At 39.9% G+C, this 282,518-nt stretch overlaps 26 protein-coding genes across 42 annotated transcripts in view; 10 read left to right on the forward strand and 16 right to left on the reverse strand.

The window, feature by feature from the left end:
- Positions 1–3,919: 3,919 nt before the first annotated feature.
- On the reverse strand, positions 3,920–16,189 carry tnpo2b (transportin 2b). Of its 2 annotated transcripts, none has more exons than XM_006790717.3 (24): positions 16,004–16,189; positions 15,268–15,367; positions 14,964–15,039; positions 14,667–14,816; positions 14,326–14,432; positions 14,070–14,203; positions 13,868–13,949; positions 13,095–13,217; positions 12,889–13,007; positions 12,728–12,788; positions 12,465–12,636; positions 11,559–11,711; positions 10,184–10,409; positions 9,925–10,096; positions 9,641–9,835; positions 9,397–9,555; positions 8,780–8,873; positions 8,579–8,677; positions 8,372–8,467; positions 8,192–8,267; positions 7,761–7,860; positions 7,580–7,654; positions 5,791–5,920; positions 3,920–5,682 (listed from the first exon to the last, which is right to left on the reverse strand). In XM_006790717.3, the coding sequence occupies exons 2-23, from the start codon at positions 15,364–15,366 to the stop codon at positions 5,813–5,815; spliced, it is 2,676 nt and encodes an 891-aa protein (XP_006790780.1). In that variant the 5' UTR covers position 15,367; positions 16,004–16,189; the 3' UTR covers positions 3,920–5,682; positions 5,791–5,812. The 2 variants fall into 2 exon arrangements, with proteins under 2 accessions (XP_006790780.1, XP_006790781.1); XM_006790718.3 differs by having other exon boundaries at positions 3,921–5,682; positions 8,780–8,867.
- Positions 15,754–33,154, forward strand: rfx1b (regulatory factor X, 1b (influences HLA class II expression)). Of its 7 annotated transcripts, none has more exons than XM_087841993.1 (19): positions 15,754–15,795; positions 17,978–18,105; positions 20,079–20,448; positions 25,714–25,811; positions 26,516–26,605; positions 27,699–27,772; positions 27,903–28,200; positions 28,292–28,473; positions 28,566–28,685; positions 28,998–29,119; positions 29,267–29,385; positions 29,851–29,954; positions 30,043–30,194; positions 30,390–30,487; positions 30,728–30,877; positions 30,991–31,202; positions 31,286–31,439; positions 31,531–31,576; positions 32,317–33,154. In XM_087841993.1, the coding sequence occupies exons 3-19, from the start codon at positions 20,100–20,102 to the stop codon at positions 32,493–32,495; spliced, it is 2,547 nt and encodes an 848-aa protein (XP_087698119.1). In that variant the 5' UTR covers positions 15,754–15,795; positions 17,978–18,105; positions 20,079–20,099; the 3' UTR covers positions 32,496–33,154. The 7 variants fall into 7 exon arrangements, with proteins under 7 accessions (XP_087698119.1, XP_087698118.1, XP_087698117.1 ...); XM_087841992.1 differs by lacking the exon at positions 15,754–15,795 and adding an exon at positions 16,422–16,589; XM_087841991.1 differs by lacking the exon at positions 15,754–15,795 and adding an exon at positions 17,578–17,815 and having other exon boundaries at positions 17,925–18,105.
- Positions 17,332–18,810, reverse strand: rln3b (relaxin 3b). The gene is made up of 2 exons (XM_006790716.3): positions 17,899–18,810; positions 17,332–17,796 (listed from the first exon to the last, which is right to left on the reverse strand). Exons 1-2 carry the CDS (start codon positions 18,071–18,073, stop codon positions 17,516–17,518), a joined length of 456 nt encoding a protein of 151 aa, XP_006790779.1. The 5' UTR covers positions 18,074–18,810; the 3' UTR covers positions 17,332–17,515.
- A 3,456-nt stretch (positions 33,155–36,610) lies between the features above and the next one.
- On the reverse strand, positions 36,611–44,885 carry dcaf15 (DDB1 and CUL4 associated factor 15). 3 transcript variants are annotated; one of them, XM_087841997.1, is made up of 14 exons: positions 44,679–44,885; positions 44,026–44,123; positions 43,071–43,209; positions 42,882–42,988; positions 42,634–42,779; positions 42,379–42,540; positions 41,147–41,395; positions 40,784–40,879; positions 40,603–40,694; positions 40,245–40,367; positions 38,487–38,569; positions 38,289–38,393; positions 38,078–38,193; positions 36,611–37,278 (listed from the first exon to the last, which is right to left on the reverse strand). In XM_087841997.1, exons 1-14 carry the CDS (start codon positions 44,868–44,870, stop codon positions 37,223–37,225), a joined length of 1,764 nt encoding a protein of 587 aa, XP_087698123.1. In that variant the 5' UTR covers positions 44,871–44,885; the 3' UTR covers positions 36,611–37,222. The 3 variants fall into 3 exon arrangements, with proteins under 3 accessions (XP_087698123.1, XP_087698122.1, XP_087698121.1); XM_087841996.1 differs by having other exon boundaries at positions 40,784–40,909; XM_087841995.1 differs by having other exon boundaries at positions 40,784–41,395.
- A 460-nt stretch (positions 44,886–45,345) lies between these two features.
- Positions 45,346–54,509, reverse strand: khsrp (KH-type splicing regulatory protein). Its single transcript, XM_006790714.3, has 18 exons — positions 54,198–54,509; positions 52,361–52,460; positions 52,224–52,277; positions 52,107–52,143; positions 51,955–52,013; positions 51,784–51,855; positions 51,639–51,696; positions 50,586–50,733; positions 49,952–50,050; positions 49,762–49,863; positions 49,574–49,676; positions 49,058–49,182; positions 48,324–48,620; positions 48,106–48,215; positions 47,921–48,006; positions 47,631–47,840; positions 47,206–47,402; positions 45,346–46,278 (listed from the first exon to the last, which is right to left on the reverse strand). Exons 1-18 carry the CDS (start codon positions 54,285–54,287, stop codon positions 46,270–46,272), a joined length of 1,956 nt encoding a protein of 651 aa, XP_006790777.2. The 5' UTR covers positions 54,288–54,509; the 3' UTR covers positions 45,346–46,269.
- Positions 54,510–57,737: 3,228 nt separating this feature from the next.
- On the reverse strand, positions 57,738–74,807 carry slc25a23a (solute carrier family 25 member 23a). 2 transcript variants are annotated; one of them, XM_006790712.3, is made up of 13 exons: positions 74,770–74,807; positions 73,533–73,856; positions 70,583–70,800; positions 66,394–66,517; positions 66,221–66,308; positions 64,535–64,646; positions 64,238–64,396; positions 63,954–64,106; positions 62,496–62,609; positions 62,203–62,370; positions 61,975–62,122; positions 60,802–60,984; positions 57,738–60,405 (listed from the first exon to the last, which is right to left on the reverse strand). In XM_006790712.3, the coding sequence occupies exons 3-13, from the start codon at positions 70,775–70,777 to the stop codon at positions 60,395–60,397; spliced, it is 1,455 nt and encodes a 484-aa protein (XP_006790775.1). In that variant the 5' UTR covers positions 70,778–70,800; positions 73,533–73,856; positions 74,770–74,807; the 3' UTR covers positions 57,738–60,394. The 2 variants fall into 2 exon arrangements, with proteins under 2 accessions (XP_006790775.1, XP_087698125.1); XM_087841999.1 differs by having other exon boundaries at positions 57,738–60,984; positions 74,770–74,806.
- Positions 74,333–77,944, forward strand: si:ch211-196h16.12 (regulator of G protein signaling 5). Of its 2 annotated transcripts, XM_035907663.2 has the most exons (7): positions 74,333–74,698; positions 76,015–76,057; positions 76,230–76,296; positions 76,382–76,438; positions 76,527–76,579; positions 77,258–77,421; positions 77,501–77,944. In XM_035907663.2, the coding sequence occupies exons 2-7, from the start codon at positions 76,021–76,023 to the stop codon at positions 77,666–77,668; spliced, it is 546 nt and encodes a 181-aa protein (XP_035763556.2). In that variant the 5' UTR covers positions 74,333–74,698; positions 76,015–76,020; the 3' UTR covers positions 77,669–77,944. The 2 variants fall into 2 exon arrangements, with proteins under 2 accessions (XP_035763556.2, XP_087698126.1); XM_087842000.1 differs by lacking the exon at positions 76,015–76,057.
- A 430-nt stretch (positions 77,945–78,374) lies between these two features.
- c6h19orf53 (chromosome 6 C19orf53 homolog) lies at positions 78,375–80,394 on the reverse strand. The gene is made up of 3 exons (XM_087842001.1): positions 80,283–80,394; positions 79,029–79,084; positions 78,375–78,924 (listed from the first exon to the last, which is right to left on the reverse strand). Exons 1-3 carry the CDS (start codon positions 80,368–80,370, stop codon positions 78,778–78,780), a joined length of 291 nt encoding a protein of 96 aa, XP_087698127.1. The 5' UTR covers positions 80,371–80,394; the 3' UTR covers positions 78,375–78,777.
- A 2,513-nt stretch (positions 80,395–82,907) lies between these two features.
- Positions 82,908–98,110, reverse strand: mri1 (methylthioribose-1-phosphate isomerase 1). The gene is made up of 6 exons (XM_087842002.1): positions 97,557–98,110; positions 96,412–96,635; positions 90,773–90,942; positions 90,508–90,684; positions 90,188–90,412; positions 82,908–87,900 (listed from the first exon to the last, which is right to left on the reverse strand). The coding sequence occupies exons 1-6, from the start codon at positions 97,686–97,688 to the stop codon at positions 87,767–87,769; spliced, it is 1,062 nt and encodes a 353-aa protein (XP_087698128.1). The 5' UTR covers positions 97,689–98,110; the 3' UTR covers positions 82,908–87,766.
- Positions 98,111–100,095: 1,985 nt separating this feature from the next.
- On the reverse strand, positions 100,096–118,491 carry cc2d1a (coiled-coil and C2 domain containing 1A). Of its 2 annotated transcripts, none has more exons than XM_006790709.2 (28): positions 118,406–118,491; positions 117,965–118,034; positions 117,730–117,868; positions 117,493–117,596; positions 117,169–117,414; positions 116,717–117,032; positions 115,886–115,995; positions 115,668–115,740; positions 114,874–114,975; positions 114,625–114,752; positions 114,238–114,310; positions 114,003–114,136; positions 113,543–113,630; positions 112,740–112,816; positions 112,490–112,585; positions 110,722–110,844; positions 110,409–110,467; positions 109,567–109,683; positions 108,478–108,551; positions 108,331–108,389; positions 108,068–108,219; positions 107,859–107,949; positions 107,632–107,781; positions 105,525–105,716; positions 105,287–105,413; positions 103,809–103,885; positions 103,645–103,692; positions 100,096–103,564 (listed from the first exon to the last, which is right to left on the reverse strand). In XM_006790709.2, the coding sequence occupies exons 2-28, from the start codon at positions 118,019–118,021 to the stop codon at positions 103,532–103,534; spliced, it is 3,045 nt and encodes a 1,014-aa protein (XP_006790772.2). In that variant the 5' UTR covers positions 118,022–118,034; positions 118,406–118,491; the 3' UTR covers positions 100,096–103,531. The 2 variants fall into 2 exon arrangements, with proteins under 2 accessions (XP_006790772.2, XP_006790771.2); XM_006790708.2 differs by having other exon boundaries at positions 118,312–118,483.
- Positions 118,492–121,952: 3,461 nt separating this feature from the next.
- On the forward strand, positions 121,953–127,578 carry LOC118454150 (uncharacterized). The gene is made up of 8 exons (XM_087842599.1): positions 121,953–121,978; positions 122,299–122,338; positions 123,139–123,242; positions 123,329–124,080; positions 124,492–125,011; positions 125,842–125,981; positions 126,282–126,386; positions 127,320–127,578. Exons 2-8 carry the CDS (start codon positions 122,305–122,307, stop codon positions 127,396–127,398), a joined length of 1,734 nt encoding a protein of 577 aa, XP_087698725.1. The 5' UTR covers positions 121,953–121,978; positions 122,299–122,304; the 3' UTR covers positions 127,399–127,578.
- Positions 127,579–127,776: 198 nt separating this feature from the next.
- On the reverse strand, positions 127,777–129,205 carry nanos3 (nanos homolog 3). The gene is made up of 2 exons (XM_006790707.3): positions 129,149–129,205; positions 127,777–129,056 (listed from the first exon to the last, which is right to left on the reverse strand). The coding sequence occupies exon 2, from the start codon at positions 129,023–129,025 to the stop codon at positions 128,363–128,365; it is 663 nt and encodes a 220-aa protein (XP_006790770.1). The 5' UTR covers positions 129,026–129,056; positions 129,149–129,205; the 3' UTR covers positions 127,777–128,362.
- Positions 129,206–130,079: 874 nt separating this feature from the next.
- LOC148102591 (afadin- and alpha-actinin-binding protein) lies at positions 130,080–132,976 on the reverse strand. Its single transcript, XM_087842600.1, has 12 exons — positions 132,928–132,976; positions 132,683–132,783; positions 132,540–132,608; positions 132,329–132,452; positions 132,166–132,244; positions 131,953–132,073; positions 131,444–131,588; positions 131,229–131,332; positions 130,983–131,144; positions 130,660–130,774; positions 130,416–130,584; positions 130,080–130,240 (listed from the first exon to the last, which is right to left on the reverse strand). The coding sequence occupies exons 1-12, from the start codon at positions 132,974–132,976 to the stop codon at positions 130,144–130,146; spliced, it is 1,335 nt and encodes a 444-aa protein (XP_087698726.1). The 3' UTR covers positions 130,080–130,143.
- Positions 132,977–134,029: 1,053 nt separating this feature from the next.
- Positions 134,030–141,664, reverse strand: LOC102798239 (guanine nucleotide-binding protein G(I)/G(S)/G(O) subunit gamma-10). Of its 2 annotated transcripts, none has more exons than XM_006790706.3 (3): positions 141,440–141,664; positions 140,780–140,906; positions 134,030–135,636 (listed from the first exon to the last, which is right to left on the reverse strand). In XM_006790706.3, exons 1-2 carry the CDS (start codon positions 141,527–141,529, stop codon positions 140,781–140,783), a joined length of 216 nt encoding a protein of 71 aa, XP_006790769.1. In that variant the 5' UTR covers positions 141,530–141,664; the 3' UTR covers positions 134,030–135,636; position 140,780. The 2 variants fall into 2 exon arrangements, with proteins under 2 accessions (XP_006790769.1, XP_006790768.1); XM_006790705.3 differs by having other exon boundaries at positions 134,039–135,639.
- Positions 141,665–162,770: 21,106 nt separating this feature from the next.
- LOC148102592 (uncharacterized) lies at positions 162,771–165,296 on the forward strand. The gene has a single exon (XM_087842602.1). It carries the CDS (start codon positions 162,924–162,926, stop codon positions 164,982–164,984), a length of 2,061 nt encoding a protein of 686 aa, XP_087698728.1. The 5' UTR covers positions 162,771–162,923; the 3' UTR covers positions 164,985–165,296.
- Positions 165,297–170,036: 4,740 nt separating this feature from the next.
- LOC148102593 (uncharacterized) lies at positions 170,037–171,959 on the forward strand. The gene has a single exon (XM_087842603.1). The coding sequence runs from the start codon at positions 170,208–170,210 to the stop codon at positions 171,648–171,650; it is 1,443 nt and encodes a 480-aa protein (XP_087698729.1). The 5' UTR covers positions 170,037–170,207; the 3' UTR covers positions 171,651–171,959.
- A 4,793-nt stretch (positions 171,960–176,752) lies between these two features.
- On the forward strand, positions 176,753–179,321 carry LOC148102594 (uncharacterized). Its single transcript, XM_087842604.1, has one exon. The coding sequence runs from the start codon at positions 176,874–176,876 to the stop codon at positions 178,932–178,934; it is 2,061 nt and encodes a 686-aa protein (XP_087698730.1). The 5' UTR covers positions 176,753–176,873; the 3' UTR covers positions 178,935–179,321.
- Positions 179,322–183,992: 4,671 nt separating this feature from the next.
- On the forward strand, positions 183,993–186,563 carry LOC148102595 (uncharacterized). Its single transcript, XM_087842005.1, has one exon. The coding sequence runs from the start codon at positions 184,164–184,166 to the stop codon at positions 186,222–186,224; it is 2,061 nt and encodes a 686-aa protein (XP_087698131.1). The 5' UTR covers positions 183,993–184,163; the 3' UTR covers positions 186,225–186,563.
- A 5,255-nt stretch (positions 186,564–191,818) lies between these two features.
- Positions 191,819–193,614, forward strand: LOC148102596 (uncharacterized). The gene has a single exon (XM_087842004.1). The coding sequence runs from the start codon at positions 191,838–191,840 to the stop codon at positions 193,284–193,286; it is 1,449 nt and encodes a 482-aa protein (XP_087698130.1). The 5' UTR covers positions 191,819–191,837; the 3' UTR covers positions 193,287–193,614.
- A 6,658-nt stretch (positions 193,615–200,272) lies between these two features.
- On the reverse strand, positions 200,273–208,081 carry slc26a11 (solute carrier family 26 member 11). Of its 3 annotated transcripts, none has more exons than XM_087842007.1 (15): positions 207,974–208,081; positions 207,315–207,437; positions 206,930–207,137; positions 206,594–206,786; positions 205,735–205,820; positions 204,734–204,950; positions 204,459–204,637; positions 204,260–204,332; positions 203,675–203,786; positions 203,540–203,595; positions 203,037–203,177; positions 202,564–202,691; positions 201,497–201,596; positions 201,289–201,422; positions 200,273–201,189 (listed from the first exon to the last, which is right to left on the reverse strand). In XM_087842007.1, the coding sequence occupies exons 3-15, from the start codon at positions 207,131–207,133 to the stop codon at positions 201,082–201,084; spliced, it is 1,731 nt and encodes a 576-aa protein (XP_087698133.1). In that variant the 5' UTR covers positions 207,134–207,137; positions 207,315–207,437; positions 207,974–208,081; the 3' UTR covers positions 200,273–201,081. The 3 variants fall into 3 exon arrangements, with proteins under 3 accessions (XP_087698133.1, XP_087698132.1, XP_087698134.1); XM_087842006.1 differs by having other exon boundaries at positions 206,930–207,182; XM_087842008.1 differs by lacking the exons at positions 207,315–207,437; positions 207,974–208,081 and adding an exon at positions 207,227–207,313.
- Positions 208,082–208,150: 69 nt separating this feature from the next.
- On the forward strand, positions 208,151–216,053 carry sgsh (N-sulfoglucosamine sulfohydrolase (sulfamidase)). Its single transcript, XM_006790704.2, has 9 exons — positions 208,151–208,356; positions 209,498–209,658; positions 209,737–209,842; positions 209,933–210,309; positions 211,829–211,910; positions 211,987–212,190; positions 212,772–212,938; positions 213,442–213,659; positions 215,732–216,053. Exons 1-9 carry the CDS (start codon positions 208,272–208,274, stop codon positions 215,913–215,915), a joined length of 1,584 nt encoding a protein of 527 aa, XP_006790767.2. The 5' UTR covers positions 208,151–208,271; the 3' UTR covers positions 215,916–216,053.
- A 1,379-nt stretch (positions 216,054–217,432) lies between these two features.
- On the forward strand, positions 217,433–218,796 carry npb (neuropeptide B). Its single transcript, XM_006790703.3, has 2 exons — positions 217,433–217,743; positions 218,251–218,796. Exons 1-2 carry the CDS (start codon positions 217,480–217,482, stop codon positions 218,377–218,379), a joined length of 393 nt encoding a protein of 130 aa, XP_006790766.1. The 5' UTR covers positions 217,433–217,479; the 3' UTR covers positions 218,380–218,796.
- A 251-nt stretch (positions 218,797–219,047) lies between these two features.
- Positions 219,048–254,493, reverse strand: gnav1 (guanine nucleotide binding protein (G protein) alpha v1). The gene is made up of 9 exons (XM_006790702.3): positions 253,985–254,493; positions 253,672–253,763; positions 243,118–243,210; positions 242,446–242,606; positions 240,356–240,484; positions 226,722–226,851; positions 226,454–226,525; positions 223,102–223,189; positions 219,048–220,223 (listed from the first exon to the last, which is right to left on the reverse strand). The coding sequence occupies exons 1-9, from the start codon at positions 254,112–254,114 to the stop codon at positions 220,033–220,035; spliced, it is 1,086 nt and encodes a 361-aa protein (XP_006790765.2). The 5' UTR covers positions 254,115–254,493; the 3' UTR covers positions 219,048–220,032.
- A 4,719-nt stretch (positions 254,494–259,212) lies between these two features.
- Positions 259,213–270,747, reverse strand: pcyt2 (phosphate cytidylyltransferase 2, ethanolamine). Of its 2 annotated transcripts, XM_035907676.2 has the most exons (13): positions 270,697–270,747; positions 270,432–270,565; positions 265,662–265,750; positions 264,198–264,359; positions 263,651–263,802; positions 263,530–263,571; positions 263,274–263,412; positions 263,089–263,171; positions 262,372–262,449; positions 261,921–261,986; positions 261,620–261,685; positions 260,505–260,593; positions 259,213–260,408 (listed from the first exon to the last, which is right to left on the reverse strand). In XM_035907676.2, the coding sequence occupies exons 2-13, from the start codon at positions 270,554–270,556 to the stop codon at positions 260,291–260,293; spliced, it is 1,209 nt and encodes a 402-aa protein (XP_035763569.1). In that variant the 5' UTR covers positions 270,557–270,565; positions 270,697–270,747; the 3' UTR covers positions 259,213–260,290. The 2 variants fall into 2 exon arrangements, with proteins under 2 accessions (XP_035763569.1, XP_087698135.1); XM_087842009.1 differs by having other exon boundaries at positions 270,432–270,742.
- Positions 270,748–272,509: 1,762 nt separating this feature from the next.
- sirt7 (sirtuin 7) lies at positions 272,510–279,309 on the reverse strand. Its single transcript, XM_006790700.3, has 10 exons — positions 279,151–279,309; positions 278,908–279,045; positions 277,506–277,610; positions 277,353–277,423; positions 277,185–277,257; positions 276,601–276,699; positions 275,475–275,711; positions 274,197–274,277; positions 273,979–274,085; positions 272,510–273,822 (listed from the first exon to the last, which is right to left on the reverse strand). The coding sequence occupies exons 1-10, from the start codon at positions 279,253–279,255 to the stop codon at positions 273,621–273,623; spliced, it is 1,218 nt and encodes a 405-aa protein (XP_006790763.1). The 5' UTR covers positions 279,256–279,309; the 3' UTR covers positions 272,510–273,620.
- Positions 279,310–279,423: 114 nt separating this feature from the next.
- The window catches only part of cp110 (centriolar coiled-coil protein 110), an 18,660-nt gene continuing 15,565 nt past the window's right edge, over positions 279,424–282,518 (reverse strand). Inside the window, exons 9-10 of the mRNA XM_087842010.1 lie at positions 281,875–281,957; positions 279,424–281,656 (exon numbers count right to left, since the gene is read on the reverse strand). Coding sequence (XP_087698136.1) covers positions 281,497–281,656; positions 281,875–281,957 — 243 coding nt within the window. The 3' untranslated portion in view covers positions 279,424–281,496. The remainder of the gene's footprint in view (positions 281,657–281,874; positions 281,958–282,518) is intronic.

Consider the following 282,518-nt stretch of genomic DNA (forward strand, 5'->3'; position numbering starts at 1 on the left):
CCTTTTCCTTTTGTCTGGCAGCTACAACTATCATTGCTGTGGAGGAATGTTGACAATGATCCAAAACACACCAGCAAGTCAAACTCTGCACGACTCTGAAAAAAAATGAAGGTTTTGGAGTGACATAGTTAAAGTGTGGGCTTAAATCCAACTGAGGTGCTTTGGCGTGACCTTAAACGGGCCATTTATGCTCACAAACCCTCCACTGTGGTTGAATTAGAACAAATCTGCAAAGAAGAACCTAAATTCTTCCACATCGATGTCTAATATTAAAGTTTGTTTGATGATCTGAAACATTTAGGTTGCTCAACTGGCAGTTTCTCATGAATGCTATGACCCGTTCAGCTGTCCAACCACCATCCCTTTGCATCTTTTTCCATTAATCCCACCAAAAGTTGTTAGTTAGCAGAACTGCTGGTATGAGAAACTTTAAAAATCAAGTGCTTTAGCTTAGTGAAAGAAACAACTACATGATTTCAGTATGAAGGTGTGTGCATGTGCAATTCTAAAGGTCAACAATCTTTTGGATTTTATTTTAAAAAGTAAATAAAAGATCTTGTTAGATATTATTTAGTGCGGAAAACAACCAAAACATTCTGTTCAGGTGAAATTATTATAATAATTATTATTATATTATATTTGTAGGTTTGTTCTTCAAGCATTGTAGCAAAAACCAGACCAGAGTGAACTGACACTAAAGTCTTCATGAGATCATGGCAAAAATATCTGGCCCTGTGGGACCATCAGCTCTTCCTTTCTTCTTTGTGAACTTTGTAAATTGAACAAAAGGCTGAATAAGGACACCAACAGAAGATGAAAGCCTGTTCGTATCAGTTTACAGCTGAAACAAACACATATAGAAACAACTGAGCCTACATTTTTATCTGTCAAAGCGAGCGAGCCATCTTTCTCACAGTTTTTGCGTTGGATGCAGATTTTGTGTGCTGATCTACGTGTGATGGTGTCTCAGTACAGAGACGGAAAAGGGACAGATAAGGAAGGGAACACTGGGACAGAAGTGATCAGACAGAAAAGAGCTTAACTCGGGGGTGTCCCTGAACTTTCTCTGCCCAAACGTCACCTCAAGCTTCAGGCTAAATATTGAGGTGGAGCTCTGCTGCATAGCAGAAATCTGAAATCGCATGTAATACGGTCCTGGAGATTTCTCACAGATCTTCAGTTGTTTACATAATAAATATGGCCTTTAATTATAAACTGCAACATTTAGGCTGGTGTGTTAACATTTACAAATACTGTATCTTCACACTATTTTCCGAAAGCAGCATATTCTGTATTGTATTCTGAAATTGTATTTTCATGTTAATGCAACCATAAGGAGATCATCATTTTTGTGAAAAACAGTTGTTTTCCTCGTTACATCACTGTAAAAATGGATTCCCTCTCATGTACCTCGACGAGTTTGCAAACTGTAAACAAAGCTTTATGATGCAGTGTTATTCAACTCTAACACTCTGTATAAATTAGATTTTCTTAGCTCCATTACCTCATCCTTAAATCTTGTGATTGAGTGCAGCTGCTTTAAATTACTGTGTATGAGTTTATATGAAAGCTGGATGTTCGTGCACATTATAAGTCATTAAAAGTCACTGAATTCTCCTTTTTAAGCTTTTTTTGTTTTGTTTTTTTAAGTAATTAATTTTTTTTATTGCTGATAGAATTTTTTTAATTTCCCACAAACCTCTTCAACTGGCTGAGAGATCTCCATTAAATATCCTGGAAACAGTTGTGAGCTCTGAGAAATTATACGTCCCAGATGTTTGTGGTTCAGTCTCGGTGAGTGAAATTCTTGTATTTTATCAACGTAATTAGAAAGTAGCCTATGTATGTCTGTGCATTGTAGCTGTGCAATTTAGGGAGTCACTCCTGACTTTAAAAGTATAACATGGCTGTGGCCAAAATGCTAATATGGAGGCTTCAAATGCAGAATCCATGAACTAAAGGTTGTTGTTATATACACTCGTATATGATATTTTAGTTCACAGTTAAAAGTAGCTGAGAAAGTAATGTTATGCATGTACCATGTTACTTTTATGTTGAATGTGTTTAATCACTGACCCAGTTTGCAGTCTGAGGAGTCTGCGGTGGACTAATCATATTACTCATTATAACATTTTATAAACGCATTTCCATAGATGTGCCCAAAATGCACTACAACGATCAAAACAATACATCTTAATTTTGAAAATGAAATTGGTATTTAAAAAAAAATCTACACTGTGCAGTGAAAAATGTGTGAAATATATACAAAGTTCATATTTGAAATTAAGTAAATAAACTGCAGATACAAGATACAAACATCTGAATATGCCACATTTTCTCTCTGTGAACACCTACACATTAAAGTAACTGTTCTTCCTCCTCTAGATCTATAAGTGACCCTTGCAGATTAAGAGACACTGTAATGTTTTCTGGGATAAAGGTAACAGTTTAGCGGGACTGCTGGGACGTTTGCATCATTACTTTTCAGTACAAGATCCAGGTCTGCTGTGAAAACTAAACAGAGCAAGGGATGTTACTTTTATTTCCTGAGACTCCTGCAGTGCGCTTTTGTAAAACATCTACCTTTGTGCCACGTAGAGTTCCTGACGAGGTGACCTGAGGAAATTCTGGTAACATTAATATTTCCAGAGATAACTCATGGCTGAACATGATGGAGTTTGCAGCTCAGTTTTGCATGAACAGAAAATACAGCATGAAAACAAACAAACTTTTAAGCCCCTTTTAAGGGCTAAGGATTTTTAAGAGTTAAGAATTCACGCCAAACCGTCATCCTTTGATAAAAAACACTGGACTGGCAACTGTAACAATCATCTTTCAGCATGCGCGTCATGATTTATTTCAAGACTCCACTATCCATCTGGACTTTTGAGATTCCACACAAACTATAAATCATATAATAGACTTGAAAGCATTTTTATTTCTATTCCCATCTTCCAAAAAAGGGAACACGACTGGCGAGAGGAATTCACAGAAAAACAAAAAGTACCAAAGTCTTTCTGCCAAACTGCAACATTATCATGCTTTTTATTATATAAACAGAACGGACACATAAACTGCTTCTTCTCCTCTTAAAGAAGCCGTGACGCCCCCACTTTCACTTCAAATTCATCATAATTTTGACTGGCACTGAAGCAGACAAAGAAACAAAATACACCGACGTTGCCAATACAGAAACTGCTCATGAAGATTAAAAAAAAATAGCAGTAAAGCAAAAAACCACAAACATTTGTGTGTTTTCAAGCTTTGAACTAAGAGACAGTGGCGAGAGAATTAAACTGGGGTTGAGATTGTCTCATATTTGAAATAACTAAGGATCGGTTTGATTATCTCTATGGTCACAGTCTAGGTCAAACCAAGTACCACTGCGTGTTTCCAAATGTCAACATGCTGCAAAACACTGGCAGATTATCAAATGGAAAAAAAAAAATCCCTGTAGTCAATTTTGCTGGAAAAACCTTAACAATGATTATCCATAAAAGCCCCACTGTGCCTCTAACTCTACACCAGCACGACAAACAAGGTGACTATTGGAAATAGCAGCTCACCTCTAATCACTGTCTGCTTTTAAAATTTCAGTGGCTATTGCTCTTTGGCAGTGTCCTAGCTTTTATTATTTTAAGTGTACTGTGCTCTTGTCTTATTGTGATTTGAGGTGGTGTGTTGGTGTAAAGGGCAATCATTTTATTCTAAAATATCCATCAAACTGCACACACACACTTTCACACATACACGCACGCAAAGTGAAAACACCGACACTGAGCATGCACACAAAGTATGCTGGGGCAGGCTACAACCCTTCCAAATACAGAAAGAAAATATCATTTGCATCCCTACTGTGCACACATCATAACTAAACTATCAAAAACATGCTCATAGGTAAAAAAAAAAAAAAAAAAAAAGGTACTCATGCGCACCTACACATGCAGGATCCCACACACACACACACATTCACACGCACACACGTACCACTCAGCAATATGGCAAGGTTAGTCATTGTAAAAGTGCGGATTAGTCGCAGTTTCACAAAGTTATTTTTATTTGCCATTTAGTATTGGGATATTTTTGCCAGTCACAGACACTTAATTTCACAGTGCAACACAGTATGACAAACACTGACATTAGGGTCAAAACATATCATATGGGTGAGGTTAAAAAAAGAATACATACAAAAACGAAATATAGGTAAAATAAAATAAAAAAAGTGCAAAAAAACAACTTAACAGTCACTGAAAATAGCATTAATTCATTTTTTGTGTTAAGTGTGCGAATTTAAATCCACTATATAAAAAAACAAAAACAAAAAAAAAACAAGAATCATCAGTAGCAGCAAAAAAGGACCAGTTTTAAAACATTATAAAGATCACAATGACACTGCCAATCACTGTTTTACTTAAGATATTGATATGGCATCAAATGGATATCAGTACGAATGTAGACAAACACATACACACTCACACACATACAAAAAAAAAAACCAAACACACACTCACACACACTTGGTCACAGTTAACAGGTGCCAAAGGACATCGCGGTGGGAGTCAAGTTTTAGCTCGGTACCATATCAAAAACAATACACATTTCACGGACTGTTAACACAGAATGCCGAAGTAAGGATTTATAAACTGCACATGCACACACGTGCGCGCGTGCACATTCACACGCACAAAACTGCACAGAGACAACTAAAAATGTGATTTTCTTGGTAATATTTCCTCCCCCTCTGGTGAGAAAACAAATGTGTTAGCCCTAATCCTCCCTTCCTAGAGGAATGGTTGCTGTGAAGCCAAGAGGAAAAGATGCTTAGTTTTTTTTCCCTCCTGCTCTCTTACTCTGGTTTGATCAGGTAGAAAATGTGACAGGAATACGTCTGATAGATAGAAAGCTCTGTGAAGCAGCACTCTGGTCAAAAATGAAGGTAGGAAACACAGATGAAGATAGCTAGATTATCTTACAGTTAAGTATTGTTTCAGTGACTATGGATGAAGTAATTTATACTGAATCCTATTCCCCGGAAAAGAAATGTATCACCCAGAAAATGAACAGAATTTAGACACCTGTCGGTCCCTAACTACATGTAGTAGGTCTTAAAAAGTCTAAATTATAGTGCCACCCACAGTCTGTTACATGTACTGAATGTACAGCATGTGCAAGTTAAAGTGTGAGAGTCTGTGTTCATTGGTCTGTCTCTGTCGGTCAAGAAATCTATTACTCTTAAGTTTAAGAATCCCATTAAAATCTCAGCTGTCCCTGTCCTCAAAGCCAAGTAACAGACCTTTCTGTGGCTCTTTTTTCCCTTTCTTATTACTGAATTCCCTCAGTTTCTTTCCCTGAACTCACTCTATGCTGGTATCTTTCCCTGCCTCTCCTCTTTCCCATCCTGTCTCTCCCTCCATCTCTCCTCCGTCTCCTTCTCTCTGTCCCTCTCTATCTGTCCCTACCAGTTAGTTTTTCTGTGTCAGGTCCCTGCCTAGTTAATCTAGAGGTGTCCTCCCTGTCCCTCCCTCCCACCCGCCTACCCTCCCTCTATGGACAAACACATAGGGCGTGGGGGCCGTCCATCAGGGGGAGCGGCCAATAGCATCCCTCTCCCTCCCCCCAGATCAGGGCAGTGCAATACACAGATGGATGAGTTTCCCATTCACCCTCCTCCTGCTGGCTCACCTGGAAGGAGCGAAAAGTGAGAGAGAGATGGACACAAATAAGTTCATATTACTCAAATGCAGTTTGTGCCTAAAAATGCAGTTTAAATGAAGCTGGATGTGGCATTACCTCTTAGGTGGGTGTAGAGAATCTAAACCCCATAGCAGGCTGCCAGTCTCTCCTTCAGCAGTGGTGGGAACTGCTCTGAAAACTGTTGCCAGTTCTCCTCCCCAACCTGCTCCTTAAAACCATGCAAGATCTTTGGAAACAGAAAAATGGCATCTCTTCAATATCTCAAACAGGCAGGAGAAGTGGACTGATCGAGAAACAGTCCAGTGAATCCAGTGATTCAAACCTGCTTGACTTGAAAAAGCATAATTACAACCTCGGGATCTTCTGTTATTATCTGCTCTAACATTTCCACTTTGCCTTTATATGTTATGCTGCAACCACTGCTTACTGCATTACAGACCCACTGAATGTGTCACTTGTGGTCACATTTTAACCACCACAACTACAACCGAGCCAGCAATAAAGCTGAAGGTAGCCGGTTAGCAGTGATTCAACTTTCAAAACAATGCAATAGTTCTCTTAGAGGGACATAAAAAATAACAACTTAAATAAGGAGCCATATATAGCTGAGAGAGCCCCGCCTAAGTAAAGTATGTGTGTGCAAAACAGTGTCCAGTAAGTGGTTACTTCCTTCAGGGACATGGAGTGAAACTAATAAGCATCATCCAATATTTTCTGGAGACCTACGTCATATAGTATCAAAATACTATAAACTAGGCCAAAATCCGCTTAGATCAAAATAGTATAAAATAGGGCTGTTCGATATAACGATGCATATCAGATGACGATATGAAAACGTCCATCGTTTCATTTTATGCTATCATTTGTTTCGTGGTGTCGCAAAATAAACTGTTTACGCAAATATTTTTTCATCGTTTTGATGGTCACTGTACAAGTTCTTAAAGTTCTCTCTTTCTCTTAATATAACCACACCACGGACGGACAAGTTTTTATGCGTTGCCGTTAGCAACAACAACGGTAAAACCATTGCGTGGCTCCGCTGTCCGCTTCTTTGTTTTCCACATAAACCTTTCAAAATAAATCTGAAGATCCTGTTGAGATTTTTCAAAATAAACTGAATCACATGAAATAGCATGCAGTGTTTACGGACAAGAAGCTAAAAAGAGCCGTCAGGTGCTAAAAAATAAACCTTAGACACGCCATATAATAAAAACTCACAAAGAAAATTGCGGCCGTTTCAACTTATGTAACACTCGACTCCAGGTACACGATGCCCAGCTGAAAAAACTTCACGCAAGTCGAGATTCACAGAATTTACAGAAAATGTAACATTTTTGTGATACATACCGTTGTCGGGACAATAAATGTCTTATATCAGGATATGAGATTTTGGTCATATCGCACAGCCCTAGTATAAAAGGTAAATTTATAGACCAGGCAGATTTACCAATTTCATTTTGCTCGCCATAGAGGAACGGGGTATTATGAAACAGGTCAGTAATCAAACGCATCAAAGGAAGGGTCCTACACAAGTTCTGTTGCAATGCAATCAGTTTGATCCAAATCCATATTAAGGGTTCCTTTTATAATGAAGCCCAGCACTCTGATACATTAGACTGAATTAAACATTACTGAATGGATCCATGTGTTTTGACGTTTGTCTGTCTAGTCTTAGATCACACTTTATGTGATGGACCCTGAGGGGAATGTGTGCAGTCAGTTTTTCTGCATAAAAACATCCCTGTCTGTGCTGCTGAGGTTCATAGTTAACACTCTGCTGCACACTGCACCTCACACCAAGTCACTCTCAGAGGGAGAGGAGACAGAAGGATGGTACTAGCTGTGGAAACAAGAACTCGCCCCTTAAAATGAGGTGGACCCTCACCTTGTAGAACATGTCTCTCAGGTCATCTTTAGGATTGACCCAGGAGGCCACAGCGTCACAGAAGAAGATGAAGTCCTGAACAAACACAGGAAGAGATCAACCTCAACACTATCTTTTGATTTAATTTACAGCCAAATACGCACACCGTGAATCCTAATGACTGCAACGAGCAGTGTCTCACCTGCACCACACCTCCAGGGTTCACGCCAATCATAATGCAAATCCCACGGAAGGCGGAGTCTTTCTCCTCGTTGTCTCGGATGTTTCGGAGAGACGTACACCTGCATTGTGCAATTATTAACCAGTTAGTGACCGCTAAGCATGATGCTGCCAGAACTGTGAGTTCACAAGTCCCATTTCAATAAGAGATAAACCAAATCAAAAATTTATGGAAGACATGCAAACTGTTGTGTCACTGTGAAAGACGACTTATTTTTCTATTGGGCTTGAAGAAAAGAATTCTTATTCCTCAAGGAATTCAGTAACAATTCTGGAAATCATTTAAAGAATGAAGTTATGTAAATGATAATGCATCCATTAGAACAAAGTATCGTAAGTCTGCATTTTCACTTCAACCTCACTTTTCAGACTCAGAATCAAACCATCTCTCACCAGGGTCGGATGAACTGCGGCAACATGGGCGCGACCTCCTGAGGACACACATAGCCCAGCCGGCCAATGGTGATTGCTGGAAGAGAACAGATGAGTCAAACCTCCTCTTAGATAAATGCGTATCTGTACAAGTCCCTTCCCCTTGAAAGCATGTATAAAATGATCTGTGAAATGATATACCGGTGTTCTCCAACAGGGTCTTGGGAGTATTGGGTCGATTAATAATCTCCACCAGCTGGTTCAGAACCATAGCAATGTATGGCTGCATCTCCACTCCTGACAGAGAAATAAAAATAAACTGAGATGCACGACATCTCACACCGTACAGCCGTACATCAAAAAGTTAGCATAAATACATAGAACAAAAACTGGGCTTCTTCCATGTACCCATCTGCATGCAGATCTCTCCTATGGCCCAGGTAGCGTTGTTGCAGACGGAGATGAACTCTGGGTTCAGATTTGTTCCGAGGATTGGCATGAATTCAGCTAAGAGAGACACAAAATGTTAAAAAGCAGAATTATGGGATACGTATATATACGTATATGTATGTACAGGTGTGTAAGGGTAACAGACAGCTAAATGTTTACCGATACAGGGTTTGACATGAGGAAAGCAAGCCTTGGTCAAGTCACCCAGCAGAGCAAATGAACTCTGTCTTACTTCGGGCATCGTATCCTGGGACAAAAGAGACAGAAAGACAAGGAGTAATGTGAATATACACCATCAAATGACTGAAAGAATTTGGCACATCTAACACGTCGTGGCAGTTGTCCTCCTCCTTCTGCGATTTTGAAAAAAATAAAACATTGCAAAACATGAGCAGTCAAAAAAAAGAAAAAGTGTTTCTTTCCAGATAAACCTTCTGTGATCAAATGGCTGCAAGCGCTGAGCACTCTGCTACAAATATAGCACATTTCCTCTGGCTACTTCACATTAAAATTAAATGCAGAGTGAAAAGTAGTGGAAAATATCCTGTTTACATGAGCATTTCTAAATACAACTGATACAAAGAACCAGGGATTTAAAAAAAAAATCCATTACATGAAATTACACTAATACCGATGTACATGCATGCAGCTAATTTGATTCAGAGAGAGACTCAGAGATTCATACACCAACATTAAAAATGAAAACGTAAACATATACAGCACTGACTCTGAATGATCTCTGGAAAGGCATTCACACAAACATAGGCTCTCCTCACCTGCATGCATTGGAAAAGCAGGGTCATGATATTACTGCGAGCCACGAGTGTGTCCACGTGGCCTCCGAGTCCCTCTGCCAAGCCACTTAAAAGATCCAAGGCCACAATCATGAAGTCCTTGTCGGGTGCTTCATACTGATCTGGCTGCTGACTGTACATCTGAGATGTACGCAAAACGAGTGTCATTTATGTAAAGCAGCAAAAGCATAAATTGTGAGTAATTAAATATGCATGTTTGGTTCACCATGGCCTGAGCAAGGGTCTTCTGGACCAGGGTGACACAGCGCTGATAGACGGGCTCACAATAGGGAAGGAAGCCGCTCTGCAGCGCTGTGGCAACAGATGACAGACACTCGAGCAGAGGGAAGAGATCTTTGTCCTCATCCTTCAACTCATTCCACTTGGCTATCAGTGGAGGCATCAGCTTTTGTATGTACTCCTAAACAAAACAAGAGGGAGATTTTTGTCTTTGTTTTTTGTCATTTTTGTGTAAATGCATGCAGTTGTGTCTAAAACGTTCGGGCTCACAGGCTGGTTGAGATGGTGTCCCACAGAGTCTGCCAGTGTTCCTATGGCATCATAGAGGATGAGGAGGTTTTTGTGCTGGTACTTCCCAAAAGCAAAAACCAGGGTGTCCAGGATAAAGCTCAGGTATGGTACCAGCTCTGTGCATGCTTCTTCCTCCAGAGTGGCAAATGCACTTTGAGGAAGGACGCAATTTGTTTAACCACTTATTAGTAAGAAATTAGAAAGCACACAGAAAACAAAGAAAAGGGAAGATCTGTACCTGCATGCAGCCTCTTGTACTCTCTTGTTGCCATCCAGGATCCGTTTGAGCAGCTCCGTCATGAGGGGTTTGAGGTGAGCATCAGGGGGCTGGCTGACCACCCAGTGGGCATAGCGACTGAGGGTCCAGCAGGCAATGGAGCGCACCAAGGCCTTCTTGTCACATAAACACTGGATGAGGTGAGGGATAAGCTCAGGCAAGTAAGGTACCATACCCTGCATACATCCTGGAAGGATAAACATAATTTATTTATCACTATTGTGGAAATGAGAAAACAATTTGTTTTGATATTTCTAAAATTAAAAAAATAATTTTTAAAAAATGTTTTATAAAAGATTACACAATATGTGGGGGGTCTCCCCATAGTTACAGTCTTAAACTTATCATCTATGATCAGTTTTCTTTAGAGGGGACCTAGGTAAACACATACCCATTTTCTGTCATATACAAAAGTGATCCCTGGGAGCCAAAGGTTCAGTTTTCAGATTGCTCTAAGTGCTTTGTTTCAGGCAGTTTTTGTACTCTTGGTTCTGGTCAGTGAGAGCAGATATCCTTAATGTGATCTCAGATAGGGCTGGGCCATATCATATGTTCACGGTAATACCGGTATAATGTTGGGCAATGATAAGAAAATGAAATATCGCGATAGAATATGGGAAAAATGCACATCCGCAGTGCCTTTGTTTTCATACGCACATGGCGGAAAAAGCATGGCAGCGACGGAGAATGAGAAGGGGGAAAGTGGATCGTTAAATGAAGCAGATGAACCAGAATTGGTTTGTAAAAATGCTGCAACTTCAGTGGTGTGGAACTGGTTTGGCTTTCGTCCCTCAGATACACAACAAAGCACTATTTTTGATAGAGCATGCTAGCGGGCCGTCGTTATTACCGTGTTTTTTGGAAAATACGGCACACTTAAAATCAATCCTTTGATTTTTCTGAAAATCGACAGTGCCCCTTATAATCCAGTGTGCCTTATGTATGAATTCTGGTTGTGTTTACTGACCTCGAAACGATTTTATGTGGTACACGGTGCTCAAAAATATGTCAAATGTTTTGTCTAGTGTCAATTATATCGCCAGTTACATCATTATCGCAAATTTTCAAATGTATATCGTGATAAATATTTTTGGTCATATTGCGCTGCTCTAATCTCAGATACACAGCTCTGGCTGTAGCAAAAAAAATCCATCCACGTTCTGTTCAAGCAAGTTAGCTTAAAAGGAGCGGCCAAGAAAACTAACATGGCTTGTTTCAGTAGTGGATGAACTGGGGTACCACAAAAAGCCCAGATTAAAACTAGAGATTTATTTTTTCTCAGGTAAAATAGATAAACATATTAAGTCCCCTTTACTGTGCTTCTGCCCCATCTTACCCTCAGCAATAGCCCCAAGCACCAGGATGCCGGACTCCTTGATGACCCAATCAGGATGGAAAAGCAGGCCTTTGAGCAAGGGGAGGAGATGAGGCAGCAACTCCTCACGAAACACGTTGGCAAGAACATCCAGAGCGGCAGCAGAGCACTTCCCTGAAAGGAGGAAAATCCAGGATCAGTGTTGGATAACTATGATATAATAAAAGGTACCACAACAGGGTTATAATAAAGAGGATAAGTAGGTGGTTTTTTTGGTAAATGCTCCCCAGAGAAATCAATCCCTTTCTATTCATATCTCTCACATACCTGCGCGTGCACACACTCTTGCAAACACACACGGGGCGCTTAACAAATTTGTTACACCACCACCCAATGAAGGTTAGTAATTAAACAGTAACAATTAACAGTATTGGTAATTGCTAAAATCATTTTTATGTTTCTGTAATGAGTAATTCACCGGTATGTGCACACTGTTTAATCAAAAAACGTTTGCTAACCCTAAACCTTGTCCATGAATTCTCAAATGTACTGTTTTGAAGAAAAAAAAAAGTGAAGCACTTTTTTAATAATAATAATACTACATAACAAAACAGTAAGACGTTTTTGACATCATGCAGTTTCCACACAGGTTCAAAAAACCTACAGGATCCCTTTTCAATCAAACATCCTTGTATTCTATTCTACTTTAACCTTAATTTTAAAAATAATGTTCAAAAGATCACCCAGTCCTACCTCTTTCCTTCTAATGCTTAGATTATTTTATGTCACAAAAGATTTCACAAGAACCTTTTCTTTATTAATAATTTAGCTCTACGTTTAATGTTTTGTGCTGTTCTGTTCCATTTTAATTGTTTTGGTAAGGAAATCTAATCTAACTTTAATTCTAACTTTGCATGCGAAACTCACGTAAGTTCCAATCAGACAGCGTGTCATCATCATCGTCCTCATCTTCATCGATGTCCTCACCCTCCTCACCCTCCCCTCCTTCATGCTGCAGGGTGACAGTGCGGGACTTGTGGAAGCGAGGCTTGATGTCCTGCTCGCTGTCTGGAATCGTCTCGTCCTCTTCAACATCACCCTGGAGGAGATCAGAGCTCAAGGTGAATGCAGAACAAAGGTAAACAGCAAAACACAAGAAGAGATGCCAGATTTGTCCAGAGGATGCTAACCTTTAGTAGAATGATATCTATCTCAGAATACTTCATCCCATTCACCAGTATAGGTATCAGTCTGAAAAGGAAAAAAAAAAGATAAGGAAACACATTACTACTCAGATGAAATTATCTCATCATTAACCCAGTCCTTGCTATGGGAGAAAGTGAGCACTTACTGGACCAAGTGGCCAGAAAGGGCCTCTTTACAGATGGGCTGTTCAGCCAGTGTCAGCCAGAACTCACAGGCCTCCAGGGCCACGTTCTCATCTGGGTCCTGCGTCCGCTGGAGCATATACTGGAAAAACAACAACAACAAGTGATTAAGAAGATGAGAAAGCGACAGCCAAACATAGTTTAAGGTCGAGATGAGTCAGGCCTTTACCTGGATGATGCTGTGCATGTGAGGGATGAGACGATCAATTCGGACTTCTAGGAGCATGACCAGAGCCCTGCACACATTCTTCCTCACTTCACTGTCCTCGTCCCCGGCCAGAGCAAACAGACTCTGGATAGAAAATAAACAAACAACAGAAAGAAAACAAATTAAAAACAGGAAGGAAAGACAGGTAGGGTCAACAAAGGTGAAGGAACAAAAACAATTTATTATTCTAGAGGTTTTATGAGGCTTTACACCTTTACTATAAAACCTGTGCAGGTCCGTTTAATTATTTTACATGTGCTGGCAATCTACTCACATCCACAAACTAACTAGAGTCTAGGAACATTTTGGCCCGTCACTGACACAGCAGATATGTCGCTCAACAGGAATAAATATGCAACCTTTTCTTTTTTGTTTTACAGAACACAGGGCAAAAAAAAAAGCTTGGAATATTTTAGAAATTATGTCATCACATAGTTTGTCCAGCAGAGCAGCTCAGACTTCCTTGTTTACAAAACTGTCAGCACTGTCTGCAACACATGTGGCAGAGTATATCCCAGCTGAGCAGATGGTGGTGCGGCGCCAAATGGCGTTTTCACAGTAAGCTGTAAAAGTGCCGTGTTCATGCAGCTTCTGTTTGAAGTCAAAAAGAGGCTTTCACAAAAAAAAACAACAACAAAAAAACAACAACAACAACAAAAATACCTTCATGGAGCAAAATTTTGCAATCCTCGTAAAAACGTAAGTAAAAGTAAAAAAAATGTTGAAATGCTCACCTCAATAAAGGTGTCGATGTTATCCATCAGAGCCTGAGCTCGGCCAATGATAAACTGGTTCACACAAGCTATAGCATGGGACCTTCGCAAAAAAGAAAAAGAAGAAACAAGAGATAATTTTAGCAAGAAGATTTTAGATGAGGAGGAAAGCAAAACTGCTAATTCTGCAAGATTCAGACACTGAGACTTGGATTTCACTGACCTGATCTTGGGGCTGCAATGTTTGAAAAACTGGAGGAATTTGGGGATCATGATGTTAAGAGGTCTGTTCAAAGCATCGCTATCCAACAACTCTGATGAATCCTCACAGATCTTTTGCAGTGCTCCAAAAGAACCCTGCCAAAAAAACCCCAAATCAGAAACAAATTACAAAAGAAACAGACACAAACCGTATCACCAAAATAGTACCAAATTATCATTGCAAGGCTGTGCATGTGTTTAAGGTATGTAACCCTAACCTCGCAGGTGTTATAGTCCTCCGAGTTGAGCAAGTTACAGAGCTGAGGCAGCAGCTCTGGCCAGGTCTGCAGCTCTCCTTTGGAGGCGATGGTCGTGATCAGAATGCCTTTATAATAAAGAGTTAAAAAGTTACACACTAGTACATTAGGCTTTAAAACCCAGCCTGATAACTCACCCTCTGTCATTTAAAGATCTTGAAAATACAACGCTTGCTCCCACACAACCATATCACCTGCAAAAATTCACCCACCTCCATAATAATCTGACTCACACTGCTGAAAAACTCCATCTAACTAAACCTTTTATTTCTCAAGCTTCCCTCTCTGACTGAAACACCCACCGATTGTAGCTCTGATAAGCGGTGAAGGGTCTCCGATGTTGTTGAGGCATTCTCGTTTGATGAAGTCTGCCACATTGGGAGGGAAGTTCTGGTAGTGAGCTTTCACATTGTTCTTCAGAATCAGACCGCTCAGAGAGCGAGTGGGCTCATCTTGAGAAGGAAGACAGCAGAGAGGCAACATGAAAACCCAAAAGGAGGTGGTGAGATACAGAGAGGTAAGCAAAGATGAAACAATCTAGTACGCGGGGTTTTTTTGGGTTGTTTTTTTAATTATAAATTTGATGTGCACAAACTCACCTTCAGATTTTAGGCTTGTGAGAACAAAGATGAGATAGTTGTTGAAATCTGGAAACTGGTTAAGCTGTTCCAGTTTCTGCAGAGTCTGTTAAGGAGTTGAATCATCTATAAATACAGAGCAAGAATTCACACATCCTCACAGACCTTCATTTCACAGACACTTGATGCAAGCTGAACAAACAGTATCTTCTCATTGTCCTCCAAACTGACACACCAGCTCTCATGGGGGAGGCAACATTTCACACCTTCTCCTCTCACCCCAACTGTCAAACACACACACATACAGAGCCAGATGTAAGGATACTTCTTGCACAGCTCTCTGTGTTGCTGTGTCTGGGGACTGGGAATCCTTGAGTAACTGAAGCACTTGCTGCAGACCTTGTTCATCCGGCTGCCACTCCATCCTACAACAGAACACACACACGTTACCCGTTTAGGGGCTCACTGCAGCACCTGTAATATTACAAATCAAAACGCCATGTAATGACTACAGAACAAATGGATTATGCTGACTTATTAAAAGCATCAAATTCTAAAATAGCCTCAAAACCGTTTCTTTGAATCGTAATTTGAGACAAAATGCTGGACTCAGTGTAAATATGTATAGCGTAGCAAAACAGTGCTGCGGAAGCAGTGGCGTTTATGAACATTTGACATTTCTGGCGAACACCACCAACAACCAGTGGTCATTTAAGGCTTCACGAAAAAGTAGCCAAACATCAACAACTATCAACCGTGACCCTAAGAACCTTTTCTACGTGAGGCCCAGACGGTAAAGGCGCAAATGTCTCGCTCCATCAGCTAGCAAGCTAGCCTGGCGTCGCAGTAACAGGTAAACGATTCACTGATTGCCGAAACGCTTTCTCACATCAACTACCCGGCTGCCACAGTTATGTTTTAATCCAAGCCACAAAAGCCGCAAAAGGGGTTCAATTAATATGCATAACAAGGCAGCCGCACACAAACCCCCCCTTTCCCCCGGCAGCTATCAGTAGCACCGCTAGCTAACAGCATCCTGAAAGTACCGCGAAAGGTTTTACCTGGTTTCTCCGATGTGGTAGATCTATATTCCTACAGACAACCGCGCAGATACAATGTACCAACTAACATTAAATAATATATATATCCGCGGTCTGTGTAGGTAAATACAAACTTCTAATCGCAGTAGATCTACGTGGTTGCTATGCTAGTTGGTATGTGACAGAGATTGCATGCCTTGCAATCAAGCCGGGTGATCTGTATGATCACGTTCGGCTTCCGTATTCGAGCGAGGTGAAAGAGACGTAAACAACTGTAAGTATTACCGTTATTTCCGTCTGTGTTCAGCATTTATGAGCATTTACCGCTTAATTAATAATGCATGTATGATTACAAAATTATGATAACATTTTATTCCGTGAACGGAGCAGATTATACAATATACCTACGTCGGTTTGTGCGGTTTCATTTTACTCCACTAGATGGAGCCATATTCAACGCCTCGAGCCTGTTAGCTATGTGTATGAAGTGAGACAGGGCGTTGACAGAAAAACACTGTCACCAGAGATGATGGCCCAGCAACAATCACAATCATGAGCGTCTCCGTGATTTTTGTCACCGGTATGGCACAGAGGAAATATGAGCAAGGTAAATACAGTGTTAAAACTGGCACTGAAAACACTGTGTATACATTCAAGGGCTCCTGAGCCTTCAGACATATGTATTGTTTGAAGAGTGGCACTACACTCAAATTAAGTACTTTGTAAAGTGCTTAGACAAGTATTTAGACAATTTTACTTAAGTAAAAGTTATAATTCCATAAGTAATGGTACTAAAGTTTTCAAAACATGTCTAAAATATATAACGTGTCCACTATTGCATTATTATATGATATGTGTGATATTATTGGATGATAAATATTAATTAATCAATATGTACACTTTCATGCTTCACATATTACCACTTAATTAAATGACTAATTTTAGCTTTATCTATAGTAATACACGGTAGTAAGATGGAACAGTGGTTAGCACTGTTGCCACACAGGTCCTAGGTTCGAAAAATACCCCCCCCCCCCCCCCCCCCCCCTTCCCAAGAGAAAAAAAACCTTCTAGCATCATAAGCCTAATATGCTGCAGGGCTGTCACATTGTAAGCCCTTGCAGAATCAGAGTAAGCAACTACATTTTAAGGAAGTAAAATGACTTCGGTATAATTCAGTTAATCGCAGGCCACTCCATGTACTCGTAGTCATCACCACTTCCTTAATTTTGAAATACTTACCAAAACTGTGAAACAGTCCTTTGGAAAATGGGAAGTGCTCTAACAGCATGAAGTATCTTTAATATAACTTTCTTCTTTTTAACGAAGCAAAACATTTCATAATCAACTAAGCAAAGCTTTATTAAACAACCACATCAACCAGAGCAAACAAATATCAAGAAGACATTCACATTATGGACAGGTAGTTGAACGAAAGTGGACATTTCACTTTCGTTCAAGCCGTTCATTGTGTATGGGAGTAAAGTTCTTCATTTTGAACAGAACAGGGTGTATATTTAGAAAAATTGAAGTTCAGCAGAGAGAGCTGATTTCACTCTTGCTGCAGCCCCACTTGCAGCAAGCATTGGACAGTCCAACCACTACGTCCCGTCCTTTCCTGTCTGCGCTCCGTAGAGCCTCCAGGACCTCTTCTGTTATCGGTGAGCGAGCTGAGCGGCTGAGTCCTGCTGCTACAGATGCCACATCTAATGCTGGATTTTTCCATGGTTCGGACTCTGCAGGATCTTGCTCGCTCATAAATTGAGGGATGGGATTTGCCTTCCATGGATCATAGGTCTCTTCTCCAATAAATGCTGACAAAAAGAATAAAAAGTAAATCTGTCAATATTGCAGTTTAATTCTTTGAAAACAAAGCACATCATAGAAAATCAGCACACAAAATCACACCGTCTTACCCGAGTCTTCTGCGCTTCTCCTCCAGCGAGAACCACCACAGGTAAAGATGACAGCTCGTATAAACTCTCTTCCACACAGTTTCACCCCATAAAAAGAGGGATGACCGTCATTGGGGCGCACCCTGTCTACCAGAGCCACCAACAAGCCCAGGGTCAAGAGCGCTGCCTTCCACATGATGCTGAACAAATACTGAAGGTATCTCGAAGGTATGTTTAAGTGTCTCTGTGGTTTGTGTTTCTTTTTGGATGTTCTTTCCACCTTTTATAGGGCCTAGCATCAGCGAGGAGGACCTGAACTCACCTCCAGTCTTCGTCATACCTCGAGATAAGGCTGGAGACCTTTACGGGCAACAATGCACTCAGAGGAAAAGAAAAGTTGTGATTAAAATGCTGAACGATACCTGATGTCAACAGTGCCACTGGGAATCTCATCACCTGTGACCTTTAAGTGGCCTTTCTGTCCCTCACATCATTTTGATTGGGCTGTCTGACACCAGCACAGTATCACCATTAACTCTGCCTACCATGGGACTAAGATCACTATCTTTGCACCCCAAGGAAGGGTTCTGCTCACTGCTGACACACACACACTACACTAAAGAGACATTTCAGTGGACCCCACAGTGACTAATCAGTTGTGAACGTCCTATTATCATCATCCAATACTAATTATTTATAAGAGAGACACACCGGGGACAGAGATAACCACTGTGAATAAGAATGAATTTACATCCCATCATTTCCAATCTGTGTGACATTTTGGGCAATCAAAAAAAGTAACATTACAAGCGTTCATTTGACGTTAGAATCTAGCGAAAGTAATAGACAGGCGTAACCAGCCAATCAACGGTCGAGTTTAACAACCGATGCTTCGACCACCTCCTTACAGAGCCAATCAACATTTAGCAGAGGGAGGGGTAACGACAAGAGGGTAGCAACAGTTGCCCCGGTGAAGGCTCGGCGCCATAGTCACGGTAGTCCTGGCGACAAGAACTAAGCAACGGGAGTCAACAACAACAACCTAAATCTAAGAGGAAAAAACTTTAACGCCTAAAAAGGACAAAACCGGAACAAACAGGTGAAAAGTAAACTATCTCTGAATTCCCATTTAATTTTAGGTGAACTGTGTGTGTGTTTGTGCAGTCGCGAACACTCGCGCAAAATCGCTCGAGCGTTTCGGTGATGAAAGTGGTTGCTAGCTTCTTTCCAAACGTAGACCGTTGTTATGGCGATGTCAGATCTTTGATAAGAGCACAAGATGGCGGGTGTGTTGTGGGGCCCGTCGTACTTTTTTCCTGCTATTTTGTCATAATGTTCAGGTTGTTAGTCACAGTTTCGATTACCCAGAAACTCACGAGGCGAGATTTGTAACGTGGTCGTAGATTTATTCGCTATCGACGTGACTAGCTAGCAGTTGGCTAGCTTGTGTTAACGTCATAACTCAACGTGAGCGAGCTCCTAGCTGGAGAGGGGGGAGCTATCACTTTCTCAACTCACATTTCAAACAAAAGCTGACTAAAGAGATTAAATACTGAAACGCACACCAAACTACACACGCACCAATGGGGTTTTAATGAGTTTTAAACGCACACAAGATGATTGCAGTATGTTTCATAATCATGTAGTGACTTTGAAAAAGTTTCTTGCGCTGACATTGAATCCAGTGGAAGTGACTGTCGTGAGGACGGTGTGCCTCATGCTTGTGTTGTGTGGCATGTTGGTTCACGCAGGAGTGGCTTCTCGCGCAGTAGGATGGCCTCTAGTAATTTTTTCTTCAGGTTATGCAATCACGGGACTATCCACAATCCGTAAATTTAATTGCTTTTTTGATCAGCTGTTTTGATTGTTTTATTTGAGATGGAATGTCATGGCCATGGTCAGTCAGAAACATTTTGAAAATTTGATTAATTGCGTTATCTGTTATGCTGTAAGATCATACTGGTTCTTTCCGTTTTGACAAAACAGGAAAGGCTTTAGACTACTGCTTAGTCTCAGACAAAAGCCCTACTTCCTCATAAGGTTTATGTTACAGGCACACAAGGACACACACACACACAAGCACTCACTCACTCTGAGTGGTCAAAGCACGGTGAGATAATAGGACAACAAAGTGTATTTCTGTGTATGTCCATAGCACTTTCATTAATGAATGTAATTTTTTTCTGTATCCATAAAACCAGTGCCTCAAAGCATTGGTTGCCATGGCAACTTCTGGATACTCCGAAGACCTTCAGCCTCAGCAGGCCAACACAGTAACCATAGCAACACCTGCTTCCACCACACCCTCATCCGCAAAGACTGCACACTTCCTGTCCGAGATCCCACCAGCCTCTGGAACCGTTTCGTCAGCTAACCAGTCAACTGCTGCTTCTAAAACTGGACAGGATGCACTTTGTTCTCAGGCTCCGCCCACCCAAGCCCAGAGCCAGAAGGCAGTGGTTCTGACTACTCCCACACAGCACTACGTGAACCCTAATCTTCAGCCTTCTCCAGTCCAGGAGAGTAATGGTCAAAGCAGCTCACCTCAGTACATCATAGTAACAATTCCAGGTGAGAGACTACCTTAGGAGTGACTGATACACACATACACATACACACACCAGGATTCAACATTACCAATGAACTCGTAGCCCAGGCATGTTGACTGGTCAGCTGCCAATGTTTGGATAACTGGCTGGAATGAACCTTCACTAATGAGTATTTTTTTCTCACAGTCAATATCTTTATGTTAAAATGCCAACAAAAGTCTTGTTTAAAATGAAGATAAAATTGTTTAAATGCAAAGGAAAGTAATCTGTTGCTCTACTTCCATCCACCGGCAGTTAGTTTTACACAGTCAAACCACTGTTGAATTAAGAAGTGAAGAAATGAAATGAAAATGAAAACTGTCTGTGTGCAGACACTGTTTACTATATAGTTGTGAAATGTATAAATTTCACAGATTTCTTGTAAACTTTGTTGAAGGCTGACAGCAGTGTTCCATCCCTCTCTGGCAATGATTAGCGCAGCATGCAGGGTTGAGTGTTATTTAGATTAAACTAGTAGAATTTTCTTTTGCCACGTGTCTGTTGGATAAAGTCTCTAGACAGCTGTGTTACATAGTTTGTGTACCAGAAACTGGATTAATATGCTTATGTGGAAGCAAATGGGTGATAAATTCCTTGCAGCAGCCCCTCCTGTACCTACTGGCATCTCTACTTCAGACTGGATGCAGCTGTTTTTTTGTTTTGTAGAAATGTGTGGAATCAATTCTAGATTGAGCACAAGGCTGTATGATCAGAGGAGAGGTATTTATCCCATAAATCTGTCCCTAATGTTTCAGATGAATACTGGCTTGGATTCAAGCTTTTTGATTTTGACAAGACAATTAGACCCTCAAAACACATTTTATTAACAGAAAAAAACTGCTCCCTGAAAAAACACTGAGAATCACTAGATTTTGTATCACACACTTAATGTTTTTTTACAGCTACAGTGACTCCTTGCTTGTTTTTAAATGCGCTCTCCCAGATGCTGTTTGTGGGAGAAGACTCATCACTTTGTCACTCTGTGAATGAACTGTGTTGTTGTACTTGAAAGAAAGAGGGAATTTCCTCCACAGAAATGAATAGCTGGGTGAGGCATGTAAAACACAAGGCCTTGTTCACCTTTTTTTTGCATTTCAAATCAATGTTTTAAGCTCATTACATTCGCAAACCTCATGCTCGTGATCTGGTATTTATGCAGTGCTTTCCTAGTCCCACTGTCTCCTCAAAGACTCGTTACACTTTAAGCCAGATTGAGTCATTCACACGCATTCATACACCACTATATTCTATGCACTTTGAGCTCTTTACCTAACACACACTCACAGACTACTAATGGATGCATCTTTGGGATTTTACTATCTTGGCCAAGGACACTTTGATATGTGAAGTTGAGGAGCCGGGGATCAAACCACTAACCTCCCGGGCTAGAACCGCCCAGATATGTGGCAAACTTTGGCTTGCTCGTGGGTATTTGAATAACAGAACTTCTATGAAGGGATGTGAGTGCATGTGTGTTGTACAAACACTAAAAACATAATGCTTGGATATCCAAGCATTATGTTTTTACACAGAAAATGAGATTTCAATCTCAATTAGAATACCTAGAGCATAATATCAGAAGTAATAATAATTATTCTATTAATAATAATAATAAATAATAATAATAATAATTTTGCATTGATGTTTCCTGATCACCCATCAGTCTTATTACAGAGGATTTCTGTCATTTCTTGCCATCTCTTTAAGAAAGAAGAAGTCAAACGGATATCTAATACCTTTTTTCCAAGCAGCAGCACTGGTGCCTACTGTAGAACCGATTCCACACATTTCCCCTGTGGGGAAAAAAAATAAAATAAAAAGGTGTTAGTGCCAAAAAGCTAGTACTGGCAAGACATTACATAATTCCTGTTCCCAAAAGTTGAATCCACTGGCTACTGGAGGGACTACCATAAGAACTTTACTGATGATTCACAGATGCAGTCTACAGATTGTGTCGGCAATGGAAGCTTTCGCCAGTGACACTAAGTAACATTCAGTCTTCAAAAATGTCCAAATGTGGGATGGTTCTCAAAAAGGCACCAAGGTAAACCTATCTCAGCACAGGCAGTCTGTTGGTGGAAAGTCCCACCAAAAAGAAAAAAAACCCCACTGATGTAGAATGAACCTGTGCGGTGTGATGGTGATGCGTTATGATAACAATCTATATGCACTGGATTGTTTGCCTTAATAGTCGGAAACTAGGGAATATGGGTAGCCAATGAATGAAACTTCACTGAACCTCTTTTCTGCTGCTTTTACTGTTATACATAGATCTTCGTATGGGGATTTTAAGAATATTTATTTTACATCAACATACCTTTAAATTTCTGCCTAGCAGTTGTTGAATTTCTTTTGGAGAAAAGAAAAAAAAACAAAACCAGAAATTTCTGGGTTGGGATGCCACAAAAGTTGTAAACCTTAGTAGCAAATGTACAAAATTAGACATTAGAAATGAAGGTAGCTGACGTAAGATGGATTTATAACACTTTTGAACTTTGCACTTTTCCTAGATAAGAAGTACTATTAGCCATGGCTTATTTTAAAATGTATTCTACTAAATAAATACAAAAGCTTAGTCAAAAAAAACCCCAACTAATCAGTATTTTAAAAAATTATGCTAACTAGAGGAAATGAAAAGAGACCCCAGTGTCAGTGCCTATCTGTATGTGTATTTTAGGGCCTTCTATTTGTAGATCTTTTTTCCTGCCAGTATCAAGTGACGCTGTGCCCTCTCACCCAGAGTGAGAGCCTCACAGGCCTGTTGCCTGGGGCTTGTCTCTGCCTCATAAAGTAGGAATACAAAGTACACAATGTAACAGTATCTAGAACATGGACTACAGTAAAAAGAACAGACTTTGTGCATGTTTGTTTTCTGTATTTCAATTTTTTAATAGCTTGTTGGAAATATAGTTTAAGATTTCTATAACGTGAATAATATTATGCAGTTAGGGGCATAAGTATCTAGTGACTGACACATTTTTTGTAATTTAACTAAAAAACAAAACAAAACAAAAATCGTATTAACTCTTTGAGAATTATAGCCATTTTTTCACACAGCCCCACATCTTCAGAGGCTTAAAAGTAATTGGTGAAACTAAGACAGTTTTAAAAATAAGGACTGTTTTCTAATACTTGGATGAGATCCTATCCTGCCAATGGCTGCCTGAAGTCTGGAACTGCAGCTGCCTTCAGCTGTTTGTGGATCTCCCTGCATTCATTATTTAATAACAGAAAGGTTGCTCTGTTTGGGTCGAGGTCAGGTGACTTGATCATTGAAGAATAACCCATTTCTTTGCCTTGAGAAATTCATACTGCTTTTGCAGTATGCTTTGGGTCATAAATCCACAGCACTATGGTCGTTTGCACTGCGAAACCCCGTCTGATTCGTTTTGCAACATTTGGCTGAATCTTAGCAGAGACTATAGCCCCGTATGCATCGTTATTTATCCTGATACTTTTCTCAGCAGTCACGTCATCACTAAACACTAATGACTGGGTTCCACTGTTTGATATAGATCCCCATTCCATAACATTATCTTCACCATATTTAACATATAATGTCGTAAGCTGCCGAACATGAGCTATTTCTCCATTCCTCCAGACTTCTTTCTTCACATCATTCTGGCACACATTAATCTTGGTCTCATCTGTCCAAAGAACTGTGTAGGCGCATGCTTTCTGTCAAAGTTTAATGTGGACGTCTTGTTCTTGAATGTATTTTGTGGTGTGCACTTTGTTGTAAGCTCTCTTAAATGTAGATGTTTACTCTTTGAGAGTGCTCTTGAGTTAGATATTTTGAAGCTGGAACCAAGGAATGAATTCTGTGATCATCCACTGTAGTGGTCTTTCAGGTCTTTTGTTGCTGCTGACCTGGCAAAAGCAGCCCTCCTTTCTAAGAAAGCACCAGATTGTTAATTTGATGACTCCTAAAGTTTTTGCTGTCTCTCAGATAGGTTTATTGTGGTTTTTCAGGTTAAGGATGGCTTCCCATGCTTAGATTGACAAGTAGACCTCATGTTGAATGTTCCAGTAAACAGTCGCCTAAGCAGTTTCAGCACAGTTAATGAATTTGTCATGCAATAACAAGGAACTGTCTTCACCTTTCCATTAAATTGCTGTCCAATTACTTTTCTTTTTTAGGTGTTGAAAATGATTTATACAGTCATGGCTGTACAGTTAATACAGTACTTTTCTTTTTTAAATCAACTGAAAATCTGCACCATCAATAGCTTGATTGCTTGATTTCATATCCATTGGGGTGGTGTACAGAGGCAAATTTACAAAACGTTTGGCATTGTCCAAATAATTATGAGTCATAATATACGACTAGATGTTGTTTTGCACTGTAAGGTTTAGATGGTGTTTCTTAAATGTTGCTTTAGTCTGGTCTAGAACATAACATTTACATTTTCATTATTCAATACTTAACAATATAGCTGTAAAATGAGAAAAAAATATTTATGGTCCTTGTAACCTTCAGGTTGTATAGGCTTGGATTATTGGTAGGTGATTGAAAAAATAAAAGCAAAGTTCTCTAACAAATAACTGACTTATAAACTGTACTAATTATACCAATTGATGAAAACACTAGAATTCTAAAGTGGTGTGTTTGAGCTGGGGTTACAAACAAGCCCTAAACCAGGTTAAACAACGCCATCCTTTTTACACAGGATTGACAAATCTTGTATAAATGTATCCACCAAACCACAGACAGACTGGATTTATACTGTTGCACCAAACACAGGTGACTAGTTAGCTGTCAGACTGATGTTGTTGCCTGAATAAAAAACTTTTTCTTGTAAAATGTTTTCTCACCTGAAAAATAAAAACAAGTGAATATTGCCTTCTCCTCCACCCAACCTCCGTTCTCTATTTTCTCCCGCTGTTGTCAACCCACGCGTATCTCTTTTTTCCCCTCTCATCTGATCTCCATGTTTACAAGATGGAGGGATTTCTCTCTCCATCTGGGGAGATTAGCTGTCCAAGGCTGTCCCTTCTGCATACAAGATATAAGGATGAAATGAGAATTGGACAGACACACTTCTCCTCCTCCTCACTGTCCATCTTTCCTCAGTAGAGCAAAAAAAAGAAACCTGATTGCGAGATGTTCTGTGGTGGCTGTTATTACGATTTGGAACCAGTCTGTCGTGAGTGCTTCGCTTGAAGCGATGGTGGATGGGTTTTCAGTTAAATTTGCCTGATCGTCAAATGAAACCTTTCTCCTTTACCTTTTGTGTTTCATCCACAGATGACTCTGTGCCCTCCAGTGACAGTTTGTCAGACTCCAGCCCGCCCGCCCCTGGTGTACCTACTCAGGTGGTCCAATCAGTGCAGACCACCCCACAGGTAAGATGCACACATATATTCATTATGACGGGAATCCCCCTGTATGCTGGAGAAAATGTGGACACCAACGAGCACACCACGCTCACATACTGTGGGACTGCCCTTTGATCAGGACTTACTGGAAAGACATTCACGAAACACTACAAGAAATTTTCAACTGTACATTCCCTTTTAGAATGAAAACAATTTTTTTGGGATGTACGCCACAGGAATGGTCTAAAAAGGATAAATGCTTACTAAGTGCCTCGCTAGTTGCAAGTAAAAAATGTATAACAAAGAAATGGCTATTACAAGATGTACCAACTTTATCATTGTGGTGGGAAATAACACTTGAGATTTATAGGATGAAGGAGTTAACAGCATATGTGAATAACAGAGTAAGTTGGTTTTTGTCGTGTTGGGATAAGTGGGTCCAGTACACTAATATACATAAGCCAAATTTAATTCTCAAATTTCAAAATCAATAATCTGGCAACTGGTCACTCCCGATTGTTCAGTGTTTCTCTTTTGTTTGGTTTTTTGCAAATTGTGTTAATCAATACCTGTAACTAACATTGTAAACTGTAAAACTCAGAAACAAAAAATTAAAAAAAAAAAAAGATGCACACATATGAACAAACCCCATGACTTTGCCATGACTATGTCAGCGCAAGCGTAACATTGTATTTGGTTGTATCTGACGCTCTGGCTTTATACATCAACAGAGGTCAGTGTTGCAAGCCGTGTCTCAGGCAGCCAAGAGGAATCAGACAGGCCACGTCAACAATCTACAGTCTGTGCATATAACCCCAGAGGTAAGGAAGATAATTCCTCTCATCACTTCATCAGCATGTCAGTCATGCCACACCACGTACACTGATCTGCAACAGCACACCGCTGCCAGTTTTGTTTCATTAGTTGTAATCCTTAATAGCCTGCTATCATACAATTAAGTTAACAAATTGGGTTTAATTAATGTGTAATCAACATGTTGAGTGCACAGTATGATATTACTGAAGACCGGGAGAACCTCGTGGGCAGTCAAAGAGACAATTACTTTTCAGGACTCGATGAAAGCAAATCAAATATTGAACTTGGTGAACGAATGCTTGCTCTTCTTGTCTTCTTCATAATGCCTGATGAAGATTAAGACATTGCTTTTGTATAAATGTTTTAAGGAATATTTTTGCAACCAATTTGAAATTGCCAGAAAGATAACTTCATGCCAAGTGGATGTGTAGAAAGAGAACAGTTTTGCAGCTTTTTACCTAGTAGTCACACCAGCATAGCATGTATTAAGCTTGCATTTCATTGAGTTGAAATGTACTATAACAAGTGCATCTTGTATAGTAACTCCTTAGAATAAAAATATATATATATAGCTTTTCAGTCACAAATGTGAAATCAAAAGGTTTAGCAGTCTTGTTCACACTGTGCCCACTCATATTTTATGTTCCGGTTAAAGAGCCGATTCATCTTTCCTTCATTACAATATTTACTATCTGCTTTAATAAGAAAATACAAATAATTATTGAGAGCATAACTGATGCACGCTAAGTTTCACTGCACCCTTCACTTCAATTTGGTCATTTTAATTACATTAGTTATCTTTAGTTATAGAGTGCTTTTCACAGTTGTCCATGCAACACCATCATAAGGAGCAGATTTTGATAAAGTGGGACATTCAGAACATATCTGCATGTTGCTGAGTTATGTCATTAGGTGGAAAATGCAACTGTTAGTCACGTTGAGCACAGTCTGTTAGTGTGACACTTTAAATTGTGAGATGTGGGGTGCCATCTCCTTTCCTTTAGGAGGATGGTCCAATATATTCTATGTTAAAGGAGGACTTCATTCAGTTCTTGCAACCCTTTAATTGTGTTAATCTCCTTTTTGCTAATTTTTCAGGTAGAGCATGTGTACTCTGGCCAGATCCAATATGTGGATGGAGCAGGAGATGCAACTTTCACCACACCCACCATGTAAGTAGTAAAGCATCTGATCTGTCTGTCTGTTTGTTCTATGCTCACACGTTCAGTTACACACACTCTGAAACTTTGCTCGTCACAGAGCCATTGATATATTTCAGGGTCTGTGTCTTTTCTTGTCCAGTCGACCGAACAATTACCCCTTCTCCGAGTCGCCCCTGTATTCCCAGACACCTCCTACGTCCGCCTCCACCTTTTACGAGGCCACGCCCAGCTCTGAGTCAGACATCACTGGATCTGTGACTTCACAGCCAGTTTCTGTGGCAACAGCAGGAGCCAGCAGCACAGCAGCTGCTGCAGGTGGAGGTGGTTACGTTATTCAAGGAGGTTATGTCTTAGGAGCAGGAGGAACTCCAACAGCAGGTGGAGGAGGAGGAGGACAGAGTTACTCCAGCCCCAACTCTCGTGCCCCACCTGCTACCGTGAGTCGAAAAGTTGAAAGCGAAGCACATCTATGATCCGTGACAGCCTACCACCCAAAGGTTCAAATACTGTGACGTCCTTTTTCCCCAGGTGCAGTGGCTCTGTGATAATTACGAGGGGGCTGAGGGGGTGAGTTTACCTCGCTGCACCCTCTACTACCACTACCTGCTTCACTGCCAGGAGCAGAAACTAGAACCTGTTAATGCTGCATCTTTTGGAAAACTCATCAGGTCTGTCTTCATGGGGCTGCGTACACGGAGATTAGGAACCAGGTACAGAAAAACACACATACAGACACACATACACGAACTGTGCAAGACCAGTCTCTCAAGGGGTTATCATAACTTTTTCCTGTGTGTTTCAGAGGGAACTCTAAGTACCACTACTATGGTCTGAGGATCAAATCCGGGTCACCTCTGCTCAGACTGATGGATGAACAACAGCACATGGCGATGAGGCAGCAGCCTTTCTCACAGAAAAACAGGTAGCCACTCATGCACTCTAAAACTTGTCCTTGAGCCATTACAGGTACTGAGCTTCCAAATATAGTATGAAATACTAGTAGAGTACATCATTGCTGAAAAATATTCCTCCTGTGGTTTATGATTTCATTCTATGCATGGCATAGACATGACATTTCGTTCTTATCCACAACTGGTCCTCCTGTCGAGTTTTACGTTATTTTGTCAAACACCTTGTGTGAAAAGATCCACTCAAACAAAAATATGTAAAAATACAACAATAAACTGTCCCGATAACTCTGGCTCTGTTTCTATGTGAATGGTGTGACAAATAGGGTAAAGCCAGTTCAGAAGTCACAGGGGATCACCAACGGCACAGTAGGCGGGATAGGTCAACAGCAGGGCTCGACACTTTGTGACATTTCGGCCCAGGTGCAACAGTACCAGCAGTTTCTAGGTGAGGAACACCTGCACATTGTTCATCATTGTTTCTTTTTTAGTTTATTCGATAAGCAGTTTAAAAAATGGATGGATATGATTTTATTTCAAATGATACTGAATCAACTCTCCGTGGTTCCTGTTTCCTGTGCATTATCATGTGCAGAGGCATCGAAGCAATTGCCAGACTTTGTGGAAATTGATCTTCAAGATCGAACCCTGCCCGATGGGATCCTTTTAGAGCACCTCAAGGCCTTTCAGACTCTGTACAGAGAACACTGTGAGGTATGCAGCTTAGACAAAAGAAATGACATGGAGACTGAATATAATAGACATGCTTTCCATGTGTGTGTACTTATTTCTCTTGCCATTATTTACTTATTTCTCTTGCCATTTCATTTTGTCATTGAAAAAAACAAGGTTCTTGTAGTTGTTGTAAAGCACAGAAACATCAGCTTCCAAAGAAATGCAAACAGAAACACTGAAGTGAAGTTGTTCTCATTTACAAAGTAGTTTTGGATGATTCACACAGTTCAAAATAATCTTTATTTTATGTTGGACATTGATGCAGCCCCTAAGTTTATCCAGCCCAGTTTCTTCTAATTTTCTATCCTGTGTAAATTAGCATCGGGTTTCACTCGCTGAGCCTATTACTTGAAATTTTTAACATAAATACAAGCATCCAGCAGCGCAGTGTTATACATACAGGTCCCATGAACACCTCTGTGATGCTAAGTGTGATCCTCGCAGGCTATTCTGGATGTGATGGTCAACCTTCAGTTCACTCTCGTGGAGACCTTGTGGAAATCATTCTGGAGGTTTAGCCAGAGCAATGATGCAGAATCGCTCAACCTGTAAGTATTGCAAACACACTCAAATGTGTGCACCCAAGCATCCCCTGCTGAAACTGAAGCTGATCAGCTGTTTCACATGCCCACCCAGACACAACGAGTCTGAGAAGCGACTGCCCAAATCGTGCCTGGTGGTGCTGTGTAAGTTTGAGCCAGTGCTACGCTGGACGAGAGAGTGTGACAACCTGCTGTACCAGACTCTGGTGGAGATCCTCATCCCTGATGTACTGAGACCCATTCCAAGTAAGTTAATAATGTCATGTATAAACGTTTTAATTTTCTGCGAAACCCACCTGAATACGTTTCAGTGCTGTTTTAGTGATGTATACTGTATGTAAGAATTATACATTGCGGCTCATTTAAAATGGAGAGAAGTGTTCCTGCGTTTTTGTATATCCCTGTAAATTGCGTCTTTCCTCTTTGCATCACCGCCATCAGGTGCCTTAACTCAGGCCATCCGTAACTTTGCCAAAAGTCTGGAAAACTGGTTGACAGGTGCCATGATGAACATCCCAGAGGAGATGGTTCGCATAAAGGTATTTGTATCTTTTTTTACACTGAACTCTGTATCTGTGTTTTAATTTAGAGCTTTTTATTTAATACACGGGTGCATTTCACCTTACCTCACCAAATGTAAGCTGATAAGTGGGATTTGTGATGTATTTTCTGCCTTGGTGGTTTTTAGTGCTGCCATATTGTGATGGAAAAACGTGACTTGTCCTCTTTATGGCTCTTTTAGACAATGGTGCTTTATTTCTCCTCGCTTTTACTTTCAGGTGGTATGCATTGGCTCTTTCTCCCAGACGCTGCGTCGTTACACTAGTCTGAACCACCTGGCTCAGGCTGCCCGGGCCGTCCTCCAGAACTCAGCTCAGATCAACCAGATGCTCTCTGACCTCAATCGGGTTGATTTCAATAACGTACAGGTCTGCCAGTACTGCCGTCTGTGTCTCCTGCGCTTACCTGCTGCTGTACATCAGTGGTTTTTTTTAAAATAAAACAGCAGATTGCTCACTGTGCTTGCCTGCGTCCCCCTCAGGAACAGGCATCCTGGGTTTGTCAGTGTGAAGACCGTTTGATCCAGAGGCTGGAGCAAGACTTTAAAGCGACTCTGCAGCAGCAGAACTCTCTGGAACAGTGGGCTACCTGGCTAGATAGTGTTGTGTCCCAGGTCCTAAAGCCCTATGAGCACAACCCTATGGCCCTGCCAAAGGCTGCAAAGGTTTTCCTGCTCAACTGGTCTTTCTACAGGTGAGGGGAAATGGGGAAAAATGTGCTCTGTAAAGATGCAGTTTTATGTTAAAGAAACATTTTCTGAATCTTTTCTTCACCAGTTCTATGGTAATCCGGGACTTGACTCTGCGCAGTGCTGCAAGTTTTGGGTCCTTTCATCTGATCCGCTTGCTGTATGATGAGTACATGTACTACCTAATCGAGCACAGAGTGGCTCAGGCTAGAGGAGAAACTCCCATAGCAGTCATGGCAGAAGTATGAATTTTGAATTAAGTTTATAAAATATGTCTATAAATGAGAACCTTCACAAACATTTATAAATGTGCTTTCTTTGCTGTGGACACAGTTTGCCAGTACTGTCAAGAGCCGGACCTCTCAAGATATTGAAAAAGGTAAATGAGTATGGTTTTCCTTAAATACTCTTTTATTAGGATTCCCCATAAGCACCAGCCTCAGCCTTAGCCGTTTTGCTACTTTGTAACCACAGCAGTTGCCCCCTGCTGGCCATTACAAAGAATGCTGAATTAATGCACTTCTGCATTGACTTCACTTTTCAGACACTCGTCCATCTTTTATAAAACTCTTTGAGTTACAGATTTAGAGTTCACACCTTTTTTTTTTTTTTTTTTTTTTTAATGCAAACAGTAACAAGGTCCCCACTGAGGAGAAATTTTTATTACAATATGATGACATCAGCAGTTTTTAGAAGTCTTATTTGTGTTACCCTGACCTTTGACCTTACATACTAAAATGGTATACTTTAGTATGTAATGTTTAGTATATTGTTGTGAAGTTTGAAGATCATCTATAAGAAACTGTGGGTAATATAAAGGGTTTTTTGTTTTGTTTTTTCTACTGATTTTTAAATTTGGTGATTTGATCCAATTTTAATCACAATAAAATTAACTTGAGGAACTATCACATAGAGATGGTGGGGAGGAAGAACTTTAGGGGGAGAAAAGAAAAAGACGGTGAGACAAGGGAAAAACAAACTATGGGAGAGAAGACAAATGAAATATGTATGCATTAGAGATTCAAACAAAAAACAAAACAAAAGTGCACAGTAGCTGCTGCAACAGGCCAACACTCAGCATGGCACCGTGGTATTTACTTATTGTCTTTCTTGTCTCAGAAGAAGAGGAGGATGATGACGATGAAGATAGTGAGGAGGACACCGGAGATTTGGTGCTGCAGTCCAGCTCTCTGAGCGCGGTTGATGATGAGAAGGAGGTGATGGAGCCGCCAGTCAAACAGCCCAGGATGAACTTAAGTCTGCACACGCTCAATGAGACTGACAGCACACCACCTTAGCTAATCACCTGTACGGTTAGCACAATGCTTGACACATGCCTTTGCTTTAAGTTTCAAATCATGTCATCTCATTCTGTCGCACCATGTGAGCTTCTGGTTTACATGTTTGGTCGTCTGTGGTGAGAAAGTGGGAGGGCCTTTTGCCAAATATTCTCTGCTGTACTGTTTGTGCTGCAGCCTTTATGTTTACCTTCACTTGATCATTTCACAGTCCCCCCCTCGTTCCCTGTGCCTTCCCTGCCTTTTCAGTGGCTGCTCCTGCCCAGCTTGAATTATATATACGCATATTCTTGATTCCCTCCTATCCCGCCTTAACCACTGACCTGATTGCTGTGGAGAGATTCATTGTCCTCTAAACTCAAATATCACTTTAATTACCTTTAACACAATGACTATGCAGGGGAGCTGGACTTGAATGAATGGTATTGTCTGAAAAATATATTTGTTTAAGAGTAGCATCTAGAATGATACTGCATCATGAATCTTTGTTGGCACATGGACGTTGAGTGAAAGGTATTTGGCTTTATAAATGTGACTCCTTATTCATTTGGCCAACTAACTGATACGCTGTGCCTTTTGAGAGATTTCTAGGCTTAACAAAAAAAGGTTGTGCTCTATATATTCTGTATCGGTGGTTTAATAAATGAAGGTCCTGTGAAGTAGTCGTGGTGTTGTCATGAACTTTTTGTAGCTGTTAAAAGAAAAAAAAAAATTGATCGTCTAGTTTTGTGATGATTCTGCCTGGTTTGTTTCTCTTCATCCATTCGTCATCCATCCTTTCTTTCATCATCAACATCTTTCTTTCACACACAAACATCCAGATGACTCGAGTGCAACCCCCCCCCCCCCCCCCCCCCACCACCACCACCAAGCCTTTCCCACCTGATCAGCTCCACATATTTTGCAATCTTTGTACCAGCTAGATGTACCAGCTATCTCAAAGTTTTTGTAGTGTAAGAGTAGATGATTATTTTCAGAAAGTGTGTATGCTGGACGTTTGTAGATAACTTATATTATGTACCTTTTTGTGAACACCGTAATATATCTAAAATATTCGTATGTTGTTTAACCATTATTGCCTTAATAAGTATGTCGTGGTATGTCCACCAGCCAGAGTCTTGAGCTATATTTTTATTGTGATGATGGACCAAGCATGTGAGTATGGTGACTAGGGCTGCCACAAACGATTATTTTGATAGTCGACTAGTCACCGATTATTTTTGCGATTAGTCGACTAATCAGATCATCATCCATTGGACGTAAAACGTACAGCTTATTGCACCAGCAGCATCTGCTCCTATATAACTATCATTAGCTTACAGCTTTAAGTGTTTAAGGTATGCGCTAACTAAAAATAAAGACAAGATGATAGTTTATTAAATTTTAATGAAAGTTGCAGATTGTTTCGGTGAAGTTTAATAAACTCCTTGCTATCTAAAATATAACGGAACACCGGAGTATATTCTCGAGCATCTCACACTTCTGATAATCAGTTGTCTTCTTGAGGTTTATTCAGCTGTGTAAAAACTATAACTTCTCTCAGCCAAACCGATTTACTCAGGAACAAATAAAATACTAAAAAAAAGCCAAACAATAACATTTTTTTAATGTTAATGAGATTTTTTTGCATAAACTGCATAAATAAAGGTTATATAAAAGTCACTGCCAAAAACTGATTGCGGCTTCTACCTTATTACACGAATATTGTTTGTGGCTCAATATGACTTTATGTCATCCATGAGGGATGCATTTAACATATGTTTCACATATTATAGCCCAACAAGTTACTTATAGCAGTTTAAATACGAGCAATCAGTTTTTGGCAAATACCGGAAATCACTTTTTGGCAGACAATCACTTTTTGGCACAACACCGGGAGTCCGGTGTTCTCAGCGGCTCTATTGAGCCTTGACCCCGGCTAGCTATCGAGCTAGTGGGTAACAGCGTCTCCGAAAACGTCGGAGCGCTTTTGAAAATATGTGGTATCTTGATAAACTGAGCAGATATTTGAGGTTTATACCTCGCCTGAAAATATGTTAAACGTTTATTTTGTGACCCAGAAAGAATAATAAGAGTAATATTAAAACTAACTAGCTGCCGCCATTGTTGTAAACTGAGCTGGGCAGCGCTATGAATTCTGGGACACAGCTTCTTCTTCTTCGGGATTTAACGGCAGCTGGCATCCTTGTACATGCAGTGCTGCCATCTTCTGTTTCAGTCCGTTATTACACTCTTAAATCCTACTACTTATTCCTGCGTCTTTTGTGATCTTACAAAGCTTCAAACGACGCATCGACTATTAAATCAGTCGTCGACGATTTTGATAGTCGACGTAATCGTGACTAGTCGACTAATCGTGGCAGCCCTAATGGTGACTTAAGATTAACCCCCTCAAAGAGCACACGCTCAACCAGCAGCAATGTGTGAGTGTGGGACTAAGGGGAAAAGAAAAAATATTATAATGGTAGTGGGATGTCCCTCAGGACCATCTGATTACAAAGATGTCACCAAAGAACATTACAAAGGAGAAAAAAAAGTATGTTTACATTTATATATAAATATATATACGTGAGAGCAGGCTACAAAAATCTGACTCGAATTAAAAATTAACCGCCAACTGCGATGTCATACAAACTGTGCCGTGGAGTCTGTCCCTTGCTTGTGCTGCAGAACCATTTCTGAACGAGGTTCTTGCTGTTATTCTGAAGACCTTTGTACTTAAACCTGTGATCAATGTTTGTAGCTTTATTCTCACTGTTATAACTAAAGAGATGTGATTGCTATCAAAACTTGTGCCAGACTGTTTTTCCTTCATTCCCTGTGTTGTTCTTGGAATTTCTTTCTTAACCACATTTTCCAACTGGAGGTTGGTTTGGGGATGTGCAGTTTGGTTTGGGAGTCCTCAAAATGAAACAAAGGCTGTAATGGAATTGTCCCAAAAAATGACCACCTTTGTTTTCATAATATTTTTTTCTTTGACTTATTTAAACCTAACGGAGACTCAGGAAAAGAGAACCTGAGGGCTCAGAGAAGACCTGCTCTAGATGTTGTGGGGCTGTTGCCACTGATGCCCCTCTGCAACATCGGATGTCAGGGGCAGTTCCTCTGGTTTGGCAAACTAAGGCAGCAGACTTTTGATCATATAGCCATTTCAGGGGGATCATGATCCTCAACCTGCCTGGGAAAGTTTATGCCACGGAGGATGGGAGTTCATCCATTAGTTAAACCTCAGATTCAGGAAGAATAATTTGGTGGGAGTTTGCAGAACTGATTGTGTCCCTCATTCATTCTTTGGTTCTTATACAAATTAATGCTCAGGTTGTACAAGTCATACCTGATGGATGGCCCGGGGGTCTACTTCAGCTAAAAGTAGATCAGGGACCATTTAATGAACAGTAAAAGGTAAACCTAAATTTAAGTTTCTCTGTACTTAAATTATATATTATCTGGGACATTGTAGTATTAAAATTGATTAGACTACACAATTGTTCTATTAATACATTCAACTAGTGAAATAAAAAAATAAAAAACTATAAATGTCAAATTATACAGATCTGTTTTATGGCTGTAGAAGGAGATGAACAAAATCTAATAGTCCAAAAGGTCTTTAGGCTTCAGACGAACCAAACTGAAAATGTAACAAAGAATAAAAATTCTGACAGTTAGGAGCTCATGGCACCTTTTTAGCCTCACTGCAAATACCCAGTACTACCCTAACAGACCCAAAACTCAGTTGCTTTATGGATCGTGCAGATCTCACACGTTGACAAGACTGTACGACGTTTAAAGAAAAACAAAACACGTTTGTTTTATTTGCATGTTAATCGGTTAAACACGTGGAGTACTTTTACCTCTTCTCTGTGCATGTTTTCCTTGAGCCAAACCAGCTTTTTGTGTCTTTATAATGTAACTTTAGTACTAGACAGTGTGACGTCTGTTCCAATGTTGGGCCTGTTCTGTTTTGTATATAAATGGTTCTAGTTAGGGAACCAGCACTGCTTCAGCTGAAGTCACATGACAACTTTTGTGGTAATTATTTCCCCTCCAGGCAAGAGCTTCTCTGCAGACTGTTGGATTATTTTCATGTATCCAGTTATCATCACAGCACACTCATAACGCTTTTGAACATTTTATTTAAACAAAAGATCCCAGCAGAATACAGTCTGTATTCCATGCTGTCACTCATACAGCACGACAGCAGCCAGCTAAGCAGGTGACTCCTGCTTCCACTGACGAGGGTTTAAAAAAAACAAAAATGGAAATCAAGTGAAGCAGTAGAGTTTTTCAAATTTCAAATACTGCAGCCTTACACACAGCTGGACAGAGCTGGTCCACACTGGATGAGAAACGAGTTCAGAAGCAGCAAAATCTGTTACATTTCTCACACACCCACCTTGTGCACATCACACAGGTACAGATATCACATACACTCAGTTACTCACACTCACAGACAATAAAACTGCCTTAATGTATAAAAACAAAAGTAAAAATGAAGTCTTTGTTCAGTCCAGCTCTCGGTTTTGGTTGTTACAACAATTCAGTACACAATTACAAAAAACACACAAAAACCTTTACAGTATTTCATCTGGTTCTTTTTTCGGCTTTAGCAACACGTGCTACAAACGGAGCCTCTGATTAAGGTCGATACTGCAGGTGAGCTCATGTCAACGTGTACTTCTGTGTGCTTTTCTTTATGTTGTTTGGACACATGTGGATCTCTTCTTCCTTCACAATACAATCCAGGTACACCGGTCACTATCTGCCAACACTTGCAGAGATGAGCCTGCAGGTGAGAAAAGAGCGGGACTTAACTTTCTCTTTTTTTCTTTTTAATTTATTGATACAAAAGATGAAAGCTAAAAATAAAAAAGTTTTTAACCCTCTGGAGGCAGGCGTTGCCGATTTGCAACAGTTAAAAACTAACAACCTGATTACCCCACATACATATTTTATGAGGTTTTTTTTACTCAGAAGTACCACTGCAGGACTTGGTTGTGCATTAGCAACAAAAAGTTTAATTTGAGCCTGAGAGGGTTAAGGAAGAGAAGTCAGATCTCTATTTCTTTTTCACTATAAGGAAGTAACATTAGTTTGGATTAAAGCTGCGCAGTGGATCAGTCTTTACTTTTTTCTCAGTTGACTTCTAGTATTAAGCTTAGTAATTTAATAGATGAGGTGGAATGTGATTTCATCATTGGTAACATAAAAACTCATCCCATATACTTAAAAAACAAAGCAATCAATTCATCTTTTCAATCAGTCAGAAACATTAGTCCAAATACACAGGTCCTTAACATCTGAGAAGTCTCATCTTTTAATGTTTTTGATGTGCTTTTGGTCTCTAAACAGGGGGTACAGAAAGCCTATTGCTGTCAAATGATTGGTCCTAAACACAGAAACAAAGTGCAGTATTTTTTTTGGGACTAGAAAGTCAAAGGCTCTCTTGTTTATTCTGATCTTCTATCTTACAGCTCACTAAGGCCTCATTTCTCCAAAAAGGACTTAACATTTGGCAGTTTTTATTTTTGACAGATTTATTTGGGAGGATTTATGTTCATCTGTTTCTGTGTCTATATACTCACCCTTGTGGAGAGCTTCATTGGTCATGCGGTTGATGTAACGGGAGCTGCTCTCGGGGACAAGCCACTTCATCACCGTGTTCACACAGGACTTCCTGTACGAACTCCAGACGGTTCCACTGACGGACAGACAAAACCTTTCAATACAACTGAACTAACGAGAAACAGGAGGCAGAGAGAACCTGTGTATGTGGTACAGGCTTGCAGGGCTCACCTTGTCTGACCCTTGACTTCTGTGAGGTCGCCAACACCCACAGTGCGACACACACCCGTGTTGAGGTCCCAGCTAACCTGCAGGTTGGAATGGTATGTGTTTGGCCTGAAAACAAAAAGAGCCACCGGGTCAAAAATCCAAGGCGGGTGAAACAGGTGAGGGTCGAGGTGCTTTAGGGTAAAAGAGCAGGCGAAGTACCTGCAGTGCTCCTCGTCAGAGTTGGAGAATGCTAGTAACAGCAGACCAATGTTGATCATCACAATGTTGCTGTCTGGACACACCTGATACACATCAAAAACCATGTTACCTACATGCAAAGTGTTCTTCAATGGTTCATGCACTAAATGTATGAAATTAAAATCAAGGAAATCAGAAATTTCCTAGTTGGAGAAAACTAGTGGACTAGAATTTTTTATTTTTTTTTTTAAAAAACTGCTAAAAATTCATACAATCTAATGAACAGGCTTAAACACTGACTGTGTGTATTTAAGCCTTGCTTTTTTATTTTTAATTTAACCAGAAAGTCCCTTGAGATTAATATCTCTTTTCTTTTTTCAAGGGAAGCATAACCAAGGAAACAAAAGCCTGCAAAAATGATAAAGCTGCATTTTCCATAAACTGACAGCAACACATAATCTAAAATCCACCTCTGGAGCAACAGTTGCACTCTACAGTTACAGAATCATTTATAAGCTCTTTAAACCCACCAGCGAAACAAAAACATTAACCTTTAGTTCTTGTTGTTATGAAGGTTACTCTGGGACCAAGGTGCAAAATAAGAGAACAATATGCCTCCAAGTTCTGCAAAAATACAAGTATCCTTAAGAGGTCTAAACGAGGGAAGAATCTTAAGTGTAGGTTTGTGACAAATCAGGAAGACTTTACTCCATTTGGCTTTGTAGTTAAAAATTTACAAATAATAATAATATGTATGTGTTAGTCCCTGTAGGGAAATTACTCCTCTGCATTTAACCCATTCACCTAGTGAAGCAGTGGGCAGCCACCCGGGGAGCAGTGTTTAGGGACGGTACCTTGCTCAGGGGTACCTCAGGGTAGGCGTTCAGTGGGGTCGAACCCACAACCTTCCGATCGTGGGGCAACCACTCTACCCTACTGAGCTATCCCTGCCAATACTACTCAAACTGTGATGTGTACTGGACAATAAATTAGATGCAAAAGTGAGTCTAGACAATGATCTGTAGAGGCAGCAGCACGCCAGTAATTAAGTGTAACCATAACTAGGCTCTTTTAGGAACGAAGCATGTGCAAGTGTCTTCCTAACTCCAAAATCAAATTATTACAGGCCATATTACAATAATAAAAACCGAATTTAACCTTCAATTACTTTATTTAGGGCTCAATATGTTCTCTAAAAGTGAGTTTAAGATTCACAAAGGCAGGTATTTTTAGAATCTTAAAACTAAGATTCACATTCTTTAAAAATCAAATCATATTTTAAATGTCGCTGAAATGTACACTTTGAGTTGTGCATAATATTGCTCACACTCAATATCAGATTAGTTGTTTTGCAGGCTGCTGTCTACATGTTGTAGCTGTGTCCCATCACTAGCAACCAGTATTTAAAAAAAAAAAAGTGGAACAACTAGTCTATGGACTTCTCTTGCTTTTGTTTGCAGTTGCAGATGATGATGTAACATTTTGGAACAAACAGTCACCATACCTTACTAAAACAACCAACTAGTGGCTGCAGTGTCAGCTGACTGACAAGTTACACAGCTTAGTTTTTAAGACCTAAAGGTTTAATGAGAACTGGTATTTGCAGTCCACGCCGTGATGCAACATGAAAGTACTGTTTTAATAACGTAAGACTTTATAATAAACACAATAAAAACAGTCTGCATATATGACAAGTTTCATAAAAGCTACAGCAACCTTGAGTCAGGTGTAAATTAGACAATGCAAGTGTCCTGATCGTGTGTGTGTGTGTGTGCTGACCTCTAATATCACAACATCATAGTCACTAAAGGAGCAGAACTGTGTGGCCCAGGCAGCATCACTCCTGATCACCTCATTGATTAGATATTCAAAATCCAGAGTCAGCTGCTCAACACAAACACTCTGCAAAACAAAAAGTACAAATTCATGATCAACCACACACACAAAAATACTCTGTATGTGTCCAAACTATCTCAGCTTTGCCTCTCTACCTTTGTCTTCAAAGTGTCTAATTCATGTCCATTCTGGTTACTCAGCCCTGTAACTCCAACATCTCCAGGACAGTTCTTACTTATTCCTTACTGCTACTTCCATACATGTTCTCCATTGACTTTACAGTCACATGCACAACACCTACCTGTCCATTGTGTGGCCCTGTAACCAGCTGGAGGTTACGTCCTTTTAGATCTGTGACTGTGAAAGGCAGCTGGACTTTATCATCTTCATAACCTAGAAAAACAAATGAGGAAGAAATGCCAGTCAGCATCTTTGGATCTGACCGGACACATTCTTTGACTCTCTCTTTTATCATCTCTCACCTCCTGCACCTCCTGCATTCTGCTCTGCTGCCCCTGGCTGTTGTAAGCGGTAGTGTAGGCGTGAGTAGTTTACATATCCAGGCTCACTGGGGCTGGCTTCCTGGCATGAAGACATAGTTGGAGTGGCTGACGGGGATGAGGAAGAAGAGGCGGGAGACATCACTTGTTCCGATACCTGTGGCAGACTATGGCTAACACCTGAGGTTAATGGTTGTAGTAAATTAGTCCTCCTCTCTTCTACGCTCAACCCTTTACAACCACCCCCCTCTCTCACAGTCTCTGCAATGGTCCCTTTGTCTCCAGTTGTCTGTACTGCCTCTTTTACACCACCATCAGACGTTCTCCTCTCCCCCTGGCCCTCACCATCTTTCCCTCCTCCCTGGGCTCGCCTGAAAAGGTCAGCAGCAAACTCCCGGGCTCGCATCGCTGCTTGTGAATGGCTAGGAGATGAGGGGACTGGAGTGGGTCTGCTAGGTGGAAGTCGATGTTCAGGAGATTCTTGAGGTAGTGAGGAAGAAGAGACCAAAGGAGAGGAGGAAAAAGACGTCGAAGCTTGACTTGACAGGGCTGCTCTCTTTGTGTAAAGGATTTGCGATGACTGACCCTGTTTACCTGAAGCAAACACAAAGAAAAAAGAATGAAAAAAATAATAATGATAAAATCAGACAGCAAAACATCACTGTGATGGTTTTTTACTCTTGAAGACACACAAACATTTTTAGGCCTCTACTCAGTGTGGCACTGTTCCTTCTAATCCTATCTGGAGATAAGAGTGAGTTGCTGTTTAAGGTATGTCTATGAAAAGCCGTGTTTCTGGATATGATCAACATATATGCTCCCACAATTAACAAAGCAAACAAAAAAAGAAGATATTTGTACATGGACACACCATGCACCTATGCATTCAAAAAGCAAAAACAACTGATGTTAACATCCTGACAGCAAAAATAAAATATTATTTTTGTTCTATTTACCTGGATAGAATTTAAAGAGGGGGGGGGGGGAATATAGCCAGCATGATATGACCCTCTGGTTGCAAAACTTCTGAGTCTTTTCACTGTCACCATCTCGGTGTTTTGCAATGAGATGTGATGAGCAAGGTGCACATCTGAGAAACCGAGCACTACCACACATTCACAGGCTTTTACCCACTTAGCGACTCAAAAACAGACCAAAATCTACAAACTCAACATCACGGTTTATAGAACTTGAAACTTGTGACTCATAACCTAAGTGTCTACTGAAGTCACAGATTAGGGGAGATGAGAGCAATTTCCCTATTTGCAATCGTAAGTGATTTTGCAACCAGTGCAAAATCACTTGCCTGCTGGCAAACAGAAAGAATGCAGAATTGAGGCGCTTCCAACACTGCCTTTCTCTTTTATGTGCAGAAACTGCATCCATTATATTACCAGTCTGTGTATGTGCACAGTCTGCAGAGTCTGGGTGGTCTGAAATTTTCAGCTGCGTAAACCCTTGTGGACTCATTGATAAGGAAATTCATAATGTGGTGAACTTAAATCCATAAAAACCTTATCTGACGCATTATAAAGAGATGAGAAATGTGGCAATTTTACTATTTGTGTGTGTCTTACCAGGGCAGAGTGAGATGCCACAGGCTACAAGAGAGTAGCTAGTGTTTAACAGAATGACCTGGTCCTTCTTAAGCTGGAAAGCTGGCTGAAAAGTGGGGAACGGATATACCACCTGGTACCTGCTGTTGAGCACATATCCGTGTTCAAGACACTCACCACTTCCTGTGGAAAAAAAGTGATAATGTCTGATGAGAGTGAGAGAGGCAAACGTAATGAGAGCAGTGAAGTAGTAGCTCTGTATGTGTTTTTGTTAACCTGTGCGTATAGTAGTGACTGAAGGAACAGGACAGCACTGAGCGCAAGGTTTAGGAGGCGGCATGGAGGCGATGGTGATGTAGATGTCTCTATTGTTCTCATCACTCATCATTAGATTCATCAGGACTGAGTTGGAGCTGCGTGTACTTAGCAGAAACATACACACCAACACATAATTTAGCCATCACTACCTGTGGCTTGCAAGAAGGTTATTTTTGCCACTCATAAATATAATTATCATTCCTTACTTGAAGCCAAAGATGACAATTTTGGAGTGATCATTTGGCCACTCACATACTGTAAGGTACAGGTCACTGTAGATTTCCTCTCCTGCAAACAGTCGCACATGATGGACCTAAAAGAAACCAAAGGAGTTAAAGAAAATAAAAATAAATTCTACAATTATATTTATATATTACAATTAGAATCTTTTTTACCTGCTTGAGTCTGCTGTGCAGGTTAAACTCCCACCAATAAAGATGATAAGTATAGAAAGAGAAATCATCATCTTCTCCACAGTCACTGGTGTAAGACAGAACGTAGCGTCCACATTTGGTGAAGCCTAGAAAGATGTGCCTGAAAACAAAAAGATAAAGTACTGGTGTCAAATATGCTCCAGAATAAGATAAGATAAGATAAGATAGAACTTTATTAATCCCTCGGGTAGGTTCCTCTGGGAAATTTGTTTTCCAAAAAGCACAGCACCGACAGAAGTTACAGAGTCAAGAATATTATATATATATATATATATATATATATATATATATATATATATATATATATATATATATATATATATATATATATATATATACACACACACACTTACTTATATACACTTACAGAGGATGCCCAGCATTGTCCATAATATCCAGCAGCTTCTTTAGTGTCCTTTTCTCTGCCACTGACACCAGAGTGTCCAGCTTCATGCCAACCACAGAGCTAGCCTTCCTGATCAGTTTTTCCAGCCTGGATGAGTCCTTCTTTGCTGTGCTGCTCCCCCAATAAACAATACTAAATAACAACAATTACCCACCAGACATCCTCAGAATCTGCTAATTCCTTTTTTTAAATACAGTAATGTTATCATATTCAAAGAACATATGGAAAATTTTATTTTCATACTATGAATATTTTCTGAGTACCAGGTACTGAAAGTACACCAGAGGCGGGTGGAAACGTGCTTTTAACAAATTTTTTCCAGCATCTTTGAACCCTCATAACTTCAAGAGACAACCATGTGTCACAAGTGTCAACAGCTCTGATTCAGTCACCAATAATCCCAGTCTATTTGAGATGCAGCCAGTGTGGTATACATGCATGTAATGAAGCATACTGTGCCAGTCAAGGTTCTTTAATCACAGTAAAGCAATGCAGTAAACACATACGTACCCTGCTCTCAGGAACTCCTCGCTTACAATGTTCTTCAATGGTACACACACTCGAGGTGGCAGCTTCCTGAACAGGCGCTGTGAAAACTGCCCTGACAGCTGCAGGACAGAAACCACAGTGGAGGTAGATATAGCTAATTAGCACACGGTGTAACATAAAAAGCCCAAAATACTTTGCAATTTTGCTGTGCTTTTGTTCATCTTCGTGTAATGCCCAGCACAGTAAGATGACACGAACAGTACATGAGCTACGCCTAAAGCACAGAGACTGCCATTAAATCTGAGGTGTTCTGCTGCGGTTGAATAAACGCTAAAGCTGACTGGTAAAGTTAAAACTCAGATCAAATAGACCTTTACAAATGTGGCTTAAGTGGCTCGCACTTTAACACGGTTGCATTAAAATGTGTATGTTCCATCTGCAAACCAACTCGGGAAGTAAATATCATAACATAGAGCAGGGAAGCTGCATTGTTTTACAGTTTGGAGCATTAGCCAATTAGCCACCTGCCAGCCGTTGGCTGTTATTAAGTTAGCCGCGGTGCTAGTTAGCAGCTAGCTCCTAGCTGGCCTCAGAAGCTCCTGAAACCGTAGAGGCCTTCTCTTTGACGGCTCATTCTAAACCTTTCTCGTCAGGTCCTGCGGATGCATGCCTACCTTTCCGCGCATAAGAAGCTTCACGACATGGTCTTTGTGTTTTCTTTGGCTTTTCTGTTTGCTGTCGTCCTTTTCAGATTTCGAGCTGGGCGCCATCTCCCCCTGAACTGTTGTTCCCCGTTGCCCGTCAGAGGCCCGTCCCGATTGGCTCACAGGCTGCACGGGGCGGCTCTCACTCGCCAGTACTCGCATCCATCAAAACCCCAAACAAAAGTAAGGCACGACAAGGGGAACATCCCGAGGGAAGCAACCACAAAGGAAGACATGCATGCGTTTGTGGGTTTTTGTTTTTGATGTGCCCAGGATTTTAGTTACAAATAGGCAGGTGTGAAAATTCTTCTTAGTGATCTGATATAAAAATAACCTGGGAAAATTTGTCAAGACATTAAGAATGAGATGATATATATGAAGATGTTTAGTGAGATTGTGATGTCCACTTGGATTTTTTTATTTTTTATTTATCTGATCTTATCTAATATTTTGGGTAATATTTTGTATCCCCTACTTTAAATTAAAGAGGCTATAGTTTTTATTTCAGTGTTGAAAACTTTCAAATATGAATAAAAAACATTAAACTTGAAAGAATAACTTTCATTTTATATATTATAATATATACATATTAGCTAATATGGCATAACAAACAGCACAGGGGGTTATCACACAAGACTGGTAATTGAATGTTTTTATTTAAGTATTTAAAAACAAGCTGTAAAAAACAAAACAAACAAAAAGAAAAAAAATCAGCATACAATAAGAGAACTTACTGGAAAAGAGACTATTCTTTTCATTGTAAAGATGTAGAAATGAAACCAAGGGCAGTCAAGCACACAAACACATACATGCACAAACAACCAGCCTACATAACTGCAGGACAGTTAGTGCCTTATTACAGCCAACTTACACACAGTCTTCTGTTCAGTAGCATACACTGTATACAGACACACAAGACTTGCCCCTTGAGGAAAATCACAAAGAATGTAATTAAAAATAAGAAATTATGACAGCAGGGAGAAGTTCACCTGCAACTTAAACACTGGAATCTTTTTTTTGTAAAAAACTGAAGTTTAAAAAAGTACCAAGAAGAAGAAGAAGAAGAAGAAGAAGAAGAAGAAGAAAAAAAAAAGACCAACAACTTCTGCCATACAAACATAATTTTTTGAATATATTCAAAATACTGCTAGACAGTTTTTACCCTCAGCAAACAGAAGGGGAAAACTACTGACATGTGAGTCATTGTTGAGATGCTGTTGTGCTAGCTTGCAAGCAAAGATGCTTATTATTTCACATTTAAGAAAAAAATTCCAAACCATCTGATGTATTACAAGGTGAAGGTGATGTGAAGGGGTAAGTTAGTGCTTTTTTTCAATACATCTGCAAAACGCATTCCCTTTTGAATTTCATTAAAAAAAAAAAATTAAAACAAACAAACAGGAAGGTTTGAATACAAAATGTCTGAGAGGATGAGTTAACCACAGGCTTATTGTCCTATTAAAGCCCAAAAAACTGGGAATTAAAAAAACAAACAAACAAACAAAAAAAAACAACAAAACAACCAAGCCCGGAGATTCAACACATCCGCCCAACAGAACGTTTACTGGGCCTGAAAAAAAGAGAAGAGATGTCACTTGCATGAAAGGTGCCAAATAAATAATTCAATGTAAATGCCATTTTCATCTTTAGACAGAAGAATATGGAAAGTACTGATGGGGTTGATTTAAGCTACTGGTTGAGAAGCTTAACCCAAGATAAAACATCCCTGGTTCATATTAAAAAAGAGAGAGAGAGAGTTTTATCATGAGACAGCACTCTACAGCTCCAGAAGAGTTACAAGGTTACATTACTTTAGTTTTAATATACTAATGTGTTAAGCACTTAAGCTACCTAGGCTACTTTTGTGCTCACATTTGACTTTGAAAGTGTTTGAAAACGTTAAGTATTTGTTTGAATTTTTTCCTCATCTGAAACATATTCTGCTTTCGGATGCTGCCCTTTTTCAGGTCGTCACATCTCCTCTATCTCACCCCATCCCCACCATCCTCCTCTGTCACACTAATCCTCTGCATGTTCTCCTTCACTACATCCATCAATCTTTTGTTTTGTTAGGGGGAATCCTACGTGTAATTGAGCTTAACTTCATCGGTAAACTCATACCTGTGATGGTTGGAAACATCATCGCTGGCCTTTTGACCAACCCACTTTGACATAGATGCATATACATTTTTGCATGTTACCATTCCAACTGAACTACAAATCACATATAGCCAGATCTTGCTTTTTACTCCATCTTTACACAAGGCGGTGTCCATTTGTTACCCTGCTGCCAGAACAGTTTTGTAGCCTACCATAATGTTATCTCATAGCTGTGAGGATCACTCTATTATAAATTTTTACAGAATTCTATACACAAAATTTGGGGATTATTCCCAAATTATTATTATTTTTAATTAATTAAATATATAGGTAATTAATTCATTTAGTATACCCCCTTCCAAGCAGCCATGAGGTCAGTTTTAAACATCAGCCATACCTGTTGTCCCTGCTGTGGAGCAGCTGCTTGTCCAGGAGCCTGGCCTGTCTGTCCATAGTAGGCAGCCTGCTGTCTGTAGTACTCAGCCCAGGCTGCACTGTAGTCCTGCTGGCCACCAGGTGCAGCTCCTCCTGCTGCAGCTGCTGTGGGGGCTGCTGGTGTGCCTGGAGCAGCTGCTGCCCCTCCTGCCGGCTGAGCTGGAAAAGAAAAACAAGTGCAAACATACATTATATATGTACAGTTACATGCTACAAGCACATATGGATGAATGAATAATATATTAGCATTAAAGTCACTTGTGAGATGGCAGCACATTCGACGGTTGTGACTTTTTAAATTCTTTAAGAATTAAATATTTGAAGTTGTTAAAGGCTGTCAGTTACAGACTGTAACACATTATTTACTCAAAATTAGTTCCAACTTACTCATGCCCATCTTCTTATAATACTCTTCCCAAGCCTTAGTGTAGTCTGGCTGACCACCAGCAGTCTGGGCTGCCTGGCTCTGGTCCCCTGGTGGTGCTGCTGCTGCAGGAGCTCCTGGACTCTGAGCTGGCATTGTCCCCCCTGGCTGCTGCCCATAATATTGTGCATAGTAGGCTGCCCATGCTGCATTTGGGTCTGCTGCAGCCTTATCTAATTGGGAAAGATGAAATCCAGTTGAGGAATAAATCAAGCAATGAAACCAACAAAAGAGAAATAAATAAAGGACTTACTGGGGTCATATGGATTTGGGGCTTGCCACTGCTGATAGGCATTTCCCCAACCCTGAGAATACTGGGGACCACCTGGTGCAGCTCCACTGCAGAGAGACGGGACAGTTAAAGCATAAACCACCTACTTATATGAGTTAACCCTGAAAGAAAACACACTGGCACAACTATTTACACACTGTACTTACTGAGGAGCTCCACCAGGAGGCCCTGCATTATAAGGGTTCGGATTATAGGGACCCATTGGACCAGGTGGCCCTCCTGGACCAGGACCACCACCCACAGGACACAATGGAGCCTGGAAAAACAGGGAATAAAAATCATTATACCAATAACTTCAGACTGCATGGGATCTTTAGGCAGCTGCTTAAAGCCATTCTCTGCTTTGTAAGTAATGTGAACCTACCTCAATCTTCTCTTCTATAAGCTGCTTTGCATGATCAATCTGTTGTGGAGACCCTCTGATGGTGAACAGTTTGAAATTCGGGTCACCGTTTGGAGGTGGCTGACGAGATATCTCCACAAATGCACCAGTTTGCTGGTTGATGGACTTGACATTCTCTCCTCCTCTGCCAATAACAAGCCCACATTTGTGAGCAGGGATGGAGAAAGTCATCTCACCTCCTGGTGGACCCCAGTTCCCTTGGCCTCTACCCTGCCCTCGGCCACCCTGTGGCATACCAGAACCGGGACCCGGTGGACCCTGTGAAAGAAACATGCCACATTCTTTTTAATTAACACAAAATTCAACATTAAAATTTCTTAAAGAGGCCCTTATTAAACATGTGTAACATTTCAAATAATGAGGTCAGTGTATATAACAATTATCCCTGGGTGCCAAAACTTCAGGCTGAAGACTGACTTAATGGTCATCTCAGCCACCCAGCTTTGGCCCCACCCACTTTGTGTTTGCACCTTCTCTGTTTAAAGGCTAGCCTATCTAGAGAGGAAAAGAGAAGCTAAAATGATCTGTTTCATACACCTAACCTGAGGGGCTGCATAAACACCCAGTATGCAATAAATAAAGATTATTTGGAATCATGCAAAGCTACTCTAGCATAATCCAAGAAGAAAAAATATGGAGTTTAAATTGAGCATTTTAAATTACATCCCCTGCCCGTCTCTTCAGCGTGTACTTACCCCTTGCCCACCCTCCTCTCTGGCACGGATGCTCTGTAGCAGGTCAGTGATGATCGAGGCAGCGTGCTGACACTGGTCTGGTGGACCCATAATATGAGCAATCTTTTCAGGACCTGTACCATCATCTGTAAAGAGTAGGAAAATGACAGTTGGGTTTATTGATGAGAGTCCACACTGAGACAAAAACAAACAAACAAAAATTTCCAGCCACCAATACTGAGTAGATGTATGTATGGTATAAATGTGAACATCCTAGGTGACTTCCTTCTCAGTTATCACACCCACAAGACTTTCAGAAAATTTGAGCTCTGACCTTGACCTCAAGGTCAAAGTCACGATTCAAACTCATCCAAGATTTGTAGCAGATGCACCTATGGTATGAATTTCAAAACTATGTCATCTCATTTTCGAGTTATCGTATTCCCAAACTTGGGTGTCCACGTCGCCCACCTGCCCAGTGGGGTGAAGATATTTTTCGATTTTATTACATGCAGTGAAAGTAGAGTGAGAGTGTACCTGGTTTAAACTGTATTTTCACGCCAGCATCACTCTGGATCTTCTTGATCATCTCTCCACTGCGACCAATCACAACTCCCACAGAGTGCCGCGGGACAGCTATCTGTAACATTAAATAAACACTTAACCATTCAGAGTTGATGTGTCTCACTGTGCTGGTCGAATTCAAACACACTGTCTTTACTCACTTCTATGCCCCCTCCTCCCATCCTTGATCCATATTCGTTCCTCTCTCCAAAACCCTGATGTTCTCTCTCTCGTAGGATCTCATTAACCATCTCCTTAGCTTGCTACAAAGGCAACACAATGAAAAATTTTAACCAACAGCAGCTTAACATATTTCCCGCACAAATGAAACCACTCAACCCAAAACGGTACCTGGACTTTGTATGGGTCTCCAATGATACGAAGAGGTTTATCTATGTTGGGTGGCTGCGACGCATCTTGGATAAGAATCATTTTGACTCCAGCTCGCTCCTAAGAATTAAGGAAGAGGTATATTACAGACACATGGCAGATTAACCAAACTTCGGCACATTAGACTGTCCATTTGTTGCACTGGGATTTTGTACTATGTATGTGATATGTCAGGTGTTATTTGTAATAATAATTTTTTTCCAAATATTTTTATGCTTTAATTTCTACAGCTCCCTCATCTTGGAATTAAAAACAACCTTCAGGAGATGGTCTAAATGTTTAAAGTCACTTTATATGACCTTGAGTTACCTCAGGTTCTAAATGTTACTCCTGATTATTAAGGCCTTTCTTGGCACAAATCAAAAACAATTAACTGTTCTGCTGTTTTAGTTTTCCCCAGCTTCAAGTTTGCAACTTTGATTGTTACTTTAATTATATACTTAATTTTGTGCATTTTATGCGCACATTTGTTTGCGTTACTAGTTTGTGCAACCACTGATCTCTGCACTCTTACAAAAGCAGTGTTGCTGGCTATCTTTTCCTGGTTAAATAAATAATCATCACCATCTGTATAACTGAATGCTGCATGTGTCACCTGCAGTTGTTTGATAGTCTCTCCTCCTTTGCCGATAATAAGGCCAGCCTTTCCAGCAGGGATTATCATCTCTTGCATGGAACTTGACTGACCGTTGGTTGACTCGTGACCTCTGGACACAATGTCATCTAGAATCGCCCTGGCTCTCCTGCAAGCAAATTCATATCAAGGTCATGAAATGATTGAAGAACACAAGGTTAATGTCGCACAGACGCAACCTAGTTAACATTTCACACCATTACTGCAGAAAGTCCAAGCAACTTTTACAGCACACAGTATGGCATTGCCTCAGAAAGCTGCAAGGATTTGAACAGGTAACCCTGCCAAATGTTTATAATAAGGACTATCTCCCAATGTGACTGTAGGTACGACCTAGGACCAACCAACAGGAATGCTGCATGAAATAACACGCTGATCCCAAAAAAAAAAAAAAAAAAAAAAAAAAAAAAAAAAAAAAAAAAAAATCATGATTGCCTCAAGGAGGACAAAGAATGGGAACAAACTACAGCAGAGTCACAGCCCATGATTCAATATTTTTTTTAAAACCACCATGCAGCCAACCTGTCTTGTTGTCCTAGACAAGTTTCATTAGATCTATGTTGCACAGAATGCCTTAGAACTGATAAAGCTTCTGACATCTTATAGTATCCAAGCAGTTACACAACATGTCCAAATCCCTGAGAGCACGCCAACTTCCTCCAGTCACCTAAAGATTCATGGCATACATACAATAGCAAACAAACAATGATTAGTTTAAGGACCATATTTATGGTTTAAGCTTAATATAGGACACAGACAACACAGAGTCATGTCTTAGAGGCCAAACTCATCCCAATAGTGCAAACCACTGAAACTTAACAAGTACACAGGAAATAAAGATTTCACACAATCTAAAGCTGTACCAGGAGGTTTATCTATCATTTAACTAGGCTGGCCATCAATCTCTTGTTACTACTTCTCCCTACAGATATTAATAATGAAATAAAATTTACCACAAACCAAACTTCTTGACAGCTTTTCCCAATATTTAAAAGACTTAAAGGACCAACTTACTGTATGGCATCGGGTGATCCTGTGAGGGAAATGCTTCTTTCTGGCAGACCAACACTGTCTGTGGATTGATATGATAACAATTATAAATCAAAAGGAACGATGGTATGTCGATGAGGCACCGTTTACTTAACTAATCACAGCTCACCGTGTGCAATTTGGACTTTGCAGCCAGATTCTTGCTGAATTTTGTTAATCTGTTCGCCTCCTCGCCCAATGACTTTAAGGAAAACAGAAGAATGTTGAGTTTAGTCTGAACATGTGTAACATAGCAACACGGGAATAATTTGTACAGTTTATGAAGGGTTTGTCTACTCACTGAGCCCAACCATGCTATCAGGCACTCTGCACTCTTCTGTCATTGTGGAGGGCCTTACACTGCAGACACATGATCATGAATAATTTATGACATACAGTGTTTCAACAATAAACAGCAAAAGGTGTTTACATAAAGAAAAATAAAAGTCAAACCTTTGCTGGGACAGAGCAGCTAGCTGAGCTCCAATAGCTGTAAGAGATTCAAAACTGGTGAGCAGGTGGAAACTGAGCAAAAAGGAGTTATTGTAACTAGAGAATTATTTAACGTACACATTGCAGAATCTCTTTCACTCTGTGATGCTACCTTCTTGGCATCGGGTTCATCTGGAAACAAAAAATAATAGTAAGCCTTCAAAGTGGAGTAAAGGAAACTGTAGACAGAGTCCAAGTTTGATCAGATTTTCTACCTCCTTCTTCCAGGGATCGTTTCTGTGATGTAAACGGGTAGCTCTCAGCTCCTCCGTTGTTTGTTGGGGACACACCGTCACCACCAATTTTAGCTGCAATCTGGAAAGAGGTGAATACTGGATTAAACCAGAAACCTTTGCAAAGACACCATTAAGACATCTGAAATGTGTCTATTTTGGTAAGAAATCTTTGACATTGCTTGGAGCTTTCAGACATGTTCAGCTCATGTCATATAAATAAAAGATCTTCACATTTAAAACTGCAAATCAACAGACACATGAATATATGTTTAATTATGAGGAGCTAATGTAGTGCTAATAAATGATGCTCCCACAGCATTCAGGGGTTTGGGTTGTTTGTTACAAAGAAAGGGTAGAAATTTTGAGAGATGTGAGTATGTGCCAGGTTGGGAAGAATAAACTAATGATAATATTGCAGTGCATTGAATCCCTACAAAACTGGTCATCGTTCTCTTAATATTATATATAATTGACTACAGATTTGTATCAGACTTTTCATTAACCCTTCACTGCATAGTGCTGATATGGACACTGTCTTGTTTAAGAATTACTGGTACAAATGATTTAGTTATCATTTTAACTCTGGTCATTCTTACAGTCCAAAACAATGTTTAGTTCTGCTCCACATTATAAATTAAAAAGATGTGATCCCCAGGTCTTTTAATGTCCCTTTTGTATCACAGAAAAATGGTTTTTAAAAAAAGCTTTCATGTGTCAAGTGGCTTCCGTTTGGAATAAATTATCTTTAAATGTCCATTTTATCACTGTTTTAAACAAGCTTTGTTTTGACTTATTGTGTTTTCAGTAAGTCTATTCGTTTCTATTTCTATGTCTATTCAGTATGTTCATTTATTTCTTCTCTAACTGAATAACTTAATAGGTTGGTTTTGTATGAAAGTGTAGTTTAATTTGTTTTTTTATTATTGGTTATTGTTGGTTTGTCTTTGTTGTGTTATGCATTATAATAAATATCCTACCACTTGTTGTATAAATGTTTGTTCTGACTGCCTGGGCTTATCCACATATAATTGATCAAATATTAAGTACTTAGTATAATATTAGAAGCCACTTTGAAACATGAGTCATTGTGACTGTGCCCCAAATTAATGGAAGCACGACAGTCAGACAACCCCACACTAATTTAAATCTAATAAATCAAAGAAACTATAATCCAATGCTAGCAGTCCCTTCAAGTATCACAAATAACCTTCAACGATCTTAATTTATCAAAAAATATTAATTTAATATTATCTATATTCAACATCTCAAAATATAACTATCACCATATAAAATATACGATGTGTGTTTTTTTTTTATTTTGTTGAAATAAACAACTATACTTGTTAATGAAAATATTCATTAGCTGAAAAATAACCCTTTACAGTGAAAAAAAGTAAACGATGGCTCCTGAACTCTTTTCAGTCAATGATCTACATGAATCAAAACAGCCATAATGCTATAATACAGTTACCTAATAAATGCCTCATAAATGAATGGAGATGATCCCCATATAACAGCTAACCGTTAACTAACGGGTAATAAGCAAATGTTGCTTACTTAGCCCAAGTTCACTAAATTTACCTCAAGGATCGCGGTAGGGACAAACATTTCATTTATGTAACAGAGCCATGCTAACACACACAATTCAATTGCCTCGATCTGAACAGAAAGTAGGGCAAATGAATGGCTTTGCTATTAGCTAGTGTGCTACCTCGCTAACTAAAGCTAACGTTACTGGTCGTTATGCTAGCTGCAGTTTCAGAGCGGCTAATTAGCTCGCCGGCTGACTCCTCTCGTAGTCGAGCGCTTGGATTACCTGTCTGGCTCGCTGAACGGCATCTGCGAAAGCGTCGTTTTTCATTCCTGCTCCGACTCCATTTGATGGCAGAGAGCTGTAATCAGACATGCTGCTCCCAGAGGGCTAACACAAACACGCGCGCGCGCGCACACACACACACAAAGGGGGGGCAGGCAGGCTGGACAGCTTTGGCCGGGTCGAGCTGCGCAGAAGCGGGAAGGTTAACAGGAGCGTACAGGGAGACACCGATGTGTGTGAGATCGCCTACCACGCCGGCAAACTTCCCTGCTTGAAATAACCAATCAATGCATGTTCGACCCCGGGTTTTCTTCTTCCTCTTCCTTGTACCTTTGAGGGTTAAATTGTTAAAAATTTCAAACACAATAAAAAATGTCGCCTCCATCTGGACTGGAGCGTAGTTGCACTGAAATTGCACAGAAACCGATGTCTAGTCATCTCAATGGTTTTTCTTTCAATGTGTTCAAGTAATTGTAGGATTTTTAAGTGTATTTTTAGCTTAATAACAGTATATCATATATGTAATTTCCTTATGTAGAAATACACCATGAAGACATTGCAATGGATGCTTAAATTGATGTTTATGTAATTGCTGATACAGACAGTGTTTGCGAGTAACGGAATACATGTACCGGGTGTTGTGCCAAAAAGTGATTGTCTGCCAAAAACTGATTTCTAATGTTTCTGTGTATTTTTTATGTGTAATATCTTTACGTATGTTCGTAAATAGACTTCGGTAAACAGGGTTTACAAAGGGGTTATATAGAGAATTTAAAAATTATCCGTTTTTCAAGTATCTTTACAACTCTGTGTTATTGTACTTACATTATAACCAATCCAGTCCTTTATCCCCACTTAAAATATTTTACAGAACTATTGTAATATTTGCTGCCATTTCTTCTGTCCTCTTGGCCAACTTACTCTTACAAAATATATTTTTAATGTTAATGAGATTTTTATTTAACTGCATAAATAAAGGTTATATAAAAGTCACTGCCAAAAACTGATTGCGGCTTCTACCTTGTTACACGAATGTTGTTTGTGGCTCAAGATGACTTTATGTCATCCACGAGGGATGCATTTGACATATGTTTCACATATTATAGCCCAACAACTTACTTATAGCAGTTTAAATACGAGCAATCAGTTTTTGGCAAATACCGGAAATCACTTTTTGGCAGACAATCACTTTTTGGCACAACACCGGCGTTACGTATTTAAAATGCAAAATATGAGTAACTGTATTCCGTTACAGTAACATTTTAAAAGGGTGGTATTCAGAATACAGTTACTTTAAAATAAATAAATAAATGGATTACACGGCGGTCTTTTCCTGTTTCATATGTTCGGCTATGACATCTCTTTTTTTGGTAATTCCACGCCAGGGAAACCCAAACAAAACACGCATTAAGAGGCTCTAATGCCTGCGTCTCAATCTTGCGGACCATGTCACCCCTACTTGCGGCCGCATAATGACGTGAAAAAATATTTTTAAAAAGTTATTCACAAAAATGATTTAATATGAAGGCAATGGGCAGAGTGTTACAGGCATAGCCCTAAAGAATGTAGCCTCATGGGCAGTGTAGTCCGTGCTGCAGGGAGAATGGACTGCCATACCCGTGTGTGTGTGAGCCCGAGGAAGGGAGAGAAAAACTGGAGTGGAAAGTCCGAGTTGTCACCGAGCAGAATCGGGAGATGGAAGCATGTAAATGTAATAATAACCACTGCAGCCAAAAAGAGTGCCCGAGGAGCCCAGTTGTAAGTAAGTTATTAAGACTCGACTGTACACTGTGTTCTGTTTTCCTCCGAAACAATAAGTTCCGTTGGGGCAGCCTTTCAACGCCTCCCTCTGTCTCTCGCTAGCAAAGTAGACCCAGACAAATTAAGCGTAGCTAGTTTTCGGGACAGCTCAGAGCCGCAAACCTGTTTTATATACGCGCGGAATAGTTTTCTATACCAGATCGCTGCAAAAAGTGCGGCCTTACCTAAAGTCAACCCTACTGTTACTCATTTTATATTAAGATTTAAAAATCTAGTTGGTATTGGTATGGCGAGTAACCTTCAGTAATAGTAATAAATCACACAGCAATAGTACATTCATGTAGTTGTAAAAAGCATGATAATATATTAAGTAATCCAAAGTATTCAGAATACATTACTCTCATTGTGTAATGTAACGGAATACGTTACAAAATACATTTTGGGGCATGTATTCTGTAATCTGTAGTGGAATACATTTTAAAACTAACCTCCCCAACACTGGATACAGATAATAAGATACTTGTGCTTTAGATGAGTCATTGCCCTGTGAAATTTGTTCATGTGGCAATAAATCTGGGGAGAAATTATTCTGCAAAAAAACATCTGCTAGAGAAATTGTGGTGTCAGAATATTACTCCCACTCAGCAATTATATGCTCTGTCCCTTTGTGGCTTTCACTGCTGGCTCTTTAGTGAAGTCTGAAGTGGCTTTGGCCATTTGTGGCTACCCTAGTCTGACTTTCATCTTTTAACTCACTGTCACTAGAGCTGCCACAAACGATTATTTTGATAGTCGACTAGTCACCGATTATTTTTGCTATTAGTCGACTAATCAGATCATGCATCCATTGGACGTAAAACTACAGCTTACTGCACCAGCAGCATCTGCTCTTATATAACTATCATTAGCTTACAGCTTGAAGTGTTTAAGGTATGTGCTAACTAAAAATAAAGACAAGATGATAGTTTATTAAATTTTAATGAAATTTGGAGATTGTTTTGGTGGAGTTTAATAAACTCAGCTGTCTGCTCCTTGCTATCTAAAATATAACAGGACACCGGAGGATATTCTCAAGCATCTCTTTAATCTCAGCCAAACTGATTTACTCAGGAGCAAATAAAATACTAAAAAAAAAAAAAAGCCAAACAATAACATCTTAAAGTTATCCAAGTGACTTATATATCATGTTTAATCTGAGTAGTGAAAGACGGCGGTGGGTTTGAAAATGATTTGCCGGGAGTCCGGTGTTTTCGCAGGCTCTAGTGAGCCTTGCTCCCGGCTAGCTATCAAACTGGTGGGTAACAGATGTCTCTGAGCACTTTTGAAAATATGCGGTGTCTTGATAAACTGAGCAGATATTTGAGGTTTACACAGCTAAATTCTCGCCTGAAAACATGTTAAACGTTTATTTTGTGACCCAGAAAGAATAATAAGAATAATATTAAAACTAACTAGCTGCCGCCATTGTTGGAAACTGAGCTGGGAATTCTGGGACGCAGCTTCTTCTTCTTAGGGGTTTAACAGCAGCTGGCATCCTTGTACATGCAGTGCTGCTATCTTCTGTTTCAGTCCGTTATTACACTCTTAAATCCTACTACTTATTCCTGCGTCTTTTGGGATCTTACAAAGCTTCAAACGATGCTTCGACTATTAAATTAGTCGTCGACGATTTTGATAGTCGACGTAATCGTGACTAGTCGACTAATCGTGGCAGCCCTAACTGTCACCAAATACAAGGAGCATTCAATAAACACAAATTGCAAAGTTTATTTAGTTCACTGCTTTCATTTTATTTTTCATTCATACATATTTTGATATTGAGAAAAAATGTTCACTTGCATTAAATACTATTATTGTTTCATGATACAGACAAAGATAAGTCTTAGTATAGTGTTTATGAAAATACTGTACATGGCACTGGCCCATGTAGTAAGAAAGCATTCAAATACTTCTCTGCATAAGAACAGTGACATTACCCATGAGCATTTAGCCAAAGAAGTTATCTGAAACAATCTGTGCTCCTTGAAATGGCTTTGGCAGTTCATCTTCTGTAAAATATAAAGTCTTTGGGTGTGCTTTATTCAGTTGTAACTCTTCTAGAAAATGCATGGCAGAGTGCCTCTTCAGTAGTTCAGTAGTTTTGTTTTCAATACCTATTGCTTTGCTTTACTAATTGTTGCCCTTTTAAGTCAGGAGTGTACGTCCACCCTACATATTCCACATGTACAAGGACTGATCCCCCAAGCTCAGTTACTGTGTATACTGTTTAAGACACATCACCTGTGGTGTACACACAATGGTTGGCAATATGGCAGTGTAGGTGCAATGTGTGCAGGGCTTTTTACTAACTTGATTTCCATGGAGTCCAGAAAACATGAGTATGGTGGCGGGATGCGGTTTGTGACGCAGCGGCAGGGGAGGGGTGGGGCAGAGGGTTCCGGGGCAGTGCCAGGGGAGCCTGACTGGCACTGTTGCCAGTCATCAGCTAATCGTGACCTCCCTTATTTACACAGTAGGACGTTGGGACCGGCAGTGTGAAGCAGAGAGAGAAATCAGAGGGACGCAGACGGAGGAAAGGGCACTGTAAAGTGTGACCACTAAATCACTAATTGTGAGAATAAACAGGGCTTGCACAGTTGAAACTGAGAGACTGGAGTTGTGTGGTGTGTTTCCCGTGACCACTGTGTTACAGTTTGTTCAACTTGCATTGAGTGTTTGTGTCTATTGTTTGTGTAATTGTGATTAGCAGAAGTTTCCACTTGCTGGTAAGAAAAGATGTGAAGACAGGTCTGTCTGTCCAAAGGATTGTACAACCGGCTTTGTTCAAGTCAAATGGAACTTTGATGTTACTGCAGGCTCAAGAGGAAGTGTTAACGATGCACCCACAAGGCTGTGAAGAATGTATCCTAAAGACACCACAGGCTACACCAGCCCAGCCAGTTTCAGAAGACTCAGGTGACGTGAGCTTTGTGTCGCTGGATTGTGTTTTCAGTCAGCTATCTGCACAGTGGCACATCCGTGGCCTTAGGGGCCTTCTATTTGACCTGCCTCCCTTTACTCGCCTCCGTATCCTCCTGCAAAGAGTTTAGGTTGAGTGACCCTCATCATTGTGGTCATCAGGTCTGTATCTTAGCAACCGTTATCATCCCTTTTCACAGAGGCTGAGGCTTTAGGCCTGGCCTCTGAGTTTCCAGCCACAGCGTTGCCGAAGGCTCTTGATCAAACAGGGTGGTGCGTTCTTATGACTACGTAGTAGTTCAAGCAAAGTTGAAACAGAGAGTTCAATGTGAGACAGGTGGATTCCCTCATCTGCACAGCCCCTGACATTCTCCAGTTTAGCCCTGTTAGCTTTGAGGGGACTGATTGCAGCCATGAAAACAACCTTTGCAGGTCGTCATAAACTATCACCTGTATTGCCTTTTTGCCAAAAGTGCTCGTAGTGTTATGCTGTGCTGTCCTGCCATGGGATTTGGAGGTAATGGTTTTGTGTTCAAGCTGGTTGTGGTGTCAGCTGAAAGACTGTGAGAACGTCAGACCTTTCAGCACACAGGTAGTGTTGCAGCTGGCTGCCAGATTATGCAGGCGGTGCTTTACACAAACCCTCCATTTCACTTTAAGGCCTTGTTTTCAAGATGTATCTTTTTCAGACTTGTGCTCAGAGATCAGTAGGTGAACTACTCGTTGGTAACAGACCAGACTGCCTGGGGAAACCTCTCATTGGATTGTGGAGGTGATCTACTATTCATTTAAATGGGCAGTCCAGGACCTGCAGAATGCATGTCTTTCCTTGAGGAGTTCTCCCACCTCATGGGCTTTATTGCAGGATGTGTTTCTCAAAGAAATTTTTTACAGGAGCCCTTTGGACGAACTTGTCCACTTTTACCAGATTTGACTGCTAAAAGTGACTTAATTGAAAAACACATGCTAGATTCTATAGCACATGGCTCACATATGGTTGAGAATGATGTTGTTTTTTCACTGTAGCCAAGTGGCTTTCCTTACATTTGCAAGTAGGCGTTGTGCCTGGGAGAGGCAGCTAACCTTTGGTAGCATCTTGGATCAAAACCATGAGCATATGCTTATGTGTAGAAGAACTCTACAATCACACTAGTACTCAGCTGCCATTTTGTGCTACATTTGCTTCGTTTCCTAACTGTGTTTGTTACAGAGTCCTCATATACATGGAAAATGGGTGGAGAGAGAGCCTTGATACATAAGATAACAGTTGGTTACTTTGTAACCTAGGTTCTCTGACTCTGTAGCCAGTCAGTGATGTCTCTTAAAGAGTATCCCCATGGAGATCAGACCCCTTACATGTAAAATATGTGGGACTGGGAGACCCTGTAAGTCTCTCTACTTAGAGAGAATTGGTTACGATGTAACCAATCATTCCTCTCACTTACAAATGAGGAAATTGGATCAGCCCTCCATCTTCTCTAAGTACCACCTGGAAGAAAAAAAATAATGTTGTAGCAATATAATATGGTTTTCAAGATCGGCTATACCTTTTACCTGTTCTCAGTCAAGTTCATGCAAATCCTCATATGTCCAGGTCACTCCAGCAGCAAAATGTCAGTCTGTTAGCTTTCACACACCTGCTGGCATGCATTGCAAAGCAATTACAGATCATATGTCACCTAAATGTCAGAATTTCAAACAGATTACTGTATATATAACATACAGTATATATGTCGATTTCTCTCATCCTTATCTTCAAAATCCAAGACTTACATTCTCTTGTATCATTCAAAAGCCTGTCTACCCATGCACTTCCAACAGCTTGCAGGTAAAAAGCACCACAGTTTCTCCTTTTGCTACCCCTTTCCTTTTCCTACCCTCCTACCCTCTATATCCACTCCAAGGAATATCCTTGTGTATTCATAGACGACATAGGACACGCTCACAGCGGGGATGACTTTGAGCATGTTGGGAGAAATTCCTCGATAAAGTCCAGTGATGCCCTCCTGGCTCAAAATGGTTTGAAGCAATGTCAGCATGGAGACCTTAGGGGCTCCCTTCACTGAAGCTGTTGGGAGAGTAAAGAGATGAGCCACATCAAGATCATTTTAACACAAGGGGCACAATATGGTCTTCATCTGATGGAGCTGAACATGTCAATCCTACATATTTCTGAACTTGTTATAAACACTAAGCAAACTCTGTTGAAAGAAAACTGAGCTAAAGACTCTGGAAAAAAGTTAAGAAATATACCTTGGACTAAGATGTTCTTTGTTTCCTTTTTTTTGGTCAAGCTACTGTTTAAAAGCCCTGTGGTGTCTTGCTAACAGGCAGTTTATGATTCTGTTTTAAATTTATGCCATAAGTACACTGTAACCTGATTTGCATCTCCCTGGAAATCTAATGACATAGATGCATCAATGCAACCTGCGACTATTGTGATTGGCCTTTTCAGTACTGTTAATATTTCCTGTGGATTTCCAAACAAATGGAAATAATTTGTTTCCCTATGACCAGAACAAATAGAAGGGACACAGGACACAGGAAAAAGGACCCAACACTTTATTTCTTTCTATTATGGCCGGGGCAATATATAACTAACTAACCCATAAAAAACCCCACGAAAGCATGAATTCTGCTAAAGGATTCGGCCACTTATGTAGGTTGCATCGCAGGCTTTGCATAGATTTACAGCAGAAGGCTAAATCAGCCGTAAGACAGTTATTCGACGAAAGTGCACAACCCCTCAGAACCGTAATTGTCAATAACCAAAGCATATGACAATATTTCTTCGAGACGGCATCAGATTATATTGTAGTACTTGTCCATTTCAGCTGTATTAGCACAATAAAAACAGTTGCCCTCATTACTTTATGCGATTATGTGCAGTTGATGCTTTGAATGATGCTTTACCATATATATCGCCTGGAGAGTCACATCAAATCTTATAAATATAAAATTTATATATGAAGGAATTTCTTTGCACACCAGCATGCGTTAAAATTCCTCTCACTTGTCACTTATTTGTAACTGTGAGGAAAGGCACGCGTATCCTCACCTTGCGCTTGCATTCGGGTACGGATCAGCGCCAAAGGGTAACTTGCCAATTGTCCACAAGTGCTGGACACAGCACCACATCCGACCAGCACTGTGACCCCTGGGTCCACTAAACCTCTGTTCCTGTTCAGCCAAGCAAACTTCAGAGTCTGTTGAATAAAAGGCATGAAAAGAAGGTCAAGACTAAGGAAAACACAGCGGGAGCTGTGGGTTTTCATGTCTCTCTGACCTCGTAGACAGCCAGATCGATGCCAGCGTAAGGGATAATACCCAGCAAGTTAGGTATATAGCCCTTGTAGAAGGCTGCGACGCCTTCTCTCTGTAGGATCTGTTTGGCACAGTCTGCTATTCCTGAGTATTGACCTGTTTTTCTCAGTGTGAGACGGGTCTTTAACACCTGAGGGGAAGAAAGAGAGAAGGAAAAGAAACAGAAGCAGACAAAAGGAGAAAACTTGTTCATTTTCATTAAGTCTATAAAATGTGTTTTCTCAATAATATAAAAATATTCTTTATGTCTGTTACCTCCATTGGATAGATGGCTGTCTGAGCTGTTGCTCCAGCCAAAGAACCGGCAACGAATCTCTCATGTACTTTTAAAGTCCTAGATTCATTACTGCCACGCATCATTTTCTTGATCTGGGCAGAAATACATAATTTTTAAGTTAATAATGAGAAATGGTTGTACAATCAGAGAAGAAAGACAAATTATTTTGGCAATTATTATTAATGTATCATTAAAAAGTAAACTGAACAATAAAAATAACATGACTGTCAGCTTTTACATCTGTTCCATGCAAGCTTTGCTTTTAAGATGTCACCAAGTACAAAATGTCCTACAAATTCAAGCCTTGAGTTGTGAAATTAAAAAAAAGATGACTGGTAGCTATCAGCAGCTTTCCCCAGGTAGCGGAAATATTGGATGCTGGAACAACTAAAACACTTGTAGAAAACTACCTGGTAAAAAAAAACAAAAACTGAAGCCCTGGTAATGGAAACAGCAAAGAAAGAGAGTAATAGAATCGAAAAATAGCACAGAGTGAGCCTCAGATTGGGTCAGTGGTGAGCACTCCAGGATTTGGAGGGTTTGTGGTTCTCAGAATTTCTAGTAGATCAGTAGATAACGGAAGCTGAATGCCTGTTAGTCTAATACTGGAGTCGCAACATTGTTTTAGATCAGGTGCAACATTTACAGACCAGTAAAGCCACTGCGTAACATTCCCTAAAAACACTTCCTTTCTTTTGAGGCAAAGAAAAAAAATCTTTGCCTTCATAAACAAAAGCAATAATTTTAAATTTAAAATGCAACAGGATTTTACAAAATCAAATGTTTATTTATTCATATAATTAATGATTAAGGACAGAATAAACTGAATGTATACCAATCAAGTAAATTTCATTTGAGCAAATTCCATTAAATTTAACATTTTACATCGCAGTTATGAAACAAAATTAGATGTAAAATTTACACGCAAAACTGGTGCACGAGCGAGGGGAAAGCGTTTATTGTGTATAATAATACACAATGAGGAAGTCAACATTTTGGGTGACATCCTTAATGAGGAAACAACACTGCCATGTTTTAGAATTTAATAAGCATTTTCAGGAAAGCATCTCTCATTAGTTAAATCTATTTTTTTTTTTTATTATTTGTACCACAGAAGGTTAAAAACATTGTGATTTTCTGCAGTCTTGTTGCCATGCAACCAGAGGACATTAAAGGAAATAATAGCCTGAGAAGTCCTGCATCTGTTTCTCACTTCCGCGATATCTTGACCAAACGAGCTGCTGCTGGTTTGGATTCATATTCGATACAGAGAGAATACATAAGAGAATATGTTTATTTTTCACAATGATCTAAATAGATCATTTAGAAAGATTTAAATATTTGGACAAAGGAAAATAATAATAATAAGAGAATGATGAATCACGGTAAAGGAGTGTAAGGTGAAAAATTGAATGTGTGTTCATAGTTTTCTCCACCTGTTCGTAAGCTGCAAACTTGATAGCAGTCTCCGGGGCAATTTTTAGGACATTGATTCCATTTCCCCTCCACAGAGACCAGATTCCTCCCTCTTTCACCATCGTCTGAAAATTGCTTAGCACATTCCCTTTAAAATCAGAGGAGCCGTGTACCTGGCAGAGTAAAGCAAGAAAGTCAATATTAAAGCATCAGAGCTCAAAAAAGACTTTTTATACATAAATAGTAACACATGGATGAATTCAGAGTGATCAGAGAGATAAGGCTGTAAGTGCACCAGTCTGACCTGTCGGAAGACTTTGAGCCTGTCTAAAGGGGCCGTTCCAGTTCGGGATACAGATCCGGCAATGGCTCCAGCCATCAGCTGCCGCCAGACAAACCCAGACTTCTTTTCCTCTTCTGAAAATTCATCTGGGACTGTCAGCTGCTCACCGATGTCCACCATCTACTGAAGCCATGCAGGTCAGAAGATGTATAAAAAAAATAAGTAACAAGGAGTGGGGAATAAAAAAATATTTAGAATTCTTAACAGTGGTGTCAAACACACTGCATACTGTATGATAAATTTTGTTTCCAACTTTACCAATGAGCGTTTCCAATGGCACGCCACTTCCTCCATGTTAGTGATAGGGTTAAACAGGAAGTGGTCCCGCCACTCATTCCAGTCAATGGTCATTGTACCATCCTTATCTATACTGTGGAAACACATATATAAATAAATACTAAAAAAATATAATATAAATAGATAAAAAGGTCATAAAATTCATATAAAGAAAAAAAACAGAGACTGTACAACAAAGATGGACACAGCCACAGTGACATCACCCTCTGGTTAGAATGTCTGCAGGGTTCAGACACCTTACGTCTTTTATATACAGTCAATGTTTACATTGAAATAGAAGACACAAATATTCCTTTGTGTCTCTTGACTAACTGAAACCAATTTGATACATTAAGGCAGCAGTTCATAAACTGTGGGGCACCCCCTGGTGGAGCACAGATTCACTGCAGATGGGAGGACTGAAACCACAGTAAGTTCATGTAAATCGATAAAAGTTAATTTTATTTTTTTATTAACTACTACTACTATTAGTAGTTCAGCGGCTGCACTTCCTCTATGTCCCGAGGAAGAATAACCTGGACCAGAACCTGCTGCTGGCATTCTACCGCTCCTCAGTGAAGAGTGTGCTCTAGTGCTGCCTGGGCGTTTGGTATGCAGGGGTCACAGCTGAGCAGAGGGTAATTAACACTGCCCAAAAAATCATTGGCTGCCCTCTGCCACCCCTTGAGGCCATCGCCAGCTCCTCCTGTCTCAGGAAAACCAGGCCCATCACAGGTGACCCCTTGCACCCCACCCACCCCCTGTTTGACCTGCTGCCCTCTGGCCGGCGCCTCAGGTCAATCAGGTCTCACACCTCCAGACTCATAAGCAGCTTCCTCCCCTGGGCAATTCAGACTGTCAACAAACACTATACACCCTGCCCACCAATCCTGCCTCCCTAGTCTGAGCCATGGTCGGAGTAACCTTCATCACTATGGACTCTTTTCAGACCAAGTCTTTTCTTTGCACTACTACTGAGCACTTTGCAACTATTTTGTTGTCCAATGTTTCAATTGTTCTCTTATTTTTGTATATTTTTCTCTTGTTTTTTATTTATTCCTGCTGTCTACTATTTATATTTTATCCCAGCAGGACAGTTGGTGTAGAGCACCTACAATTTTGTTGTAAATGTACAATTACAATAAAGGGCTATTCTAATCTATTCTAAAGACTCAGTTTCATTAGTGTGGAGATCTCTTCATATTCAAGTTTTCAACTCTCTGAATGTTTTTCAGATCATGTTTTCAATATCCCCTTAAAATAATCCACTGATTTAATCAGTTTAGTTTTGTTTTTTTTTAAATATGAAGCTAAAATCAAGGTTTTATGGATAAAAGACAGCTTTTGTAAATACTACAAATCTCCCTCCTCTCCATCACTGGGCCAGAGTGAGGATTGACTCCAGCAAAAATTGACATTATTCCACAAAACTAAATCTCTAGATTAGAGAGTAACTAACAAACCTGTAACAATGGGTCACAGTGACTGAGGTGATTGAACAGCTTCTAAAGATTCTCCCCAGTTTGGTTATAGAGCATAGTCAGAGGCTTAATATTGAAAGTGTCACGCTGCTCAACCTATTAGAAATGGTGGCAGGTAGTATTTTTGATGATAGACAGGGATCGTAGGAATTATTAATGCAATATGGATTACTGATTGATAACATACCTTAACAAAATCCTGTTGGCATCCTCCAAGCTAATATTCACACCAATGTTGCGAAGACAGACCTGAATCTCTGTTGCATCTATGCAACCTGCAGATATTCACAAGTCACAGGGGTTGAGTGAGAGACGAGTGAGATAATTACAAAAACGATCATGTTATGATCTGATACAGACCATCGTTGTTATTGTCCAGGCTGCGAAACATGTCTTTAAGCTGCTTTTCATGGCTACGAAGATACTGAGTGAACTCTTCTAAGTCCAGGACTCCATCACGGTTGGTGTCTCCGGCCTCCACGATCTGACAGCAAGGACGTGATGTAAAACAACATTTGGTCAAGAACAAAAAACAGGTCTTTAAACAAGTGTAATACCTGCTTTATATTACACAGTGCTGCTTGGTCCTTAAAAGTATACTTTTACTTTTACTTGAAAGTATCCGGACCAAAAATGGACTTTAGCCTGTCTACACATTACTACAAAGACAGTGTGTTTGTAGTTCTCTACAACAGCATAAGGTTGCTTTAGCTTATCAGAGCACACAGAGCTGAGGTGACCTTGACAGCAAAGAAATATCTCTTCACAAAAGTCCAGCAGCCTCTGGGCTTTACATAAACTTTGCAATCTGTTGGAAAAATATGGCTGATAGGTGTTGTGCAGTCAAGGAAATATGTGTTAAATGAAATGCATTTCTCCCAAGAAGGATCGGTTCACCTGTTTTAAAAAGTCAAAAAGGCTGTTTTATAAACTAAAACTATTAATCGAACTTTACACATCCAGCTAATAGTTAATTTAAGGTGTGAACAGAATCATTTTTAAGGTATTCACCATACTCGAAGATTTAATGGGCCACTTCAATGTTTATTTCTATTAGTGTAGCTTGCATGATTCACAGTTTACATTTTTTTTTCCATTAGAAGCACATGTAAAGGGTCCAAAAGACGTACACTGAGAATCCCAGCTGCACAAAAACAGCCAAGCAATGACGCGATCAAGACCAGTCGGATTTTCCAATATTTCCAGTGTTTGTTAACTTCACTGTCTACTAATATCTCTCGAAACTGTGTCCAAAATTTAGTTTAATAAACAGTTTCTAATGAATGAACTGCAGATAAACAACGCACCGATTTGCCTTAAATCTATTAGTGGATATTACCTCCTTAGTGATGCTGGCAACTTTTTCATCTTTAGCCTGTGGCGATGACACTGTGGATTGTAATCAATCAACGGTTTCATATAAATGTAAAGGAGTTTTTATCTGAATTTTAATTGATTATAAACAATCAAAGGAGCTTGCAAAGAAAAGCGTCTGGACTTCTTTAAGTTGCTTGAAGACGTTTCACCTCTCATCCGAGAAGCTTCAGTTCAGTTCTAAGGTCAAATGGCGGAGGGTCCCAATCAGCCAGGGTTTCGGGTGGCTGATTGGGACCCACACCCATTTTCACACCTTGGCTCAGGTGATTAGAGGATCATCGGACCCCCTGATGATCCTCTAATCACCTGAGCCAGTTTGGGGGGATTTTTTTGCCCCTGTTTGGGGGGGATACTCCCACTGGGTTTAAATCTGGGACTCTCTGCCATTTGACCTTAGAACTGAAGAAGCTTCTTGGATGAGAGGTGAAACGTCTTCAAGCAACTTAAAGAAGTCCAGACGCTTTTCTTTGCAAGCTCCTTTGACTACGATGACCTGGATGACTGAGAACCTTCACAGACATATTATAAACAATCATTTATCTGCTGAGTATTTACGTTTGTCAGAACTGACACAGTTTCATATGTCATCAAGTTAAAAAAAAATGATAGAAAATTTGTTGTTTGCAATCTAGAAGTTTTGAAATTTTAGAAAACATAAAAAGAAAAAAGAATATTTGGACTTTTTCACATACTGTATGACATTTATCTGTGTGCAGCTCCTCAGTTTAAAACAAGCCATTTCATTCTGATTGGCTGCCCCTCATGAAGAGAAAACAGTAGTCGCTTATGTGTTCACTGTAAGAGCTGTATGACTTACAGTGATTACAGTTATGTATGCTGACTTTACCATGATGTTATCATTTGAAATTTTGGCCATGTGTGTTATGAATGTCCACAAAACATTTGGATGACTAGTATGCCACTCTGCAACCCTTACTCTCCTTACAGTTTGAGTGCAGGAGTCCTTGGCTGTTGCCTCAGCTTAACTGCTGATTGGCTACACCCCATTTTTCCAAAACTTTGGTGTCCACCTCTGTTTTATGTAGTGGCTCAAATAACAATAAGAATCCCTGTCTAGTTACCTAAAAAGTAACTCTGTCGCATCACAGAAATATTCTTGGAAAAACAGGGGCCAAAACACACTAAAAGTAGAGAGTGAATTACACAGAAGCAGTGATAAATGTTACAGGAGAAAAAGAAACTGGACAATTATTATTATTATGTGTAGAGAGATCAAGCATATGACAGAACAAAAGGTTACTAATCTCAGCTTACAAAGTCCTGCTCCTTCGACCAAAATAGCATCCCGCTGCCCTTTACATGTGTGCAAAGACAGACAGACACTCACACATTAAATCTTACCCTAACATAAGCCTCAAACTCTGAAATAAACCATATTATGCTTTCAGCCCTCTTAATTCACAAAGAGGGGCAAGGCTCAGCTTACAGTTTTCACACAGTCCAGACGAGAGAAGAAGCAGAACTAGAAGAACTGATGAGTTCTCTTGTGACCCAGACACTTTTTTACCAAAACAAACACTCAAAGACAGAGGAGAGAGGAGAGAGACAGCCTGTGTGCTTTCTCAATACAAATCCATGCTGTTGATGTTCTCTGCTGCTGCTGCTGCATAAATAGTAAGGATGCAGATAAGATGGAACTAGAAGGTAAAGGGAGAAGGGCAGAGATTTTGCCATTCCTGGTTGTTTAATGTAAAGAGAAGAGGAAAGATGAACGGGTGCTGTTCTTTATGAATAGAAAGTGTGCGGGAAGGTGAAATTTAGACACAGTTTCTCCTTCCCACAAAAACCCATGCATAAGCAGGTTAAACCACTGAGTTAAACAATGGCCTTCCAACGGTAGAGCAACAAGTAATGGCAAAAAAAAGCACTAAAAAGCTGAATTACTGAGGTTTTATCTGAAACCAGCATCTGGTTTAAAAATCTTTCTTTACAACTAAACTGACTTGATGTGACCTTTAATGTGAAGTGGCTGCTGGTACTACAGAGTGCCCTCTACTTATGTTTGCCATTTACCAGCCTCATTTACCAGACCAGCCCTCATGAGTCCTCTAATGCACCTTGACTTCAATATATGAAAATGGCAAAGCCCAAAAGTAGAAGCCTGCTGGAGGATTTTGGTGGATATATTCTCTCTCGAGTGTGATCTGCTGGCTTACAAAACTTATAAAAGAAATACGTCTTCACTTTCATTCTTGTCTACTTGTTTAAAATCTTCTCTATAACCACCCTGAATAAATGTATTGCACGCTCAGTCATAAAGGTAAGGAAAGTTGAGTTCCCAGAACGTTGATCCTGTTTACCTGGACATTGCATTTCTCAACGTCCGGGTAAACAGAATCAACTTTCTGGGAACTCAACTTTCCTTTTTCCAGGATTCAGCTGGGTGGAAATGTGTAATGAGACTGGGAAGACAATAGGACTCTCCCACTGTGCTAGGAACCATTTTGTGCTTAAATTATGCTTCAGCGGGAAATCTGCTTCATAATTTATGATGTAACTGGAAACTCCTTTTAACCCTACGGTGTAACATTCCACGTGATCTGATGTGCACCTCCCAAGAAATGTAGCTACGTTTAGGTTCAACGCAGCTCGCAACGACTGAATGACGTGGAAGGTTGAAGTGTAGGGTAGTTTATCAAAATGGCCCACTATTTGTGTGCATGTTAGGTAACAAGATTTTTAAAGAGCATAGAGCAGATAAGGAATGATTTATTGACTGTTTAATGGTAAAACTGTGTCAGATGGTAAATGGACTGGTTCTTATATAGCGCTTTTCTGTTTTATCTGAGCACTCAAAGCACTTTAGACAACTTGCACATTCACACAAGCACTTTTTTCTAAGCGCTTACTATCTAACATTCACAGAAATTCATACTCCCATGGATGCATCGGAGAGCAACGTCTTGGGGTTAACGTCTTGCTCAAGGATATTTGGCTTGCAGACTGGAGCAGACTGGGATCAAACCGCAAACCTTCCAGTTAGTAGGTGACCTGCTCTACCACCTGAGCTACAGCCACCCAGACGGCCACCTCCTAAAGACCAAGACAGTCTGATCACTGACACTGGGAGGTGTCTAATGTGAACTGGCAAATATCTGTAGAAAATGAACCCATTTGTAATGGACAGTATCACTGTATGCTGCTGTATTACCTTCTCTACTAAGCCTTTGGAAAGCCCCTGGTCTGCCAGCCCTCTCCGCAGTTCAAGGATGTCAATGTGTCCATCTTTGTTGATGTCCAGCTGTTCAAAGAGTTCAGCCCAGCGCTGCTCCCGCTCCTCGTCTGGACTAGAGGATTCACTCTCCTGGCAGTGCACCCAGGGGAACCAAGTCCGCTGGGGTTCCATGACTGGTCACCAGTCAGAGTTAGCTGATAAGATACAGGGGCACCAGTTCAGTATCCACAGCCTGACACAGAACAATATGTCTGTTTATATGTGAATACCTCAAACTTTCATTTGTACAACAAACTATTCAGTTATCAAAATTAAGTTTTGTTAATGAGAGCATTGCAACCCATTAGGGTCAGTAAACTGAACCTTATGGGCTGAAAAGAAAGAGACCAAAAACAATCGAGAAAATTATTAAAACTGACTGCAAACAGTTGTTATCTGGTTGGCGGGTTTTGCAGAGGCAGCAAATGTAATATTAAGCAGAAACAGGGGCACAGCGCAGGACCCTGGACCCCAATCATAACCAGTCTCTGTGGGCCCCCTTCCTTTCTTGATCTGTATCTTTCAGTGTAGCTAATAATTAACTGTTCAGATTCTGCATTTGATTAAAAAAAACAAAAAACAAAACTATGATATGTCCAATAGTCTGCCCACCTTAAAATCTCCCCATGTCTGGATTCTCATCTCTTAACATACTGTAGCCTGTATAAGCCTCTAAACCTTCTTATAGCCTAACACTGTTTTCAGCCTGTTTAGTGCTAAGGTACATTAGAGGTCTACCTAGATCACTGAGTCACACTAAAAGTTGTAACAAAGTGATTATCCTGATAATTGTGAAAGTTTAAATAAGTCTCCCAGCTTCCGCTAAGAAGCTGGGAGACTTATTTGGAAGAAAGCGAAAATACCCTGTGTGGGGCCAGTGACTGTAATAAAGGGGGGGCCTCATGTCCTTGCAGTGATTGGTCTGTTGAATAGACGTGGTAGTGGTGGAGCTTCTGTGATTAGTCACACCAGAGGGCGCTTCCACATAGTGAGATACTGACTAAGGTTTGAAAAATAACTACAATTACAGTCCTTTGTGTAGGCTGAATAACAGAATAATGAAATCCATTCAATTTAATTAATTTTATGATATGTGTGATAAAATAATATATAACAGCCACTTTCTGTTGGTATTTATTTCATGTTTAAAGCAGAAGTTAAATATATCATATAAGGAAGTCTTCTGTTTTTGCAGATATATATCGGGTGGTTTTGGAACACATGACAATCTTTGTGGGTGTACAAAGAGGTGCTGGTGTACAGCAAACAGCAAAAGCTAAATAAACGCACCCATAAAATGACTACATAATTTTCTTTTTAAAATAAGAAGCAGTGTCACTGTGGTATTTTAAAAATGCTGTTTCATCAGCCTGAAAATCTCACTGTCTAATTGTCAGAGTCACTGGTCCAGCATATCATGAAGACACTTGGCATTGGTGTGGCTAAGCTTTCAGCTGAAACTATTCTGGATAGAAATGATTGTTTGGAATAACTCTGAGTTGCCGTGATGTGACCTCAGTTTGTGTTACATTTTGCAGATCATTTGGAGAGGGGCCTGGGGCTGCTTCACTCACTCTGACTGTTTCTGAAATGAAAGGCCATGTGTTTCATACTGTTGGTTGTAAGTTGTACTGGGTCATTTTGGTAGATGCAGTGTCACATCTGAAACTGGCTCACTGTCTTTAACAATTGCTAAACCATTCTAAGCCTGTTATCTGTGCTCTACTAACCTTTGTTAACAGCTGACTCCCCCCACTTTGCCTTCCCTCCTTTGTTGATGCATGCCATTAGCTGTCACTTAGATACAATAAATTAGTGGTGTAAAAGTGAGGCCGAGGATGGGGTCAGCTTCATTTGTATAAGGTGAATGTAGTACCTCTACACCTCTAGTAGAGCCTCCACTATTTTTGTGAAATCAAAATTCAGTCACCAAGCTGATGTATTCAGGCAATTTAATAATGACTAATTTACTTACGGATGAAACACAGCAAAGGAAAAACAAACATTTCATTCCAAGCTAGAAAAGGCTCTTCCTGCCACCAAGGAGGTTTAACCCAAAACTAGATGCCCCTGAGCAGAGATAACATGAGGAGGAAGCTTCAGATGTAAACTCACTATTTTGCAGTTTTAAACTTCAATTTTTTTTGCCCTCAGGTCCAAGTGATGCTTATCTTAAAGTATTTCAGACAAACCCCTTCTGAAACTGCAAGGCTTTATACCCATTTTACACTCATTCCCCAACACCTGTAGACAGATAGAATAAATAAATAAATGTGTGTGTGTGTGTGTGTGTGCGTGTGCGTGCGTGCGTGCATTGTATCTATTGATAACAGGCAGCAGTCACAGTTTTGTTTACAAAACCTTGATGATAGGTAGAGATTACATCTGGCAGGGTTAAACTGGGTGTACTCTAGCTGTTACATAGTGTTCCTGTTATAAAACACCACTTGAAATGAATAGAGTTGAACGCTATTATTCATAGTGGATGTGTAGTCGATTCAGAGTGTGTATTGTAGTTGAGTTTGCAGCACAGGACGCAGTGTGAGTTGTGTAAGGCGCTGTTACTGTGCCCACCCTGTTAATCTGATAGGCTACGATTAGCCTATTTTGAAAAATGAATGCAAGCAACAGGGCACGTGGGCATCCAGTGGAACGTTTAGTAAATTTGTAACCTAATACTGATGTGTTCGAACACTCTCCAGTAACTGAGTTACTGGTTATTAAACTGGGAATGCCATGAAACACCCCGGCTCACAGGTTCATCCACATACACAACAGCATTTTATCCTATAATTTTAAATATCCCTTTCACTTGATCCTCACAGCGTTACGCACGCTGTTACGGTCTAATTATAACATCTACGAGACCATTTTGAGGCGCACTCACAGTGTGTTTATCTGCAGACCGACTCGCCGCCCATGCTCGGGCGGATGCGGAGGATCAGGACGCAGGAGAAACCGGCAGGTCCGCTCAGTCCTAAAACAGCACTGGAAACCACACAAGCGGGCTCCCCTTGGCTTCAGCGGGTCTCCGTGTTCTGCGGTGCTTGGCGCTGCGTCTTGCAGATTTCTCAGACACTCTTGTTGAGGAAGCAGGAAGCGACAGAAACACGCAGTGGTCCTCCTCCTGCTGCTGCTGCTGAAGCCTTCTGGTGGTGAAGTGTCCGATCCGTGTGTGTCCGCAGTGTACTCAGAGTGTGAAGCCGGCAATCTATTTTGCGTCAATAAAAAGAATTATTAATTGTTTACGACAAGGACTTCTCACATGACATCAGCTAGAGCCCCTGGGCCAGATTCATAAATACTAAGATCATCAGTCCATGGTTCCCTAATGCTTTTAATAGACTAATACATTTAGGTCCACAAGTATTTGGACAGTGACAGTGTTCTTAGTTTTTCATCTGTTCACCACTACAGTGGCCTTTCAAACAGCCATGCTATAATTAAAGTACAAATTCCTTATATTTAAAGTTATGTTAGTTTGTCCCTTTACTATTGAGCAATATGATTAAAAATGGCGGCACTTCCTAAACAGTTAATGCAGTACTTTTGTGAAATCCCTTGACTTAAAGCTGAAAGCCTGCACAGAATTGTATATATATCACTGAAAGACATTCTGCTAAATGAGCTTCTTTACCTTCAATCAATGTACTTTGCGAACGGTTTTTAAAGGCTGGACACTTTCGTGCATGCTGGATTTTAACTATACTAGTTTGACTTTTTAAAATACTTTGAGTATTCACTTGCATAACCCCTCTCTGTTTATTTTAACACAGTATATTACCTAAAATTATTCAAAGTATTTCAACAATTCCGCTGTTGGGCACAAGGTGTCCCCTTCTTCGTTGTTTTCAGTGTGTTTGGAGGTTTCAAGTTTCCAAATCACACGTGACTGGCTTCCACACTAGTTATGTCACAAAGTTCCTGCTCCTTCCCTGCAACTCTTGAAGATGAGCACGGAGAAACCTCCCTCCTCCAGCAGATGACCGTGAAAACAGCCTGAGTGCACATAGTTTACCACAGCGAGGCTCAAGCATCCACGTATATACATTTGTGAGTGGGAATAAAAGGTTTCTCTCACTCTGTAAATGCAAACAGTGTTCTTATTTCAACAAATCGTCAACCTTTCTGTTGCTCCATCTGTAGCAGTGCCGTGATTGTTGAACACCTCTCTTTCTGCTCTCCGAAAATAGATTCAAATAAATGACATTACATAAAAAAAATCAGCAGATGATGGGAAATAATCTAAAAAGTAATCTAGTTGTAGTCGCACAAATAGTCGCCCTGGAAAATTCCCAGTGTTTGCTAAACTTGTAGTCTACTCAGAGATTGGTTTCCGGTGTAAGAGCCTGCCAGACTTGAGTCGTTTGTAGGTCTTAATTAATTTAAGGAAGGCAAAAATTAAGATTAAAATTGGTTTACTTAATTTTTCAGAGGCCATGAGTTTCTGTGATGTTTTAAAGTAAAGCCAGTCTGTTAGATTTTATAACCTATCACAGCAATAGCATATGGTCGAAGGAAAAAAGGAATCACTAACATGTAGAGAGGATATTCGTGCATGTTCAAGTCATTAATTTAAACAGTGAAGATAACAGAATGCACTGATATGTATTCATAAATGATATTTATCTCCAAGTGAGACAGGAACATCAATGAACAAGAACACAGCTGGGGATCTTTCTGAGTATCTCAGATAATTTGGGATTTTCCTCACAGCGTCTAATGAAACACCACTATTTAAAAATTAGGTGACTCATGTGTGCAAATGTTTAACCAATCAGTGTCATCTTTTCATTCAGGAGGAGCATGACGTAATCTGCAGGCCTCCCATGCGTCACATTATTCAAACAATGGAAGTTATGATTCAACAGAAGCATTTTTGTCTCTATGTGTCTCTGATTTGATTTTTACAAATTTACAGTAATATGGAGTTGATCAGAATTTGGCACAAAGTTTTAGCTCTCTTTTTAACATTATTTGCAGTGACATACAGATAAGCACTGTCTGCAGAGAGCCACATAAGAGGGTTATAAAACAGCCAACTAACAAATTAGAAATGGAGAAGAAAAGCTGAACCTTATTTAATGATTTTGCCAGATGTTCCTCTAATTTTGTCCACCAGCTTGTCCATCATCATCTCCGGCCTGCAGATCTCAGACATTCTCCAGCGATGAGTGGTTGTGCCTGTCCACCTGCTCCTCCCTCATCACTTTATTCTTCTGTGATATAACTCTGCAGCCCACTCTGTGTTTCATTTATGACACACTTTTATGATGACAGGTGTACACTGACCACTCATGTACACTCACACACGTGATTTTCCTACTATTATATTATATATTGACTGTGTTTGTATCTCTTGTTGACAGGACTACATGGCCTTTGAGGACGTATACAGCCTCTCATTCAACGGTTTTAATCTCTATTCACTTCCCATCTCCACACCTGCTGTTCTAATCGAAGCAGATTGACAGATCAGATAGCACACGGGCGGACTGCTGTATATAAGAGCAGCACGCTTTAGTCCAGGAGACTGGCTCGGAATAATTCATCAAATACAGCTCGGTTAATTTTCCCTTTGCAGATCATTTAATACTAGCAGCTTCAATGTGTAGGGGGCTCTCCTACCTGCCTTCCTCATGTCTGGAGAAGTAAGTGTTTATTTTTGATATTATGTTTTACATTAATAAATGAAACCCTGAGTTTGTTTTACATCTTCTTTTGTCTGTGTTTCAGGGCAAAAGAGATGCGGGTGAAGCTAAGCCACCTGGCTGAGACCCACCACAAGAACAAGTAAGTTCACTGAAACCCGTATTTTGAATAAGGAGTAAATCAGAGGAGCTGAAGCTACATTTCTGACTCCCTGTGCCCCTTTTATCAGGACTCAGGACGGAAGAATTCTGCAAGACTTGGAAACTCTGCTGAACAGCAAAAGTAAGATTCACTTTATTTTGCATATGAAGTCAAATCACCACTTTAATATTCAAACATGAAAAACAGCTCAATGTTAATTGAGGGTGAGGAGATTTGACCTTTTTCTGGTTAATTCTAGCACATCTTTACTGAGAAAGGTTAATCAGTCATTTGCACAGGCAGCAAAGTGCTTTTATTTTGTACATAAGAACACACACTGATATTTCAGCTAAAAATCTGAAGACATTAGGCATTATTATCAATAACATATAGTGTTCTTCCTTTTTAAAAATGTGACATGGTAATGTTTATTCAGGGTGCATCCTAACTGAACTGCTTTTTACTTTTTGCTGAGTTAATTCTTATAGAATGAATTGTAAAGTAAGAGTACCTTTACTTTTATGTAGCTAATGCTAACTTACTATTTAAAACAGTATGTATCAAAGGAAAGGCAGTCAGCTGTGTTTGACAACTGCATATTTTGTAATATTAAAGCCTCAATAAGGGGAATTAAGGTGAAATAACTCAATGTTAATTCCAGTGGCACAGTTTATCATAGGAACTGTGTAAAAATGGCTTTTAGAACAGTATTTTTGAATTTTTGTACCCAAGTAAAAACATGAAAAGCTCAGATGTTTATTTAAAATTTGTGTTAAACCTGAACTGTTCTTCTAGGTCTTCTTTTCTTCTTCCTCTCAGATGGTTTGCAGGCCTTTCGGGCGTTCCTGCGCTCCGAGTTCAGTGAGGAGAACCTTCAGTTCTGGCTGGCTTGCGAGGACTACAGGGTTTCCCCTTCAAACCTGCAGAAGAACAAGGCCTGCAGCATCTACAGCCAGTTTATCAACCCTGACGCTCCACTGGAGGTTGGTAGAGAGGAGCACACATCACTAAACAGCAAATGATAAAGAACAAAACATCTTTAAATAACTTTTCCCTCGTTAGGTAAACCTGGATGCTGAGACCCGGGAGGCTCTGCTGAGTGTGATGGACTCTCCATGTCCCAACACATTCAACAAAGCACAGCAGAGGATCTACAGTCTGATGGCCAAGGACTCCTTCCCTCGTTTCCTGCGCTCACATCACTGCATGGAGGCCGTTAAGGCTTTTTAAACATGCTCAGATTAGTACTAGACCTGCTTTAGAAATAAGTGCTGGTGAATCTGTACTGCTTCAATTGTTGATTGTATTTTAGCAATTAATCTAACATATGTGAGCATGTTAACCATAAGGTAGTGCTGTCCTTATATGCACAGTATACTATCAGTAAGCTTTAAGTTTAACGTTGTAACCTCATAATTATCAAACTTAAATGTAGATGTTGCACCTCTGCATGGCTACAAATTAAATCTAGCAAAAGGATTTAAATAAATACCTCATAACAGAGAACTCTTGTACCTTCTCTGCGGTCTTCCTCAGCATCCTTTGTCCATCCCTCCTCTGCACACGTCCAAACCATTTCAGTCTTGCCCGTCTAACTTTGTCTCCAATCACTACAACGCATGTGCTTGCGTTAGAAAAGCACCAGAAAACTTGCAACCATGTCCGATCATGCAGCTATTGTCAGCATGGCTTGAGTCTGACTGAGCCGAGGCATTTAAAAATGATTTTGCTGCTTTTATTTAACCTGTTTATATTTTCACTGTGATTTGGAAAAGGCTGTGGGGACCTGCCAATCATATTTAAAGTTGTCAGCGTGAGCAGGACAGATTCTGTTATCCTCTCTCTCTCTCTCTCTCTCTATATATATATATATATAGTTTCATAGTTATTGACAGTGTGCAAACATTCTCACAACAGATTACAGAGAGACACAGTGAACTGATCATCTTTAGTTTTATAAAGCAAGCTGACAAAACACTTTATCAACACAAAAGATTAAACAAATCAAGCCCATTTATACATTTTACAATACAATTTTTCTGTACAGTGATAACTACAGAATAATCTGACAGAATACTAAAAATCTGTCTCCTTTGTCAATTTTATCTTTGCAGGAAAAGATAAAATCCTGTGACAGCCTGATGTAACCTGTCCAGTGAGTGTAATCGCTAAATGTTTTGGATTAACTTCTTAAAAACATGGAAGTCAGCTTGCAGTCAAAAACCCCCCAAAACAAAACAGGACATGTAACATTTGATATTAATTGCAACCCATTCAAACTTCATTTTAATCAATTTGTAATATAAAACCAGAAGACTCAGGTCTTGAGCGAGCTGGTTTTATTTGGAGCTGGTTCCAGGACGGGCTGCTCCAGGGTTTCCTTTAGCCTCGGGAGTTTTAATCACATTCAGCGGCTTGTGGAGGGAGGAGCTGGCCTTCTGGGTCACCTCCTGCTCAATCTTGTTCCTGATGGCAACCTCTAGACCCTTCAAGGAGCAGCAGAGGAGTTGGAGACAAGTTAAAGCGGGTCAAGCTCAGACCTGTACTCACTGTTAAATTCCTCTGATTTCCTGTCACTTGTCCTCCTCACCTTCTTCAGCTTCTGCTGCTGAACCACTTGAGCCTTCTTCGGTGCTATGATCCTCCCTTTATAACAGAAAGTGTCACAAACATCAACTTTCCTTTTTCAGATACTCTGAAGGTTTGTCCATCCGATGGAGCTCAAGCGCTTTTTGGTATACCCTGCAAAAACTACAGTCTGTATATGAAAGATGGATGTAGCCACCATGACATCACAGCAGTTAATGAATTTAGTCAATTTTGAGCTGAATGTTTGTTATCACCATCTTTTGAAATCATTTGTGACATGTGTTCACTCACGTGTCATTCAAAAGGCCGGCAAAAATACAGCATACTGTGTTTTATCTTCATTTGTAACTCTAATTGAGGTCATATTTTAAAATTTTCATTATGTATTAGTTAAGACTTTAATAAAGACACGTCAGAAAACAGTTTAAGCTTCCTCAGAAAGTTCACTTCAAGTTGCTCCTCATGGTTTACAGTTTTCCTTGATATCAAATTTAAGTCTGTAAGTTTACACTTCTCTCGCTCCCAAGTGCTGACATTTTGTCACATTTTCATAAAAAACAGGAAACTTGGGAGACTTTTTTTAACCAGATTAATTCTGATTGGATCACATCCAAACTCGTCCCGCCTTTCTGCACAAGTTCATTAGTTCTGAGTTTCTGTGACAACTAAATACTTCTTAAGACGCACATATTTCCGAGTTATGCCTTCCTGCAGCCATTATATATATATATATATATATATAAATTAATGTGATGTGCACAACTCTCTTTTTTCACTCTCCTATAACATTTTAGCCACTGTTCTATATATCAGTACTTGCACTGTGTACTATGCACCTGTGGCATTTTAACTATGCTGTTTATTTATTGTAGACTGTACTATTTCTATTCTTTATTCTGCTGCTGTAACACAATCATTTCCCTTGTGGCATCAATACCGTATCTATCTGTCACTAGCTTGCTAATTTTCCTAATTTGATGTTTCTGTTTTACTCTCGACCCCCTTATTTTTTTATTTGTACTTATTTATTTTTGTGTGCCTTTGAAAGGCTTTAGTGGGTTACTGGTTTCATTGTTGTTTAAATATTCGTGGTGGACAGACTGTCCACATGTTTGAGGTAAATAATCTGAAACGTGCTCAGCTGTTTACAGGCGGGTCACATGGTGGAGCTGCTGACCTACTAAAAATACTTCACACGTTATTGTTATTATTTTTAATCGTCGGGCTTCATAAGGGTAATAAATCAGAGCCATACCTCCTTTCTTCGGGCCTTTCTGTTTGCTCTGTTGTTGTTTTTTGGATCCTGGACGCTGAGCTTTAAACTTCTGCGAACCCTGAGCCATTTTTCCTTCCTTCCGTTTTTTCTTCTTTGCATAAAAAGGTGCTTTATAGCCTTCTTTTTGTCACTAGCGCCACCTGCTGGTTAATCAGCTTACAGCTGTTTAGTACAGCCTTGGAAATAAAGTTCAGTGCTGCATTAGAATCACACGAACACTTTCATAAACTTAAGTCTAAACCTACTTTGTCCCTTTTAAACTTAATTTACTTGATATTCAAGTATCTTCTTGCAAATAAGATAAGATAAGAATAACTTTGTTTATCCCGAGGGAAATTCTTTTGTCATATGATATGCTCAAAGCAGCAGGAGAGACAGAGGAACAGATGAATAAGATATACAGTATATACAATAAGAATAGTAGTATACAGTAATATACAGTAGGATAGTGCAAAATATAGTATCAAATAACTCTAACAAAGTAACAATATAACTATATCCTGGAGAATAAATAACTTATCAGTGCAGGTGATTCTAGAAGGTGACATAGTATTGTGCAATTGAATAAAGGGAGTAGCAGCGTATGATGGGGAGATGAAACAAATATTCAATAAGGTACTGTTGGGTGATATTGCACGGTCTGAAAAGGAACATAATAACATTGGTATTAGTCTCAGGAAAATCACCTACAGAGTGAGGAAGAGTTGTACAGTCTTATTGCCACCGGTACAAAGGATTTACTGTGGCGGTCAGTTCTGCATTTCGGGGCGATGAGTCTTTTGCTGCGTTTTGCACAGTCTGTGCTGTCCAGCTGGCAGTGACAAAGCTGTAGGGCAACTTAAACCTTGATTCAGGTGGATTTCTATGTAATAATGTGATATTTTCATTGTAACCTCTAACAATGTTTTAATTCAGCTGTTAGAAAATATGTGGCCATTTGTGCTTACCTTATTTAAGCGATTCCATGACCAACCATTTCTTCCTTTTAAATCACTCCTTAGTGGTTTTGTGTCATTAGCATTGTTATCCTTTTTAAAGGTCCAGTACTTTAGGGACAGGTGGAACCAGTCTTATTTTACACCTCTGACATCTGCTATCGCTATTCCAAGTTCAAAAGAGTCCTTGAAGCCATAAACTGTAGTGGATGCCCACTGAGCCTGGCAAGAGATTTAAAAAATAAACCTAGCACAAAAACTAAGGATATTTGTGTTTTGTTGATGATTTCTTTGTTGTGGCAGAAGGGACCAACACAACCACAGTGACTGACTTGTGACAAATGCTGGTTGAACAGCGTGTGGCTGGCTGGCCATACACTCATCCACTTATTCCATTTCAAGGTTGTGGTGGAAATGGAGCTTATCCCAGGTGACACTGTGAGGGGAAAAAAAAAGGTAGCACATACTGGACAGGTTGCCAGGCCCTCACAGCTAACACAAAGAAAAGAGAACCATAGTCTGTTCAGTCCACATCTACAGACTGTTTAGAATCACCAGTTAACTTAAACACTTGAAGGAAAACCAGAGTTTGAACATAGACGTCTTGCTGTCAGGTGGAATTGTTAACTCCTGTCCCTCTAGGACTGCCATCCCAGCAGTTTTATCCCATGTCCCCCAGTCTGCAAAATTTCACAGAACAATCTGCAGAAAAATCCTGCAGCCACTGGTGTTACTGGTGGTGGCAGGCACCACCAGTGGGTGTACACATTTGACCTGCATGGGAGGCCTGCTAACAAAAAGGCCTCAGTTTCCCAGTGAACATATGACAAAGACTAAGTATTTGGGAATGAAATGCTCTGGAGGGAGAAATCAAACCCACACATGTTCAAAACAGGAACCTTGTTGTGAGGTGATAGTAGCCCACTCATCAGCACCTATGAGGCCAAAGACTTTTTAAAAAGGTTACTTTTTATGTCATCTGTCATGTATTCCCAATTTTGCTCAAAAAATGACAAAAAGGCAAATTCTACTTGTGCATTTTTGCTGTGGTTTTACTTCTTTCCTTTATTGATGTGAAAGAGAAATCTCTTAATTTATGACTGCACTTTACAGCATTATATTCATATACGTAAATATATAAAAAAAAATAAAATAAAACCCAGTTCAGAACACTTTCCACATGTTACAAAATCAAACCCAGACCAGGTGATTATCAAGAACAACAACAACAACAACATACTTGCACTTAAAGAGGCCATCTGAACAACACTCCTTCCATGGTAAATGCAGACTGCACCAATCGCTTTATAATGCATACACATCTGCTATGATTAATCGAATCAACGTGGAAAGTACGAGACAGGCGGCGCTGGATTTTGGCACCTCATTATTATCCATGTTTTGGCCTTTTTGGAAGGAGAGGACTGCGTTATATCTTTTTAAAATACGGCATTATATTGCTGCTGCTTAAAAAGCATTAATCCATAACACAGAAATACAGTACTGTGCAAAAGTCACCCCTCATTTCTTTATATCTAGCTAAGAAATTGGAAATAACTGCACCAATTTATGAAAACATGGTAACAAATATGTAAGTATATAAGACAAAAAACACTTTCTGCTGTAGACACTTCTACAGACCGGCCTTTTCTTCTTTTGTCCACTTTCCTCAAATTTTTTAAGAACTCAGAGCACTCCATGCTGAGATATGCAACATTTTTGGCTAATAGCTATTTGGGAATCACATTGCTGGGGCAAATATACCATTTTACTATTTTATGTAGCAGCCAATGTCCCAAGAAGAACTTTGAAAGACCTTTAGAAAGCCTACAGAACTATTACTCAAGACTACTTAAAATAAAAAATAACAGGAAAATGTGGCTTATTAGACGTAAAATATAAAGAAATGAGGGAGAACTCGAGACATCTGCAAGGTATTGTAATTCAACTGCAACCTAAAATAACAGACGAGCCTGAATCTTGGCTACTTTGGCAAACTAAAAGCACCGCCACAAATTAATTGTCACTTAGCGTTCAAGATTCAAACGAGTGAAAATTTTAATCCATATTTCTTTTCATCAACCTTGTCAATCTGCTCTGCTGCAGGCCGGCGCATTAAGTGCTTGTGTTCATGCATTTCAGTGTTCGAGTCCGTGCAGGCAGACGGAGAGGTAGTGCGTATGGTTGAGGAGGCCTCCCCAGTGTGGTGCTCTAATGGCCTAGTCACTAGGAATCACGATGAAATCATGAAATAAACCAACAAACCACAGCAGAACAGTTATAATCATGACCTACAGACAAACAAAAATCTTGTACCTCTTAAACAGAAATGACAGGCGGCGCATCTAACGGGCCATAAAATTGCTACATATGTCAGGAAAATTGTCTAAAATCCCCCCCCCCCAAAAAAGCATGAAGTCTTTAACTTTACAAAACGAAATAAATTTTTTAACACTTGCGTGTGACCTACCAGCATCTTTGTGAGTTGAGGTTTGATGGGTGAGAGGTGATGATTGATGAGGAAGAAAGTGAAGAAATGAGCTTACATTACAGCATATTTTAAGATATAGACAATAGACACTGTCGTAATTATTGATGTTTTGTTTTTGTTTTGTTTTTTAAATGATGTTTTCTCAGAACCTCCCTGTGGTCCTGTAGAGTAGTGAAGTTGTGTAGTAGACAGTCAATGTGTAAGGTGGTGGTGCCTGTGGCCAGACCTCTGACATCTCTCTAATCGAGTCAGTAAATGCATTTACATGCACATTACCATGCTGGTCTAGAGCACTGCTTTTCAACCTTGATGTTAGTCATAACCTTGCGTAATTACAGTATCGCGTTTCCGCTCATTTATGCATCAGCTGAGCCATCTCAGCAGTTTCTGGCCATTTACACTGATACTGACTGACGCACGTAGGAGTACAATCACGTTTCATGTGTGTTTATATGCACATTTCACCATTATATGAGTGTGCAGGTAAATCCACTCACTCACATAAGAGTGGTGACACTGTGTGTAGGAGTGGGATAGCATTTTCTGACACAGAGCATAAAAATCAAAACGCTGTCCGTGTTTTTAGGGCGTCTTTAACAAGGTTTTGTTCTTTCTGCACGAGGCAGAAACGTTTGAAAAGGCATAAAACACGCCGCCAACAGGCAAGTCTGAGATTTCAACACGCCATCGGGCTTTGTATTTTTTAAATGAAACAAATGTTACCATTCAATTGCTAAGGCCGAGTTTCAGGTAATATACAAGGAAAACCACAAAACAGAACAGACTGTGATGCAGTGCAAGCTGTGAATTTTGAAAATCATATTTTCCTTCAGGAATTTCTGCTACTTTTCACAATCTGAAGTATGTGCAAAGGACTCCTATGCACATCTGCAGAGGAGCCATTAAGCCTGTGATTGAACAAAGACGTAGGCTAGATCTAATAAAGCCTGAAAACAGAGTGAAGAGATGGTTCAGAGGTCTGGTTTCCTCTGAGAGCACTTGAATTACAATATGCTGAAAGGTTATTAAAGGATTTTTTTTGTCTAATAACCACAAAAAAATATTACTGCCTGCCTCAGCCTTTAAGCACTCTGGCAACACGATATGAACTCTGTTGAAGGACGGAGCAAGGGGACTACTGCCTTACATCAGTAAGCTACAATCAGGCTGCACCTGTAAGGCAGCAAACAGCGTGGACCTGGTGACTTTCAGTAAATGATTAGGTGTCAGCACGCAGATAAGAGACGTCTGGGATGTTGTTACGAAGCCTCTCGCAACGAGAAATGCACCGTAAGCTCACAGGCCAGGTGGCAAAAATTCAGTGCATTCAAATCACGATACAAGACCTCAAACACAGGCTTGCATCAATCAGTCTGCCTAACGATGCTGGATTTATCAGTTAGTAATTTGGCAACTAACTTGAAGGACGGTCCAAATATTGGGTGTAAAATTTAAACTAGTATTTTGTGTGAAAATGCTTTATTTTCTGTTATAAATGCACACATATTGTTACAATGCTGGGTGTTCATAAAGGGATTTCTTAAAGGTCTTCCATGGACAGGAGCTAAAATGGCTTGTTTCAGATGGCATATGAACTGGAGGATAAATAAAATAAACAAGAACTATTTTGAACTGTGACTCATTCAAATCTACTCTACTAGAGCCCAAGAATAAAAATATGGAAAAAAGCATAATAGGTTCCCTTTAAACAACTGCTATATTGTTAGGATATTCGTTCTTTTCCTGTACAAATAGTTTCAGCACTAGACGAGTTTGGCATTTCCTACTATTATGAAATTCATTTTTCCTCTATAGTCCTGTTCTTTCATCAGGATAGAGAAAAGAAACTCAGGGGCCAGAAATGTCAAACAATAACTTCTGAGAAAAAAAAACAAAACCTTTGTGTACTTCTTGATATCAACCTGCTTTCAGTCGCTCGCGGCACAGATTTCGGCGAGTCGCGAGCATGTCTGGGAGTCGATCTTTGTAAAACATATTTCAGTTTATGAGGAGGGATTAGTCCAAGCGGTCGAAACACATTCGAAGGTGAGCGCAAAGGCAAGAAGTGGCTGAGTGTCTGACGTCCGGCCCCAAACGAAAACAACATTTATACGACTTAAATGTTACATTCTCATTGGTGGTGGCGTAAAAGTACATAACGCAGAAGATGCCCTCCATCATAAAGGAGTAGTTCATGCCCCCACAAAAAGAGACAGTCAGCTCCTGCTCACCCCCACATTAAATTTGTGACAGTCTCTCAGGTTTGTATGGCCCAACTAGTTAGTCTGAAATCTAAGACTTCACCTTTAGACTAAGTTTTGTGTCTCTGACACTTTGAAACGCCATCACGATGTCAATACTGGAGGGCTTTAAAACTGCATTGATTTGTTTTCCACACTTTAGTGGCAAAACAAACTAACAACACACAAAATAACAGAGATATTAAAAGAGTATTTTGGTATTTATTTGGCAGTTAAGAGCAGCTTGACATAAAGGCAGAGATGTGGGTGTATGACACGCAACAAAGGACTGAACACTGGAGATTTCACTCATGGTTTGGAATATAATCATTAGGCTGCTTAACCCAATGTTAAAACAAGCCATCAAGGCGGATGTGTTAGCAAAGCAGTTTGTTATGATGACACTCTGTGGTCACAGAGCAACCTAACCATTAGCTTGGAGTCAAATCAAAGCAACTATCTCTTTCCTCTACTTTCTAGCTGTGTCCGTCTGCTGCGTCACGCAGAGCAGGACGTGTGAGAGTAAAAATCCTTTTTTGTGCAGCTTTTCGTGTGTTGAGGCTGATGCAGTTAAGCGCACCATCTGGAGAGAGATTCGTTTCTAAGCAGGAAAGCTGACATCGAAAAATTATTTTAAAAGTCTTGACTGATGTGCACACAAGCCAACAACTAAACCTTAATTTTGAGGCAAACTACTCCTTTAACTCCTATTTTTTTTAATGATTCTTCCTTATAGAGAAGGGTGACAGGCAGCCCAAAGTGCTGACCAGCCTCCAAACTCCCCGGATCTAAATCTGATCGATCGGCCGCGGGATGCATCAGAAAGAGACCGATCTGGACCCGTTTCTGCAGGTGGTTTTAATGCTGTGGCTGATCAGTCTATACAAGTCTATTATGAGAGTACATGTGTGGTATGATACAGTATAACTGGGAAGAGCAAGACGCAAATAAGGAGTGAGGTATAAAAGTAGCCATGTGACGTTAAAGGCTTCAGCTGACTAGCGTGACCGATCGTTCAATTATTTTGACACACAAAATTCTTCCATATTAAGACTATGAGCTAAAAATGTGAATTTGTCTATTACAAAAAAGTTCCTACACTGAGCAAAAGAAATGAAATGTTAATATAACATTTTTAGATGGGAAGTGTATTTTTTTACATAACCGCTTATTTGGATGATAAAGCGGCGCGTTTCACGAGCAGGGGTTAGTTTCTACATATGTACACACTACCAGCAAGGATATATATATTTACAAGTAGGTAGCAGCATTTTAGAAACCACGACTTGTTTCAAATTAAAGAACCAGTCGTGCTATTTAGGCTTTCGTTTTATTCTTTAAGTTGTTAAAATGTGACTTTCGTAAGGTCGCATTTAGGTTTGTTTGCCAAATTGAATTTCTGGGTTTGAGTCCAGCTGAGCTTTTTTTTTTTTTTTATTGGTACAGAAGCCATTTGGAAAGAGAGAGAGGCTGAAAGAGACAATGACAGATGCAATGGAAAGCTTTGGAGGTGAAAGGTAAAGACAGAACAGGGATTTAAAAGAAAGGGGAGACCGCACGTGTGTGGCTACTCGACTCCCTGCAGTGAGACTCTATGTAGCTGTCTATGTGGAAAAGTGACAAACAAGATTTTTTTTTTTTTCCTGTGTGCACCACTGAATGCAACAGTGACTGTGTATTGAACAAAATTCAATTAGAAATACAACTGTGCGGTATCTGTGATGATGAGAAAGTGTCTCTTAGTGTGACGTAAACGTGCAGTGGTGCGCACGGACCAGCAGGAGGAGCCGAGTGGCTCTAGAGGGCAGTGAGGCGGCCGGTGAGCGCCGCCTGGAGCTCAGAGGGGAGGAAGACTCCCAGCTCTGTGATGATGCCCCCTGTGATGAGCTGGTGAGGGGTCACGTCGAAGGCCGGGTTCCATACTTCGATACCTGCAGGAAACGGCCGGGAATGAGGGGTCAGTCACACAACACAATTCACAGGTTATTATAATGCAAGTGCACTAACGCGTAAGCTAGCTGTACTGAACACAATATTGAGAATTAAAACCCAGTTAAACGGTCTGACACTGAGCCCAAAGTGCTCCTTGTCAGTTGTTTAAAACTTGATTTAAACAACAAGATGAAGATTGATTAAAAAAAAAAAAAACTATCATCAATATGAACAATCATGTGTCGCAATCTGTTGCTGTGATGAAAAAAGTCTCATCATATTGAAGATGTGAAGATTCCTGAGTCAAAAAGAGGCTTGAATAACTTTAAGACTCCATGTCTGAACTTAATGTGCCTTAATGTGAGTTTTCGAACACTGTCTGCACACTTTGGATTAAATTATTATCATTAAATACTGTCAAGCAAAACGGACGCCCAAAAAGCTTAAAGTTTGACGTCTTTTCCACTCGAAAAGACCCGAATCAGTCTTACTTATGTACAAAAACTATAAGTAGGTCATAATAAAACATACTCTTATTTACAGTTGCTGTTACTGCATTTTTGTCCTGGTCAGAAGCAGAATCATTTTAAAAATGTACGTTTTTGTTAGGTTTTCCGTCTTTTCCTGTTAATACAAACTGAAAGTGGGTAAGCGATGACAGAGTGGACGCTGAGTGGACTGCCCTCTTGTTTTTAAACTGAACATCATGGTTTTAAGTGAAACATCATATTTCTCAGTACACTGGATTAAAATGAAGGCTGTGCTCTATATTTACCTGTCGCCGGGGTAAATCATAGTATTGGAGCTCCACTGATGATAGCTTTCTTTCTCTAACCGTGCTACACTCAGGGTGAACATACTCAGAGTTGATTTAACTAAGTCTGATCAGCCTTTCTGGATATTCAGAGTCTCCCACAGTTAGACTCAGAGTTTGTTGAACCTGGTTCGGGTTTATTATTCCTTCAAACAGCAGCAGGACTACACCCCACACTGCTCGTTACGCATTTATTTACTGTGGTAAAGGAATGCGTAACGAGTGCAACAGTTAACTAAAGGTTAATTCATAATTATTAAAGTCTGTGGGGAAAGTTAAAGAGTGGAAAAAACGAATGTGCAAGCACACATCCTCGTCCCCGGGGGCCTGTGTACTCATTAATACAGCACAATTACTGTGATGTCACTGGGTACCTAGAGATTAAATGACTCAACTAAGCTCTCACAAACTCAACTAAAATACATTTTCAACGTTTGATCCGACAGACTCAGACTCAGGTCCATCTCACTGTGGCCTCTGCCGTTTTTCTTTTTTTTAAAAAAAGATTTATTTTTTGGCTTTTTCCCTTTATTTTACATTTTCAGCAGTAAAGAAGAGACAGGAAGGAGGGCGAGAGCGTGAGAGAGAGAGAGCCCAGGGGATGCGCAGCAAAGGGCTGCAAGTCGGACTCAAACCTGGGCTTCAGCCGTAAGGTATATGGGCACTTGAGCTCAGTAGGGCTGCTCTGGGCACCCCAAAGTGCATAGCATTAATATATTTACTGACAATCCAGGCTTTAGTTTGCCCTCACACATTTCCACTGTGTTTCTGTCCAAACACAGGCCATTTCCACACATGAACTTTGGCCAGCTTTGCACAGTTGTTCTTTCTGTAATGCAGCGCAGAGCAGTAAACAGTCTGCTTCAGATGCGTGCGGTTCAGCTGAAAGGAGCTCCCCATGTAGAGGCAGCTAGACACATGACACCCACTCGCTAGCACTGAATGCGCCGGACTGTTAGCTCCATAATTTGTTCAACAGCACATGACATCACACAGACTTTGTACTGGAGAGCTGGGAGGTTAAAAACCAGTTAAAGTCCCACCTGAATGCGTCTGACATTTGCGGTGTCACGTACACCTCTGTGGGCGGTGGTGCATGTGTGAAAATGACTCTGTTCTGTTATCTCTATCGTGCCACTGACTAATAAAGACGCATAAATGGCTTGCAAGAAAGTTCAAGAAAGAAAACCCGGCGAGAAAATAAAAAGGACGATGACAGAAGAACTTTGTGTGCACATTAGAGGCCACAGGGCGCTTCTGTGCAGGACATATGAGCTAACCGCCTCCTTCACTCTGGCACTTACGTTTCATGTGATGCCAATTTAACTCTGAGTGTGTTCGGTGCTTAAGCCTCTGGGCTGACTTTGGAACTGGGCCAAGCTCATCTCCTCTCCAACCTCGATGCTTTCCTGTCAATACTCTACCGAGCTCGCGCTTATTTAAGTGCTCTCTCTGCACAGACATCGCCTTACCTGGGGCAGCGATGGGAACCCCGTTTATAGAAGTGAGTTCTTCGGGGGGGCGCACTTCGATGATGATGTCCCTCCCGCTCTCCAGGCTCAGGTCACACGACGTGCTGGGTGCCGCCACATAGAAAGGTATCCCATGGTGCTTAGCGGCGATGGCCAGCTGGTACGTGCCGACCTTGTTGGCTGTGTCACCGTTAGCAACCACCCTGTCTGCACCCACCACCACAGCTGAGGGAGAAAACAGCAGAAAGGAAGTCTTGAGAAAAAAAAAAACGTGAGGTTTTAGTGAAGTGAAGGAGACGTGATGGGACACAAACACACACCTGTGATGTCCATCTCCCTCATGGTGAGGGCTGCCATGCTGTCTGTTATAAGCGTGGCGGGGATTCCCTCCGCTACAGCCTCGTACGCCGTCAGTCTGGACCCCTGGTTGTACGGCCTCGTCTCTGTGCAGTACACGCGCTTCAGCCTGCCCAGCGTGTGGAGGCTTCTCACCACGCCTACACACAGACTCGTATCAGTTACAGTGCTCTAAATATTTTAACAACCACCTTCTTTTCTCATTCAGAGCCAGCGCTCCAGTCTCACCCAGCGCCGTCCCGTATCCAGCTGTGGCCAGCGAGCCGGTGTTGCAGTGTGTGAGAATGGTCACCGAGTCCCTGGGGACGCCAGAAAGGATGTGCTGAGCTCCATAGTTACCGATCTTCCTGTTGTCATTGACGTCACGCTCCAGCATGTCTTCGATCCAGGCAATTACACTGCAGGAGGGGGGCCACAAGAGGTGGGAATTGAGAAGAGGATATATGTCTGCCACTGTGGGCTCAATGTGTCCATCATATCTGCAGGAGCAATACGGCTTTGTGTTTCTGTTTGTCATGACTTTGCTTTCTCCGCTTTTCTCATACACAATCTTTTTCTTCATGCTGTTCCTTCTCTTTTTCTGCCATAGCTGCGCTACATCTCCATCATTGTCTCTCACTTTCTTACATTATTCTTGTTGCACAGTCTCGATTCCTACCTTGCAGACACGCATTATCAAGTAAACACTTGCACAAATTTTTTTGGACACTGGCACACAATTCAAACCACACCAATTTTAAAGTAACATAAATCTTCCATGGTTACCTGCTAGGTCGTTCACTCCACCACTACAGTGTTACTCTTTAGCCCAACTTATTCTCAGATGAATGGACGGGTGCTTATATAGAGCTTTTCTACTGTACACCTTATACAAATATGCCTCATTCACCCAGTCACACAATCACTTTTCTATGCTTAAGTACTTTGTATCTAACATTCACACTCAGAGTGTAACTTGGGGTTACTACCTTGCCTAAGGATATGTGGCATGCAGGGATCAAACTACTATCCTTCCCATTAGTGGGTGACCTGCTCTACCTGACCAGGTCTCTGAGCTACAGTCACCCCAAGCAATGTGACTCACTGCTTTGTAATGGAAATCTAACATATTTATTTAACACGTGGGAAGGGAGCTAGTTACCTTTTTGGTTTCCTCAGTCTTTAAAAGGACACTTGGTTTGGACAGGGCTGAAGTTTTATCGGGCTGAAGGAGTGAAAAAGCAGCCAATGTCCAAAAAGACCATTTGACTCCTTGAAAGCAAATTATAACCAGCGTGCTGCACAATACCAGCTTAAAGGTCAATTAAAATACCTGTTAAAAAATTGCCTGTTTTCAACAAATTCCTTTGAGTGGATGTTAACGACTGACATGGCGTTACTTTGATCCCCGACCTAAAAACAGTGACAAAGACCCCCTGATGTTCAGCCCACTGACACGAAAGTCAGGAAAACATTCAATCACTGATAAGCATAGAGGCCAGTGACTGATGAACTGAAACGCTTGCTTCTTAACTGGAACAGTTACCATGAAATGCATGTATTGGTGCAACCGCAGTAAATATCGATTCATGCTTTGGCACCAGCATTTTCTTCTTTTAACTCTACGTAGCTTTCTGCATAAAATTTAAGTGAATCGCTGCCTTGAGGCCGGGGTTACTGTAAAGTAGATCACAAGTTGCATCATCTGCCCCTGACAGACATTATCCACCTAGACTGAACGTTTTCCGTCACCAAGAAACACCAATGTCTTTCACACGTGTTCTTTTCCACTTGTCTGAAAATAAAAACAAATCAAATTGCTGTTCAATCACTATTTAACAAGTGAACCCTGTAAAAATTATCACTTGATAATTTGGTTTTAACACTAATAAGCTGCAAAAATGTATACTATTGATGCTTTCCAATTTTCACTTCACAACTGATCCGATAGCTTCCGCAACTTCTTCAACAAGACACCTGCAGCTGGTGTTAAATGAGGAAGTGTTACAGCAGCAACTAACTCGGGAGACACCATTCAGGAGGAAAACTGAAGAGCCGAGATGATTTCATGTAACAGAACAAGTTCATACAGAGCAAACAACTGAAAAGTTGACAGTAGAGCCAGACCGATATATCGGTGTGGCTGACACTAGCTTTACTTTTTCATTTATTTTTTGTATTCTCATTTAACCCTTCTGAGGTAAAAGAGAAAACTATTTGCTAGGGCTGTGCGATATGACCAAAATCTCATATCCCGATATAAAACATCTATCGTCCCGATAACGATATAAATCACAGAAAATTCTGTGAATCTCGGGCAGCTCAACTTGTGTAAAGTGTTTCCAGCTGGGCGTCGTGTATCTGGAGTCGAGTGTTTTAACCCATGCATGAAACTACACATTTTTAGACATAAGTTGTAACGGCCGCAGTTTTCTTTGTGAGTATTTATTACACGGCGTGCTGCGGGAAAAAGCCTGTTCTAACGTTTGAGTCCAAGGTTTATTTTTTAGCACCTGACGGCTCTTTTTTTTTTTTTGCTTCTCATCCGTCAATACTCTGCATACTTTTTCACGTGATTCCGTTTATTTTGAAAATTCTCAACAGGATCTTGAGCTTTATTGTGAAAGGTTTATATGGAAAATTTAAAAAGCGGACATGCGATGGTGTTACCGTCGTTGTTGCTAACGACAACCCATAAAAACAGGCGCTTGTCCGTCTGTAGTGTGGTTATATTAAATATAAGAGAAAGAGAGAACTTTAAGAAATTAATATAGCCACTACAGTGACCATCAAAACGATGAAAAAAATATTGCCGTAAACAGTTTATTTTGCGACACCACGAAACAAACGATAGCGTAAAATGAAACGATAGACGTTTTTATATAGTCATACGATATATATCATATCGAACAGCTCTACTATTTGCGGATATGCTCGTATCGACGTTTATGACGGCCAATAAATGAAAATGTAAAAAGTAAATAACAGACAAGAAAAACGCCATTCAATCATGTTATGAGCATTGATGCTGCATAGTTTATCTACCAGAGGAAACTCTTTGATCCGAGCAGTCGAGTGTAAACGAGTAATTCATGATTTGCTGTGGCAAAAAAGATTATTGCTGAACAGCACCGATATATTAGGACTCATAAATAAGTACACATAAAAAAAGTGAAGTGTGTTTGTTAGGCATGTCTGAATTAAGAAAATCTCACCTGATGTCAGATATCGCCAAATATTAATATCAGTTGACAATTTTGCTTCTGCATTCAACAGCATAAAGTCTGTGAATCCTTTAGATAAATGAATGTTTTTAAAATGCAAATGTTTTTTATTCCTGATGAAACTTTTACAAAGCCAGCTATTCAGTTTGAACCCTTTATTCTTTACGAGATGTGCAAATCACAGAGTGAAGGCATGTGTCCACATAGCTCTGCATTTCCAGCAAGTTACCCACTACTTTATGCAAAACAAGGAAATCTGAAAATCTTTGAATCATTGTTAGGACCCAAAGACCACATGGCTTATTACCCGCCTCAAATGTTGGAAAGAAGGTAACTGGATGTCTTTAAGAGTTTTTTTGTTTTTGTTTTGTTGAAGACGTTTTAGAACTGAAGAAACGTCTTGGATAAGAGCCGTAACTTTCAGAGAGTCCCAGGTCATAAACCCCTAGTGGGGTCTGTCCTGTTTGGAGGCGTTTCTAGGAGCCGCTAACCCAATCTTGGTCACGTGAGTCATCGCATGAGCCAAGGTGAGGGAAAAATGTTTGGGTAATTACCATCACCGTGGCCGACGACTAAAACCTCTGAGATATTGCCCCACCCCGCCATTGTGTGAGTTATTGAGGTCACATAAGGCGAGGTGTGGGTGCGAGTTCAAAATACCTGGGATTTCAGGAATCCACTGTATGTCATGAGAGCCTACACAGACACATCCGAAGACGGCACTCCACCTTTTTTAGGGTTTGGCAGTGCCAATTCTCATTCTTTACGTGTCACTCTCAGCTGGAAAATGCCCCAGTGTAAGCTGGAGGTCATCATTTAATGAAAGCAGAAGACCCACAAAAATGAAAAATCTCCCCATAAAAGTTAAATGGCACCTCTAGCAGTGTCCAACTCGAACCAAGACCGACTTACTGCGAACAACATGAACCAAGCTCTCACTGTGTGCCTGTGGTTATAACAGCAGGCCACAAACCCCAAACCGGTCTGGTGGAAACTACTGAAAATCTGTAAAACTAGTCAATGTCCATCTCAAATAAAGATAACTTTAACAACTGCATGGATTATTTCTGATACCAAATGATTTCAAAACATACATATTTCCATTATGAGAAAGTTTTCAGTTAAGCTGCCATGTTGATTTGGGTTTGAAATCATAAATCAGACCACACAAAGCGTTTCTCCAATCAGGTGAACTCTTTATAAGCCTGTAGAAGATCTAGAACATCTGTCAGTCATCGACTATCTAACTGATTGTCCATCACGTGGCCAATGCCGGGGAACGGAGTAATCTCTTGCATGACATAGCACCAGTCCAAGGGAAGTACCAGAACTCATGATACGATCGTGTTATGTTGCAGACAAGAATGATATTAACACAGAACATTGATTCTGTAATACAATCCAAGCAAGATATCCAAGATACAATTAAAACAAATATCCTTAAAAAGGGAAAAAGCTGGAATGTCTTTTTTTCCATAGCATTTTTGTGCTTCTGTGTGTGGCTAACAGGGACATGGTTAACTTGTTAATCCACCTCCATAATGCAAACACCGTGATCCAAAAAAATCCAGAAGTGAGCTACCAGTGCTGGTAAGACAGAAACCCTGGGAGTTTATTTCTCACTTAAAGCATGAAGACAAAGGCCGGTGTGAGAGCCGTTTGCGTAAACAAAGAAGAATGATCTATCCAGCTGTAATTAGGGACTGAAAGTGGATTTACATCAGCTGAACAGATACTGAGAAGATTCACCTGATTATTTACATTTTTCTTTGGTTCAACCAGTTTTTTTAGTCCGTTTTTGAGTGTAAAAAAGCTCCCCTGCGTGTCCTCCACTTGTCTTTTACTCGCAAACGCACACACCGTGAAACAAAAAGTTCAGGAGATGAGACGAGCGAGAGTCTCTGCAAACGTGTTTACATTAAGTTCTAATTTAAAAATCAAACACGCAAAGTCAACAGACAAACACCGCCCGACGTTTCACTGTAGCTGCTCCTCGCATTCATTTTAAATAGCACAGAAGGTATGTGCATCTCATATGTCAGCCACATGTGGAGACTCTGACATCAAAGGGAATAATAATAACAGTGTTGCTTTAATGCATTAAGGAAGAAAACATGCTTTAAAAAATAAAATAAATTTAAAATCACTCTAACCACCAGCAACCCACGAAATCACTGCCCATTGGTCCAACACCTCAAAGAGAGGGAACTCCTTAAGAGCCCCTGCAAACCTTCAAAGAAACAATGCAGTATATACTGCTATACAGACATCATCCCCCACTCCTGTTGTGCACTTCATCCTGCTCATCTTTACCGGCACACTGCTGCGTTTTCTGACCCCAAGCCACCATCAGTAGACCAGGAAGTAATGTGAAACTATCATCAAAAATGTGGATCAGCAGCATGCATGTGAATCGCTGCTCATAACAGCAGAAATGTATCAATTACTCCACAGAGAGGTTTTTTTTAGGTAGATTAGAAGTTGAGAAACGAGCCAAAGATTTTGGTTGGGATTGATCAGTGTAAGGTGGCCTACAGGTCCCGAATTAACAGACGTGCAGGACCCGAAGAAGAATACTGTCTGTTATCTGATTAATTAAATGTGACGCCATTGATTTTACAGAATATATCAAACATAACCAACAAACCGCAAATTGTTGTCTACCTTTCTCTGAGCTGCTCAGAGTTCTTCTCCATACTCTCATTCTCTGCAAACTCCATCAGCTCGCGGGCGGCGCGGCCCATGTTGACGGCGGTGGGCCTCGCTGAGGTCAGGTGACACAGAGACTCCCTGATGAAGGTCACAGGGTCGTCACCTCCGGCGCCTGCCCGCAGCTCCACGGCCAAGCTGAGACAGCCAACGATGGCGATGGCCGGAGCCCCGCGCACCTGGAGGAGAAAAGGAAGAGGACAGTAGTCATCATCAGTTTTAAAGAGGATGATCAATGTTTTTCCAGCACAGAGCTGGAAGTGGGTGAACACAGAGCCAAAAGTTGTCACGACAGCTTTGATTAAAATGATCTCATCTCTGTTACTGGAGTCATTTCTCTCACTACCATTAGACTTTATTAACATGACATCACCCCTCTGCTTATGGCACATTCCTTCACTCTGACACACACACATACACAAAGGATCAAACAAACAGCTAGTGAGTGTGTGTGCAACTCAAAAGACAAAAGGTCTAGTGTCTTCTTGGCTCTTATAATAACAACAATAATAATGATAATAATAAACACCTTAAAAATGCTCCAGCTGTTACAGAACTTGAGCGTCTTACATGTATGTGAACACTCAGGTATTTCAGGATTTCAGGTGTGGAGACAAACTGGAGCTGGAGGTGTCACCGAGTGCAGCACAAAACCAAAAAACGCGAACAAAAAAAAAAAAACCCTGGCAAAGGTCATTAATAATTCATCAATAATCTCTCCCAAAGAAAGGAGGAGGAGGAAGAGAGGGGGGAAGGCATATTTCATGGCTGGGTGGCTCAGTGAGCGCAGACACCCAGTTTTATCGCGCTTACACATGATGTGAAAACTATAAATAACGGATGGTTTAAAGGTAGGTGAGACGATGCTGCAGGTAGGTCCAAAAACAAAAATACAGGCCGACGGCGGCGAGCACATGTATGTGTGCCTGCATGCATGCAGCGGTGAGAGCACAAAAGACCCGACACATACAAAACAAAACACAAAAAAACCCACACATGCATGACGGGAATGAATGCACATGCAGCAGGCGTGCAGGGCAGGCTGGGGGAGCGGGTGAAAGGAGAAGGTTTGGAGAAAGGGGAGAAGAAGAACCCCGTACCTTCATGGACTTGATGGCCTCGTAAGCGTCCTGCACCGAGCGGATGTCATCGTAAACGGTCTGGTGTGGCAGCAGCAGCTGGTTGAGGATCTGCAGAGACCCGGTCCGGTAGCGGATCGCTTCTAGCGTCATGACCGAGCAACGAGGCAGGATAGCGGGAAGGGGGTGAGGGGGAATAACGCGGATGGACCGGTTGCCGGCGGGTGCGCGCACACGCACTCACTCACTCACTCACTCACACTTACACACACACATATACACACACTAACACACTCACACACACTCTCGTTCTCCCTCTCTGAGCTGATCCACGCTGAAGTGACCGCGGCCTGGCTGTCGGCAGTCCCGTCGCAAAGAGGAGGAAAGTGTAGCGGGAGGATGAGGAGGTGCGGGTGGGACGGAGGAAGGAGAGGAGAAGGTGGTGTGCTGTCTGCTGTATGGGAGGATGAAAGGGAGAGGAGTGAGAGAAGGGCTGGAAACCTTCACACACACACACACACTGACAGACGAGCAGGAAGGCAGACACGGAACCACGTGTTCATCCGAGCAGGAAGCCCTCGCCTCTGTGTCCACGCCCACTAAAGTCTCGCGGGGTTGTCCAATTTCTTTAAGGCTCCCCTCTTATGCCTCTGTGCGCCATCCCTTCCCCCAACATTTTCCTCTTATGTTTTTTTCTTTCCCCCCACCTTTTGTCTCGGGAAATTTCACACTCACGCACGTTATTAGCATAACACCAAAGAACCACGAGCTTCCCCCAACAGCAGCAGACTCCTTCTGCAAAGACAAGTCTATTTTTGTCCCAAGATTTTATTGTTTCTGTCTTCTGGTGACACCTCCTCCCACCAAGCACCGCATGCTCTGTGTGCAGTAATCACTGCAAAAACCTATCCAATATGTTACCGGAGTAGATTTCAATGGGGGATCCTCTCAACGGGACTGTGGGGGCGATGCCTGTTAAACACAGTGCAGATATATATATAATCAAGATTATTATAAATGGAAAAACAAAAACCGGTTAACTGAAATAAAAATATAAACTGGACTTTTGCTTAAAAGGGAAAACCAACAAAAGTGACTTGTGAAGTTTGATTAAAAATAAGCACTGCAAAAAATATATAGGAAATATCTTGAGTCCAACATGCTCAAGTACTGAGTCACAGTATTCGTTTTTATTGTACCTGTTTCAACTTCTAAATATAACCGTAAAATATAAAAAAAAATTGCCAAAATACAAAGTACAGTTTACTTAACATAGCTAAGTTAGTGCACAGTACTTAGAATGACCTAATTTTTCTTTTTGCAACGGATTTATTTAGTATATATGCCAGTACCGTACCGTGCACTCACAATTAACACGTTGCTCTAACTTAGCTGCCTTAAGTAAATTGTACAACTAAATTACGATGAAAGCAAAAGCTGGGCTAACACGGAAAGTAATCAAATCTGTTTTATTTTTCCATTTTAAGTATTTTACAATACATTTTTGTTTCTGCTGGTTTACAGAGCAGGTTTATTCATTTATTTATTTATAATGTTTATTTTCAGCTTTGTGTTTCAGTTCTTAACTATTAGTATAATTTGGGAGGTATTTGGGAGGCGATTTAAGATGACGTTTAAAAAGTTAATAACAGTACAATCATGAATCACTATTATTATATTGTAGCAGTATATTATTAGTATTATTATTTTAAGCCCATAAGTGACTAAGACTAAACCTAAAAGATGTTTTACATGTTTTTTTTTTCAGGTTTTTGTCTGAAGTCTAGTTTTTGTTTTCAATCCAGTTACTATTTTTCCCCACACCTAGCGTTTTGTTTTAGTTAAAATTAAAATCACGTTACCAACCACAGCACAGACTCATAAATGATTAGCATTAACGAGTAAAGAGCACAGTAGACCTCAGTGTTTCATATACAAGTCTGTGACTCTCACATTATCTGAAATGAGAGTCACACAAGCGGATAACAGAGGAAAAACAAGAAGCATTTGAACCTGTTCTACCCTTTGGCATTGAGTAAAAGCCACTAAAGACTCTGCTGTTTGCAGAGAGATAAAGTGTGCTTGCTAAGGAGTGAAAGCATAAGTGAAATATTCCACTACAAGGAAAATACGTGTTGAATCGTCAACGGGTGCCTGATTTTTGTGTTGTTTTTTTTACATAAATACATTTGCATCCTCTTCTGATGCAGAGAAAATTCAAATTAATTAAACCAAGTCTTCCATGTGGAAGGGCACCCTGACCCCTGCTTAATTTATTCTCAATACTCAAATGTGGTTTCAAACATGTGTTTCTTAATTGTTCTTTTTTTGTTCAGCTGGTTTCTGGGATGTTTTTCTTCTCATTCTTTCAGTTTAGTTGTCATCATTTGACATTTCTTAGGTTTAGTTTTTATACAAACCCTCAGAGTTAAGTAGACATCCTTACCAAACATTTATATTGCATTTATATTTTATTTTAGTTAGCTTTATTACATTTCATGTGTTTTAGTGTTATACTTACCTATAGTAGACTTAATAATGACACAAACTCACAGCGGTTTCACCACTTTATTCGTGTCAACACCAACCTCATACATAAGATAATAAAGCCTCAAGAATCAGGCCGTCATACATTCCCATTTTAAACTGCATCAATCATCAAGACATTCACTTAAAAAAAAGAGACAGAGCATATTATGCCATATATTTACCAAATATAAATATTACATTTATAATGATTGCCCTTACGTGACTTAGCAAATTTTTTAAAAGATGTCAGCTTCAACAATAAATGGATACATTTACCCAACTCATCAGGAAGAAAGTAGTAAAAAACAAAAAAAAATAACAAAACTTAGATCAAACTTTTTTTAAATGAAATCAATAACAGCATAAAGACAGAGAGCCAAACAATCGTATGAAAAGAGAGTGAGCAGGAGTGTGTGTCGTGGTGTGTTGTATATGCAGAAACGGAGTGTGAGTCACCAGCAGGACAAACTAACAATATGTCCCTCCACCCGGGTCCTGACCATCCACCTACCACACTGAATGCTGATGAGCTCGTTGCTACGACAACAGGTCAGCCTCAGAGGCCGCAAGGTTATTTGGGGAGTGGGGTGATGGGGCAGGAGTGCGTTTGTGTGTTTGGGGTGACGCGGGGTTACAGCTCTGGATTTGAAAAGAAAAAAAAAAGTGGGGGTGGTCTAAGTGGGGATGGGGTGGCGGTGTGCAGTTGCACTTTTTGTGCAGGCTCAAACATGCAGCTGCTACACGGTCGCACTCAGATGTTTTTCTTTTAATCGGAACGACATCTTTGTGTTGTTGTTGTTTTAGTCCAACTCACTATTTTCCGTTAGAGCTGGTCTTTCTGTGAACCCCACTCCTGGGACAGATGTTCTGTTTTCAAATAATTCTGATCATTTTAGGTCAGCTTTGCGTTTCATCCACAGGAAAAACAAAACAGAACACGGGAACATTAAAATTAAATACTAGTCCCTTTGTTTTAAAGTTATAAGCAGTAATTGGGGGCTTCTTTCCTTTCTGTGTGTGTTGCTAACATGAGGCCATTACTTCCAGCGACCCAGAAACTGATCTCCAAATATTGGTCATTCAGTTTCATGATTGACTTATACAAGGAAGTATAGAGAATTTTAAGAATTTTGTTTTTTATGTAACCCTCTGCTGATTGTCAAAGAAAATGGTTCTGCTGAAACAAACAGGCACATGTTTACTCCAGTTTTTACATGCATAGCCCCTCTAACAGATTTACAGCTGAGTGTAAGGTCCGGACAGAGAGGTGGTTCAGACTTTCAGCTGTGTTCACCCCTTGGCTCTGCCCCTGTGTACAGTATGAAAACCATTAGCAGAACCTTCAAATTTGCTTAAGTTGAGTAATCCGCTGATTCACTATTTAAATCTTTCTTAATGCCCAAAGCTTTACAAATAAATTTGTACTTAAACTACACTGCTGCATAAATGCATCACTGACATTAATCCAGACCTGCTTGGCTCGAGCTCGAGTTTTAGGAGCGTTCAAGATTATAGTCTGTGCCGTACAAAGATTTAAATAAGACACAAACGATCACCTAGAAGAAAAGGGAGCACGTTTAAAGATTTGAAGCCATGTTTAATACTGCAATCTAATGTTCTAATGCTACGGTCTACCTACAAAATAATATGAGATGATCAAAATCAGCATAACATTTACAAAGAGTCAAAAGATGTCCTCTGTTGATTAAAAAAAAAAAAAAAGTGGGGCAACGGGTGTTACATAAGGGTCACCACACAGTGGAAGGCCAACTTTAACCGGGATTATTTGCTAATGGAGTGAAGCAGTGAGTGGATTAGCGTGAACACATGATTATCTGACGTGTCACATGACCAAAAAACTATTAACTGGAGTTACCAGACATCGTTAATATTGAGGATTCAAACACAAAATGCACAATAAGGCTCACTTAAAGTAGTCTGCTACATCCCGGCTGGATGCAATCAACGTGGAACAGGAGCTGTTGTCAGGTTAGCACACCAAACATCTGCCCAGATCTCAGAATACATGGCAGCCCACATTTGTCGGATTATTTTTTTTTTTGGACATCTTGTGGAGTTGTGGCAAATCATTCTGATCATTGCAATCTGCCCACCTCAACTTTGTCAGCGTGTCAAAGTTTAAGTGGTTTTATCTGTATTTCGTCTGCTTGACTTCATTCTCCAAAAAGAAGGGAAGGCAGAGAGGGAGATGATGATGACATAGGTGTCTGTGGGAGAACTGAGACAGAAATGAGCAATTACCCAGCCATACTGACACTTATAGGGCTGCCTTCCTGTGGTTAGATTTTTCAGTATCCACTGTGCTGCCACTGGAGAGCTCAATGGGACAAATTCTGTTTTTGCATCCACCACAATCTGTGGGGGGAAAAAAGCACTCTGACGCAGCAGCTCTAAACTGCTTTAAACTAAGTGACATCACAGCGGGCTTCATATTGTTTAAGAGTTTAAATAGATTCTGAGTAGGGCAGCCTATTAATCAAGAATAATCTTGAAAGGAATGGGTGCGAGGAAAATAAGATGACGAAGACGACAAAGAAGAAACAGCTGATGAAGACGCAGCAATCTCTTAGCGAGGCTAAGCTTCTACCACATTCATGGCACACTGTTAAAACCCCTCTTCCCAGCCCCCAGAGGCGACTCTACGTCTGATGTAGTCGCCTCTTTGGTGACATAAACACTAATCCCTTATTATGGGATGTAGGCTGCTGCACCCCGAAGCCCCATTTTTTTGTTGTTTTTTTTTTCTTTTATTCCCGTATCACAGCACTCCAAACGGAGCAGATTACTGTAATCTGTGAACACTGGAGCAGACAGATTAGATTAAGCTCATTACACACATAAAATACAGGGAAAAAGGTTAAAAAAAAAACTCTAGTTCACTGGTTAAACACACCTAAGAGTGCGTGGACAAACACACACACACACACACACACGCACCTTCACACACACACATATTTTTGGTCATCTGTAGACACCAAAAGCCGGTGCCGAATGTAAAACGTCAAGTCTTCTGGCAGATTACTTCATCAAGAATTGTCACAGGAAAGTTGGGAAAAAAACAAAAAAAAACCCAAAACAAAATAGAATACCAGTAAAGTCTGTAAAGCCATTCTTTAGAAGCAGTTTCCTGTAGTGTTTGTCTTGTTTAAGTGCAAATGCATCTCCCTCTTTACACATTTGGATGTGTTTTTAATTGCCGTCTGCTTGGCGGCTGCAGCCGTTTGTTAGGTTATTGTGGCAGGTAACTAACCACATATGACACAAGCTAAATGAACAACTGACTGCATTAGCAGTTTAGCTCATGCAGTTGTTTTGCAGCACTGAATCATGCTAAAGGTGCTTATTGTACCCACTGTAGCGTTTGGTATATGAGTGTGTATGAGAGAAAGAGAAAGAGAGAGAGAGAAAACAGTACTCCAGCCAGGGCTCCACTCCTTATTCTGCTCTCATCCAGTGCGTTTCCTCTTCAGCGATTCCAGCTGGAGCAGAGAGAAGGTGTAAACACACTGAACAAACTGCTTTTATATACACATGACAATTACACAACAGCAAGCCTTACCTCATTCTCAACCATCTTCAACCTGCCCAGTGCATCCTTGGCAGCGTCCTATATAAGGAGAATTTAAAAAAAAGTTTTCACACTAAAACACACGCGCGCACACACACACACACACACACACACACACACACAAATGCCTGTCCATACCCTGACCCTGCACTCACCCGGTTTCCTTGGCTGGAGTATTTTTTCACAGACTCAGAAAGTCCTTGAACGAAGCGTTGCAGCACGTTTTCATATTCTGCACATGTGGTGAAGGAAAAAGTGAGTTACATGATTTGTTATCATCATCTTAAACAGAATGAATTTTTCGCGAGAAAACAGAAAGAAGTGATGGAGAAACAGTTCATCCCGACCTGGGATTTAGGCTCAGTTTTTGCCATCATACTGATTTTTAGATTTTTTTTTCAAATCCCATATTGAGAAATAGTTATGCTGCATTTGTTATTTATGCATTCTTTGTTGTTGTTTTTTAACATTGTATAGTATTTTGTTCATAAGCTTTTCTGTGAGCAGTGAGTCTGTTCTTCAGCTACAACTGCAAGCCAGTAAGGAAGCACTGCCACCTATGTACTCTTGAGTTGGACAGTTATACGGAGACGTCTCGTTACTCAAAGCTAATTCTCTTTTTTTCTTCAGCCAGTGAGTCCTGTGTTTGCTTTCCTCAGTAGATTTAGAACAAATAAACCAGTAACCATAAAACAGCTCGTTTCTGCCTGTGCTTTGGGTAAAGTTGCACGCAAGGGCAACTCATGGCCCCTCGATGCAGCAGCCTCCACCACAGGATCTGTGGAGTGGCAGCACAATCACACACATCAAGAGACTGACACAGCAGCAACAAGGACAGCAAAGCCCACAACTAACCAACTAACCGACCGACCAACCACTGAGGGACACTGCCAAATGCAGGTAGAGTTGCTCTGAGATGCAGAGACAGTGACAGCAGCAGGAAACCTTTAATAATCCTTAATAATAAAACAACTTTTACTTTCTCCGCAGAGAGGAATCCCCAATTTATGACTTGAGTGCCAATTTGATGCATCTATCAGACTGAATTACTGCAAAAATTAAAGCTGCCACAAAACCTGCCTGACAAAAAAGAAGCTGCAGAGATGTTGTTGCATCCATAACCAGACGTTCATCAATGTAATAATTTAAAAGTTAGATTTGGAGTTTGGAGTGCACAGGGCGCTGCTCAGATTCAGCCAAATGCTGCAAAACTGATCCGACTTCACTTCACAGTGCAAAAGAATAATGAAACGCAAGGCAAAAAAATGGGACAGTCTAACCTAAAGGAGCTTTTCAGTTATTAAATAGTTTGTGAATGCAAAGAGTCACAAAAAAGCAGCAACTGAATCTGAATCTAATATCTAATATTGTGGTATACAGAGCAAAAATGACAAAAACTGTTCCATTTAGCTGAAACAATTCTAGGCTGTAGTGGTGATCCCTGTGATGGACTTGTGATGGAGCTGTGTGCTGCTATCAGCCAATACTTTGAGGACCTGGACTGCTCTACATAGATGCTGTCGACAAAAGACTTTCCTGTCTCGGTCAAGTTGTTCCAAAACTGAGTCAGGCTAAGATTTTAGGGAGGGATAAAAGCACATGTTCAAAAGTAAGAGATGTGTGTGTGTGTTACCTGTGAGCATGGCAGGAGAGGCTCGTTCCAGTTGTGCTTTCTGCCACTGCAGTCGGTGTATGACCTCTTTGTGCTGAGGGATGAGGTCAGACGGGGGTTCCTGCTTGTTCTTTCTGTACTCTGTAATCTGAGAGACAAGCGTAATGAGTGACGAGACCTTGGCGCCTTCGGGCCATTGTAAGCATCAGTGAAGTGCACGTTGTGGGTCGACTCGGGCCGCATGAACACGCAGTACTACCTTCCTCTCCAGCCGCTCCTTGTCGTAGTTGAGGAGGCTGAAGCTGTGGAGTTTGTACTGTGGAGGGGAGCTGCTGGAGTGACCGCTCCTGCTGCTCGCCTCGTGTTTCGGTTTAGACCGAGGAGATGCAGGCTGATCCGAGCTGCTCCTGCCGTTTCCTCCATGTCTCGGTTTGGACTGAGGAGATGGAGCCTAAACAAGCAGACCAGAGCATTTCTTACATTTCTTGGGCAACTGACTCATTTTCACCCAGGTTTATGAAAATCAGGTTATTTGACTTGTGCATTGCTAGTTTTTGTAATGCCTACCTTTATTTACCCGTAATCTGACTAGCAGGCTGGTTTACACACAACAAGTTTGCAGTCCAAACACATCTAAAAGGTACTGGCCGCACTTAATGTGAGTGAAAAGCCTGCTGTCTGCTACGATGTGAGCAATGCTTTTTGCTTCTTCTGGCTACTGACAGTGGGAAAGACTAAAAGCTGGTACAGCTACTGGACTGACGATTTGCTTTCCAGCATGCTCAGAGTATTTAAATTCAAATCTTTGTCACTATTCTGTTTCAACTTTGTTTGTAATTGTTCGTGAAATAGATTGCAGTTTAAACCATGGGTAAGGATATGTGTAGATGCAAAACATCAATAAATAAGCATAATTTATTTAAAACTGCTTTTCACAGATAAGTGGTTGCAAGGCAGTGTACACAAATAAAATAGAATAAACATTAATTGTCCTAAAAAAAATTAAAAAAACAATACAGAATGAATTAAAATCAGTAAAGAAGCCTGGCTGACTAAAAAAAAAGTGTTTTAACTGGTTCTTCAAAGAGTCCACAGAGTCAGCTAAATGTAATTGTAGTGTTGTAAAGCCCTGATGCCACCAACTGATAAGCTCTGTCCCTTCTAGTCTTCAAATTATATGCAGAAAAACCAGCAGATCCTCAGCTTGTGACCGAAGACTACAAGCGTCAGTAAGAGACCCAAACACGAAGAAGAAAAGGAAAAAAATAAATAAATCAAGATGCCTAAAGCCGAGAGTTTGAGTGAGTTTTAAAGCAACGCTGTTTGTCATTTCTATTTAAATGCAGCACATACTTTACAAAAAGCACACGAATGTATTAACACTCAAGTCAGGCCTCATTGAATCATCGCAGCAGAAGATGACACAATGAGCTAATGTAATTACAACAGCGCCAGTCGCACCTCAAACAACCTGGTTGAAAAAATTATGCAAGTAAAACAACTAATAACAAAAAGCAATAATTTGAGGAAAGTACATGCTTCTCATTTGTTTTCCTTCTTTTGTGGAGCCATGTTTAATAAACTACTTCCATCACAGCCATTTGTTTTCCTATTTTGTGCTTTTCAAATATATTTCTTGCATTTCCACTCCATATATCTGCTGCATTTATGTGATCATGCATCCTGGCTTCTGTAATTCTACCCAGGCAGCTCTATGACTTGAACTGCATAGAACGGTCTATATTTTGAAAGAATCCAATTTCCTGCTGTTTTTTCCATGTAAGAAAGTAAAACTGGAAAATTTCCCCACCTGATTCTTTTGAAACTGTCTGAAATTCACATGTGAAAACAGTTTCTCAAAAAGCAGCGAAACATGACAATTGTTCAGATAAAGACTTCGCTGTAGTCTCCATTTTTCCTGAAAGGCTTTCACGGTGTTTCCACTCATTAACTAAACATTATGCAGCAGTATGGATTCAAGAGTTTGCCAGTTTCTCCTGTGCCAAAGAACCACTAGCACTTGAGTTCATAAAGTAATTGCGTGAAGAATAAAGAGAACTTTAAAAAAATCGCTGCGTGAAGAGGGATGTTATTGGTTGATCACCACTTTTAAAATAGATGGATAGATAGAAATAGATGTGGTTTCAGACACTATTTGATCAGCCACCAAACACTTTGTTTATACTGGCTGACTTCACTCTTCTGCTCTGACACATATGAACATCCAGTTTGTGAGGCAGCACTTTGGCTCAGTGTTTTGCACAGTTTACATCACACATGGAAGTCCTGTGTACGTCCCTGCTTGAGCTGGACGTGTTTCAGTCCAAAGACAAAGGCGGGTAAGTTTAATTAAAAACCCTACTCACCCGTTCCTTTTGTTTCTCTGTCGGCGTGGAGACTGGTTCGAGAGTCAGCCACTTCTCCTTCACTGGATGCAACTCGACGCCTGACAGAGGCTCTCTGATCTTCACCCTCACCTCCAGCTTGCCGCCTGTAGTTTTACGTCCATCCATCACCTACAAAAAACATTAACGCGCGCAGTTAAACCGCCTCTGAACATGTGTGGGTGCTCGCACGCGTAATCAACACTCACCTCTAAGATCTCTCTGATTTCACAGTGATTTTCTAGACCTTCTAGCTTCAGCTGAGCAGTTCCCACTACTTTGTCATTCTTAAACAGGCCTCTGTAAACACAGCAGAGAATACAATTTACAGAAGCTACAACGAGGGGAAAAAAACAAACAAAACACACCGATATGGAAGCATATTCTCTTTTTTTCTACTGAAGCTACTGCGTTTTACCCCTTGTGGATGATTTCAAACTTGATTCCCTTGGATTGTATGACTCGTTTAAAGGCCCTGTGGCCGCGGTTGATGTTGAGTCTGAAAGTCTCTTTAAACTCTGGACTGCTGGTGTTCTTTACTGTGTTGGTTTTGTCCCTCTGAGCCTCCTCCTACACACACACACACACACACACACACACACACACACAGAATTCATTAACGCACATATGTAAATACACGGATTGAAACATCTGCAGCGAGTGAATGTGAAAGATTCTCACCGCGCTGGGAAAAGGAAACTCAAATTTTACACTGGCATCCAGATCATTAGCAGAGACACCTGTGGGAGGAGAGAAGCTAGGTGTCAGTGCACAGCGATCTGACAGATTACTGCCTGGTAATTTCAAAGATGGGGATGACTTCAATACCAGAGGGAGCTGGGAGGTTGATGCCTCGGGTGACGTACAGTATCAGGTCATTGAGTGTCAGGTTGGGGTTGATCCTGCGGAGCAAAACAACAACAACAAACAAACAAACATGAAAAACACCATTCAGAAACAGCTTCAAAAGTGACAGTCAGCATCAGGCAGCATCATGGAGAGGCAAACAATTAACTGATGAATGAGTCACCGCCATAGTCGCTTAGCTGTTAGCTCCATATGACACTGGAGCAGAGGCAGAGTGAGTCACAATGAGTCACTCTGAGTCATCCATCACTCCAGTCAGGAAAAGCACTACCTTTAATGTTCAATCATTTGCTTTCAAAATTAAACAGCTCATGTACAAGTAGAAAATTAAATATAAAGGACAAGCCTCATAGAGTCAAAACATCTTGATTATAACGTTTAAAAAAATACACAATAAAAGTGACAGTTTGATGAACCACGGCTTAATTGACTGACTGACAGATTTTCCTTTTTCTGCAGGCACTGACATAATGCCACAAGATGAGTAACAAAAAGTTATACAGATGATTAGTAGTCTTTCTCATAGGCGTCCTCTGGATGGGTGAATTACATTAATTAACAACATGTTGGCCATTATACTGCAGGCTGATTTGTATTAGGTTTTTAAGGCAGATGTATTTGTCATTTGTCAAATACATCTGCCTTAAAAATTAATTAAAAACATGGCTTAAATCAACCATTTAAAAAAAATAACAAAAAAACAAAATATATAATCTAACTAATCTAATCCGACTACAGAGTTGGTTAGTTTTTTCTTTTCTAATTTTGATAACGCTGTTGAAGTGACTTGATCTCCAGTCAGGATGTTACTAAGATGTAAACTGATCTGAAAATTTGATAGTTAAATAAGGATAATGTTGACAGAGCGCAGCAGAACTTGGCACCACTATGACTAGAAGAAAAATCAGGTAAAGTTTGGCCAGAGGAGACCACGAAAGATTTATGGAAATCCTTCTGGACCAAAGTGGTGGACCAACAGACAAACTGAGCGACTTGCGATGGTGTTTATTATGAATGAATGTTTCTGAATTCTGAATGTTTGCTACTGACTTGATAGAGTTGAAGGTTCTCTCCTCGGTGCGGCACTTGGGGACTGGATGACCCTTTGTGTAGGCGCTCTTTAGAATCTCTATGTACTTCATGGTCTCCTCAAGTAACTTCTCAGACCTGGGTGAGAGACAGAGTCATGATTTTTAGATCTGTGTGACAAAAAACATTTTTCTTTTAGTTTGATTTTGTCATTTTTATGCATTTTCGTGTCTACACATCTAGACACATGCCTGGTACTGAAATACAACAAGTTTAATAACTGCACAGCTGAACAGCTCCATTTCCTGAGACAAACATATATCACTGCATTTGAAAATCTGCGATTACAAAACACTCTGTGCATCATCTGTAAAAATAAATCCTAATTTTCTAGGACACGACAAGATTTTTCAAACCATGCCAGAAAAACGAGGAAGCAGGACAAACCCTCTGAAGATGAGAAAAAGGTTTAAAGTACAATTCTCAAAGGTTAAATGTTGAAATATTTGACTACAAATATTATAAAGGGGTACATCATATATAAAGATAGCTAAAATCACTGTGTGCATGCTGACAATATAATTAAGAACTACAGAAGTTCCCAGTTAGATTTATTACATACATTCATTAAAATGAAGAAAAACTACATTAATCTGAGTCATAATACCCTTTCTCTGGATTTCAGATTTTTATTGAAATTTTCTGAAAAGGTGAATTTATACTTAATGTGATCAGAACCAGATCTGTTCTAGAAGTTGGTGTTGATGCCTTTGAGGTAAACAGTGATCTTATGTTAAGCTCCAACATGACTGCAAAAAAAAAAAATCCCACAGTTATAAAACTAAAACAAAAAAGTTTCTTACTTAAAAGCCTCGGCCACGTTTCCCGTGTTTGTGAATTGCTGGGAGAGGCCCAGACATTTCTGTTCATGGAGAGAGAACAAAAGAGGGCTGGTTGTGTGTGTGTGAGAGAGAACATACCGTAGGCGAGGACAACAAAATAAAGAACAACTGTTATTTGTCTGTTTAAGAATCGCAATCACAAAATGTATGAACATTTCGTAACTAATAACCGTAACTAACACATGACATTAACATCAGTATGCAAGGTGGACGTCAAGAAGGTGCTTTTTCAGATAAAATGTAGCATAAAGATGAGGGAAAGGTGCATCTTAACCTCGTACTGCTTTTTCAAGTGATCCATGAGGTTATGGTACTGCTCACTCGTGGTACGAGAAGAAGGAGAGGTACGGGAACGAGCCAGCGTGTAGTCCTCTTCACTTACTGGAAGACTGGGAATCTGTTGTAAAGGAGAAATAGAAACAAACAAATAATAATAAAGACAATTAGAAAGTTACCAGGACCCATTCGAATACAAATGTAAGTGATTTAATACAAATATTCTGTTATGAGTTACAACACAGCTTTGAAAACTGTCCAACTTGGATCGAACTCTAATCAGCTGTTATTTTGTTTCCTGTCTGTCTGTTTTTACACTTGTGTGACAAACAAACAGAAGCACAAGCATAATATTCTTGGTTAACACATGAGGGGACACACTGAGAAATAAATAAATAAGTTATATGCAGAGAAGTCCAATAAAAGTGAGGCAAAAATAAATCAAAATCTTATGGGACAACTGGCACAGATACAAAATATGAATAGTGTAATGATGCTGAAAATATGCGTGCGCACACACACACAGGCGCAGGCGCAGGCGCGCGCACACACACACACACACACACACACACACACACACACACACACACACACACACACACACACACACAGGAGGTGAGACCAGGTGTTTTGATTTCACCCCGTGTTTCCTTCCGATCATCTTCTATTTCCGTCACATTGTGTTAACACACCTCACACATTCAGCTCCTGCTGCCGTGACAACCTGTTTAGCAGCAAACACGCAAACACATGCACACACACACACCCAACTCGTTTAATATAAATTATTTTAGCATAATACAACCAGTCTGTGTATTATTTCAGGTTTTTAGTAAATGTTTCCTGTTCACTTGTAGCTGAGGTATGCACAGTGACGCGCCCAGTGGACATGCCAAACTAAAAAGGGAAGAGCACCTGCAAGCTAACCAACCAGCAAACAAACAAGCGCACGCAAAGCCAACTTTAACAGAGGTGTGAGACAAAGTTTCTTCATCAAGTGTTAAGACAGCCCTGCGTTTCCATTCACTGTGAGATAATTGGTGTTTTTAAAGAATATAAATGTGCAGTATTTTTTTCCCAGCAGAGACATGGAACCACAAGCTGGGTATGGAGGCAAAATGTTGGCGAGTTGAAAAGAGGCATGTAACTACAGGCAAAAACTGATTTCTCAAGCTATGTGATTAGTGTGTGCTTAGTCAGCATAACCTTCTGGCATGAAGCCAGAAGGTTATGCTGTAGGGTACAGGTAAACCACATGATCAAAACATTTTTAAAATTAAAAAAGAATAAATTAAAAAACATTTTTCTCCAATGCTGCCACTATATTGTCACATCCCAGCCAGTAAAATGCGCTATGAGAGCCTTTTCCAAATACGTGTAAATATGCCATTTATTGTGAGTGTCCATCATATTCAAGCTTATGAAACAGGTTGTTATGAGTCATCTGCTTGTTGTAAAACTAATCAGAATGGCTGTGCAGCTTTTTGTGTTGACTAGTTGAGAGTTTCAGTGAGGTTTGATGAGGTTATGTGGTATATGCAGATTACATGACCATCAAAGCCTGACAAACTACAGATGTCTCACTGTCAACATGACTCTTATTTCCCAGTGTGGCTCTTAGTGAAACTGAATTTGACACCCTTGATCAAGATCATCCTGAGTATTACCCATCCACCTCCTATTCAGGGTCGTGGGGGCGCTGGAACCTATCCTAGCTACCATAGGGCAAGCGGTGATTACTAATATATAGAAAATGTATTTATAACCTTGGTGATGTCAACTGGTAGGCCAGACTTTGCAGCAGTGATCATGGCGTCCAGTCCTTTGGCATGTCTGAGGTGCTGTGCTGCTCCTGTCATGTCCTACAAACGCGGCAACAGATGCATCAATGAAAAATACAACAAACATTTGGAATTCCAATAACATCACAGGCAGCTGTGCTAAAAACTGTAAATATGGCACTGTATGCATCTAAAACAAAAACAAAGAAAATAAGCTGGGAAGTCAAAAGATTACCTTCATATTTTTGGAGCGCAGTGCCGCACGCATGAAAGCTTGTCGCCTTAGCAACAGGAAATCCAATTGCTGCTGGGCTACAAGGATAATTAAGACAAAAATAAGCGAAATTTACTGTATGCCACGTTCACACCGTTAGAAAAAGTTTATTTCAGCTTATCTGTGACTCACTTCTTGACCACACATTGTTTATGTCACATATTGGGTTGAACAGCGTGTGGTGCTGAATCAGATACAGGTCTGATTCTCTTCGCAGTCTGAACAGTAAAAACTGACTCATCACTTGCTTGAAATAAGTGTCATTTTTACATCCTGAACTTTTTGGATGAAATTTGTTTTACTGAAGCCATCTGCATCACGATCCACTCCTGGCTCCAACTGCATACACCTCTGTAAAGACTTAGCAGCCACTGCAGTACAAAAAACCAAAAGTGAAGTGTTGTCTCTCTTTAGCCTCGTCTTCTTTGTCTAGTCGCAAGTTTGCTGACTTCTACTGCACACAGACAAAAGTGTAAACACTGACTCAGGTGTCCTCCATGTTTACTGCTCTGCAACAGCAAAATTAGTGCCATCGTCTTCTTTTGCACATGCAGGTAAGTTCAGGACTGAGACCAGATCACAATGAAATCTGATATTGCTCAGTCACTTTTTTCATATAGCGCCTTTTGTGAGAGCGAGAACGGTGAGCATAAATGGGCCATAAGGTTTGCAGTATGACAACACTTCAGTGTTGTGTAACACTCAAACATCGCGCATGACACATGCACATGCCCCTCTTACACACACCCACATTTGAAACTCACCTTTAGCTCCCAGTTTCGGAGTTGAGGAGCCTGCAGGAGCCTGAGGAGCTGGGGACTTTGCTTTCTGGACAGGTGGACGCACCACAGCCTGCAGAGGTTAGGATCAATAGCAAATGAAATGAACACAAGAACAGATTTCAAGGTCACAAGATACAGCTTAATACATCTGTGAGTTTGTGTGTGAACAAACTGATTTACCTTAAAGCGTTTGTGTAAATTATTACTGCTATTAATAAACTTGTTAACAAGCCCAAAAATGATGCAATAGGCAGAAGGTGCAGTTGAGAAAACAATGACTGAATAATCAGCCATAGAAGTTGCAGAAGCTATTATGGGAGACAATAAAGCATTTTTTTTTTTGGCTTGGTGCAAAAACAATCAGATTTCTTGGCTGCAAAAACCACAATTTGGCCATTTGGCAGTCCCTGAATTTGTTTTTCCCCCCCATTCTTCTTTTTACCTTGGCAGCTTCTTCATGTCCATCCTCTTCCTCATCTTCTGCGTCTGCATCCTGGTTTGCTATTTTCATTGCTGTTTCCAGGACACCCATGAAGTTCTGCTGACCACCCTCTGTGCCCTGAAGCGGTGGACAACCTGGAGCAAATAACAAAAATCACACACACACACACCCATGAAGAAGCCTTACACATCAACTCTGAGCAAAATCTCAAGACACACATGAACTCAAAACTTACCTGGTGGCACGGGTAGATCAGATAAGTTAACAGGTCGGCCAGCTTTGTGAGCTTTGATGGCGTCCTGATATTGCTGTTAAGAGTGAACATTAAGTAATCAACATTACTCAAGTTTTGCAAGACTTTGCAAGACCTTATATATATATATATATATATATATATATATATATATATATATATATATTTATTTTTGAAATCTAACATATGAAAGCACACAAAACCATTTCCATTCCAATCCAAGCACAAAACCGAGGAATTCGTTTTTAAAAAAAGAAGCTGTAGCAGCTAAAAATGTTTTAATATCTTGTTTCTTTTAGTTTCACTGAGTATAGAGTTTATTTGGAAAAAATAAGCAAACACATGTGCCACAATATTTGTGTTGTGTACCTTCATAATGCGCTGATGCATCCGGGCCTTGCGATCGTCCCCTTTGCTCTTAGCTCCCTCTGCTGCTGACTTGTATATGTCCAACCTCTGCTGCAGGGCTTCAGCCAAACTTTTGGGAGCAGGCAGATCTTCAGAAGGCACAAACACACAGAAACGTACATTATTATTTTAACATGACTTTTTTTTATTTAAAATCACTTCATCATACTTTTTGGTTAAAGTGAAGGACTGGGACTCCTGGAATCTTACCCGGAGTGGCCACCTGGGAGGGAGCAGGAGCAGCAGGAGCAGCAGGGGGGTCAGGTTTAGAAGAAGACGGAGGAGGCGCACTTTGCTCTGTTATTACGTCTCCTGCAGACGGTGGAGAAGTGGACACCGGTTATGATTGTAACTAATAATGAAGTACACATTAAACCCCGTTTGAACATGATTATCAAATCCAAGACCTTTTTTGTGGTACAATATAGAGGCCGTGGCCGAGAAGTTTCTGGACCAAAAAATATACGATTGAACTTAATCCAAAGACTTGATGATGTAACTCTTGCTCTCAACTATTACAGTGAAACAGATTTTTTTAATATACAGTCCTCAATCATCCGTGTTGTTTTTATTGTTTTTGTTGTGAATTAGTCTCTGAAACTCTTTTACATCTCCATTGCTCAGAAAGCACTTTGCACCTGAATAAATATAAAAATGTTTTAAATGATGCTTGTGTGATTGGCGCTAATTTCTGTTACAGCTTCTGAATTTTTACTGTGCCTCAACAAGACCAGCCAAATAACAAGCAACATCTGAGTGAGACTCTGGCACATGTGCAGAAACAAATATGTGACATGAACATACATAACATAACTCAATTAAGTAAAGAGGATGTGTGTTAGAGTGTGGAGCTTATAAACTGGACGTTTTTTGAAGATAAATTATTTTTTTTAAATGGGCCTTTATTTAATTTTATTAAAGGAAACTGTTAGCACTATAGTGAGTGCATGAATGAGCATTTAAAACTAAAATTCTCCAGGTAAAGTTTTCCTTTAAACACTGACCAGGTGGAGGAGGCAGTGAGCTCAGGTCTACTGGTTCGCCCCGGTCCAGTGCCTCCAGTATCACATCGAAGTTCTGCATAAATCAAGAGCAGCGTTGTTAAAACAAACTATGAAATATCCCCACACTACACCCCCCCCCCCCCCCCCCCCCCCCCCCCACACACACACACACACACACACACTTACTCCAACGACCTGGCTGACATCAGCTGTGTTACCTTGGCAGTGAGGTAGTGCTGTTTGGCCTGGTCAATGTTGCCGCTCTGTTTGGCGTGTATGGCAGCCATCTTATAATCCCTCTGTCTGGTCAACACTGCCTGTTTCGCCTCTGCGTGAAGAAGACATAGTCATGTCAGGGCGAGCATTACAGTAACATTTAGTTAGCAGACACGCTACTTGTCAGAGCAGCATAAATTATAATGTATGTTGTCAGTTAAGCGTCCATCGATCTCTTTAACCGCTTATCAAAATAAGGGTCATGGAAGAGCCAAAACCTATCCCAGCTGCTACAGGACTGAGAGGTAGAGTGGTGCACTCTGGGCATCACAACACACTGTCATCCACACCTACAGCCAGTTTAGAGTCACTCATTAACTGAGCATGTACTGTATGTCTGACGGTGGGAGCAAGGAGACAAAAGCAGTCATGCAAACTGCACGCAGAAAAGCCACTGACCAGTGGATCTGAACCAAGAACCGTTTTGCTGTGAGTTTACATTGTGAGGCATTTATTAAAAAGGTGTCGTCAATCACAGAAGCTAGAGAAAATGTACTGTCTGATCAGAAGTGAAAAAAATCCCACATGTATTTTAATCTTAATAAAGGAAAGAAAGTTTCTCTCAAACTGAAACAGAAGTAAAGATCTGCAGAAGGAAAGAAAAACAAGGCAAATTAATCTTTTATGCAATGTTGTTTAGTGCAATTATTTAAATGACCAAATATTATTCAATTCTTTTGAGTATGGATGCTAATCTGATTAACCTGCACTATGACCGTGTATTTACTTTTATACTCTTCTAATAAACAGTATAATTCACATAATGTGTTTACCTGAGTGATGAGCATTAGGCTGGCTGGGCGTGAGGGGAGAGATGGCAGGTGTTTCCGGAGTCATGGCAGCAGCTTGCTTTTGGGGAGGGATCAAACGCGTTGGCTTAGTGTTCAGAGGTGTCGGGTCAGCTTCCCTCAGAGGTTTCTGATTGGTGGGAGGGGGAGGGACCAGCACAGGCTTGGGCACCTCTCGTTCTTTAACCACTTCAGGCTGGGCTGGGGCATCCGACTTTCCGCCGAGAGCAACAGGTGGAGGCATCTCTTCTTCATTGACTGGTTTTCCTTTCTTGGCAGATGTTAGCATGGACTGTAGAGTCTAAGGTGGAAGAAAAAAACCCATAAACATAAAGCTTGATCTGAGCAGTAAATGAAAACTTGAAGACTCTAAATAAAGACAAAAGTATGTACACAAGACTTCACATCCTATAAGAAAGCATGTCTATTTGCTTTACCTTCAGCCCGCGTTCATATCGTCGAAATTTGCTAGTCTCGCCTGCAGCCTTGGCGTTGGAAATGGCAGTCTGATACATTTCAATACGCTCGAGGAGCCGTGACTCCAACCCAGTTGCACCACTGGGAGCAGCAGGAGGTGAGGGGTGTGAGGCGACACTAGTTTTAGGAGCTGTTGGTGTAGCGGCAGGTGGAGTTGGAGCTGGAGTATGCTCCTCATCATCCTCCAAAACATCATTCAGTTCTGCCTATGTGCAGAAAGGAAAGGGTCAGTTAACTGTTTAATCCCTGAAACGCTTACGTTTGTGTCTGTTTGTGTCCATTACCAACAGATCTTCATCATCCAAATCATCGTCCCCCATGTCGTCATCATCTATATCTTTCATACACAGAGCTGCCATTCGCTCAATTTCAGCCATGGGAACAGGAGCTGGACAGAAGAGGCAAACATATGAACATAATGTCAACTGCTCTTTGTGATATAAGGAAAAGGTCAGTTTAAACATTAGCACATGAATGAGAAAGAAAGAAGGTTTAATGTGCCAGAAGTGTGTCATCCTCACCTCTCCCATCACCTTTCTTCCCTTGTGCTCTTCCTTCCTTCCTTCCTCCCACCAGATTGAGTAACTCTGCCTCCAGCTCATCATCATTTCCCTCATCATCCATGCCGCCATCCGGAGACAGGTCAAGGAGCAGCCCCATCTGTGACACAGACAGACAGATAGGAGAAACGGCTTCAGAGTCCTGCCTGCTTGCCACACGTAAAGTTTATAGTTATCAGACAGGGAGGATAATTACCTGTTTGGCTCGGGCCGCCCCTTGACCCCGAGGAGGTGGGTTGCGACTGCGACTCATTGACTTTTAATACCTAAAAGTGAACGCACAAACAAGCTGATAGTAAATTACCACCAAAAGGGAAACTAATAGATATAGAATAAAGTTAAAACAAGTACAACTCTGACTCCTTGGAGTAAAATATACATAAATAATGATTACTTAGTACACCTGAGTCGGTACACTTCACTATCAGCCTCAAGAGCAATGTGGCGTAATAAATCAAACAACTTCTATGATCTAACATGCAGTTAGCTTCTATATTTATGTCAGCTAATAGCTAGACCCACAGCTTCACACGGGCTGTTTACCTGCTTAGATTAACGGAGTTAAACGTTAGCGTTACAGCCACACGGGTCGACGGTTAAAATCGGATCCAAATGAGAAACAGCAGAACAAATTTACCGTGACAGATATATTTCTGCCTTGTTTTCGAGTTCCCAAAACAAGATTCGCAGGCAGTGGAATTTACTTCCTATATTGCGTCTCCAATAGCAACGCGCATTGCACTTTACGGCTAGACCAGAGCCGTTGAATGGAGAGTCACGTCATCACGTGATTCATGCAGGGCAAATCGATCCCAGAAGTGCTTAGGGAGTGTGAATGCAGAGCGAAAAGGTGTTTTTGTGTTTGTTGTTGTTGTTTTGTTGTTTTTTGTAATTAAGCATCAAGAAATGCATCACTATGTAATAGTGTTTATACCTCGGTGAGGTACATGCATTAAAATCTTTGTATATTTATTTATAACTCAAATATTCTAGCATTCATTTGAACTGGAAGCCTTATTTGCTTACTCAACATATTTTAAAACTGTTGAATTGTTGTTCATGTGTTATTTAACAGCATGCTAATCAGAAAGAGTCTAAACCAAATATATTACTATATGTTGATGGAACAAAATAAATATTTAAAAGTTAATTATTTCCTACCTGCCACGTTTTCTTCATTGTCCTTTCAGAATTTATCATAAATTTATGTTATTTAAGAAAAGGTTATGAAGGATGACATTATAACGATTCACTGCACTAGCATGAGCGTTAGTCTGCTTTCTTTGTAAATACATAGCACACTTGATAATAATAATAACATACTGCTATTTGTTCTTTTGTATGACGTAGGCAGAAACCTCTCTGTTGTGTATGTAAAAACAATCTGCTAATAAATTAGAACACATCAATACTGGGAAGGTTACATTAAAACAAGTTACTGTGTATCATGTATCCCTGTATACATCCTTGTATGCAGTCTCCACTGTGGTGTGTTGTGCTGCTCACTCAGAGATCAGATTATAAATTACATCTACAGACATCCCAGTGGCATCCTACTATCTTTCTTATTGCTGCTTACAAGTATTTCTTTTTTCAAGCTAATGTTTAAAGGTGAATATGTGATTATTCATGCATGTATTTTAGTAATAACTCTTAATTCTTATCATTGTAGTTTTTATGGCTATATTTGGATAGCTTTATCTAACTTGTTATCTTTATGTACGTCAGAGCTGATTCACTGATGGAGGAGTTTTGTGGAACAAGAGCAGAGTAACACCAGCAGCAAACTGCCTACCACAGATAGAGGTGAGTCGCTTTAACCTGAGAAATTAGATAGGGAGAAAACATAGCATCAAAGAACCACTGATATTATTGTAATGGTCCTCTAACCTCAAAGTGCCTATCAACAGCCAAAATGGGAAGCATATGAGCCAACCAGAGAAGAGCTTTCGGACAGTTGTGTGTTGGTATACATGTACTCAATATTGTTTCTCTTGGATCCATGAGGGGAATTAGCATGATGTTTGCTCAACACTTTGTGGGAGGAGCTAGATGTTAACCACGTTGATGCTCTGGCTAAAACCGTAAATGAAGCCATACTGTTATCAAACTGTGCTCATACAAAGTGAGTAACAATGTTGTGGTCATTATCCAACATAATAACTCAGAAGCAAAAGGACAAATGGATGAGTACTTGACAAGGACACCTGACAAAAAAGCTCACCCCACACCACTCTTCTGATATTTCAAATTATTATTTGCATCAGGACATCTCATTATTTTTAATTAGAAAGTATTATTAAAGTTAATGAAATGTTACAACTGAAAAAAAATAGGAAATATTTCAAATCAAATATGTTCTCAGATTGTTGTTACTCTGTCCATCTCTTTTTGCTCAATAGAACCAGACATGCAACATCCCGACAAACATCCTGAGGGGTGGATTTTACTCAAGGACAGCTGGATCAGCTCAGCTCAGCTGAAGATAAACCACACGTCTGTGACCAGCGTTGGAAAAGCTTCAGTCATTTATGCAATTTTAAAGTTCATCTGTATAGCCTGAGTGAAGAAAAACACGACTCTTGTGATAAGTGTGAAAAGAGTTTTACCCAGTCAACAATCTGAAGACACGGCATACCCACACAAGAGAGAAACCATGCATCTGTCAGTGTGGGAGGCTTTCAGTGACCCATTAAATTTTGACATAATAAGAATTCCTGTCAACGTTGTCCCCGAAGCTACATCAGCATTTCCACAAGGACCACAATCTGAAAATTTCAGAAGCATATATGAAGTCTATGAAGTAATAAAAAAGCACTTTGTAAGAATGCTCAGTAGTTCTGATTCACTTTTTCTAATGATAGCATTTAACTCAGGTGGAGTTATGGATTTAAAAAATAAAAATAACTACTACTCTGTGGAATGCTGGGATGCCACCTGGATAGATTTTTACTATCTTTGAGTTTTTGGTGCTGAGGAGTGAGAGCAGGGGTGAGGCATACCCCTCACAAAATGGTATGGTCACATCAGTGGAGCTGTGGGCAGAAATTACAGGAGGATAAGCAGGTTCTGATCTTATTTTACTCTCATAAGTACATCACTGAGAATATAGTAATATTAAATGAATATTAAATTAAGCAGTACTTCCAAAAACAAGGGAAAAAAAGTTTACTCCCTACTTTACTTGTACAGTTTCATCACCTGTGAGCCCAACATCAAAATAGTTTTTTGTTCCTTCATCTAGAGATATTAAACTTTTATGTCAAATCTATCGAGTAGTTCTTAGTAGTATATATTATTAAATGTTATCTTTAAGCACAAACTAGTAACTGCTTCGTTCATCTGTGTTTTTGCCACCATCTATTGGTCAATTAGATTTCCTGCAAACCAATTCACATTTTAGAGAAAATCACATATAAGCATTGGTTTAATGTTCAGACGATCAGATTTATTTTGAAATTAGTAGCCAAATCAGGTGGGTGATTTAGAATTTTCAGTCAGGTGCATATTTTTGGATATTGGAAAACAATTGGAATACTGGGAGAAAAATCCAAAAGAACATAGAGAGAACATTCAAACTCCTCACGGGGAGAAAGAGGATATTAAGAGGGCAGCAGATTGATAAGCAAAAGAGCAGGAAAGGTGAAGAAGAGGTGAGCTTCCAAAATACAAGACAGACGTGAGAGTTAAAAAACAGTAAAAGGGCTATTATGGCACAATGGAAGTAGAAGGCCAGTACTGGCCTTTGTCTCAGAGCTTCTACTTTAAACTGACATTAAAAACTGAACTAAACATTTTTACTTTTTTTCTTAAGGTTTTACTCCTGTTGCTTAAAAAATAATTGTGAGACTTTAAGCTTTAGGAAGAAAGTGTTTGACATTTAGTATTCAGTTTATTATAAAATATATAAATTAAATTTTAAAAGGTGCTATTATTGTGCTGTTATCTATTAGATTGAAAGTCCAGTGTTTTAAGATTCTGGGAACACCACTGCTAACAAAAGCCCTTTACTTCAGGCCTTATTTGACTCCAGATGGATAAGTTATATTAAAAAAAAATACTTTACTTCAATACAACTTTTGTGAAATGGGGAAAGTGCCACGAAACGTTTTTGTACCAGGCTGGAAACATCTGCGGGTCTTTGAGAACTGAGTTGCTTTTGAAATCAGCTTCAAGTGTTGACGAAACACGTCCATCACTGACGTAAAACGTAAGCACACGGTCCGTGCATCTGGTGGGTGGACGTATGTCCCCGTGGGAAGAAAAAGTCAGCTGAAAAAAAGTCGTCAGTTTGTCACAGGAGTTATTTAATCCTCGTGTTTTTTATTACTTAATGTAAGCAGACACATTTAATCGATTATCTGTACGTTTTCTCACTGAGTAAGCAAAGTTTACGTTTGTTAGCTAGCTAATACATTTGTTTCGAGAAAAATGTCTTTAACAGTTAGCTGACTCTTTTGCATAACCTTAAATTAGCTGGCTTATCAGCTGTTTATCTTTGATATTTTCACGTCTTTATCTTTCTCGTAGGAGGAGATGGCGAAAGGCAAAACGAAGATCAACAGCAGTGGTAACAGGAGATGCTACTGACACAGATATTTGCTAATTTAGCCGCCGAATATAAATAATTAATTTTACATAAGATTAATTATGGTTTAAAATAAGTTGATTTTGAAAAAAGTTACGAATTTGATTTCAGTCCATTTAAAGGAGTGTGCTGTGCTGTGTCCTGTGACTCCTGTCTTGTGCCAGAGAGTGATTACCAGTATTTAAACTGTTGTAAATGACTTGTTGGCCTATAATCTATCAAACATATCTCAACATATCTCTGATGAAATAACATTTCTGCCACAAAGTAGATATTGCAATCAGTTTTTGGCAAAGTGACTTTTATATATCCTTTATTTATAGACAAAACTCTCATTGACATTAATTTTTTTCAAGAGCTTTCTGGCTAAGAGGGAAGCAGGAAATATAACATCATCTATAATGATATTTTATGTGGAGTAAAAGGACTGGATCAATTATTACTGATTAGGTACAATAATGCAGAGTCACAAAACAACAAGCCATTTCTTTGTATAACTATTTTGTAACTCCTGTTACAGAAGGCTAACACAAGATAAATAGCAATAAAGGATAAACATTTTGGAATAATCCTACTAATAATACATAAATATATATAAGGTATTATATAGTAATTTTACTTGTCTGGCCTACTTGTGATTAAACTTGCTGTATGTGACTTAAGAACTAAAAAGGGTTTGACTCTCCTCTTTGACATAGCACCAACTAAATGTTAATGATGATTATATGTAGTGATTCTTCTCCACAGTATTTAATTAATTGAACGGATTGCTTTGTTTTAAGAAGACTTAGCTCCACCCCAGGCTCGGTCACTCAGGTCTAGAAAGAGAGAATGTCCAAGTGATGACATTTCTCTAACCGATGATGTTCAGGCTCCACATCAACAGGTACTTTAGGTGATTGAAACAGAACCTACATTCACATATCATTAAGACAAGCTGCTTGATTCTCTTTGTCTTTTCTTTAACTCCAGGATGCTGAAGAGTATAACACAGCAGTAGTTTCCACACCACCACAGTGTCCTCAGTCTCTTGCTCAGGAATGTGCTAAGACTACAAATCAGCAGGAAGCAGATCAAGCCTGTGCCACAAAACAGGAAGAAGATGCAGGCTGCTTTACAAATGTGGAACTTAAAGAGCAAGATGCTAACAATCCCAAAAGTGATTCTCAGCTGGAGGACCTTCAAGTACTTTCTGAAAATTTCACCAACAAGAGTGGAACAAATGAGGAGGAAATGGATTTAGATGAATGTAACAGATCGTTGTATGACACACGCACAGATCAGCTCAAGGTCTTCTCGCCTATCACCAAAGAAGATGTCCAGTCCTGCCCGGTTGCTTTGAATGGAAACGAGAACTCTGATGTGGAGAGCAATCAACACACTGGCCCAGAAGAACCTACCAACTTGTGGTTGGGTGATGTCACAAAGGGGTCTGTAGCAGGATTGCCAGCCAAGAAAAAGCGAAGGATGGGCATGTGTGGCCTGACAGAGAAGGAGCGGAGTCATTTTTTAATGACACAAAAGCGTGAAAACGAGCAAAACAGAGAGGATAAAGTGGAGAAACCTATTTGCGAGAACACAGCTGAACCTGTGACTGTGGAAGAAAACACATCTTCACTCCCGTTACCATCCTCACCTCCATCCATCCCAGCAGACGGGCAGAACGGGGAGCCGAGAGAGGAAGAGATAAAGCTTCAGCCTAGTCACTGTAAAGGAGATGAAAGGTAAGTGTAATAATACATTTATTACATTTTTACATTTATTAGAGTTTTACACTGTTTTAGCAACCAGCAGTGTTGGAAAGGAACATCAACACAACTACTGTTACATTAGTTATATTTTACCTAAAAGAGAGGTTTCACGTAACAGTTTTGCTCATTTAAAATTTAAACACCATGAACTTCAGTTAATGATTAGTTGGAGTTCAGTTTAGACAGTTTTATTTTCCAGAATTGAAAATCACAGGACAAAGAGAAAAATTAAGAATGCAAAGTGCTGTTTTCATTGCGAGTCAAGATGTCAAATAACCGTTTCAGAAGAGGTTTATAAAAATTCAAATGACTTTTTAAAACTGACTTGTATATGTAAAATACAAGAGATACTAATTTGTCATTTCTTTCTTTGAGAACACACAGAGCAGAAAGTGAAGCCTGTGCTGCTGTCAGTCCTTCAGATGGCTCCACTGCTGGTTTCGACTCCGGCTGCTCAGAGGGAAAAGGTTGTGAGCGTGAAGATTGCATAGTTACTGATTCAGAGCAAGTCGGTGACTTAGATCACCTTGCAGAAAAAGAAGCAGGGGAGGATTTGGGCAGCCAAAAACTCCAAGAACTCAAAGTTTGTACCAATGAAATTATGGCTGAAGTACCTAAAAATCAAGAGGAAGCTGGCTTAGCAGAAGCAAACTGCAGCTCTGCCATGTCTTTCTGCACAAGTCAAGATGAGAAGAGTGATGGCCAGGCTCTCCTTCTGCAGGTGGACAGTGTTACTGGAACAAGAGATGAGAAGGAGGAAGAGATCACCGGGAATGTGTTCAGTGGTGATGGAGCTGATAAAAATGCCTCCTGTTCACACACCAATATGGGAGGATTAAACTGTGGCTCTGTGGAAATCTGTGAGACTGCAGCAACACTCAATGTCTCAGAGAGGAAAGACAGTGTAAGTAGTGGTGCTAAAACCTAAAACGGAGGGAAGGAACAGACTGTTATGCAACAAGAGTATTATTTTGAGAATAATGTCAAAATGTGGCGATTACAGTTGTTGTTTCAAGTCAAACAACTTCCACAGCTCGTATAAGCTCTACAAAATGCCCTGTGTAGATGAGCTAGGGAAACAGCTTCAGCTGCCATTGTTTCCCCTCTGTACTGCATGAGGGCGTAGCCATCGATATCCTTGCACCTGTCCATTGCCAGCTATTTAATTTTGCAAGTATGATTTCACTAACTCATCAGCACAAACCATTTTTTAGAGGTTCTAGCAGCCGTGGCACGTCTATGACCTGAAACAACAATTTTAATCTCCACATTTCAACTTTATTCTTCTTCTATTTTAAGGATTAAAGGACTAAATCTTTCTTATTTTGCCCTTTTGTTCCCCTTAATGGTTCATTAATGTAGTTTATAATGTCATCACAGTCTTTCACACTTATGCACCACCAGTAAAAGCACTGGGCATTAGTGCTGAAACTCTTAATCAGTTATTGATTAAACTGTCTGTAAAATTATAAGTTATTTATGTTAAAAATATCAAGAACAAATGTTTCAATCTTGTGTGTTTCTAGTATATTTATCTGTGTTGATTTACAGTCAGTTTTCCTTATGTTCTCTTTACTTGTGATGTTAATTTGACAAATTAATTATTTTAATATTTAAAAAACTAAACTATGAAATTAATTAACTGAAAATTAGCCCAACATAAAATAGCTACTTAATTCATATCACGTGGAAAGAGCATTTATTGTTTTTGTTTCTTTGTGTTTATAAATGCAGTGTGATCCCGATGAACCTGCTGCTGGTCCTTCAGCTGTTCACGCTGATCGCTCGCAGACACTCTCACTCACTGCTGACTCGTTTGGATCTGGGTGCTTAGATTATGTGTCGGACTCCCAGCTGAACACCATCGTTCTAATGTAAGAAATAAGCAAGGAAATACCAGTACATCCGCTGATACACAAAAGACTGCACACACGAACAGTCGGATGCTTCAGATGTACAAGTTTCTGTATGTGTATCTTTCAACTCTACTGTGTTAATTTTACTCAATATTCAAGAAACTGTTTTAAAAAATAGTCTCAAATACAAAAAAAAAGACATTTTTAAGAGACAATGCTGTCTTAAAGTTAAAAATGTACTTTGGTCATCTTATGAAATTAACAGACAAGCTTTAACACCTCTGTTTTTAAATTATTCCGATGTTTGTGTTTCTATAGTGAGGATGAGGCGATGCAGAAAGAGGAAGACCCTGATTCCTCAGACTGTGATGAAGATGGTACAGACCTAATCTGCGGACTTATCAGAGAACTCTCCTCTCTAAAGTTAGTACATGCCATTCTTCTTTCAGCTACCAGCGTCTTAGCGTCTCTTCCTATAGGTAAACTTTTGACTTTCACTACCATTAGTCAGTTTAATTGTTTTTATACTCGCCTCCCTGCTGTGATTGGTTGGGGGTAAAGCATATGTGGTCAACTCTGCCAGCTGTAGATCTCGTCTGGTCAAAGATGAGCAAGAGAAAGTATGTAGATGTGAGAGAGACTGAAATTTAAGTTGCAAATTTGCTTGAATAATCCTGCAGCACCTTTAAAGTCCATGACATTTATCTGTTATTACACACCTCTCCCATTCTTTAAACCAGTCACTTAAAAGGCAGTTCTTGCTCTATTTTCTAACTCCAAAATTTCACTAGAGCAACTTTGTAGGTTGCACATGTCCAAAAAAAATGAATGTTTTATCTCCCTTTCTCTTCCAAGCAAGGCAGTTTTCTTCTGATTGGGTGCCCCACACAAAAAAAAGCCACAGTTGTGTGCCTGAGATGACCAAAGTAGGGCCATCTACTCTCACTGACATTATACAGAAAAACAGTAAACCCCATGAATTCCTCAACCTGTTGTGCATCGTCGACATGCACGGCGGGTTGAGGATGGTAAAACAGAATCGCTGACAAAATTAAATATAATAGTGGCTTCTCTCAGCCTCCCAGTAGATGCACCTATGGTACAAATTTGAAGATCGTTGGTGATTTGCAGAGAAGTTGACCTCTGACCTTAAGGTCAAAGTCATTTGGATTTGAACTTGTTTGAGATTTTTACTAGATGCTTCTCTGGGATTTATCTTAAAGTCCTACATCATCTCATTCTTGAGTTCACAAGCTTGGGTGTCCATGACGCTTGTAGCCCACCCGGCAGCTTGACGGATACAGAGTTAAATTGTCATGAATGAAAAATAATAAAGGTCCTCCATCTTTCTTCTAGTCGGAGAGTTATGGCTGCTCATCGAGAGCTGGAGAGCCTGCGCCGGAGCAGTAAAAGTTCAAGGAGCTCAACTCGTTAAGAGAGTTATTTCAGGTTTCTTCAGTCCTTATTTTACTGCTGCCCCAGTGGTTCACTGGTAAAGAACACATGTTTTAAAGTGTTTACTGTTCTGGTGTTAACTGCAGCTCAGTTTTGTTTTGCTTTTTTAGTTTAATGACTCATTTCACTTCTTCCCAAATAAAGATGGATGTTTATTACATGTGTCTTGTCATTGGTGATTTAGGCACATTAATTTGAACATGGCTCATTTAAAATGTCAAAAAAAAAATTCAAAATTGACAACATAGAATGCAAATAAACTTAACCAATTTAGTTATTTATGACTTTTTAGCACACAAGAATATCCACAGAGAAATTTTCAGACTTTTTCCACAAAGGCAGAAGAGTTACAACGGCGTTAACATTTTTAGAAAAGCCACAATTACAGTTTTCAAAATAAAATAATCTATCCTCAAGAACAGAGGCCTACTTGCACACATCAGAGAAACAAGAACAAGTCACTCATTTTTAAAAATTTAAAATGCTGACATGGTCACATAATGCTTTACCTGTTTTAGTAGAGTTATTAATGATGACTGCATCTCTTATAATGTTTGACAGTGTTATAATCCTTCAATGCATGGACAGGAAATATGAAACTGGACATCAGCTGGCCACGTTTTAAAAGTATGTAAAAGAAACATACATTAATTTTTTTGAAACATGTCTCCTCCCAAACATAAAATCTGGCAGTCGTTCTTGAAAGTGCCTCTCAAATCCAAACACCAAACAGCTGAGGTATTTTAGGCTGGCAGGACCAGCTGCAAAGAAACTCTAATCAGCTACACAGCAAACGAACCAAAGCATGCAAATGAAAAGCACACAAAAGCAAAACCACACTAGTGCTAAAATAAATACACAAATAGAAAAAATAAAGTCACACTAAACGAAACGAGGGTCCTGCCTTCTGTGTAGGGTCTTATTGCTCCTTGCCACCTGCTGGTTCAGCGTCTGGACTTGGCGTACACGGAGCTGTATGCGCTGTCCACTTTGGGGCAGAAGCGCTTGGTGTGAGCCTTGGCCCCCGTGGCTCCACACAGAGGACACACGTACTGGCGCAGATAGGGACACAAAACATCTCCTTCTTGGTTCTTCAGCCAATGGGATCCGTAGACCAGCTCAGACTCTCCGTTGTGTTTACAAAAGCTGCAGAACATGCGCTCAGGAGTGGGTAAGACTGCCTCAGGTGTTTTGAAACGACTCGTCTTCTTTCGATCTTTTGGCCCCCGGGAGCCCGACGGGTTTTGCGTCACTTTCAGATCAATTGCGTTTGGTGCATACGCCACACCATCCACTGGATCCGTGCGAGCAGGGGAACGCATTAGTGCACATTCGCGGGAGCAGGGATCCGGCGCGCTCTCTGCTCTGAGGCCACCTTGGCGAGCTGCGTTAATGCCCACAGATACTATAGCTCGACTCATGTCGTCACACTCCGTGTGATGAGCTTTGGACACAGGCTGGGAGGACTCGGAGACGGTGCTGCGACCCAGGATATCTCGGATTGTATCACACAGTCCCATGTAGTCTCGCCAAGGCTGGAAACTTTTGCTGTCGGACTCCATGACGCGTGGCAGGTGATGAAGGAATCCCCAAACCATTCCGTTCATTCTAGCTCTAGTCCGGCGATGTTTTCGGCCCCTTCGGGAAGATGGCCCAGTTTTTTAGCAGACAAAACGGCTCGCGTTGCGCACAGAATTTACGACTAGTAATTGCACATGGTGTGACCTCACCAACAGCTCAGCAGCCAGTCACGTGAGCACGTGTCCAACGCGTGCGGCCAATTAAGGTGAATTTCCTCCAAATGTTTGCGCAGCCCTTGTCGAGGGTTAATGGGTACATAGATTTTATTTTCTGTACGTAAACATATTCAACATGCTTCAATATCAAATTATATATGTCAGTATACAAACTTTTTCATTATTGGAATAAACATTAAAATAAATTATATTTCATTTCGATAATGACTTAAAAGTTAAAGAGCCAGAAATACATAAATCATAATTCTATATATGTAGATGCCTTCTCAGTGCCCATCTTAGTCCAGTTTAACTACTGTTCAGAAATTTTGGATTATACTCCCCCAAAAGTTATGAATTTGCTGAGCTTCACTGGATCCAAATAACTTAAACCAGTGATAAAGGCCGATGGCATCTTAAAGAACCTCATGGTATCAGCTATAGTCTCAGACTGCTGTGAGATCTCCCATGATGAACTTTCCACCACTCCTTTTCACTCCCAATGTTAATATGCCACTATTGCATGTTAACTTATGTACTCTCTCCTGTTTGAATTTGGTCCCCTTTTGTCGTGCAAAGTCTCTATGCTCCTTTTACACTTGTGTTGTCCTCAGGATTCCCATATACTTGTTTGCCATTCACCTACGGGTCATTTTTGACCTGAGGACAACACAAGGGTTTAACAAGTCATAGAAGATGACCGGCCTGACCTGGTCCGGATCTTGGGTCGTCATCCTGTTAAAAGGGAGATCTTCCACTCTGCTGTTGCAAAGTGTTGTTCACAGCAGGGAATTACAGTTCACTAAATTCTTGAGGTTCTCTCTAAAATATAGTGCAAGTCTACTGACAACTTTAGATCACAGCAAACAGCACTGCATCCACATGAAAAAAAGGAAAGAAAAAAAAAAAACAGTGGAAATAAATAAAATTCAATATTTATTGTCAATTCTAAAAAGGGGAAATTGAGTTTTCTGTTGAATAAAATTGCATTAAAATGACCAATCTAAATGTGGAGCATGGGGCGTGTGCCCAATCCTGTCTGCTCCAGCGTCCCATGTTTCTGAGTGCTGATCAACATCTCTGGATCTATACAATACAGAAACAATATTTAAAATAAGCAGCATAGTTTGCAGTATATACAGAAGTTGTATTTGTTTTCATGTCACAACCCCCCCCCCCCAAAAAAAAAAAAAAAAACTTTGTTAAATAATTATTGCATGAAAGGAGTGCAGGAGAGAACTGAAGAGTCATATCAATCAACCTGCAGTTGTATGGTAGATTGAGGGCAGAGTAGAGCTCAGGAGTGCTGGGAGTTTGGACTCTGCCTCTTCCCTGATGTAATCCAGCAACGGCGGCGGTCCCTGACTCAGAGGTTGATGGAGTAAGGGGAAGACAGCCAGATATGTTGGTGGGTCCCAAACCCGACAGACCTGGAGTCAAACATGTGTGTGACTTCAAAGCATTTGACGTAAATTATTTAAACCTATTAAAACGACTTCACTCACTGAGAGCAGCGCTCTCTCTTCTGTTGTTGTTTGGCGCTCCTTTGTTAAACAGAGGTGAGTCACACAGATATTGCTGCTTGAGAAGAGAGGCTCTCTGTTGCTCAAAATCACAGCGCTGCAGACAAAACATTAAAACACAAAGCAGAAAAACAAGTTGCATAAGAGAACCACTCGAAAATGTACAATCCTCCAGTGTGATGGTGTCCTGATAAACAGGATAAACTATTTTTTTTAGACAAACCATATTAGGGCACTATCAGAACTGACAGCAAATGACATTTATATAACCCTTTATAAATGAGTCTGCCTTATTTTCTTCAAACCTCACGGCTCAGTCGAATGGCGGCATCAGTGAACGACTGACGTTCTCTTTCAAAAGTCCTCCTCATATGATGGAGCTCTGCCCAGTGCACCTGAAGACGTTCCCACTCTTCCAAAAAGTAGCTATCAGTAAGTTCGGAGGGGATGGGTGAAGCAAGGGTATCCTTCAAAGAAATGAGGGGGAAAAAGTCTGAGACTAGCAAAAGTTTACAAGACAAAGAATGTTACCTCATATTAGAGGGCAATACCTGCAGCATTTGCTGCTGCAATCTGACAAGATGTTGACTCTCTTTCAGTTCAGCTTCCAGCTGAGCCAGAAGCTTTTCTTGGTCGGTACCAGCAGTAGTCTGACCTGCATGAACACTGTAATTCTTAAAAGTTTTCCAGTCAACACTCGATACAGTCTTCTTTGACCTGACAATATTTCACAGATTGCTTTAAAGTGTGTTTGAAAGAGGTTTACCTTCAAACATGATGCCCTGTAGTAGCCTCTGCACTTTCCTCCAACTCTGAACAACCCCGCCTGTCACATGTTCTCCAAGTGCTTCCTCAGCTTGATCCAACCTTTTATCTCCATCCTGGGCCACATCCATCGACTCTGACAGGGTCTTACATCAAAGTTTAGATAGATTTATTGGGATTGGGAAGAAGACTGTAATGTTAAAAATATTCAAAAGCTTTGAACGTGTATTTATTATCTTGACATTATTTTAGTAGCTATTCCAGAACTTTAAACTTTACATGGTCTTAATCAGCAAATGTAATTTGTGGTTTAAGGCAGCAGATTTATGAATATATGATCAGTCACTATAAGGTTCATTAACTGTTGTATCATTCCAAATGTTTGCAGCAACAGGGATTGAAACTAAAAGGATCTTGTGGTGGGATTGTGTTTTCATTTGACTGTTTTTGGATCAGTTCATTCAACATCACTTATTCAGCATCTCTGGTGTTAGTGAAGCCTTTGCCCACCTGCTCCATGTCGACTCTGAGTGCGTGAAGTAAAGTGGTGAGACTGTGACGCAGCTTCATCGCCTCCCTGAGCTCTGCTTCTCTTCGCTCCAGCATCAGACGCAGTGCTGCCTCTTCTCGTCTACGAGTTGGAGAGAGCAAGTCAAGATTAGGAAGAGCAATTTGATGAGAGTCCAAGATCAGAAAATGCATGAAAGTAACCAGCTAACGTACTTCGCAGTAGATCTGAATGATTTAACTGGCTGTTCTTTTTTGCCCCGGCTTCCAGGTGGAAAGTTTAGCACCTCTATGGCTGGATAGAAAAATATAACGGGTTGAAAGTTACAGGATGTGAGAAATATTTAAGAGGTAAGCAAACTGCTGGGGTTAATCTCACCTGGTCCTTTCTCTCTATGTCTGTCAGTCATCTGTGACAGTCGCTCCTTCAGTCTGTTGGCCTGCAGTTCTCGCCGTCGCAGCTCCGCTTCCTGCTGGTTACATTGGAGCTGCAGATGGCCGCACTGACAAGTGGAGAGATATACTTTAGGAATTGGAAATGAATATGAAGGCATTCATTTAGAAAACCCTCGCACATGCTTTCATCTTACTTTGACCCGCTCGCATCTCAGCATGTCCTGAAGCCTGGCCACATGCTCATCCATCTCTTTTAGCTGCTCCTAGAGGGAAAGAGTTCACCTTGTCTCCTTAATCTGAAACACAAATCTGTGCTCTTAAATTTATTGTAACACACCCTCAGTGAGTCTCCTTGTTCCTCCCTATCAGTCCACCAGGAGGCGCTGTGGGGGTGCGCATTTAGAGGGTTGAGACTGGGATCCCTAAACAGATGAGAGTCTGCAGGAGAAACACGAAAAAGCAAGTAGGTGGAGATAAGGTGAAATATGAATACAAATATGTCTTTTTTTCTTTTCTTTTTTTTTAAATCTGTGCTCTGGAAGCTTAGATAATGTTCTTTCAAGTGAAAGAGGATGTCATTACCTGAGTACTCCTGTCTGTCGTCTTTTCTTTGGACAAACCTGGAAGCCATCTGGCTGCAGAATTCATATAATAGCAAAAGGTAGATGTTTTTACAATTCTAATTGATGTGCACAACATCTAGGAAATGCTGCTATATATAACTTTACAAAGGCTCTCACCTGAGCAGCAAAACCTCCTCAGGTGAGTCCAGCCTGTGTTCACAGGTGATGGCACTTTTGTTAATTATCACTGACAATGATGAATGAGGAGACTGCAGCTTTAGACCATTATTCAATCAAACTACTTATTATAAAAGAAATTCCACTACTACTTCTCAAATTGTTGCTGTGGAGATTGAACAGCACAAGATTCCTGGGGGTGCATGTGACCGACAACCTCCTCCAGTGTCAAAGTTCACCAGCACCTGCACTTCCTACAGAGGCTAAAAAAGACTCATCCCAACCCATCAGGCTTCACCACTTTCTAGAGTCACCGCAGAGAGTGTTGCATTCGTCGGCAACATGAGAGTAGCAGTGTCTCAGAAAGAACGGCACTGACAAGATGCCACCATCTGGGGATCTGGCAAAGGAACGCTGCCTTTCATGGGCAAAAAGGATCGTGACGGTCATCACTCACCCGGTCACTGGCCGTTTCCCCTCCTGCCTTCAGGCAAAAGGTATCGCAGTATAATGTGAATTTACCCAACTGCCATCAGACTGGTCAATTCATAATGTACATCATAAATGGATATAGTACAATAACCTAAGCACAACTTAGCTTTTTCAGGTTTCTTATATAAATGTAATGCCATGTTAGGGTCTTTTTTGACAGCTGCACTAGAGCATTTTTACATGGTGCCCTTTTTGTTTTTCTGTGTTCATAATTTCGTTCAGCAATGCATCTATAATGTATCGACTGAATGCCAATAAAGAAATCCTGATTTTTTTTTTTCCCCCCAGTTTAATGTCAAATTAAAAGCAGTACCTCTAACAAGAGCAGCAGTGATAATTTGAGACGTCTTTGCAGTGTCACACTGCTGTAAGTCACAGTGTTCGTCATCTGTCCCGTGACTTTGAGCTTGCTGCTGTATTTTGTTTTCAAATGCATGAATAGAACAAATGCAGCACGTTATCAACATTTATTTTATTGTTGTTGTTTTTGTTTATGAAGACACTGCCGTTATCAGTATATTTTTCTTGATTTATAGAAGTGACACATGACAAACTGATGCTGGTGAGATCCTGGAGATTTGACATGTGGGCAGACACTTACTAGTGCACAAAAGTTTGGGTTAACTTAGAAACATGCCACTTGCATACAAGACAGATGGTCACTGGAACTGGGTCAGTGCATGCCTACCCTAAATATTCATTTAAAAATCATAAATGATTTCATATTCAGCTGTTCAGATGGCTTTAATATCAGATTAAACCACGTTTCAAAATGACATCAAATTTTTGAGCATCACACTTGATGCAGTTCTCTGTTCCTCAGATGCACTTTACACAATATATGATCTGGAAAATGTTGATGTTTGCATATCCTTCAGTCTTTTCACTTTGACTATAAAACACCTGAGACTGAACCTTCTGACCTGCTAATGTGCGAGTCGTAAAATAAGTCAAAAAAGTGACACTTCATAATAATCATTTTCTTATGCTATCTGTGCAAAGGATTAACATTTCCTTAAAAAAAAAAAACATAGCATACAGATTTTCATCAGTGTTCAAAAAAAAAAAAAAAAGTAATTTAATTTAATTTCTTTTGAAGGCTTCCCACAAAAGCAACGTTTATAAAGATACAGACTAACAGCAGTGAAGCTTTTGGTTGATAGTAAAATGATTCCAGTGTGGAAAACAACTATTGCAACAAGTCATTGCAGTGGATTCATTAAATACAAACATTATCAGAAATATGTTTCTAATGTGATATACATTCAATTTCTGCCACTATCCAAATAGTGTAAGGCCATAATGTGTTTTTAAATTAAAGACCGGTACAGATACAGGCAGGTAAAAGCACGTCTAATGGGCTCTTACATACATACGGAAAACAGCGGGACAAAATGTTAATGAACAATCACGTGCCCTAAAGCGAGAGGTTAAAAGTGTCGTAAATCAGATTATTAGAAACACCTTTTACATAATCACAAATACATGAGCAGTTTCTTTTGGCCACATATAGACAGTCCTGTGTCTGTAGTGTTAATGTCTGTGCTTTGTAATGACACACTTGGCGTGGATAACAACATGTTCCTATTGCTGAGCAGCACCTGCTTTAAATTAATGATTGATTGTACTTCCACGTGTTACGCAGAATACAAGAGGAAGTTACACTTGCACTGGCCGTTAAACATGGGCTGAATTTCACTGACTGGAAAGAGACACTGTTCAGTCAGTAAATGGAGAGTGGACATGTTAAGTACTAGGTAAACCCAGAGCGGCTTAATCATTAGTCAAGTTAGTGTGAGAAACAACTTTTTTTTTTAAACATATAGAGTTTAGACCTGCTTTTATGTAACAGATTGGAGTTATGATGCCATTAGTTTGTCAAACAAGTGGAATAACTGCCCCCCCCCCCCATAATCCCTCCTCCCCTCTCCCAAAACCCATATCCCCCGACCCCTGTGTGCATCATCCCACGAGGTGCTGCAGGTAGATCTACAGCGGCAAGAACTAGAAGTGAAGAAAGCCTTCAAAGAACAGATCCAGAAATCCTCCGCGTCTCCTTCTGCTACACACACAAAAAAAAAAACAGAAACATGGAAAAAGAGTTAAGCTGCAGGCCAAAATGACAAAAATCAGTAAATCAATAAAACAAATCTGATGACATCTAATGATTTACATGCATTTACATGTTATGAAGGTGGTTCACTTGGTACCAAGGTACATCGCCATGGTAACTTATGCTGCAGAATAAACCTGCTCCAGAGGAGTGCATGTTTGAAATTCGAGATAAAAAAGGTATGAAATCACTGCCTACGGACCAACCAGTTCAACAGAGAACAGCTTCAGCATTCCTAGAATATCACTCAGACCTCGGTGTGTAGACAGTAGGAGGACCAAAAGGGTTTTTTTTAATTATCATCTAAAGCAGCGGTCCCCAACCTTTTTTGCACCACAGACCGGTTTATGCCTGACAATATTTTTACGGACCGGCCTTTAAGGTGTCGCGGATAAATACAACAAAATAAAACTGGTACCGGTACCGAAAAAAAATAAGATTTATTCATAACACACGTGAAAAGACCCAGGAAAACCGAGTTAACGATAAAAACGATAACAAAATAACGCTGAAAACCGATAAAAACCCTGAAAACCATACATTTCACAGCTGAGCCTCAACTCTCGCGGCCCGGTACCAAACGACTCACGGACCGGTACCGGATGATCTGATATCGTCGTGTTGGTGTTGTTCCCAGATCATCATGAAAATGTTGTTCCAGGTTCAACATTGCAAGTGACCAATCACATTACTGTGACGTTATTCTTTTGCGCACCAACCCATTTGTGCATTTATGAAATTCCAATGTTGCAAGGAGAATATCAATTCTGCTTAGCGTTTATTAAAGGGTCAGGGTTAGGGTCCGTTGATCGGCGGACAAAGGCGGTTTCTTGCAGCTTAAGTACAGTTTTTTGTTTTACGCCGGTTTTTCCCGAAGTCGCAAAAGTATGACATCACAACATTCTGATTGGTCACTTGCAATGTTGATCCTGGAACAACCTTTAGTATGATGATCTGGGAACAACACCAACACGAGGATATCAGATCGTGCGACCGGTACCAGTCCAGGGCCCGGGGACCGCTGATCTAAAGTCTTTTGTCTTTCTCTAATGAGCATCAATAATAAATACATACATACAATAAATATTCTTAGACTCATCTTTATTTCTTTTTTTCCCCCCTTGTTGGCTGCAAACAATTTGAAAACATTTCATTGTTCTAAAAGCCTTAATGCTCGCTCCTAAACCAGAGCACTGATTTGTATGTTTTATTCTTTACTCTGGCTGCAGCTGAAAGGATGAACTAAAACAACTATTGTTGCTTTATTTACACAGTCATCTTTTGTTTTATTGCCAACTTTCCTTTTTGACTTCAAATAGGCCAATCTTTATTAACAAAGTAGGTTTATTCTGGTCTTACTTACAAAAGTGCTTAAACAAATTGCTAAACAAGTAGACACGCACTCAGCTGCTCTCAGTTTGTATTATGTGTGTAACCTCTTCATATTTTCCTAATATCACAGTTTTATCCTTGCAAAATCAGCCACTCTGCTGCTAAACAGACTTATTTGTGTTTGTGGTCGTTTGTGTCAACACGCTCCATGTGACCTCTCAGCCTGACTGATGATGTTAGGGTAAATGAAGCCAGATAACAGAAAGATCACAGAGGAGAGCAATGACAACACCACTGTTGGTTTTTCTCGGAAACATTAAGGTCAGGAAAATTCCTAATTGTTTGTATAGTCAACTCACATTCAGCTCTCAAACACATGCATATCTGACCAGGCCAGACAATGTTAGGGTTTTTGCTGTTTAGTGGAATACGTTTTAGCCCAAGTCAAAAGAAAAACATACATTGATATAATATTTTGTTCTTATCAGTGTTTTGCTTAAAGCACATTTTTGTTTTTCAAAATGTTAGAAATAACACAGAAACACAAGTTTTTGTCAATTGCTTCCTTTTGTGTAACACAAAAGCACACACACTGTTGTAACACACAATAAAGCAAGCTTTAAGAAACAAATGAAGCAACACTTCAAGTACTGTATGCTATGTTTATCTCTTATCTGTTTTTTCTACTTTTTAATTTTAACTATTTTTAATAAAATATTCAAATATTATTTACTTATTCTTACTTAAAATATTATTTTACTATTGTACCTTTTACTTTTATTTTCTCCTTTTTTGACATTTTTAAAAGCAGATTTTATTTGTCTTTTATTAGTTTTATTATGTCTACGTGATTCTCTTATTTTGTAATTATGGGTTTGTTTGTTTTTGTATTTTGTGTTTTCAGTTTTGTCACTGCTGGTTCTGCACATTTTTGCAGACTACATAGTCCATTTGCCTCCATTGAAAAGCACTTAACTTTGGTTTTAAATTTCATATTAAAATTAGTGACTTAACTAATTCACATATTTAACAGGGAAATGCTCCACCTATGTTTTTAGGTTTAAAGTTAGGTTTAGGTTTAAGAAGCTTGGAAGTGCAATAATATTACTGAATGCTTAATCATGCTTTGTGTACATACCAAAAATAATTAAAAATAATGACAGTGTAACAGCATTGAGTGTGGGAGTAATGTTCTGGGTGGTTTGTACTGTAGCCTTATTGGAACACGTAAATAAAATACGGGCATCATTACAAGTATTATCAACACTTGGCCTTTTCCTGTGGTGACAAGTAAAAGTATTTCATGTGCTCTTAGTAGCACATGCAGCTTGGCAACCTGATGTAATTTCCTGGAAAACTCCACCCAACCTTAACAGACAAGTGAAAACTCCAGTATAGCTGTACTGGGTTTATATTCTTAGTGCTGGAGAAACTGTGGAAAAAGCAATGCCGACATTGTCATTTGTGTAAAACATAAATAAGTTTGAGAAAATATGGGGGCAAATGATAACATTTCAGTAAAACAATGGTTCTATGGATGTTTTTTGGATGTTTGTAATTAAAATAAACGGGTCAGCACAATGGTGCAGCAGCTGGCGCCATCAATTCACAGCAAAAATATTTGGGGTTTTAATCCGTTGACCTGCTGGGGCTCTCCTGTATAGAGTCTACATGTTCTCTCTGTGCCTGCATTGGCTGGCTCCAAGCATGAACATCTTTGCATTAGCGCTGTGATAAACTGGTGACCTGTCCACAGCTACAACAGGCCCCACTCATGACCCTAAACAGGATAAATTTGTTAAGAAGACTGATGGATAGTATACACTTAAATGGATGTACTCACATATGTCGATAAAGAAATAAAACTGAACTTAATGTGTTTTTTTTGTCCCATTTTTATTCTTTCCATTTGCTTCTGTAGGGTCAGATAATGTGTAAATATACTGTTAATTTCCACTGTTCTGCTGATGACACACAGCTATATGCAAATACAAAAATCTTTTGAAGGGCGAGGACGAGTAAAAAAAAGCCGCCCCGGCCTGTTCATATTCTGTTTATATTCTAGCCTATTTGCCCCAAAGGCTGGGTGGAGCAACCCTAGTGTTTGTAGTAGTGCTCAACAGCATGATCAATTCACTTTTACCAACAATAGAAAAATTTGGACTGTGAAACATATTTAGGGGCACATGTGCGTATAATACGACCAGCCCAACTAGCCTCTTTTTATCTCAACTAAAAGTCTGAAAACAATTACAATTGTAATTACAATCATAATTACAATGAAAACCCTCACAGCCTTAATCAAACCACCTGATCTCCAGCCTTTCTTTTATTTAGAATCAATTAAAACCAGTCCAAATACATGCACACCATCAGGACAACTGACTACTTGCAGTAATCCTATACAGGCACAGGATGAACAGTGAGATGCCACCGTGGCATCTTTAAATTCATCAGATTTCTTGTAAACTTTGCTGCAGGCTGAAGGCAGCTAACCTCAGTAACTCCTAGCATGAAAAGCTAGAGTCCTTCATGTTTGTAATTAAAGCTTTAATTAAGTTAGTTTAAGCTTTAGTTAATATTTGTGTGTGTGTATGTAAAATAAAACTGTAAAATTAAAGCTGTTTTTGATAACATGGAAAAGAACAAACAGGCCTGTGGGAGAAAAAAAAAAAAAGCTTTTCAATCACGTGCCCAAAGTTGCGACATTGGATGCCGCTAAGACTTGTCTCTATGACGTTACATGTTGGATGTCACAAAACTTTGGTTGAGTGATTCCAAATCTGAGGTCCTTTTGTTCATTTCCACAAACCTGACCTGAAGCTTGGAAAACAATCATGGAAACCGGTTCTCCTACATTGAGGACTCTGCTACCAATCTGGATGTGATGTTTGACTCAGAGCTTTGTTTGGACAGTCATGCCTTCTCTAATTAAGAGATATTACCAAAGTTAAAACTGTTTTAATCCCAAGCAGACCCTGAAAGTCATTCATACTTTCAACTCATCACGTTTGGGCTTGTAAGTCACTCACTGTCTGTAATTGTAGGTTTGATTTTATATTTTCCCCAGTTACCTTTATAGTCTCTGTGGGCTAAATTAAGTTCACTGACCGGAAAGGTGCTCTAGCCTGTGAGCTTCAGGTCAAGCAGTGTAAAACAAGCTTTGCAGGAAGGCGACACATAGAAACACATTTGTGCATTTTTGGAGTCACCAACTGAATACATGCAAATTCCAGTGGCAATGCAGCGCAAATGCATGCAATTTGCACTGCTGTGACTTTACCACACAGCTTCCTTGTGATGTTGTTGTAAAGGCTCTGAACCTTCCTCCAAAAGAGATGTGTTAGCAAGGTAGCTCGACATGTATAAAATGCATTCCTTGAGCAGAGGAGCTATGCACCGCTTGACAATTTTAAACTACAACTAATTTTATTTACATTTTTTTTTAAATCAAATATCAGGAATGTACTTTAAGGTAACACTACATTATTTGATACCATCTACTTCAACTATGTGTGACCCATATGTATTAACCCCCTAAAAATGTCCATTATGTCCATTATAAATGCCCCCCAAAATGCAGGGTTTTAACTGGGTCATAATGGACATTTTTCAGAATCAGAATTTGATTTTGATTCTGAAAAATGTCCATTATGACCCAGTTAAAACCCTGCATTTCTTTAGCCCTAGTTTAATTAAATATACACTTTTATACCCCCACCAAATGAAACCTCCATGAAGGAGCAAGCAAGCCTACCTCAGAACAGGGAGCAGGACTTGGGGGGTCTGAAGGGATTATCACTGGAGGGGACGCCCATCAGGAGAGGATCCTTGGAGGCGTTTTGCATACAGAAGTTTTTCAGATCTGCGGCAGCCTGGGACACCTGCAGAGCCAGACACACGAGTGTGTGTGTGTGTGTGTGTGTGTGTGTTGGGTGGGGGATCATGAAAACAAAAACAGAGTATTTGTGATTCCTGCTGCAACCCTTTGTACTACCCACTCTCTCATTTACATGACTAACTGGCTCATTTTTTTTGCATAACATTTGCAAGGAACAGTTCCGTACACGAACGGGTGTGTCTGCTGTGTATCTTTGACAGATTATGCTCACAGTCTCCTTAAGATAACCAACCCAGGGAGGTTTAACTTTCAGAAATTCCATAAACGGGTCACTTCTCCTGACACTTTATAGCGACTTTCTAAAACAAACTAAAAAGCAGAAGAAACTTGTTCGCTTGTAGCTGCGATTTAAACTACCAGAAAGCAATCTGTGAGTCTTAAGTGTAACTTAGTGTGGACAACTTTGTTGAATCTACGGACACAGCGTCACTTCTACGGTCGGTCTCCGCCATTCAGCAGCAAGAACAGCTCAGTCTTCCGTGTTTGTGTGTGAGTGTAGCAGGGGTTCGTTCGTACCTTGATCCTCCGGATACTGGCCTCGAACCGGAGCTGCTTCACAGCTCTCTGGGCGATAATTAAGTTGTTGTTGGCATTGTTGTTAGACATGGCGACGGCTGTCGGTAAAGACACGTTGAAGGCTGTTTCTTATAAACTGCCACCACCGAGCGAGAGGAAATTTACCCCTAACGGCTCCAAACTAAACCCGAGAGGGGAAACATCGTCCACTCGTCAGTGCCCCGCCCCCGCTGTGCCAATGAGGCACTGGATTGGACTCTAGACCCGTCAATCAAAAAGTAAACTCGGAGACACGCCCCTGAAAACATTAACCATTATTATTAGTTTCCTAGAGAGCAAATCTCGAGGGTATCCTGTGACCTTCAGCCACAACATTTATCACATCACTTAACGTCCACCAGTGTGATAGCCATATCTACAATAAAATACGTGAAAATAAAATAAGTGAGGGTAAATGGCTCACTGAACACAAATCTAGTGTTTTGTTGGAGACATCCAGTGTAGCAACAGCAGGGTGTAATTCAGGGATTTTTACTTTAGTGCCTACACAATAGCATGAAAGATGGACATAACTTCCAGATCTGAAAAGCCAAGCCAAAGTGAAAGTGTGCTAACTGTTGCCTTCCTTTTAATACCACCAGGGGGCGACTCATGTGGTTTCAGAAAGACTTGTATAGACGAACATGGGAAAATGGTCCAGGGCTCACTTAATCTGTGACCTCAGTAAACACTTTCCCAATGAGTTTATGAGCTTAGTTGATACTTTCCAGTCATACTGAACTGAAAATTAAGTCTGTTTGAATTGCAAATGATGGTCACTCAAAAAGTCTGACAGGATTATACAAGATCTGCTCCCTGGGTGTGTAGTTTCACAGTACTCATCCACACATCGCTCATCATATCCACTTTCAAATCACTAAGTTGGAAGTGGCAAAAATGCTCACCTCGAGTGCTTGCAATAGGACCATACAATAAGATGGTCCTGTTGTGTAGGATAGGATAGAATAGGATCATACTAACAACTGGGTGACATCAAACTGGCTAGTAAGTGACTAGTTCAGCACTATTAAAACAGTAAGCACAGTTCTAGTGTTAGTACTGTATCGCTATGAAGGTGATATCTCATGAACATTGTCACTGCATGAAAACTTGGTCTAGCTATTATCTGATAACTGTTTTGCATTGTAATCGAGGGCTAAAAGTTGAGCCAACACGGAAATGCCAAAAATTGTAGTTCCTGGAGTAACTTCAGGATGGCTTGAAAAACAAATCAGTCCCCACAGACTTCCACGGTAAAAAAGGCCAAACCAAAAGTATGTTTAGAGCCCTGTGTAAAAATGGTGTTGGGCTTTATTTTGGGCTTCATAATAAATGTGTAGTGGGTGAGTCTTTTATAACTTATCTGTCTGAATTTTGCTAAGATTTGCTTTGACTTCAAAATTAACCGGAAAAACCAACATAACTCTAATTATGCAAGAGGATCCTTGCCTACAGGCTGTCAATCACTATCTGTAGTTTAGAACCCATTGACATCACCAAATGCTGTGGTTCCTCCTCTGAGATGCTCTTACAGGCTTTTATTGAGCCCATCTTCAGTTGTTACTTGTTTGTGAGTCTTTCTGCCTTCAGGCTTTCTTCAGTAACTGTAAACCATGGTCTACTAGGGTTCAGATCAGGTGACTGACGTGTCTATTGAAGAATATCCTATTTCGTTGCCTTTAGAAATTCTTGCAGTATTTTGCTTAATCTGAGCAGAAAGTAAAATCACATACACATCACCAGGAGTCACATCATCAGTAAACACAAAGTTAACTTGTTTCTATTCTTAACTATACGTGCCAAGGCCATGACATTACCTGGTGATGTGGTATACTCTGGATCATACTCCTTCTTTATTTGACCACTCGTGAACTCTTCATTATCTTGCTATATGTTTTTAAGTCAAGATGTTAATGCAGTACTTTTGTAAAAACTCTCAATTCAAGCTGGAATCTGCACTTCACTCATATCTAGAAAATTCAGTGTTGCAGTGTACAGAGGAAAGATCACAGAAACAGTCATTGTCCAAAAGCTTACAGACCTGATTTTCATCATGTAATACAAATGACAACCTCATGGTGACGCCAGAGGAAAAGTCATCTGTTAACCAAAGTCATTCAAATCCTCCTTCTTTGACTGTTGATACCCATCCCAAATTTAATGGCAGTTTATCAAAATATGGAAAAATCAGTAAACCAACCCAGAGAGGAATCCAGTTTTTTTTTTCAAAAAGATTATATTAGTTCCAGTGATAAAGAAAATGTTTTGTGAATATAATAATAAGGTTGGATATAATGTACTTAGCATATAACATATGAAATAACATTAAATTCTACAATGTAACATCAGTTTGATTAAATCATATAGAATGAATTTGAAAAAAGGATTTAATTACATGATAGAAAGTCTTTCTGATATTACAGGATGTTACAAGCTCACCGAGCTGATTTATCCCCTAAAACAAAAAGAAGAAATGGCAGCATTTATTACTTCTAGGCTGGACTACTGTAATTCATTATCAGGATGTCCTAAAAATTCCCTGAAAACCCTTCAGCTGATCGAAAATACTGCAACAAGAGTACTGACACAGACTAGAAAGAGAGCAGATTTCTCCGATATGTTTCTCTTCACTGGCTTCCTGTTAAATCCAGAATCAGATTTAAAATCCTCTTCCTTACACACAAGGTCTAGAATAATCGGGCCCCATCTTATCATAATGATTTTGTAGTATTGAATCACCCCATTAAAGCACTTCACTCTCAGACTACAGGCTTTATTGTGGTTCCTAGAGTATTTAAAAGTAGAATGGCAGGCAGAGCCTTCAGCTTTCATGTCCTTCTTCTGTAGAACAAACATCCAGTTCGGACTCGAGAGAAAGAAACCGTCTGTATTTTCAAGATTAGGCTTAAAACTGTCCTTTTTAATGAAGCATATAGTTAGGCCTGGATAGGGTGACTCAGAATCCTTAGAGTTATGCTGCATTAGGTTTAGGCTGCTGGGGGATTCCCATGATACATTTAGTTTCTTCTCCAGTCACCTTTTCCACTCACCATGTGTTTATAGACCTCTCTGAATTCAGTTATTAGAAATTATTAATCTCTGGCTCTCTTCCACGGCGTGTCTTTATTCTGTCTTCCTGGCCCCACCCCAGCTGGTCATGGCAGATGGCCGCCCCTCGGTGGGCCTGGTTCTGCTGGAGGTTTCTTCCTGTTAAAAGTGTGTTTTTCCTTCCCACTGTCACCAAAGCAGTTGGCCATAGAGGTCATATGTTTGTTGGTGTTGTGATGATACAGAAATTCTTTTATTGCTGCCATATAACCTGCATTATTATAATTGCATCGATAACATTCTTTACAGCATTATTTCATCTAATCATATTTCTCACAGTATTGATATTGCATTAAAGTTGTTTATTGAAGATGTTCATTTGAGGATCCTTCCATTATGTTAACTTTTATTACAAGTACGGTTAGAATAATTTATACACATTGCATATTTGTGCTTATTTCGAGTTGATGTTCGGTTCATTAAGGGTCTTAAGCTTCACTGGCGTGACTGTCCAGGTGATACATGCTGAGGGAAACTAGAACATTGAAGGATAACTGCAATGCATGCTTACAATACATATAACACATAATCTAGGAATGTGTCAGGCCTGAGGCCTTAACTCATTTGGTGTCTTACTATATTTTACTCTACTTGGCAACAGATGACCAGAGTCAATGATTAGCCCCAGAGACCCTGAGGGCTTGAAGTTTATTACCTTGTATGGAAGGTGTTATAGAAAAGAGAAGTTCTATGTCTGTTTATAGCCATTAAAGATGTACAAGATGTACCATTAACTGTGACTAATGTCTGGAACCTATTTTAATCTGTAATTGATGCGTTTTCTCTGTTTTCTTTGTATTATTGTAGGGTCTATACCTTACAACATAAAGCACCTTGAGGAAACAGTTGTTCTGATTTGGCACTATATAAATAAAATTGCATTGAATTGAATTAATACCATCCATCCATTCGCTTCCGCTTATCCTTTTCAGGGTCGCGGGGGGCGCTGGAGCCTATCCCAGCTGTTATAGGGCGAGAGGCGGGGTACACCCTGGACAGGTCGCCAGTCTGTCGCAGGGCCAACACACAGAGACAGACAACCATTCGCACTCACATTCACTCGCACATTCACACCTGGTAATTTAGATTATCCAATTAACCTATCCCCACAAGCTGCATGTCTTTGGACGGTGGGAGGAAGCCGGAGTACCCGGAGGGAACCCACGCAAACACGGGGAGAACATGCAGACTCCACACAGAAAGACCCCGGCCTGATGTTGGAATTGAACTCAGGACCTTCTTGCTGTGCGGCAACAATGCTAACCACCGTGCCACCTTGAATTAATACCTTCTCTGCAATTTTCATACGGTGCAATGAAATCTAATGGGTATGATTAGAGTGTGTGAACTGTGATACTTGGTGGCTTTGCAGTTTATCACCCAGTTGGTTTCACATTCCAGCATCAAGGTACAGTTTTTACAAATAGGATGCATACCTTATTTGGACAGTTTGCAGTCATACAATGAAAAAAAGCCCAAATGGAACATAATATCAAAAAATATGTGTAAAATATTTGAGAATATTATATTTAAATCATCTCTCTTGTGGAAACAGAGTTCTGGCAGTTAATATCACACTACAGAATGTTATCGGATGTTCCAGATCACTCAGCTGGCTTGTCCACTAAAAATAAAGAAGAAGAAGAAAAAGTTGATATGGCAGTTATTAGTTTAATATAAATCACTATGTCAAGACATGAGCTCTGAATCCAGGTTTTAATTCATACTCACAAGTAATTGGTCCAATGGTGACGGGATTCATAAAAGCTGAGTTGGAAACAGAGCGACGTGCCCTACTTGTGCACGACTACAAAGGGCAAAAGAATGAGAAAAGAGATATAGGATTTAAACCACAGAAACAATTTTGGATTATGGAGTACTGCTAAATGAAATGTGGAACTCACTGGTACACAGTTGTAGTTCCTCTGGTTACACAGGCTGAGGCTGCAGTGAAGATAAATGTCTCTGTATTCACCCAGGAGCAGGAAGAGCAGAGCAGAGAAACGAGCTCGGAGGGATGAGCCGCTTTCAACTATTGACACCTTTTGGGGGTCAGTGGGACACCTGTGAGAGAGGAGGGAGGAGATCAGCAGGGTCCACACAATTCACTGTATCTCACAAAGCATTGGTGAGGTTGGAAAGATGCACATACTTGTTCTGGATGAGAGGATATTGTGTGGGATCATCAGGGTTTGGTGAGTGAGTGGCGTAGCAGTCCTCCAGAACAGCTGCCAAAACTGGGTCTGTGTCCTCCACAGAGACGCCCACGTACAGAGGTGAACCCACTGGGAGGAAGACTTGGCCTGGTGGATAAGACTCAGTGTAGTTGGAGTTGCGGAACAGAGACATGGAGGCTCGAGCTTTTGGACCTGAACCTGAAATTCCTCCAGTGAACCTGACAAAGGGAAAGAAAATTATATAATGCAAGGATCTCTCAGACACTACTTGCTGCTATTCTGTCTTTTTCCTGGTTTGTGTAAGAAGACAGCTTTGGATTTGTTTTCTTCAAAAGTCTAATGGTTCGAGCCCCAGCTCCTCCAGACCATATGCTGGAAATGTCTTTGGAGATGGTGCTAAACATGCATCCATTGGTATGTGAGCATGTGCAGATAAAAAGTGCTTCAAGTGCATAGATTCAAGTAGTTGAACAAGTGAAAAAGCACTGTCTAAATAACAGATTATATAGCTGATTCAATTTTACACTAGAGTTTTAATCCAGTAAACATGTTTTTGTTATGTTAACTGACAAATCTCCCTTTCTGACTGGAAAGAAGACTGTTTATTTAATTTTATAAACTTTATTTTATAAAGTCCAAGATATATATTTATTTTGAGCAAAAGGCAAAGTCTCTTGACGAAATTGTGCGACTAAAAAGACATCCGCACTGGTAAAACGCTGCCTCCTGGTGGTAAATGTTTGTTAAATTCTGCATTGAATAATTACAAAACATATCTTTAAACTACAACTAGGCAGCAAACTGTTAACTGGATTGAGTAAACAACTTAATGTGGAGCTTTCTAAACAAACTGTAACGTTGTTTGGAACGTAGCCTCACAACTAAAAGCACTTAAGTTTATGCATGAAGGATCTGAAAATGACTTTCAGTGGTCATGTTAAATTACAAACAGCCCACAGTAATGCATGCTTACTCTCTCATAAATGGTTAAAAGAAACACACAAAGTAAACAAGATTCATCTTAATTATTGCAGTTTGGTAACAGAATGATTGAAAAGAGTGGGGTAATAACCATACTATTATGCACATGAGAGCCCTGAATTTTAGAGCTACATATACTAAGTGATGCTGCAGTTAAATTCAATGAACTTACAGGTCTGGCCTGATAGCTACATTCAGGCTGGCGTCTGTGTCCAGGGGATAAGCACAGGAGAAGGGAAGACCCACAGGAAGAGCGAAGGACAAATTAGCCAGAGGGTAGATGAATAAACTGTTGAAGTAGATGACATGTGTGCTGTTGGTCTGAAAGACAGATGATGACATTTTCAGTCAGTTCAGAAATCATGTCAGCTAGAGAAAGTCTAATCACCAGAGACATGTCCACACAGGTTAATACAGTGAATCCTGAGCTGTTGCTCACTTTTTTCTCCTTGGATAACAAAAAAGCCATTTGATGCCAAAACACAGTCTACAGCCACCTTATCATAAATTAATTGAGCACTAGTGTTTTTTAATGGGACAGTTAAACAATAGGAAAAAGAAATAAGTCTTTACCCTCAGCACATTTCCACAGGCACCTGCCCGAGCCTCCATTTCATACCAAACATAATCATCACGGACTCTGACCCAGGAACAGTTGCTGGAAGCCAGGTTGCCCGAGAAGGGGTTCAAACCGGAGGATGACATGCTGCCCATATGCAGACCAACTTGGATTTTATCACGGCCACAAATTAACTGTGAAGTCTGGAGTGGAGGCTGCTGGACTAAAGTAAAAGACATGAGGTCACTAATAAAAAATGAAAGCAGATGAAATAGGAAATACCAAATGAGGCCAGGATGAGTACTTCGATGTCATAATATAAGATAAGATAAAAGATTTCATTATTTAAATTTTTCCGTATGTAAGAACTTTAACTTACATTCACATACGACGCTGGCATCTTCATGGTGACCACAGTTGTGGACTCCAAGCCCGTTGTGTCTGCAGTCAGTTATTGATGCTTCATTTCCCAAACATCCTACATCGTCCAACCAGATGGGTCCGCTGCCCTGTCCAAAAGCTGCACTTTGTAGTGCTGAACGAGCACTTCCACAGCCCAGCTGTCTGCACACCACTTTAGCATCATTCAGGTCCCAGGAATCATCACACACTGTGCCCCACTGTCCATCATTGAAGATCTCCACTCTGCCAGAGCAGCGGTTCTGACCATTGACCAGCCTCACTGACGAAGGAGCTAATAGAAAACCAAAAGAAGGAACACTGTCAAATTTTACTGGAGTATTTTTCGATAGTAGTATCTGTACTTCTACTTAAATACAGGTTTTCTGTACTCTTGCTACCTGTAGTGGTGCTGTAAAAGATGCCACCACTACAACTTGTCAGTTCATGAAATTTCTTGCTTCTTAGATATTCCAGGATCATCTGTAAGTGATATTAATGCAAAGTGGAAACTCTTAGGAATCACAGCAGCTCAGTCACAAAGAACCATTCTATGTCAAGTTACTGAGCAGTGTCTCTGTGAGTAAGCAGTATGTTAAAGCAGTATGTTAAAGTGTCCAACACTCAGCTGACTCAATAACTGCAGTGCTCCAGACCTCCTCTGGCATTAACAGCTGTGCAAAAACTGTGCAACAGGAGCTTCTTGGCATGGGCTTCTGCTCTATCTCAAAGCCAGACAGTTACAAAGTTGGATTTCACTCTTTATAGCTCCACATGTTCATATTTACCTTCACAGACGACACCAGCATCCTCAGAGTGACCACAGTTATGAGATCCAAACCCTCTGTGTTGACACTCAGAGAGCTTTGATTCGTTGCCTGTGCATGTGACATCGTCCAACCAGATGGGTCCGCTGCCCTGTCCAAATCGCGCGTTTGTTGGTGCTGAGAGGACCCTGCCACAGCCCAGCTGTCTACACACCACCTGAGCATCCACCAGGCCCCAGGCATCGTCACACACCGTCCCCCACTGTCCACTGTGGAAGATCTCCACCCTGCCAGAGCAGGAGCTGTTTCCATTAACCAGGCGGACCTCCCCCTCAACTGCTGTATTGTTGCCCACTGGTGTTGTGGTAGTGATGTTAGCAGGCACATGTGTGGTGGTGAAGTTCTGCGGCCTTGGTGTTGTTGGAAAAACAGTGCTGTTGATTCCTGGTTGGACTGAAAGAAAAGTGTCTTTGAACTAAAAGGACAAACTCAGTTTGCACTTCCATCTAAATTAATGAGGATAAGCTCTTGTTAGTACATCTCAACATTATTGTTTTCTCACAAACTCCTTGTTTACTTTGCATTTGACTCCATGTGCAGCACAACAAGTTTATATTTAAATGGTAAATTAAAACAACAAATGAGAATACTTTTCTCATCAGTTAGATGTCAGCAGTAAGAAGTGGAGGATGGTGAAGGTGACAACATTTGTTTTTAATTTATTTATAATTTGTTGCTAATTACATAGTTTTTAGGGGCATTATATGTGGATCCATGGAGATATTGCCATAGTAAGTGTATCTTTAGTTAAAAAATGGTAAATTAAAGCAACAAATGAGAATAGTTTTCTCATCAGTTAGGTGTCAGCAGTAAGAAATGGAGGGTACCTGAAAAATGCATAAAATATACCTTCACAGATGATGCTGGCATCTTCATGGTGACCACAGTTGTGGGATCCAAGCCCGTTGTGTCTGCAGTCAGTTATTGATTGTTCATTTCCCAAACATCCTACATTGTCCAACCAGATGGGTCCGCTGCCCTGTCCAAAAGCTGCACTTTGTAATGCTGAACGAGCACTTCCACAGCCCAGCTGTCTGCACACCACTTTAGCATCATTCAGGTCCCAGGAATCATCACACACTGTGCCCCACTGTCCATCATTGAAGATCTCCACTCTGCCAGAGCAGCGGTTCTGACCATTGACCAGCCTCACTGTTGAAGCAGCTAATAGAAAACCAAAAGAAGGAACACTGTCTATGGGAGTACTTCAGAGGAAAGGTGGACTTATTAGAATAATATAACAATATAATAATATATATAATATATAATAATATAACATAATCATCTTTCTACTATTTATTTTACTTTGGCTGACAGGTGACAACATGTTATTTTAAACTTATTTTTAATTTGTTGGTAATTTGATAGTTCTTGGGGGCAGTGTCTGTGGATTCATGGAAATATCTTCATAGTAAGTTTATCTTTATTGAAAAAATTCTCATAATTCAAGACTAAAAGAAAAAATTGTTGTGTGGATAAAAACCTGTAGTAGTATGTAACAATAAATCATCTTAGTTCAGTGTTATCCCAAATGCACACACGAACAAAGTTGGATTTCACTCTCTTTAACCTCACATGTTCATATTTACCTTCACAGACGACACCAGCATCCTCAGAGTGACCACAGTTATGAGATCCAAACCCTCTGTGTTGACACTCAGAGAGCTTTAATTCGTTGCCTGTGCATGCGACATCGTCCAACCAGATGGGTCCGCTGCCCTGTCCAAATCGCGCGTTTGTTGGTGCTGAGAAGACCCTGCCACAGCCCAGCTGTCTACACACCACCTGAGCATCCACCAGGCCCCAGGCATCGTCACACACCGTCCCCCACTGTCCACTGTGGAAGATCTCCACCCTGCCAGAGCAGGAGCTGTTTCCATTAACCAGGCGGACCTCCCCCTCGGCTGCTGTGCTGTTGCCCACTGGTGTTGTGGTAGAGATGTTAGCGGTCACATGTGTGGTGGTGAAGTTCTGTGGCCTTGGTGTTGTGGTAGGTAAAACAGGTGTAATTGTGTTCACTTCTGTTTAAAATAATAATAATAATCATGCACTCAGAAACCATTGAACCAACTGAATCATCTACAGGTTAATCATATTTAAAGCATAAGATTACCTGCGCAGTATGCAAGGAGGCATGTATATGGCTTCACAAGTTTGTAGACATAATAGTTTGCATGGCAAAGTTTAACATGGATGGTGTGTGACCGAAAATGGCAGCAGCTGCCTTCCCAAACATTGCACACAGTGCGATTCACAATTTCACCTGACCATGTGGGATGAGGTTGTGTTATCCACAAAGGCGCATGAGTTCCACACCTGTTTGATTCGACACACCTCTCTGGAATATGAGCACTGGTTTGATTCAAAAACAGGCGATACCAGCCTTTCCAGTTTATATCTTGATCACAGTGTAGGACCTCAGTATTTGTGTTATTTGTTGAACGCCAGTCATCATTCAATGTTGCGTAGTTCTCACAAGGGTCCACACATTGGGAATTGATGCAGTCCGTGCCTGAAGGACAAACTGTGTTCCCACAGTAGAACTGGACAGATTGGGAAGAGGCAGCTGCTCTGTTCTTGGAGGAAGGCTCCGAACATTCGTATGAGCCTGGCGTGTTGTAGCAAATCTGAGGTGGTGTGCATGGTGAGTTTGGGAGGGAACACTCATCAATGTCCACACAGCCCTTCTCTGAGGACCAGTGGTAACCTCGGTCACAGCAAGAAGAGTCACTGCAGAGTTTTGGGTCATAGCAGGTGAGGCCATCACCTACAAAGCCATCTTTACAGATACATGAGAGGGCGTGGCCGGTGAAGGTGTCACCTCTTTCCTGTGACTCCAAGCAGGTGGCTTTGCCATGACATGAATCACAGCTGGTCACGGGAGTCCCTGCAGACAAAAAAGTCACAGCACTTAAATACAAGTAAGACTTTTTGATTCAAAATCATTTTGAAAAATCTTTTGAAATCTCACCACAGTGTAAAATATCTGAATTTAAAAAGAAGAAAGATTTGAGTAATTTAGATAATTCATCAAAATAACTCTTTGGAGGCATTTCACGTCACTGTTGAATACTTACTGAATATGAGGTAAATATTTGTCTACTTTCAAACTGATATTTAAATAACATACCTTACCTAAAAAATTTCTAAAGGAGAAACGTGAAAATGTAAACTTAGCAAATTCATTATAGTTTGTCTGGAGCAAATATTTAATTTTTTAATTTGAGTGTCTTAATTAGAGGCACAATAATTGATGAAGGAAAAAGTACCATTATAATAATTACATTAGTCCATTTAGAAAATGAATTTATGTCTAACTAGAGATGATTTACCTGAAGAAGTTCCTGTGACAATATGCACAAGTATGAGTAAAAACAGTCCAGAAGGCGTTCCCATTATTGATCACATCCACGACTCAAACTGCGTGAAAAAGACAAAGATGTTGTTTTAAAACTGCATTTTTACATTATGCCATCTTATTCTGTATTAAATCTATAACTTCTGATGTGTCTGTACTTACCCTGGAGAGAATCCAGTGCTTAAGCTCACAGAGAGTCTGAGGATGAGAATTTATTGGCCTGTTTCTGTGTGCAAAGGACAAATAGAAGTGGTTGATGGGGAAATATACAAGTAGGTAAGACAAAGAACTTATTCATATGGCATCAAAGGAGTTACTCATTAATCTAAAGAAAGAAAAAGAATCACGTCCACAATGAAAGGGCACATCCACAAAGCCCGAGTCATTTTTATGGTACAACAATCAGTCATAAATTGACGTTTGCACAATCCAGCATTTTCTCACACTTTGTTCATTTATAACCATCTCAGAAGATAAAGAGTACACTAAGTTTTGTACAATGAAGCTATCTGCCGGACATTCAGAGATGTTGTTTGATCCAATATTCTTATCTCAAGTTCCTGTTGGCATCCAGACTTTCAACCATTCAATATTTCCAGTGACATCAGGTGAATCCTGCTGATAATCATGCATGAATTTAAATGCCCCAGCACATGTAAGTACTTTTACAGTTAGACCCAAAAGGTTTTGGATAAAGACTCGCTGTTGTTGTAAGTTTGACTGTCATAAAACGCTGTGTGGCAGGCAGGAGATGAGGACTCAAAATGCAGGACTCACAGACTCGAGGGATGAACTCAAAACCTCAGCTTTATTTGCTGGTCGCAGAAAAACGAGCATACAAAGTAAACTAAATTAAACTGGGGAATAACACACTAAACTCACAGGGAGACACACGCGGCATGAGGGACGACGCAACACTCAGAGAAACACAGGGTTTAAATACACTGGGAAGTAACGAGGGGAATGAGACACAGAAGGAGGGCACAGCTGGGAGAAATCAAGACTGACGAGACAAGGAAGCAAAGCACGACACATTCACATAAGACACGGACCTTCAAAGTAAAACAGGAAGTATGACACAGAGATGTGAACTTGGCACAGTGGAGACAGCAACTAAGAAACACAGAGACATAAACCACAAGGCAGAGGTCTAAGAACCAAAATACACAGAGGGAAATACTAAGCTTGGAACACAAGAAACTAGACTCGAGGGAGTAACAAAAGACCAACCATGAGAACATAATGCACAATACAGAGTGACAGAAAACAAGAAACTCAAACATGCAAAGACACAGACTTACACAGAACAGAGGGGGCACAGAGAAACATGAAGGGCAAGGGATCAAAACTAGAAACCATATAATAACTCACAAGTACAATAATACAAAAACCACGAAGAACTAAACACGCTGGGTCAGGAGACGCAGGACCCTGACATTGATGTTGTGAAAGGCTTTCATCTTTAATATGAGGGGCTTTACAAACATTCTGCTTTATTGGTTTAGAACTTACAGCTGCTTGTGCATGTGTTTCTTTGCCTTCAGGTTTGTATTGAAAAGTTGCTCTGTTGGATTTGTTCTTTTGTGTGGCTTTAAAAAATTGGTTTCAATAAATCAAATTGGCTTCTTTGAAAACAGGAGTGGCTCACTTTGACCTCTATTTGACTGACCGTTCTCATTTTCTAGTTCGATTTATTTTACGTTTATTATACTGGCATGTCACTTCTTATCATTACTTAGTGGAATAAACACCATTACACAATATTTATTCAGAGAGTTCCTTGTTCCTGTTTTTGATTAATGATTGACTTGTTCTTTGTTCGATTACAAGAAAGGTTTGATAGTAATATTTTTACAGCACTTTGTGACTGTAAGTACCAAAGAGCACCAACAATGTTCCAAATAGAAACGAAACTTTCAGCCATTCAGGAAGGAACGTTGTTAAGAAAGCACATATTTGTGTTCCTCTCAGGATGTATTTAACATTGACTGTGGAGACCAAAGCAAAACATAAAGCACTATACATCACAAAACATAGATGTGAGAGTAACATTGCAATAATCATTTTGAGCTTTATCATTAATAGATTCCTTTTACATGACTTGCTTTACTGTAACATTTTACATTTGTTTAGTGCCTCTTCTCATCCTGCAGATCAGTCTCATTAAGTCACGTTAGAGGATGTCTTAAATTCTAAAATACATCTGCCTCCTTTGCAGAAATGTTTTTACCTCTGTGATGGCCAAACCCGTGGCCACACTCTAAAGTCGGTAACTTTTGTATTTTCATTTCTTCATTTGAACATAGTAATACACTTTAGTTTCCAATAACTTTATTGATTGGTTTGGATACATTTGTTCTATTTGTAAGCTCGCACATTTAGTTTACTTATGTATTCATACTACTTAATTTCTTTGATTTTTGACTAACCGTCGTCTTTTTATTTCTTACCTGCCATCATCCCTGGGAGTTGCTGGACAAAAGATGGTAGCCAGGGTTTGAAACCATTACATGCAAAGGAAGATAATTGGACCACACCACCACTTCCTGCTGAAGGGGAGAATGTGTGTTTTCTTTAATTTAAAAACAAAGTATTGGTATTTGATTAAATATTTGAGTTTAGGGTTTAATGGGTTCTGATTTTCTTCTTTGGTGTTTAGTTTATTAACGCCTAGATTGTACTGCATCGTTTGTGATTTATGATTTTGTTTTGTTTGTTACCCCTCATGTGTCACAATTATATATACCCTTGTATGTCATTTCATGTTTAGGTCAATTATGTATGCTTGGGCAGTCATTTGGTTTGTTAAGTTTGCAGTCTTTGCCTGAGTTCAGTTTTGTTTCTTTGACCTCTTTTATGAGCTCAACATTTATTACTCTTGTAAATATAATTTTTGGGGGTTAAATAAATGAAAACTATATTTTTCTAATAATTCCTGGGACTCCTCCTGTTTTTCAACTCGGTCCATCACAACCTCTGATGCATGAAGTTGGTTTTCCATGCTGCTGAAATATATATATTAAAAAAAATCTCCTAATGTGGACTCTACATGCTTGTATCACCTCTGACATCATTAGATAGAGTAGCAGTTGGCTGGCAATATCAGTGTTGCCATACGAAATTTCTTTAAAATTCATAGAATGAGCCTCTAAGACGACTGGGATCAGTTCTGTTCTCATTCTGCGTTCTCTTGTGTCTAGCTTCCTGTGTTAGTATCTCTCTTTGAAGTCAGTCTTGTCTCCATGTTAATTTTTCTGTTCCCCAGTCATGTCTCTGTGTAGCCTATCATGCCTGGGAAGTTCTGTCCCTCGCACTCCCACCTTGTTCTGTGTAATTCTAATTTTGTCTCTGTCTTGTTTATTCACTTGTTCTGCAGTCGGGTTGTGTTTCCCTCACTCCCTCTGTTCCCTGTGTTTAGTCAGTCTGTGTCTCAGTGTTTGTTTCGCATACTTCATGTGTTACTTTGATAGTCACTTGTGTTGTGTGCAGAGATGGGCAGCAATGCAGTAGCGTTACTGTAATCTAATTACTTTTTTCAAGTTTGCAATAATGTAAGGGATTACTATTGCAAAAAAGTAATTAGACTGCTGTTACTTTCCTGTAAGTATGCTGCGTTACCACGTTACTAAACCATCGTGATTTTGTTTGTGAGAGTGTCTCATGACAATGTCGTAAGCACGTGCGACGTCCATGGCAGCAACAGACGTCTATAGATCAACATTGGATAATATGGATTGCAGCAGAGAGTACGACCATGCAGCGTTTAAACCGTGGAAATACTTACATTACTTTAAGTTTTATTCTGTAAAAAGTGACAAAAACATTAGAGTCTGCTGTACTCTGCGTGGGAAGAAAACTTCTTTCTACAGTGAAAAATTTAACTTCAAATCTGAGCAAGAACCTAGCAAGCCGCCATGGGAATGTGAAGTTCACAGAGAAACCCCCGTATCCCCCCACTGACATGACCACTGTCGCACCAGGCAAACCTCCACCCGCCCCACTCCTGCTAAACAGGTGAAGATAGATTTAAGAGCGACAGGCCTTAGTACCCATGAAACTTTGATTTAATTTCTTTTTTGCTGTTTTACTTTCATCTATTTGAAAGAGTGAGAGTAAACACAAAACATTATTTTATTTTACATGCTGGAAAATGCAGAAAATAGGTTTAAATGTTAAACATTTTCTTCAAGTCAAAGGCAGTTGCATATGATTTAATTTTTGCTTAATGCAATGTGCATAAAATTAAAAGATTAAAACTAATAAAACAATTTTTTAAAAGAGGCTTTCCATTTGATTCAATTTTATATGATGGATTATGCATAAAATATAGAATTGGGCTGAAAGGTCTATTGCATTATTACGTACTCGGGTTTATCATGTTTTTGAATTACTTTTGAAAATAAGCAATCAGTAAAGTAACTGGATTACTTTTTTGGAGAAGTAATCAGTCATTAGTAACTAGTTACTTAACCAACACTGGTTGTGTGCAGCATGTTCTGTTTTGTTTCCCTGTCTCATTAGTTAGATGACGTCCTGAGAGAGACAATCACATCTGAAAACTTGATCATATTTCTGCCCTGGTAGAGGCTCTGACATTTATTTGAATAATAACAAATAAAAGTGGTAAAAGGATACAACTTTGAGAGGATCCGATGGAAGATAAAAGCACATCTGATAAGATATTGTTGACTCTCACTTTCTGAGGTCTATCAGTTCAAATGTCAGTAAGCCAAGAAATCAAGCCAGAATTAAGATTAAGTGTACTGGTGAGATGTCTTGCCAAAATATGGGGCTGATTACAATTAAAAGCAGATGAAAAATGTGCAAAAAGCACAACGTCCACAGGTGGAAACACAGCTGACACTAATCTGACTGACAAGACAGGGGAAGCAAAACTGAACATAATGCACATTAAACAGAAGACTATCAAAGTAAAACAGGAAGTACAAACACGGGCAGACTAAGAAAATTGTAAACTCAAAAACTGGGTTGAGAAGTATTTGATAAATGAAGCTAAAATTTCACAGCTCTCATTGTTTATGTTTAAACTTTTGCATACAAAAAGATGAAAATATTCTAAAAATGTGCTAATTTGAGATAGGTTGTCCGTATACTCTTTTGAAATTTTTGATTCACACCCACATCAAGTTTCAAGATTCTTTGTCTTTGTTGTCCAACAACATAAAATTTGTTTTGCCAGAATTCAAATTTTAGTGCAGAGATGAACTTTGTAGCCTAAAGTGTGGGCAACATCCGGCCAGTTGGTTCTCTGTGATCTGACAGGCTGGTATGAATCACAACTGTCATCCGTGTTGTGGGGCCACAGAAACAGTGGCGTGTCCAGCGGGGTGGCCTGGGGGGGCACAAGCCACCTCCTCAACCAGACTGGCCACCCCAGGTGCAACCCCGAAGGTAAAACACTAAAATTGAATGAAATATCAAATGTACGATTATGGTTTCACAGTGAAGCTCAGATATCCGAGGGTAAGTGAATGCAGCACCAGCTTCTGCACTTTTTATTTTGTAACGGCATGAACAATGAGAGGTGTGGGATTGGCCAGATGCTGGCCGATGTGTAAAAATAACTCAGTTGTTTGGTGGTGGCTATGGCGGAGCTTCCACAGAGGCAACAGGTGGATGAGGGAAGGGGAGGCAGGAGGAGGAGAGACCCGAGGCAGCCGCCAGTCCGACTATCAGGTGAACTGAACTTCAGGTAAGAAGTTATGACCTGCAGTCTATCTGGGTCAGATATAAACCAAGTTTAGGTGGAGTTTATTTTCGTTGTGCTGACTTATTACAGTCAGTTACAATAACTCGTACTGCGTGAGCTAGCATGACAGAGTTTCTATACAGCTGTTCGGTTGCTATGATGTTACTGATAGTGAAGTTTATTTTATTCATAAGGTTAGTTAGTAGAGTTGCCAACGGCTCCTTAAAAAATGGAATGGTCCCTCATTCAGAGAAAATATTATGCGTTTGGTGTTGAGCTGAGAAGAGACGCAGTTTGTCCCGTACTTTAGCTAGAATGAAAAAAGACACAAAGCTGGAGTTATTCTGTGTGTTTATGCTGCACAGCTGGCTCTTCTTCTCTCATTCTCCCCCTCCCTCCCCTGTTGCTACTTCAATCATGAAACTGATCAATGATCAGCTGATCGGCTTTTCTCTCGTTCATTTACAGTGTTGGTCAAGTTACTTAAAAAAAGTAATCAGTAATTAATTACTGATTACTTCCCCAAAAAAGTAATCCCGTTACTTTACTGATTACTTATTTTCAAAAGTAATTAATTACTTAGTTACTTAGTTACTTAGTTACTTTTTAAAAACATGATTTACAACCTGAATAGGTGATAAAGCGATAGATCTTTCAGCCCAATTCTACTTTTTCTACATAATCCATCATACAAAATGTAATCAAATGGAAAAGTCTCTTTTTAAAACTTGTTTTGTTAGTTTTAATCTTTTAACTTTATGCATGAAGCAAAATTTTAATTATATGCACCATTCTCTGACTTGAAGAAATTAGTTTAACATTTAAACCTATTTTCTGCACATTCCAGCACATAATAAATATATATATATATATATATATATATATATATATATATATATATATATATATATATATATAATTTATTTATTTTTTTGTGTTTACACTCACTCTTTCAGATGCAAGTAAAACACAGCAGAAAATAAATAAAGTCAAAGACTAGCGGTTCTTTTGCTCTATTTTCACCTGTAAAGCAGGAGTAGAGTAGGCGGAGGTTTATCTTGGTGCAGGTGTGCCGCAGCGGTCAGTGGAAGGATACCGCAGTTTCTCTGTGAGTTTCTCATTACCTCGTAGCTACTCAGTGCTTGCTTGGAAGTTTAGGGGGTTTTTTCGCTGTAAAAAGAGGTTTTCTTCCCACGCACAGCGGACACTAATGTTTTTGTCACTTTTTACGGAATCAAACTCAAAGTAAGGTCAGTACTTACACGCTTTAAACGCTGCACGCACATACTCTCTCCCGCACTCGATATATTATCCATTGTTGATCTGCACACAGCTGTTGTCACGAACATCACACTCGCTTACATCACTGTCATGAGACATTATTGCAAGAAAATCACGGTTTTAGTAACGCAGTAACGCAGCGTTCCTACGGGAAAGTAACGGTAATCTAATTACCGTTTTTGCAATAGTAATCCCTTACTTTACTCGTTACTTGAAAAAAGTAATCGGATTACAGTAACGCGTTACAAGTAACGCGTTACTGCCCATCTCTGTTCATTTATCGCCCACTTTGCGCCAGAAACAGGAAACTAGCGAATGTTGCGCTAAACAACAGTAGCACGTTTAAGCTTGATCAGCTGTTGTTAGAATTTATTTAATATTAATTTCTAGTATCAGCTGATGTTTGCTGGAGCCACAGCTGTAAAAGCTGCTGGTCATGATATCGGTTTGGATATGTGGTGAGAGGGAAACATGAGGATGAAACCAGGAGATGTCCTTACTGAATCATCAGAGCTGAACAGGTGATGGAGAAACAGGTTTACCTTTTAGGTGACATGAATGAGTTGAAGGGAAGTTATGAACTGGTTCTGAGAGACAAATAACACCAGGATCCTTTTCTAAGTAGCTGACAGCTGGTAACTGTGCAGGGGCGGGTCTAGCAAAGTGTTGCCAGGGGGCCAGGTAGGGCATCAACAGGGAGAGGGGGGCACAAAGAAATACTTTTCTTTCTTATTCTCATTTAAAATATCGAGCTTTTATTAAATAATTATCTGAAGTTTTTATCTGACGTAAAATGTATAGAAATCATACATATACCAACAAGACAGTGTACATCACTGTCACAACAGCATTTGTTTTCATTCAAAGGCTTTATGGCTTTAATACCTGGTGGGCCGGTCTGTAGTGAAAATGCCCAATTTTTTGTCCCAGTCCAGCCCTGCAGGTTAATACTGGCAGTGTCACCATGCCAGCTGACTGTATTTCATCATCAGCCATTGTTGTTCTTCATACATCAATATTACCAAAGTTTACCATAAGTCAGCATATAAAGTATTTACTTGCTTTCAGGTTTCATTCAAATGTTAGTCTTTTCATTTGTTTCCCCACTTTTTTCCTGTTTCAAAATCAAACACCAGTTTGTGAGAAGATTATCTTCTTTTTTTAATAGGCATTGGTTTTGCATTGCCTAATTTGGCAATTGTATGTTAAAAATGTTCGTATTTTAATATTCAAAAATGTTTTTGCCCAAAACATATGTGCACTACACGTCAGTAAAAATACTATGCAAATAATGATGTCCTTGACTGCTGAATAAACACTGACTGATTGTATCTCTTGTACTTTATCAACGCAGTATCTAACAACTTTGCACCGTAGTGGTTAAAATCTCATTCTAATAAGAGTTAAAAGCGCATTCGGTTATTAGGTTTATAGGGTTATTGAATTATGGTTAACGGTTGGTAGAATTGTTTTTAAAATTATCTGCCAATTACATCTGCCACCCTTCTCCAAATCTATGCCCCTACCTGGCCCCCCCAACAAAAATTTTCTAGACACGCCACTGGATGGGTTCAACATTTCTTTTGAGTTCCATGTAACAATCCCTAACTCTGTAATTAAAGAATGTGCCATTTAATCTTGGCTGGCTAAAATGCGGTGGCTGCCGTTCAGGATTTAGCACAAGTCAGCTTTTGATCAGAAAGTTTTCTGGTTTGATCCCTGGCTGCTCCAATCTGCAGGCGAAATATCCTTGGACAAGATTGTAATCCCAAGTTGCTTTCTGATGCATCCGTTGGAGTGTGAATGCTTTATAGAGTTTGTGAAACAGTTGCACGTGTGGTCAGATCGTTTTGTATTTGTGTGTGGATTGAAGCATGTGCCTGAAAGCACATCAATCACTGCACATATTTTTAAAATATTAGTTTAAATAAAGTTTTTGATTATTTATTATAAAAAAGAGATTATATATATATATATATATATATACATGTCAGTTAATTTGACACATAACACCAGTTAGTTCTTCCTTTTGGTGAAAGCTGAGCTCTTCAGTTCAGCATGGTACAGCTCCAAAGATTCTGCAACATCAAACACTCTGTCTGCTAATGTTACATCACCTGGGCTGAGGCAGTCCAGGTAATTTCAACAGTTTTTTGTTTTTAAAGTTTAGATATAAAGAAAAAAAGAAAAGTAACATTTGTCACTCTCTATCTTCACGATGGAAGATTCATTTTCATCTCATAAGTGTTAGCAACAGTTCTAGAAAAGGAGACAGGTTTGTTCCAGTGTGCAGAAATGTTATTATAAATGTTCAAACTACTGCACTGTAAAATCGAATTAGTTCCCAGAACTCAAAAAACTATGCAAACTCGTTACCTCCAAAAAATTGAGTAAAGTTTACTTAAGATGACTGTTAAGACAACTTATTCATTGCAAGTATGCAGTACTAAGAATAACTAAAATATATGAAAGTCTAATGTTTATCAGTACATTACAGAAAATAATAAACTTTATCACAATATGCAAATTTTTTAAGAAGGACCTGTACACTTTGACACATATTGGAACTGTTAGCTAAAGGAAGAGTTACTGAATTTTACAGTAAAAATCCCAACTTCATTGAACAAAGATATAAGAAAGTGAGGACAGGGCAGGACATGTTCCTGAAGGTGCATTATGAATTGTTTACCCACTGACAAACATTTTGAGTTCTACTAAATTAAAAAACAATTTGTGGTAACCTGATTATGATTTAAAAAGAATGATCAACAACACTTCTTGTAATGGTGTTAAAATCAGCCCAGTGTTTATTTTCAAATGCAAAAAGGAAACTAAACTGCCGCCATGGCAGCTATGACACGTTTAGAACTTAGACCACTTTGTCCTTTGATCCTTTGATCCTAAAGAATCCTTAAACAGGGGTGAGACACAACCACTTTTAGTCCGTTATTCGCAGCATTTATGTTCGTAGCGTTCAAACATTCGCCAGAGAAATCTTTTAAAACATTTGGATCCTTTTGAGAGTGACAGTTTACAGATTCAAACATGTCTCAGAGGAAAAAAAATAAAGAAATCCTTGAAGAGAACGAACACCTGAAAATAAACCAGAGAGACTTGCAGTGCCAACTCCAAGAAATGGAGGAGAAAAACAGAGCGCTGCAGGTAAAGCTTGATGAAAGACCGCACACAAAGGAAGACTTTCTTCAAGAAAAAAGGCTACAGGAGATAAAACAGAAGGAAATGGATTTCAAGCTTCAGGACATGGAGAAACACAACAAAGGCTTGCAAATCAAGCTTAATGAAGCTCTGCAAAAAAATAAAGCGCTCCTCCATGAAAAAGATCAACAGGACATGAAGCAGTGCAAACTCCAAGGCACGGAGGAAAAATACAAAGCGCTTCAGGTAAAGCTTGATAAAACACTGAACAAAAATAAGGAGTTGCTTCAAGAACAAAAGCAACAAGAAATTAAACAGAAACAAACGGACTGCAAGCTTGAAGACGTGCAGGAAAAATACACAGCGCAGAAAATAAAGCTTGATAAAGCTCTGCAGAGAAATAAAGATTTCCTTCAAGAGAAAGAACAGCAAGACATGAAACAGAAACATCTGGATTGCAAGCTTCAGAACATCGAGAAACACAACGAAGGCTTGCAAGTAATGCTTGATGAAGCTCTGCAAAAGAATAAAGAAATCCTTGAAGAGAAAGACAAACTGGACATTAACCAGAGAGACATGCAGTGCCAACTCCAAGAAATGGAGGAGAAAAACAGAGCGCTGCAGGTAAAGCTTGATGAAAGACCGCACACAAAGGAAGACTTTCTTCAAGAAAAAAGGCTACAGGAGATAAAACAGAAGGAAATGGATTTCAAGCTTCAGGACATGGAGAAACACAACAAAGGCTTGCAAATAAAGCTTAATGAAGCTCTGCAAAAAATTAAAGAGCTCCTCCATGAAAAAGATCAACAGGACATGAAGCAGAACAAACTCCAAGGCACGGAGGAAAAATACAAAGCGCTTCAGGTAAAGCTTGATAAAACACTGAACAAAAATAAGGAGTTGCTTCAAGAACAAAAGCAACAAGAAATTAAACAGAAACAAACGGACTGCAAGCTTGAAGACGTGCAGGAAAAATACACAGCGCAGAAAATAAAGCTTGATAAAGCTCTGCAGAGAAATAAAGATTTCCTTCAAGAGAAAGAACAGCAAGACATGAAACAGAAACATCTGGATTGCAAGCTTCAGAACATCGAGAAACACAACGAAGGCTTGCAAGTAATGCTTGATGAAGCTCTGCAAAAGAATAAAGAAATCCTTGAAGAGAAAGACAAACTGGACATTTACCAGAGAGACATGCAAGGTGTGCAGGAACAATATGGAGCGCTGCAGGCAAAGCTTGATGAAACACTGCACAAATATCAAGAGCTGCTTCAAGACCAAGAACAACAGGAGATAAAGCAGAAAGAAGACAAAGAAATTCTTCAGGACTTTGAGAGGAAAAACCAAAACCTGCAAGAACTTTATAACAAACTGAACTACAAAACAACTGAACTGGAAGGGGAAAAGGAAAAACTGCAAAACCAATGCTCAGAGATGCAGAGTAAGCTCAATGACATGCTGAGAAAAAACACAGAACTCGAGGAACTTTCAGACAACTTGAAGTGCAAAAACACTGAGATGCAGGTGCTAAAGCAACAACTAGAGAAAACAAACGAAGACCTGCAGTGTACACTTCAAGAAATCGAGAGGAGCAGTCCGCAGTTGGAAGACACGCGCAACAAATTACAACAGAGTTATACAGAGCTGCACGAGGCAAAGCTAACGCAGGAGGCAACATCTAAAGAAATGAAAGAAAGGCTTGAAGACAAACAAGCCAAATTAGAAGAAGTGGAGAAAACATGCAAGAGACTTGAGCAGGAGAATGCAGAGACAATCGATCAGCTGAGAACCCTCATCCTAGAGAAAAAAGTGCTCGTGGAAAAGCTTGTGGAAAAGAAGAAAAAACGCTTCCGCTTCTTCTGGAGGAGGAACACTCCTGCTTTTTCTTCTTTTTCTACTTTTTCTACTGCTGATGTCACCTCGTCTTCCTCCACCTCTGTTCCATCTTAATTTTCACCTCTCCTCTCCCTTTCTCTCCCTTTCTCTCCTGACACCTCTCCCTCACCAATCTCCCTTTAACTCCTAACACCTGTCCCATCTCTCCCCCCCCCTCTCTCTCTTTTCACCCTCACCCCCCAACCAGTCCTGACAGTTGACTGCCCCCTCTAGAGCCTGGTTCTGTCATAGGTTTCTTCCTTTATAGGGAGTTTTTCCTATCCACTGTCGCACCTAGTGCTTGCTCAGAGGGGATTGTTGAGGTTTTCTCTCCTCTATCTCTTTCCTTCTTTCTATCCCTTTCCTTTCCCTTCTTCTTTACAACCCCCCCCCCCCCCCCCACACACACACACACACACACACACACACACGCACACACACACACACACTTTCTATTTCCCAAATTAATAATAAACACAACTGGCAAAATTTTAAAAAGTCAGATCAGTGTCTTCATTCAAGAATGAATTGTCTTTGTCACGGGGTCATGTGTATTTTGTGTTTTCCTCTGGCTGGTGATCCTTCCAGTCGTTGAGCCCAGGAGTCCAGATTTTTAGAGTTTTAATCACATTTAGTGTTACACTTTAGATCACAACAATAGGATATCCACAATTTAGGATTCAGGCATTTGTTCTTTTCAATATTGTAACCATTCTATGATTGCAGGTGTTTAGAGTTAATTCGTTGATTCAGATGATTAGGTTAATAGCTCATTTAGAGAACCTTTTCATGATATGCTAAATTTTTGAGATAGGAATTTTGGGTTTTCATGAGCTGTATGCCAAAATCATCAATATTAAAACAATGAAAGGCTTGAACTACTTCAGTTGTGTGTAATGAATCTAAAATATATGAAAGTCTAATGTTTATCAGTACATTACAGAAAATAATGAACTTTATCACAATATGCAATTTTTTTGAGAAGGACCTGTACACTTTGACACACATTGGAACTGTTAGCTAAAGGAAGAGTTACTGAATTTTACAGTAAAAATCCCAACTTCATTGAACAAAGATATAAGAAAGTGAGGACAGGGCAGAGGTATATGCATGATCAGCAAGAGCCATTTCATAAACTGGAATTCAAGGCTCACGTGTAAATTATATCGTAAACCAGAAGCACTCCACCACAGTAGTTCACTCTCTGGGCAGTATTTACTTTTAAGTGAAAAGCATTATATTCTGTTTATATTCATTGTGCTTTCTTTGTTCTTTTTAATCATACTAGAAGTTTGTAGTGCAGTAAAAATCTGATTAAGGTAGCCGGACAGGTTTTCACTTACACAAGCATTACACAGTATTCATTTGTAAATAACCGGACATGAAAAACTAGAGATAAAAAATGTGATATAATATTATACTGCGGTGTATTTCGAACAAACTAGGCAGCTTATTGTCTTTCTCTTGATGATACTTTCTTTTTTATTTTTTTATTTTTTTTATGGCTCAAACTATTTGTTATGAAAGCAAAACAAACAAACTGATGTTGTATAAATTGATTCAGGATTATTTACTTCGAGTCCAGAAATCATAGCTGTCTCATCAGATCCAGTTGTGACATTAGCTATAGTTTCCGCGGAGGGTACTTGGTTCTGTATGACAGCACAGCTATGGTTTCACAGTGAAGCTCAGATATCCGAGGGTAAGTGAATGCAGCACCAGCTTCTGCACTATGAGCATCATGTTAGCAAAGGTAGGAGAGCCAAGCACGAAAGATAGCACCACAGAAAACATTTTTTCAGCGAAAGATTAACAAGTTAACATAGCTGGACTAGCCATCGGACATTTGCATGGTGGGCTGATGACTTATTTATTTATTTTGTAACGGCATGAACAATGAGAGGTGATGGATTGGCCAGATGCTGGCCGATGTGTAAAAATAACTCAGTTGTTTGGTGGTGGCTATGGCGGAGCTTCCACAGAGGCAACAGGTGGATGAGGGAAGGGGAGGCAGGAGGAGGAGAGACCCGAGGCAGCCGCCAGTCCGACTATCAGGTGAACTGAACTTCAGATAAGAAGTAATGACCTGCAGTCTATCTGGGTCAGATATAAACCAAGTTTAGGTGGAGTTTATTTTCGTTGTGCTGACTTATTACAGTCAGTTACAATAACTCGTACTGCGTGAGCTAGCATGAGGGAGTTTCTATACAGCTGTTCGGTTGCTATGATGTTACTGATAGTGAAGTTTATTTTATTCATAAGGTTAGTTAGTAGAGTTGCCAACGGCTCCTTAAAAAATGGAATGGTCCCTCATTCAGAGAAAATACTATGCGTTTGGTATTGAGCTGAGAAGAGACGCAGTTTGTCCCGTACTTTAGCTAGAATGAAAAAAGACACAAAGCTGGAGTTATTCTGTGTGTTTATGCTGCACAGCTGGCTCTTCTTCTCTCATTCTCCCCCTCCCTTCCCTGTTGCTACTTCAATCATGAAACTGATCAATGATCAGCTGATCGGCTTTTCTCTCGTTCATTTATCGCCCACTTTGCGCCAGAAACAGGAAACTAGCGAATGTCGCGCTAAACAACAGTAGCACGTTTAAGCTTGATCAGCTGTTGTTAGAATTTATTTAATATTAATTTCTAGTATCAGCTGATGTTTGCTGGAGCCACAGCTGTAAAAGCTGCTGGTCATGATATCGGTTTGGATATGTGGTGAGAGGGAAACATGAAGATGAAACCAGGAGATGTCCTCACTGAATCATCAGAGCTGAACAGGTGATGGAGAAACAGGTTTACCTTTTAGGTGACATGAATGAGTTGAAGGGAAGTTATGAACTGGTTCTGAGAGACAAATAACACCAGGATCCTTTTCTAAGTAGCTGACAGCTGGTAACTGTGCAGGGGCGGGTCTAGCAAAGTGTTGCCAGGGGGCCAGGTAGGGCATCAACAGGGAGAGGGGGACACAAAGAAATACTTTTCTTTCTTATTCTCATTTAAAATATCGAGCTTTTATTAAATAATTATCTAAAGTTTTTATCTGACGTAAAATGTATAGAAATCATACATATACCAACAAGACAGTGTACATCACTGTCACAACAGCATTTGTTTTCATTCAAAGGCTTTATGGCTTTAATACCTGGTGGGCCGGTCTGTAGTGAAAATGCCCAATTTTTTGTCCCAGTCCAGCCCTGCAGGTTAATACTGGCAGTGTCACCATGCCAGCTGACTGTATTTCATCTTCAGCCAGTGTTGTTCTTCATACATCAATATTACCAAAGTTTACCATAAGGCAGCATATAAAGTATTTACTTGCTTTCAGGTTTCATTCAAATGTTAGTCTTTTCATTTGTTTCCCCACTTTTTTCCTGTTCCAAAATCAAACACCAGTTTGTGAGAAGATTATCTTCTTTTTTTAATAGGCATTGGTTTTGCATTGCCTAATTTGGCAATTGTATGTTAAAAATGTTCGTATTTTAATATTCAAAAATGTTTTTGCCCAAAACATATGTGCACTACACGTCAGTAAAAATACTATGCAAATATTGATGTCCTTGACTGCTGAATAAACACTGACTGATTGTATCTCTTGTACTTTATCAACGCAGTATCTAACAACTTTGCACCGTAGTGGTTAAAATCTCATTCTAATAAGAGTTAAAAGCGCATTCGGTTATTAGGTTTATAGGGTTATTGAATTATGGTTAACGGTTGGTAGAATTGTTTTTAACATTATCTGCCAATTACATCTGCCACCCTTCTCCAAATCTATGCCCCTACCTGGCCCCCCCAACAAAAATTTTCTAGACACGCCACTGGATGGGTTCAACATTTCTTTTGAGTTCCATGTAACAATCCCTAACTCTGTAATTAAAGAATGTGCCATTTAATCTTGGCTGGCTAAAATGCGGTGGCTGCCGTTCAGGATTTAGCACAAGTCAGCTTTTGATCAGAAAGTTTTCTGGTTTGATCCCTGGCTGCTCCAATCTGCAGGCGAAATATCCTTGGACAAGATTGTAATCCCAAGTTGCTTTCTGATGCATCCGTTGGAGTGTGAATGCTTTATAGAGTTTGTGAAACAGTTGCACGTGTGGTCAGATCGTTTTGTATTTGTGTGTGGATTGAAGCATGTGCCTGAAAGCACATCAATCACTGCACATATTTTTAAAATATTAGTTTAAATAAAGTTTTTGATTATTTATTATAAAAAAGAGATTATATATATATATATATATATATACATGTCAGTTAATTTGACACATAACACCAGTTAGTTCTTCCTTTTGGTGAAAGCTGAGCTCTTCAGTTCAGCATGGTACAGCTCCAAAGATTCTGCAACATCAAACACTCTGTCTGCTAATGTTACATCACCTGGGCTGAGGCAGTCCAGGTAATTTCAACAGTTTTTTGTTTTTAAAGTTTAGATATAAAGAAAAAAAGAAAAGTAACATTTGTCACTCTCTATCTTCACGATGGAAGATTCATTTTCATCTCATAAGTGTTAGCAACAGTTCTAGAAAAGGAGACAGGTTTGTTCCAGTGTGCAGAAATGTTATTATAAATGTTCAAACTACTGCACTGTAAAATCGAATTAGTTCCCAGAACTCAAAAAACTATGCAAACTCGTTACCTCCAAAAAATTGAGTAAAGTTTACTTAAGATGACTGTTAAGACAACTTATTCATTGCAAGTATGCAGTACTAAGAATAACTAAAATATATGAAAGTCTAATGTTTATCAGTACATTACAGAAAATAATAAACTTTATCACAATATGCAAATTTTTTAAGAAGGACCTGTACACTTTGACACATATTGGAACTGTTAGCTAAAGGAAGAGTTACTGAATTTTACAGTAAAAATCCCAACTTCATTGAACAAAGATATAAGAAAGTGAGGACAGGGCAGGACATGTTCCTGAAGGTGCATTATGAATTGTTTACCCACTGACAAACATTTTGAGTTCTACTAAATTAAAAAACAATTTGTGGTAACCTGATTATGATTTAAAAAGAATGATCAACAACACTTCTTGTAATGGTGTTAAAATCAGCCCAGTGTTTATTTTCAAATGCAAAAAGGAAACTAAACTGCCGCCATGGCAACTATGACACGTTTAGAACTTAGACCACTTTGTCCTTTGATCCTTTGATCCTAAAGAATCCTTAAACAGGGGTGAGACACAACCACTTTTAGTCCGTTATTCGCAGCATTTATGTTCGTAGCGTTCAAACATTCGCCAGAGAAATCTTTTAAAACATTTGGATCCTTTTGAGAGTGACAGTTTACAGATTCAAATATGTCTCAGAGAAAAAAAAATAAAGAAATCCTTGAAGAGAACGAACACCTGAAAATAAACCAGAGAGACTTGCAGTGCCAACTCCAAGAAATGGAGGAGAAAAACAGAGCGCTGCAGGTAAAGCTTGATGAAAGACCGCACACAAAGGAAGACTTTCTTCAAGAAAAAAGGCTACAGGAGATAAAACAGAAGGAAATGGATTTCAAGTTTCAGGACATGGAGAAACACAACAAAGGCTTGCAAATCAAGCTTAATGAAGCTCTGCAAAAAAATAAAGAGCTCCTCCATGAAAAAGATCAACAGGACATGAAGCAGAACAAACTCCAAGGCACGGAGGAAAAATACAAAGCGCTTCAGGTAAAGCTTGATAAAACACTGAACAAAAATAAGGAGTTGCTTCAAGAACAAAAGCAACAAGAAATTAAACTGAAACAAACGGACTGCAAGCTTGAAGACGTGCAGGAAAAATACACAGCGCAGAAAATAAAGCTTGATAAAGCTCTGCAGAGAAATAAAGATTTCCTTCAAGAGAAAGAACAGCAAGACATGAAACAGAAACATCTGGATTGCAAGCTTCAGAACATCGAGAAACACAACGAAGGCTTGCAAGTAATGCTTGATGAAGCTCTGCAAAAGAATAAAGAAATCCTTGAAGAGAAAGACAAACTGGACATTAACCAGAGAGACATGCAAGGTGTGCAGGAACAATACGGAGCGCTGCAGGCAAAGCTTGATGAAACACTGCACAAATATCAAGAGCTGCTTCAAGACCAAGAACAACAGGAGATAAAGCAGAAAGAAGACAAAGAAATTCTTCAGGACTTTGAGAGGAAAAACCAAAACCTGCAAGAACTTTATAACAAACTGAACTGCAAAACAACTGAACTGGAAGGGGAAAAGGAAAAACTGCAAAACCAATGCTCAGAGATGCAGAGTAAGCTCAATGACATGCTGAGAAAAAACACAGAACTCGAGGAACTTTCAGACAACTTGAAGTGCAAAAACACTGAGATGCAGGTGCTAAAGCAACAACTAGAGAAAACAAACGAAGACCTGCAGTGTACACTTCAAGAAATCGAGAGGAGCAGTCCGCAGTTGGAAGACACGCGCAACAAATTACAACAGAGTTATATAGAGCTGCACGAGGCAAAGCTAACGCAGGAGGCAACATCTAAAGAAATGAAAGAAAGGCTTGAAGACAAACAAGCCAAATTAGAAGAAGTGGAGAAAACATGCAAGAGACTTGAGCAGGAGAATGCAGAGACAATCGATCAGCTGAGAACCCTCATCCTAGAGAAAAAAGTGCTCGTGGAAAAGCTTGTGGAAAAGAAGAAAAAACGCTTCCGCTTCTTCTGGAGGAGGAACACTCCTGCTTTTTCTTCTTTTTCTACTTTTTCTACTGCTGATGTCACCTTGTCTTCCTCCACCTCTGTTCCATCTTAATTTTCACCTCTCCTCTCCCTTTCTCTCCCTTTCTCTCCTGACACCTCTCCCTCACCAATCTCCCTTTAACTCCTAACACCTGTCCCATCCCCCCCCCCCCCCCTCTCTTTTCACCCTCACCCCCCAACCAGTCCTGACAGTTGACTGCCCCCTCTAGAGCCTGGTTCTGTCATAGGTTTCTTCCTTCATAGGGAGTTTTTCCTATCCACTGTCGCACCTAGTGCTTGCTCAGAGGGGATTGTTGAGGTTTTCTCTCCTCTATCTCTTTCCTTCTTTCTATCCCTTTCCTTTCCCTTCTTCTTTACAACCCCCCCCCCCCCCCCCCCCCCCCACACACACACACACTTTCTATTTCCCAAATTAATAATAAACACAACTGGCAAAATTTTAAAAAGTCAGATCAGTGTCTTCATTCAAGAATGAATTGTCTTTGTCACGGGGTCAATGTGTATTTTGTGTTTTCCTCGGGCTGGTGATCCTTCCAGTCGTTGAGCCCAGGAGTCCAGATTTTTAGAGTTTTAATCACATTTAGTGTTACACTTTAGATCACAACAATAGGATATTCAGGCATTTGTTCTTTTCAATATTGTAACCATTCTATGATTGCAGGTGTTTAGAGTTAATTCGTTGATTCAGATGATTAGGTTAATAGCTCATTTAGAGAACCTTTTCATGATATGCTAAATTTTTGAGATAGGAATTTTGGGTTTTCATGAGCTGTATGCCAAAATCATCAATATTAAAACAATGAAAGGCTTGAACTACTTCAGTTGTGTGTAATGAATCTAAAATATATGAAAGTCTAATGTTTATCAGTACATTACAGAAAATAATGAACTTTATCACAATATGCAAATTTTTTGAGAAGGACCTGTACACTTTGACACACATTGGAACTGTTAGCTAAAGGAAGAGTTACTGAATTTTACAGTAAAAATCCCAACTTCATTGAACAAAGATATAAGAAAGTGAGGACAGGGCAGAGGTATATGCATGATCAGCAAGAGCCATTTCATAAACTGGAATTCAAGGCTCACGTGTAAATTATATCGTAAACCAGAAGCACTCCACCACAGTAGTTCACTCTCTGGGCAGTATTTACTTTTAAGTGAAAAGTATTATATTCTGTTTATATTCATTGTGCTTTCTTTGTTCTTTTTAATCATACTAGAAGTTTGTAGTGCAGTAAAAATCTGATTAAGGTAGCCGGACAGGTTTTCACTTACACAAGCATTACACAGTATTCATTTGTAAATAACCGGACATGAAAAACTAGAGATAAAAAATGTGATATAATATTATACTGCGGTGTATTTCGAACAAACTAGGCAGCTTATTGTCTTTCTCTTGATGATACTTTCTTTTTTATTTTTTTATTTTTTTTATGGCTCAAACTATTTGTTATGAAAGCAAAACAAACAAATTGATGCTGTATAAATTGATTCAGGATTATTTACTTCGAGTCCAGAAATCATAGCTGTCTCATCAGATCCAGTTGTGACATTAGCTATAGTTTCCGCGGAGGGTACTTGGTTCTGTATGACAGCACAGCTATGGTTTCACAGTGAACCTCAGATATCCGAGGGTAAGTGAATGCAGCACCAGCTTCTGCACTATGAGCATCATGTTAGCAAAGGTAGGAGAGCCAAGCACGAAAGACAGCACCGCAGAAAACATTTTTTCAGCGAAAGATTAACAAGTTAACATAGCTGGACTAGCCATCGGACATTTGCATGGTGGGCTGATGACTTATTTATTTATTTTGTAACGGCATGAACAATGAGAGGTGGTGGATTGGCCAGATGCTGGCCGATGTGTAAAAATAACTCAGTTGTTTGGTGGTGGCTATGGCGGAGCTTCCACAGAGGCAACAGGTGGATGAGGGAAGGGGAGGCAGGAGGAGGAGAGACCCGAGGCAGCCGCCAGTCCGACTATCAGGTGAACTGAACTTCAGATAAGAAGTAATGACCTGCAGTCTATCTGGGTCAGATATAAACCAAGTTTAGGTGGAGTTTATTTTCGTTGTGCTGACTTATTACAGTCAGTTACAATAACTCGTACTGCGTGAGCTAGCATGAGGGAGTTTCTATACAGCTGTTCGGTTGCTATGATGTTACTGATAGTGAAGTTTATTTTATTCATAAGGTTAGTTAGTAGAGTTGCCAACGGCTCCTTAAAAAATGGAATGGTCCCTCATTCAGAGAAAATACTATGCGTTTGGTATTGAGCTGAGAAGAGACGCAGTTTGTCCCGTACTTTAGCTAGAATGAAAAAAGACACAAAGCTGGAGTTATTCTGTGTGTTTATGCTGCACAGCTGGCTCTTCTTCTCTCATTCTCCCCCTCCCTTCCCTGTTGCTACTTCAATCATGAAACTGATCAATGATCAGCTGATCGGCTTTTCTCTCGTTCATTTATCGCCCACTTTGCGCCAGAAACAGGAAACTAGCGAATGTTGCGCTAAACAACAGTAGCATGTTTAAGCTTCATCAGCTGTTGTTAGAATTTATTTAATATTAATTTCTAGTATCAGCTGATGTTTGCTGGAGCCACAGCTGTAAAAGCTGCTGGTCATGATATCGGTTTGGATATGTGGTGAGAGGGAAACATGAGGATGAAACCAGGAGATGTCCTTACTGAATCATCAGAGCTGAACAGGTGATGGAGAAACAGGTTTACCTTTTAGGTGACATGAATGAGTTGAAGGGAAGTTATGAACTGGTTCTGAGAGACAAATAACACCAGGATCCTTTTCTAAGTAGCTGACAGCTGGTAACTGTGCAGGGGCGGGTCTAGCAAAGTGTTGCCAGGGGGCCAGGTAGGGCATCAACAGGGAGAGGGGGGCACAAAGAAATACTTTTCTTTCTTATTCTCATTTAAAATATCGAGCTTTTATTAAATAATTATCTGAAGTTTTTATCTGACGTAAAATGTATAGAAATCATACATATACCAACAAGACAGTGTACATCACTGTCACAACAGCATTTGTTTTCATTCAAAGGCTTTATGGCTTTAATACCTGGTGGGCCGGTCTGTAGTGAAAATGCCCAATTTTTTGTCCCAGTCCAGCCCTGCAGGTTAATACTGGCAGTGTCACCATGCCAGCTGACTGTATTTCATCATCAGCCAGTGTTGTTCTTCATACATCAATATTACCAAAGTTTACCATAAGGCAGCATATAAAGTATTTACTTGCTTTCAGGTTTCATTCAAATGTTAGTCTTTTCATTTGTTTCCCCACTTTTTTCCTGTTTCAAAATCAAACACCAGTTTGTGAGAAGATTATCTTCTTTTTTTAATAGGCATTGGTTTTGCATTGGCTAATTTGGCAATTGTATGTTAAAAATGTTCGTATTTTAATATTCAAAAATGTTTTTGCCCAAAACATATGTGCACTACACGTCAGTAAAAATACTATGCAAATATTGATGTCCTTGACTGCTGAATAAACACTGACTGATTGTATCTCTTGTACTTTATCAATGCAGTATCTAACAACTTTGCACCGTAGTGGTTAAAATCTCATTCTAATAAGAGTTAAAAGCGCATTCGGTTATTAGATTTATAGGGTTATTGAATTATGGTTAACGGTTGGTAGAATTGTTTTTAACATTATCTGCCAATTAAATCTGCCACCCTTCTCCAAATCTATGCCCCTACCTGGCCCCCCCCAACAAAACCTTTCTAGACACACCACTGGATGGGTTCAACATTTCTTTTGATTTCCATGTAACAATCCCTAACTCTGTAATTAAAGAATGTGCCATTTAATCTTGGCTGGCTAAAATGGGGTGGCTGCCGTTCAGGATTTAGCACAAGTCAGCTTTTGATCAGAAAGTTTTCTAGTTTGATCCCTGGCTGCTCCAATCTGCAGGCGAAATATCCTTGGACAAGATTGTAATCCCAAGTTGCTTTCTGATGCATCCGTTGGAGTGTGAATGCTTTATAGAGTTTGTGAAACAGTTGTACGTGTGGTCAGATCGTTTTGTATTTGTGTGTGGATTGAAGCATGTGCCTGAAAGCACATCAATCACTGCACATATTTTTAAAATATTAGTTTAAATAAAGTTTTTGATTATTTATTATAAAAAAGAGATGATATATATATATATATATATATATATATATATATATATATATATATATATATATATATATACACATGTCAGTTAATTTGACACATAACACCAGTTAGTTCTTCCTTTTGGTGAAAGTTGGGCTCTTCAGTTCAGCATGGTACAGCTCCAAAGATTCTGCAACATCAAACACTCTGTCTGCTAATGTTACATCACCTGGGCTGAGGCAGTCCAGGTAATTTCAACAGTTTTTTGTTTTTAAAGTTTAGATATAAAGAAAAAAAAGAAAAGTAACATTTGTCACTCTCTATCTTCACGATGGAAGATTCATTTTCATCTCATAAGTGTTAGCAACAGTTCTAGAAAAGGAGACAGGTTTGTTCCAGTGTGCAGAAATGTTATTATAAATGTTCAAACTACTGCACTGTAAAATCAAATTAGTTCCCAGAACTCAAACAACTATGCAAACTCGTTACCTCCAAAAAATTGAGTAAAGTTTACTTAAGATGACTGTTAAGACAACTTATTCATTGCAAGTATGCAGTACTAAGAATAACTAAAATATATGAAAGTCTAATGTTTATCAGTACATTACAGAAAATAATGAACTTTATCACAATATGCAAATTTTTTAAGAAGGACCTGTACACTTTGACACATATTGGAACTGTTAGCTAAAGGAAGAGTTACTGAATTTTACAGTAAAAATCCCAACTTCATTGAACAAAGATATAAGAAAGTGAGGACAGGGCAGGACATGTTCCTGAAGGTGCATTATGAATTGTTTACCCACTGACAAACATTTTGAGTTCTACTAAATTAAAAAACAATTTGTGGTAACCTGATTATGATTTAAAAAGAATGATCAACAACACTTCTTGTAATGGTGTTAAAATCAGCCCAGTGTTTATTTTCAAATGCAAAAAGGAAACTAAACTGCCGCCATGGCAACTATGACACGTTTAGAACTTAGACCACTTTGTCCTTTGATCCTTTGATCCTAAAGAATCCTTAAACAGGGGTGAGACACAACCACTTTTAGTCCGTTATTCGCAGCATTTATGTTCGTAGCGTTCAAACATTCGCCAGAGAAATCTTTTAAAACATTTGGATCCTTTTGAGAGTGACAGTTTACAGATTCAAATATGTCTCAGAGAAAAAAAAATAAAGAAATCCTTGAAGAGAACGAACACCTGAAAATAAACCAGAGAGACTTGCAGTGCCAACTCCAAGAAATGGAGGGGAAAAACAGAGCGCTGCAGGTAAAGCTTGATGAAAGACCGCACACAAAGGAAGACTTTCTTCAAGAAAAAAGGCTACAGGAGATAAAACAGAAGGAAATGGATTTCAAGCTTCAGGACATGGAGAAACACAACAAAGGCTTGCAAATCAAGCTTAATGAAGCTCTGCAAAAAATTAAAGAGCTCCTCCATGAAAAAGATCAACAGGACATGAAGCAGAACAAACTCCAAGGCACGGAGGAAAAATACAAAGCGCTTCAGGTAAAGCTTGATAAAACACTGAACAAAAATAAGGAGTTGCTTCAAGAACAAAAGAGACAAGAAATTAAACAGAAACAAACGGACTGCAAGCTTGAAGACGTGCAGGAAAAATACACAGCGCAGAAAATAAAGCTTGATAAAGCTCTGCAGAGAAATAAAGATTTCCTTCAAGAGAAAGAACAGCAAGACATGAAACAGAAACATCTGGATTGCAAGCTTCAGAACATCGAGAAACACAACGAAGGCTTGCAAGTAATGCTTGATGAAGCTCTGCAAAAGAATAAAGAAATCCTTGAAGAGAAAGACAAACTGGACATTAACCAGAGAGACATGCAGTGCCAACTCCAAGAAATGGAGGAGAAAAACAGAGCGCTGCAGGTAAAGCTTGATGAAAGACCGCACACAAAGGAAGACTTTCTTCAAGAAAAAAGGCTACAGGAGATAAAACAGAAGGAAATGGATTTCAAGCTTCAGGACATGGAGAAACACAACAAAGGCTTGCAAATAAAGCTTAATGAAGCTCTGCAAAAAATTAAAGAGCTCCTCCATGAAAAAGATCAACAGGACATGAAGCAGAACAAACTCCAAGGCACGGAGGAAAAATACAAAGCGCTTCAGGTAAAGCTTGATAAAACACTGAACAAAAATAAGGAGTTGCTTCAAGAACAAAAGAGACAAGAAATTAAACAGAAACAAACGGACTGCAAGCTTGAAGACGTGCAGGAAAAATACACAGCGCAGAAAATAAAGCTTGATAAAGCTCTGCAGAGAAATAAAGATTTCCTTCAAGAGAAAGAACAGCAAGACATGAAACAGAAACATCTGGATTGCAAGCTTCAGAACATCGAGAAACACAACGAAGGCTTGCAAGTAATGCTTGATGAAGCTCTGCAAAAGAATAAAGAAATCCTTGAAGAGAAAGACAAACTGGACATTTACCAGAGAGACATGCAAGGTGTGCAGGAACAATATGGAGCGCTGCAGGCAAAGCTTGATGAAACACTGCACAAATATCAAGAGCTGCTTCAAGACCAAGAACAACAGGAGATAAAGCAGAAAGAAGACAAAGAAATTCTTCAGGACTTTGAGAGGAAAAACCAAAACCTGCAAGAACTTTATAACAAACTGAACTACAAAACAACTGAACTGGAAGGGGAAAAGGAAAAACTGCAAAACCAATGCTCAGAGATGCAGAGTAAGCTCAATGACATGCTGAGAAAAAACACAGAACTCGAGGAACTTTCAGACAACTTGAAGTGCAAAAACACTGAGATGCAGGTGCTAAAGCAACAACTAGAGAAAACAAACGAAGACCTGCAGTGTACACTTCAAGAAATCGAGAGGAGCAGTCCGCAGTTGGAAGACACGCGCAACAAATTACAACAGAGTTATACAGAGCTGCACGAGGCAAAGCTAACGCAGGAGGCAACATCTAAAGAAATGAAAGAAAGGCTTGAAGACAAACAAGCCAAATTAGAAGAAGTGGAGAAAACATGCAAGAGACTTGAGCAGGAGAATGCAGAGACAATCGATCAGCTGAGAACCCTCATCCTAGAGAAAAAAGTGCTCGTGGAAAAGCTTGTGGAAAAGAAGAAAAAACGCTTCCGCTTCTTCTGGAGGAGGAACACTCCTGCTTTTTCTTCTTTTTCTACTTTTTCTACTGCTGATGTCACCTCGTCTTCCTCCACCTCTGTTCCATCTTAATTTTCACCTCTCCTCTCCCTTTCTCTCCCTTTCTCTCCTGACACCTCTCCCTCACCAATCTCCCTTTAACTCCTAACACCTGTCCCATCTCTCCCCCCCCCCCTCTCTCTCTTTTCACCCTCACCCCCCAACCAGTCCTGACAGTTGACTGCCCCCTCTAGAGCCTGGTTCTGTCATAGGTTTCTTCCTTTATAGGGAGTTTTTCCTATCCACTGTCGCACCTAGTGCTTGCTCAGAGGGGATTGTTGAGGTTTTCTCTCCTCTATCTCTTTCCTTCTTTCTATCCCTTTCCTTTCCCTTCTTCTTTACAACCCCCCCCCCCCCCCCACACACACACACACACGCACACACACACACTTTCTATTTCCCAAATTAATAATAAACACAATTGGCAAAATTTTAAAAAGTCAGATCAGTGTCTTCATTCAAGAATGAATTGTCTTTGTCACGGGGTCATGTGTATTTTGTGTTTTCCTCGGGCTGGTGATCCTTCCAGTCGTTGAGCCCAGGAGTCCAGATTTTTAGAGTTTTAATCACATTTAGTGTTACACTTTAGATCACAACAATAGGATATCCACAATTTAGGATTCAGGCATTTGTTCTTTTCAATATTGTAATCATTCTATGATTGCAGGTGTTTAGAGTTAATTTGTTGATTCAGATGATTAGGTTAATAGCTCGTTTAGAGAACCTTTTCATGATATGCTAAATTTTTGAGATAGGAATTTTGGGTTTTCATGAGCTGTATGCCAAAATCATCAATATTAAAACAATGAAAGGCTTGAACTACTTCAGTTGTGTGTAATGAATCTAAAATATATGAAAGTCTAATGTTTATCAGTACATTACAGAAAATAATGAACTTTATCACAATATGCAAATTTTTTGAGAAGGACCTGTACACTTTGACACACATTGGAACTGTTAGCTAAAGGAAGAGTTACTGAATTTTACAGTAAAAATCCCAACTTCATTGAACAAAGATATAAGAAAGTGAGGACAGGGCAGAGGTATATGCATGATCAGCAAGAGCCATTTCATAAACTGGAATTCAAGGCTCACGTGTAAATTATATCGTAAACCAGAAGCACTCCACCACAGTAGTTCACTCTCTGGGCATTATTTACTTTTAAGTGAAAAGCATTATATTCTGTTTATATTCATTGTGCTTTCTTTGTTCTTTTTAATCATACTAGAAGTTTGTAGTGCAGTAAAAATCTGATTAAGGTAGCCGGACAGGTTTTCACTTACACAAGCATTACACAGTATTCATTTGTAAATAACCGGACATGAAAAACTAGAGATAAAAAATGTGATATAATATTATACTGCGGTGTATTTCGAACAAACTAGGCAGCTTATTGTCTTTCTCTTGATGATACTTTCTTTTTTATTTTTTTATTTTTTTTATGGCTCAAACTATTTGTTATGAAAGCAAAACAAACAAACTGATGTTGTATAAATTGATTCAGGATTATTTACTTCGAGTCCAGAAATCATAGCTGTCTCATCAGATCCAGTTGTGACATTAGCTATAGTTTCCGCGGAGGGTACTTGGTTCTGTATGACAGCACAGCTATGGTTTCACAGTGAAGCTCAGATATCCGAGGGTAAGTGAATGCAGCACCAGCTTCTGCACTATGAGCATCATGTTAGCAAAGGTAGGAGAGCCAAGCACGAAAGATAGCACCACAGAAAACATTTTTTCAGCGAAAGATTAACAAGTTAACATAGCTGGACTAGCCATCGGACATTTGCATGGTGGGCTGATGACTTATTTATTTATTTTGTAACGGCATGAACAATGAGAGGTGATGGATTGGCCAGATGCTGGCCGATGTGTAAAAATAACTCAGTTGTTTGGTGGTGGCTATGGCGGAGCTTCCACAGAGGCAACAGGTGGATGAGGGAAGGGGAGGCAGGAGGAGGAGAGACCCGAGGCAGCCGCCAGTCCGACTATCAGGTGAACTGAACTTCAGATAAGAAGTAATGACCTGCAGTCTATCTGGGTCAGATATAAACCAAGTTTAGGTGGAGTTTATTTTCGTTGTGCTGACTTATTACAGTCAGTTACAATAACTCGTACTGCGTGAGCTAGCATGAGGGAGTTTCTATACAGCTGTTCGGTTGCTATGATGTTACTGATAGTGAAGTTTATTTTATTCATAAGGTTAGTTAGTAGAGTTGCCAACGGCTCCTTAAAAAATGGAATGGTCCCTCATTCAGAGAAAATACTATGCGTTTGGTATTGAGCTGAGAAGAGACGCAGTTTGTCCCGTACTTTAGCTAGAATGAAAAAAGACACAAAGCTGGAGTTATTCTGTGTGTTTATGCTGCACAGCTGGCTCTTCTTCTCTCATTCTCCCCCTCCCTCCCCTGTTGCTACTTCAATCATGAAACTGATCAATGATCAGCTGATCGGCTTTTCTCTCGTTCATTTATCGCCCACTTTGCGCCAGAAACAGGAAACTAGCGAATGTTGCGCTAAACAACAGTAGCACGTTTAAGCTTCATCAGCTGTTGTTAGAATTTATTTAATATTAATTTCTAGTATCAGCTGATGTTTGCTGGAGCCACAGCTGTAAAAGCTGCTGGTCATGATATCGGTTTGGATATGTGGTGAGAGGGAAACATGAGGATGAAACCAGGAGATGTCCTTACTGAATCATCAGAGCTGAACAGGTGATGGAGAAACAGGTTTACCTTTTAGGTGACATGAATGAGTTGAAGGGAAGTTATGAACTGGTTCTGAGAGACAAATAACACCAGGATCCTTTTCTAAGTAGCTGACAGCTGGTAACTGTGTAGGGGCGGGTCTAGCAAAGTGTTGCCAGGGGGCCAGGTAGGGCATCAACAGGGAGAGGGGGGCACAAAGAAATACTTTTCTTTCTTATTCTCATTTAAAATATCGAGCTTTTATTAAATAATTATCTGAAGTTTTTATCTGACGTAAAATGTATAGAAATCATACATATACCAACAAGACAGTGTACATCACTGTCACAACAGCATTTGTTTTCATTCAAAGGCTTTATGGCTTTAATACCTGGTGGGCCGGTCTGTAGTGAAAATGCCCAATTTTTTTGTCCCAGTCCAGCCCTGCAGGTTAATACTGGCAGTGTCACCATGCCAGCTGACTGTATTTCATCATCAGCCAGTGTTGTTCTTCATACATCAATATTACCAAAGTTTACCATAAGGCAGCATATAAAGTATTTACTTGCTTTCAGGTTTCATTCAAATGTTAGTCTTTTCATTTGTTTCCCCACTTTTTTCCTGTTTCAAAATCAAACACCAGTTTGTGAGAAGATTATCTTCTTTTTTTAATAGGCATTGGTTTTGCATTGGCTAATTTGGCAATTGTATGTTAAAAATGTTCGTATTTTAATATTCAAATATGTTTTTGCCCAAAACGTATGTGCACTACACGTCAGTAAAAATACTATGCAAATATTGATGTCCTTGACTGCTGAATAAACACTGACTGATTGTATCTCTTGTACTTTATCAATGCAGTATCTAACAACTTTGCACCGTAGTGGTTAAAATCTCATTCTAATAAGTGTTAAAAGCGCATTCGGTTATTAGGTTTATAGGGTTATTGAATTATGGTTAACGGTTGGTAGAATTGTTTTTAAAATTATCTGCCAATTACATCTGCCACCCTTCTCCAAATCTATGCCCCTACCTGGCCCCCCCAACAAAAATTTTCTAGACACGCCACTGGATGGGTTCAACATTTCTTTTGAGTTCCATGTAACAATCCCTAACTCTGTAATTAAAGAATGTGCCATTTAATCTTGGCTGGCTAAAATGCGGTGGCTGCCGTTCAGGATTTAGCACAAGTCAGCTTTTGATCAGAAAGTTTTCTGGTTTGATCCCTGGCTGCTCCAATCTGCAGGCGAAATATCCTTGGACAAGATTGTAATCCCAAGTTGCTTTCTGATGCATCCGTTGGAGTGTGAATGCTTTATAGAGTTTGTGAAACAGTTGCACGTGTGGTCAGATCGTTTTGTATTTGTGTGTGGATTGAAGCATGTGCCTGAAAGCACATCAATCACTGCACATATTTTTAAAATATTAGTTTAAATAAAGTTTTTGATTATTTATTATAAAAAAGAGATTATATATATATATATATATATATATATATATATATATATATATATACATGTCAGTTAATTTGACACATAACACCAGTTAGTTCTTCCTTTTGGTGAAAGTTGGGCTCTTCAGTTCAGCATGGTACAGCTCCAAAGATTCTGCAACATCAAACACTCTGTCTGCTAATGTTACATCACCTGGGCTGAGGCAGTCCAGGTAATTTCAACAGTTTTTTGTTTTTAAAGTTTAGATATAAAGAAAAAAAGAAAAGTAACATTTGTCACTCTCTATCTTCACGATGGAAGATTCATTTTCATCTCATAAGTGTTAGCAACAGTTCTAGAAAAGGAGACAGGTTTGTTCCAGTGTGCAGAAATGTTATTATAAATGTTCAAACTACTGCACTGTAAAATCGAATTAGTTCCCAGAACTCAAAAAACTATGCAAACTCGTTACCTCCAAAAAATTGAGTAAAGTTTACTTAAGATGACTGTTAAGACAACTTATTCATTGCAAGTATGCAGTACTAAGAATAACTAAAATATATGAAAGTCTAATGTTTATCAGTACATTACAGAAAATAATAAACTTTATCACAATATGCAAATTTTTTAAGAAGGACCTGTACACTTTGACACATATTGGAACTGTTAGCTAAAGGAAGAGTTACTGAATTTTACAGTAAAAATCCCAACTTCATTGAACAAAGATATAAGAAAGTGAGGACAGGGCAGGACATGTTCCTGAAGGTGCATTATGAATTGTTTACCCACTGACAAACATTTTGAGTTCTACTAAATTAAAAAACAATTTGTGGTAACCTGATTATGATTTAAAAAGAATGATCAACAACACTTCTTGTAATGGTGTTAAAATCAGCCCAGTGTTTATTTTCAAATGCAAAAAGGAAACTAAACTGCCGCCATGGCAACTATGACACGTTTAGAACTTAGACCACTTTGTCCTTTGATCCTTTGATCCTAAAGAATCCTTAAACAGGGGTGAGACACAACCACTTTTAGTCCGTTATTCGCAGCATTTATGTTCGTAGCGTTCAAACATTCGCCAGAGAAATCTTTTAAAACATTTGGATCCTTTTGAGAGTGACAGTTTACAGATTCAAATATGTCTCAGAGAAAAAAAAATAAAGAAATCCTTGAAGAGAACGAACACCTGAAAATAAACCAGAGAGACTTGCAGTGCCAACTCCAAGAAATGGAGGAGAAAAACAGAGCGCTGCAGGTAAAGCTTGATGAAAGACCGCACACAAAGGAAGACTTTCTTCAAGAAAAAAGGCTACAGGAGATAAAACAGAAGGAAATGGATTTCAAGCTTCAGGACATGGAGAAACACAACAAAGGCTTGCAAATAAAGCTTAATGAAGCTCTGCAAAAAAATAAAGAGCTCCTCCATGAAAAAGATCAACAGGACATGAAGCAGAACAAACTCCAAGGCACGGAGGAAAAATACAAAGCGCTTCAGGTAAAGCTTGATAAAACACTGAACAAAAATAAGGAGTTGCTTCAAGAACAAAAGCAACAAGAAATTAAACAGAAACAAACGGACTGCAAGCTTGAAGACGTGCAGGAAAAATACACAGCACAGAAAATAAAGCTTGATAAAGCTCTGCAGAGAAATAAAGATTTCCTTCAAGAGAAAGAACAGCAAGACATGAAACAGAAACATCTGGATTGCAAGCTTCAGAACATCGAGAAACACAACGAAGGCTTGCAAGTAATGCTTAATGAAGCTCTGCAAAAGAATAAAGAAATCCTTGAAGAGAAGGAAAATCTGGACATTAACCAGAGAAACATGCAGTGCCAACTCCAAGAAATGGAGGAGAAATACAGAGCGCTGCAGGTAAAGCTTGATGAAAGACCGCACACAAAGGAAGACTTTCTTCAAGAAAAAAGGCTACAGGAGATAAAACAGAAGGAAATGGATTTCAAGCTTCAGGACATGGAGAAACACAACAAAGGCTTGCAAATAAAGCTTAATGAAGCTCTGCAAAAAAATAAAGAGCTCCTCCATGAAAAAGATCAACAGGACATGAAGCAGAACAAACTCCAAGGCACGGAGGAAAAATACAAAGCGCTTCAGGTAAAGCTTGATAAAACACTGAACAAAAATAAGGAGTTGCTTCAAGAACAAAAGCAACAAGAAATTAAACAGAAACAAACGGACTGCAAGCTTGAAGACGTGCAGGAAAAATACACAGCGCAGAAAATAAAGCTTGATAAAGCTCTGCAGAGAAATAAAGATTTCCTTCAAGAGAAAGAACAGCAAGACATGAAACAGAAACATCTGGATTGCAAGCTTCAGAACATCGAGAAACACAACGAAGGCTTGCAAGTAATGCTTGATGAAGCTCTGCAAAAGAATAAAGAAATCCTTGAAGAGAAAGACAAACTGGACATTTACCAGAGAGACATGCAAGGTGTGCAGGAACAATATGGAGCGCTGCAGGCAAAGCTTGATGAAACACTGCACAAATATCAAGAGCTGCTTCAAGACCAAGAACAACAGGAGATAAAGCAGAAAGAAGACAAAGAAATTCTTCAGGACTTTGAGAGGAAAAACCAAAACCTGCAAGAACTTTATAACAAACTGAACTGCAAAACAACTGAACTGGAAGGGGAAAAGGAAAAACTGCAAAACCAATGCTCAGAGATGCAGAGTAAGCTCAATGACATGCTGAGAAAAAACACAGAACTCGAGGAACTTTCAGACAACTTGAAGTGCAAAAACACTGAGATGCAGGTGCTAAAGCAACAACTAGAGAAAACAAACGAAGACCTGCAGTGTACACTTCAAGAAATCGAGAGGAGCAGTCCGCAGTTGGAAGACACGCGCAACAAATTACAACAGAGTTATACAGAGCTGCACGAGGCAAAGCTAACGCAGGAGGCAACATCTAAAGAAATGAAAGAAAGGCTTGAAGACAAACAAGCCAAATTAGAAGAAGTGGAGAAAACATGCAAGAAACTTGAGCAGGAGAATGCAGAGACAATCGATCAGCTGAGAACCCTCATCCTAGAGAAAAAAGTGCTCGTGGAAAAGCTCGTGGAAAAGAAGAAAAAACGCTTCCGCTTCTTCTGGAGGAGGAACACTCCTGCTTTTTCTTCTTTTTCTACTTTTTCTACTGCTGATGTCACCTCGTCTTCCTCCACCTCTGTTCCATCTTAATTTTCACCTCTCCTCTCCCTTTCTCTCCTGACACCTCTCCCTCACCAATCTCCCTTTAACTCCTAACACCTGTCCCATCTCTCCCCCCCCCCCCCCCCCCTCTCTTTTCACCCTCACCCCCCAACCAGTCCCGACAGTTGACTGCCCCCTCTAGAGCCTGGTTCTGTCATAGGTTTCTTCCTTTATAGGGAGTTTTTCCTATCCACTGTCACACCTAGTGCTTGCTCAGAGGGGATTGTTGGGGTTTTCTCTCCTCTATCTCTTTCCTTCTTTCTATCCCTTTCCTTTCCCTTCTTCTTTACACCCCCCCCCCCCCCCCCCACACACACACACACACACACACACTTTCTATTTCCCAAATTAATAATAAACACAATTGGCAAAATTTTAAAAAGTCAGATCAGTGTCTTCATTCAAGAATGAATTGTCTTTGTCACGGGGCCATGTGTATTTTGTGTTTTCCTCTGGCTGGTGATCCTTCCAGTCGTTGAGCCCAGGAGTCCAGATTTTTAGTGTTTTAATCACATTTAGTGTTACACTTTAGATCACAACAATAGGATATTCAGGCATTTGTTCTTTTCAATATTGTAACCATTCTATGATTGCAGGTGTTTAGAGTTAATTTGTTGATTCAGATGATTAGGTTAATAGCTCGTTTAGAGAACCTTTTCATGATATGCTAAATTTTTGAGATAGGAATTTTGGGTTTTCATGAGCTGTATGCCAAAATCATCAATATTAAAACAATGAAAGGCTTGAACTACTTCAGTTGTGTGTAATGAATCTAAAATATATGAAAGTCTAATGTTTATCAGTACATTACAGAAAATAATGAACTTTATCACAATATGCAAATTTTTTGAGAAGGACCTGTACACTTTGACACACATTGGAACTGTTAGCTAAAGGAAGAGTTACTGAATTTTACAGTAAAAATCCCAACTTCATTGAACAAAGATATAAGAAAGTGAGGACAGGGCAGAGGTATATGCATGATCAGCAAGAGCCATTTCATAAACTGGAATTCAAGGCTCACGTGTAAATTATATCGTAAACCAGAAGCACTCCACCACAGTAGTTCACTCTCTGGGCATTATTTACTTTTAAGTGAAAAGCATTATATTCTGTTTATATTCATTGTGCTTTCTTTGTTCTTTTTAATCATACTAGAAGTTTGTAGTGCAGTAATGAAAGCAAAACAAACAAACTGACGTTGTATAAATTGATTCAGGATTATTTACTTCGAGTCCAGAAATCATAGCTGTCTCATCAGATCCAGTTGTGACATTAGCTATAGTTTCCGCGGAGGGTACTTGGTTCTGTATGACAGCACAGCTATGGTTTCACAGTGAAGCTCAGATATCCGAGGGTAAGTGAATGCAGCACCAGCTTCTGCACTATGAGCATCATGTTAGCAAAGGTAGGAGAGCCAAGCACGAAAGATAGCACCACAGAAAACATTTTTTCAGCGAAAGATTAACAAGTTAACATAGCTGGACTAGCCATCGGACATTTGCATGGTGGGCTGATGACTTATTTATTTATTTTGTAACGGCATGAACAATGAGAGGTGGTGGATTGGCCAGATGCTGGCCGATGTGTAAAAATAACTCAGTTGTTTGGTGGTGGCTATGGCGGAGCTTCCACAGAGGCAACAGGTGGATGAGGGAAGGGGAGGCAGGAGGAGGAGAGACCCGAGGCAGCCGCCAGTCCGACTATCAGGTGAACTGAACTTCAGATAAGAAGTAATGACCTGCAGTCTATCTGGGTCAGATATAAACCAAGTTTAGGTGGAGTTTATTTTCGTTGTGCTGACTTATTACAGTCAGTTACAATAACTCGTACTGCGTGAGCTAGCATGAGGGAGTTTCTATACAGCTGTTCGGTTGCTATGATGTTACTGATAGTGAAGTTTATTTTATTCATAAGGTTAGTTAGTAGAGTTGCCAACGGCTCCTTAAAAAATGGAATGGTCCCTCATTCAGAGAAAATACTATGCGTTTGGTATTGAGCTGAGAAGAGACGCAGTTTGTCCCGTGCTTTAGCTAGAATGAAAAAAGACACAAAGCTGGAGTTATTCTGTGTGTTTATGCTGCACAGCTGTCTCTTCTTCTCTCATTCTCCCCCTCCCTTCCCTGTTGCTACTTCAATCATGAAACTGATCAATGATCAGCTGATCGGCTTTTCTCTCGTTCATTTATCGCCCACTTTGCGCCAGAAACAGGAAACTAGCGAATGTTGCGCTAAACAACAGTAGCACGTTTAAGCTTCATCAGCTGTTGTTAGAATTTATTTAATATTAATTTCTAGTATCAGCTGATGTTTGCTGGAGCCACAGCTGTAAAAGCTGCTGGTCATGATATCGGTTTGGATATGTGGTGAGAGGGAAACATGAGGATGAAACCAGGAGATGTCCTTACTGAATCATCAGAGCTGAACAGGTGATGGAGAAACAGGTTTACCTTTTAGGTGACATGAATGAGTTGAAGGGAAGTTATGAACTGGTTCTGAGAGACAAATAACACCAGGATCCTTTTCTAAGTAGCTGACAGCTGGTAACTGTGCAGGGGCGGGTCTAGCAAAGTGTTGCCAGGGGGCCAGGTAGGGCATCAACAGGGAGAGGGGGGCACAAAGAAATACTTTTCTTTCTTATTCTCATTTAAAATATCGAGCTTTTATTAAATAATTATCTGAAGTTTTTATCTGACGTAAAATGTATAGAAATCATACATATACCAACAAGACAGTGTACATCACTGTCACAACAGCATTTGTTTTCATTCAAAGGCTTTATGGCTTTAATACCTGGTGGGCCGGTCTGTAGTGAAAATGCCCAATTTTTTGTCCCAGTCCAGCCCTGCAGGTTAATACTGGCAGTGTCACCATGCCAGCTGACTGTATTTCATCTTCAGGCAGTGTTGTTCTTCATACATCAATATTACCAAAGTTTACCATAAGGCAGCATATAAAGTATTTACTTGCTTTCAGGTTTCATTCAAATGTTAGTCTTTTCATTTGTTTCCCCACTTTTTTCCTGTTTCAAAATCAAACACCAGTTTGTGAGAAGATTATCTTCTTTTTTTAATAGGCATTGGTTTTGCATTGGCTAATTTGGCAATTGTATGTTAAAAATGTTCGTATTTTAATATTCAAAAATGTTTTTGCCCAAAACATATGTGCACTACACGTCAGTAAAAATACTATGCAAATATTGATGTCCTTGACTGCTGAATAAACACTGACTGATTGTATCTCTTGTACTTTATCAACGCAGTATCTAACAACTTTGCACAGTAGTGGTTAAAATCTCATTCTAATAAGTGTTAAAAGCGCATTCGGTTATTAGGTTTATAGGGTTATTGAATTATGGTTAACGGTTGGTAGAATTGTTTTTAAAATTATCTGCCAATTACATCTGCCACCCTTCTCCAAATCTATGCCCCTACCTGGCCCCCCCAACAAAAATTTTCTAGACACGCCACTGGATGGGTTCAACATTTCTTTTGAGTTCCATGTAACAATCCCTAACTCTGTAATTAAAGAATGTGCCATTTAATCTTGGCTGGCTAAAATGCGGTGGTTGCCGTTCAGGATTTAGCACAAGTCAGCTTTTGATCAGAAAGTTTTCTGGTTTGATCCCTGGCTGCTCCAATCTGCAGGCGAAATATCCTTGGACAAGATTGTAATCCCAAGTTGCTTTCTGATGCATCCGTTGGAGTGTGAATGCTTTATAGAGTTTGTGAAACAGTTGCACGTGTGGTCAGATCGTTTTGTATTTGTGTGTGGATTGAAGCATGTGCCTGAAAGCACATCAATCACTGCACATATTTTTAAAATATTAGTTTAAATAAAGTTTTTGATTATTTATTATAAAAAAGAGATTATATATATATATATATATATATATATATATATATATATATATATATATATATATATATACATGTCAGTTAATTTGACACATAACACCAGTTAGTTCTTCCTTTTGGTGAAAGTTGGGCTCTTCAGTTCAGCATGGTACAGCTCCAAAGATTCTGCAACATCAAACACTCTGTCTGCTAATGTTACATCACCTGGGCTGAGGCAGTCCAGGTAATTTCAACAGTTTTTTGTTTTTAAAGTTTAGATATAAAGAAAAAAAGAAAAGTAACATTTGTCACTCTCTATCTTCACGATGGAAGATTCATTTTCATCTCATAAGTGTTAGCAACAGTTCTAGAAAAGGAGACAGGTTTGTTCCAGTGTGCAGAAATGTTATTATAAATGTTCAAACTACTGCACTGTAAAATCGAATTAGTTCCCAGAACTCAAAAAACTATGCAAACTCGTTACCTCCAAAAAATTGAGTAAAGTTTACTTAAGATGACTGTTAAGACAACTTATTCATTGCAAGTATGCAGTACTAAGAATAACTAAAATATATGAAAGTCTAATGTTTATCAGTACATTACAGAAAATAATAAACTTTATCACAATATGCAAATTTTTTAAGAAGGACCTGTACACTTTGACACATATTGGAACTGTTAGCTAAAGGAAGAGTTACTGAATTTTACAGTAAAAATCCCAACTTCATTGAACAAAGATATAAGAAAGTGAGGACAGGGCAGGACATGTTCCTGAAGGTGCATTATGAATTGTTTACCCACTGACAAACATTTTGAGTTCTACTAAATTAAAAAACAATTTGTGGTAACCTGATTATGATTTAAAAAGAATGATCAACAACACTTCTTGTAATGGTGTTAAAATCAGCCCAGTGTTTATTTTCAAATGCAAAAAGGAAACTAAACTGCCGCCATGGCAACTATGACACGTTTAGAACTTAGACCACTTTGTCCTTTGATCCTTTGATCCTAAAGAATCCTTAAACAGGGGTGAGACACAACCACTTTTAGTCCGTTATTCGCAGCATTTATGTTCGTAGCGTTCAAACATTCGCCAGAGAAATCTTTTAAAACATTTGGATCCTTTTGAGAGTGACAGTTTACAGATTCAAATATGTCTCAGAGAAAAAAAAATAAAGAAATCCTTGAAGAGAACGAACACCTGAAAATAAACCAGAGAGACTTGCAGTGCCAACTCCAAGAAATGGAGGAGAAAAACAGAGCGCTGCAGGTAAAGCTTGATGAAAGACCGCACACAAAGGAAGACTTTCTTCAAGAAAAAAGGCTACAGGAGATAAAACAGAAGGAAATGGATTTCAAGCTTCAGGACATGGAGAAACACAACAAAGGCTTGCAAATCAAGCTTAATGAAGCTCTGCAAAAAAATAAAGAGCTCCTCCATGAAAAAGATCAACAGGACATGAAGCAGAACAAACTCCAAGGCACGGAGGAAAAATACAAAGCGCTTCAGGTAAAGCTTGATAAAACACTGAACAAAAATAAGGAGTTGCTTCAAGAACAAAAGCAACAAGAAATTAAACTGAAACAAACGGACTGCAAGCTTGAAGACGTGCAGGAAAAATACACAGCGCAGAAAATAAAGCTTGATAAAGCACTGCAGAGAAATAAAGATTTCCTTCAAGAGAAAGAACAGCAAGACATGAAACAGAAACATCTGGATTGCAAGCTTCAGAACATCTAGAAACACAACGAAGGCTTGCAAGTAATGCTTGATGAAGCTCTGCAAAAGAATAAAGAAATCCTTGAAGAGAAAGACAAACTGGACATTAACCAGAGAGACATGCAGTGCCAACTCCAAGAAATGGAGGAGAAAAACAGAGCACTGCAGGTAAAGCTTGATGAAAGACCGCACACAAAGGAAGACTTTCTTCAAGAAAAAAGGCTACAGGAGATAAAACAGAAGGAAATGGATTTCAAGCTTCAGGACATGGAGAAACACAACAAAGGCTTGCAAATAAAGCTTAATGAAGCTCTGCAAAAAATTAAAGAGCTCCTCCATGAAAAAGATCAACAGGACATGAAGCAGAACAAACTCCAAGGCACGGAGGAAAAATACAAAGCGCTTCAGGTAAAGCTTGATAAAACACTGAACAAAAATAAGGAGTTGCTTCAAGAACAAAAGCAACAAGAAATTAAACTGAAACAAACGGACTGCAAGCTTGAAGACGTGCAGGAAAAATACACAGCGCAGAAAATAAAGCTTGATAAAGCTCTGCAGAGAAATAAAGATTTCCTTCAAGAGAAAGAACAGCAAGACATGAAACAGAAACATCTGGATTGCAAGCTTCAGAACATCGAGAAACACAACGAAGGCTTGCAAGTAATGCTTGATGAAGCTCTGCAAAAGAATAAAGAAATCCTTGAAGAGAAAGACAAACTGGACATTAACCAGAGAGACATGCAAGGTGTGCAGGAACAATACGGAGCGCTGCAGGCAAAGCTTGATGAAACACTGCACAAATATCAAGAGCTGCTTCAAGACCAAGAACAACAGGAGATAAAGCAGAAAGAAGACAAAGAAATTCTTCAGGACTTTGAGAGGAAAAACCAAAACCTGCAAGAACTTTATAACAAACTGAACTGCAAAACAACTGAACTGGAAGGGGAAAAAGAAAAACTGCAAAACCAATGCTCAGAGATGCAGAGTAAGCTCAATGACATGCTGAGAAAAAACACAGAACTCGAGGAACTTTCAGACAACTTGAAGTGCAAAAACACTGAGATGCAGGTGCTAAAGCAACAACTAGAGAAAACAAACGAAGACCTGCAGTGTACACTTCAAGAAATCGAGAGGAGCAGTCCGCAGTTGGAAGACACGCGCAACAAATTACAACAGAGTTATACAGAGCTGCACGAGGCAAAGCTAACGCAGGAGGCAACATCTAAAGAAATGAAAGAAAGGCTTGAAGACAAACAAGCCAAATTAGAAGAAGTGGAGAAAACATGCAAGAGACTTGAGCAGGAGAATGCAGAGACAATCGATCAGCTGAGAACCCTCATCCTAGAGAAAAAAGTGCTCGTGGAAAAGCTTGTGGAAAAGAAGAAAAAACGCTTCCACTTCTTCTGGAGGAGGAACACTCCTGCTTTTTCTTCTTTTTCTACTTTTTCTACTGCTGATGTCACCTTGTCTTCCTCCACCTCTGTTCCATCTTAATTTTCACCTCTCCTCTCCCTTTCTCTCCTGACACCTCTCCCTCACCAATCTCCCTTTAACTCCTAACACCTGTCCCATCTCTCCCCCCCCCTCTCTCTCTTTTCACCCTCACCCCCCAACCAGTCCTGACAGTTGACTGCCCCCTCTAGAGCCTGGTTCTGTCATAGGTTTCTTCCTTTATAGGGAGTTTTTCCTATCCACTGTCGCACCTAGTGCTTGCTCAGAGGGGATTGTTGAGGTTTTCTCTCCTCTATCTCTTTCCTTCTTTCTATCCCTTTCCTTTCCCTTCTTCTTTACAACCCCCCCCCACACACACACACACACACACACACACACACACACACGCACACACACACACACTTTCTATTTCCCAAATTAATAATAAACACAACTGGCAAAATTTTAAAAAGTCAGATCAGTGTCTTCATTCAAGAATGAATTGTCTTTGTCACGGGGTCAATGTGTATTTTGTGTTTTCCTCGGGCTGGTGATCCTTCCAGTCGTTGAGCCCAGGAGTCCAGATTTTTAAAGTTTTAATCACATTTAGTGTTACACTTTAGATCACAACAATAGGATATCCACAATTTAGGATTCAGGCATTTGTTCTTTTCAATATTGTAACCATTCTATGATTGCAGGTGTTTAGAGTTAATTCGTTGATTCAGATGATTAGGTTAATAGCTCATTTAGAGAACCTTTTCATGATATGCTAAATTTTTGAGATAGGAATTTTGGGTTTTCATGAGCTGTATGCCAAAATCATCAATATTAAAACAATGAAAGGCTTGAACTACTTCAGTTGTGTGTAATGAATCTAAAATATATGAAAGTCTAATGTTTATCAGTACATTACAGAAAATAATGAACTTTATCACAATATGCAAATTTTTTGAGAAGGACCTGTACACTTTGACACACATTGGAACTGTTAGCTAAAGGAAGAGTTACTGAATTTTACAGTAAAAATCCCAACTTCATTGAACAAAGATATAAGAAAGTGAGGACAGGGCAGAGGTATATGCATGATCAGCAAGAGCCATTTCATAAACTGGAATTCAAGGCTCACGTGTAAATTATATCGTAAACCAGAAGCACTCCACCACAGTAGTTCACTCTCTGGGCATTATTTACTTTTAAGTGAAAAGCATTATATTCTGTTTATATTCATTGTGCTTTCTTTGTTCTTTTTAATCATACTAGAAGTTTGTAGTGCAGTAAAAATCTGATTAAGGTAGCCGGACAGGTTTTCACTTACACAAGCATTACACAGTATTCATTTGTAAATAACCGGACATGAAAAACTAGAGATAAAAAATGTGATATAATATTATACTGCGGTGTATTTCGAACAAACTAGGCAGCTTATTGTCTTTCTCTTGATGATACTTTCTTTTTTATTTTTTTATTTTTTTTATGGCTCAAACTATTTGTTATGAAAGCAAAACAAACAAACTGATGTTGTATAAATTGATTCAGGATTATTTACTTCGAGTCCAGAAATCATAGCTGTCTCATCAGATCCAGTTGTGACATTAGCTATAGTTTCCGCGGAGGGTACTTGGTTCTGTATGACAGCACAGCTATGGTTTCACAGTGAAGCTCAGATATCCGAGGGTAAGTGAATGCAGCACCAGCTTCTGCACTATGAGCATCATGTTAGCAAAGGTAGGAGAGCCAAGCACGAAAGATAGCACCACAGAAAACATTTTTTCAGCGAAAGATTAACAAGTTAACATAGCTGGACTAGCCATCGGACATTTGCATGGTGGGCTGATGACTTATTTATTTATTTTGTAACGGCATGAACAATGAGAGGTGGTGGATTGGCCAGATGCTGGCCGATGTGTAAAAATAACTCAGTTGTTTGGTGGTGGCTATGGCGGAGCTTCCACAGAGGCAACAGGTGGATGAGGGAAGGGGAGGCAGGAGGAGGAGAGACCCGAGGCAGCCGCCAGTCCGACTATCAGGTGAACTGAACTTCAGATAAGAAGTAATGACCTGCAGTCTATCTGGGTCAGATATAAACCAAGTTTAGGTGGAGTTTATTTTCGTTGTGCTGACTTATTACAGTCAGTTACAATAACTCGTACTGCGTGAGCTAGCATGAGGGAGTTTCTATACAGCTGTTCGGTTGCTATGATGTTACTGATAGTGAAGTTTATTTTATTCATAAGGTTAGTTAGTAGAGTTGCCAACGGCTCCTTAAAAAATGGAATGGTCCCTCATTCAGAGAAAATACTATGCGTTTGGTATTGAGCTGAGAAGAGACGCAGTTTGTCCCGTACTTTAGCTAGAATGAAAAAAGACACAAAGCTGGAGTTATTCTGTGTGTTTATGCTGCACAGCTGGCTCTTCTTCTCTCATTCTCCCCCTCCCTTCCCTGTTGCTACTTCAATCATGAAACTGATCAATGATCAGCTGATCGGCTTTTCTCTCGTTCATTTATCGCCCACTTTGCGCCAGAAACAGGAAACTAGCGAATGTTGCGCTAAACAACAGTAGCACGTTTAAGCTTGATCAGCTGTTGTTAGAATTTATTTAATATTAATTTCTAGTATCAGCTGATGTTTGCTGGAGCCACAGCTGTAAAAGCTGCTGGTCATGATATCGGTTTGGATATGTGGTGAGAGGGAAACATGAGGATGAAACCAGGAGATGTCCTTACTGAATCATCAGAGCTGAACAGGTGATGGAGAAACAGGTTTACCTTTTAGGTGACATGAATGAGTTGAAGGGAAGTTATGAACTGGTTCTGAGAGACAAATAACACCAGGATCCTTTTCTAAGTAGCTGACAGCTGGTAACTGTGTACGGGCGGGTCTAGCAAAGTGTTGCCAGGGGGCCAGGTAGGGCATCAACAGGGAGAGGGGGGCACAAAGAAATACTTTTCTTTCTTATTCTCATTTAAAATATCGAGCTTTTATTAAATAATTATCTGAAGTTTTTATCTGACGTAAAATGTATAGAAATCATACATATACCAACAAGACAGTGTACATCACTGTCACAACAGCATTTGTTTTCATTCAAAGGCTTTATGGCTTTAATACCTGGTGGGCCGGTCTGTAGTGAAAATGCCCAATTTTTTTGTCCCAGTCCAGCCCTGCAGGTTAATACTGGCAGTGTCACCATGCCAGCTGACTGTATTTCATCATCAGCCAGTGTTGTTCTTCATACATCAATATTACCAAAGTTTACCATAAGGCAGCATATAAAGTATTTACTTGCTTTCAGGTTTCATTCAAATGTTAGTCTTTTCATTTGTTTCCCCACTTTTTTCCTGTTTCAAAATCAAACACCAGTTTGTGAGAAGATTATCTTCTTTTTTTAATAGGCATTGGTTTTGCATTGGCTAATTTGGCAATTGTATGTTAAAAATGTTCGTATTTTAATATTCAAAAATGTTTTTGCCCAAAACATATGTGCACTACACGTCAGTAAAAATACTATGCAAATATTGATGTCCTTGACTGCTGAATAAACACTGACTGATTGTATCTCTTGTACTTTATCAACGCAGTATCTAACAACTTTGCACCGTAGTGGTTAAAATCTCATTCTAATAAGAGTTAAAAGCGCATTCGGTTATTAGGTTTATAGGGTTATTGAATTATGGTTAACGGTTGGTAGAATTGTTTTTAACATTATCTGCCAATTACATCTGCCACCCTTCTCCAAATCTATGCCCCTACCTGGCCCCCCCCAACAAAAATTTTCTAGACACGCCACTGCACAGAAAAAGTGAGCTGTTTTTGATCTTCATCATTAATAGATCTGTCTTTACATGATTTTTGTTGACTGCTCTGGTCACTGAAGCAAAATAGGTGTCATAATAAAAAAAATGTTTCCAGTGTTTCAGCATTGTGGTTTTAAAACACATTTGACTGCTGCAGGAACAGCTATATCTATAGGCTCCTCTTGGTCATGTGAATCTTTTATCTGTTTATTTATTCACTAAACTGGGGTGGCTGTAGCTCAGGAGGTAGAGCAGGTCACCTACTGATCGGAAGGTTGGTGGTTCGATCCTTGGCTCCTCCAGTCTGCATGTCAAGTATCCTTGGGCAAGATACTAACCCCAAGTTGCTCTCCGATGCATCCATCGGAGTATGAATGTGTGTGAATGTGAATGTAGTTAAAAAAAGCACTAAGTATAGATAAAGTGCTTGTGAGAATGGGTGTGATTGGGTGAATGTGGCATGTTGTATAGAGCGCTTTGAGTGCTCCGAGAGAGTAGAAAAGCGCTATATAAGAATCAGTCCATTTACCATTTACCATTCATTTCTATTTGTATTATTTCAGTTATTACATTATATGTGGTATAGTTAAAAAAAAACATACAGACAAACACAATAATTAGAAAATACACAGATGCAGAAATTAACAATTCTTTTATAGCGTGAGAGAAAGAGAATTCGTGTGAGAATGTTTGTGTCTTTGTCACCAATGTACTTGAAATGAAGGTGGGAAGCTGCAGCAAGACCAGGGAGGCCAAAGGATGAGAGTCCCAGAGGACCAGAGGTAAGGAGCAGTCGAGCCTGCTAGAGGCTGGCTACCCTGGTACGAATCGAGAATAGGGTTCATGAACTATTTAGACAGGCCAGAATTCTGAATTTTGGCATGTGTGACTCATCTTTTTCAGAAAGGTTCATAAGATAAGATTATCATTTGTGTTGTTGGAATGTTAACCTTCAGAATGTAGGTTATTCTGAATTTCACAACTTTTCTTTGCGTGTGTGTTTGTTCCAGGGGTGTGGCTGGTGTTCCATTTTTCTGATAGTAATTACCTCACTTCTGTCCTATCAATAATCACCACACCTGCCCAAATAGTTCCGCCAACTCAAGTTGTCACTGTTATCTCAATATCTCTGATAGAAGCTGTTTGTGACTCTGGAGGTGTGACTGACCTGAGGCACCGACCAGAAGGCAGTGGATTCTCAGTTGTGGTGTCACAGACAGCGGTGGCAGACGGTGGTGTTGTGGGAAAGTAGGACCCAAATGCAGGACTCTGATGCAGATGAACAGTGAATTTTATTAACAGTGAACGGTGAAACAACAACTATGTACATTCCCAGGCACTGTGGTCCCAGTGGTGATTCCTCCCCAGAACCCACACAGCACATACAGCACTTTAAAACAACATAGTTGACCAAAGTGCTTTCTAATAATAAAAAACAGAGATAACAGTTAAAAAACCATACATTAAACAGACAAAGAAATATATATAAATAATAATAAAATAAAATAAAATAAAAAAGAAGAAAAAAATCAGTATATCTTAAATATTAAGACATGAGTAAAATAAACAATAAAATATAAAATGAATAAAATTAACAAAATAAAAAGATTAAGAGCGACCAGTTACTGACTAAAACTGACTACAAGCTGACTCTGGTACTATTCCTAAAAAGCCTTGAAAAAAAAGTGTGTTTTTAAAATGATTTGAACATTTCAAGTGTTGGGGCCAGCCTAATATGGAGGGTCAGCTTATTCCAGAATTTGTGGGCCACAACAGCGAATGCTCGGTCCCCCCAGTGTTTCAGTCTCGACATGAGGACAGCAAGGAGTGACTGGTCAGTTGATCTGAGAGACCTTCGTGGTAGCGGTGTAGAAGGTCTGACAGGTAAGAAGGACCCAGGCCATTTAAAACTTTAAAAGCAAACAATAAGATTTTAAAATGAATTCTAAAATGGACAGACAACCAGTGTAAAGAGCAAAGAACAGGGGTAATGTGCTCACGTTTGTGTGTCTCTGTCAGCAGGTGAGCAGCAGCGTTTGCAAGCATTTGCAAGCATGTTAATCAATACCAACATAAAGTCCATTACAATAATCAAGGCGAGTGGTCACAAATGCATGTAAAACTCTCTCCAAGTCACAAAAAGAAAAAAAAGGTTTGACTTTAGAGAGCTGCCTCAGCTGAAAAACAGCTCACCGCTGTATTTACCTGTTTATCCATTTTAAGAGCTGTGTCGATTTTTATTCCAAGGTTGGTGACAATTGGTGTGACACAGGATGTGAGAGGACCCAAGTCAGATGGTGGGACACCAGGGCCACTCGGCCCAAATATAATGACCCCAGTCTTCTTTTCATTAAAATTTTAAAAAATTCAGAGCCAGCCATGCTCTGATATCCTTAAGACATTCTTAAATAGGCCTGAGGGGGTTAGGGTCATTGTGTTTCAGGGGTAGATAAATTTGACAGTCTTCTGCATAAAAATGAAATGAGACACTTCTCTATATATTTTTTTTAATAATATGGCCAAGGGGAAGTAAATAAATGCTAAAAAAAAAAAAAGAAAAAAAAGAAGGGGCCTGAGGATGGATCCTTGAGGTACACCACATGGGAGGGGGGCGGAGAATGAATAAAATTTCCCAAGTGAGACAAAGAAACTTCTGTCAGACAGGTATGACTTGAACCACAGTGCCTCTAATTCCGACATGATGTTCTAGGTGAGAAATTAAAATGTTGTGATCTACTGTATCAAAAGCTGCTGTGATATCCAAAAGCACAAATAAGACAGAATTCCCAGAGTCAGCAGTTAGTAAGATATCATTAAAAACTCTCAAAGTGCAGACTCTTTGCTGTGAAGTGCTTTAAAATCTGCTTGAAATACCTCAAAAATGTTTTGACTCGTTTAAAAAACAGTCCAAACGGTGAAAAAATTACAATTACTTCTTGTTGTTCTTACTACTTAAGTTATTCCTGTTAAATGTAGTTTTAAAACCTACTGCATCATAGAGTGCACTTTATTTTTTACACACTGCTTGCATTTTGGTTTAGTTTTTGTCAAAGAGATAACAACACAGTGTAACATGTCATGTCTTTTTCATCTGAGGTTTTATTTAAATTATTTCAAAATCTGGTGAAGACTAGAGGACTTTTTAACTTGTGTCCTGATGTGTAAAACTAGAACAGAAAGATGGTGTACTTTTTTTAAAACGACTGCATTCTGGGGAGAGTTATGAACAGATTATGAAAATATGTGGACCAGCTTTTCAGTTGCAGCACTGTTGCATGGTCATCCCAAGGATCACGCCCATGACAAGTGATGATAACTAATGATCATTAAATACAAGAATAAATGATAAGAACTATAAAGAATTCTGCATGTACACAGAAACACAAATAACTTTGATTTGGGTTAAAAATATAATTCACTCATCTTCAACATTTTTTAACGACTGAACTAGAGATCCTGTCCCAGCTGTCATTGGCTGGGAGGCTATGTGCACCAGGTCTCTCGCAACACTGAAATAATTTATTTATAAAGAGAAAGGTTTTTGAAAAAGTTTTGCCTTTTTCCCACCTAGAAGCATTTCTTTGCCAACATAAAATAAGACTACTGCCATACAGTACATTTTACACATATAAATAAATAAAACGATAGATGGCACTTGTGTTAGCCTGACTTTGCTCAGTTCATTAATCAGTAACTTCTTATTTTTAAGAACATATTTGGTCCCACTCTGGACTTTCAACCTTAAAACAGCACACAGACATCTATTAGCAAAATTACACCACATATATCCACTATTACTTACACAGTCCAGATATTAATAGATTATATTATTTACATTTACAGACATTATATTAAACTTGTGCTCCAAAGTTGTTGTGCAGTGGACAGTGTTTGTAAACCTAACAGATTTCCTTATTTCTTCACTTGGTCAGTGGCAGTCGCTGCAAACTGCAGAGAAATTACTCGCTGGAGGTAGTTTATAGATTTTTTGAGGTCTTAAAAGCCTTATAATTCCAGATTAGGGGCATCTCTCCAGGCTGTAACTGGATAGTTTTTGTGTTAGTCATCAAGAAGGTTCCTCGACTCCATCTGCAGTGCCTCGTCCACGCTGTGATTGTGCCTGAGGCCCTCCAGATCAGCTGCTAGGAGAACCTTCAGAATAGAGGGCTGAAGGAGGGAGGAAGACACAGGAAGGGGAAAGCAAAAGATGATGAGTATGAACTCATTCAGTAAGGATTAAAGGTTTTTAAGGACTGAAGGGTCTACCTGCAATCCGGCAAAGATCAGATGCACTTCTCTGAGTTTGAACTGCCTCAGCAGGTCCCTGAGCTCACTGATCACTGTGTAATCGATGACGCTGACGTGAGAGCAGTCCAGCACCACAGACCGTGGTGGAGACACTGGGGAAAGACGAGCAAGTAAACAGCAGGAAACACTGAAATGTGCCCACACAGACTATCAAGCATTTCCTTACCCTGCAGAGCCCGAGTGTGTATGATGTGGCTGAGATACTCGGTGGCAGGAAAAGTGAGGCCACTGCTCAACTCCATCACCAACACGCCTTGATCAGTCACCTGCAACGCAGAAATGCAATATTACAGCATTAGTCTTGTTTGATACCACATATTTCAAACGTGTCCTCATCAAAGTTATGAAAAATGTTTAGTTTTAGTTTTTACTACTTTTATTTTTAGCTTATTCATTATTAAGTATTGGCAGGGCAAGATTTAAGAAGTTCATAGAAAGTCTCAAAGTTCTGTTGACATTCCAGTTCCAGTTCTTCATTTAGTTTTTCTTAAGCCTCTCAGAGGTGGACTCGCTGGTGTCTTTTGTCCTGCTGCAGAACCCAAGTGCGCTTCAGCAGAGGTCATGAACAGACGGTCGGACATTCTGCATTTTGTAAAAAAATAAAATAAAATAAACTGAAATGGTGAATACCCCACTATGAAACAACACAGCGTCTCCTGCATCTGGGTTCTAGTTTGGTCCTGATATAAGATGCAGTCTGAGAGAGTTTAGCTGCTGGAAGCTGGGCCAGTCATCACACACTGGTGTGACAGAAAGAAGCAGCAAAACATCACAATTTAACTCTATGATGACTTTTCTCTGGGTGGATAAGGATGGATCCAGCTTTGATTCACGTACCTACAAAAAGCAAATGTTTAACCCAGGCAAATACTAACAAAAAAAAAAAAAAATCTTATGTGCTGCTTTTAAGACATTTTCACGGTCAAATCATCCTTAATCATTATCCTCTTCATCAAGATCATATCTTCTTCTCATTTTAATACCAAGTTTGCGTCCTTCATCTCTCCCTCCCCTCTTTCTCTTTTCATGTATTTTTTTTACATTTTTAGTACTTTACGGATTAGTATTTTATGACTTTTAGGACCATTTTATGACTTAATATTTGTGACCTTCTTAATTGTTTTTTTCTCCTGTTTTATGCTTGTGAACCCCTTTAACCCTTTACCCGTGATATTGAGTCAAACAAACTCACTTCACATGACTAGTTTCATACACTGCTTGCAGATAACGCACCTCTATCTGGGGTCTGGCCATACTGTAGAGCAGCAGGGCTCCAGACACAGCTATACCTCCTACGATGCCGTACTGCACCTCCCAGAAACTCATCAGGAATGTCACAAAAAAGGGGAGAAGGTCCAGCTCTATGGGGGATAAATCATCATCATTAACGTTTAAGTGCCTTTTACATCCTCCATCAATACTAGACGTTACACATGTTATATATTATGTTCTTGCCTAAAAATGGGGGACTGAGACGGTGACTGAGTCTGGCTCCAGACTCCACAATTCTCCCTCCCATATAAAGTCGTTTACAACAGTTGACAAATTGAATTCAGTTCAATCATTTTTTTCCACATGCTTTTTATATATTTTGGCTACTCTGTATAGTCAAATACAAAGAACTTTGGGTAAACTCTGTTTTTAATTTAAATATCTTACATAAATAAAAGTGACTTGACTAATTAAAATAGCAAGATGACACTCACTTCGTATCTTCCACATCTTAGCCACCACACGGTAATCCACCATGGGAGCCACCGCACAGATGATGACAGCAGCTAGAGAAGCTTTGGGGATGTAATAAAAGGCTGGCATGAGGAAGGCCAAGGAAAGCAACACTATTGAACCTGCAAGAATAAAGAGAAAGAAGATCATAAAACATTTAAAAACAGTATAAACAACATAAAATATGATATTTATTTGCACTAAAATAGCAAAAAAATAGGTGATTGTTATTTTGGTTTTGACTTCAAGGTGCATTTTTATTATTTTTTAATAAGGATGCTATGACAGACTGAAAGATAAACTTTTGAATTCTTGTACAAACATTGTTCTAGCAGTGTCTCCAACCTGCACGATAAGCCTTTTAATTTTCACCTAAATTTCAACTAAAGAAATATGAGGTGAGGATAATTTGCTGTATGACAACATAAATGGCCACAAGGGGGCAGAAGAGGAAAACGTAAAAGCTGAAAGTGTCACAACTTACTGGTGACAACCCCTCCAGCTGGAGTGCAAACTCCAGTCTGGGAGTTCACAGCTGTCCTGGATGTGAAAGAAAACATATCAGAATAAACATAACTGTTATTATAACTATGAAAATAACACACAGAGACACACAAACCTCCCAAAGCTGCCTGTGACAGGGTAGGCTGACACAAAGGAGCCCATGATGTTGGTCACTCCGATTGCCAGCAGCTCCTGGTTGGCATCGATCCTGTAGTCGTTCTGACTGGCTGAGGAGAAACATTAAGTTAAAATCAGCCACCAGTGTGATGAAAAAAACATTCTTTAGCTGCCTTTATTATCTAATAACTATTTAATGAGTAGAAAAATGCTTTTGAAACATGTTATGTTTTTAAAAATGTATAAAGTATTGATCTTTATTAATTTCATCTTCACGATGAAGCCTTAAATTGACAGCCATGTTGCACTTACAATACATACATACATGATAAATATTATCATTGCTGTTGGAGTTTTATATGTTTACAGTGTTAGTTTAACATGTTAAATTATGGGACTGTCAGCTATTAGTTTTGGAGATACTTATTTTTATTAATCTGGTAAGAAATGTGAATATCTGTACCATATTTTATGTCTATCATTTAATTCTGTCTGAAGACATCTCATTGAAAAAGTGGAAACGTCAAGGAATTACCACCATCATTATAATTATCCTCTGAAACCAGTGACTAACATTACTTACCAAATGCTTTCGCAATAACAATGCTCTCCAACAGGCCCATGAAGGGGATCACCGCTAGCCCTCCTCCAAAGTCCTTTAAAACACACAGAGAGGAAGACGAGAGAGTCAGCTGCTCTTTCTGAGAGCAGAGGAATTCTGGAAGTGAAACTTTTAGCTCAATCATTTATCTTCATCGGGTTACTGGCTGTTTCCTCCATACCTTCACAATCTCTCCAAAGGAAACGACGGTGCCGTTGGCTGTAGTGTCAGAGGTGGGTGGAGGCCTGAATGGTGGCAGTCCGCGGGTAGTTTTTCCAGTGATCGTGAAGACGTGATTACCATACACCTCCCAGGAAAATGCTAAGAGGGATGCAACGATGACCACTGCAGCGTTTCGCACTGAAGATATAAAGAAATACAATAAAAATGTAATGAACAGAATATTGTTTTTTTTGTAAAAGAGAGACACGTGTACTCAAACACAAAGGTACTCACTGGTAGCTACAGCCCACACTACTTTCCTGGCATACATGGAGCAGGTGGAGTCATTGTCAGAGGTTAGACTCGACTTCATGAACATCAACATGACCAGCAGAGCGAGACAAATCAGACCAAGAACCACATCACCGATCCTGGCCTCAGGAATCTTGTGGAAGGTGTAGTAAACCTCCAGGAAAAACTGCTGAGGGACACCCTGGATTCCCAGAATATTCTAGAAAAAACGGAAGAGCGGGTAAAACCACTGACTCTATGAACAGAAAAGGAGAGGGCAAGAGCAGTTCTCTCTTTGGAGTTTACACACTCAGAGCAATCAAAATGCACTTTTGAGTATAACCTAAACATTCGCAGCCTCACCTCTGTCAGTGCGCCCCAGGGTGGCTGTGGCTACAATGTAGCTTGCTATCACCAGTGTGTGAACAGGTGGATGACTGCATGTGCTATACAAATACAGGCCATTTACCATTTAATGTTAATCAGTTCACCAACTCATTGGCCACATCTTTGACCTGTCTGCATGAGGTCAATGGGAAACTGATAGGGTGTCCTAGTGTTTGTGTGATTTTTGTGGGAAACCACACCACAACTTTTTTCCTTTTTTTTGAAGGCAACTATTAATTTTATTGTATTTTATGTATGCGTGTGCAAGCAAGTGCAGCTTTCACACAAACAGACATTTATGAGAGGTATGAGTTTGCGAGCCCTGAAAGATTTCAACTTGCATTAATAAAGAAACACTGATGCAGAATATAGAGTTTTAAGACACAGACTTTTCAAATATTTATTTCAGAGGTAAAGCCATGTGCTTAGTTTGTAGAGAGCAGACTGCTGTGTTTAAGTGTTTTATTAAGAGACTATTAAGAGACTCACTTTTTATCTTTTCATTCTTTTAAAGACTTTTTCCCTACTGAGGCATACAGTTCGATGTGTTGTATATGCTGAGATAACTCTATGTATGTGTGTTAGTTTTTGCTGTGTGTGCATGTTTTCACTCTTACTTTGACTTGGCCAAATCCAATAGTTACTGCAGCAGCACACGTGAAGCCTTTTATTACAGGAAAAGAGATGAAGTCCAGAAGGAAACCTGCAGAAGAGAAGCAAAGTAGTGGATGATTTACAGAACCAAGACATTATTAAACCTTCCAGATTTCAAATATTACAGTAACTCTTTAAGGAAAAAATATAAATTCTCATTCGATAAGGAGCTTATGTTCGTAGGCTGCCCATTTATTGCCGTTTTACCGTAAAATGACACAAGACTAGTAAGTCATTCAAAAATAACCCACAGCACAATTAAGTTTGGATCGGGTCCATGAGACAAGGTTTCATGTTCTCCTTGTGCCTGTGGAGTTTGCTCCAGGTACTCTAGCTTCTTCCCACAGTCCAAAGACATGCTTGGTCGGGTGATGGCAATTCTAACCTAGATGTTAATGTGAGCATGAATGGCTATCTCTGTGTGTCATCCCTGTCCAGGGTGTATCCTGTGTCACACCATATGAAAGCAGTGAGGGGGCTCCAGCTCCCTACGACCCTGAACTGGATATGTGGCTAATAAAATGGATGAACAGATGACTATTTAAGATCCACAATTTTTATAGTAGACTGTCTACCTCTAAATTTTAAGTTCCTACATGATAGTTACTCGATTTTTGTGATGTTGTTTTTACTTTTGGACTTCACCTTAAATTTTACATACTGGAGGATGTGATAAACTACCAGTGCTCTCAGACTCACACAACAATGTGTGTTATTGTGAAAAAATATTTTGTTTTGCTTTCACAAGTCACAAGTTTTTCAGGAAAAGCCCAAAACTGAAATCACAAGCTTTCCACATGACTTCGGGAGCACTCATTTCACCTAATCTCAGTAACGCCATCACAGCTTGGATGAGTCCACAGAGGAGGCTGAGCAGCACGGCTCGGTGAGGCTGCCCTCCCACCACAGAGAAGCATAAGAGGGACATGATGGCCGTGGGGCCCAGGGTCACATCCTTGGAGGTTCCCAGAAAGGTGTAGATGAACCCCCCCATGAAGGCAGAGTAGAGTCCGAACTGTGGACAGAAAATAAAATAAAGTCTAAACTAATTATGCAGCTAATTATTTTTTCATCTTAAAGCTCATGTCTCGGGAAAAGAGGGAAGCCAAATTAGTTATCCAGAGTGAGGTGAACCATAAAGGACAGCCTAAGACTCGCCTGCACAGGAAGGCCGGCCACTTCAGCATAAGCCAGCGCTTGTGGTACAGTCGTCAATCCAACAGTGAGACCCGCAAGGACATCCATCTTTAGCCATTTCAGGTTGTACTTTGGCAGCCATGAGAGGATGGGCAACCAGGCCTTCAGGGTGCTGTAGGAACAGCAGCACCGGGCTGACTGTCTTCTCATCAGACGCCGCTGCATCACACTTAGAGGTAAAGACCGGCGGGAGAGGAATTCAGCAAAGAGACATCTGTAGCAGAAAAAAGTAAAATGAACAAAACAAAAGCCACTCACACAAAGCATGAGTTCTCCCCTCAGCTTTAAATGTCATCAGCTTTGCTGGGTGCTGCTCAGGTTCCCGTTTTTTCTTTTTATTTCCTACCTCCTGCTGAGATATGCAGCATTCAGGAAAACGCCACAAAGATGCTGCTCGTGCAAGCAGGTGTCAACCTGTTTGTTTCCATTTCTTCAAGCCGAGGACATATCTTCAGGTGCATGCTGTGATCTGCGTGCCACACAAAAAAAGAACCATTCACAGGCTCACTGTGTGTCATTTACAATCATATAACGGTCATATGACAGCTGGGTGCTTTGCATACCGGTATCTGAACAGTCAGGACTTTTTTTTTTATGAAGTCACCTTTACCTTCAAACTATAAACTTCCTCATCAGAAACGTCCAACAGATAGGTCCAGTCTTACGTGAACTTGACCTGATACTTTATCTCCCACTGTGTCTGATTATGAGTCTGTTACCGAGACTATAACAACCTTGTAATTATCAAAAAATAATGATAATACACTAAAAACAGTGATGTGTTTGAGTGCAAGAGAGAAGAATGCACAGAAGAGACTGAATTCGTATACTACAGAAATGAAACAAAATAGAATAAAATAGAAATCTGACAATATAATATAAAATAACTCCACAGTGTTTAACCGAACTGAACCAAAATAGACTAAAATAGACAAGAACAGACCAAAATATAGTAGAAAAGAGTAAATAAAATAGAATAGAGTCGAATAAAACATAAATTCTTACACGGCGTGATGCTTTCTCTTGGCTGGGCTGTGATTTTTCACGTCCCTCTCTACTGTTCCTTTTGCTAAACCCACTTCTCCAAAAACATTTCGCTGACTAGGCGCGAGATAAGTCGTTTCCTGTTTTTTTTTCTCCTCACGTGACTTGTGTCGTGTGACTCCCAGTGGGCGGGGTTTGAGTTGTTTGAGGAAGCATATTTCACATCGTTCCAACGATGCCTTTAAGTGCTAGCTTTAGCGAGTTTTGTTTTCATATTTAAAGTTTATTTTTCTGTGGAGTAATAGAGGAAGAGGCCAGCATGCTCCCTCGGGTTGTTTTTATTATTTTTTTAGCATCATGTTGCATCGGAGAGTCCAAAACAAGAAATGTGCTTCTAATAATTGGTGAGTTTACGTTTTTGTGCTCCTGGAGAAACTATAAATCATTTCTGTTATCTGGCTGGAAATTTAAAATGCTAAAATACACCCTCCTGTTGCCATTACAATTCTCTGCAAAAATCTCGAGCCACCCTTTAATTCGTTATATAACAGAGATTCAATAGTTCCCGAAGTTTTTCATTGGACACTGGCTGCTTGTTAACTCATTTTCAATCCACTTAAAAGTGGCAGGCTTAAAAAAATATCTACAGCATTAATGATTAATGATAGCGAAATGGGCAAAAGGCTAAAGTACACCAAATTACACAAGAATTGAACTGAAAATCAGCAGTAACAGTCTTTTCTCCATCTTGAATCCACACATGAATCCAAATTTGAGATTGTTGGTTCAAATCATTGTTAGTATCTACAGAGAAGATCAGGAGAGAGGTACAACAGCGAGTGTCTACAGCTATCTGTAACAGTGCAGGCTCTGTCATGGTTTGGGGCTGCAGTTGGGGATCATAAAAACTGATGGACACTGGGATGGATGCAGAAAGCGTCTTACTAAAAACAGCTTTAATTTTTCAGGATGATCAAATGATCTCAAATGCACCGACAATGCAGTGAAAGCATGCCTGGATAGAAAAACACATACTGGAGTACCATCAGTAATGGATTGGCCTCCCCAAAGACTTTATCATTATAGTGATAGGGAACAGTGCAAAAGAACAGCTTTGAATGTCCTTCAAGCCTGGAGAATGATTCCTGAAGACTGCTCAAAAAATGTTATTATCGTACAAATATTCTATAAAGGAATGTGTTTAAAGTAAAACTAATCTAAAATGATCTGTCAGAAAATGCCAAACAATTGAAAAAAAATGAAAACTATACTCAGGGAAAAAGAAAAATGTCAGTGTCTCTTTACATGAAGCCTGATCCACCAAGAAACAGTTTTCCTACTTAAATCCTCTGCACTGAACCCCAACCTTAAACCCATCCTGTACTTCTGAGAAGAACTGGAATTGTGACTCAAAGCCAGGTTTCATTATCTTACTGACTTTGCAAAGCAGTATGTAGATGACAAAGATTTTAGAGATTATTAAAAGTCAGTTATGGGCATTTTGTTTGAGCCCCCGCGTCAGTTTCTGTCTTTTCCTCCTCACAGCTGATGATGCAGGTTTCGAGACAGAGGTTTATAACAACTCTGTGGTCCACACGCCTCACCTGCGCTCTCTGGCTCAGCGCAGCGTGGTGTTCAAGAACGCCTTCACATCTGTCAGCAGCTGCTCACCCAGCCGCTCCGCCATCCTCACCGGCCTGCCACAGGTGAGACACACACACTTGTAAATGCCTCTCATTAAAGCGAGGTGGATTATTGAGGTGTGTTTCTCTTGTGGTTTCCAGCATCAGAATGGCATTTATGGACTTCATCAAGGAGTCCATCACTTTAATTCTTTTGATGAAGTACAAAGTCTGCCGCTGCTTCTCAAACAAACCAACGTACACACAGGTAGTTAACAAAATGACCCGTTTTTCTCATGTCTATAAATAAATCATTCTTATTTTTTACTTTTTAAACTCACTGATTCTTTCTTCACAGGTATAATTGGAAAGAAGCACGTTGGCCCTGGATCTGTTTACCCCTTTGACTTTGCCTACACAGAGGAAAACAGCTCTGTCCTCCAGGTGGGGAGGAACATCACTCGCATTAAACTCCTGGTCCGCAAGTTTTTCCAGACTCACAAAGAGGAAGCCTTTCAACGAAAGAATGGGAAAAAAGCAGAAAAAAGTAACCGGGAAAATATAAAGAATGAAGACAGGCCATTTTTCCTTTATGTTGCCTTCCATGATACTCATCGATGTGGACACTCGCAGCCCCAATACGGAGCCTTCTGTGAGAAGTTTGGGAATGGTGAAAAGGGGATGGGTAGAATCCCTGACTGGACACCACAGTATTACACACCAGACCAAGTAAAGGTCAGAGAAATCCCAGTTTCTGCTTTAATACCTGTTTTTTGTCATTATTTTACAGTTTTAAAAAGAAAAAGGCTATAAAAATCAAAGCAGGCTAGTCCATTTTGCTGAAATTTCATTGCAGCAGCTGACATTGTTGTATGCATGCCTGACAGTGTCAGGGCATGCTCCTACTGAGATGGTAGATGGTATCATGGGGAATTTCCTGTCTGAGGTGCAACCTGGCAGCATCAGATAGCATGAAACATAACATACCAGAGTTGTTCTATTGGATTTAGGGGCCCAGTCGGTGGTTTCAGTTACTTCATCCTCCAGAGAGTGCATGCATACTCTCGCCATACTCCCGTGCAACTGGAGGAACCCAGGAAACCACTGTGCCATTGTACTGTGTGTGCCGTTGCCTAGCCTGTAGTAGTCTGTGCATCCCTGCATTAATATGCTTCCCCAGACCATCACAGAACCATCACCAAACTGGTCATGCTGAACAACATTACAGGCAGCATTATTCTCCAACTTCTCCAAACCCATTCCTGTCTGTCACATGTGCTCAGGATGAGCCTGCTCTCATTAATGAAAAGTACAGGGTGACAGTGGTGGACTTGCAAATTCTGGCATTTTATAGTAAATGACAGTCAGGCTCTATGGTGCCGGGCAGTGAGCACAGGACCAACTAGAGTACACTAAGCCCTCAGTGCACCGTCATGAAGTTTGAGACATTCACACCAGTGGCCTGCTGTAGGGCTCCAGATCAATGTTCCAGAGGTTGGCTTGCTGCTATACTCTGGTTAAAGTGTTTCTTTAATTATTTTTGAGCAGTGTATATACAAAACTGTTTACTGTAGTAGTATGTTTTTGTTTCTGGGATTGTGCCTCCCAAAATGTGGCTCTGCAGATTTCTGCAAAACTGCTCATTCAAATGAAATGAGTGAGTCAAGTCATTTGTTACAGGAAACTAAAGACAATAAATAAATGAAATTAAACAAAACATATACTCAGGTTTTTCTGAGAACTGTTTAAACCATCTGACTGATTAAGTTGTATAAAAGTTAGGACTGTTTTGGCCAGATGTCATATTTTTCACACCAAGTCAAAAGTCTGTTTAAATGTCAGAATTAGCTGTAGTTACAGTTACGTGCTTTGGGAGTGCATTAATGTTAATAAAAGTGTGGTCACTCATGATGTACTCGCCTAACAATAAATACTAAACGGAGTACTCATCAATGATGGTTTTATCACTGACTTCATATTTGACCAAACACCAGATAAAGCATTTAAGATTTGGTCTTGAGCTCATTGCTGCTTTGCATTACAGCCTGCACAGGCTGCAGTTGAAATTAACAGAAATTTCCAAATGCCAAAATTTTCCACAGCTTTTTCTTATCTCCCAGTTTGTCTTAGTCTTTACTTCTTTTTTTTTTTTTTCTTTTTTTTTTTAACTTTTCAAGTTACCATGATGGTTGAATTAAAGCTACAGAACTTTAACACATGATAATGTAGAATTTCCTCATCTTCTGCACTTCAGGTTCCTCCTTTTGTGCCGGATACACCTGCGTCACGAGCTGACTTGGCTGCACTGTACACCACAGTGAGCCGGCTGGATCAGGGTGCGTAACGGTTTTATAACATAGAAAAAGAAGGTTGTAAAACACTAAACTACGATGCTGCGCATATCCCCTGCAGGTATCGGTTTAGTTCTTCAGGAGCTCAGAGAAGCCGGTTATGAGAACGACACTCTGATAATCTACAGCTCAGACAACGGTATCCCCTTCCCGAATGGCAGAACCAACCTGTATCACTCTGGAATGGCAGAGCCGATGCTGGTGTCCTCTCCGGAGCACAGGGAGCGTTGGGGAGACACCAGCGAGGCCTACGTCAGCCTGCTGGGTAAGAAAATTAAAGATACAAGGAACGATGCAAATGGACCTTTTCTCAGTATTTTAGGCCTTAAAATTAAGCAGCTATCCATTATGAGCACAGAGTGAACTGCAGGTTAAAGTTAAATACTGATGCCACTCATTTCTAAACCTTTCTGGATTATGAATAACAAACAATAAAAAAGTTCTAATAATTACTATCCAGTAAAGAGTGACAGAGCAGAAGAGTCAGTGTGTTGATCTGAAGCAGCCACTAGATGGAGACTTAACAACAGAGCATGAAATATTGATAGAAGGATAAAAAAATTAATAGAGTAATAGACTGTACAAGTAGGGGTAGAAGTATTTTCTCAACCTATCAACAAATACTAACAAAAATACAGAGATATGTGGCTTTCTTTTTCTTTCTTTTGACGGTGTTGTATAAATATGAGGGTATCCCTTAGTTTAAAATGTACTATTTAAAGCTAAGGGGTCTTATATTTTGGTCTGTGTGCCTTTTTAAGAATTCCTTTAATTATTAGTAACTTAAGTTGAACATTTGTCAGTTTTTTGTTTGTTTTTACTATCTTTTCCTTTTTATTTTTACAGACATCACTCCCACCATCCTCGACTGGTTCTCTGTTCCTTACCCATCCTACAGCCTACCTGGCACCCCTGCCTCCCAGGTCCACCTCACTGGCCGCTCATTACTCCCTGCTTTGGTAACTGAGCCCACCAGCTGGCACACTGTCTACTCCAGCCAGTCCCTGCATGAGGTCAGGACATCACCACCACTTTAGCTTGATGAATCATTTTTATTTCTAGCTCTAAATTTTTATTTTGGACTCTACTGTGGTAGCCTTGCTTGAACTCAGTTTAAAACATTCCCTTATCTAAAGTGATGATGAGCTATTTTCGCTCCTCTTATTTGAAGCCAACTTTTTTCTGATTGGCTGCCCCTTACAAGCTAAAAGTTTGAACAGCAGTGGGCTGCTGTGCTTACAACTAGACTTGTAAGACTGACACAACCATATAAGAATATCTGCTTTGACTGGACTCACACTGAGCCAAGAGTAGGGAAAAAAACGTCTAAAACCAAGTGCTTAGAGCAGTGTGAAGCTTTTGGCTCAGAAGGATTAATTGCACGTACACTGACATCTTTATTTTAAATTTGCTATTGCAAAAGTATTAATAATACAGAAAATCAAGAAAAACATGACAGCAACACTTTAATGAGAGAATAAAATGTCTTTAACTAAAACTTTCGCTTTGATTTCAGGTCACCATGTACTACCCGATTCGCTCTATTCACCAGGGGCCGTACCACCTTCTGCACAACCTGCACTTCCGTATGCCCTTCCCTATCGATCAAGATCTGTACGTGTCGCCCACCTTTCAGGACCTGCTGAACCGCACCACGCTGAGTCAGCCGACACACTGGTTTAAAAGCCTGGAGCAGTACTACTACAGAGCTCGCTGGGAGCTGTACGACACCAGGTCTGTAACAGCTGCTGTCGCTCGCTTTGTTAGAGCTGATCCAGAGAAGCAAACACGACCTTATTCCTGATATGTATCAGTCCCTGCAAAGGACGGGAGTTAAAAGGGCCTCACGGAAAAGTGGATCACAATACTTGACCTTGATCAGTGGATGACAGGGGCATCCACCGATTCCAGTGAGATAAACCTAAAACAGCTGATTTAGTGATAAGGTAACAACTCTGTCTCAGCAAACAAAGAGCAGAGGTCAAAAACAGAACAAGAATCACGTGTTGAGCAAATTTTATTTGCCATGATTTTTCAATTTTTTTTTTTTTGTGATCAATCAGTATTTAAAACTCTTTTTTTTTTTTTTTTTTAAACACTGTTGCATTTGATGTTAAAGATTCCTGCCATGAATCTCCTGCCCTCCACCCACATATTCAACAACACAGAAAGAGACATGCATGTTAGGTTAATTGGTGATTCTCAATCTGCTATGGATGTGAGAAGGATAAAGTGCTTCAATAGTACAGAAGAAACATGTACTGGTCAAATGCAACTCGTCTTTTGAAGCACTTTGATTGGTCACTAAAAAAATGCGACACATAAATAGCAGGCTGTTTCTATTTAAAGCTTTTTATTTCACGGTTTGTGTGTCCGTAATTGTTCACTGCAGCAGTAACAAGTGAAAAACTGAGGAGGATGTTGATAACGAGCTTTGCCGTCTTTCACACTAAAAATCAGCAGCACCGTCTTTGCTGTGACTTTTACACTGAGGTTAATCAGTTGTGAGTAGAAAACGTAGATGGTCCACTAGTTGAGTCCACCACATCTGCAGACACATCGTTCACACCTTATATCAGACCGTTAACAGACTGTTCCCTCAGTTTCTTAGAGTGTAAAGCTTTTTTAAAGATGACATTCATGACAACGGATGAAGGTGACTGTTAGCTGAAGAGTAAACAAGCACAAACGTAATCAAGTTTCTCTTTTTTCCAATAATGAACACTATTGATAGTCTAAAACTAAAACTACACCACAGATTGGCTTTGAAAACCACGTTTAGCTTAATTTAAAACTGATTTTCAACAACCTGATTGAATGCACAGTATAAAAACATTTAATGAATGACTTATAACACACTATAATGAAGGCATACACTTGTATAAGAACATTTTAACGGATTATTACTTGTCATAATTTATTTCACCATTCATTTCTTACTCCTCTTTCCTGCTGTGCTAATGACTGTTGACCTAAAGGTTTTAATTAATGAATAATATACCAACATAAACGCCTTATTTAACCTCCTAGGACCTGACGTCCACATATGTGGACATCACATTTTGGGTTATTTAGACCAAAATACTAAGTCTTGCTCTTAAAGGGCCTGATATCCACTCACGAGGACATTATACTGCTACTGTTCTATCGAAATTTTAAATTAATATCCTCATATGTGGCTCTGATTTTTCTTAGAAACAAAAATTAGGTAAAAAAAAAACAAAAAGCAACAACCTGGTAATTCTTTGTTTTTACATTCATCAGGTCCCAATCAGCCCAAATATCAAAAAGAAATTAAAATACTTTTTTAAAGTGCACTACACGTAGGTGTAAAAAAGCATTTTATGGTAATATTAAGCTTTTTAAAGCAAATTAAGAGTTAAAAGTTGGTTTCATTTGTAGGCTATGTTTAGTACTTTTAAATGTAATGTGTGGGGAAAAAACACCAGTCAGATATTATGTTAGCAAATAAAATGCTTATTATTTTCACTGGAAATGGAGGCAAAACAACCATTCTCTTACTGGGTTTAGGGTTGTGGAGAAGCTGTAGCCTATCACGTGTCATGGGGTGAGATTCATGTTAAACCCTGAACGGTTCAACAGTTTAACGCCAACATATTTCCCTGAAAAAATGACTAATTTTAATAAAACTAACAGAAGCTATAGTTGCTATAGTCTATAGTCATTTTAGTAAATATAACTCATTATTTTTGCATTAGATGGAGGGATTTGCAGTGAGTAATTGTGGCTTATGAGCTCGGTCTTTCTAAAATGTTTAAATATTAATGATTGCATCGCTAACGCAGGACAGACCCACTGGAAACGAAGAACCTGGTGTCAGACCCGTCCTACAGCGGCGTGCTGGAGAGCCTGAAGCAGGATCTGCAGAAGTGGCAGTGGAAGACTGGCGACCCCTGGGTCTGTGGACCAGACTATGTCCTGGAGGACAAACTGGAGCCGCACTGCAGACCACTTTACAATGGACTATGAGGGACCCCAATGGTACCTTCAGTCATCTTGACTGATAAAGCTCTATGGATGAGGGCATTTACTTTGTAAAATACAAGATGTTTATTTTAATTTCTAATTTTGTATGTGAGTGATGCTTTTAATGCTTAAAATAAACAATTTTAGTTGCTTTAATTTGTACCGTCTGCTTTATTTTACTGCGTAATTTAATCGCTCATCGTTTTTCTCCGTCTCTGTACATTTAAGGTTCATTTTCACCATTTTCATCCAGACTCCCACCATAACCCTGAGTTATAGAAAGGCAACACATTTAGACACCATTTAACTGTTTTTGGTATTGTTGATCGATTGATCTGGTAACTGAAGACGTGGTGGAGTTCATGACGCATGACTGGTGATGTCAGCGGATCAATCTCGAAATGGGTTCTGTTGAAATAGGACTGTTTTTCCTCTGAGCTCCACTTTGAAGTCAGACTGGTTCGTTAAATCCTTGTAGGAAGCTGTTAAAACTCGTTCACCCATCCATCGGCTCATTGTTTCATTCCTGATCTATCTGACTTTACTTCAATTCAAGATTTTGAAGCCCTTTGCTCTGATTTTGCTTGATCGAGCTGATTTCTGTGAATGAAGTAATGAATCATAACTTTTCACTGATGTGAAAACTCAACCAAGAAATTCTGAAAATTGGTCAGTCTCATTATTTTACATTGACATTTGATAAATACGAGCAGTTAAGACACACACGGTCTCATAAGCTATCACTGGGTGATTTATTAAAGGAAAAATTGGAACCTTTTACCCCTCAAGTGAGGTTATTCAGTAATTGTTATGCTGTGGGCGGCATTTTGCTGGCATGGTTTCACTCCACTTATTCCCTTAGATGACTGCTTCTTCCAAGATGACAAAGCTCCTCATCCAAAGGGGGCACTGACTCACTTAATAGTTTCACGAGAATGAGAATGATGTGAATCATATGCTGAGACCTTCAGACTTACCAATTTTGATTCTAACTGAACATTTGAGGGATTTTCAACCAACTTCTTAAGCAGCATCTCAACAACCATCAACAAAACGACAAATCAGGAAATATCTTTTAGAAAGGGGAAAAAATAAAACCACCTGTCGCTCAAGTAGAGTTATTTTAGGAATGAATCAGTGAAATACAAGGTGTCTTCCTTTAATTTGTCGGTATCCGGTGTCTATTGTGTTTTGACTACAGTGTCAGTGTCTGTCACGGACGGTTGACTGATGTTAATCAATTTCGCTCTGACCTCTTCAAGGGTCAGAGATTTGCTGACGTCCTATGACCCTCTAACTATCACTTACCACATACACACACAAACACATTCCAGTGGCGCCATTAAACCATCAAGAGCGGATCAATTCGGATGTTTTTTTTTTCTCCTTTTGAAGATGGATCATCATCCGCCCACCTCATAGCTCTGATTTGACGAACGACCTGGGTCACGATAACGTCGCCCAGTCAGCCTATATAAGCAGCAGAAAGTTTCCTGAACACCAAGCAAAACAAACGCACCGCTGACGAGAAAAGTCCTGCGTAAAACGTGCCAAGACGGTTCCAGACATGGAGAAATCAGCCAGGTTCGCTGTGGTGTGCGTTGGAGTGTCTCTGCTCATCTCCTGCTATTCAGTCGAAGCCTGGTACAAGCAGACCACCGGTCCCAGTTACTACTCGGTTGGTCGCGCCTCGGGTTTGCTGTCCGGTATCAGGAGGTCACCGTACGTCCGGAGATCCGACTCCGAGGAGACGCTGATGGAGAGCGGAGAGACAGTCGGTAACAACGTAATCCCGGAGAGTTCCAGGCAGATCTCCCTCCTCAAAAGCATGGTGAGTGCCAAAAAAGAACATACTACAAACGCTATTCTTGTTAGGAAGCGCTTTAAAACATGACCATTCAGAGTAAAATGAAGAAGGTATGCGCGTAAAGTTTGCTTTCCATTTAGCTCTAAGACCCACACTGGCGATTAATTAGTGCTGAAAGTTTGACATCTTAAAAATAAAATAAAATAAAAATAAATTAAAAAAATCAGGATGAGATTGAATTAATACTCCTGATTTATTTGTGTTTTTTTTAAAATATCATAAAGACAAAAACAAACAAAGAAAACAGAAAAATCAAATGATTGGGCGCTGAAGGTCAGCTTTAATAAAACTGCTATCGCATATTTAACTAAATCTAGACTGATTACATCCCTAACTCCAGGATTAATTATTTTAGTCTGCATGATTTTATGTAATCGGTGTAAATCAGTGAAATGTAGGATTTCAGGCTGGTTAAACAGGACTTGTCTTTTCCCTTTAAATTCTCTCATCTGTCATTTTCGCCTCATGCAGGCCATCTGCGTGAAGGACATCTCTCCAAACCTGAAGAGCTGCGAGCTGATGCGGGACGGGACGGGCACCTTCCAGTGCAAGGCGGACGTCTTCCTCACTCTAGACTCCCTGGACTGCCTGTCCGCGTGAGTCCCGGCTGGACTCGTCCTCCGCAGAATCCCGGGAGCACTGCTGAGGAAACCGGAAAAAAGGAAAGAAGTAACGAGGATGCATGAGTGTGAGGGTTTGATGGCGACTCCCGGGAAAGACCCACAAATTGTCAAAGACGGACCGCTGCAGACTCTGAATGTTCTCTTATTTAAACCCCCCAACATTGTTCAGTTTTGCTTTTGTTGTGTAGACATGAGTGTAAAAGAAAAAACATGAAAAACATCGGTGTGAGATGTTCGCTCAAGCCGTTTTCTTCCCAAATTATTTCTCATCTTTAGTGTTTGAACCCTGACATTTACCTGTGTTGCCAAACTGTATTAAATTTAAGAGAAGTCGACTGCAGAGAAGATTTACTGTAAAGTACTTTTATTTATTTTATCTATTAAAATGAACAAACACTGGTAACCTGCTGTGTGGTCTAACTGTGTCTTTAAATCTTCAACTGCACAGGGGACACATAAGTGATCCAGCACGGGATTATTTGAATCTTATCCATTTGCATGATTTCCGTTGAGTTTGCAGCATAACATTTATTCTGTACTCCAGATTCAGTACAAACCATAAAGTAAGTCTCGGGATGTAACACTTAATGAACTGTAAACATAAAAAAATAATTCAGAAAGAAGAAACAAAGAATGAAAAACACATTTCATACATGCCTATGAAGCATTTATATTACAGCACAGCAAAACAACTTCATCAGGCACTTGGGGGTGTTTTTCTCACTGTTTTTCTTTTTTAGTATCCATATCACACTGCATCAGTCATTACCATATCTTGTTTATTACTGGAGTCAGTAGCACAGGGGAGCCCTGGAAACAAACTCCAGCTCAGCTAATTGCAAACAAATCACATATAGGTGGTTTCATCCTGGCTAAAAAACACAACAAAAACAGGGTTTGTGTGTAATACTGGAACAATAATTGTCACTGGTGATGGGAAGGAAATTAACCACAAGTCAGATGTTTCACTTTTTAAATTCTAATAAGTTTCCCCATATCAGTGTGACTGGTAGGAATCAGAAGACAAAGGGGCTGTGCACAGATGTGGGTGTTTTTAGCTCAGGATGTCAAGTCAACACACTCTGGTGTGTTTTTAAAGTGATTAAGACCTCATTAAAAAAAAAAACAAAAAAAACCAGGCGTGACGCACAGCAGAGACAAAGTGATGGATGAGCGGGAAACACATGATGGTATGCGTGAGTGAATACTGCGCCACCAAAGTTACTGAACAAACCCTCACCCACGCTCCATGCTGGCCCCACGTTCACAGAGGAGGACACAAATAAATGCCACATGTATCTATATCCAGTCTTCAAACATAAAAATCAGCGTCACTTTTCATAGTTTGACTTCATATAAAACTACAGTATAAAACATTAGTGCCCTTTACTTTCAATTAAAGGTTTCAAAAGTCAACATTTCGGGGACCAACACAAGCAAAGCATGAACCGAGTGGTCCTCCACTTCAATCTGCTTTGAAACAGTTTTTAGAAGCTACATGTGATCATGAAATCGAAGAGGAGCAGCAGAGCTCCTGGCGTTCTCCTCACATTAGGGAGATCAGGAATCATGTTTGCGTGACATGATCTTCATATTTCAGTATTTAAAATGCGACAAAGTCCTCACGCAGTCACAGGAGCGACACGGCCTCCAGGTTCTCTTTGATTATTGTCTCCATAACCACCTGGAAGACAATCTGGATGTTGGAGGTGTCGGTGGCCGTAGTGAAGTGGTGGTAGATGAGTTTGCTGGGCATTTTGTTTAGTGAGATGAAGGTGGCGGCGATGAAGCGGGCGGCCGAATCCACGTCACAGTCTGCACCTGACGAAGATGAGGGGGGAGAGATCAGATGTGTTTGCAAAAACTCCCAGAGTTGCTTAGTTAATGTTGAGAAGAATGAAATTCTGAATTATGTATTTGCATTTAGGAGGAGATGTGACACCAGTGGCAACCGGCCCACTGAGGCAGTGGAAGTTTCTACTTTTCTATTACAAAAACAGCTTTACTATTCAAGTTTTCACTGACAACAAGAAAGTGGACATAAGACAAAACAATTGCAAATTATCTAATAAATGGCAAAAAAGTTTGAGGTGTAGATAAATAAGCACATTTTCTGCAACTTGATTTGAATTAAAACTGATGCGGTGTGTAAGCATCATTTTACTGCCTTAGCTGCTTGTGGGTTATTTACAGTTTGGTCCATAAATTTGTTGGACAAAGACATCGTATTTGTAGTTTTGCACCTCCACCTCCACAGTGAATTTTAAATCAAATAATAAAGTGCAAACTTTCAGCTTTAGTTTTGTTACAACCATGTTTATACTCAGTCCCCCACAGTCAGAGGTTTATAATTAATTGGACAAACTAACATGATTTGAAATATAAGGACTAGTTTTTCCATTTTAAGACAAAAAAATAAATGTCTGAATGAAGTCACGACCCATGGACATCACCAGATGCTACCTTGAGATGCTCTGTGAGGCCTTTGATGCAGCCACCTTCAGTTTCTTTTGTGAGGCTTTCTTAAATAGATGGACAGGTTCTTATATAGCACTTTTTTTTTTACTCTACTTGAGCATTATAAAACGTGTTATTCACCCGTTCATATCAGTGTTTTCTATCTAGCATTTACATTCCAGTGAACATATCTTGGCGTCCAGGTTGGAGCAGCGAGTGACTGAAGGTTAAGTGGATCGAACCACCAACCTGATTAGTAAATGACTTGGTCAGATGTGTGAAAGTTAATTTTCTTAACCATGGAAATAATCCTGTCATTGTGCACTTTACTATCTTTCAGACGTTTTTGGTGTTGCTGAGCTGCCCAGTGCATTCATTACTATTAAAAATGATCAGGTTGTAGATTTGGTGAATCCCAAAGTTTTTTTAGGTTTATCTCCATTTTTTTTAGCCAAATTATAAATTTGCACAAGATGTTATATTATACTTTTCCTTATTTTCTGTCATTACTGTTCCACTGTAATGCCAGTGGTCATGATTTGAAATGGTGAATGTTTATTTTCATCTCATTTTAATCACGACCAGCATTTTGAAATCATTAAATTTAGGCATACATGAGTAATCCCTGTGAGGCAGAATGTTCAGACTGCTTTGAACAGTCAGTTTTAAACGGTTTGCTTTTCAGTTTTTTTGCTCTCTGTGATGTCACAGAGCGGATATCCGAGCAGCTCCATCTGCTTGATGTTCAAACCTTTTGTTTGCGAGGCGCAGCCCTTCTGAGGAAAAGCGGTTTAAAGGGAGAGGAGTTAAACAGAGGAGTTTATTTCAGCCAGAGGACGAATTCAGAGGTCAAACCAAGGTGCCGTTTATGATAAATAATGATTCATTTGAACTGTGAATCTTCTGTAGTAGGGTCTAAAAGTAAAAGAAGTCGTGAGATGATTTATGAGAGAGGAAAGGAATAAAAAGCAAGTTGTAGTAACATTTTATACTAGATAAGAATAAATACTGGGATGAAGTAGAATGATCTTTTTTAATAACTCTACTGTTTGGATATTTTCTTAATTCAAGAGAAAACTATGTGGTCACAGGCTTTAAATTAAAGGTGTGGCCACTTTGATTGACAGGTGTACCCACACAGGGCAGCTGGAGCAGACAGCTGTCCACCAAGCCTCCTCCCAACCATATCTGACTAACCTAACTGGACCTCTCATCTGTGTTTGTGCTGTTGGTACTTTTTCAAGCATTAAATGGCATTATCTGACAAATAACAGCTTGAAGTTTTAATAAGTGATATTCTAGTGTTTCATTAGTCTGTTACTAAGCAGTAATTAGCAGATTTGTGTGTTTGTGCGCTGCAGCTTGCTTCAAAATTGGACAGCACTTGAATAAATGCACTTAGTCCATTTCCACGATTGATACTAACCAAGCAGAGAAGCTAAACTAGAAAATAATGAATCAACAGTCCAGCCATCCAACTTCTGTCAGCTCCAAGCAAACAAAAACACAGCCTACACACATAAAAATGCCAGGAGCCGCTGTATTACTCATCATCACATCTGAGGTCAGTGTGAAATAGACTCTTGCTCTGCAGGCTGACCCCAATCCCAAGTGTTTTAGCATTTTTATTGACATTTGCATGCGAGCAGAGGGGACACGGCCCCTGTTGAGCCCACTGAGACACGAGAAGTGAAATGTTGAGCAGATGCAGAAATTCCCCCAAAATATCACAGTTTGCAGCAGGCTAAGAGCTCATCATTCAATGTACGCGTTTAAATCCCCTAGGTGAAGCTGTGCATAATGGACTAAATTTATGCTTTTATGACGGCAAATATCTATATTTGTAAAACGTGTGAGCTTCATTTAACTCTTGATAGTTTAAAAAGTTTTGACATAGTATTGATGATTTTTAAACACTAAAACCTGGCAGCTCAGTGTTGGCCAAACAGATAAATACCAACATTAATTTTTTTATTATACACACATATGATAGCGAGCATCTAAAGACAAATTCAGGCCGTGATGCATCTGTCTGCTGTTTTTCATGATGGTATTCAATGCTTGGGTAGTTACCGTAAATTGTGCAGTACTTTCTATGCAGCTCTAAATGCACTGTGCTTTCAGACAGCACTGCAAGATGGTGAACTTACTGTCTACTGAGTGACTCTGGACACAGCCATGGGCTTTTGCATGCTATTATGCTGACCGTGGTAATAACATTCCTAATGAATATCAATCCTACCTTTAAATTGCGGTAAATACAACCGCAGATGCCGCCCAGAGTGCAAGATCTTGTCTTGAAAAAGGTCTATCTTGTTCATGAATAAAATCTGCAAAGAGAGAAAAACAATGGGCTGAGAGAAGGAGTTCATAACTAGAGGAAAATCAGTGTGAAAGAACAACTGAGAAAGATCACGTTTGCAACTAAAACTCTGCAGTAACTGTGGAAAAACATGAAATCCACTGGAATAAATCACAAATATTCACATTAAATGCAAAAATCAGTAGCTGTGTTGACACAAACATCGTGTGTTGATGGTGGATCAATGGCTTCGCTCACATCAGTGTTCAGTAATCTGGCGCGCACTTTCCTGCAGACGAGTTCAACAACCTCAGCGACTCCTTTTGTAAATCTGTCTCTTTGTTTACTTCCTCAACCTGACTACAACTAAACTACACCGCTACTTTTGGCTTTGTAGTGTACCAATTAAAACTCAGACCAGGTTCTTTCTTTCTGGCCTGTCTGATCACAACAAAACAACAAAATGGACACACACACACACACACACACACACTTGCAAACCCCCCCCTGCTAATAACAACAGAGGGGAAAGGTTGTGCACATTTTCAATGAACAAGAAATGGAGCGACACCTAGGTGTGCAATTATCACTGACCAGCCACAGTGAAAAGTTAATTGAGGTGGAGGTTACAAATTTCCCTCCCACATGAAAAAAAAGGGTATCATTAAACACTTTTGTTTAATGAGCTTGTTGGCCTTGTTAACATGCAGGTCCACACACAACCCTGCACATAAACACGTCACACAAATATACTTAATTGCCTATTTGGCTCTAATGAAGCCTTAAATACGTTTTTTTAATAGCGTAAAAATGAATAACCTACTAGAAGAGAGGATTTGGTGCAGTACAGAAACAATCACATGAAGAGATTTTCTATAATACACACACAACTTAAAACTTTAAGTTAAATAAAGCAAAAAAAGGCCTTTGTTTTCTCAGAGATTGGAGTTTCCCGTTTCCAAAGGTTAATCAAAAGTGTTAAAAAGAGGTCGCAGCCTTTGCATCACTGTGTGCAACAACTTGTATTCTAAGTGGACCACAAACCCAAGTTAGGTGGAATAAACTAAACACGTTCATTACACGGTTGTTTTACTGTGATCGTCCACCAGAAATGGGAATGGAAAAACAGAGAGCCAAAGATCATCCTAATTACAACTCGCTGTTTAATTGCAAGTGACAGCGCGCTGAGAGACAAAAGGCAGAGACAGCGATCCGTGTGTGGAAACAACATTTACCAGACACATTAGCTTTATGCTCGTCTCGTGGTGTCATAGGGAACAATCGGAGAGCGACAAAGATTTAACTAATTTCTCCTCGATTCATCGGCGAGCTCCGCCCGCCTAAGCCGAGCTGTCAAACTGAACCGAGGTTCCCACCTTTTCTGGACGGGTCCTTTTTGTTTTTTGACTTTAAAACAAAGGCAAAGTCTCTCTCCTGTCTCACAGAAAGACACGTTTAACATTTTCCTTTCCATCGCTTTACGCTGTAACCTTGTAAAAATATAATAAAGTGGTTTCCAACTTAGGGCTCCGAGCAACACGGTGTTACAGGAGGGTTAACAAGATAGGAAGAGTATATTACATTAGACACTCAAGGACATCTTTTTCTGTTTGTATTTATTTGTCAGGGACTTTGTACAAGAACATCACTCTCCCAAGAGAAGAGATGCATTTTATCAGATTTAGCTACTAACTAATTTCCATCTGCAGTCCCCGAGCAAGTCAAACAGGAATAAAATACACAAAAAACAAACAAGACGTATAAAAATGTAACTGAGAGTCCCGGCCTAACAAACTGAAACATGGCAGCTGATATAGAATCACAAAACAAACCCAAGTCTGATAAAAAAAATCACAACCATCAAGAACCATCAAACTTATATAGCAATAATCTTTAAAAGGAACTTAAACACTATTCAATTCAATTCAATTTTATTTATATAGCGCCAAATCACAACAAATGTCGCCTCAAGGCGCGTCACTACAGCTATTAAGAGATTCATGTTCACAGGACGTTTACTACTTTCTTTTGTGGCGCATTGAGAGAAAGCACAGCGTCTTGTAGGAGCTTTAGAGTCCCCTCGAGCTGCTCTGAGCTCTGTCCTTAAATGTTTTAGGACAAACAACAGTCTTTAAAATGAGATGCATACCTGAATATAGAGGTAAATTCGCAGAACTTGCAATGTTATATTGACTACGAGTGTTATAAAGATGAAACTGCAACAGTTTGCTATGTAGGACTTGATTTTTAAAGGATTGGTTATAATGTTGCAACACGAGCAGCAGTTTCCTTCAAATTCCTTTCAAACTTGCAGAAAAGTAGCTTTGTTATATTTTCATAACTTGCACATCTTCTTTTGTGTTTTTAAAAGCCAAGTGAAGGAGATAAAATAATAAATATTTGACTTCTTCAACGTTGTCTATTTTATGATGATGAAAAAAAAAAGTTTGGCAATGGTTTCTGCTGGTATTTTGTTATAAGGTGTGTTGTTATCAACTTCATCAATATTCAGCTGAAGATTTGACTTAGTTGAAACCTTTTCTGTAACATGAGACAGCTTCCTAGCCACTTGCTTAGCACTGCTCCCACTCCCACGGGAATCACAGTATCACTACATCTGCATTCATTCATCAGATTTTACTTATTAAACTCTTTATTGTATTACAATTAAATTTTGATCTATTGAGCACTTCAATTTAAAAAGAAAAAAATTCATCTGAGCCCCTTCTTTTGTGTATTTCTTTCCCTCTTTGATCCATTTTATCTTGTGTTAATATATCAGTTTCATTGAGGAAAGTTGTTTTTCATGTAATTTTCCAGCTTCTGGGCTAAATAAAGTATCTCATCTTACTTTATGTGGATAGTAGCTTACCCTCTCTAGCACCTGAGCCACAGCTGCCTGATAAAATGAGACTGAAATGTAACACCAATAGCGGTCAGACTGAAATATCTCAGCAGATATTGCCATTAAGTTTTCCTGATGGATCTGATCATTTTTTGTGATCCCTTCAACTTTTCCCCTTAAGCCAAAAACTGTTGGGAGCTACTGTCAGTCCTCGTTGAGAGAACTGAATTTGTTTTGTACAAATTACCAGTCTGATAAGATGATAATGAATAAAACTAGCCCACATAAGCACAGAATCCTCACTTATGCAGTTTCACAACATATTTCTGATTAAAAACGTGAACAATTATAAAGCCAGTCTATGAATAAAACACGTCTCCTTCCTATGATGACGCTCTGTGGACTTTCTCACATCTACCCTCCTGAGGTCAAAGATGAGTTTCTCACCATGGATGTGCTGCGGAAGAAGATATTATTGCAGATAGAGGAGAAGAGCTTCATGCTCTCTTGAAGACGATTCTGCAGAGAGAAGATATTACAACCATCAAACAGCTGCAGAGAGAACAGCAGACACACTGTCACTTTAAACTCTGTCTTTAATAGTAGTCTGACCTAAAAAATAAATCAATAAATGAATAAATTAAAAAAAGACTTCTACGTTCGGTCACTGAACAAAACAAACATTTGTGAATGAGTGATTCTGTGCATGCTGTACCACAGAAGGCTCTTCCACCAGGGTCATGTCGTATCCGCTGAGCGATACCACGAATAGCACCGCCCTGACGTCCTCGAAACAGCCAATCCACTTCCTCCGCTCCGTTCTCTGACCTCCAACATCGTACATCCTACACACAGACGAAAGGAGGGAACGAGACAGTTTAAACATCTAAAGAGAGATGCACAGCAGTCCGGAGCGCTACTGGGTTGGTAGTTACTTGCTGATGACTAGAATAAACACACGTCATTCTGTGAGATCCCAGAAAGTCACTATCAGTAATGAGGAGCCACCTTCACCTCACTGTTTTTGAGAAAAATAAAAGGAATTTAGAATATTCTTACATCAACCCTGTGATGTCTCACAACATGCCATAATATCTGCATTGAAAGTCTTTGTTTCAGTAGAACACATTTTTCACAAAATCTATCATGACCTAGAAGATAATGACAAACTATAGGTCTGTGCTTCTGATTCGGCAGATCAACACACTTAATCAAGAGTGAGGGGCTAAACACACATTACAAACAGTGATTATTCACCCAAACATTGTATTACCTTTACTGTTAGCATAAAATTTAAAATCCAGATCCAAAACATATAATCATTTGTCTGTCATTTTACCAAAACGATAGAAATCCTGCTCATTTTCATTCAAGTATTTATAGACCACATGTCTGTGTTTGCGATTAAGTGTATGATCTGAGATTGTGCCGTCAGCGTGTTCGTGACCTCCCATATGGATGATGGAGCCTGCTGAAGTGCCTCAGGATGCCTCTCATCAATGACAGATTGTATTGGTTTTGGATAAGGTCATATTTTTGAAAAATGCTATTTACACTTACACACACACAAACAAGGAGCCTCGTGCCGCACGTCTCTGCAGACCCCCCCTTACTTTTTCAGTTTTTCCAGAGACAATCACACACCGTGGCACACAAAACGCGTAAAGGTCAATGTTCTCCAGAAAGATGATAGAAAGAAAAACACAACAGGAATAAGAGCCGAGGAACACAGAGAGCACCACAGATCAGTTTCTGCCACTTCACCCATTTTTCAAAGCCAGATGTGCCACCTTCCTTTGAGCATCTGTTGAGTTAGTGCAGCTCTTTATTAAGAGGGGAAATGAACATGTGGAGACACAGACACACAGGGGAAACAAACAGGAAAGACTGCAACATAAAGATGAGATTTATGCTGGAAATTTTCAGTGGAATTGTTTCCAGACACAGGAGCTGTCATTGAAGCTAAAGTTCATTATACAAACCTACTAATAAGCCACGCGCATAATGACACCTGTATTACAACTAAATGTAATAAGGTAGGATTTCTGATGTGCACACATACTGAGTTTAACTGTTAGTTTCCGTATTATATTGAATGTAGTTAGCATCCAGTGGATTGCCTTCCAGCAGAGTGACGTTTTTAGCTAATTACTACTGCTAGCTTGTTGATGGTTTGCCAGTTAAATGTGTAACCACGGTAATATTTGCTCATTAGTGCTAAAATTAAAACACAGCAGAGGTTTATGGTAGTCATAATTTGGCAGGTACTTGTTCTTGAACAGAAGTATAAACCAAATTACGGATGAGGACAAAATTGCTAGCGCTAGTAAAAAAGAGAGCAAAGGATTTTCAGCATAGCATTTCTAAACATGCTAGTTTTCTTCAGGAAGCAAAAATATATTCTATTTGCACTTAACAGATTTTTAACCCGCTAAAAAACTGACATTTTTAATTAGCTCTAGCACAAACCACTGCTGTGTGATGATGCGTTTCACTTTTAGTGCTTAAAGCTTGTGAAATCAAGTTAAAACTGAGCGTAATCTTCCGATTTACACACAGCACAAAAACCTCAGCAAGAGTTTGAACTTTCACTTTTTTCCAAAGTTTGAGAAAAAACATTGTTGATGCTCACAAAGCAGAGTTATCACAGCGTTTCCAAGGGTCAATAACCAGACCAAGAGGTATCATCAAGTACTTCAAGAGAGCCACACAGTATAGAACAAGCCTGGCAGAGGTAGGAAGCAAAAGATTAAGAAATTAGTGAGACGTGTGCCTAGACCGCACAACAACTGCCAAGACACTAGTGAATAATTTAACCAAGACAGGAATTGTAGTCTCAAAGAATACAATCACTAGAACCCTGCACAGGAATGGACTGTGCAATGAAATCTCATTTAAAATCTGTTGGCTGAACTGAGGACCAAGATCCATGCCAGAAGACCATAAAATGTAGAGGAGCTTGAGGGATCTGACAAAGAAGAATGGGCTGGGATTATTCAGGAGATGTGTGTTAGTCCTACAACAAATGACTGTCGGCTGTTATCCAGGAAAAAGAATACACTATAGCCTCAGCAGGGCTAATAACTTTGGAAAAAACTAAAATAATGCAAGCATCCAAAATAAAACTCAGATATTTGGAAAGGTGGTTAAAAATCCTTTCATCTGTCTGGAAAATTAAATGAAATTTCCATAGGCTAATAAATCTGTCAAGATACACAAAAGCCCAGCTTAACCAAAACAACATCGCTCAAATATTCGGAGTAAAATGCTCAGGCTTCAAACGTCTCAAAATGATCTTTTTTTCTAGTCTGGGCTCTGGATGATGTCAGTGAGAGCCTTATATTAAGAATGTCACTTACAGTTACTTACTTGCTAACTAAATACTTACTAAATAAAATGCATTTCTATTTCTGCATGTTTGTTTTCTTGTTTTTTTTAGGTGATCTCTAAAAGTTTGCACATTGAAATGTGCCTATTAGAGCCTCTCAGTAGATCAGTGGTTCTCAGTAAGTTTTATCAATTTTACGTGACACACCACCTTCAGTACCAGTGCTCAATAAAAAGCTGGAGGGTGCAATTTGAGTTAAATGGACCAGGGAAATATTCATCTGTCAGCCACAGCATTAAAACCATCTGCTTAACACTGTGTGTGTCCTCCTTGCGCCAGTAAAAACAGCTCTGACCCATCAGGACACAGACACCTGTGCTGATAAAACCAGTACACTGGCAGCGAAACCTTTGGGTACCATGAGGTACATTGTTTGGCTGTTGCAGTAGCGGCAACAGTGTTTAGGTGTGTGGTACATCCACGTGAATATCAGGACAGCTGCCATTATTTTTTAAATCCGTGGCTCATCGGTGTATGCTGTAGCATTTAGTTTGATGAAAAGCTCCTTTCGTGGCTCTATTACGTTTGTAATATTCTCAAAATGAAAAGTGATGAAACTCCCAGCATCCAAACGCCGACCTCGCCTGCATAAAGAAACACATTTCTTTCTATAAGACATCTCAGTTGATGTCATCCTTCCCTCCTCTCACCCCTCCCCCTGCTTCTGCCCCTTGATGTTCACCCTCATCTGCAGTGTTGTAATTGTAATTACCAGAGCAGTTGATGTTAATGATCCAGGAAAAGACTCAGAACCTTATTACACAGAGAGGTCAAAGTTCAAACAGGACCTCTGTATGCTAACTAGGCTGTGTCTGGGCGCAAAATTGCGAGACTGTACACGTACACACGTACACACGTACACACGTACACACGTACACACACACACACACACACACACACACACACACACACACCCCAAATGTGTCTGAATAAGGATTCAACAGAAGTGCAGTGTTGTTAGTTTATTATATGTTTTTGAGGTATGTAATACAAGTTGCATGTTTTACATGTAAAAGATGGCTTCTCCTTCTGAACTGCATCAGTGCTTCATGGCATTTGTTTCATATCCATGATCTGAATCTCTTCTTCTACCCCAAACATGCTCTATTAGACTGGCATCCGGGTGCACCGTGGTTATGTAAAACAAAATACTCAGGTAGGCTGTAGTGTTAAAATGATGCTCAGTTGGTACTAAAGGACCCAAAATGTGCCAAGAAAATGTACAAGACACCGTTAGACCATCACCACTAGCCTGGGCTGTTCACAAGTGTTATCATGTTAGGTGTGGTCTGCTACTGCTGTGGCCCACCTGCTTCAAGTGGTGACATACTGTTTGAACTTTGGCTTTTCTGCATTGCTTGGTTTTAACAAGTGGCTACTGTTACTCTCCTTTCAGGTTGTGGCAGTTTACCCATTCACCTTTGACATGGGTAAACTTTGACAAGTGATTTTCCTCCAAGAGAAAATCACTGGATATTTTTTCCCACTGTCTCTGTAAACCATAGAGATGATTGTTTGGGAAAATCAGATCAGCAGTTTCTGAAATACCCCACCAGTCTGTGTGGCACCAACCACCATGCCACATTTAAAGTCACTTAAATCACCTTTCTTCCAGATTCTGATGCTCAGTTTGAACTTTGGCAGAGCATCTCGACCGCATCTACATGTCTAAATGAGCAGAGCAGATATTTGTATTAATGGAAATTAAAGCAGGTGTAATAAAAGGGGCTTGACTGTTATTCATCAAATCTGTACACTAATAAAAATTCAAAAACAATATATAGTTTTAAAAGTTGTTCTACATAGTAGATTAACTATTCTGTCTTTATACTAACATAAGCTAGTTGCTGTTCCCCCCCCCCCCACACACACACACACGCACAAGGTCTCAATCCTCTCATTAAAGTCTTAGCAATGTTAGCGTGCAAATTTCATAAAACGGTAAACTGTTCTTTTGAATTATTTGTTTTGAATCCAAGAACACCAAAAGCTCACACTTGCAACATTTTCAACTTAATAAAGTGTAATCCTGTGTGCCTCAGGTGTCCCCTGTTACATATTTCAACTAATTAAAGAAACTCATCATTTTCAGAAATCAAGACAGTCAAATGTGATTTGAAATAACTAAACAAAAGTGGGTCGATAAGGTCTACTACAGCTGTGGGAAGTGTGCGTGGAGGAAGGCAGGCAGATTTATTTTCATACAGACTTGCAGCACACCAACTGTAGTGTGAGATCAGTAAAAGATATTGAATTATTTAAAAAATGAACATTTGGTCATGTTCATTATTCAGAGCCTCTATAATATAGAAAACAAAGTTTGATGTTACACACTGGTTACATCAACTACACATTACTACACGTTTACTTCTACATGGACGATTCCCCACAATGTTTTTGGTTTTCAGTAAATCTCCTGTAACAAAGATAATGTGAAGCAGAAATTAAACGAAGCTGTACAAAAAGATCTAATGACAGATTTAGAGTATTTTGTACTTCTATTGTATTTAGTGCCTGAAGAATTTAATTTTGAACGAAACATAAGACGAGAATAAAACTCCTGAAAGGGTTTGTTGTCGATTATAAAACTAGATTAAAAGACACTGTTTTTATTTACCAGCAGACACACAGAATGTGTACCAAACCAGAAATAAGCTCTTATTGGTCTATTAATTTGTAAAACACTGCTATCAGTGGTTTCCCAAAATTCTCATAAAATGCATTTAAGTTTCTCAGAAAAAGTGATTTTGTTTGGAAAGCACATTTGGAAACATCAATATATTTAATTTTTTTCTTTTGAAAAGTTTATACTCTATGCACGTTGGATTGGAGATCTACCTGTAGATTGATTTCGGATTTCTCCATGTTCAGCTGGCCTGCTGATTTATTTAAAATACTAAATTCTTTGGTATGTCCCAAAAACTGAAGCTTTTGGTTAAACCTGTAAGAAATTACGGTATTTTTATTTGACAATACTTTATGGTTGATTCGATTTTTCACTGTTAAATGGGTTGAATATACTTCCAACATTTAAAAATGTTGGATTTGTATGCCACCACCATAGATGCAAATGTTAACCTAAATGCAGTTAAAACATTACTTTTCCCAAATAAGTAAAGTGCGTCATTGCACACCATTCCAAGCAAATGTTATTATACTGTTGTATTTTCTAATTAATTTTAATTTTCTTTCATTCTGACTTTTTGCTTTTAGTTCAGTTTAGTTTCCAGAGTGAGTTTTCTTATTTCACTTCTTATTGTTTGAAATTGTTTTAGTTTAGTCTTAATTAGTGTCAGTGTTTGTTTGGAAGGTATATCAGAGGCATGATAGGTATTACAATAAAAGCGGAGCACTCAGTCTTGTAGACGTCCAGAGTCCCATTAATGCCTCATCAAACCAAACAGATACTAAAACTAAAGATATTTCCTCCATATTTTTTATTGTACTGTAGCTCCTTTTCACAAAGGTCAGTTCGTTAGTTTTGCTTTTTCACGTCTACTTTTAGTTTTCCATTTAGTTTTAGTTAAGTACAATAACCCCAATTCCACATTTTCACCTTCGTGCTTTATAAACTCCAGAATTTATCCAGCTGCTTCTGTCTTCTGTCACATAATCAATAAACCAGTAACCCAGTCCCAATGAGAGCATCGAAAATGTTTTACAGGTGCTTCGGATCGTGAGCAGTCATTCTGGTATATCCGGTCTTAGATTCCTGTCTAAAGAAGTCAGTTTAGGGAAAACTGTTATTGTTATAGTTCAGAGGTCCATCTCTCTATACATCCCTTCTCGTCTGCTATTCCAGGGGTCAAAAAACCAAAGCAACTGAAAGCTATTTTTATGTAATTCTTGAAAGAAAATACTACCTGGAGCTCCAAAGCATATGAGTCTAAAGTGGGTTTTTTTTTTAATGGTATTTATTACATGTTTGTGCAGCAGATATTATTAGTTTTTTTAATATCTGCTGCTATAAAACAATGGCTAAACTTTAGGATAATAAATGTCTCATCCTGATACAACCTATTTCATATATAAATCATCCTGTTAAAGAAGAAAAAATCCACCAGTGGATCAAGTATACCTGCAAGCCAGTAGTGTTGGTAATGAAATCACATTAAATTCTTGAACACTTAAATTCTTGTTCCAATCTATGTGAACGATAAAGATGAGCCATTTGTATCTGTACATTAATGTGAGGTTCTGCAAAAGTAACAGGATAACTTTTATAGCCAGTAAAGATGAACAAAGAAGCACATGTGGCTCTGAAGACAGAGGTCCCTGGTCTGATCTAATGTTTCTATTTTTTTAAGGCCAATGCATGTTGTTCTCTTTCACTTGCTTTGAGAGGTCATTCAACTATATGTTGTGTTCACACAGAAAATGTTTATACTTGGAATCTTTTTTCCTACACAACAGATGAATAAATAATAAAGTAATAGCCTAAAAACCCTGTAATTCCTAAATCTTTCCTCCAATCTGGATGGAAATAGCACTCAAATAAACCTAAAAGTCTGTGCTTTAGCTCATATTACTGAGCTTTCAACTGTTTTTGTAAACTCATAGAAGCTTGATTTTTAAACTTTCATTTGTGACTTAAAATCTGATGATTTAGTACCTTATAAAACGCACTAAATGAGTCAGAATGAAAACAGACACAGGCCTAATAGCACTTACAGTGAGACCTAAAGTGATTCTTAAATAATAGAGGGAAGGAGTGCAGGGCGCAGATGTGGCCACTGATGAGAAACCTTATTTACGAACAAGCGAGACAATCATTGAAGAGAGGGAGACGGTTTCGCATTGTGTTTGCTCTGAGTGCGGCCCGAATGGCGACAAAACGACACCAAAAACTCGCCTCTGTAATAACACCACTTTCTGAAATCTCAGCAGGTTACTAACACAAATGCTGGGAAGTAATATTTTAAATGTGAATCAAAAGTCTTTGTTTAACAGTAGGTTAAAAAACTGCACACTTCCTATGTCTGAAAGCAAAAACTCACCCTTTCTCCCCTACCATCTACTTCTCCAAATCCCTGTAATTTTATGGCCAAGTATGAAATAATTACATTAACTTATGCTAAGCTCTTCATCAACCCTTTGGGTTTAATCTTTTCAAGTCACAGAAGGAAATCCACACACACACACACACTAATGGTGCAGAGTGTCAATTAACTAAAGCCAATTATTTATCTTCTCCAGAATTCAGATTAGAAAGAGGCTGCGTGAGATGCTGGGCTCCTTCCTGCAGCACCACCTGGGACTCCGCTCCCCCAGCTCTGATCTGACACCGTCACTTGGTGGTGACGTCAGCTTCTTAGTGTTTCACAGAAAAAAGAAAAAAAAAGGCCCAGACAGATTTTTTTTTTTAAAGCAGAAAGTGAGCAACTAAATGATGCAATTAATAAGACTGTGAGGAAAATGTAGCATTTATCACCACAGAACAAAAGATTCGGGCACGATCAAAGGATCTCAATGCAGTGAAATGTTTCCTGAGTTAAAAAAAAAACAAAACAAAACACAACAACTTACTTTTGTCAAATCAAGTCAAACATGTCACGTCTGTGGCATCCAGAGACATAGTAGAAGCATTTAAATGTCACGCCAATATCCCAGATGGCAGCCGTGTGCTGACAAACTGACTTTCTCTACAATGTTTATATGCTAAACAGAGATCGTATGAAGCACTGAGGTAATGTGTTTTATTATTATAATTCCATATGAGATGTAACGTCGAACTGGGATGAAGGACAGGTTGATATTGTGGTGGGAAAAAGGGGGAGGGAGCGCTCCTTTGGTGGATATTACTGACAAAGAGGTGGGAAATAATCTGATTTTCCGGAATATGATGACAGACACAAACCCACACACACAGTAAGAAAGAATGCGAACTGTGTTGCCCGTGCCATAAAAATCACACCAGTAAATGGAACTGCAAAACCAACTATTAAATTTTATGGTCTGTAGAGGTCAGTTGCTAAAGTTCAATAAGAACTTACTGCTCTGGAGTAAATCATTTCATCCCAACTCTGACATTTTTTTTCCACTAAGTCAGGATTATGTTTCATTCATTTCTACAAGAAAATGACTTTGATGGTAAATTTTACATAAGAAACAACTGTGTTAGCTTTGCTATCTCCATAACGGCCTGGACATAACAACAGACACAACATAAATTTAACATTGATTGCCTGATTTGAGATTTACATGATTTTTAGCTACACAAACAGCAGGATTTAATATACAGACCAGAATCATACTAGATGTTACCTCTCTGCAGTGAACTGCCGTGTAAATTAACACTTATTTTCAAGGACTTTATATTTTTGTGGTGCAGTGACTTTGCCTCTAGCTCCAACACATTCTCACATATTCAGCTATAACATTCGCCTCGATCAGTTCAAGTCTATACCAAGCTGAACATAGTAAGCATGTTTGACACAGTAAAGTAAAATTAGCGGCTATTGGGGATATTATTTAAAGACAAATTAATTTTCAGGAAAAACACCTACAGCAGTCCCCAACCTTTTTTGCATCACGGACCGGTTTATGTCCGTCAATTTTTTCAAGGACTGGTGTTGTGCCAAAAAGTGATTGCCTGCCAAAAACTAATTTCCAATGTTTCCATGTATTTTTTATGTGTAATATCTTTATGTATGTTGGTAAATAGACTTCGGTGAACAGCGTTTACAAAGGGGTTATATATAGAATTAAAAAATTATCTGTTTTTTCAAGTATCTTTACAGCTCTGTGTTATTGTACTTACATTATAACCAATCCAGTCCTTTATCCTCGTTTAAAATATTTTTACAGAACTATTGTCATATTTGCTGCCATTTCTGCTGTCCTCTTGGCCAGCTTACTCTGACAAAATACATTTTTAATGTTAATGAGATTTTTTTTAACTGCATAAATAAAGGTTATATAAAAGTCACTGCCAAAAACTGATTGCGGCTTCTACCTTGTTACACGAATGTTGTTTGTGGCTCAATATGACTTTATGTCATCCATGAGGGATGCATTTAACATATGTTTCACATATTATAGCCCAACAAGTTACTTATAGCAGTTTAAATACGAGCAATCAGTTTTTGGCAAATACCGGAAATCACTTTTTGGCAGACAATCACTTTTTGGCACAACACTGGCCTTTAAAGTGTCGCGGATAAATACAACAAAATAAAATGATACGACCAGACAAAACCTGTGGTATTTTGTAAATATAATAATAAATGCGAATTAACTGTGTAATTGCGTAACTTTATTAATAGCGTCCTCCTGAAATGCGCCAACAACATTGAGAGTAACATCCTCCTCTCTGCCCCTTAATGCTCTCTGGTCGCTATGGTAACAGGTAAATATTTCTTTCAAAATAAGACACACAACTACAACACGGGAAAAGACACAGAGTCAACCGAGTTAACGATAAAAACCCTGAAAACCATTAATTTCACGCCCAAGCCTCAACTCTTCTCTCCCTGTTACCAAAAGACTCACGTGGCCCGGGGGCTGCAGACCGCTGACCTATGTCACCCAACTTGAAATCTCCAGTAGAGTGAAGAATAAAGTCACTACATAGGTACAAAAACTGCAGTTCCTGGAGCAACCACTAGAGGCTGTTTGATTCAGAAGTAAAACACAGAAGTAAACTTGTTTACGGCCTGACATAAAATTATCTTTTTTGGTCTTTGTAAATAATTTTCTCTTTCAATTACATTTATGCAGGGGACGCATTCGTATTTAACAGACTGACTTTCAGTAATATTAAGATTTTAAGGTATGCAAGGGTTAAGGGCGGGGCCACTTTAGGGACAAATGTTAGACTGATGACAAAATTTACATGACATGGGACTGACCACCTGGTGAGCTTTCTTCAGGCCTGCATTCCACCTCTTTGATTAAAAATGTTATTTAACCTCCTAGGACCTGGCGTCCACATATGTGGACATCACATTTTGGGTTATTTAGACCAAAATACTCAATTTTGCTCTACAAGGGCCTGATATCCACTTATGAGGACATTATACTGCTACTGTTCAATCAAACCTTTAAACAAATATCCTCATATGTGGCTCTTATTTTTCTTAAAAACAAAAATAAGGTAAAAAAAAAAAAAATCTGGTAATTCTTTGTTTTTACATTCAGCGGGCCCCAATATGCCCAAATATCAAAGAGAAATTAAAAATGCATGCTGTGGAAGAGTTCGGGTCTTAGGAGGTTAAAAAAAACAACAACAAAAAAACACTAAATCTTGATGGCTAAAAGGCTGAAATCGCTTCAAAAAACACTGTCTGCAACCCAATGAATGACATTCTAGGTGACTACATCCATCTTTTATTTGCAGTGAATATAATTACACCTTATAGGCAGGTCAGTCAGTTTCTTATGTACCTGTAGCTTTAGACTGTACTTTAACTACAACCTGAAAATCCTTCAAATGTCATGTCATACATTATCATCCATCAATGAATAACATCTGATCTGTCCCAGATTAACGCACCCAAACACAGACAGAGTAATAGACTGTATGTGCGTGTGTGTGTGTGTTTTACATATAAACATTTTATTTTTTTATCTCTTCTCAAAAATAAAACATAAAAAGCTGAACATTTCATTTTAACAGCAGGAAATGAAAACTGTCAAAAGACGATCAATACAACTCGCAGCAAATGCTATAATTTTCTAATTCTATGCTGCATTTCATTCCATCGGCCCTAACTCTTCTCACTCCCAAACGTACTGTTGTACGTTTACTGATTCAGGTGTTTAGATTTCAGCCAACAATTCAACTTGTTTTGCCAGTAAAAGCACTTAAAAGTGACGGCTCACAGTTCAGCTCACATTTTTACTCAATCTTAAACTCCTGGCAGCACTTCAGATGAATTATAAAGTACTTTGATGCTTTCACTTGAACTGAAACCTAAACTTCCTCCAAAAGTATTTGTGTTTTTTCTGCCACCTGTACGAGACTTTCAGCACTTTACTGCTTAACTTAAAATACCCAAACACAGGTGCATTTGCTCAAGAAAGTTTTGCTCTGTTTTTTCTTTAAATTACTTAAAAAATCTAAACTGAAAAGAACAGCTAGGGAAGTAAGGATTAGCAAAAAAAAAATGGCGTCACTTCCAAGCCAACCTCGGGAATTCCTTTATCCACACCTAATCATCTTTAAATAATTAGCAATTAAACCCAGTCAACACCCAAAGTCTCTTGTGCTACCTGTATAAGGACAGTCTGGGTTGTAGCCAGATGTAACACCTCTGCTCATAAAGGTTTCACCAGGAGAACAGCTACAGACTACAAGTCTTATTTAAGTTACAACAAAAGATCAACCAAAAACAGTAGCAAATAATCCCAACAAGAAGTGATCAGTTGTCCCCACAAAACAAGTGGTCTGATATGACTACACGTTTCCACAGCCATAAAATTCAGCAAGATAAATGCAATTGCCCATCTGCAAATAAAGAGTCACACCCACACACACACACAGGGATCACAAATAGTGTGACAAAGGAACACACAAAGTTACTTTTTTCAATTTACCACATTTACAAGTTATTCAACAAATTGGGCCGCAACTCTAAAAGTCACACTACAAAAGAAATGCATCATTATTCAAAAGTCACCCATAAACAGTGATGTAGATGAACACAGCCATGTTCACACAAGGCTATAACCAAACACTTTTCAAAATAGAATAACCAACCACACCCATCTGCAGTACTGTTCCAGGAATGTGGCAGATTCCCACCCAGAATAACCAACAAGCACGATGACCAAAATCAGCAAAGAAAAAATACTAAAAAAGATATGCTTCAATATAAGGACAGCACAGCCATCTAGCCCAAAGGATCCCGGACAAGCCCCCATTTATGTAGCACAGACGGACACAAGAATTTTTGGAAATATTGGTTTTACTTTAAATTACTTATAATTAGTGCTATAAGCGTTAATCTCGTTAAAATGACGTTAACGCCATAACCGCATTAATGCCTCAAATCTCTGTTAGCGAGTTAATGTGGAGCGGCCGTGCGTGGGGCTGCACAGTGCTAACGTGTTAGCGCGGCTAGCTCGTTAACACGTTAGCACTGTCCAGCCACGTTAATGCGGTTATGGCGTTAATGTCATTTTTACAAGATTAACGTGGACAGCACTACTTATAATCTAAGAAACAAAAAAAGCCATGACAGCATGATGAGTGCAACCAAAAACTGGTACCACCCAATTTATTTACCCACCATAGGTTCTTGGACTTCAACTGGAAGGACAGTTGGGGCTGCAGAGCGAGTAACAGTCATACGACAAATGTAAAAGAGTATTTATCATAAAATCTGATAATAAACATTTAAAAAATGTGTCACTAATCAAATGAGGCACCGTTTAAGGCGTTGAATATTTAATAAAACTGCATCGATATGAAATAAAAATGACTATATTTTTTCCTTTAGTGACATTTATTCTGCATTAGTCACACTGCAGAGAAAATCAAGTTCATTAGTACCTATTGCCCTGTCGTGACCGTCAGTGGCTTCAGGAAATGAGTTCAGCCATAGGAAGATGATAAAGAAGGTGGTATTATGTGACAACAGCCCATTGATCAGAGATGAATATGGTCATCTGACAGCAGTCTCCTGAGCTCAGATACCTGCCCTCTGCTGCTCCACTGATAAGACCGAGCCACTGATGCTTCTGTATATGTGTGTGTGTGTTTGTAGATGAGTGTAAAGCCAACTGATAGGTGTCGTATTGACGTATTGAATGAAGCCGCCCATCTTCATCTTATATCTCAGGACTATCATATGGCTGTAGACTGAGATAAGACAGTCGCAGCTAAAGAAGTGAAGTAAGTCGGTACAACAGGCGCTCCCTGCAGAAGTCAAGAGCAGAGCTGACAACAGCAGCTCTGAGTGACTCGGTGCTTATATGCAGAATCATCCTTCACCTTAATAAAAAAGAAAAGTGACTACCTGAAAATAAGGTGGTTGACTTTGAACTGGGTCTCTATCACGCCTGTCGTCCTCAGTCGTACTCGAAGGACGTCTGTCTCTGTGGGCACGTACTCAGGAGACATGATGCGGCTCATGTTCTCAAAGAAACTGGGAAAGGAGGAGGAAGGAGAAGAAGACAGAGGGAAGGGTGCAAAAAGGTTAAAGAGCCAGGAGAAACAAGGGGAAGAAGAAAGAGAGCGGCAGGGAAATTAATAACTTGAAAACAAACTTGAGATCAAAAGAAAAATCAGGTATCACTTACGGGAGTGGAGGCTAACACATTGTGTGTTTGGTGTGGCTGAGTGCGTGTGTTGGGTGTGCAGCGATAAGGCTGAAGCCCCAGGGGCCGCAGCGGTTGATCACGATGAATATTCACACTGTGGTTTACCATAATAACACACTGAGGCACAGCTTCTAAACACAGATTAGCTATTTACACAGCTAGTGTAATCAACTGTATCGTGTGTGTGTATGCCTTCAGTAAAATGTGATCTTTTTACACACACATTCACACGATGGCATCTCCACCTATGTGAGCTGACTGTGACATTCTCTACCCGTCATCCTGAATTAGTTTCTTGGACAGCGACACACATCCTGCTGCTAAAAAAAATGATGTTACACAGGGCAAACAACATGCAAGAGCCTGTTTGGTACTTCTGTTGTTGTGAGGACCACTTTGAGCTTTAGTTGTTATTTTACAAAGCCAGCAATTTAAAAAAAATCTGTTTGCAATTCCTCAAAATACTGTATTAATGCAGATTGTTGCACTGCAAGTGATCTGCAAAGCATCTTTTTGCAGACAATGACTCAACTCAGCTGCTCGCCAGCTGTTTGTGTTCTGGTTTTATTCAACTGCAAAAGCGAAGTTGCTGAGCACCTATATTATTTTCCGGTTAATTCGCCATCCTGCAGAAATTTCGTCACTATTTGTGGAGGGATTTCTGTTTTAAATCTCTGACATTCTGGCTGGACTCTCGGTATAAGCAGTTAACAGATGGCAAGAGATTTCCAACTGTTGCCAGTTAACAGTTGGAAACACCTGAAACGTCTAACAAGCCTTTTTATTGGAAATCAGTGAAAGGGCTTTGATTGAATCGACAGACCAGCAGTATTTTTACATGTTTGACTTAACAATACTAATCATAACAACAGTAATGGCATCAGTCAAATTCAATTATAAGATGTGTTGTGTGTGGTATTATTGCAATTGAATCCATTTGTGGTTGCGTCAGGAAGGGCACCTGGTGCCGAGCTGCCCACTGTAGCAACCTGTGTTTTCATTTTTAAATATCATGTTTATCGTCAGTGCACACTCTTTGTGTTTGTCTTTAGTTTGTCCTCATTTTAAAGTTTCTGCATATCCAGTTTTCAACAGCAAACTTGGTGAATCCAATCACAACAAATGACAGCAGACAACAAATATCTTAATTTGTGTTTAAGAAAACACAAATTAAGATCAAAGAGTAATATATGCACTGTGTCAATAAGAGTCCTCATAAGTACTATAGAAGCACAGTGTGTGTGTGCGTGTGTGTTGGCAAGAAGGTGATGCATGGTGGTTCTCAGTAGGAACCAAGGGTCCTGTCGGTGTAGATAACCCCAAAGCGAGGCCTCTCACAGGGGCAGAGGATGAGACCGGACGGCCTCCTGGTGGGTCAGCGCTCTGTCTTATTTCTGTTTCACACACACTTCTTTCTTATTTTCAGGCTTCAGCCTCAATTCTTTGCTTTCACTATGGTGTCATCACTTTTGTGTCTAATCACAATTTTTTCCCTATACTGATATTTTTAAAAATGCCTTTCCTCCTTTATACACGCATCCAAAACTAAAATAATATCTGGTTTATGTATGTATTTAATGGCTTTTATTTTAAGATATACAACAGTTGTGGAAGTATATGTGATTCCAAACTGTGGTCTATCTTCCTGCACTCTTTCCTTTCCTTTCTCCAGACGTTAACTCCCAGTGACAGTAAGCAGATGGCTCAGCATCAGCTGCTAAGTCCAGCTAATTAGTCCCCTGCATCTCTTCAGCACAGCGTGAGTCTGTTCTCGAGGAGTACTCACTACAGCGCCGAGTCATTGAGCTCGTACTCGTATCCCCGGGCGGCCGCGGCCCTCACTCCCTGGTCGGCCCACAGGCAGGACAGGGCATGGCTCAGGAAAGGAAAGAGCACCTGGTCTTCGTCAAAACAACGCCCACACGACAGCACGGAATGGGCGTGAACCTGCCAGAAGACAACAGGGAGACAGAAATTCAGATTAATGATCAGGGAGGAGCGATTGGTCAGATGGAAAAAAAGATAGAAGGAAGCCTAAATGATAGAAAAGTTTATGAGTCTGTCTCCACATCCAGACTTGTTAATCATGCAAACACACACACACACAAAGAGATGCTCACACACATTCTGATGACATCTAATAGAGGAAATACTTTGGTCATCATTGCCCAGCAGGATGTGCTGTGTAGGTGGAAAACACATGCACTCTGACAAATTTGACAGTAAAGTTCAAATGAAATTAAACCTCACAAGCAAACCACCCACCAGTGGCCTAACTTTGTGCTCTCCTTCAATGAAAGCTGTGTAGCTATAGTGCTAAGATGCTGCCCTCTAATGGTGATCCAGGTGACGTGCAGAGACACAAGAAGCACAAAACTCTAAGAGGGCAGGAGCAGGATGACAACGACAGAAAATAAAAAGACCAAAATTTAAGGTGAGAGAAGTCTGACATGAGTACCTTGTTTCTGTTGTTAGCCAGGTTGATGCGGAGGGTGCCCATGCCATGGAGGACAAACTTCATGGAGGTCAGGAGGTTATCGAGCACTGCCGGCTGCCAAAGAGCACAGAGCAGAGGTCAAGTTCAACCACAGGATAAAAGGCACTATCGAGCTGTTTGAAGCTTCTTCTCTGATCTTGTATTGTAACTCACTTTCACCAATCAGAGCTCCTGATCACATCTTTATTTGCAAAAAGCAGCTGCTACCCACCAGGGAAAAACCACCCAGTTTCCTCATGTTACAACCCTGGCAAACACTGCCCCTGAGTGGTTAACCCCTGATAGTATACTTTGCCATTTCAGGTTTGTGGACCTCTGAGACCTGACTCATCTCCTTCCTGACTTGGTAGGAACTTAGTTGAGTCCAGTCAGTGTATCTGAGTGTGGCTGGGATCTCCATCCGTTGGACATTTAGATGATTCTCCTCTGATTCTACTGAATGTTATAAACTTGTTTCGGTTGGATCCTCTTGATTAAGTGATTGTGCTGTCTGCTATATAAATAAATCTACTACTACCAGCCCACCAAAGCATGTCCAGTCCTCTAACATAGAAAGAATGTGATCATTTGTATGCATAAGATCCTAAATACACCTGAACAACACAAATTAAACTAATTTCAAAAATCTGTATTCATGCTTACACACCTGGAGATTTGAACTAACTCAGGTTGTGTGTGTGTGTGTGTGTGTGTGTGTGTGTGTGTGTGTGTGTGTGTGTGTGTGTGTGTACACGCACGCGTATAAGTTTTTGTCTCTGTCTATCTGCTACCAACTAAAGATAAGCTCCACATTCCATCACAATTCTACCACAGTCTGGTTGCTCTCCTCTTTGTGTGTGTGTGTGTGTGTGTGTGTGTGTGTGTGAGAGGTGACAAGGCTTCACCTCACCAGAAGAGTTGAGCTAAAAACTTTGCAAACAGCCCTGCATTGACTTGCATCACAAATAAGTTGCTTTTTGTGTTTAGTCTCCCTCTGACTCACAATAAAAGTCACTCAGAGATATACAACTTAATATAACTTTGTCACTTTGAGTCTTAAAAACCAAATAATGTGTTCAGTTTTTCCTGCTTTATGACCGCGAACTTCACTAAAAATCAGAATGCTTCTGGTAAAGGGACGAGATTTGAGATGTGCAACAAATAATATAGGAAAAAAGAAAAGATATCCGCCTGGAGCTGCTCAGATTTGTTAGGTCATTTAGTGAAAATGGAGGAAAACATGCTAGTCCTTATTTATTTCTTTTACAGAAACTGTTCTAACGGTTGATGCTCAAACCTCTACACAATGACATCAGCATGCATGCAAACAATCTCTGTGAGACTGCACTACACACTCAAGTTTCACATTTTTTTTCTAGTCTTCAGTCTGCATGATATCACTGAGAGTGCTTATTATGTATGGTCATCTCAGGGACAACACTCTGGCTTTAAGCACAACAGCCCAATCCACTTGTGTTAAAACTTGTTTACGACTTCACATATTTAAATGTTTCTTTCTGTTGTATTTTTCGACCGGCGGCAGTGCTGTGAAGCAGTGTTTTAATACACAGACCTGTGCATGCTGTGCACAAACGTAATATAGGAAACAGTTTCCCAACACCCTGCTGATCAACAGCTGTTGGCTGCAGATATGTCAGCATGTCAGAGATGTCGGAGAAGACTGAGAGTGGCAGCTGATTTGAATTATACACAGCTTATATTATTCAGAAAAGAAATGTTTATGAAGAAGAAATTTCAATTAAAACAACATCACGTGTTTATATGTTAATATATACTTTATCTACTGTCACGTCTGATTTCAAACCTGTATGGCACAATAGACAGCATGCTGTTGTTTGTCCAAAGCTCAAAAGGTTTAACAGAGTTTATATAAACCTGATTATATTTGCAATAATTACCATAATTTTAATATTTATGAGTCTTTCGAGATTTATTGGCTCATGGGGGTCATTCGAAGTGGAAATTCACGCCTGCACTGGGCAGAGTAGTGTACAAATAGTGTCTATATGTGCCCTCTATATGGATACATGTGCACTTTAAGACACTGAGGTTTTACAGACCACTAACTATGTGATTTTAAGTGGTACGCTATTTTGGAGGTGTGACAACTGTGATAACAATGTAGGATCAAGTCACACAGGCCTAGAGACCGGTCAGTCACAGCAACCACTATTCCCCCTGCCAGCTGGTAAAAACCACTATGGGGTTGCTTTGGTCGCTGGCACATTGCTGTAGTGGAAGTGAAAGACTCGTCTGCAAACACTGTCCAGCTTCTTTCCGAGCTCTAGTGAAACTGTGAAAAGCGTGACGCAAACGAGAAATGGAGAAGGTTCGACTTCAAAGTGAAAGTTGTGCATCCGCCCTGCAGCCAAAATATTTCAAATATTCCAAAGGGCACAACTCTTCTCCATTTCCAAGTTTTACGTCTGCTTGGCTAGTAGTTACAAAGTATTTGCACATAAAAAAAACTACAGGCAGCCGTGGCAATCTGCTAGTAACCAAAGCAATCACCTTCTATGCAACCATTTCACCCAGCGGGAGCCAGCAGCCTCCAGAAACCACTGCCAACCAGTCAGGAAATACATGTTTTTCTGTAGCAACGAGCGCTTGCATCACGTCCAATATGATAGACAACTCTTGAGCAACATGCACATGATGTCACATGAGAAACCTCAGTTATGCCAAACAACTTTTCTGTGGCCTGTGTATTCAACCCTGTGTCAGAGCAAAATCTGAAATATTCACAAAAAAAGAAATCCATTTGTTTACGTTTACGGACATGAAACTGCAGGACGTATGTTATTCAGACCCTTCAGTGGAGATGTATAACCCTGGCAACCAAGAAAACTGAGCTTTAAAAGAAGTGGCAGCTGTTGTATTTTAAGCCAAACCATGACCTTTTTCTATGGCCCGTATGGTACAAGGGAGCTTGCTGAGCTTCAAGCGATAAAATCTTCAAATGACAACAACAACACATCTTCTGTTTCTATCCAGATACAGATAACAGCAGCACACAAGCAAACAACAAGAAGACAACCAGCCTTCATCTGCGATATTCCATAACCGGAGTCGAGGGGTTGTTTTACCCAGGCAGTTACAGTGACGTGTAATACGGCATGGTTACACAAGAAATCTTAAAACTCGCCAAGCTTCTTTGTTAAATCTGTAAAAAGAAGAAAAAGAACTGGTTGTCCCATTGGTACAACATCCTTGTGTCCCTATTGAAAAGATGACAAAGGAGCCGGATTATCTTTAGTCTAGACTGAAAACTGGACGTGCAGGTAAATATCGAGGTTACTAATGCTTATTAAAAGGCAAAGATTCACACATTGCATTCACTTGCCAAGTGAAAGGTCACCAGTTCAATTCCAACTAGAGACACACCAAATAGCATTCCTAACCCAGTCAGGAATGCTATTTGGTGTAAAACTCGCTACCGGTTGTGGCGACCACTTGTGGGAGCAGCCAAAAGTGTCCATTAAAAAAAAATAATAATAATAAATAAAAGTAATGTTTGTCACCAGACATGTGGATCAAGAAATCACTTAAATATAACCTGTCTGATAAAGTGAAGTAGGCTAAAATATCTTAAAAAGAAAAACATCATGTATCTAAAGAAACTCAAGAAGTCCGTCTGGGAAAACCTTCCAGGCAGTGGGCAGCCAACTAAAATTACTCCAAGAGCCCGTCGACGACTCATCCAGGAAGTTACAAAAAACCCAGAACACTATCTAAAGAACTGCAGGCTTGACTTTCCTCAGTTAAAGTCAGGATAAATGTTTCGACAATAAGAAAGTGACAGGGCAAAAATGGCATCAATGGGAGAGCTCCAAAAAGGACAAAGTGTCTCATCTCACAGAAAACATCCTGATGGTTCACAAAACCCTTTGTGGACATATTCTGTGGACTAATGAATATTTCCCCAAAAAGCTGACACATTTGGATCCTATTGTATCTGACATAAAACTAACAGCATTTCATATAAAGAAAATCACACCAACAGCCAAATATGGTGGCAGTAGTGTGATGGTCCGCGGCCCACTTATAGCCCTTTTACACTAGTATCTATATGTATGACAAATTAGCAAAACAAGAAATCAGCAAAGACGCAAATAATTTTTCACAGCTGTGTAGGTGGATTTAAGCACAACAAACATTGAGCAAATTGTTGCACGACAATCAATAAAATAACTGGGATAATTAAAACACAACAAGGACATAGTTTAAAAAAAATAGAGTAAATTAAAATAAAATTAAAACATAAATATAAATGATTAAAGATAACAACCAGAACTGTTGATAAAAGGACACTGTTAATGATTGAAACTAACATGAAGAGGCTAAAAGAGAAGCTGAGGGGAAGGGAGATTCAGTGGACTGATCGGCAGTAGAAGTCAATGTGTGACGAGGGGTATAAAGCTGTAAGGTATTAGGAAAGGTATTAGGAAAGGTAGGCAGTGTCAGAATAGGAGAAATATGTTTAAATATGTAACAACTATGCGAGAAAATAAGAAATCAGGACGGGGCAAATAATTTTCACAGCACTGCGTGTCTTCCTTTAGACAATAGATGTCTTTATTGGCATTTTCAAATTTTTCACAGGTATATTTACTGTCGCGAAGCTGGAGATCATCTTCAATGTTTACCACTTTCAGCATTTTGCAACATACACAAAGTAGCAACGAGGACTTTGTGTTTGCTCCGGGCTGAAACTGAGCTGAAGCAGAGTTCTCAGGTTCTCGGAGATGGAGTAGCTCAAAGGTAAAATGTAGCACTAATATGAAACTTCAGGGAAATAGTTCACAATTCTCAGTTACACTAGTTTACTTTCCAATGAGAACAAACATGCTATTGTTTCAGCATTGTGGGCTTCATCAAAGTAACGGATGAAGGCCACAAAAACAAATGGAAGTCACAAGTCTGGCAGATTTTTAGCAGGGTCACTGGTTAAAAGACGACAAAGTTTCATTTTGTTTTAAATTATTTACATTGTTTAGATTTAAAAACAGCAAAAACAGATTGAATCTGTTCATAGATAACATGCCTTTACTCTCGCATCTGACCTCACAAGTGACTCCGGCAAGGATTGGGTTTAACCAGGTAGTGTAAGTGAAAGCATGTGTGTGGGTGTGTAGTCGCTTTCAGAATAAAAACAGTTGCATAAAACACGTGGTCATAAAGATACAAGAAATACAGTTAAGTTTGTGCGAATTATACTTTTATGTTTTGTGGAGTTTCACTAAAAATATAAAAATGTTTATTCAGATCTGAGTTTGAAATACTTCTCGATTCAGTCAGCAGCACCTACACTCTCTCTCTGCACCAGCCTAACAAACCAAATCAAACACCTGTGACTGATCTGCACCGACTGACACTCACTTTGAAGAAGCTGGAGCTAAAGTTTTTATCTGAGCACTGAGGATGTTCATCACTTGGATCCCTTTGCATAAAAACGCACAGCACGTGTGCTGAGCGAGTCACATTTTTATGCTGAGAATGAACTGAAGTAAGCAGATGCAGAGAAAAAGAGCCGCTAGCAGGTAAATATGAATGCAAATAACGCAGGACTCCAAAAATCAGTGATCTTAGTTTGAAAAGCAAGAAAATGCTACACGATCGACATATTTTTAGAAGTTCAGGAGTACACACACATGCAGCTTAGTGAGGAAGGTGAACTCTCATATTTCAAGTTGAATTAAAGTGATCAAAGCTTCATAAAGACAATGGAAGCATTTACTATAGAGGCGTCACAGTTCATGCTTCTATCTATGCAGCTCGTCTCAGGGTAGTGATTCAGTTGTGCTTCCTCACTTCCCTCTCTCCACCTTTGTTGTCTTTATCAATTGTTTCCCAGTTCCTCCTCCCTGACTCTAGTTCAGCACTTACAAAGGAGAAGAAGAGTAGCAGGATGCTCACTTATGCAATGTGACAGCATTTAGTTCCACCCAAAGTTTTTTCAGCAAGACTCTTGTATTGACGATGGGGGAGTGTAAAGTCTTTTCCAACCCAAAGATTCTCAGTGGGGTCTGGACTCTGTGGTGACCAATCCATGTGTGAAAACAACCTCTCGTGCTCCATGAAGTCACTATTTTGGTTGCTTTATGCTTGAGCACAGGTAGAGCTAAGGCACCCACGGACCGCCCGTCTATCTGCGGAGTGTATTTGTTGTTGATAGAGGCAGTGTAGAAATTATGTGGTACTGTATTATGTGGGCTACTCGTCCCTGTGCTGCTGTTGGTCCATCAGCAAGCTGCGGAGAAAAGCGAAGTTATTAGACAAGCAGCTGAAGTGAAACCAGGTGTTTAAAAAACAAAAAGTATTCGCTGCTTCTGCGTTTCATGCTGCGTTGTTTATCTTTGATGATTTTTTTTTCACACTTCTCCCATTTAGTTCCATATCTTGCTCCACTCGTCAACCAATCAGCATTCGATGAGCGCATAGATTATCCAAGACTAATAACATGCAGTTGGGATTTTGGAAGAAAAGCTAAGGAGGGATTTTGTAGGTGAAAACCCATCAATGTTCACAGGCCAAACAGACCATAAATTACATTAAAAAGGGTAAAAGTAGCTTTTCACAAATGTGTTCTTGAGTGTTCTCTGCTCAGACTGCTGCCCCATGACATACATGGATGGATGGATGGAGGGACAGATGGATGGATGTTAACCCAAATAAAGAATTTTGAGTCACTTCCACAGTTCTTTGCTTGATGCCAATTATTTAACCCTTCTGAAAGAGAGAAGCTCTTTTTTTGTCTTCCTACATATTGTCTTTATTTTAGGAAATGAGAAGCCACTCACTGCACCAGTTTGGGTTAAATAACCTGTCACCAACTTAAACATACCAGTGACAGTTCAAGGCTCATCCCCATTTGCTTGGTTAAATCCAGGCAGTGGCTTCCTCCTAAAAGCAAATTTCACCATTTTGCAGGCATCTGCAGATTTGCCTCTGGTAACTTGTTTTCATGCATTATCTGCATCTCTCTTTGATCATGCCACTATACAGAGATGCTTCACCAGCAATGGTGATGAACACCTTAGGAGACATCTGTGCTTTGTGTGCAGATATCACTATCTCTCATTGTTTTTTCAAGTGATAACTATTAACCATTTCAGAGCATTTGACCAATCAGTACAGAGCACATACCCTGCAGCCTACAGGAGTCACTGTATGGTAATCTGAACTCATTATCAGCTTTACCTCACCTCACCAAGGAGTAAAGTGACACCTTATTTTTACCAGTGTGTGTGTGTCTGTGTGTCCTTTTGAAAGGAAGTCCACCAGATAGAAATCCACAGAGCCTGTTACACCTTTTGAACCTCTGTTTCCAGCTAGATTCAGCAGTTCAAAGTATTGCGGAAACTTTGTGTTGCACTGTGCGTCAGCAAAGACATTATGAGTCCCATTACAACAACATAATCGCTAAATCCGTCCAGTTACACTGAACTATTGTCCTGGTCCAGCTCGCCGTTTGGATCAGCTCACTGAGCACAGAAAATTAACAGCCATTAGCACATCTCGTGTCAGAGCAAACCACGACAAAGAATGTGACTTAACTGGCAGCGGCCTGATATTTAATCATTAACTACCAACTTTTCTTTTAACAATGAGTAACTAAGTATAAGAGTGTAGCGTGAGTCTGCTTGCAGGCTTTGTAGTCACGTTTGAGGAAAAAGCTCAAAGATTTATTGCATTTCTCCAGCAACTTGTCCTTGACAAAGGTTCTTAGTGAAACACCTGAGTCAACAGATGAAATTACAGGCTCAAAAATACGAATTCAGTTGATAAAAACTACTACATCAACAGTGCACCCACACACACACACACACACAAAAACAGAGCTGTGTGCATTGGAAGGGAACAAAAGGAAAAAATGTCTGCCCATCGGCATGTCCAAAGTAAAAACCACACCACGGCCTCGGGCTGCAAATAGAAGAGGGATGAAACAAAGAGGAGGCCACGTCCTACCTTTCCTCCACTTATTACTTCTAAACAGGCTGTCCTGTCATGGTCCTAACACAATCCAAACCTAAGAGCCACGCAGAGAAATGTAGGAATGTTTTCTTAATGCCTTTCTGGCTTTTGCTTCAGGTGATATTTCATCGGAGAAAAAACAAAGTGGAGCAGGGATAATGTGTTCAGGTCAAGGCAGGGTTGAGGTGTTTACTACTGTACTGATGGAAGCACGGACTCTTATTCCAAATAGAGGGCAATGTGTCAGAGATAAACACAAACACATGTGGAACAATAGGTGAAAGAGCGATGAGCTCATCTGTGTATGTTTGTGCGTGTGTGTGAGAGAGAAGAGGGAGTGTTTTTGTTTGCTGTAGGAGGCTGGGACGACAGGGGAAGGGAGGGGGACGGAAGAGCAGGATTGTGGGTTGGTGTCATTTTTCCGCTTAAAAATAAGGGCGTCACCTGAGAACAAAACCAAACCCAACTGACACCAGCGATGACAAAAGAGAGGTGCAACTGGAACACAAATGTGTTGAAGCATGTATGCAAAGTAATGCTGAAATCAAATATGTATTTATGAAACAAAAAAAATGATGTATGGAGGATTGCACCTGCCAAAAATTAAAAAAAGAAAAAAAAAAAAAGCATAGTATATGGATTAGCCTGATTAATGTATACCTACATTAAACCAACTGTACTGTTGGTATTCTGTCTGTGTGAACATACAAAGCCCTGTCAGGCAGACAGTACCTCTGCAGACTCACAGTCAGTTTCTTGACTCTCTTCTCCTTCCTGTGTTTTGATAAAAGTAAAATTTAAAAAACCCAAAAAACTGCATTTCCTCTAGTGGCCACTTGAGGTAAATTCCCAAAACAAAGACTCCCACATTAAAAACCCCCAACTTTACAGCATTACAAAGCAAGTTTACAAGCTAGCATGAAGACACATTTCTCTATAGCTAAGACACGGTCACTTCTGAGCCCAAAAAACCCTAGCCATGTCCATCTTTTATATACAGTCTGTGGCTATAAAGCATTAGTGGACAGTAGCTGATCCTGGCCAATTAACTGGTCCCGAAGTTATTGCAAATCAAGGGGACGCCCCTCCCCTCTCCAACACACGCGCACACACACACGCACGCACGTACACACTTACTTCTATCCAGACATCCGGTTAACTTATTTTAAATGAATACTATAGTCAGCACTGGTTCAAGAAAAACTCCAGCCTCCTAACTTCCGAGTTTCTTTTAGGTTCGTGGTCTGTTTCACAATCTAAAAAGAGGTTTGACTGTCAGACTTTTCCACTGACAGGACTGTTATTGCTGGGAGACAGAACAGGTAACTGAAGCATGATGAAGACCCTTCCTGAAGACTCTTCCTGTCATCACATCATTAAACACAGCAAGGAGAAGCAAGAGAACGAGATGGGCAAAGTACAGCAAAGTAAAAATCAGGAAAAACAATAAGAGAAGAGGTCAAAGAGGATAAGCCCTCATTAAAAACAAGCTAATGGGAGAAAAAACTGTGTGTGTGTGTTGAACCGTTTCCATTCTCCCCTCCCCATCCCAACCTCTAGTACAACAGAGGAATTTGGCTTTCAGTCACTCTCACACAAACAGAAGGAAGAGCAGATGTGAGCCAAATCACTGCATACCAACTTGTGCCTGATCCTGGGTATCATGAGAAATCTCTCCCCCCCCTGCAGGAAAACCAGGCTTTGCTTTCATTTTCCATCTCATCTCTATCTCTTCAGTGTCTAACTATCTCTTATCTAATCATTAAAAATGAAATGCATTCCTGTGTCTGCAGCATAATCTCAGCTCTTTGCCGAAGTCATGTTATTACCTGAAAGGAAACTAGACTCCAAATCAGGGATGAAAAACTCATTTTGCATTGAGGGCCACATACAGACCACTTTTTCTTAAGTGAGCTGGACGAATGAAACTCCCCCTTTTGTCATTGCAAAGATGTTTAACTACACACTTAATTCCTGGGATATTTTAATATAAAATAAGGAAGTGCAATGTCTTTTTTTAAATTAATTAATTAAATAATATGAAAGTACATCTCATTTTTTCTAGATGAGAAATGCATAAAATTACAGAAACGTTTTTGGTTGCTCACTGCCCACAGTGGCCTGTGTGTATAAGCAAAGTTTTTCATGATTGATGAAATTTTTTAACCAAGATTTCTGTAGTTGAAAGTGAAAAAAATTGAACTTTTCTGCCATTTAATCATTTCTCTTTTACTTAACGTCCGTGCTGTGGTATGAATCACTGTGGAGAGGTCTTTATCAGCAGGAAAAGCTGTAAAACTTACATTTTATGCCCTCTATCATGTTTGCAAAACTGTCCAGCAGGCCGGATTTGAGTTTTTGCCGTTCCAAGTTCTGGTCCTCGGGCCTTATAGATGACACCCGTGCTCTAACCCCACATGTGATACTGATCTTTTGAAGTCATGCATTTGTTTAGATCCTCTACAAGAGGTTAGTGGAAGCACTATATGCTAATAAACTGATAAAAAACACAGGCAGGGTGAGCGTGAGAGTGTTTCTCACCTTGAAGGTGCACAGCTCTTGCTTGGTGAAGCCATTACTGTGGATGATTTTCATCTGTTTCACCAAAGTGCTTTTGCCGCTCTCTGCTGCACCTGTAGGAGAACGTGATATGTTTTTACAAAAAGAGTTTTAAAACTTGTTTTACTGTGTGTTCAACTGTGATCGCGCTTTATTTGTAAAAGTTATCTATAAAATCAAAGTGTGGTGTCAAAGTAGGATTTGTGCTTCAAAAATTAAAGTTTACATGGAATATTTGAGTTATTTTAAACTAACATCATCAACAGCTGGGTTCATTTAAAGCTGTCAGTCTCACCAAGAATGAGTATTTTAACCACGTTCATCTCCCGCTTGGCAGATTCGTAAAGTTCTCTGTCTAACTTGGCGCTGTGTATCCTCGCCTTCTTCTGCTCTTCTGTAACTTCGGTACCGAGGCACAGTCCCATCCTGAGCGCGCATCTCCTCCCCCGAGCCCGGCCAGAGAGAAAACAAAAGCAGGGCAATCCAACCTGGGATCAGTCCGACTTTCTTTCTACAAGCTGCATATTCCGAGTCCGGGCTCTGCCTCTACTCCAAAACTAAACCGGCAGAGCGAAAAGAGGAGTTACCTCGGCAAAGAAAAAAGTCCAGGCCATTGCCAAAACAACCTTCTTCAAACTTCCAAGAGTTATTTCAAACTTTTGAGACAAAACTGTTTTTACGCACAGCCACAAGCGCTTTTCCCCCCAGTTAGCGTCAGGTTTCAGCGCCTGTCCTGGGCGTTAAAAAACAAAAAGAGAGAAACCGCAAATCTGCTCGGCCGCTTTCCGCCGCAGCAGTTCAAACTCTGTCCTGCCGCCTTGGCAAAGACCCCAACTCATCCAAAAAAAGAAAAAAAAACACTACCTCCGCCCCCTGCTGCCCGCAACCCAGATGGAAATCCTTTGGACTTCCTGCGAAGTTACGTGCTGAAGGGCTGCTGCTACTCTGTGTATTTCACCTGTTCATGAAAAATAAAATAGGCGTGACGTAATTAAAAAACTCCACTTACTACATTATATACCTAATTTCTCTTTGCTTTTCAGCTGTTAACACTTACTTTAATTGTAGCCTACAAAAACACAATCGACTTGCGTAACGTCGCGATGAGGCAACAGGTAGGACGTTTGAGGTATTTTCAGTTATCATGTTAGTCATGTCCATTGTGGTCATGTCGTGCAAAGGCATGCTGGGATTTACAGTTTATGAGCTCGTCAAAATCCGCCTCCTAAAAGAGAGAAACTGATACGTGGTTTAACAGGTTGTGCAATAAAAACAAAAAGGGTGTTTGTAACCATAAAAACACTTCTACTGTGAAATGCGAACTATTTCATATCAGTGTTTGGAGCATTTAGAAATAAGGCGTGGTTTCTAAATGAAGAAGCCTTTGTATTAATTTAAAATTATTATTTTCCATTAAAAAAAAAACTTAAATAGGTCGTCCTCCTTAGCTTTTCAATATGAAGATATTTTAATTGCATACCTTGCCTTTATATTAGTTCAAATTTCATTTAATCAGACGATCTCATTGAGACAACTTGTACCTAGGCTGATCAAATATCCCTCTTTGTGAGAGACTGTGCAACATTGAGTCTTTCTCTATCTGTCCCACATTTTGAGTCAATGTTGCACATTTTCGACTGATTCAGCAGGACACGCACATTCCTCACGCCTGGCTTTTACCCACTGCATATGAAGGAAAGGCTTTTTATTCTAGTCAGAAGAAGGTCGGCCTGTCTAATGGCATACTCATCATCAGGGAAAGTTAAAGGGACCAAAAAGTCAAAACCTCTGCAGAGCTGAATAAAACATATTGTTATTGCTGAATATAATGAAAGCTCACACAAATGAAAAAGTAATGACATATGCTGAGAAATAGAGTTTTTTCTCCTTTTTATGCTTGAGTCACTTTTAAATTTTGCATAGGAGGAAAATGCAGTGTGTAGTGACACGGTATATGGGTCATATTTGGATAAAAAACTGCTAAAATGAGCAGATATTGTTAAAATAAAAAAGGTATGCCAATCTATGGATACCTCCAAACTGAAAGCTAAAAAGAAGCCTGCTACCAGACAGAAGAGCAGAGGAAATAACAGTGAAATAAAATTCACACATTCTGAATTTTTATTTTTATTTCATATCTCTTAGGAGTGTCGACGTGTCCCATCTTGTCTCACACAAACACAGTGCTTGTCCCACATTTAGTTTGTTGGGATATGGTCACCCTACTTATACCTGAGAAGAAAAACAGTATAAATAATACATTATTACAAAGATCACAGGATTCCATAATAGTTTTAAGCTCTCTAAAGGAATGATGAAGTCCAGTTTCACAACAGTAAATGTATATTTACTGGTTTACTGGAAGGCTTAAATGACAGCTTTCATGATAAACAACAGATCTTTATAAACAAATGACATGTCTTCTTTTTTATTGGCTCTAAAGTAGTCATAAACCTTTTATATATAATGAGTAAGGAATTTCTCTTAGGTCGTTAAGTGTATTGGACTATGGCATGGAGGGGTTGGGTGCTGGAGTCTTGTTTAGGCTGCATGACCATACAGAATATCTTCATAGTTGAGGAGAGACATGAAGGCTGACTTAACAATACCTTAAAAGGTTGGAGAAGACAGACATCCTTTTATTCAATCCAAGAAGTTTAATTTTTAACTTTCTCAGCCAGATGTTGGATATAAATCTCAAATGAAAGTCTGCTGTTGTAGCTCTTGAGCTAAATTCCTGCTTTAGCCAGGGCCGCTATAGACAAAAGATTGCTATGTGCGTCTGCAGTGATTTATATTTGGCATGGAAAGCCACAGCGAGAGCCAGTGCAGAACACTGATTCAGTCAGATACAGCCATGAAAGGAGGAAATGGAAGTGTGGGTTGCAAAGTGGCTTGCAGATACTCCGTAACCATGTTCAAGAAACAAGCTAAATAGCACACCCTAATTCAGATTTGCCAGTGAGATGTGTAGAAAGGTGTCAGCTGAGCCACCGACTGATGTGGGCTGGCACCGACTTCACGGCCTGACTGAACTAATACAAAGCTCCATGTTTTTGTTGGACTCAGCAGGAATAAGGCTGATTCCATTTAAAGTTTTAATTGCAGGATGGTCAGTGTGGAGAAAACCATAATTATACTTATACAATAATTCTTTTCTGCATTTAAATCAAGTCTGTGATTAAAGGGAGCTAGTTGGAAAGTATCAAAAGCCAAATGAAGGTAAGTCAGAGCCTGAAGTGAGCCTAGTGACTGAAAGACACTAAAATATTGATTATTTGATTTATTTTATGTGTTTCCTTTATTGTAAGTATTATTTTATGTTATTTGTATCACTCTTAAAGCATAAAAACAATTTCTTCCAGAATGTCTAATTTGTGAGATGTTTTCTGGATGAAAAGCCACTGGCATTATTTCCACAAACCAAGTGTATCTCCTCTTGGTTGAGTGCCTCAATAACTCAACATGTGGAATAAAGTCCATGTGTTTTCAAACCTTCAGCATCCGTACAGAGCTCTGAAAATTAAAACAGAGCTTCTGTGTGTGATGTCCAGAGTGATGCCCAAATTGCTGATTAAAGATTTACTGTTTTTTTATGTGAAGGTTTGCAGTCTTTGGTCAGATCTGAGGGTGGCTGGATGGTAACCATGTGAGTTATTTGTTTCTGAGTGGCTGTGGCCTCATTTCACCGCCTCAGTGAACCGTGACTATGTGCTGACCACGCTCTGTCATCAGACAGCACACATTATGTGGCAGCGGTAATACAGACATCAAATGCACAAGTAGGGCTGCTTTCTTTCATCTGTGCAACATGGCTAAAATTAGAAACATCCTCTTTCAGGGTGAACTTAGTAGTTCATGTATTTGTTGCTTTGAGGCAGGACTATCATAATTCACTATTGTTAGACTGTCCCAAAAGCTCCCTGAAAAGCCTTTAGTTAATCCAAAACACCACAGAGCTCATATGTCTCTTCACTGGCTCACCTTTAAATCCAGAATTGGATTTAAAATCCTTCATTATAGATACAAAGGCGTGAATGTTCAGGCCCCATCATATCTTAATGTTCGTAGTATGATTAACTACAGACAGATGGCCACCTACAGGAGCTTTTATAACATCCCATTCTAAATCAGTCCTATGTTTACAGCTGTGACAGTTTCCACTCTTCTGGGAAGGCTTTCCACATAATTTCAGATTGTGTCTGTGGAAAGTTTTGCATATTCATCCAGAAGAGAATGTGTAAGGTCAGACATCTCTGTTCTAGTTCATCCCAGAGGTGTGTGATAGAGCTGAGGTCAGGGCTCTATGCAGGCCAATCAAGTTCCACCAAGTTCATTCAGCTCTGCTTTTATGATCCTTGCTTTGTGCAGTGGGGCACAGTCGTGCTGCAACAGAAAAATGGGCTTCCACAACGTATTCCCACAAAGTTAAAAGCATATAATTATCACGAAAAAAATTAAGCTCATGCAATAAGATTTCCTTTCATTGGACCTAACAGGCCCAGACCGAACCTGAGAAAACTATGATTAAGAGGTGTGACTTAATACTTTTATCCATATAGTGCATTACCAACTTCACTCTCAGAGTGCAAGGGTACTTCGACCCATCTCATGTGGCCAATCCCGTAGACTGCAGTCTTCTCTGAGTCAAAGCTCATTTAAAATGGGCTGAGGTGAAGTGAAAAACTGTTCTGTGGTCCGAATCAAAATTAGAAATTCCTTTTGAGAAACATGGATGCTGCCTTCAGCTTGTTATCAGCACTTGGTTCCAAAGCTGACAGAGTGCATTAATGTCTATAAAACTGGCAGCTTTTACTTCTGGAAAGACATCAGTGCTGAAAGGGATATACAAGTTTTAGAGAAACATACGCCCTCATCCGGTCGCCTTTTTCAAGGAAGGTCGTTCACATTTCAGCAACAATGCTAATTTACATTCATGACAACAGCAAGGCCTCCCAGTAGAAGAGTCCAGTCACTGCCTACAGTCCAGATCTTTCACCAAATCAAGATTTTGGAGAATCATAGGAAGAAATGTGTGAAAATATTTTTTCTTAAAATTGTGTTTCTCAGTTTAAACATTTAACGTTTTCTATTGTGATTATATGAAATTTGCAAATCACTGCATTGTTTGTTTGTTTTTTTCCATAGAAGTACGTCTTTTTCAGTATCTGCATTGTGTAAAGCAGGGGTAGGCAACTCCAGGCCTCGAGTGCCGGTGTCCTGCAGGTTTTAGATCGCACCCTGGGTTAACACACCTGAATCAAATGATTAGTTCATTACCAGGCCTCTGGAGAACTTCAAGAAATGCTGAGGAGTCATTTAGCCCTTTAAATCAGCTGTGATGGATCATGGACACATCTAAAACCTCCAGGACACCGGCACTCGAGGCCTGGAGTTGCCTACCCCTGGTGTAAAGCATCTTGAAACGAGTGGTTAAGGACCGTTTTTTTGTGCGTTTCTTTGTTTTTTAAATCAGCAGGCACTATTTAATAAAACTTAATAAAATCAAATTAAAAACCACACTTTTGCCACATTGTTATTTATTAAATAAAGCAAATATTTTAACTCATACAGTGATTGAAAGATTGTGAATAATTGTAACAATTCACCTTCAATGCGCCCCATACAAAGACAGGAAAAGCAACGGACTTTATGTTCACATGACTTCTTGGATTGTCTCCTGAAGTAGGGAAACAAACAAAATCCCATCTTCTCCAAAACATTCCTTATAAACAGAAACAGGAGTAGCTGCAGATATGCTGTAGTTTGACTTTGTGGCATCAGACAATGAGACAATTAACAGCCCTTACATTAGTTATAGCTTTTGAGGCACTATTCTAGTATAGACCAAACACACATTCAGTGACCTCATTCAATGCGCACACACACACACACACACACACACACACACACACACACACACACACACACACACACACACACACACACACACACACACACACACACACACACACACACACACGGTGCAAATTCAGGTAGTTAAAATTATTCGACCACTCACAGATCGTTTAAAAGATATATTTTTAGGACTGATTTTTTTAAAAAGTGAGATCTACAAATTAAATGGATGAAAATTACTTAAAAACAAAGTACATTCAACCGTGCTGATGAGAATTTTAAGAATGATCGTTAAAACTAAGCTGGTTAAAAATCTAAAAACATAACCGACAATGACATCAACACTGTGTCAATAAGTTAAGGATACTTACAAAATTAACATACCATTTCTACACCTATACGGGGACATGTAGTGTGTGACTTCATGGACAAAAACAGTGCACAACAGAAAATAAACGTTTTCTGTGGAGGGAGAGTAAAGGGATGCTGCAGATTAAGGTCTTAGCGGGTTTTTGGACTTTTTGGATCTATCCTAAACCCTTTGGGCTGGAGCAGTCCATACTGATAAGCACACTGATTCACCAAAATATTCAAAGCAGGATTTTGCACTCAGTGGACTAGCAGAGAAACCGAATAGCCAGGCCCAGCTGAGGACTGTATGGACTCTGTCCGGGTCCATGCTCTTAAACCTGAGAGTCCGTGGACGAGTAAAACAGACTCTGGGGCCGTGCTTGCCGTTTTATTAGTGAGCAGCCTGAGCTGGAGCTTCGCCCTGCTCCTTCTGCTCTTTCTTCTTCATTGCTTCAATCACTGCCATCTCCTTGGCCTCTTTCTTCTGGTTCCTGGCTTCAAACTGCAGCCTGTTAACAAGAAAAGACCGATTAGTAAACAAAGGATGAAGATACAGATTTATAAATACAGAAAATGAAGACTCAGAGAAGCGACGAGTCCCCGACCTGTTTTCAATGATCCTTTGGACGATGTCATCAGTAGTGAGATTGTTCCCACTATCAATAGCCCTGAATATCCCCCTCTTCTTTGGTTCCTGAGGGAGCAAAAAACATAACTGATCAGAATAAAGCAACTAGCACATATTTGGCTCCATACTGCCACTTCAGGCCAGATGGGTTAATGGTTTAAATCCAAAGCGAAGCACCTATCATCCATCGAATCTAACGATTGTGGCGGACTCATGATTTGATTCAGGACCATGAAAAGTCCTGAATAGATAAACTTTGAAGAAGTGAATCAGATCAGGATATTTTTCCAAAGTTGTCGTTCCTTAACACGTAGCACACAGCAGGAAATAGCCAACTTTAGATTGATTTATGAGAAAAGTGTTTGGTTTAGATGAGGCAGCTGCCTGTGCAGGGTGTGCACTGCACATGACTCTCACAAGCCTGGAATCTACCGCACAAATTGCTGTGGTATTTGCTCATAGCTGCAAAGGTTAAAGTCCATTCAATGTCTGACCTGGCTGTGTCTGATATTTGCATTTCCACGTGCACCTTTTGTTTGGTGACCTCTGTAAAAGTCCAGGGCTGTAGTACACGTGTGAAAACAGATCAAGACAAAGTGATTTTTATGCTCATCTTAGCTTTGAGCACATAACTCCTAATAGATGGATCAAATCCCTTGTCTGAACCATGACATCTGACCAGTGTTGAAGGGTAGCAGCTCTACTGAGTCCCTCCTGAGTGACTCAGCTCCTCAGCCTGTCTCGAAGGGAGAGCTGAGACGCCGTCTCAGAGGAATTTTTGCTGCTCATCTCTGCGATATACTCACTGCCCACATTGCTCAAGGATTATCGATGACTAACCTCAAACTATTTCTTTCTCTGTTTTATTGTTTTTTGTCCGTTGCCACGAGTGCTTGTCCAGTGAGAAAGGAAAAAAGAATAATCGTAAGGGATGGAGGCTTTGTGGAGACTCTGGATTTAACTAAAGTACTTCCCATCAGGCTGCCTGCCTGCTATCACCAAACCACTTTAAAAAAGGACTTAACTGGATCGTCAGTGAATCCTTGTGTATCGACACAATATCTCCACAGTGTTTATTAACAGTGTACTCACAGCGTAGGGATCCACCCCATCCTTGTCTGGAAGTACCTCAGTCTTCCCATGACACACTAGGTCCACCTGCACATTCAAACACACTCGATTAAACCACGACAAAATACAGAAACATCCTTTTATCTCCTTATTTTTTTGTATATAAACAGCTCCTATATAAATCAGATTTATCTGAAACTCAGTGATCACATACAAGGCTATCAAACTGATTTCTATACACATTTTTGAAATAATGGTTAACCACTTCAGCATGTTTAACACATCTCAGACCACCAGGGGGCGCCACACATTTACAACTCACCTTAAAATGATCCAGCAGGTCTTTGCCTACTGCATAGGGAGCACCAATCACCACCTCTGACACATACTGCAGACACACCGAGACCAGTGAGAGGAAAAGTTATTAAATGATTAACCTTATAATGGCAGTATCACATCTGTGCATTTCTGCTTACACAGTTTAACCAAAAACCTTTTACAGGAGACCTCAAAGGTCAGTATGCTTCTGCAGCTCAGTGAACAACCTCTGGTAAAAACTGATGACAGAGCGGAGCGACTTAATGCTTTTATAGACTGCGTAACACTCTCGTATGTAACACAAACACATGATGCAGAAGGGGCACAGAGACTTATTGTTCCTGACTGATAGCTGATGAGGAGGAATGAAGGGCGCTTAGCCAAATTCAGTGTGTGATTATGCGGGGCCGAAAAAACATCTCGCTGTTATGAACATTTCTCTTGTGTGAACTCACCCGGCAGGCGAGGACGCTCAGGGTCCTCTCGTGGATGTTCATGATCGGATAGTTCTTCCCCTTGTAGCGATTCACTTCCTGAAGAAGAGGACGAGATCAGTGATTACCTCGATGCTCTGCCTTTTCAAATATTTATCTCAGATATGGATGTGAAAGTAGTTTGACAAGTAGCTTAGAAATGCAGCAATACCAGCAAAACTGCACTTTTACACATTTCTTATGCTTCCTCTAAATGTTGTTCCCGAGTTTGATCAACAAAAATCAACAAAACAAAACAAAAAAAGAAAAAAAATAGAGGTCAAAAGTTCTAATAGAGATAATAAGATGTGAAATTTTACAGCAAAACACGATTCAATTTATTTATAGGAGCACAATTTCTTCAAAATTGGAGGAAATGTTGGGAAGAGTGGCCATCTGAAAATGAGCAGCCACCCCAATTTTGTGCCAATTTTACCAAAATCCAGGGATCAAAATGCACTTTAGTCAATCCTGGTCTTAAATAAGAACCCTTATTAATATAACTGACTCAGCCAGCAGTTACAAGGCTCATTTTCACTTTCAATTCTCCCCAAAAGTTTGACTACAGTCATTAAGGACTTTAGTTTCCATTACTTCTATTTAATTGTGAGCTTCTGTTAATTTAACTTGTTCCAAATGTTTCTCCTGAAAGCTGCTGACGCAGCAGGGAGGAATAGACTTTTCAATCTTGAGATGTACCTGGTCGAAGTGTAGACCTACGATGACATACGGCCGCTCCGCCTGTTTATATACCATCTCTAAGAAGTCAACATGGCCGATGTCTGCAGAGATGCTGTCGTCAAGGAAACAACAAAATGTTCACCACAGAAATCTCTTTGTTCATAACTCAGCTCTGTTTTTTTTTTTTCATGTGATAAGGATACGGAAGAGGTCAAACGCTCCAGCCACATAGATGATGGTGTCTCCGGGCTGAGGCTCCTTTCCTGAGGCAAACTGGATGATTTTCTGGGACGTCTGCAGGAACTGAGAAACTCCCGTCCAGGGACTGTGGCCTTTAGGACCCTTAAAGATGACATATAAACAGCACTGAACGCCTCTGACACATTCCTATCATCGGGATGATGAGCAAAGGCTAGCAAATATCACAAACCCTTGAAACAAAAATTAAATGACATTTACCTTTCCAAAATTGTCTGTATGCTGCTGGTAATCTGGGTTATCCTGCAGAGAGGAAAAGATTAGGCTGACAATAAAATAAACAACAGCTATCCACACGCCAAAGAGAACCACGTAAACTCACTATGTTGCTGTGGTGGGCTTTGGTCATGAGAAGCATGCGACCCACCAGGTCAGTGGTGGAGACGCCCTGAGTGCGCTTACATTCCCGGTAACGGCCTGCTCGCTTGACCTCTTCATATGTGTCCTTGCCGTCTACCGTCAGCGTGATGTCATCTGGGAAACATAAATATCACATCCTGAAGCCTGCCCACATCATGTACTCTGGTTGAGTAATATGTTAAAATGTACAACTGTCCATCGTAAGTCCATTAGCAATCAGCTAACGATATATGTGGACGTGTGAAAGTCCAGCAGTTCTCATATCTGTTAGAGATAAAAATGGACAGAACCAGCAAGACAACCTAAAGATTAAGCAGGGAGCACATTAAGGACACCCTGCAGCCTCTACACGAGCAAACTGGTGGAGATAGCACATAAAATATGGTGTAGCTCTGATTTCACAAGTGCCTTAACCCTGCACTGCACAACCCAGTCACTCGGGAGGATTCTTTCACAGCGACAATGTGTAACAACAAACGTTTTAGGCTGTGAGATTTAAACGGACTCACCTCCATGAACGCAGAAGTCACAGTTATATTTGTCCAACGTCTCCAGGGTGGTGACGTATGGTGCTCCTTCCACTATCTCATCCACCCACTTGATTGCACGCACCATCTTGTAGCGCTCTTCCTGAGTGAAGACTGGAGGGCCCTTGTGCTTGGAGATCTCAGCTTTAAATTGGGTTTTAGGTAAAGAAATGGTTATTAATGAAAAATGTAGATCACAAAGGTTACATTTATATTTGATTTCAACCAACACATTTCCAGTAAGGAAATCTTAAACATCAACATTAAACAGCTGATTACCAATAATCAAAGGTCTGCCTCTGATGTTCACAGCTAAAGCAGGAAAAATCTGACAAAGGTTAGCTCAGTGTTTAATCACTGAGCAACATCTTTATTTACTTCTACCATAAAACTTTATTGATTATAATTTAGAGATAAAGTGTTACTGGATGTGACCGAACAGACTAAAGTCTTTCCATAGAAAATCAGCCCCGCCTGACGCCCTCAGAATCAGCTATTAAGCAAAGCTCTGAAATACAAATATCATTCGAGTTATACAGTCTTTAAACCTGCCTTATTTTTCCAGCATTTAGATCCCTTATAACTTCTGAAACAGTGGAGCTATCTGGATCAGATTTCCAGGCTTGGAAAACATATTTAAGCTCAAATACCTTTTCACCAGCTCGAACTGTCATAAGCTAAATTTAAAATCTTGTTTTTGTTAAAAATGATGTCTGTGATCAACTTTGAGCATCACTATCATGAGACATGGCATATGTTGTGGGCTGTGGGCGATTGTGGCTCAAGAGTTGGGAGTTCGCCTTGTAATCGGAAGGTTGCCGGTTTGAGCCCCGGCTCGGACAGTCTTGGTCGTTGTGTCCTTGGGCGAGACACTTCACCTACCGCCAACTGGTGTTGGCCAGAAGGGCCGATGGCGCGATATGGCAGCCTCGCTTCTGTCAGTCTGCCCCAGGGCAGCTGTGGCTACAACTGTAGCTGCCACCAGTGTGTGAATGGGTGGATGACTGGGTGTGTAAAGCGCTTTGGGGTCCCTAGGGGGGACTAGTAAAAGCGCTATACAAATACAGGCCATTTACCAGGCCATATGTTGGATCTGTTTTCAGGTCATTTGCTGCCAGATCCATTTTTTTATTTTTTTTTAAAGTGCGTTTTACGTTTGAAGGGTCACATGACCATGTGGGATAGGTGGCTGGTCAAAATAACATATATAAATAGGATGTAATATAATTATCACATACATTTTGATACCAGGCTCATCCTACAGCCATGATTCCTCTTGCTTTTTAAAAAATTATTATAATAACATCTAATGAGATTCGAGAAATTCAAACCATGACACAGCTGAGTGAATGACAATTTTTCCATTGAATGACCGACCGTTTAGTCAAGAATTAATATTTAATCACTGTATCGGGGTTAAGAAAGGGTCTGTACTTGTGGTCTTACCATCTGTGTGGACGCCCACTATGAGGTAATCTCCCATGGCTTTGGCCTGCCGCAGCTGGTTGGAGTGACCGTAGTGCACCATGTCATAACTGTGGAGATGGAAAGAAGCGACACGTCATCACAGTGGAAAACAATGGATACATTAAGGGCTCAAACAAATGAATAAAAACACAAGAGTGGCCTTGGTAACCAGCACCCTGCAGCTTTAGGCTTTTCGTCTGAAGCCCTGCAGGCTCACAGCATCGCTGTCTTTTAAAAGAACCTTTCACGACCTTGTCATGTCTTTTTTTTTTTTTAAATTTTGGTGACCTTGCACAGCAGGGGCCAGACAGTGTCTTTAAATCACATGGCCTATATCCATCTAAAAACAAACTGACGGACAGTCGTGGTGAGCAAAAATGCTAAAGGTTACTGGGAGAAAGATTAGACAGACACAAAGTCTACGGTATTCCAGTGTTTATTTGCTTTCTACTATTTGCCAACTTGTGCAGTTAATGTTCTGTATAGACTTGCCTTTTAAATAGGAAGTAAATGTGAGCACTCTTTCTCTCTTGCACCATAGTCAAAGTCTCTGCTGATAGTGAAAGGCATAACCTGATTGTGAAACAAAGAGTCGATAACTATGTTTGTAAAGCAAAACATGGCTGACATCCATGATGTTTTAGGAGTTCTATTTTAACTTTTGGTCAGGAGAAATAAATAAATCCTCAGTATATATATCACTCAAACTGATGAAACAAATCATGAAAACAGCCACTGCTATCATTAAAAGAGTACACCAGTCCAGTTTCAGTGGAGGCACACAGACTTCCAGTGCCCTACAGCAGCGGTCCCCAACCCCCAGGCCGCTACCGGTCCATGAGTCGTTTGGTACCGGGCCACAAGAGTTGAGGCTCGGGTGTGAAATTGATGGTTTTCAGGGTTTTAATCATTATTTTTTTAGCGTTTTTATCGTTAACTCCATTTCCCTGGGTCTTTTCTCGTGTGTTATGAATAAATCCTCTTTTTATGATACCGGTACTAGGTTGTTTTTTTTGTTGTTGTTGTATTTATCCGCAACACCTTAAAGGCCGGTCTGCGAAAATATTGTTCGACATAAACCAGTCCGTGGGGCAAAAAAGGTTGGGGTCCGCTGCCCTGCAGATCAAACCCCCAAGTTACACTCTTTCATCCTCTGCTGAAAATTTTTAAGAATTCCAATATTCCCCAAAACGCCACTTATTACCTTGAACTGACCCACGAAAAAAAAAAAGATTTCATCTTTCCAAAGTGGTCCATTTGCCCCCATCTCACCCTATCCCAGCATCCTCCTCAGTCACATCAACCCTAGCATGTCTTCCTTCACTACATCCATCTATGATCTTCCTCCCCCCTTTTTTAATAAACTAAAATGGCAAAAAAGGGCCTTTAAGCTTTAAAATAAAGTCCTACGTGCTGCAGGTATCACTGCTGGGGAAAAAAAGAAGAGGTGGGTGGTTGCTGTCAACTTTTTTACAAAGTTTACAAGAAATTTGACAGATTTATCCATTTGACAGTTTCTGGCAAACTGAACAAAGTGTCTTCACACAGAGATCTTTCATTTCAGCTGCTTATTAATTCAGTTTTGCCCTAAATGTGGCAAACAAACTCCGGGTGAATGGAAGCTCTTTCAACAGAGCACTTTGCTTCACCTTTAACTCTTTGCACCTTAGAAGCATACTTTGAGTAACCCTTGAAGCTCTTTTGAATGTCATATTTTTGACCTGCTTATGGAACAAACTGACTGTGAATGTGGAATCAGATGAATCAATCAATCTATGGAGCTACCATCTGAAAAACCTCAGAAACTATTCTAATGATCACCAAACCACAGCTTTACTGATATATACTGAGGTGTCAAAACTCGTCATTAAGGTACAGACTGAGATTAAAAGTTAAAAACTAAGACTAAAGGTACTAAAAGTACACGTTTTATGAAGAACTTCTGTTGGCATTTTATCATTTTAACATGAAAATACCGACTGTAAGGAAAGGCCACTCAGCATGCTTCTTCAGCTTCCATTGAAACTAACATTTTTACTTAATGACAACTGAATCTGAGCCTCCCCCCAGCTGTCATCAGGTGAGACGACAGGGTAAACCCTGGTCAGGCCGCCCGTCCGTCACGAGGCCAACACACATGGACAACATATGAATCCCGAGCTCCTGTTCGCTCATATTTCACCTGTCATTGCATAATTTCTGTGTCTCAGGACATCCACAGGCCCTGCACACCGCTCCAACATGCCTCTTCTGCAATACAGCGAACAAAGTGTACACTAGATATTTATAACCACCACATGACTGACTGCCTGAGTGAGTCCAGCTCTCTGTCCAGCCGCAGCAAGGATCCAGGCATTTTCCCCACAGCATGCGCTTGTGGCAGAAGAGTTTAAAATCACAACAGACATACGCTTATTTGTTTTAGAAATAAGTCCCGTCTGTTGCCGTCAGCAAGACAGGCAGTGTAAAGAACTACGTGTCCCTGAGTAAATATACGTTCAAAGCAGCACTCGGCGTTACTCAGTTGATCGAATCAGAAAATAAACAAACAGTTCTGTCAGACCTGCAGGTGCTCGTGACGGGATTCCTAATGGGATAAAGGTGCACGTGTAAAAGAAGGATGAGTAATGCTCACTGGGACAGCAGCGAAAAAAAAGAGATATTTTAACATCCGTGCAGGCAACACAACTCACAGGTGTTGTGTCTGAGGTTCCTCTGACCTTTAAATAATCAGTTTCACTTCTGTCCAGGCAGAGTTTAATATATGGATGTAGGTTTACTTACATTTTCTGTAAAGAAAGTGTGCACTAGTAGGTTTTGAATATGAATGTGGCACCTGTTTACTCTAATGGTAAAGCCAGTTATTTTATTTAAAGCCCTGGACTTTATGACTCTGTGACTGGCAGAAAACTGGACACAAATGAAGCTGTGACGACAAACTGTTGGAAAGGCAGTGAAGAAACTTTTTCTAAGACAGATTCAGATCTGCTGCAAGAAGGACAGATGCAGGAAACCTTTCACACCTCGTGCAGCATCTCTGTACAATGCAACACATCTGTGGAGCAGAGAATCGTCTGTTTGCTACTTTTAACAGTTTAATTCAAGCTTCCTCTGTCACTATACTTTACACTGTTACACTGAGCCGCTTTAAAAATAATGTGACACTTTTTATACAGGTTAATGTTTTTATTTTGCTTTGCTGGAGTTTTTATCTTATTAAGATATTTATTTTATCATTGTATTTTATACTATTGATCTATATATAATTCCACTCATTTAAAATATTTTGTTTGTTTAGGTTTGTTGTAAATTACTTTTTTAAATTAAGTCATTACATATTTAAGAAAAGCTAAGATATATTTATTTATTAGCATTTATCATCCACAGTGAAAGGACTTGAGGTGGTTCTTTCCAGACACATCCAGGGTACTCTGGGCATATCGTGCCTAAGGAAAGCTCCAGCTCAGTCTCGGGACACACTGGAGAGATTATGTCGCTCGGGTGACTCAGTAGTGCATCGGGTTGTCCCCAGATGAGCTGGAGGAGGTGGACAGGGAGAGAGAGGTCTGAACATCTCTGCTTAGACTGCTGCTTCCCCCATGATCCAAAACCAGACATTGGAAGGAAAGATAGACAGACAGATGGGATGGATGCTTTATCGATCCCAAAAGCTGGGAAGTCACTAGTGCTAGTGCAGTTATTACCAAAGTGTGGGCAGTAAATATACTACAGGTGGGCCAAATAAGCAGGTTTAACATCATCATAAATTGCTTGCGTTTAAATATTAACAATCAAACAAAACCACCGTCGTCATCTGGAAGATGTCCTGTCATTAACTTTTAGTAACTATCACAAGTCAAAACCAGTATGATATGTTCACCACAGATGTCATTCAAGGAAGAAGATTTTCGGGTTTCAAGCTGGGTGAAACATTTTTAACTCTCAGTGCTTTTACTTATTCATTAATCGGCTTTTTTACTGGGGTACAACAAATGTATGTGTTTAAACTGCGTGTGTCGTTGTTGTAAACTTTACCCATACTTCCATACATAAACAAGTACTTTTTCTCTGAACTTAAACGCAGCTCGAGTTCCAAACTTACCAAAGAATGTGTGTCATGAGGAAGACAGACGCCGAAAAATGCCGTCTGAGCAGAGGAGAGCAACAGAACGGAAACGACATTAAATTAAACACAATATTGCTAATTATTATTTTTTTAAAGGTTAGCTATTTTAAGTATCGATGCTACTTTTCATTTTACGGCACAGTCCACATCTCCATAATGATTAACAGCTATTCTGCATGTGTGTGATCACCGGAGAAGAAAAACGGTGGGCTCAGAGGTCTAACGTGATGATCCGCTCAGGAACAACGCCCAGCTTTTCTGAATGGAGCTCCCCACAACTCAACCTTATCAGTGAAACACGGGGTCCTTAATAAACGCTTAATAAATTATTGACAACACAGCATTCACCTCTGTTGAACTTCTAGCGCAGTTTAAACACTGCGCATTTCATCAGGTAGCGTTGGCTATACGTAATACGCTATTTAAGCTGGTTTTCGTAGTAACAGATAAGCCCCTGTGCTCAGTTACTAACTGCCAAGCGGCTAGTTAGCAATAGCATGCTAAACCTCCTGTTCCCCTGCTGTTGATTGCATAACAATAGCGTATCAGACCAATAAACTGTGGAGAAGAGTTTAATAAGTCGACACTAACAATAACAACTGGAAGCGGGTACACACACTCACCAGCCATCACACCACAACCGGACCACCCGCTTCCTTTTCTCTGGGCTGCACGCCGAGGATCCCGGTTTCGTGCTGTCGGCTTCTTCACGGTGCTCGCTAGTAGCGTGGTGACCGTTTCTGATCATTTCTGTGGGCTCAGGGGAAACAGCACAGCGGCAAACAAGTAAAAACGAGAGGTGACCTAAGTTTAGGAGTATCTGGATCGTTTAAGAACACTTCAAATGAAATCCTCCTGTGCGCCTCTAGTTTTCTAACTCAGAGTTACACTGAACCGGGTGCCCCGGGCAACGCCTCTAGCACCACGTCACATCGAACCGCTGACGTGCAGATTGCGCCAGGTCACATGTTCAGCGTAACTTTGTGCCCTCGGCAGTAACAAGTGCCGCTGTGTGAGAAGCCAAGGGCGCCCACGCTAGATAAGTGATAATACACATTTAATCAACATGTACACCTTCACTGTGTACGTTACTGCTTTTTATATCTTTAAGATTTACAGTATAATGTCTTGATGCGTGTTCAATCATCCAGGTAAGTAAATCTCCAAAAGTTGATTCTGTTCATCTGGACGTGGCGTTTTCAGTGGGAGAAACGTTTCGTCACTCATCCAAGTGACTTCTTCAGTCTCAGCTGACTGCAGGTTTCCCCAACCTTATAAATACAACATTTGCATAATGACTGAAACCAGCCCACTGAAGGAACAATGGGCTGGGAGGTCAGTTCCTTCATTATAATTATGCAAATTCTCATGACCATTGATCAACAACCACTGATCAAAGCCCAGGAGGATTGCCAGGATTTATACATCGGGGAAACCAAACAACCTCTGGCGAAGCGGATGGTACAACACAGAAGAGCCACCTCGTCAGGCCAGGACGCACTCTATTTACACCTACAGGCCAGTGGACACCCTTTTAATGATGAGGATGTACACATCCTGGACATGGAGGAACGCTGGTTTGAGCGCGGAGTCAAGGAGGCCATTTACGTGAATAGGGAAAGACCATCTCTGAATCGAGGAGGGGGACTAAGGGTACATCTTTCGCCATCTTACAATGCTGTGATTGCAGCCATTCCCCAACTCTCTGTGAATGGTCCTCATGGCCATTGATCAGTGGAAATGGTCTCGGTGGAAGTGGGATTGTATTAAGAAGCCATTTAAGGAAGTGAAACATGGAGAAAAAGCTAGTTTTCAGTGGCAACAGGTCTGATGAAGTGATGAGTCCAAATGCGATTGTTTTTATTTAACCAATCAGCAGTATGTTCAGAGGAGCTCAGGAGAGAGGTACAGTTTTCCTATCCAGGAGCACTTTTGCTGACAGTGTGTTTGACAGCGATGAATGGATTGGCCTCCTGCACCTCAATGTTATTGAAGCAGTATTTTGGGGGAAGAAAATTTTTGCCCAAAATCGCCATGAAATATATTTTACTGGGATAAAGATATTAGTCATACACCACTTCACATCAGCTCTCTTTGCTTAGAGAGTTCAGGCTGTGCTGAAGAATAAACGTAATCCTACTAAATATTGACTTTCAAGCTCATTAGTTGTACAAACTGTTTTTGGATTAGATACAGCATTTTCATTTCTGTTTGCACCCATTTCCTATTTTGTATAGAATTATACACAACCTACAAAGGCAATAGGATAAGTTAGAGCACCAAATCCGATATAGTTTATTTTTAATCAAACAAATGGTAGCAGAAAGAAAATTCATTGCATCATGATTTATTTTCTCACAAATACATCTTTGCGTGTGAGAGAGAAAAGAAATACAGCAAAAACCAACGAGGCTTCACATTCAGGTTTAGCACTGGTTTGAGTTTTAGGAATGCCGACACTAGCTTATCAAAGACAGCCTGCACTTTTTTTGATAATGTGTAACACTATACCAAACATGATGAGACTGTTGACACTAAAGGTTCTTCCTGAGATAAAATAACAGACACAATGACTCTGGCTGCTGTTTCCAATCACTTAAGCAAACAGTAATTTAACGCAAAACTCAGCTTACCTTCCTATGCTGTAAACATTTTTTTTTTTTTAATTAAAAAAAGAAAAGAAAAAAAAAAAAAATCACACAAAAGTTTAAACGTAAACAAATGTAATACAGTAGCGGCTGTACTAACCAGCCTGCATACCTGAGGAAGGATTACAGCAGAGTCAAGGGAAGCACACAATAATTAAGTACGGCCAACATAAACCTTTAAAATAAACATCAACACAAAGTCTTGAACATATGAAAAACAAACACTACAAAAATATATTCTACTATAATCAGTACATGTGTAAAAGATAGAAAAGCATAATTCAAAATGGACTTTTGCTTAAGCTGCTGTTGTTATCTGCCACTCATGTTCTTCTGATGATACAGTATTTATGAAGTACTCTGCCCTCAGATATCCATGTTTTAATACATCATGGTCATACTACACCAGCAGAGGGTAAATTAGACACTGTAGAGCCCAACCGATACAGGAATACGAGCTACACCAATATTTGGTGATATTATTTCCCCTTTCAGACACATAAAAACAAAGACTTTTCTAACATTTGTCATTCTTTATGAAGACTTACTAGGATAATATTTAAAAATAATTCTGTTTTGTTCCAGTAAGCCATGAATTACTTGTTTACCCCCCACCTTTACTCACATCAGCTGGCTGTGTTTGTGGGAAATGCAGATACTGATATTGGTGATATCAGTCAGGCTCTAAGAAGCACCTGTTACCAGTCTGGTAAAAACACCTGAAATGGTGTCAAAAGTGATCCATTCACAAAAAAACAAAACCAAACCCCTACAGGACCTCATTTTCTGACACATTTTAAGACCTTTCTTGTCAATTTTGTAAAAGACAAAAAAAGAAAAGAAAAAAAAACACCCTAGCCACACTGAGCTAAAATTTGGCTCTGTCTAACCCAGCTGGCTTAGCTGCCATGAACACAGAAACATAACAAACTGCAGCTGCTTAACAAAACCCTGCTCTGAACCCAGGTATCACTCTAAAGTGTACGCTGTACAACACGACAGTTCAGTGCAATGTGCCATTTTCCTAATGGCAAGTACACAATCCTACAAAACAGCACCCCAGAAGCTTCAAGTCCAACTTTCCATCATCACGGGACTGAAACTTGAATCTCTTGATGGGATAAATTGCTGGCAGTGACCAAAAAGTTCACAATCTCCTGTCAGTCACGCAACTTTTTTCTTCTTCTGCCTTCCTTTGCCGTACCCTCGTCCGAACCAGCCGCCCTGCACAGATGTGGGTTTCTGCTCCTCGGGGTCATCTGAGCAGTCATTTTGATCATTGGGAGGCGCTACGACCTCACGAGAGTGGCTTCGCACCTCTTCAAGCTGCAGAGGTGTAGCCAGAGTGAAGATGGGATCGTCTGCCCTGATAAAAAAAAAACGAGGAGAACTCAGGGCAGTGAACTATTCGGCTAAATTGTTTTCTTTGTAATTTTCCATCTGTCTATCTGAATGACAGATTTTATATCAATAAGCCAATATTATTTACATCATCTGTGTTTGATGGGCGTTATCATCCTACCTGTTATATGCAGGAATCTGAAGGTTCAGCTCCTCCATGAGGAGTCTCATGACATCGTCACACTTGCCGTGAATTTTCAGCACAGCCAGATCATCTTTTGGTGTCCACTAAAACAAAAACGCCAGTGCATAATGAACCACTGAGCATTCGGAACTTTACCCGCATCTCATCTATTTATCTGAATGTTTTTCACCTATACTGAAAAAAATTAAATGTACCTGAAGGTTGACAATGTAGAGTTTGGGCCTTTTGCTTGCTGGTCTGTTCATGCACCACAGAGAAGTGTATTTCTTCAGCACCTGAAAGAGCAAGAGGCAGTACAAAGGGAAACCACTCGTCAAAATAGAGGTTCCTTTAAAAAGTTAATAAAGCCATATAGCTGGAATTTAACTGTCCTACTACTTGATTTCTGCTTCTTTCACACAGCGTTACGTCCCTCTGCAAAAACTCTTTAATTTAACCATTTTGCCTCTGTCTTCTTTTTCTGACCCGGACACATTTTGTTACTTCCCCCTCATCGCCTAGACCCCTTGCAGGGGAACGTAACACACAGTAAAATGAATAAATGGGTTTTTCCCTCTTCACAAATGGAATTACATCAATAAATATTTGGGGATTTTATATTGTACATATATTTAGACTATATTATAAGGTTTAAGGTAAACTTTAACTTATATACTGGTCTACTGCATGAAAACCAGAACCAGGAGGAGTTAGCCGTCCATGTAAACAGTACAATTAAAGTACTGTGTTGTTAAAAATGAAGTCAATATTGACATTATTACAACTCAAATGTAGTTATAAATTAACTCGCAGTAGTAACTGATAAGTTCTTCATATGTTTTTTCTGCATTTACCTGAAATACAACTGCTAATGAGAGATGTTGGATAAAGTAAAAAAAAAAAAAAAATCCCTGCAAGTGAAATAAAAGAAAACTGAGTTGGCAGGACAAGGGGAACCCTTTGTCTAAGGAGCTTGGAAAGAAAAGCGTCTGGACTTCTTCAGTTCTAGGGTCAAATGGTGGAGAGTCCCAGATTTAAGTCGTGTGGGAGTGTGGGAACCCTTCTTTGCATCATAATATGATTAAAAAAAACTACTAACTGAATAATAAAAGAGGCTGTGACCTTTTGAATGCTCCAGGATCATTAATAACCAGGAGACACTAAAGGTGCACATGACTGAGCTACTGGGGAAATCTACACCGCAGCTCTGCTCTAGTCTGCATGCCAAGTATCCTTTGGCAAGATGCATCCATCAGAGTATGAATGTGTGTATATGGGTAAGCACTTACAGAGAAAAAGCTTAGACAAAACCCTAAGCCTTAGGGTTTATTGTCACTTTACTGTGGGCTCAAATCTTGTTTGGACTGCTCAGTTTTAAGCAAACTCACGTCTGTTCTTGAGGGCACATGCTGTTTAACTGGTATAAAACTGTACAATGTATGCAACCTAACCTAGATTACATTTACAGACTAAGACAGCTTTATAAATCCTACCTTCAAACTGGAGCCTAAACAGAGTATAACATCCGCCATCTTGGCAGCTTCTGTTGCTCCCCTCCAGTTGAGAGGCTGCTCGAGGGTCCCACGTTCCCCGAAGTGCACTATGGTGTCTCTCAGTTCGGCGCCACAGTGGCTGCACTTCCGTCCCGTCCCATGGCGGTGTAGCGACGTCCGCTCGGTCACATCAAATAAACGCACGTACTCCCTGACCAGGGAGCAGGATGTGCACACCTACCGACAGAAGGGAAACCCAGCGTTTCAGAGCAGTTTAAACTCTCTGAATAAAGAGTTTGAGGCCAGTAAGAAATGTATTGTAATGTTTATCAATTCATGTTTTACATTTAATCCTGCTGCACACACATCCAATGTTAGGGCTTCTTCTACTCTTTCAACTTTTAGTGTTCACTCATCCATGCATGCTTTACACTGCTGATGCAATTCACTTCTACATTTCAAATTTCTTTATTCAATTACTCAATTCAGAGACCTTTACTAATCCCAAGCCTGGAAAATTTAAAGGATAAGAGCAGTCAGAGACTGCATAACTTTGCCTGAGGCTGAAAATTCCCTCCACACCAAGAATGAATCAAATCCCTGCATCCAGGAAAGATATCTGGATCGGGATTAGTTTGTCATATCTTTCTCAATAACATCACAATGACATCTCACAGCAATTTTGGCCCCTCTCACATTGGTCTGCAATCCTTTTAAAAAACATATTTACTTAATATCTGGATCACCTCTAACAGTTAATCACTTAGCCTGAGCGCTTGTAATATTCTCATGCAAATCCCTCCCATTTGCATAAAAATCTTTGGTCAGGACTGCACAGACACTAAATGACGAGGCAGCCAGTGATGGGAGCTCACAAATTACATTAAACGGGCCTATGTGAAGAGTCGAGCAGCAATTTAAGCAGCGTGTGTGACGGCTCTTGAAAGGCAAGATTAACCTCCAGCGCTTTTAAGACGTGATGCACCTGAGAAATATTTTTTTGACGTGAAACAAACACGTCTGGATCTGTAGGGGTTTAGGCTTAGATGCTGTTTTTAGAAACCTCTCAGCAAATTCTTTCCAGGCTTTCTACAAAGTCTAAGAACTGAGGATGCGTGGTTCTTACCTCAATAAACATGTTTCCATGGAGTTCAGAGAGGGCGTGTCTGGGCAGACCGCTACGCAGGTGGAGTCCATCGCAGTTCTGAGACACAACGTGCTTAACCTTTACACAGAGCAAACAAAGACAGAACAATGTGATGCGAGCAGAGATGCTACAAGGAGGAGACGCAGCAAAACCGAGGTAATATTCTGTAACGCTAAAGATGGACGCTGTCCTGTCCTTATCAATGCCAGACCAGGAAAAACATACACACATCTGCTTGTTATCATAGTAAAGTTCTGCTAAATGTAGCTATTGTTTTTCTTGGCTAATCTTATTAAAATCCTTCTGGAATAAGTCTTGCCATTTTTGGAACATCCTTGAAGTTATTTTGAAGCTTCTGTCGGAATGACCGGAATAAGTCAGAATAACTGGAAAAAGTAAATAACGTTTTTAACTTGAAGCTTTTTTTTAAATTATTGGATTTAACTGATGAGTCTTTAGATGCTGTTTTATGTCGCAGTAACCATTGAAACTGAAGTTACAAATCTCTAATCACTCATTTAAATGGAAATTCAAATATGTTTTTGGACTTTGGTGTGACATACCAGCTTTTCCTTATGAAGCATCTTAATGCACATGTGCGTGAGCGTCGGCTCCGCTTTACTCAGGTCTGACGAGCTGTTTGTAAAGAAACGCAGAGATAAATCAAACAGAACGCACTAGGGGAGAGTAATACATATATTTCATACCACAGTAAAGACTCTGTATCTCACCTAATGGCCCGACCCTTCTGTAGCTGCGTCCATACCCCGTTAGGGCCCCTGTAGTCAGGGATAGAAGCTGCCTGAAATTACAGACGATGTCAGTTTTGTGAAAGTTTAAAAAGGAAAAGTAAGGCGAAAATGAAGAGAAAGAGTTTAAGATACCGTGCTGATACCGGCTCCGGTGTAAACCACCAGGTGACTGGCTTGTTTGACTGCCACAGCGAGCTGCCTGACTTTATTTTTCAGCTCATCAACACCATCAAATACCTGAAAAAGACATCAGAGCTGTACTGAAGACCATTAGAGCTTCAAAAATAATCAGAAATAGACTGTTTGCCTGGAGGGTGGGTCAGGGAGTGACGGTGACGATGGTTTGCATCTGATTTTTTTAAACCATGACAAAATAATGTAAAATGATCACTGAAGGGAGGAAGTCTGAAGCAAAAGAAGCAGTTTTATGTTTTAAAATCATGCAGTAAACTACTGTACGTTTCACTCTGAAGCCTCGCTGCCCTCTCACAGCAGAAAGAGCTAGACGCTGTCACAACAGCAGGAGGACACTGTCACCCAACCATGATCTTTAATGAAAGTTGTTTTTAATCACCACAAATACTTCTAAGAGAGGAAGTATACGCAGGATGTTTTAATAAGTAATGTCTTCTACCTTGCTCTAGCCTACTAGGAATAACCCTTGAAGCTCTTTTCTGAACGGAGTGGTTTTTACCATATTACAGGCCTGCTTATAAAACAAAATGACTGGGTTTTCATCAGAAATGGGTGAGGGTGGACTCTACCTATGCAGCTGACCTTCATAAACTATTCTAGTGGTCGTCAAACTCAAACCAGAGTATATTGGTACTGAGGTGTCAATACATGTCATTAAGGGTACAGAGGATCTTGTCAAATGTCATCTTTATGGGGGAAAGAGTTAAACCACGCCTGGTGCAGCTCCTCAGTTCATACTTTGGCTAAGTCTAGGATTACAAACCAGAAAAAAATAGCTGCTAACATTTTTTCTGGGCTCTTTGAGAGATACTGCTTCTGGGTGTATGTGTGTTAACTCTTATTGAGTTAACACACGCACACATGGGTAGATGTTGAGCCCTCATACTGCTCCTCCATGAGCAGTCCATGAGGACCCGAGTGGTAGCTCAGGAGGCCAGTGGTTCAATCTCTGGCTCCTCCAGTCTGCATTTTGACTTATCTATGGGTACTGAAGCTCGAATTGAGCCTGCTGCATCCATCAGAGTGTGAGTGTATGTGTGAAAAGTGTAAAAAAGTGCTTAGGTGTAAGAAATGAATGTGTGTGATTGGGCAAATGAAGCTTTTAGTGCCCACTTAGAGCAGAACAGCACTATATGAGTACCAGTGCATTTACCATGGTTTTAGTCCTTTTGCATTTATTACAGTTTGTGCACAAAGAGCGACTACCATTCAACCTCTCCGAGTCTTCACACAATCAACCCAGAAACCTGCTGCCTCCACGTCTGTTCTGAAGTTGTCCCACTAGCTCACAAACCAACCTTAGCAGGCCAGAACCAGCCTCTCTGGGCCTGAGTCTCACCTCTTCCTGCTTCCTCTTGAGCACATTTCTACGGACTTGTCTCTTGCAGAGCTCCTCCACAGTGTCTCTGTGCAGCAGCAGAGCAGCGGCCTCCTCCTCTGACCGCTGAGACTCCGGTTTTTTCAGGACCCGCCCGACCTGCGGGAGGAGGACAGAGGGACCGGGTAAGCCTCACAATGCACAGAGCAAACATGAGCTAGTCTAGCCTGCTAGCTGTAAATGTGCATGTTTTCCCCCTCTCACCAGTCTGAAGACCTCCCTCTCGCTCTCCCGCTGTAGTATTTTAGCCTTACTCAAAGCTTTCCTCTGAGCCCGAGAAGAAACACCGGCGTCCTGCTCTTCCGCCATCCTGTTTTCAATCAGCTGACGAGAAGACGTTTATTCAAAACAAAGCTCATAGCACCAGACACAGCCGGAAGCGGAAGTTAAAAAATAAATCAGGCGGGAGCCGCGAACACCGCCCCCTGCTGCTGGGAGTCTGTACTTTCCCTCAATTTCACACGTCACATCAACAACTCAGTGTAAATAAAAGTTTATTATTATCAAACACGAACAAATAAATAACATTTAAAACAAATCAAAAATCCACAACAATACAAAATTTGCAAAAGGTTTTAGCTACAAATATTTAAGGCAACACGAAGAGTAACAATTCAAGTCAAGTATCAGCCATCGATATGAAGATGAACAAAATACTACTCATATCACACAAGCAGGGTTTAATATGTGTGAATACAAGAGGTGGTGAATCACGAAGGTGATGAATGAACAGGTGTGTTTCAGCTGGGTGTCCTAATGCACCTCTTTTCCACCCACACAGAGAGCTTCCAGAGAACCGGTCCACCTCTCAACTGGTTTTAGTGGTGATTATGCTGAGTTGCGAGAAGTTAAGAAATACTGTGGGAAGAAAAATGATGACAGAGAGAATCTGACGACTGCCTCGGCTGGTTGTTGTGATAGTCCTTCTCATGGTCACTGACCTGAGTGCCTAAAACACCGTGCCTGGGATCTCTGAAGCGTAGTGCTGGCCTCAGCTTTTGTCACTTGGGACTAGTCTGCACTACACTGGGCACCAGCATTGTCTTTGTGGAAAAGGGGAAATACTGTTTTTTCCACAAAAGACAAAGATTTATAACAGCAGCAGGAAAAACACAAGCAATGCTTATTTCCCATTAAATGTAACAGCCATACAGCACAGCACATACAAGGGTGCTTTTCCAAAGTGTCTGCTCTGAAAAAGCTTATCTACCACATGTTTACTTCCTAACATCATCAAGTGGATCTATTATAATTTTTCTTGTTTTCTGTCATAAATACTGTGGCACGGACAAAAGTTAAGGCTTCACACTGCTCTAACTGTTTTATCTACGCTTGGCTTTAAAAGAAAGGGAATATCCCTAATATGGTCTTCTCAGGCACAGAAGCCCCACCCACTTTCTGCTTGAAACCTGTTTTATGAGGGGCAGCCAATCAGGAGAAAGTTGACTAAAACAGCTCATTTCAGCTAGTGAACGAGAGCGAGGTGCTACGCCAAGGCGTAGTATCAGATAATAAGGAAAGCCTTTAACTGTTAATCATGCAAAGCCATGCTGGTAGAGTCAAACAACAAAAAATGGAACTGGAAATAAGCAGAACAAAACTCCAAGCTATGTTTCAAATCTGAGAGTAAGATTGAAGTATATTTTATTCTCTTTCATAGATGTTTATAAAGCTTATGCAGGCAAAGAGCTGCCAATGTCAGCAAACGTGAAACAAGCTGCTGTGTAACTATTAGCTCGCCAACTTTAAGGCATGTGACAGCAGTCACACTTTAAGAATATGTTTCAGGATCTGTGGTCCTGAAATTTCAGTCAAAGTGGTCACAAAGTTAACAAAAGAGGAGCTAAAGTATCTTATTTCAGACAATGGATGGACTGAGGAGCTGCACCAAGCCTCAGCAAAAGACAAATAAGGATATCTGCTACCTGTGAATCATGCAAAGCCACTCTAGTGGAGTTCATGAATTAAAATATTAGGCTGGAAATAAGCACAATTGGTCACCTTTAAACAAAGCGATTGCCTATCTGAAGACTACAATGCACAACCTACTAAAGAGTATTTGTTCCCAACACAAATCTAATATTTGACCCCACATTTATGAACTGCTGTCTTCCTCTAGTACCCAAAGGAACAGAGAGATGATCAATACTGTTCACGGTAGCTGTCAGAACGTCTGCTGCGAGTCTATAAATCTTTCAGGTGCTGTGAACAACCCTTTAAAGTTGCTGCCAAACGATTTTTTCTGTCAACTCCACATTTTCGCACAAATATCTTCAACATGAATAATCTGAAGATGGCAAAAAAATAAAATAAATTATTTAATTTAAAAAATGCCGGAAGCAGACGTGACATAGCCGCTCCTCTGTGGACACCAGGTGTCAAAAATGTTCTCAAAGCCCCCGAGATGAAATACAATGATATGCATTAGTCATCCATTTGAATCAAATTTGGTTTTTGGATTTGGAAACTCTCAAATGATTAGTAATACTCTATTCATGTAATCACTAGAGGGCTTGTTAGGAGTTCTCACTGGGGCCAATTAGGAAGGTGTCATTGGGGTCTAAAGGAGGAAGCGCTCTTGGGGACCCTCTGAGGATTTGCTCTGAAATGTCCTCGTTTGGTTTCTGGCAGGGGCTCAGCAGAGAATCCAGACTTTTGTGCTGTCCTCGTCATAACCCCACGGTGCCTTCCTGCAGCCTTTCTTTGGATCCTGAAACAAAGACAAGTTTTAGGAGCTGACAAAGAAATGAAGAAGAAAGTTTTTTCTTTCTGTGGTGCAGGATTTTCAATTCATCACAAAATTAAAGGAACTGCTGCATTTTTACCTTGCAATAAAAACCCACTCCAGTGGTTCTTATGTAACGTGTAATGACTGGGTTTGGTTTGTGAAGAAAACAGAAAAACAGCAACGATGCAGGAAAAACTCACATCATTCCTCTTTTCCTCTCCAGCGACTTCTGTGTTGCAGCTGACAGAAAGCTCTTTCCTCTGGGGCGGCCAGTCTGTGAACCCTAAACACACAAGCGCGCACGCACGCACACACACACACACGTAAAAATGCACAATATTTAGAACATAGTCTCTGCAGCAGCCAGTCATACCTGCCAACCTTGAGACCTCAGAATTAGGGAGACATTCAAAAGGGCTGTTGGGTGGGGGTGGGACAAAAAATTAGAATTTGGCTAAAATGGATAAAATAAGTTAAATGTCACTGTTATTATTGTCCGGCCGGAAACAGCGGGGCTGTCCAAATTCAGAGGCTGCGTCCACCTGAGGACCTGGCCTTCGCGGTCTACAGAAAGCCGGGTAGACCGGAAATGAGCGACTGTGAAATTGGACAGTCTAGCCTTCAGAATTACGTCACAAGCTCTCTCGGTGGAGTGAAACTCTGCTGTCTGCTCCTTGTTATCTAAAATATAACTGGATGCTGGCGTAAATTTTCGAAAAGTTTATTTTGCGACCCAGAATGAGTAATAAGAGTAATATTAAAACTAAGTAGCTGCAGTAGTAGAAGCCATTGTTGGAGACTGGAATTGACCGGGCCAATCTGGGGTTTTTCAATTTTGTTGTCT

Source organism: Neolamprologus brichardi, chromosome 6, assembly GCF_056152115.1.
Source record: "Neolamprologus brichardi isolate AB-2024 chromosome 6, ASM5615211v1, whole genome shotgun sequence".
NCBI classification, from domain to species: Eukaryota; Metazoa; Chordata; class Actinopteri; order Cichliformes; family Cichlidae; genus Neolamprologus; species Neolamprologus brichardi.

Bases quoted from the DNA above. Each gene is read 5' to 3' on its own strand.
- LOC118454150 (XM_087842599.1), top strand. From the start codon at position 122,305: ATGGCGAAAGGCAAAACGAAGATCAACAGCAGTG. The intron at 122,339-123,138 runs GTAACAGGAGAT...CTTTGTTTTAAG, and splicing joins AACGAAGATCAACAGCAGTG to AAGACTTAGCTCCACCCCAG. The intron at 124,081-124,491 runs GTAAGTGTAATA...GAGAACACACAG, and splicing joins CACTGTAAAGGAGATGAAAG to AGCAGAAAGTGAAGCCTGTG.
- tnpo2b (XM_006790717.3), bottom strand. From the start codon at position 15,366: ATGGAGTGGCAGCCGGATGAACAAGGTCTGCAGCAAGTGCTTCAGTTA. The intron at 14,433-14,666 runs GTGGGTGTTTCA...TTTATTATAAAG, and splicing joins GCTTATCAGAGCTACAATCG to GCATTCTGATCACGACCATC. The intron at 5,921-7,579 runs GTGAGGGTCCAC...CTGTTTCCAAAG, and splicing joins TGAGAGACATGTTCTACAAG to ATCTTGCATGGTTTTAAGGA.
- c6h19orf53 (XM_087842001.1), bottom strand. From the start codon at position 80,370: ATGGCTCAGGGTTCGCAGAAGTTTAAAGCTCAGCGTCCAGGATCCAAA. The intron at 79,085-80,282 runs GTATGGCTCTGA...TCTGTTATAAAG, and splicing joins GAAAGGCCCGAAGAAAGGAG to GGAGGATCATAGCACCGAAG. The intron at 78,925-79,028 runs GTGAGGAGGACA...TGCTCCTTGAAG, and splicing joins AGCAGCAGAAGCTGAAGAAG to GGTCTAGAGGTTGCCATCAG.
- sirt7 (XM_006790700.3), bottom strand. From the start codon at position 279,255: ATGGCGGAAGAGCAGGACGCCGGTGTTTCTTCTCGGGCTCAGAGGAAA. The intron at 274,086-274,196 runs GTACATTTAATT...TTTTTGTTTTAG, and splicing joins TCTACATTGTCAACCTTCAG to TGGACACCAAAAGATGATCT. The intron at 273,823-273,978 runs GTAGGATGATAA...TTTTTTTATCAG, and splicing joins CAGATTCCTGCATATAACAG to GGCAGACGATCCCATCTTCA.
- rfx1b (XM_087841987.1), top strand. From the start codon at position 19,922: ATGTTACAGGCACACAAGGACACACACACACACAAGCACTCACTCACT. The intron at 28,474-28,565 runs GTACAGAAAAAC...TGTGTGTTTCAG, and splicing joins ACACGGAGATTAGGAACCAG to AGGGAACTCTAAGTACCACT. The intron at 31,440-31,530 runs GTATGAATTTTG...CTGTGGACACAG, and splicing joins CCATAGCAGTCATGGCAGAA to TTTGCCAGTACTGTCAAGAG.
- nanos3 (XM_006790707.3), bottom strand. From the start codon at position 129,025: ATGAACGGAATGGTTTGGGGATTCCTTCATCACCTGCCACGCGTCATG.
- khsrp (XM_006790714.3), bottom strand. From the start codon at position 54,287: ATGTCTGATTACAGCTCTCTGCCATCAAATGGAGTCGGAGCAGGAATG. The intron at 51,697-51,783 runs GTGAGCTGTGAT...ATCAATCCACAG, and splicing joins CAAAGTCCAAATTGCACACG to ACAGTGTTGGTCTGCCAGAA. The intron at 49,677-49,761 runs GTGAGTAAAGAC...TTAATGTTACAG, and splicing joins TGGGAGGAGGGGGCATAGAA to ATAGCTGTCCCGCGGCACTC.
- dcaf15 (XM_087841995.1), bottom strand. From the start codon at position 44,870: ATGCGAGTACTGGCGAGTGAGAGCCGCCCCGTGCAGCCTGTGAGCCAA. The intron at 42,541-42,633 runs GTTAACAAAAAC...TTTTTTCCACAG, and splicing joins AGTCACTACTATACGCACAG to GAAGTGGTGAGTGTCTTGAA. The intron at 40,368-40,602 runs GTAGGTGTTGTG...TTTGTTTTGCAG, and splicing joins CAGGGCCACACAATGGACAG to AGTGTTTGTGTTGAGCAGCT.
- si:ch211-196h16.12 (XM_035907663.2), top strand. From the start codon at position 76,021: ATGGCCTTTGAGGACGTATACAGCCTCTCATTCAACG. The intron at 76,297-76,381 runs GTAAGTGTTTAT...TCTGTGTTTCAG, and splicing joins CCTTCCTCATGTCTGGAGAA to GGCAAAAGAGATGCGGGTGA. The intron at 76,580-77,257 runs GTAAGATTCACT...TCTTCCTCTCAG, and splicing joins AACTCTGCTGAACAGCAAAA to ATGGTTTGCAGGCCTTTCGG.
- npb (XM_006790703.3), top strand. From the start codon at position 217,480: ATGGAGAAATCAGCCAGGTTCGCTGTGGTGTGCGTTGGAGTGTCTCTG. The intron at 217,744-218,250 runs GTGAGTGCCAAA...CGCCTCATGCAG, and splicing joins TCTCCCTCCTCAAAAGCATG to GCCATCTGCGTGAAGGACAT.
- gnav1 (XM_006790702.3), bottom strand. From the start codon at position 254,114: ATGGGACTGTGCCTCGGTACCGAAGTTACAGAAGAGCAGAAGAAGGCG. The intron at 243,211-253,671 runs GTGAGAAACACT...GCTCTTTGGCAG, and splicing joins AAGAGCTGTGCACCTTCAAG to CCGGCAGTGCTCGATAACCT. The intron at 220,224-223,101 runs GTAGGATTGATA...CATCTTCGTCAG, and splicing joins GTATTTACCGCAATTTAAAG to GTGCAGACTGTGACGTGGAT.
- LOC148102591 (XM_087842600.1), bottom strand. From the start codon at position 132,976: ATGGCTTCCAGGTTTGTCCAAAGAAAAGACGACAGACAGGAGTACTCA. The intron at 132,784-132,927 runs GTAATGACATCC...TTTCTCCTGCAG, and splicing joins CGACAGACAGGAGTACTCAG to ACTCTCATCTGTTTAGGGAT. The intron at 132,609-132,682 runs GTGTGTTACAAT...CTTTCCCTCTAG, and splicing joins AACAAGGAGACTCACTGAGG to GAGCAGCTAAAAGAGATGGA.
- sgsh (XM_006790704.2), top strand. From the start codon at position 208,272: ATGCTCCCTCGGGTTGTTTTTATTATTTTTTTAGCATCATGTTGCATC. The intron at 211,911-211,986 runs GTGCGTAACGGT...TATCCCCTGCAG, and splicing joins AGTGAGCCGGCTGGATCAGG to GTATCGGTTTAGTTCTTCAG. The intron at 212,939-213,441 runs GTCAGGACATCA...CTTTGATTTCAG, and splicing joins CCAGCCAGTCCCTGCATGAG to GTCACCATGTACTACCCGAT.
- mri1 (XM_087842002.1), bottom strand. From the start codon at position 97,688: ATGACGCTAGAAGCGATCCGCTACCGGACCGGGTCTCTGCAGATCCTC. The intron at 96,636-97,556 runs GTACGGGGTTCT...TTTCTCCTCCAG, and splicing joins AGGCCATCAAGTCCATGAAG to GTGCGCGGGGCTCCGGCCAT. The intron at 87,901-90,187 runs GTAAGGCGATGT...CGTTTCCTGCAG, and splicing joins GGTTCCCATCGCTGCCCCAG to GTATCGAAGTATGGAACCCG.
- LOC148102593 (XM_087842603.1), top strand. From the start codon at position 170,208: ATGTCTCAGAGAAAAAAAAATAAAGAAATCCTTGAAGAGAACGAACAC.
- slc26a11 (XM_087842007.1), bottom strand. From the start codon at position 207,133: ATGCAGCGGCGTCTGATGAGAAGACAGTCAGCCCGGTGCTGCTGTTCC. The intron at 206,787-206,929 runs GCGAGTCTTAGG...TTCTGTCCACAG, and splicing joins TGGCCGGCCTTCCTGTGCAG to TTCGGACTCTACTCTGCCTT. The intron at 201,597-202,563 runs GTGCGTTATCTG...TCTGCGTTGCAG, and splicing joins TGGCCAGACCCCAGATAGAG to GTGACTGATCAAGGCGTGTT.
- pcyt2 (XM_035907676.2), bottom strand. From the start codon at position 270,556: ATGATCAGAAACGGTCACCACGCTACTAGCGAGCACCGTGAAGAAGCC. The intron at 265,751-270,431 runs GTGAGTGTGTGT...CCATCTCCACAG, and splicing joins CGGTTGTGGTGTGATGGCTG to TTATGACATGGTGCACTACG. The intron at 260,594-261,619 runs GTGAGTACACTG...TTGCTCCCTCAG, and splicing joins ATGGGGTGGATCCCTACGCT to GAACCAAAGAAGAGGGGGAT.
- cc2d1a (XM_006790709.2), bottom strand. From the start codon at position 118,021: ATGAGTCGCAGTCGCAACCCACCTCCTCGGGGTCAAGGGGCGGCCCGA. The intron at 115,741-115,885 runs GTAACACAGCTG...TGATTTATGCAG, and splicing joins AGCACTACCTCACTGCCAAG to AACTTCGATGTGATACTGGA. The intron at 103,886-105,286 runs GTAACACACACA...CCACATGTGCAG, and splicing joins CTCTCCTGCCATGCTCACAG to AATATGAAAACGTGCTGCAA.
- rln3b (XM_006790716.3), bottom strand. From the start codon at position 18,073: ATGTGGAAGGCAGCGCTCTTGACCCTGGGCTTGTTGGTGGCTCTGGTA. The intron at 17,797-17,898 runs GTAAGACGGTGT...TCTTTTTGTCAG, and splicing joins GAGAAGCGCAGAAGACTCGG to CATTTATTGGAGAAGAGACC.
- LOC148102594 (XM_087842604.1), top strand. From the start codon at position 176,874: ATGTCTCAGAGAAAAAAAAATAAAGAAATCCTTGAAGAGAACGAACAC.
- LOC148102592 (XM_087842602.1), top strand. From the start codon at position 162,924: ATGTCTCAGAGGAAAAAAAATAAAGAAATCCTTGAAGAGAACGAACAC.
- LOC102798239 (XM_006790706.3), bottom strand. From the start codon at position 141,529: ATGTCTAACAACAATGCCAACAACAACTTAATTATCGCCCAGAGAGCT. The intron at 140,907-141,439 runs GTACGAACGAAC...CTGGCTCTGCAG, and splicing joins CCAGTATCCGGAGGATCAAG to GTGTCCCAGGCTGCCGCAGA.
- LOC148102595 (XM_087842005.1), top strand. From the start codon at position 184,164: ATGTCTCAGAGAAAAAAAAATAAAGAAATCCTTGAAGAGAACGAACAC.
- LOC148102596 (XM_087842004.1), top strand. From the start codon at position 191,838: ATGCTTGATGAAGCTCTGCAAAAGAATAAAGAAATCCTTGAAGAGAAA.
- slc25a23a (XM_087841999.1), bottom strand. From the start codon at position 70,777: ATGGAACCCCAGCGGACTTGGTTCCCCTGGGTGCACTGCCAGGAGAGT. The intron at 66,518-70,582 runs GTAATACAGCAG...CCTTGCTGTCAG, and splicing joins CCAAAGGCTTAGTAGAGAAG to ATCGTGGAGGCCGGAGACAC. The intron at 62,610-63,953 runs GTGGAGAAAACT...ATTTCTGCCCAG, and splicing joins AGTTTGCAGCTTACGAACAG to ATCAAGAAAATGATGCGTGG.